The 288,358-nt window shown below is 37.3% G+C and overlaps 2 protein-coding genes and 1 pseudogene across 2 annotated transcripts in view; 1 reads left to right on the top strand and 2 right to left on the bottom strand.

Annotated features, from left to right (window-relative positions):
• The window catches only part of HOMER1 (homer scaffold protein 1), a 155,159-nt gene extending 64,520 nt beyond the window's left edge, over positions 1-90,639 (top strand). Inside the window, exons 3-9 of the mRNA XM_037801413.1 lie at positions 397-528; positions 4,065-4,157; positions 15,860-15,999; positions 53,301-53,457; positions 57,406-57,516; positions 58,141-58,221; positions 87,219-90,639. Of these exons, the coding sequence (XP_037657341.1) occupies positions 397-528; positions 4,065-4,157; positions 15,860-15,999; positions 53,301-53,457; positions 57,406-57,516; positions 58,141-58,221; positions 87,219-87,407 (903 nt within the window). The 3' untranslated portion in view covers positions 87,408-90,639. The remainder of the gene's footprint in view (positions 1-396; positions 529-4,064; positions 4,158-15,859; positions 16,000-53,300; positions 53,458-57,405; positions 57,517-58,140; positions 58,222-87,218) is intronic.
• An 18,326-nt stretch (positions 90,640-108,965) lies between these two features.
• JMY (junction mediating and regulatory protein, p53 cofactor) lies at positions 108,966-278,058 on the bottom strand. Its single transcript, XM_037801231.1, has 11 exons — positions 277,000-278,058; positions 202,730-202,903; positions 182,809-182,959; positions 160,919-161,088; positions 139,574-139,739; positions 138,891-139,078; positions 134,048-134,134; positions 126,755-126,850; positions 124,844-125,444; positions 123,665-123,975; positions 108,966-109,222 (listed from the first exon to the last, which is right to left on the bottom strand). Exons 1-10 carry the CDS (start codon positions 278,029-278,031, stop codon positions 123,668-123,670), a joined length of 2,973 nt encoding a protein of 990 aa, XP_037657159.1. The 5' UTR covers positions 278,032-278,058; the 3' UTR covers positions 108,966-109,222; positions 123,665-123,667.
• LOC119508352 lies at positions 194,021-202,657 on the bottom strand (annotated as a pseudogene).
• Positions 278,059-288,358: the final 10,300 nt, after the last annotated feature.

Here is a 288,358-nt window from a genome sequence, read left to right as displayed (position 1 = left end):
TGGGGGGGCGGGGGACTCACTTTTAAATAAATGACTATTGAGACTTACTTACTTCCAGTGAATATCATCCAAAATCAATAGATATGATCCTAAACATTCAAAAGGAAAAATTGGCCACATTAAAAATTCTTTAAAGTTTTTTGGATCATAGGACAATTTGAATATAAGATGCTTCAATTCTTGATAGACAAGAGTGCCCTTAGCTTTACAGTGGTATTAGTCACTGTATTTCCACATTGTTGCTTATAAGGCTATAAACCATTTATGTAACTTTTTTTATATATTTAACATTGTGGCCCATAAGGAATACTAAGTTTTTATGTAACTAAATGGTCCTGTATTTAAATGCCTTTTTGCTAATTTTGACTGGTTATTCATACTTGTTTTATTTTCCAGGCAATAATAAATAGCACCATCACCCCAAACATGACATTTACTAAAACATCTCAGAAGTTTGGCCAGTGGGCTGATAGCCGGGCCAACACTGTTTATGGACTGGGATTCTCCTCCGAGCATCATCTCTCAAAAGTAAGTTAAATCATAAGATCTGAACAGAAGTCTTTATCTTCAAGTCAGATGTCGTAAATGTACAATGGCAAATGGAGACTACAAAATAAAGGTGAAATTTGTTTAATAGTCTCAGCACAATTATAATGACCTTAGAGCAAGAAGCAAGAGATCATCAGATTCCTCTGCCAGTTAGAAAAATTATTGTACACATTATATAAACAGTTACCATTTTTTGAGAAGAATTTGAGTGGTTGTTAATTGTCCATGTGATAGGAAATACAAGGTGGTGGTTATCACTCAGAATGGACTTTTGTCAGGGATTAGCAACTCGGTGGAGATGGTTTGCAACAGTGCATAGCAAGATAGGTAGATGCAAGCTCTTCTGAATTGTGAAAACTGAAGCTGATAGTAGTATAGAATTTTTGACATGACGGCAGGTATATATAAATTACTGTAAGTGAAACTTGCCTTTAATAGTGACTTAGTGTATAGTGCTCTGAACCGTCTGATTCAGTGCAAAATGAGTTCTAACAGACTCTGTTAGGAGTCTATGATGATACTGATCAAGTAAATTACTGTAGCCAGAAAAGCCAATAAAATGCTGAGCATAATCAGGCCAAATAGAGGAAATAAAACTGTTGTCCTGCCTGCTCTGCACTTGTCCTGCAACTGTCCATGCAGTGTTCATACCAGCAGCACCTTACATTCTTGTAGATGTCACACAGAAAGAGGATATAATGTCAGAATACTAAGATGATAAGGAGATGAGTAGATTTACTTTTGCTCTTCAGATGTTATGCCCACCAGACCCACAGTTTAATGCTTCAGACCTCTGTGTTTGAATCATTCAGTTGAAATGCTAACCCTACATTTGAAACACTTCATGTATATTTTGGGATACACAGTATGTGATGGCTTGAGAGTTGAAATTGTTTAAATGCAAGGTAATCAGGTTCATGTGATACACCCTGTTCATATTACATTAAATATAAAGCAACTTATCTCAACAATCATTCATTCTTAAAAATGACTTCTTTTTAAAAATTTCATGCTTTTGTGAATATTTATTGACTTGAGGTTATATTAGATAGTCCAACTGTTGAAATTACCTACTTTGTTTCCTTTGTTTTAGTTGTACACATTCCTTATCACTGTGTTGTTTTCAAGTCTTTTTATCTTTTTAATATAAATTATTGTTTAAAGTTCAGTGTTAAGACTATTTTAACCTTTGCCTGAAGTGATTATAAATCATTCTGTATAGAATGATTAAAACAAGCAAGTTATCTGATTTGGGTTCCTGTACACATATCTTACTCTCTAAATACGTTTCTTGCCCTGCAGTATGAGTTGTCGGTACAAAGTGGAGTGACTGACCTTTATTCTAATGCTGTTGCCATTACTTAGAACCTTTTTTGGAACTCTCTTAGAATTGCCTGTTAAAACCTATAGCAAAAAACATAAAAATATATTCCACTTGCTGAAATTCTTGACTTGACCACACAGGAACTAAATTGTAGCTAATTTCTCACATAAACTTGCATGAAGTGGTTTTTGAGCCTAAGTAACTTTTTGACTATAAATTAAGATTTTTATTACGTATTTTTAGGTTACAGAGTAGCTAGTTAATGTGGTTAAGGAATAATTTATTAAATTCTGTCAATGATACTATCTTCTCATTTGAACTTTTCTCAGGGAATGCCTTTATATTTCAAGAATTGTGGGTGTTGTTTTTTTTTTTTTCTCTTTAAAATTAGCAGATGCTTTTGACCAACCTTACCGATAATGAATCCTAGTATTTTGAGGGTGGGTTGAGTATTAGGAAACAACACTTAAGCCCTTGGAGCCAATTCTAGTTTGTTTATTCTCTAGGCTTAGCTCTGAGAGCTCAAGATCAATCTCTTCACAATGTTTTGGTTCAAAAAAGTTAGTCTTACCTTGAAGACTAATTTTATGGCTTTGCAGACTATAGGGGAATTAAAGGGAACTTTAATCTTTTGCATAAATGAAGCAAGCATATAAATAAATATACTAGCTTGTTTTGTCTTTAAAAACCATGAGTGATTCAAAGTTTTGTAAGAGTTTGGAGAAAGCTTTGAGGACAGTTCTGGCCATGCACCTCTCAAAATGAGGGAGAGAACAGCATCATTGGAGGAAATGTCATCTGAGAGTGACCAGTGTGAGGAAAATTCCAGCTGTACTTGTATTGTTAGACTGCTTACTAAGTAGTAAGAAACTTAAGCCTTGAAAACCTAAGCTTTCACTTTTTTTTGTTGTTGAAAACTAAAGGTATAAAAAGTAACAATAGTGTAAGTTTTTATGAAGTTGAGAAGGGTTTTAAACATTAACTATTTTGAAATGCTAAATGAATGTAAGAAAAACGTATACTACTTCAAATTATATAAAGAGAAGTTAATTCGGGTTTTGTTTTTATTTCATTTCCACCAATGAGACAACTTTTTAGCTTTGTTTTCAGATTTTCTTAGAGTGAGAATACATTCTTTCCAATTAAAGACAGACAGTAGCACAAATTTAGCTCCCTGATCTATAAACTGTGGGTAGGGGTGACAATGTTGATGGTTAAAAGAATGAGTTGTGATAATGACAACTTTAGTTTTGACCCTCCTCCATCTCCACAAGACAGAAGAGTACCATGAGTCTTTCTTTGCTCCTATCATTTCCCAAGATGGAAATTAAATCAGGGATGACTGGGGATGGGATGGGGGTGGGTTTTGAAGAGGATGCTATAATTTCATATTTTTATTGCCAACTCTAACAACTGTTTTATAGTTACATTGAGATTTTGGGTTTTTTAATTTGGTTATTTTATAACATTAACTTAATCTCTCTGATAATAATGGTAGACTAGCTTCCACTCCTAACCTGAAGAGGTACTATTTGTGGCCATAATTCTTTCTACTTCTCTTTGAGTTCCTAAGAATTAGCATTTTGTGTACAAATAATTTTTATTTTGAAATTGTTTCCAATTTTAAAGACTTTGGTAGAGAATCTTACTATTTTCTGCTGCTGTACATTAGCTCGTTAGGAATCTTTGAAAATGAAGTTTTAGTAATGTCAGTTAGTGGTAATAATAAACCTTGTTATTCTAATTGCTAAAAATAAAATGCCTTACACAATACGAGCATTTATATTCTAATAAAAGTTAAAAACATGCTCTGAATACTGTGATGTTTGGGAGTGAATACTTGAAGAAAATCTGTTTTATTGGTGATAAACAATGCTGATTCTATCCCCACCTTTACCCTCCACTTTGGTCTTAGTAAATTATTTCTGATTAATCATGAAATAAGCTACCTGACACCAAATTCTAACTTTATGTCATGTGATGTTTTTTAAATGATTTGTCAAAATATCTTATAGTGTACAAAAAAATGTTTGTTATTAGGTTTCTTTTTGTCATTTTCACATTACATCTGTAATTGATTTTGGGCCTTTGTCTAAGAGTCAATTATTTAGAAAGTAAAGGAAAGCTGAGGTAAAAGTGGGCTCAGTGACTTATTTTTATTTGGTAACGTATATAGTCTTTATACATTCAGTTTGCAGAAAAGTTTCAGGAATTTAAAGAAGCTGCTCGACTAGCAAAGGAAAAATCCCAAGAAAAAATGGAACTTACCAGTACGCCTTCACAGGTGGGTATTTCATTTCTATTCTTATTTATGAGCCTTGTTTCTTTCAAATGATATCCTTTATACCAGAGTTAAATTTGGGAAAACCATGGCAAAATTAAAGGAATTTCCAAAGTGGACATAAAAATATACCCTTTAGTTAATCCTGCCCTGGTGGTGAAAGCTTTATCTATATGCCAGTGTCTACAAGACTCTTTTTTTTTTTTAACAGGACTTGGGTTAATAAAAGTTAAAGCTGAGTATTTAATGTGATACAACTTAAAAAGGAAAGTATATAAAGCGGATAGATTGGCCTGTGGCTTGTTCTGTATGATTTTAGAGTATATTTCAAACTGTCAGTTGAACCACCTGCTTCATGCTTAGCAGTGAGACACAAAAGTTACAGGTTTTATAAGAGAATCACTTTTTCCTTTAACAAAGGAGCTAATTAATACCTGTTACTATATAACCTCTTAGGACCTTTTAAGAGGAGCTAATTAATACCTGTTACTATATAATCTCTTAGGACCTTATTTAAGTGCAATAAATCTCAAATATTTTGATTTTCTTTAGTAAAGATGCCACTGCTATAAATGGATTTTTTTTTCTAAAGGATGCTCTGCATTAGCCAAGTGTTACAACCCTGAACTGAATTATTGAATACCTGTAAGTTAATATTGGTAACATAGAACGAATGTGGATTTACTGAAATAGATACTATACAAACTACTTTTATGACCTCTGGAAAGGTTTGCTGAAATTTTCTGGATATTATTCTGTTTTTATAAGGACAGTACAGATATTTCTCTAATCGTGTTATTTGTCTCAGTGTAGTATATTTATCCACTTCTCTCTTGGATTTCCTGATGTGTTTTCCTACTAGGCATTGGCAATGAGAATAGAGAGGTGAAATAACCATGGTGAAATTGAATTTGGTGGGAATGGGGTAGGGGAAGAAGGGTGCTAAAGAATGAGTTAGATTTTTTGGAAATATTTGGTTATTTGGAAATAGATATTCTTGGTTCATAGAGTGAACTTCAGAAAAGGGTTTCTATTTCAGATATTGAATGTGAATTCTAAAGGGACATCTAATTGAATATGCCCAGTGCATAGTTGAAAATTTGGATTGAGTTCAGAAAAAGTCCCAGGAGTCATCAACAAATTGGTTGTAGTTAAAGCTGTAGCTGAGACTGATGTTTCCCAGAAAGAGAATAGAATGGAAAGAGAGGAGAGGCAAGGGTCAAAATTACTTTTGGATTGTCACTTAAGGCATTTGAGGGAGGAAAAAAGAAGCTAGGGACGGATACTGAGAAGAAGGATGCAATTGTTAGCACAGAAGTCAAGAGAAGAGCATTTTAAGTTAGAGACTATAGTTGGCAATGTCAGATGCAGAGTTCCAGTAGTATGGTAAAGAAACTTTTTATTTTGAAATAATTTCAAACTTAGAAGACAGTTGCAAAAAATAATACAAACCCCATACAGAGAACCTTCAACATAGCCCCACATCCTCCGATTGCCAGGTCTACCACTTTTGACATTTTGCCATCTTCACCATATCTTTCTTTCTTTCTCCCTTTCCTTTCCTTTCTCCCTTTCCTTTCCTCTCCTCTCTTTTCTTTTTCTTTTCTTTCCTGTTCTCTAACTTTTCTTTTCTTTGCATTTCTTTTTCCTCCGTCCCTCCTTCCCTCTCTCCCTGCCTTTCTTCCTACATTTGAGAACAGGTTGCATACATCATACTCCTTGAACACATAATACTTCTGTGAACATTTCCTGTGAATAAGGATATTTACTTATGTAATCACTTTAAGTTATCTAGTTCAAGAAGTTTAACATTGATATAAAGCTCATATCCTATATTCCAATTTTTTTCTCATGTCCCAATAATATCTTTTTGAGCCTTTTCTCTTCCATTCTTAAATCCCATCCAGTAGAATGTATTGCTTTGCATTTAACTGTCATTATCTCTTTAGTTTCTCTCTTTTTTTTTTCTTAAATTGTGGAACCATGTATACAACATAAGTCTTCCCATCCCAGCCCTTCCCAAGCTTACCATTCAGTGGGATTAATCACATTCACAATGTTATATTACCCTAACCACCATCCATTACTATAACTTTTCCTTCACCCCAGACAGAAACCCTACATTTATTTTATATTAATTCCCCATCCCTGGTAACCTTATTCTACTTTCTATCTCTGAGTTTGTATATTCTCTGATATTTTCTTTGTTACCATGGGGCTTAAATTTAATATCCTAGATCTATACCAATATTGTTTGCTTTGGTACCAACTTCACAACTTTGATAGCATACACAAACTATGTTCCTATACCCCTCTGTGTCTCCAATTTTATGTAGTACTTGTCACAGATTACATGTTCATACATTATGAGTCCAAAACCATTGATTTATCATTGCATTTTATGCATTACCTTTTAGATCCTGTAGGAAGTAAAAAGTGAAATTACAAATCAAAAATAGTACAGGAGATTTACTCATGCCATTACATCTACTGAAGATCTTTTATTTTCTCATGTGGCTTCTGTCAATTGTCTAGTTTCCTTTTCTTTCAACCTACAAAACTCCTTTTAGCATTTTTTATAGAGTCAGTTTAGTGGTCATGAAGTCCCTCAGCTTTTGATTATGTGGAAATGTCTTAATCTTTCCCTTATTTTTGAAAGAGAGTTTTGCCAGGTATAGAATATATAAGATTACAGTTTCAGTTGAAACCTGAACATTTTGATATGTTTTTTTGATATTTTTTGCTTTCAGCACTTTCAATGTCTTCCCACTGCCTTCTAGCCTCTATAGCTTCTGATGAGAAATCACTACTTAATCTTATCAAGGCCCCCTTGTGTGAGACACATTGTCTCTCTCTTGTGTCTTTCAGAATTCTCTTTGTATTCAACAGTTTGATCATAACATGGCATGATTTGGGTCTATGTGGATTTATCCTGTTTGGCGTTTGTTGAACATCTTGGATGTGTATTATTCATGTTTTTCATTAAATTTGGGAAGTTTTAAACGATTATTATTTAAAAAAAAATTCTCTCTGCCCTTTCTTTCTTCTTCTGGAACTCTCACAATGTATATATTGTATGCTTAATGGTGTCCCACAGGATCCTCAGGCTTTGTTCATTTTTCTTCCTTCTTTTTTTTTTTTTTTTTTTTTTTCATTTTTATTGAGATTGTTCAGATACCATACAATTATCCAAAGATCCAAAGTGTATAATCACTTGCCCCTGGGTACCCTCATACAGCTGTGCATCCATCACACTTAATTTTTGTTCAATTTTTAGAACCTTTTCATTACTCCAGACAAGAAATAGAGTGAAAGATGAAAAAAGAAAAAAAGAAAAGGAAACTCTAATCCTCCACTATCCCTAACCAACCCCCCTCAATTGTTGATTCGTAGTATTGATATAGTACATTTGTTACTGTTTATGAAAAAAATGTTGAAATACTACTAACTGTAGTATATAGTTTGTAATAGGTATATAGTTCTTCCCTATATGCCCCTCTATTATTAACTTCTAATTGTATTGTCATACATTTGTTCTGGTTCATGGAAGTGATTTCTAGTATTTGTACAGTTGATCATGGACATTGCTCACCATAGGATTCAGTTTTATACATTCCCATCTTTTGACCTCCAACTTTCCTTCTGGTGACACATATGACTCTGAGCTTCCCCTTTCCACCTCATTCACACACCATTCGGCGCTGTTAGTTATTCTCACATCTTGCTACCAACACCCCTGTTCATTTCCAAACATTTGAGTTCATCCTAATTCAACATTCTCCTCATATTAAGCAACCACTCCCCATTCTTAAGCCTCGTCCTGTATCTTGGTACCTTATATTTCATGTCTATGAGTTTACATATTATAATTAGTTCCTGTCAGTGAGACCCTGTAATAATTGTCCTAATGTGTCTGGCTTATTTCACTCAGTATATTGCCCTCAAGGTTTTGTCATCAACCCATTTTTTTTTTTTTAATATGGTTTTGTTCACTCACCATACATTCCATCCTAAGTAAATAATCGATGGTTTTCTGCATGGTCATGCATTTATGTGTTCACCACCTTCACCACTATCTATATAAGAGCATCTACATTTCTTCCACAAGGCAGGAGGGAGAGTCAAAGAAGGTAGAGAGGCAAAAGAAAGAGGGAAAAAAAAATGACAGCTAGGAAGCAGCAAAAGGAAAAATAACCTTAAATCAAAGTAGAATAAAGAATCAGACAATACCACCAATGTCAAGTGTCTAACATGCCTCCCCTATCCCCCCCTCTTATCTGCATTCACCTTGGTATATCACCTTTGTTACATTAAAGGAAGCATAATACAATGATTCTATTAGTTAGTCTCTAGTTTATGCTGATTGCATCCCTCCCCCAATGCCTCCCCATTTTTAACACCTTGCAAGGTTGACATTTGCTTGTTCTCCCTCGTAAAAGAACATATTTCTACATTTTATCACAATTGTTGAATACTCTAGATTTCACCAAGTTACACAGTCCCAGTCTTTATCTTTCCTCCTTTCTTCTGGTGTCTCACATGCTCCCCACCTTCCTCTCTCAACCGTATTCATAGTTACCTTTGTTCAGTGTACTTACATTGTTGTGCTACCATCTCCCAAAATTGTGTTCCAAACCACGCACTCCTGTCTTCTGTCACCCTGTAGTGCTCCCTTTAGTATTTCCTGTAGGACAGGTGTCTTGTTCACAAAGTCTCTCATTGTCTGTTTGTCAGAAAATATTTTGAGATCTCCCTCATATTTGAAGGACAGCTTTGGTGGATACAGGATTCTTGGTTGGCGGTTTTTCTCTTTCAGTATCTTAAATATATCACACCATTTCCTTCTTGCCTCCATGGTTTCTGCTGAGAGATCTGCACATAGTCTTATGAAGCTTCCTTTGTATGTAATGGATCGCTTTTCTCTTGCTGCTTTCAGGATTCTCTCTTTGTCTTTGACATTTGATAATCTGATTATTAAGTGTCTTGGCATAGGCCTATTCAGATCTCTTCTGTTTGGCATACGCTGCACTTCTTGGGTCTGTAATTTTATGTCTTTCATAAGAGATGGGAAATTTTCATTAATTATTTCCTCTATTATTGCTTCTGCCCCCTTTCCCTTCTCTTCTCCTTCTGGGACACCAATGATACGTACATTATTGTACTTTGTTTCATCCTTGAGTTCCCGGAGACGTTGCTCATATTTTTTCATTCTTTTCTCCATCTGCTCCTTTGCGTGTAGGCTTTCAGGTGTTTTGTTCTCCAGTTCCTGAGTGTTTTCTTCTGCCTCTTGAGATCTGCTGTTGTATGTTTCCATTGTGTCTTTCATCTCTTGTGTTGTGCCTTTCATTTCCATAGATTCTTCTAGTTGTTTTTTTGAACTTTTGATTTCTGCCATGTACATGTCCAGTGCTTCCTTTACAGCCTCTATCTCTTTTGCAATATCTTCTCTAAACTTTTTGAATTGATTTAGCATTAGTTGTTTAAATTCCTGTATCTCAGTTGAAGTGTACGTTTGTTCCTTTGACTGGGCCATAACTTTGTTTTTCTTAGTGTAGGTTGTAATTTTCTGTTGTCTAGGCATGGTTTCCTTGGTTATCCAAATCAGGTTTTCCCAGACCAGAACAGGCTCAGGTCCCAGAGGGAAGAAATATTCAGTATCTGGTTTCCCTGCGGGTGTGTCTTAGAAAATTGCTCCACCCTTTGATGCCTGGGGTCACTGTGCTTTTCTGCCCAGCAGGTGGCGCCTGTCAGCCTATAATTCTTGACTGGTGTGAGGAGGTATGGCCGTGTTCCCCCAGGCTCTGGGGTCTGGTTCTGAATGGAAGGGGCCCCACCCCTTTCCTCCTAGAGAAGACAGAGCCCCCAGGTGGAGGTCATTAGCATTTCAATGGTCTTTCTCTCTGCTTGTGCTGTCTCCACCCTTCCCAGAGTCATAGCTCTGGAAACTGAAAATGACTGGGGCTTTCTCCACTGAGCCAAAAAACAAACAGTTCCCTTCAGACCCAGTCTAAGGCTACCCTCCGGCTCTCCCAGGTCAGTCGTTACCCAAAGCCTCTGTCTGTTTTTTGGGGATGCGTACCTGTAGTGAGCAGTTCATACTCGCTACTTAAAACCCCAGTTGGAGCTCAGCTGAGCTATATTCGCTTGCTGGGAGAGAGCTTCCTTGTGGTACCACGCGGCTGTGCAGCTCGGGCTATGGGGGAGGGGGTCTCCCGACTTGGATCCACAGGTTTTGCTTACAGATTTTATGCTGTGTTCTCGGGCATTCCTCCCAATTCAGGTTGGTGTAAGATGAGTGGATGGTCTCGTTTGTCCCCCCGCAGTTATTCTGGATTATTTATAGTTGTTTCTGGTTTTTTGTAGTTGTTCCAGGAGGACTACTTAGCTTCCACTCCTCTCTATGCCGCCATCTTGCCAGAGTCCTCTTCCTTCTTTTTTGTGCTCCTCAGACTGGGTGTTTTCAGTTGTCTTATCTTCAAGTTCAGTGATTCTTCTGTCAGCTCCGTCTGCTCTTGAACCCCTCTGGGCATTTTAAAATTTCTGTTTCTGTGGTCTTTGGCTCTGGTTCCTTTTCTTAATTTCCACCTCTATTGATATTCTCTTTGTGTTTGTTCCTCTGTTGTTTTCCTAATATCCTTTAGTACTTTGTCCATGTTTTTCTTTAGCTCTTTGAGCATATTTAGGACCATGTTTTAAAAGTCTTTTTCTGGTTTACATATCATCACATAGTTGCTCATTCATCATAACAATCAATCTTAGAACATTTTTATTACTCTTTTTGAAAAAGTCTTTGTCTGGAATGTCCCAGGTCTGGTCCTCCACACTGATGGTTTCTTATGCTTTAATATTTTCCTTTGCCTGGGCCATTGCTTCCTGACTTTTTGTATGTTTTGTAATCTTATGTTGAAACCAGAACATTTTGATATTTTAGTGTGTTATTGCTGGAATTTAGACTCTTAGGTTTCTGTTCCTTAAGTTTGTATCTAGCTAGTGTTTTGATAGAAATTTCCTTGAATGCCAGGAATTAACAAAAAAAGAAGGAAAAAAAGAAATCACCTTTCCCAGACTTTGCAACTTGACCTCTGCAAGTACTGTTCTTCAGATCTTATCCATACAGTGAGTTTAGAGAATATCTCAAGGCCAAAGTATAAGGGCCTTACTGATCTTTCTGTGTGTGCACCTTGTCTTGGGCATGTATGTTGGGAATTCCACTGTTTACACAGATATGAATGTTCTCTCCTCCCTAGGAAACAGTTTCTTCATGGTCCAGGCATTGTACTGTATGTCTTACAGCCAGCAATTCCTTGCCCTGAGCAGCAACTTGATTGCCCTTCTGTAGGAGAGCTCTGTGAGCCACTTTGTACATGCAGAGCAAGGTATGGTGAGTCCCTCAGGCCACCAGCAGACAGACTGAGCCAGACATACGTGCTCTCAGGATGTGCATAAGGGTTACTCTGCTCCCTCTGGAACCCAAACCAGGGATCTGCACTGGGAATGTAGCCAGGTCTGCACTGAGCCAATAGGGGGATAGGGGAAGGGCCAGCCAGGGCACCAGGAAATCCTACCATTTTTAAGTGGTCTTTTTCTTGATTCAGTGCTTGCCCTGATACTGCAATCTTTTAACTGTTTTTTTTTTTTTTTTTTTTTTGGAGCTTTTAGAAAGATGTTTCTGCCAGTTCTTGGTGGTTTTTCAAAGCTTCTGTGGTGGTTGGAGCCCTGAGGCTTCTCACTCTGCCATCTTGATTGGGGCAGGCTTAAGAGGATTTTCAGTTTAACAAATTGGAGTTCATTAATAATTTCAGGTGAAATATTGGGAAGGAAGGGCAATAAGAAATTGTCTTCTACTATATTTTCCAAAATGATATGGCAGAGTTAGTGAATATGGGCTAAATTAGTTAATGAGCATAAGAAAAATATTTCTTCTTTATGAGGAGAAAAAGGGTTAGCATGGTAATCTCAGGAGTATATAATGCTAAGAATAACTTTTTAAAAGATATATGTGTGTGGGTGACTTGAATGTGTTTTAAATTGAGGGAAGAAGTCAGTGAGGGAGAAAGAAAAGAATGGAAGGTGGGGATCATTGGTGCAGCATGTTCTCAAGGAGGAGGATGGGGACATAGGTGCCACTTCATCTGAGGCTGGGGGGAGGATGAAAATAGATTCAGATACAGATAATTTTTGAGGCAGAAGAAGGAGGGAGGTTGGAGAAGTCTGTGTTTGTTCATTTAAGTTTTCTCTCTGAAGGAAGATTTATTTGCTGAGAATGAGGGAACTGACATGAGGTACGGGGCTTGAAGATATGTTTGAAACATCTGTTAGGTAACGAAAGGGTCAAGTGGGAAAAGACTACTCAGTAGTTTTAAGAGCATAACTGAAGTTGGATCTAAGAATTATTTTCATGACACTAATCAGCATATCTAATGCTGTTTTTTTGCATAGCACTTGGTAGCTTGGGCATATAAGGGCAAAGAATGATGGTTTGGTTGATAGGGGATTGAAAATTGGCAAGATAGATATTGTAGAAGGTAGTGAGAGCCTGAGAATTGATGATGCAAGTGATAGTATAATTAAGGTGATGGGCTTTGGGGTATAGGTTGAATGTGGTGAAAAATGAAGCCAGGATGAGCCTGACAAAGTGATAGAATAGAGGAAAGTCAAGAGATTTTGTGTCTTGAGGTTCAAGAGCAGGTGGAGAGTGAGTGGGATAGGTTGAGAGGACAGGAGGTTATATAGCACAGGCCCTCTTATCTGTTGGATTCAAAACCAATAGTTGATCAAAAAAGTTGGTTAAGGTGAGGAAATTTTTAAAAATGTTCCTTACATTAAACATTATACTATAGATTAAAACATATAATGTTTCATTTATTCACCAATTTTGATGTAAGACTGAGGCATTTCTTTGATTATGAATCTGCTTGTTGCAATTCCATGTTATCTTACATAAAGCATACCTAAAATTAATTTTCATTTCCAAGTTTTTTTTCCCCTTTAAGTAGGGCTTAATTTAGGCACTTGCAAACCAATCTGACAGCAAAATTAGATTTCTGTGTCATTTTTCTGATACTATATGGTTCTCCTGGATATATCTAATTCAGCTGTGGATTTTATTTTTCACAATTCACCTTTTAATCTTTTCAAGTCATTTTACTTTGTTTTTTATTAAAATAACCACTCTAGTTTTGCATTAGAATTTCATTGGTTTACATGATATTTAATTCAGTTACATAATTATATAAGTACAATTGCCATAAACGGGTTTGGGATGAATGCTTTTGACTCATGATAAGCATTTAATGCAGCTGTTGGAATTTAATCCATTAGCCTTAATCATCAATGAGTCAGTGCACCTTCACAGGGAAGGAAGATCATGAGTTAATTCAGAGAGTCAGATTGCAAGAACTTTTGTGATAGTCAGAAAGTGGGTTTTCAGAGATGATGGCTCTAGATAGTGACTGGATAAAGGAAACAATTTATGACAGAGGATTAAGGGATTTTTGTCTGAGATCTTGACCTCATCTTCTTTTATGTATCCTTTTGCTCTTCTGTGTCTCTTTGGTACTATTTCTTTCCATTACCACTGCCACTGGAACTCAAGGTCATTATGTCCATGCCAGTTTTTCCTGTTAGATCATCTGCTCAGAAAAGAGTGCAGTGTTCCTATCTTCATTTAAGTATTAAAGACAGAAGTTGAAGAGGTCTCCCAAGATTGTTTGTTAAGTATGAAGAGCCCTGTTTTGTTTCAGCCAAAAAGGGTGGAAGACTTCAACAGTATCATCTTTTATCTTCCCTAAGACCCATGGCTCAAACTCCACCCCTCTTATTATCCCCTTTAAGTGACAGGAACATTCATCCCCAGAAGGTAGTATGAGTCAGGAGTCAGACTGCTATTCTTCTTCCTCTATCTTTTAATCCTAATCTACTTTTGTCCACCACACTCTCCTCAACTGATTCCAGCAAATCCTTAAGTGAACCTTAGTTGCTAACCTTGGTTATACCTTTCAATTTAGCCAGATAATTTGTTTCTGTTGTTCTGCTGAATTGGGTCTTGACCAATTTACTCTTTAGCATATTTATTGGACAGTCAGCATGTTTGTTTTAGTTTGGTTTGGCCTTTCTTCGAGAAAAATAGACCTGATTTATTGATATCAAAAATGATAGCCTCATAATTTCTTACTGATTGGCTAAACTTTTTCTAATTGAGATGGTTCATAACTCATCTGAAAGTGCTCATTTGCAAGAAATTTGTGGACACTGTTCTTATTATTCACTTGGTAGGATTCAACTTTGTTGTGAACTTTGTGTTGTCATATTATACTATAAACCTTATCCATGCACCTGACTGTCAATTAATGGAAACAGGATTTAGGAGAAATATTTAATAAGAATGAAATTAGAGGTCAAGGTAGAGGTTCCATGAATAATTGAAAATTTAGTTCAGTAATTTATGGAATCAAGAACATAGCCTTTTGATCTTTGATAGTTTGTATAATTTCTAGCATTATGATACTATTAATTAAAATATTTAAATGTGAAATAAAATATATATAGCAATATAATATCATAAGTCCCCCTAAATAAGTTATTCTTACTACATTAATATTTTCCATATTTCTTTCTAGCACCTCTCCACATGAAGCATATTTTATATAAAGTATGCTAATTATCATTACATAAATATCCTCCTTTCTATTCTGGTACTTTTTTCTCATTGTTTGATGAGCATTATAAGTATTTTTCTTATATTGCTTTATTCATGTTGATAAGTTTATGAGCGTACCTGGCCACTTTTCTGTTGGACACTTATGTTTTCATTTTTCTCCCCTAACAGCCTAAACTTTCAAATGTGAAGTTTTGAAAGGGATACTCTAAGCTGCCCTTTAACAATTTGATGCTAGAACCTTCTCTGGTTAACAGGTTTATCGTGACCCCTTGTTTTGATTTCCAATATCAAATTTGCATAATCCAATGATGGCAGTCACACGAATAAGTGTCAGCTTGCACTTCATTTAAAATTTTTTTTTATTTTCCAGAGGGATAAATTAAATTTTCCTGATATACAAATCTTAATTAAAAGTAGGAAGAAGACAGGAAATTTTGTGAAGAAAAGTAATTTCATGAGTATCAGACAAGAAAAACTGAAATGCATGGACATCATTATGTAGAATATGTTACAGAGGTGTTTCTTATTGCTTTTCTAAATAGTTCTATAGAAATGGAAGAGTAGGGCAGACAAGAAAATGAAACATGTTGCAGATTTAATTCTCTTCTTTGCCCTTCTCCCCTCCTTATTCTTCTCTTCTCCTGAGCCCTTCCCTTGTTTATATTTCTTCTTCCAGAATAATCACATCCTTTTTGCATTTTTATGCCACCTTTTTCTTCTAACTTAGTTCTTTGAGTATCTTCTATTCTGATCAGTTAGTTGCTTGTATAAATGGAGAAGTATTTCGGTTCTTCAAAACTACATTTCTAAATTGTGTTATGTTTACATTTCCAAATTGTTTCAGTTAGTTTTCTTATGAGTTGCTTTGTTTCAAAACGTTGTTTTTCTTTCAAAGTTTATTTTTTAAGCCTGTGACTCAAATTTTAATTTAAATATGGTTCTTAAGTAAGCATAAGTTGTCAGATTTAATGTTAAGATGATATCATTTACTTTAACAAAAAAAAATAACTTTTTTCTCCCTCACTCCCCCCCCCCTTTTTTAAAGGAATCAGCAGGAGGGGATCTTCAGTCTCCTTTAACGCCAGAAAGTATCAATGGGACAGATGATGAAAGAACACCTGATGTGACACAGAACTCAGAGCCAAGGGTTGAACCAACCCAGAATGCATTGCCCTTTTCACATAGGTACAGATTCAATTCAGCCATCATGATTAAGTAAAATGTGTAAATATGGAAAAGTAATTGGTGTCCGATAAGTCTTGCAAGTTACAACCTTAAGTGAAAATTCCAGATCAGACTTTTTTTTTTTTGAATACTGTTTCTGTGAACATCAGAAAGAAAATATAGAAAAAAATTGAGCAATTTATAGTTTATAGCTGTCTTAGATGGACTAGAGTGAGCATTTCCTTTATATATGTAGAAAAGGCATACTGAGCTAATTACAGTATACTTTTTTTTTTTTTTTCTGGTGAAACAAGATAATTATCTACCTGGTTTCCATTTTCATATAAGCTCTTGAAAGTGGTTAGTTTCAATTTACAAAACAGACTTCCCACTCAAATAAAGCTTTACCTTAGTCTTAGAGGTGATCTCTCTACATGATTTCAAAGAAGAAAATGGGTTATCAGGTTAACTTCTAGGATGAGCCTATTAGTGTTAACATCAGATTTATTTTCATATGGCAACTAGTAGGATAAATCTTAACGTGCTTCTGAATTTTAAAAGATTTGATGCCTTAAAAAGATACAATTTATTCTAAATGTGTTCTTAACCAGATACATTAATTATTGGACATACTGTGGTAATTTTAGGATATAAGGAGGTCTATGAAATAGCAGTCATTTTTTATCCTTTGAAAACTTTTAACTAGGCAGCTTTAGTTACAAAATTTAGAAAACATCTTCCTTTTAGTTTAGCATCTCTTTTTAGAATCGGTTTTTAAAAATTCAAATTCTTGGGAGTATGAAGAATTGTGAAGTAAGGTATTCCCATATCTCTTTCATGAGAGTTTTTTTTAACTGAGTTTGTTGACTATTAGGGACGTAGGATTAAATTTATTAGACCTTGTTCAGATTAATAAGGAAGACAGGAGAGACCTCATGGTCAGGCTGAGGAAGAAGGAGGAATTAGTTGAGAAGTTTTTTTTGTTTTGCTTTTTTAAGAATGTAGAGGGGGAAATTATTTGACTAGGAGACTATTCTATTTTGCTGCTAAAAATGCTAAAATTTTGCATAAAACAAATATCTACTGGATTTCATGCTTTAACTAATGTAGTATAAGCATGTTATATCTTTATGCTGTAAAGTTGACTGAACACATGAAAACTAGTTCCTCTGATCTGAAGACTATATTCAGTGATTTGCTAAACATACAGGTTTTTAAAATATGCAATTACAATTAAAGAACTGTGTTGTTAATATGTGTTTTTTTTTAAAGATTTTATTTGTGATTTAAGGAAAGCAAAAGTTTCCTCATTAAATTATATTTAACATATTCATTTAATAAATAGACAACTGCACTGAACATATTTATACATGATTGTTTTTTTTTTTGGCTCATACTTAAATGAGCCATTTGAACTGAGAACTGTAGCATTTAGAAACAAGAACTTTTGTATTTAAAATTTGTAAAGCTATTTCTAGTTTACTTTAAGCACCTTGAATTTTCTGAATGTTTACTGTTTTGCTAATCCTTGGTATTTGGAGTTACTACCTGGGATTGATCTTCTGCTACTGATTTTATGTGTTCATGGGAGTCTAATAGGAGTTATTTACTTTGACTTAAAGTTATAGTTTCTTTGATTACTGGAATCGCTAGATTAACTAGAAGATATTTGACAAAGTTCTGAATATAAAATTTAGTACTTTTGTTCTCCCCTGGGAGATCAATTTTAGCTTTTAATTATGTTAAAGGCATTATATAATCCCATAGTTTTTCTTATTTAAAACAAATACCTAGCTATAGGATTTTAGAAGACCTATTCTCTGAACTTGTTTTGATTTTATAATAATCAGTATTAACTAATATTCAGTTAGTTACTTGATCGAAGTCAAGATTTCCACTTGAGATAGAGGATTGATTATTGTATAGCTAACATCAGAATCCCAAAATAGATCTGAAAGGACCTCAGGATTTTCCAAACTGTAGGCAGTTTGAAATCATCTTAGTGGGATATAGGCAGCATTCTAAAAATGAAATATAAAAATCAAATAGAAAACAACAGAGTAAAACATTAAGAGTAGAAACGTTGTTTCAGTAATATACACATTTTTGTACATGCTGGATTACGGTGTAAAATGTCAGTGTTTGAAAACATGTGCTTTTGCACATGTGGAGACTAATTCCCAGAGGTTAGATAAGTTGTCCTAGGTCACGTAGTTAATTAGTAACAACTTTAGGACTACAGTTTAGCTTTTTTACCCTAGTAGGTACTGCCAGTTAGTTAACATTGCACTTCAGTCAAATCCCCAACACAAAACACGAGCATATTGTTGCATTGGGTTCTTAATAACTGTTCCTATCCTAGAAGGCCTATGTAGAAATAAGGTCACTGTTTCATGAATTAGAAACAGAAAGAATATTAAAATAAATTTTATTTAACTCTCAAACTCCTCAAGGGTTTAAGTTAGATAACACTATACTTTTTCCCATGGCAAAAGAAGATAATTAAAATCTATGGTTTTAAGACTTACTTAGAGTATGTATTTGGCTCTTCTTTCTTAGTACTTATTTTAACAGAAAAGAATGAAAAGCAAAAAACCTTTTGCCACTCTCTTTTCTGGTTGATCCCATGGTGAGGTTGCTGCTGAAAAGGAACAAATGACCAGAATGGCCATGTGTTTAAAAAAAAAAAAAAGATGGGGGCAGGATATAGGGAACAGTAATGTAGACAGTGAAGTTAATTGAGGTTGACTGTACTAAGAGGAATTTAGCAAGTCAGTTTGTGCTGCTCTTAAAATTAAAATTTTATACCAAAATCTCATGAATTGGCTAATTCCAGGGAAAGAAGTTCCTAATTTTCATCTGGCCCTGAAAATTTTAGTAATGTGAGTTACTTCTTTACTCTCTGTAAACTTTATTATTTTTTTAAGTTATTACTAAGCTTTGGAGAGATTAGCAAGATTTTTTTTATTACTTTTTAAACTTTTCGTTATAGCAGTTTTCTAATATATATGGGAGAGAAGACCATGAAGAACTCCCATGAACCTATTACCCAGTGTCAATTTACAAAAAAAAATAGCCAGTATTGTTCCATCGCTACCCCCACCACTCTTCCACCATTGCATTATTTTTAAAGCAAATCCCAGGCATATACTTCCATCCATAAATATTTTTAATACATTGAGCTTTTTAAAAACTTATTAACTAAACTAGTACAACTTTTTGTATTTACCAGATTCAGCATTATGCAGTTATCTTGAATCATTTACTATTTCCTCTAATTTTTTTAAAATTCAGTTTTATTGAGATATATTCACATACCATACAACCATCCACAGTGTACTTTCTCTGATTTTTAATGATACTTCTGAACAAAATTTTAAAAATGTATGGGCTGCTCAATATTCCTTAGTCAAGTGCTATAGTACTGTTTCATGTCCATGTCACAAACTATGCAAAAACATAGTTACTGCTCTTTTAGTATACTACACCATTTAAATGCTTTTAAAAGTTTGATTGTGTAAAATAATGAGACCATGATGATGTAAATTTTTACTAATTTCTTTGAGGAAACAGTATTTTATCAAAATTTGCTTTTTCTTTTTTTTTTTTTAAAATTACTTTTAACCTAGATAATAATATCCTTTTGGTACTGAGCAAATATATACTCTTTGGCCCATTGAACTCCTCAGGCACCCTATATACTAATTAGAGTAGATTGGCATACACAAAAGGGGGAAGGTTTTGGTCTCTTGTTCCAGGGAGTTGTTGTTTGCCTCATTCTAGAATTTACCTTGCTATTTCTTATGAATTATAAGTAGGTTATAAGTAGTTTTTTGTTTTTTGTTTTTTGTTTTAATTTTTGCTTTTGTTTTTAGTTTTAAAGTTACCTATAATTCTTTTGGAAGTGGTTAATTTTACAGTATTCCAATGCTGTTCATTATAATTTTCTATATTGATAAATAACTGCTGTCATGGTATTTTTGAAGAGTTCCAAGCAGACATACATACATTAAAAGTTTGTGAAGCTATTTTTGTACTGATAAATTTTAACAAGCATTTGATTACCTTAATGGAAAATAGGCTCTTTTAAGCACTGATTATATTTAAATTTCTCTTATGTTTAGATAATGTATTCTCATGGTGCTGCTAGAATTTATGCATTTTGGGGGTACTGCATGTATCTTTTATTCTGTTAAAGATATTTTTCTGCCACTTAATGTGTCTCCAACAGATGTTCATTAAAGGATGTATGCTAAAAACTTACTCTCTAGTATATTGATTTTGCTTTAAATCAGTATAATTATTCTTACCAAAATTTATAAAATCTTGGTGGTTCATTCCATTCATATTTAGCAGTTTAATTTTTTCAAGCATTATCCCAAGTTTCAGAACACTGCTACTCTCAAGCTGTAATTAGGGACTTTGTACAATTTCTAAGCCTGAATTTCATTGGAAATTTTACATACTATTAGTAAGTTACTTGTTAAAATACAAAAAAAAAAAGTATTTTTTTTTTGTATCAAATATAGTTTATACTTCATCGATTATATAAACAAGAAAGAAGTGAATTCCTATTAAGAGCACTGGGTACTGTTTCCCATAGCTTTGGCATCTGTTTCCCTTTTGTATGGGTAGTATGGAAAATTGATAAAATAATGCTTATGAACTAAAGTAGAAATAGTTCTTGTAGATAACTTTATTGTGCTAAAGCTATGCTTGATTTTACAAATGACTAACTATACATAGGTATAACTGCAGATGAAAATTTTAAGTTGTAGGATTCCCCTTATTGCTATAGTCATAATTAACAAGTTATTCTTCTACTACAAAACCTCAAAAATTAGATGAGATTTTTAAAAATTAATTTTAAAAATTAATTTGAAGCCAAGACAATTTGTGAGAGATGATAATTTGACAATTTAGAGAGTTCAGAATTCCCTTTCCTAAAATTGTGAATAATAGCTAGCTTTTTTAAACAAAGGAGATAGTATTTTGGTAATATATATATATATATATAATTCTGCATTCTCTGGGAACTGAGAAGAATTTATATATTTTAAAGGAAGCTGCAATAAAAAAGTATAGTTTAGTATCCAAGAATGTTTGCTTCTGTTAGCTTTCTAATTTGGTATACTTACATGTTGTATCTTGAATTTTTTAAGAACTAAACTTTATTCTTTTAAAGAGTCTTCTAAAAGGTTTTGAAGAAAATGTTGAAACTTGGTAAAGCATTTTGTCAGTTTCATCACTTAATGTAGATTATTCACAAGAAGAAAAATTATGGAATAGACATTACTAATCCACCTCCAACAGGTAGACTTTCTGCCCCCCCCCCCTCCATTATTATTCATGGGAAGCTGTTTTTACTGATCCATTCCTAGGGATTGTTGGCTTCTGGTTTCAAAACAGCTGGAGTCGTATGTGCTAGTTTACCATGGAACAAATTGACTCTAGATTCATTGTGATCTCTTCTGAGTGGAGAGCTTTTAAAAATTCCTTTTTCTGCCCTCTTCTTTTCTTAGCTTACCATAGTGGGGGTTCCATGGGAAGGGATATGTGTGTTATGGGCAGTTCTACTCTAGGACTTAGGAAAAAATGCTTATCCTTTGGATTTGACTTTCCATCTTTCTTCTCACCAGAGTAGAAGGGCCATAACCAAGGTGTGAACCTAGGCAGAGGCCAGCACAAATATGTGGAATTTGTGGTATGTATGACAGTAGGGAATGGTGAGGTCTGTGGTGAAGTAGAGTGTTCAAGACTCATCTAAAGTTCTTAAATTAAAAAAAAGAAAAAAGTAAAAAAAAAAAAAAAAAAAAGACCAAACAGGAAAGATGGGGACTCAACGGTTACCATCTGGTTTCTGATCTAGACCTTGGAGGGCAAAATAAATTTTTGTGACTTACATGTGGTTTAGCCTAAGGTAGGGATTTTAAGCAAATTGCCAGCTAATAATATTCATTGTTGCAAACTCTTGGTATTGGTATTTGGGAGGGTATGATTTCAGATTCCAGATATTTCCTCTTTGGTGACATGTTATCTAACAGGTGTTAGTTTTCTCAAACACAAAACTGGCCATGTCACTTTCCTCCTTAAGATAACTTCAGTGGCATCTTCTTCCCTATAGATAAAGTTCTAGCATGGTGTATGTACAAGGCAGATCATGGTTCAGATGAGGCTTCTCCAGCTTCATCACCCTGTAGTTCTGTAGCAGTTACACCAAGTGGCTCTAGGTCTTCCACATACATGCCAGCAACCATGCCATTGCTCATCTGCATGTCTTTGCTCATGTTCTCCCTTCAGTTTGGAATGGCTGTGCACAACATACACATATACACACTTCATACTTCCACCCATTCCCACCCCTGCCTCTAACTTAACCCCAGCTGACAAATGGTTAACATTGTCCCAGGGGAGCTATGTTTTATTCATTTGTATCCCCAATGCCTAGCATAACAAATATTCCATAAACATGTAAACAAAAGAATTTCCCACACAGAAATTGAGTACAGTCTCTCAGTACTCTGGTACAGTGCTTCAGTCATCTAAAGTTATCCTTGACTCCACAAGTTCTTAAGACCTTGAAGCTAAAGTATAAAGTTACGTATATTCTTTGAAAACCAATTAATTTTATCAGATTTGAGGCTTGAGCATAGCTGAGTTAGTCTGAGTTTTTTTCAAAATTTCCTAGTTTATATAAAGAAATTTTAAAGATAGTGTGTTAATAAACAATGTTAAGTGCCCAAATAGTGTGAAATATGCTAAAAAAATGCATTCTCATAATAGTACAATAATTTTTAATCCTTTTTTTGAGAATAATTTTTCTCCTTATTTAAAAATAGCAGTGCAGAGTGATTTAATGATTCATTTTCTGTGAAGTTAGGCAATATTTATATTCTTTATTTTTTAAATCAATTAGAACCAAAATACATTTAAAAAATCTCTTCTCTTATAAAGGTTAGTATGAGTAGTCATTACTTGACTCAAAGAAGATAAAATAAGGAATATAGGTTTTTTAAGTCTAGATTTGCACTGTGCACATTGGGAGGAAGTAAAAATTGGGAGCTACTCTAGCTACATGGGGCTTACACGTAGGCTCCCATTTCACATGGAAGTAATCTAACAGTTAATTCACTGAAGTATATTGAAAGTAGTCATGCCACAGGGACTACCTTCTTTGTAGAAAGTGTAGTAAGTAGATATAGTTAAATTGTGAAACAAATGTACATTTTACCTTTAATTGTTTCTTTCAGTTTGCCATTTTCCATTTACGGTTTAGCTTGGCCACATATGCAGTGTAGGAAAAAAATAGTTTATTTTTATGATTCTGTCCTAAACTGAAATCTAAAAAGTTGGTATGAGAGTCTGAAAATCGAAGGAACTTTAGTTTTTACGTAGTCCAGCCACTTTATTTTACAGAAGTGGTAGCCAGTCCAGAGAAGAAGTATTCAGCATCAGTAATTGTTAATGGCCAGGTTAGACATTAATCAGAGGCATTGATCATTAGGGTTCATCCTGGTTGAAGCACCTCTTCTACTGAATTTCAGGAGGGTTTGTTTTCTGTATCACTTGTCAGGTGTCGCTTTTCAGTTACTTATCATCCTGATTTTTATCGTCGTTCAACATATGTTTACCATTACTTGCTAAACTCCTCTACTAGATTCTCAGCTTCTGGGTTAAGCTCATTGACTTGCATTTCCTGATCTCCTATATAATTGCTAGCCATCTTAAATATGTAATAGATAATGAATAAATTTGTTGAGTGAGTAAATGCATATACTTTTACTGTTACTGAGATGACAGAAAGGGATAAATAAGTTGGTACAATTTAATCATTAGCCTCAAGAGTAAACCATGTACTGGGCAGCACTAGCAAAGATAACAATAAAAAGAATAATTAGCTTTGTGCCTTAAATTAATCCTAGCAGGATCCACTTAACTATTAATATTTCCATTTATATTTTTAAATAACAACGTTACTGAGATGTAATGCACATGCTGTAAAATTCATCTCTTAAAGTGTACTACTCAGTGGTTTTTATTTTTTTATTTTTTTTATTTTTTAACTATTCAATGGTTTTTAGAATCGCTTTTATGTAGAGTGGGAATGTAACTTCTTTATGTAACTTTTAAGAGGTAAAGTATAGATGGTTTTTTTCCTTCAGTATTTTTTTTTTTTTAATTTTATTGAGATTGTTCACATACCATACAATTATCCAAAGACCCAAAGTACACAATCAGTTGCCCATGGTACTGTCATACAGCTGTGCATCCATCATCACAATTAATTTTTTTTTCCAATTTTTAGAACATTTTCATTACTCCAGAAAAGAATAAAGACGAAAAAGAAAACTCAGTTCCTCCCCTACCCCTAACCACCCCACTCCATTATTGACTCATAGTATTGGTATAGTACATTTGTTACTATTGATGAAAGAATGTTAAAATGTTGTTAACTGTAGTACATAGATTGCAATAGGTATATTTTGCCCCATACATGCCTCTCTATTATTAGCTTCTAGTTGTAGTGTCATACATTTGTTCTAGTTCATGAAAGAGATTTCTAATATTTGTACAGTTAATCATGGACATTGTTTACCACAAGATTCAGTGTTTTATACATTACCATCTTTTAACCTCCAGCTTTCCTTCTGGTGACATACATGACTCTAAGCATCCCCTTTCCACCACGTTCACGCACCATTCAGCGCTATTAGTTACTCTCACAGTAATGTGCTACCGTCACCTCTGTCCACTTCCAAACACTTAGGTTCAACCTACTTGAACATTCTGCTCATAATAAGCAACTGCTCCCCATTCTTCAGCCTTGTTCTATCCTGTTAACTTATATTTCATGTCTATGTGTTTACATATTATAATTAGTTCATATCAGTGAGACCCTGCAATATTTGTCCTTATGTGTCTGACTTATTTCACTCAATGTAGTGCCCTCAAGGTTTCCTCCTCCACCTGTTTTTTTTTAAGATGGTTTTGTTCATCCACCGTACTTTCCATCCAAGTAAATAATCGGTGGTTCCCTATATAGTTACATATTTATATATTCACCATCATCACCACTATCTATATAAGGACATCTCCATTTCTTCCACAAAGAAGGAGGAAGAGTCAAAGAAGGTAGAGAGACAAAAGAAAAAGAAAGAAAACAAAAACAAAAATATGACAGGTAAAAAGCAATGAAAGGAAAGATAGAATTCAACTAAAGTAGAATAAAAGAATCAGACAACATCACCAATGCCAAGAGTCCCATACCCCTCCCTTTTGTCCCCTTATATGCATTTAGCTTTGGTATATTGCCTTTGTTACATTAAAGGAAGCATAATACAAAGTTTCTGTTAACTATAGTCTCTAGTTTGCATTGATTGTATTTTTCCCCCCAAACCACTCTATTTTTAACACCTTGCAAGGTTGACATTCATTTGTTCTCCCTCATGTACAAACATATTTGCACATTTTATCACAATTGTTGAGCACTTTAGGTTTCACTGAGTTATACAGTCCCAGTCTTTATCTTTCTACTCTCCTTCTGGTGTCCCACATGGTCCTAACCTTCCTATTTCAACCATACTCACAGTCATCTTTGTTCAGTGTGCTTACATTGCTGTGCTACCGTCACCCAAAACTGTGTTCCAAACCTCTCACTCCTGTCTTTTCCTATCTGTCTGTAGTGCTCCCTTTAGTATTTCCTGTAGAGCAGGTATCTTATTCACAAATTCTTTCATTTTCTGTTTGTCAGAGGATATTTTGAACTTTTCCTCATATTTGAAGGACATTTTTGCTGAATATAGGATTCTTGGTTGGCGAGTTTTCTCTTTCAGTACCTTAAATATATCACACCACTTCCTTCTTGCCTCCATGGTTTCTGCTGAGAAATCTGCACATAGTCTTATCAAGCTTCCTTTGTGTGTGGTGGATTGCTTATCTCTTGCTGCTTTCAGGATTCTCTCTTTATCCCACATTTGATAATCTGATTATTAAGTCTCTTGGCATAGGCCTATTCAGATCTATTCTGTTTGGGTATGCTGGGTTTCTTGGATTTCTAATTTTATGTCTTTCATAAGAGATGGGAAATTTTCGTTGATTATTTCCTCCATTATTGCTTCTGCCCCTTTTCCCTTCTCTTCTCCTTCTCGGACACCCATGACATGTATATTCATGCATTTCATGTTGTCATTCAGTTCTCTGAGATGTTACTCATATTTTTCCATTCTTTTCCCTATCTGTTCTTTGTAGGCTTTCAGGTGTCTTGGTCTCCAGTTCCTGAGTGTTTTCTTCTGCCTCTTGAAATCTACTGTTGTATGTCTCCATTGTGTTTTTCATCTCTTGTTGTTGTGCCTTTCATTTCCATAGATTCTGCCAGTAGTTTTTTCAAACTTTTGATTTCTACCTTATGTTTGCCCAGTGTTTTCTTTATAGCCTTTGTCTCTTTTGTTATATCTTCCCTGAACTTGTTGATTTGGTTTTTAATTTGATTTAGCATATATCTTTGAAAATCTTTAATAGGTTGTTTCATTACAGTGAAATAATATCTCAACTGTATCTTGATTGAGGTGGAAGTTTGTTCCTTTGACTGGGCCATATCTTCGTTTTTCCTAGTATAGACTGTGGTTTTCTGTTGTTAGGCATCTGGTTTCCTCGGTTACCCCAGTCAAATTTTCCCGGACCAGAATGGGGTCAGGTCTCAGAATGGAGTTATATTCAGGGTGTATCTTAGAGGAATGACAGACTTTCCGGTGAGGTCTCCTGTTGCTGTGCTTTTCCTAACCTGCCCAGCAGGTGGCGCCTGTCAGCCTGTGGCTCCCGACTGGTGTAAAGAGGTGTGGCCTCCTTAGTTTTTGTTTTGGCTGTTTTTCTGCGGGCTCTGGGGTCTGGTTCTGAAGTGGGCCCCACCTCCTTACTCTTAGGGAAGATACACCCCCTAGGGATATACCATCTGCATTTGAATAGTCTCTCTAACTCTGTTATCTCCACCCCGTCTGGGTCAGAGCGCTGAGAACTGAAAATGGCTGTGGCTCTCTCTTCTGAGAGAAAGAAAAAGGGATAGAAAGCTCCCTTTTGGAGCCAGTACATGGCCCCCCAGTTTCACTTGTTGACCAGAGGTAACACCTAGTCTTCTGGGCTTCCCCTCCCAGTACAGATGAGTCTTCTGGTTCTTTAAAGTCAGTTGTCACTAAAAGCCTCTGTCTGCTTGTTTGGATTTTGTAGCTTGTATTCAGCACTCCGCATTTGTTAATTAAGACCCCAGTTGGAGCCCAGCTGAGCTATATTCGCTTGATTGCTGGGACAGTGCTGCTAGTTTCTAGCACAGCGAGGCTTTGCAGCAAAGCCTCCCATGGGGGTGAAGGGGCTTTGGTGCAGTTCCGCAGCTTTTACTTACAGATTTTATGCTGCAGTCTCGGGCATTCCTCCCATTCCAGGTTGATGTACGATGTGTGGACAGTCTTGGTTGTCCCCCAGCAGTTATTCCAGATTATTTACTAGTTGTTCCTGGTTGTTTATTAGTTCCAGGGGACTGACTAAATTCCACTCCTCTGTATGCTGCCATCTTGCCCCTCCTCCCATCAGTACTTTTTTAATTACAAGGAAATAACTAATAAAAATATGCCTTTTTTAAAAGAGGGAGAATGTAAATACTCCTGAAAAATAATATTGAACAAATTATAACATTATTTCAATGAATATAAAGCATTTTCTTATTAAATAGAAATACGAATACACATACTAAAATTTGTTCATTTCAAATAACTCTGATTTCTAATGTAATTATTACTCTAGGAAAGACTCACTGTGTGTTTTTCCTTATTGCTTTAAAGGAATATCAGCTGATGATTATTTTAAAGGATCATTTGTGAGCAATACTTGTTTTACATAGTCATTTTTCTACCTCGTTTCCCATAGAGGGTGTTGGGTTTTAGATGCCTGAAGTTTAAAAAGTTGTTCAGCATACATGTACATTAACCTTTAAGCTGTACATGGATGCTATAATCATGTCATAGGATATTTTGAAAGGCTGTCTATGCTTACAAAAGTAGAAAATTAAGTCACTAGCTAAATTAAGACACCTTTTTTTAGCTTTGTGTACCTGGGACACTAAAGGGTTTTTTAACTTTTAATTTTTAACAGTGAAAGTTCTCCCTGACATTTATATGAAATCTTAGATGTAGTTATGGAGAGAAATTTCCTTCATAGCTGCATTGGAGTCAGTGACATGAGGTAAATGGAAATGCATGTCAGCAAGTGTCTTTAGGAAGTGTATTTAATCCTGTGACTGATAGTTTTTTATAATTGGATCATTCTAGGGTATGCTTTACTCACAGGCTAAGTTACTGTTAAACATACTACGTAAGGTTTCTCTGGCTCTAAAAAATAATAAATTTTTTTTCTCTGGAGCTATAGAGAGTGGATCTTAGTAATTTGTGAAATTGTGTGAAGAGCAATCTCACTGAGTTTCTTCTGAGTCCAAGAACACTGCTATTAAATAATATATACTGTAGTTTTTCCTTTTCTGCTTCTTTTAAAAGCTGTATATAAGCAATTCTGTAATTGTTGAGTACGGTTAGAAAATCACAGGGGCTGTTACAAGTACAAAAGATGATCTTTAACTTTGCTTTATCCTTGGAAATTGGCAACCCATAGGGCCAACTAGGTGTCAAGCTCTGAAATAATACTGGACATACTGTTACATTTGATTTGTTTTGGAGAGAGACACGTTATCTTGGGCAGAAAGTAATAAAGAAGAAACATCACATACCTAAATAGACTCCCTTCCCTTTCCCCCATTTGCCATTTTAATTTTTTTTCTGCTTAAACACTTTTTTTTAAATGAAAAACCTGGATTCCTTACTTCTTACATTCTGATACCTATTGGAGGATTTTTTGAAAGTCAGAGAAGATCTCTTCTTCAAGTTGGATTATTTTCCTACCATGGAGACAGCCAATTTTCCTTGGTTGATGACTTTTGTGATCACCTTTAGTTTTGGAAGTAGAGTCACCATTTCCCATGGAAGAAGAGGAGCTGCAGTTTATTCTAACTGAGAAGATATGGATTGTCCTTGAATGAGATAAACTAACTTGGAAGAAATATGAAAATGTTAAAAAAGACCCAATCATCATAGTTTTAACTCTGAAGAACCAAGAGAAGCAGTTCCTTTAAAGAAGATATGTAGCTGCTTGAATTCTGGTGTATGCCTAGATAGCATTTAAGCTATCTCCATGTCAAGGAAGAAAAAAATGACTTGGCAAGGCATCTCCTGCTTTGTTGCCTTGGCAAAATGCAATTATACGTGTTCCACTTAATTTTCAGAAGATTTAAAAAGATTTGATGGAAAAAATTTTCTTTCTTGAGACTCAAAGTATCTCCATACCTGATAAAGATAGTGAAAAATAATCAACCTAACTTTCCTGGACTTTTAAGTAGAGCTGCTTCACAGATGCCATTTCTCATAGGACTTATAAATGTAGCCATTTTCTACATGTAATATGATATTCATATCTTGGTCAGTTTCTTTTGTTTATCTTACAAAATCAATTAAGTCCCTACCTCACAGGGATGTTGTGAGGCAAATTTTAAATGTTACTAAGAAAAAGTTTAGAAATAAAAACACTTGCCTATATCTTTGTGGATAGTTTCTCTAAGAATAAGATTTGTTTATTTTAAATTTTACAAGTGCTTTCCTATAGTTATGAATGGATGTTCAATAACTTTTTTGCATGGAAGTAATATAATGAAGTTGTATTTTATTTATCAACAAGCAGCCTTGTATAAAGAATAATTTAACTTCATGAAATGTTGCATTGATTTTTTTTTCAACCAAGAGCTTTTATACAATAATATTAAAGAAAAACTAAAGTAAAGGTGTGTGGTTTCCCCTTTTATTTAATTGGGATTTATTGATTCAGGCCTCTTAGAGAAATAAACGGTGACCCAACTTATCAAATTCTAATTAATAAAAAATGAAAAATACATTGAAATACATACAGCTTAAAGAAAAAAATGAAAATCTTGAAATAAGTTTCAAGCATATAGAGATGCCTGCAATTTAGACTTTGATAAAACTGAGTAAAACTCTGCATTGTTAAGTAGAGGTGAAATTTCAGTAACATTTTCATTAGAAATAGAATTACCCAATGAATAGGAGTTGATAAACATTTGTTTCATATCACAGTAAAAAGGGTCAGGAGGAATTAGCATTTATTAAATAAGAGGAAAATGTTTTAAGTATGAGCTAAAATTCATGCTTAAAAAAATTCTTTATAACCTGCAGGATTTGGTTTTGTTTGTAAAATTTCATTTTCATAACATATTTTGTAAAGTAATTAGAGATTACCTGCTGCAAATAAATCAACCAACCCAATATTTGCAAGTCAAAGCTTAGATAGAGCATATGAATTATCAAATAATGGTTCCCACAGTCAGGGTTTAAATTGCTTACAAATTTCTACTTTTCTACTCTTTTGTTCCTGCTGTGTTATATTACCAAAGGGTAAACCAATTCAAAGTGAATTTAGGGATTCAAGTTTATAGTTAGTTATTTGAAAAACAAATAGGCAAAAAATATGTTTTTCCTTAATTACCATTTTATTTAAATGTTTATAGCTTATTCTGTACACTATTTAAAAAATAAAGGGATGGACATAGTCCCAGATTAAGTGTTTTGGGATCAAAAAAGCATTTGACATTAGAGTATTGTATTTGGGTTATAACTCACCTGAAAATTTAAAACTTTTACATGAGCCTTGCATTCTCTACTTCACCAGAGATGCTACTAATCCCTACTGTCATATACACCCCAAAATTCACTAAGATTGTTAAACTTGTTAACTTGTTTAACTTGTATAAGAATGGGAACTACAGAAGGGGCCTTTCTTTGGCTAACTCATTCAAGCATTTAATGTATCCATTCATATCTCCTAGTGATACAGATTTGTCCATAATGTAGTATGTTCCATTTTAATGCTCATACATTTGAATACTGCAGCAAGAATATTGAAGAAATTTTACTCTCACAATAATGAAAAATACATTAAACGGTGGCTAGTTTGAGGATAATTATGAAATTATTGATAAAATTTTGTGTGTAATCATTTTTTAAAAACCCCTTTAAAAATAATTTTGAACCTGGTTTCTATTGCTCCTACTGATTTTTTAAATTCCAAAATTAATGTAATACTGAGAAGCTGCCTTGTGATTTAAAAGTTTAGAGAAAGAACGTTTTACCCCACAACATGATAACATCAAAGGCAATATGTGTGCTCTTCTAACAATCTATTATGAAAAATGACTATTAGAGTTAGTAAACCTATGCTTTCAGAAATAATGAAGAGACTGATAACAATATTAGTTATCATTTTAACAGTATTACTTTTCTGGTATTTGAAAAACTTAAATCAGAAGGGATAGCTTGTATCAGTTCCCATTCTGTTGTGGGAACTGTTTATAGAATTCATCCTGAACCCAATTTAATGCTAACGGAATAAATTTCTGTGAAGTATTGTGTGTAAAATAATGATTTTGTGATCACTTTCTTGGTCTTTAAAAATAGAGCACATTCTTACCATCATCTTTTCAAAAATAAAATGGTTGAAGTTGGCCTGGCTACACCACCAGCAGCATTCACTTAGGCAATTTATTTAATGTCTCTGAGCTGTAGTTTTTCATCTGTTAAGTAAAGGAGTAGGTAATGTTCCTGTCTCTTTCCATTTGATTGTCTTACAGTGCTTCTGCCTTCAGCCTAGGAAATGAATAAGATGGCCTCTTTTGGTCCTCTATGGCTAGGCCAGAGATTTAGTACCGAGTTTATAATCATTAAAATATTGTTAATATTACTATGCTACATAAAATAACCCAAGCCGTCTTTGTCTTTAAATAGAATACCAAGAGAAAGTATAGTGTTCTATGCTTTTGTGATATGTACACACGTAATTTAAATTACTTAAATTCCTTCCTGATGGTACGATGTATTCAAAACGTGTGCTCCATCGGTTATATTTCAGCAATAGAGTCATTTAACATTAGAGTACTAGCACGAGATAGCACATCATAATATCCTGAAATGGATTATTATAATGGGATAAATTTCTGAACTGTAATACTATTTGATAGCTAGTTGGAAACCATAATGATAATTAAACCTTCTACAATTGGGAATAGATTTTAGTGCTGTTAAATCATAACCATGAAACTGAAAGAAACTTGCTTTGTCTAATGACTCACTTTGATACATGGTATCCATGAATGGAAAATTATAGAAATCTGATATGCTGTCCTTGAGAAAGTTAGATGTAAGAATTTTATAAGTGATATACTGTTATATTTGGAAATAATAGTATAGACATTTAGCACTTCAAAGTGTTTGCTCTCTCACCTTTGAGTCACACTTCACGTCTAATACAAGTTGTAGACTAATTAAATCAAGAAATCATTATACCAGAAAGGCCATTGAAGAGAAACACCCTTTACTTTTAATTCACTAAAGTTCAGTGGATACGGAGTGAGAAAAAGATACCTTTGTTCTTTTTCTTCCTTTATTTCTCTTCCTCAATAGCTATAATAGTCAACTTATTTAGAAAAATGTGTTCAGAGCTCTGAATTCTAGGTTATGTGCAGTATCCTTGGTACTCTAAAGATTAGGTGGTATAGTGTATATGAAAGTTTATTCATTAAAAGGCATAGTTGGGGTTATATTTAATCTTTATGGTTTTTTATTTTGTTTTGTTTTATCTCTACATTTTTTTGTTTTATCTCTCTTCATTTTATTTTACAACCGTGAAGAAGTAGATCAAATATAATTTACCATTTATTTTTCAGGAAAAAAAAATAGTCTGGAGGTTAAGGAGGTTAGGGAATTTTTCTAAGATCTATAAATACCAGAATCAGGACTTGGATCTAATCCTCTACTTCTCTGCCCTGGTCTTTCCCTAATCTGTTTTGAAGCATTTTTGAGTATTAATATGGAGACCAAACTTCAAAAAGATAACTAACAGGATTCATTCATTATTCAGCACAGAAATAAGTTATGACTCTTTCAATTGTGTGATTGAAATTCACCAATTAGTATTGAGATCTGTAGGCATTTAATTTATTTGAGAATGTGTAATGCCATTAGGGTAAGTCAACTTAGCCTTATGGTTATTTTCACTTACATTGTCAAATATCTTAACAGCGTTTAGTGAATTGCTTATGTGTATGTATATGTATGTATGATTATATAGCTGATAGTTTATGTTTACAAAGCAGAATTATTAGGGAATCTTTGGAATTTGAATAATTTATACGAGTGTAGAACATAGTAAACTTTCCCTATAAATTATATGACTACTTTGCTCTTTAGTCTGTTGATTTAGTAATATTGTTAAGAATACAGTGGATTTTTACTATGTAATTATGTGAAGGTTTTATTCTGCTTAGGACTCACTTTTATGTTTTTGAAACCATCAAAGCATCAGCAGAAATTTGTAACACTTGTCCTAAGGGCTGTCAGACTTGTATGCGAGGTTATAGCAACTCTGCAGGATTTAGAGGGGGTCCACATAAAACAAAAGTCATTTCTCAGGAGAAGCAAGCTGAAATTTGTAACATAGCTTCAAAGGTATTCTGCAAAATATGGTTATAGCTCTTGGATAGTTCCAAAGTAAATTCAGAATTTTATTTGAAGATAGAGGTTTAAAGTAGCTCTGTGTGTCAGTGATTGTGAAATGTATCCAGAGTATGAGAGCACCTGGAGCATTTACGTTTACTAACAAATTATGTATGTAAAGTCGCCATGATCCCATACACAAAAACAATCTGTGGTCAAACTGTGCATGACCAGCTGTTTCTGGCAGTTAACCATGTATAGGTCCGTTTTCATACTCATTCATTCAAAATCATTTATTACGCATGTTCTATGTGCCAGGACAAGGATGAATAAGATTGCATTCAGGGAGCTTTGTGAGGCAGTAAACATATAAACTGTATGGATGGTGCAGAGCTAGTGCGCCATGAGGTGCTCTAGAAGCCTGGAACAAGAACCCCCAGCTATTTCTGTAACTATTGCAACTCTCTCTGATTTGATACTTCCCTTAATGTTTTTTCAACAAATATTTGAGTCCCAGGCACTGTAGATACCTCAGTGAACAAGAAGAAAAGGTCTCTGTTCTTGAGGTGTTTAAAGATAAGTGGAGAAGTAAGAGAGTTAATTATGTAAATAACTATAATTACAGTTATGAAAAGTGCCATGAAGGAAGAGATTAAAATGAGGTGGGGAGAGCAGGTATGGTTGGATCAGAAGAGTAGACTTTCTCGAGGAATCATGTATCACTCAACCTTCCAGCAAGTAGAAATTGGCCTGGTAAAGTGGTGGAGGAGCGCTCTAGGTGAACTGCCTTGAAGCAGTTGGGCCCCAACCGAGGTTATGGTAATCTCAGTGGAAGAGAGTATATAGAGAAAGTGGTTTGGAAGAAATGTGAGGATTGTTTGCTATTTAGCTTTGAGAACAAACGAATGGAAAGAAAGAAAGATATCTTTAGTCAATTAGCCTATGTTCTTTTTGAGAGCAGTAACCACTCATTCTTGAATTCACGTTATGCAGTAGAGTGCTTGACACATAGAAGGTGTGCAATGAACATTTTTTGAGTCAGGTGACTGGTTTATTTTTCCTTATATATTGGATTTTATCCTACAGTAAGGGTAGAAAATCCTTGAGGATGAAAAAAATGTCACATTCATCTATATATCCCCAAATATTAGATACATAAAAGACAAATACTTATTGAAACATCATTGATTGCTTGAATTAAATTTAGTCATACGTAAACTGATAGTCTGTTTAGTTATACAATGACCATCAAAATTCTAGTATCACGTCTAAATACATTTAAAATATAAATCTTAATGCACTGATAGAAAATGAACTAATACTTCTCCAAATAAAACCCAGCAGCCAAAATATAAAATGCCCAAAACAGATCTGCAAGTTTTTTAGAATTTGTCTTATGGTTCTCAATTGCTAAGATTTTTAAGGAAGAATTACTTCTGACTGTGTTATAGATTCAGAATATCAGTTAGCGCTGTCTCTTAAGATCCTCTAATGAATATAGTATATTTTAAGTAGTATCAGTACAAGGCATCTAAAATAAATTTTTCTTCCTTCTTGAATTCTTGATTCACTTTTACAGAAATGAGACTTAAAGAGAAATTTAACTCTTCTGAAAGACAAACATATTTTTGATTACGTATGTGTTGGTTAACTTAGGTCATGTGATTTTGATATAATTCTTGGATAAAGTCAGCATGGCAGCTGTCCTTCCAGATTGATATTTTCATGGAGTTTCTTCTAAGGCTTTAGAGTGTTTTCTATAAATCAGTAATAATCTCAGAGATATAGTTTATCTGGCTGAAAGATGAGAAAAATAATCAGTTGTCATAAACTCATTTCATAAGCAGTTCACCAATGTGGGAGAACACGATATTTGTAAGAGCTGCTCTCAAGCTCAGGATAAGTGGTTATTTGGGATGGTTTTCTGAAGGCTGTTAATAAACCATCCTCTAGAAGCACATTTCAGAACTAAGAGCCTAGTCTTAGTGATTCTAGAATCTGTATTAATCCATAGAAAGCAGGCTATCAAATATTAATAGAAGGGCCTGAAGTAATTCCACAGATATTTACATTTATATGTGATACAAAACTATTTACTTTCCTTGTAAATTTAAGCAAGGTGTTTAGCCATCTTTCTCCACAGTACAGTCTTTCACCTTGGAGTATTTAATGCAATAATGGTATTTGAGTAATAGTGGTGTGAACATCTATTATTTTCATATATTCAAAAGAAATGTAGAGGGCATTCCTACTTTATTAGTCCATCCATATTTGTAGCCATTCTCCATTTTGAAATATATATTTAAAATTTTGCTATGATATGTAAAGCCTTTGGAATATTAACTTGAATCTGCTTAATCCCATACTTTAGAAAACTATCCAGGGATTTGATCCCAACTTCCACATTTTCGTTTTTGATTAGTATAATCTGATTATTTCTGATTTTTTATTACTCTGTAGTCCAACCTTATTGAAAAGTAGTCATTTTGTTTCCAGTGATTTCTGCATGGCATTCTCAACACTCAGATATATGACTGCATATAGCCAATTGTAGATTATCTATAAGGTAATGGAGTGGAATAACAGTACATATGAACAAAGACATATAATTTATTTGGAAAACCTTAAGGTAAGAGTCTAGTTCAAGTCCTACCTCTGTTATATCAAAGAAAGTCCTCATCTGTTCAAGCATTTGGATTTAATAGTTGGGGTTAGTTAATTCAGTTGCTTAAACTTGGTATATATGAAGCCTAAGTCATTGGTTCTGTTATTATATGTGCCATTGACTTCACACAGAGAAAAACTCTTTCAGAGTTTCAGATTATAAATGAGGGTGTTGGATCAAGGGAAAGTAACAGAATTTATGTGATGAATATGCTCCAGTCTGTCACCATTACTGTAAAAGCAAATATGTGGCTGGCAGAGATTTCAGCTGTGTAGTCTTCTTATAGCTAAAAAGGATGTCTCTTGCTGAACTAATCTGGAGTTGGAGTACAGGCAGACTTCATCATTTTAGCCAGTTATGTCAGTTCTTGGAGTTGCAACAGACTTTTGCATCCATAACAGGCAGATAAGGCAGCTTTGAGCGGAAATCATAAAAACTTCTCTTGGTAAAAGCCAATAAATCAGTAGCGGACTAAGCTAGTATTAATTCTGAGCTATATTTACTTATAATCTCCCCCTCCTTAAAGTTTATTTGCATAATACTTCTTTTGATCAGGGCCTGTACCTTTGCATATTATTTTTATATCTCTTATATGTATATAATAAATGAAGTTGATGATTGAGGCAATTAGCAGACAATAAAATTTGCAAGTAAAATTTTGTTCATGCTGTTACTCAAACATTTACGTAATACAGAGTTATGTTTTAGGAGCATGGCCTTTAAAAATAAATTTAAACTGAACTACAAAACTAAAAACAAATGCTCTGATTCTGAGTATCATATAATGGCCAATACAATTATTGATTATAACTGGTTTCTCAAGGAATGAAAGATTTCATGACAGAAAATTGGAAAACAGATCTTGCCGTGAAGTCAGCCATTTATTTCCACCCAGTTTCAAGCTTTAGCAAAATCTCCAATAGCATTTTTAAAATTCTGCCACTGCCTAGCATGATTTCTGTTTTTTTATTTTTAATGTTTTTGACCGACAAGACTAAATATTGTGCTAAAGAATTTTCGGGATGAATTTTTCTAAAGTGACTTAGTTTGCAAGAAACAGGCATTTTATTTTAGCCTCTGAAGCTAAATCACATTATAGATGAGAGATAAAAATATTCATTTGTCTTGAATAAATTATAATGACTATAATGCTATTACTCTGTAAATAAGACAGACTTGAAATTAATTGGTCTCACTATTTGCAAAAGATAGATATATATTTTCATAAGAGTTGAGAGAAACAATTTTTCACTTAGTGTGTAAGACTGTTTTCTTGAAGACTTTTCCCCAACAGAATAAATCTAATATTGTGCTCTGAATAAATTTCCAAAGAAAACTTTTCGTCAATGATCAGTTTTTGTAAAAGAGAAACCAACACAAATATTGACTTTGATTAAATTCTTTTCTTTACTCACTTATGCTGGCAATAGATCCACTAAACAGCTTTTTATTCCTATCCCTAATAAGATCCAGCTCTCAATCCTCCAGATTCACTGGTATAGGGAAAGTGTGATTTGCATTAAAATATTTAAAACACTTGTAAAGCAGTTTTAGCCTTTCATAAATATCTTTGAGGAAGCAGTTGGTACCCATGTTTCTTACTTGAGAGAGAATAGACTGTTTTAAATGTTCAAGGGGACTCGCTTTGGAGGTTGAAAGCATCGTGGGTAGGGGCTGGTGGCAGAAGTGAAATTGGGTCTGCATGTGTCTCCTTCACCCTTATCTCCATTCCCCAGCCGCAGCTACGTTAGAACACAGAGGGCAGTGTGCTGATGTTGCAGTGCAGAGCCTTTTCCAGCGCGAGTTACTCTGCAGCACGTAGGGATGCTGCTGTGACTGATGGGAGCACAGTCAGGGGAGCCAAGGGATTTCTAAGGGCAGTTATGGATCTCTCCGCCTTGGGGAATAAAAGAGTAGCTGTAGAGCTAGACTTTTTAGTGCCTTCTGAAATCAAATGGGAAACTGTGTGCTGAAATGCAGGATGTTTTTGTGAGGGAAACATAACATTCTTCAATTCAGATTTTGCTGCTAACCTTTTCCCCTCTCTGTGAGAAATCAGCCTTACCACTTTATGAGACTCAAGTCTTTATTTTCTCACTCCTTCACTAACTTGCTGAAGTTATTCTGAGCTCCACCCCGAAGGTTTAAACTTCATTATACATGTCTAGTACCTAAGGATGATGATATATCTCATTGAGTCCATACCTGATGTTGGTTTGATTTAAATTATTTAATTTATTTCACTTAATTTTAAGGGGAAATCTATATAAGTTATTCACATCACTAAACCAAAAAAATTCCCTTTAAAATAGTTGACGTTAAATCTCTTCACTTTTTCATAACTAACAGCAGTGCCAAGGTTCTTTATTGCTTGTGCTGTAGAATAGGGACTAACATTTGAGTGTCTCTTATGTGCTTTGTTCAAGGGTACTTTACATGGGCTATTTATTCCTCAGAGTCACCCTGTGAAGATAGTCAGTATTAATCCTGATTTTACAGAAGAGGAAACTGAGGCCTAATGAAATAAGATAACTTGCCCAAGTCCCATCACTAGCAAATGGCTGGAGCCACAATATGAACTGAGTAATGAGACTCCTGGGTCTGTGCCTTTAATCATTATTCAGTACAGGTTTATGCTTATTTTCAACAGTTGGTTCTTGTTTAATGTGTATATTTAATGTAAAATTCTTCACACCTGAGAAATATTTATAGTCTGAGGAAGACAGACATTATACATTTTGAAGTAATTTGTTTTGGATTAATTTTATAACCTCTGAAAAGTAAATGGCAGCTTCTTTACCAGAGCTAAGAAAAATCCCTTATATTATCTAAAACTAAGATGCCTTTGATTGTAACGCACACCATTGTTTTATATAGCACCAAGAAAAAAAGCGTTGTCAATTGAACTGTGACTGAATGCTCTTTCAGACTTACTTAGACCTAGATTTTAATGATGCCACTTTGTGTGTAATATATGTACAATATATAAAATAAATGGTTTAAGTGTTCTTGTAGGTTCTTCATATTTAAAGTCCAACTCTTCTGATTCACTTTTTGACTCTCTCATCTGTGTCCATGTTTTTTTCCATACAATGTCATCTTTCTGTGCCATCAATAACATTGGTGATATAGTGTTTCTTTTAAAACTGCACCTCTCCTGACTTTGGGAATTTCTCACAAGCTGCTGTTCAGTAGTTAAATTCCATTTCATTTTTAAATACCATATTTCTAAGAGTATGACCAAGTGATTTCCAGTTCACTGTTATCAACAAACATATCTTAATCTGTTTACCTGTAGCCATCAGTTTTTGTGCTGTGTGTCTTTAATCTAGATGCAGCAGTCTGTGTGTAAAGATGATGGATTGTGACACAAGGAAGGACACTGAGATGAGAAAGTACAAGTCAGAGGATGGTCAAAGCAGACATTAAAAGCTAAGGTCAGACGAGGCAGCAGGTTAGAAACAGGTACCGACAGGAACATAAGGAACAGAACAATGTGAACATCTAGGAGTACTTTGATAAGTAAATTAATAAGTTGCCAAAACTATAAGAAGCTTTGAAAGACATCTTGTTAAGCATTTAAGGCAAACTGAGGCTTTCAGTTTAATCTATTAGAAAAATCCTGTAATTTACTAAACTGTTTGCTTGGCAAGACCTGAAATCTCTACTCGTTGAATTCCTTTTGATAGTAAATACTGCTTAGAAACAATGGAAAGTCCTTTGTTTTCATTTAAGAGGCATTTCTTTCCTTTAAAAGAACAACTAAAATTTTATTAAGTAACAAAAATTTTGACCCTCAACTGTTGAGTAAATCATTAGTTTCTAAGTAGAGCTAGCTTGTAACCAACAGACTGAGGTGAAAGTACCTAGACCAAAAAATGATACACAGCTGGTTTGAGTAAGTTGGCTGCTTCTGTGTATATTCACAGGTATGGAGTAGGAAGTTAAGGAGACAGGCAGATCCTGAGACAAGGTAATGTTACAGGGTGCTTGTCATCTCTTTTACCTTCTTGGGGATTGACCTTACAACTGATATTAAGAATAATGTCAAGAAAAAGCCCATCAAAACCCTTTTTTTTTTTTTTTTAAATTAAATTCAGTTTTATTGAAATACATTCACACACCATACAATCATCCATGATATACAATCCACTGTCCACAGTATGATAACATAGTTATGCATTCATCACCACAATCTATTCGAAACCCTTTTTAAATCCACTTTTAAAAGATTATCTGAATATTTTCCTCAGTTGTATGTAATAACACGTGCTTATTAGTAAGTACACATGGAGGCTACCATTATGGAGTCTCTGATGAGGGGTTCTGACCTGGGGGCATGGGAGGGGCAGCTTTCTTAAACTCCGTAAGTGACCATTCACATTTAGAGGTCACTGCACAGGTTAAATAAGGTGCTCATGTATTAGACACTTATTTTGTTATCTAATCATTTAAAGTACTTTTTCTTCTTGATTTTACATAACTAAGTTAATGAAGCTTAATACTTCATCACAGAACATTGACTTTAGATAAATGAAAGCTAAAATTTCAATTTAAGATATGTTTCAACTGATGTTTTTGGAGTGCTTTTGAACTCATCTGACTTCAAAATGTGAAGCCAACAGGAAGCCAGCTGGTCCTTTTCAAAGGGAAACTTGACCAAGTAGTTGTGAGAACAAAGAATTACTTTGCCTTTATTCCAGCATTCAGGCATGAGATCATAGTGGTGTTTCAGTATCTCTTCTGACTCACTGGTATCTCCAGCTAAACAATTCAGTGGTTTCTTTGGGAACAGTTTGCTTAAGGGAAAAATTAAAATATTACCTGTAAAAAAGGGCCAAATTAGCAGCCAGAGAGCCCTACCAGTTTTTTTTTTAACAAGTATTCCTGAAATGTAGGATACTAACTTAAAATTTTGATATCAAAATGAAAATTATCCCAGGTTATTAATTATTGCTAAAATTCAGTCTAGTGGGGAGGAATGTGATTTCTTAGTCCTCAATTTAAAAAAGAAAAATTATTTATTCAAAATTAGTGTGCAAAGTACACAAGAGTATATAAGGATTGAAAACATCTGTGTTATCTGAGGTAGCTCATGTTGAACTTACTTCAGGATACCCTTTTGAATTTATTGTAAGTTAAAATTGTGAATATTATTTAATAGATGCATTTACACACTGGATGGTGAAAGAAATATATTAGGAAGCCACAAAGAGAAAACAGGGAAAATTGGCAAAAATCAAAAACATTTTATTTCCTAAGTTGTATTTCACACTGCACTCCAACAAGATAGATTATTAAAGGAGCACTTCACAAAATAGAGGAAGCTAGAATGTTCTCTGAAAGGTGCACATTTACCAGCAAAGATAACATTTTAGTCAATAGTGCAAAATAGTCTTAAAAGTACATATTTATTAACCTTATAACCAAGGATTAGAAAATGTAGAAGGATAAAGACATAGCATTAAACTGCCTCCTGTAGTACTTATTTCAGGATTAAGTTTCAATTTCTTATGGTTTATTGTACTCTCTTTGTGTAATGCATAAAGGTATTAGTCTGATATGAAAATTTCAACATTTATTTTCTTAAGTATAATCAACAGTACTTTGAGGCTGTAGAGTAAGGAGAAAAAGGTTAATGGGAGTCTGGTGGAGAGCTTATCTGTGTCCAGATCTCACTACTTAATATATTCCGAGACTCAAGACATGTTCACGGAAATGAAGTAAACAAGAAGTTGTAGTGTATCGAGACATTCTACCAGCATCTTTTTCTGTCCTGTCCGAAGTCTCACTTCAGTCTTTTTCTGTCCCAAACCACTTTCCATGTTCATTCCTTTCTGTATATCCCTGCCTTTTAAATCCTTCTTCTCTCGTTTACTTCTTATCACCATCTCCAGTTGCCCATTCACCTCCTTCCTTTTTATTTTTAATTCTTATTATGTGTAACATTCCTTCTGTTTCCTGCTCATCTCTTCCCATGCCAACAAATATAGACATGAATGGAGCAGCTTAGAGAACTTTCTATCCAGTATAAGAAGACCTAACCTTCCAGTTCTTCTAATTGTTTGCAATCTTATGGTCACAGAAAGAGCATCTAGGAGTACTTAGAAATCTTTTTTCCTTTTGGTAGTGATAATATTTTATAAATTGAAGTATAGCTTACATGCGGTAAAATGTACCCTTTCCAGTATACAGTTTTATGGGGTGTTTTTTTTTTTTTTTTTTGACAAATTCATAGTTATATAAACATCAAGGTAAGGAAGAGTTCTATCACCCCAAAATATTCTCTCTTGCTATTTTGTTTTCAACCTCTTTCCCTATCCCCAGACATTGGCAACCACTGATCTATGCCAGTAGTTGTACCTTTCCCAGAATGTCATATAAATGGAATATACGGTGTGTAGTCTTTTTAATTTGACTTCTTTCACCTAGCATAATGCATTTGAGCTTCATCTGTTTTGTAGTGTGTATCAAAAGTTTATTCTTTTTAATATCTGAGTAGTGTTCTATTGAATGGATGCACCACAGTATACTTGTTTATCCATTCACCAGTTGAAGGACATTTGGGTTGTGTCCAGTTTTTGGTGATTATGAATAAAGCTGCCGTAAACAGTTACATATATGAATATTCATAGCAGCCAAAAGTAAAGACAACCTAAATGTGCATCAAATGAAGAAACAATGAATATTGTCTGTGTCTCTACAATGGAATATTATTTGGCAGTAAAAAGGAATGAAATGTTGATAGATGTTACAACATGGCTAAACTTTGACAGCGTTATGCCAAATAAAAGAAGCCAGTTACAAGAGAACACATATTATATAATTCTATTTGAAATGTCCAGAAGAGGTAAATCTATAGGAAAAGAAAATACATTACTGGCTGCCTAGGGCTGGGGGATGAGGTGGTTGGGGAGTGACTGCTGATGGGTACAGGTTTCTTTTGGGGATGATGAAAATGTTCTAAAATTGATTGTGATGATGGTTTCACAACTCTGAACATTCTAAAACTCATACAATTTATACCTTAAATGGGCGATTTATAAGACGTGAGTTATATCTCAATAAAACTTTAAAAATAATTAATATACATGGGAATATTAAGTGTTCAGGGAGGAAGATGTGTACATCATTCTCTCAAAGTTTTAGAAGATAGAAAGAGAGACGGCTAGATAGATAGATAAAATGATACAGAAAATGTGGCAAAACTTTAAAAGTTGGTGGATCCGTTTACCTGTCTAGATGGTAGGTTGAAGTTCTCTTTATGGGGTTTGAATTATTTTTGCAACTCTCCATGAAGTTTGAAATTATTTAAAAGTAAATGTTAAAAAAATAAATAAATCATTTACAAATTTTTATGTGAACATATGTTTTTATTTCACTTGGGTAAATACTTAGGAGTACTGTTGCTGGGTTGTATGGTAGTTGTATGTTTAACTTTACAAGAAACTGACAAATTATTTTCCAAAGCAACTTCACTGCTTTACATTCCCACCAGTGACATATGAGAATTCCAGTTGCTCTGTATCCTCATTGGCACTTGGTAGTGTCAGATGGCTTTTTTCCCTCATTTTAATTGGTGTTTAGTGGTATATAGTTATGGTTTTAATTTGCATTTCCTCAATAACTAATGATGTTGAGCATCTTTTTTTTTTGTTTATTTGTAATTTTATATTTATATTTGTTTATCATAAGTTTATTGGTATCCATATATCTTCTCTGGTGCAGTGTCCAAGTTTTTTGCCCTTTTTTTTAAAAATGCAATTTTATTGAGATAGTCACACACCAGACGAACTATCTGGTATACAGTCATTGTATAGTATGCTATCAGTGACTTACAGTATCAGCACATAGTTGTGCATTCATCACCATGATCAATTTTAGAACATTTTCAGTAATCCAGAAAAAGAAATAAAAATAAAAAATAAAACCCAAAACATCCCATACCCCTTATCCCCCACCATTATTGACCCATGGTCTTGGTGTGGTACATTTGTTACTGTTCGTAAAAGAATATTAAGATATTACTGTTAATTATATTCCAAGTTTGCAGTATGTGCCTTTTTCCCATACACCCCTCTATTGTTAACTCCTTGTAATAGTGTCATACACTTGTTCTAGTTCGTGAAAGAACTTTTTGATTTTTGTATAGTTAATCACAGTCATCGTCCACCACAAGATACACTGTGCTATACATAATTCCTATGTTTTAACCTCCAGCTTTCCTTCTGGTGACATACATGACTCTTCCCCTTTCCACCACATTCACCCACAATTCAGTACTATTAATTATTCTCACAATAATGTGCTACTGTCATCTCTATCCATTTCCAAACATTTAAGCTCAACCTGATTAAACATTCTGCACATATTAAGCAACCATTCCCCATTCTCTAGCCTCATTCTTATTCCTGGTAACCCATATTATATTTTTTATGTCTATGAGTTTATATATTATAATTAGTTCATATTAGTGAGATCATACAATATTTGTCCATTTGTGGCCCTTTTTTTAATTGAGTTTTTTTAAATGCAATTTTATTGAGATATACTCACACACCATATAATCCATCCCGAGTAAACAGTGGCACACAGTATCATCATATAGTTGTGCAGTCATCACCACAATCAATTTTCGAGCATTTTTATTACTCCAAAATAAAAAAATACTTAAAATTTTAAAAATAATAAAGGAAATAAAAAAGAACACTCAAACCATCCCATACCCCTCATCCCCCCTTATTATTTGTATAGTCTTTGGTCATTATTTTATTACTCATCTGCCCATACACTGGTTAAAGGGAGCGTCAGTCACCAGGTTTTCACTATCACACAATCACATGATAAAAGCTATATAGTTATACAATTATCATCAAGAATCAAGTCTACTGGATTATTGTTCAACAACAGATTCAGGTATTTCCTTCTAGCTATTCTATCTAATACACTAGAAACTGAAAAGGAGTATCTACATAATGTGTAAGAATAACCTCCAAATTGACCTCTTTTGAGTTCTGAGAGTTCTTTATATATTCTGGATACAAGTTAATGTGTATTTTACAACCATCTTCTCCTGGTCTGTAGCTTCTCTTTCAATTTTTAAACACTGTCTTTCAAAGAGAAGTTTTTTATTTTATGGAATCTTTTTTATTAGTTTTTTTTTTTATGGATTATACTTTTGGTGTTATAGCTAAGAAATCTTTGCCTAACTCAAAGTGAAAAACATTTTCTCCTTTGTTTTCTTCTAGAAGTGTTATAAGTTTCTAAGTTTTACATTTTGAGTTAATTTTTATATGGACTATGAGATATGAATGGAGATTAATTTTTTAATATATGGTTATCCATTTATTCCAGCACCATTTGTTTAAAAAACTTTACTTTCTCAAATGAATTTCCATTGCACTTTTTATATTTATTTTCATTTAATCATTTCTGTATATCCTCACTTATTTGGGTAGATCCAAGTTTCTGTCTAGCATCATATTCTTTCACCTGAAGAACTGTCTTGAATATTTCTTTTAGTCCATCTGTTGGTAGTTAATTCTCTCAGCTTTTATGTGTCTGAAAAACTCGTCATTGAACCTTCAGTTTTGAAAGGTATATGTATAGAATCCTGAGTTGAAAGTTGTTTTCTTTCAGCACTTTATTTTCTTCTGAATTACATAGTTTGTGATGAGAAGCCCACTATAATTGTTACCTTTGTACCTCTATATGTAATGTGTCTTTTGAGCTTGTTGAATCTGTGGTTTAATCTTTTATTATTTTTTAAAACTTCTCAGTCATTACCACTTCAAAAATTACTTTTGACCTCTCTTCTCTTTTCTCCTTCTGAAATTCCAGTTACACAATGTTAGTGTGATAGTTTGCCACACTCTTGGATGCTCTTTTTTTTTTATCATTTTTCTCTTCATGTTTCAGTTTGGCTAATTTCTATCGATCTCGCTTTAAGTTTATGACTTTTTGCATAGTTGTGTTAGGTTTACTGATGAGCCTTTCAAAGGCATTCTTCATGTCTGTTATCATTTCTTTATTTCTTGCATTTCCATTTGACTCTTACAGTTTCCATCTCTCTGCTGAATTTTACTATCTGATCATGCAAGGTGTTTTACTAAAGCCTTTAAGATAGCTAATTTAAATTCCCCGTTTTTAGTTTCAGTATCTGGCACATCTCTGAGTATTATTCTGTTGATTGTTTTCCCTCTTGACAATGGAGTTTTTTTCTTGCTTTTTGGTATGTCTTAAAATTTTTTTTTGTCAAATACTAAACATTGTGTGTTGGACAGTAGAGAATGAAGTAAATAGTCTTTACTCCTAGAAATGTGCATGAGTCTTTTGCTAGGCCGTTGGTGTGAGGGGCTAAGTTAATGTACTTAGGAATGAACCTGGGTTTGGATTTTGTTGCTGCTCTGGTTACTATCAGTACATCACAGGCTATAAACACCTCTAGCATCACCTTGTACTCAGGGTTGGGACTGGGTTGCTGGAGGACCTTTCTCATTATTCTGGCTCCCTCTCTACACTGTTGACCCTCTCCCATGGAAGGCTGCTATTACTTACTCAGTGCCTGTCAGCCCGATGGTAGGGTCAGGGTGGGGTTTTCTGTTGTCCTTGTCCAGCCTCAGTTTTGGGAAGGCCTGTGTCTCTGCTTCTCAGGGGTGGGGCTTTCTCAGTGATCATGTGACCACCCATCCACCCCCTTTCCCAGTGGTAGGCAAATTTTGCCTTGTATATTTGAGGGTCTTGTGGAAGAGTTTTCTGACTCTTCACAGAGGTTTGAACCCCGAACTCTTTTCTGTTCCTCCCACAGGGTTAGAGAGTTTTATTGTTGTACGTTTCCCAAAGCCAAAATGGGAGGTAGCAGGAGGCATCACGGAGGGGTCTCCACAGGATTTGCTGGCCTTCCCCCAGTGGCTTAAGGCTTTTCCTCCATAGAGGAGAAGGGCTCTGGCAGGGCTTCGTGGCTTTCCCATAACAAGGGGCTCTCCTCTCCTCTCCAGGGAGCCTCTCTCGACTCTCCCTCCCTGCCCCCAGTCTTTCTCCTAAGCACCCAACTGAGGTCTGTGGTGAAGAACCTGGAAGAGGGTACAGCAAAAACTCCCCTTGTGTCTGTGGCTCCCAGGAGTCTTAGAAATGTTTTGATATCCACTGTGCTCACAAATAAATGCCATTCCAAGCATGAAATTGTAAATTGCTTTCTCAACACTGGTAGTGAATAAGTGGCCATTACATTTACCTAGGCTTTACATTAGAATATAGTATATTTTGTTGAAAGATTTTTGCCAAAGTTGGACCTTAAACTTGAGCCCTCCTAGGTGTTTTTTTTTTTTTAATGCAGTTTTTTTTTTAGATATATCCATACACCATATAACCTCTTAGGTTTTACATGTCAACCAAATGTGACAACACTAGAAAATTGTAGGATGAATTTGTAGAATGTGCTAACTTTAACATGCTTCAGAGGTCATATCTTTTAAAATATATAGTACTTGGACTGACCATATAAAAAGTATTCCTACCAGTCAGTATTAATTTTTAAATTAAGCCAAAACAAGTCTTCTTGTCCAGGAATACTAACTTTTTTCCAAACAGGTCTTTTGTAGCTTTTCCAAGTCCCAGATCTGCATTAATCCTTGTTATCTTATATCCATGCATGACTGACTTAAAATGGAAGTCGAGAAACTGCATATGATTCTACTGAGTAAGATCAGTGTAAAATTGCATTCTGAATGTGAGGTCCAAAAAATTTATATTAAAATTTTCTTACTAGTATTTAAAACTTAATTGAGATATGAGTGTTATAAAATTCGCTACTTCTTAGATTAATTAATTTAATCCTATGTTGATTTTGCACCTATTTCATAATAAATTATCTTTTACTTGTCTCTGCTTTCTCATTTAGTCAGTCAATGTATTTCCTAAGCCTGCACAGATTGGCAACCATTGCGCTGTCCTGGAAAGTGAGAGGATAGGCAGTGAAACTGGAAAATACTTGTTAGAGAAGAGCTGAATCAGTGAAACAGAAGGATGCAGTCTTATAGACAGATTGTGAACATAGAAAATTTGGGCAGAAATTCACGAAAAAAGAAAATGAGAAATCAGGTTGGAGGAAGAGACCATCTCAAAAAAAACCAGCTTGACTAGAAGAGATATAACCTATGATCTTCAGTCTTGGAAGACGGGACAAGCTGACAGGATATATGGTGTGGAAATCTGAAGGAAAAGGAAAATAGCCACAGAATAGAAAAACCAGTTAGAAAAGTAGAGATCATCTAGGACAGCACTGTCCAATAGAGCTTTCTGCAGTGATGGGTTCTATATCTATGCTGTCCAATAGGTAGCCTCTAGCCATGTGTAGCTATTGAGCTCTTGAAGTGGCCAGTGGGACTGAAGAGCTGAAATTTTAACTTTATTTAATTTTAAATAATTTAAATTTAAATAGCCACATGTGGTTAGTGACTATAATTTGGACAACACAAATCTAGCCTAGTCTCTTTATTTTATACATAAAGAACCAAGGACTAGAATGGTTGAGAGACTTGTCCAAGATCACACAATAATTACTGAAATAATTGTGATGTAGACTGAGTTCTTAAATTCCTAATGGATTTTGCTACCATGGTTGTAAAATAAAAGTGTGAGAAATAAAATACAAAACCAATACCCTTACTTTTGTTCTTCCACTAAAGACAAGTGGTAGTTTTACTTTGTAAATTTTTTTTTATTAAATTCAGTTTTATTGAGATGTATTCACATACTGTACAGTCATCCATGGTATACAATCAGCTGTTCACAGTACCATCATATAGTTAAGCATTCATCACCACAATCTATTTCTGAACATTTTCCTTATATCAGAAGGAATCAGCATAAGAATAAAAAATAAAAGTAAAAAAGAACACCCAAATCATCCCCCCTATCCCACCCTATTTTTCATTTAGTTTTTGTCCCCATTTTTCTAGTCATCATCCATACACTAAATAAAGGGAGTGTGATCCACAAGGTTTTCACAATCACACTGTCACCCCTTGTAATCTACCTTGTTATACAGTTGTCTTCAGGAGTCCAGACTACTGGGTTGGAGTTTGGTAGTTTCAGGTATTTGCTTCTAGCTGTTCCAATTAAATGTGTTATTTTTGACGAATGGATTTTGGAAATACATATTTTCAAAATCATTTTTGTTCTCTTTGATTTTTAAAGGATTGTGATAGTTGCATACATCAAGTATTTAAATTAGGTCACTATGATTTCATTTGTCATTTTTAAGTATTTATGACTGAAAACCAGATTGAAGAGTCCATTTAAATAAAACTTATTTTTGTAGAGGAAAAACTAGAAGGTGGTTAAAACAAATCTCTAATTCAGTTAGTGCAGGTAAATTGGTGAATGGTTTGCTCAGCAAGGGGTAGTTGGAAAATGTAACAAATTGGTTTTGGAATTTCCTAAAATGCTCTAAATCTGCCATTCCTGGGACAGAGTTTCATAATCAACTCTGAATATCGTACAGTGTGTTATACTGGTTGGGGAAAGCTACATCAAAACTTTCATAGGGCTATCATAAACCCATCCTGTCTCAAAATCAATCCCTGATAGGTAAAGTAGATACTTAACAAATTCCCCAGCATTTGACAGCACCCAGTCTCAAAAGCTCAGGATCATCTTGACTTATTCCTCTCAGTTTGATTTATTCCTCTCAGTTAGACAGATAATACAGTCTTTCTAACCCCATTGCTGTCTGCCTTGTCCAGCTCCTCTTTAATTAGCTCTTGTACCCTTCACAGTGCTACCAGATTTACCTTTGTAAAGCTCTATTTTCTCCTTTTTTTTTTTTTTTTTTTTTTTACAATGTTCAAAAACTTTCAGGTAATTACTCTTTCTGTTCTAGCAAACTGACTCTTGCTAGAGCAAACTACTACGAAATCCTCTGGAATGCATCCCTGTATCCAGCGCCTTCTTCAAGAAGAGTTCCCCAATGTTGCCTACCTAGGCCATTCTTTTTTTGCATATGAGTTTTAGAAATATTCTACCCAGTACTAGTAGTACTTTATCATATCTGATATATCAATGGATTAATGACATCGATTCCCATAGTTTATATCCAAAGAAAAAAAGAACGTGAAACTGTATAAACACATAGGATATATAATAGTCCTGTTCTTACTAAATTATGTTACAATCAGCTGATGCGAGGCTTCTTGTAAAGAAACTTAGGTCTTTTGTTTTATTATTCCCATGGCTCTTCTCCCATAACAGACTTTAAATAAATCATTTTGATCAATTAGTTTAGGTGAATCAGGATTAAGATCCATTAATTCAGAACTCTAGAAATTATATACTATATATTTTTAATAATGCCCTTGTGAACTTACTACCTGGTAGAAGTTTTTCAAGAAGCCATGCACCTGGAAAAAATTCAGAAGTATCTTCCTGTTTCTTTTATTTAAAAAACTCTTCTCACTAAGTTGTTATTTCAAAAATAAACAGAAAATGGACATTTGTTGATACTAGAAATATGTTCAGTGTATTAACTAAAAAGGATGTGAAACAGTGAGTTATGATCTTGTTTTGTAAACATTTGTGTGTTTGCATTAGAAAAATTTCTCTTTTTACTGTTTTCTGATTTTCACAATGAGCATTTATTACTTAAGAAACAGAAGAAAATGAAATATTCTTCAGTATTTTAGATGATAATTCTTAGTCTTTTTTCAAGAATATCTATTTAGACTATTGCTATTTTGAAATATACCTTAACTCAAGGTATGAACATCTTTCTATACAAATTTCTAGAATGTAATTTTAATGCACATTCTTTTATCAGTTGAATATTATTAATAACCAACTTCACTAATCCCTTATTAGTAGACATTTAAATAAAACATTTTTACTGTGTAGAAGTCTTATACTATGTGATTAGTTCTGGTTGATGATCTGTTAATCTAAAAAGTTAACATGGGAAGTGAAAAAGATATCCCTTTATATTTATTTTAGCTTGATATATATAGAAATGATATATGATGTAATATCCTTTTCTTTGTTTATAAGTCCACTGATTGAAGTCCCATTTCATTTTTATTGCATATTATACCCAAAAATATCTTTATGATTTCCAGTTTAGGTTTCTTTAAAATGAAACATTTCATCTCATTTTTATCTTTGCTAGACCAGTTTTTAATTTAGGTCATCTACTGAACATTAATAGATTATTACAGATATGTTACAACTTCATTTCTATAGTTCATAGTGTCACTAAATCATCTCTTAACTCCAAAATTTAAAATTCTTTAACTAAAGCAACTTGTATCTTTTTTTGTCTAATGTTTTAAATAAGAAAACACCTCATTGAGAGTAGTAGAAGTAAAATTTTCTTACTAAAATTAATTTTGAAAGTTATCTTTTTATTCACATAATGATGATCTAGAAAATCGTTCCACAAAAGAAGAAATAGAAAAGTGCTCTCTTTTCAAGGATAGAAATGGGTCATTAAATTAATAGCCTAGCATATTGTTTGATTTTTGTTCTTTCAGGTATGAATTTTAAAAAATTTTCTCAAGTGAATTTTAGAAATTTTTTAAACTTTTCACTTCAAACTAATTTTAGACTTACAGAAAAGTTGCAAGAACAGTAGAGTTCTTATACTCCTCACCCAGACTTCCTTAATGTTAACATCTTACATAACTATAATACAATGATCAAAACCAGGAAATTAACACTGATACAATACTATAAAGTAAATTACAGACCTTATTTGAATTTCACCAGTTTTCTCATCAATGTCCCTTTTCTGTTCAAGGATCCTATTGAGGATCCTACTTTGCATTTAATTATTATTTTTTCTTAGTCTCTTCCATCCTCTTAAGTTCCTCAGTCTTGCCTTATCTTTCATGACCTTGACACTTTTGAAGAGTACCAGTCAGTTATTTTGTAGACTGTCCCTTAATTGGGTTTATATGGTGTTTTTTCTTGATTGAAATGAGGTTATGCATATTTGGCAAGAATACCACAGAAATAGTGTTGTTTCCTTTTCAGTGATCGTATCAGCAGTTCAAGATGCCAATATGTCTTACTGCTAGTGATGAGCTTTAGAAATTTTGGTGATGAAAAAAATGTTATTTTATATAACATGCATTAAAGTTAATATAAAATATGTATCCATCAGAACATTTGTCCTGTGATGTAAATGACTTAGACACGAAAACGGAGATTAAAGAAAACTGGAAGCATCACTAATTAATTAATGGGATGAGGTTAGCAGAATTTCACTAATAGAAATACACTGTTCAGTAATGGTAGGAAAGGCAACCTTTTTCTTTCAAATGAGGCAATTTGTACTTCATTAAGAGAATGAAGAGAATTAAGAGAATTATCAAATGAAGGGTCTTTCCAACTAATAGAACCGTCTTTGTAATAGAAAATTGTCTGGTTGAGATACTTAACTGTGGGTAACTTATTAAGTGGAACATTAAATGAGGGAAAAGGTGATTGTTTTGAACAGTTTTGTTCCACACATAATACTGGAATTATATCAGAAAAAGTTCTTAGAATCAATTTCTAGGTCTGACTTGTCATATAACTTGAAATCAATTTATTGCAGCATTTTTTTTTCGGTGTTTTAAAATGCTGAAAAAGATTAAATAAACAATTTCAAAAGAAATACTACATTACATGTCCCAAACTTTATTGACATTTAAGTATCCTAATATGTTTCGGTAAGGAATGAAATTATACTTAAGGTTGTGATGCTTTTTAAGAATATAGACATTGTAGTTTTATTTATAGGTACTTTTCAGTAGAAAATGTCTATTTCTCAAAGGAAAGAATGAATCGACCCTCTTTCTCTGTCGTAATGAAGATGGGAACTCTGCCACTTGAAGCCTGCTACTTTGGTGCTTTTTACTTTTCTTCACTTGCTAGGTTTTTTTCACTAGAAACATTTCAGTGACATATTTGTATTTTATTATTTTGGGATTGTCTTTGAAACATTCTTGGGCTATAAACCCAGTAATAGAACTAAGTATGCTGTCCCTTCAGTATAATGGCTAGAATTTTCTTTTTCTTTTCTTTTCTTTTAGTTCAGTGATCAGCAAACATTGGGAGGCTGAACTGGCTACCCTCAAAGGAAATAATGCCAAACTCACTGCAGCCCTACTGGAGTCCACTGCCAATGTGAAACAATGGAAACAGCAACTTGCTGCGTATCAAGAGGAAGCAGAACGTCTGCACAAGCGGGTAAGTTCAGAACTGCAGTCCATAGGCATTTACAGCTAACAGGTTTCCTTGATCAGAGGAAATTTGCATATAGATTCAGCAGAGGGCACCTTGAGGGGATATTCATTGGTTGTCAATGAATTTAGGGTTGTTTAATGTGGCTGTTTGGTTCAGAAAAACATTTCCCACAAATTAATGGGAATGAAAATATACACGTTTTTGGAGTCTAAAAGACCTCATTTCAAATTCCATTTCAGCCACTTATTAGCTGTATGACATTTGGTAAGTTGTTCCCCTAATTGCGCTCACTATTCTCATCTACAAAATGGGAATAATATTATAAACTCTGTACAACTGCTATGAAAATTGAGATAATTGTTATGTAGTTGCACTGAGTCAATGATAGCTGCTTTTATTTTATTTTTATTGTTTTTGTTTAAAGAAGAAGCATAATTTGGAAATCATAGATAGAAAATCCCTTATAAAAATTCCTAATATTAAAGATTTGGGGCAGAAAAAGAAATTGAGAAATTTCTATACCATTGATATCAGAAGCCCAATGATTATTTATAAGAAATATTTTTATTCAAAGCATAGAAATGCATCTACCCAAAGGAAACAGATACTGCTAATTTCCCTTTTTAAAAAGGATGCCCAGGTGAACTCTCCACAGACAAGAGAGAATGGCTTAGTTACAAGTGTCCACTTTGAAGAGTTTAATAAAATAAGAATGAAGGATAGGTAAGACAGCAGTGGATTAGAGATAGGAAGAGGAAGTAAGAAATCTGATAATTCTATCCTATGTATAAAAAATAACTCATGACAATTTAAGTTATAAGCCAATAAATATTCATTGAAGAGCTATCATGTCTGCTTATTGTGTAGTCCCTGCCCTTAAGGAATTTTTGCTTTTAATAGCCAATTGAATTTTTAAGAATTTAAGACACAAAAGAAACACATCTTTATATTTACTTACACATTTATAATTTCTAGTGCTCTTCTTTTCTTCCTGTAGATTTGAATTTTTATTGGTATCATTTCTCTTCAACCTGAATAACTTCCTTTAGTATTTGATGTCTGCAAGTGTCCTGGCAACAAATTTTTTCAGCTTTTGTATAACTGAAAATGTCTTCTTTCAATTTCATTTTTGAAAGGTGCATTTGCTGGATCTAAAATTCCAAGCTAACAAATTTTCTTCTTTCAGACTTATAAGATACTGTTCCATTGTCTTCTGGTCTTCATTGTTTCTGGGAAGAAAAAGATCATCATTCTCTTTGTTGTTCCTCTGTACATAATGCATAAAAAAAAAAAAATGCTTTTTAAGATTCTTTTTGTTACCAGTTTAACTTGATGTGCCTCATTGTGGTTTTCTCTGTATTTTTCACTGAACCTCCTAGATCTATAGGTGGCTTCACCCCCCACCCCCATCACATTTGGAAAGTTGTGGGCCAGTATTTTGTCAAAAGTTTTTTCTGCCCCGTTATCTCTCATCTCCTTTGGAAATCTAATTACCCATACATTAGATCACTTGTTACTGTCCTACAGGCGATTAATACTGCTTGTTTTTTCCTTCTAGTCTCTGCTCACTATGTACCTCCATTTGAATGATATCTATTGGCCTGTCTTTAAGTTTACTGATCTTTAATTCTGTTGTGTTTGATATGCTCTTAATCCGACCTAATGACTTTTTAAATTGATCAGATGTTATATTCCCCATTGTAGGATTTTCATTTGATTCTTATTTTACAGTTTCTAAATCTCATAAAATTTCCCATTTGTTAACTCGTTGTATGCATTGTTTTCTATTGACTCTTTAACATATTTATCATAGTTATTTAAGTGCTCTTCAGCTAATTCTAATGTCTTATCTTTTGTGGATTTGTTTCTATAGACATATTTTTGTCTTGATTAGAGATTACATTTTCCTGTTTGTTCACATATCTAGTCATTTTTAATTTTATATTGGACATTGCAAGTGAGATGTTATAGAGACCATAGATTCTGTTTATCTTCTCTGAATAGTGCTGAGTTTTGTTTCAGCAGGCAGTTAAATTTCTTGTGGGTTACCTTGAATTTGTAGAGGTGTGGACTTATGCTTTGTTAGAGTTGTTTATTTCAAGTTTGCCCTCAGTCCTAGGTTGAATCTCAGATCTGGGATTTGAGTAGAATGCATGAGGTGCACAAATATGCATATTTGTGGGCTTCCCTTTATACAATTCTCTCAATTTCCAACTATTCCAGCTGTTCTGAGGAGCCTCTAAATTCCCAGGCTTCTCAGGGCAAATAAGAATGCATGTTTCTGCTTGAGTTCTAGTCAAACAACACAGCCAGACTGGAAGTGCCTTCCAGGGACAAGATGTGTAAGTGTCTGTCACACCCAATTTGATTGCCTTCTTTGAGTTTTTGTGCCTGATTTGATCACTCAGCAGGGCTTTCAAATAGTTAATTTACATTTTGTCCAGAATTTTCAATTGCTGCCTAGTTAGCCCAATAAACACTACTCTGTCATGTTAGAGCTAGAACTTCCCTTAGGAATTTATTATCAAGTTGGACAGTGAAAACTAACATATTAAACAGTAAGATAATAATTACCAAGAGAAACAAAACAAAAAAAGATGCTCAATTTTGTGAACCAGAGGATCGCAGGACCTCAAGGGCTTCAGTAGATAGGAAAGACTTTCAGGACAAAGTATGTGCTGAGCTGAGTTTTGAGGGTTTGGTAGGGTCTGAATAGTTTTCAGAAGAAGGAGAGAACTTTCTAGTTAAGTAAACAAGATGGGCATAAACATGGTTTGTTGTTAGGACAAGGAGACTTAGCTGCTTTTAATTAAAACTACACACTGGGTGCCTTGGTTGATGAGGATGATTAAGTAGAGTGGAGCTAATGTATATAGGACTTTGAGAGTTTAGATTTGATATCTTTAAAAAGGTGAGCCATTAAAAGACTTTGAGTAGGGGAGACACACAATGAAAGATGAATCTGTTATCAGTTTGCAAATAGATAAAATTAGGCAAAAGTTATAATGAAGTCCACTGGGAGGCCATTGCTTTTGTTCAGGCCTTGGTGATAAGGGTCCTTGCGAGGCTGTTGGTATAGGAATACAAAGAAAGAAATTAATGTGAGAGGCAGAGACAGAATGTGAAGGGTAATTAGACATTTGGAAAATGACAGGGAAAGAGGTCTATTGTTTCCTTAATATCTTAGTATTTATTCTAGTCAACCAAAATTGATTCAAAATCTGATGTGTGCAAAGGCTGTGTGCGGCTATGTGTGTGTGTGTGTTTATGTTGACTTCTGTCTATATTCTCTTTTTATATGCTACAACTTTTAGTTGACTTCTGTCTATATTCTCTTTTTATATGCTACAACTTTTAGGGACAATGCTCTGTTCTCTCAGAAAATTTCAAGTGCTCTTTGGGCCCTCAATAATTTCCTATTGACTAAAAAACTGTTATCTTTCACCATTATACTATTGATGTGAAGTCATTCCAGCATAGAATGATTCAAGTTATATTTTAAGCATATCTTTTCTTCCACATTCTCTCATGTTTTGGAAATATATTTGAAAAAAATTATTTTTCAGGGCCAGTTTTCAGAGCTCATATTTAATTTGAAGGCTACAGATGGAGGACAGATGGCTATACAGTATCTGGTTTTAAATATGTTCTCAGAGGGAATTTTCAAAGATGACTTTCTTTAAAGGGATTCTTTCCACTGTCATTGATTGCTTAATGTAAGCTTTCCTAAATGTAAATAATTATTTCCTTTGGTTTTTTTCCTTTGTCCTAAATTCTTATCGTTAAAGAATCTCAATATCTTCATATTTCTCAAATTTAATTTTCATATATTGGTTTAATTTTCATATGTTGCTATCATAAATTATCCACGTAACAGGGTTTATTATATCTTTAGCAAGCATTCCTTTGAAACTGTCATTAATTTAACCTGTGTTTTTCATTTAATTTTAGGTGACTGAGCTTGAATGTGTTAGTAGCCAAGCAAATGCTGTGCATACCCATAAGACAGAATTAAATCAGACAATACAAGAACTGGAAGAGACACTGAAAGTGAAGGAAGAGGTATTTGCTGCTTTTCACTCATCTGTAATCTAGCCAATGTATGAGTATAAAATAGTAGAGTCTGTCTCAAATTTAAAGGTACTTACAGAATAAAGTAAGGCTGTATTGTTTTTTTAAGGATGATATTTTTTCTGTGTGTTATTAAAGCGTGTTCATATTTTTCCTGACATTGTTTCTGTTATGAACTATGATGAGGCAATCAGACCAAGACACTGTATTCTGTCTTTTATATGAGAGTTGCATTCCTGTGATCAACAGAAAGCCATTGAAGGTTAAATGAATTTTACAACCTGCTGCTTTCTATGGTTTTCATTCAAAGGATTTAATATGCCAGGAAAAAGCTATATCCACAAAGATTGAAGCAGTCTTAAAATGTCACTGAGTTCAGATTGTTTTTCTAAGCAGTGAAGTCACTGAACCACCAAGTTAGACTTGTTACTTGTTGCTTAAGATTATACTGAATTAGACAACATACTTATGAAGAGTTAGTATAAATGGATGCTTTTAAAATCATCTTTTTTTCTTAGGACTGTGACAGTAATTTCAGGGAAAAATAAGGTCTTCCTTTTCTTTCCTTGATATAATTTAAATGTCATTATAAAGATATTGTTCTACCTTTTCTAGGAAATAGAAGGATTAAAACAAGAAATTGATAATGCCAGAGAACTACAAGAACAAAGGGACTCTTTGACTCAGAAGCTACAGGTGAGCTATAATAAAATTTTTATTCATTTTTGCATAGAGACGCACCACTCAGTCTTTAAATTTTAATGACATTTTTTCCCTAAACTCCATTTTATGGATTCTCTGTCATTTTTCTTTTCCAGGACTTCTGATTCATGCCTAATCTTTGATTCTTCAAAAATTATTTGATAACTTCATCTAGGTAGCTTATAATCATCATAGATGATCATTTGTAAATTGCTGTTAGTAAATTACTATGAAAATTTCTACTTTTAACATATAAAATATCCTGAATTTAAAGAAAAATTCTTGAATGGATTTCATTCAATTTAGGAACTCTCACTTTTTTTTATTTGCTGAACTAATGTATTTGTTACTGCAATAATTGTGCCCTAATAGAAGGAGCACAAGTTAACACTCTTTTCTTTCTTCAGAAAGAAAATAATAATTAATTTTCTGATTAATTTTACTACCTTTTTTTCTGCATAAATAGTATGTTTCCTGATTCTGATTTACCCGCATCTTGTGTCGGTTGTAGTTGGCCTGGTTAGGGAAGGTTTTTTGAAATCCATTACCAAAGTCTTCTCTTACCAGTGCATGCACTTTTCTTACACTTATGTGGCCAGCTGCCTCAATAAAGAGGGTTAGTTTGGAATAGAAATAAGTGCATGTGTAGAGGAGGAATTTGGAAGAAGGAGTATAAGTAGGAGCTTGTCTTAGTTTTCCAGAGTTCCTTTCACAAATGGGTTGACTTTAACAATGGGAATTTATTGGCTTACTGGTTTTTTTGTTTTTTTTTTTTTTTTTTAATTCAGTTTTATTGAAATATATTCACAAACCATACAGTCATCCATGGTATACAATCAACTGTTCACACTATGATCATATAGTTATGCATTCATCACCACAATCTATTTCTGAACATTTTCCTTACATCAGAAAGAATCAGAATAAGAATAAAAAATAAAAGTGAAAAGAGAATACCCAAACCATCCCCCCATCCCACCCTATTTGTCATTTAGTTTTTACTCCCATTTTTCTACTGATTTTTTTTCAATTTTTTAACTTTGTTTATCAAAAAATTAAAAACAAACAGGCAAACAACAACCAAAAAAACCCCACAACATTTCAAACAAAGCAATGGATTAAGGAAAACAAATAACCTAAAATAACTACTTTGCTTCCAATATGTTCCTACCATACCCCAAGAAAATTAATAAACCATGTCCAAACAGAGGAGTAAGAAAAACAAATAATCTGAAATAACTACATTGCTTACAACATGTTCCTACCATACCCCAAGAAAATTAACAACCCCTAAGAAAACAAAGGAATAAAAGAAAAAAAAACCTAAAATAACTCTATTGCTTCCAACATGATCTTACTATATCCAAGAAAGTTTACAAACCATAATCATTCCTGAGCATTCCCATAACATTGAGATTACCCTCCATAGTTTATCTGTTCTTGTTAGATTATCATTCCCCCTCCACTAATTGGTATCTCTAGGTCCCGTACATTCTACAGTATAAAACATTGTACATTTTTCACAGAATTCACATTAGTGGTAACATACAATATCTCTCTTTTTGTGCCTGGCTTATTTTGCTCAGCATTATGTCTTTTTTTTTTTTTTTTTTTTTTTTTAATCTTCATTTTATTGAGATATATTCATATAGCACGCAGTCATACAAAACAAATCGTACTTTCGATTGTTCACAGTACCATTACATAGTTGTACATTCACCACCCAAATCAATCCCTGACACCTTCATTAGCACACACACAAGAATAACAAGAATAATAATTAGAGTGAAAAAGAGCAATTGAAGTAAAAAAGAACACTGGGTACCTTTGTCTGTTTGTTTCCTTCCCCTATTTTTCTACTCATCCATCCATAAACTAGACAAAGTGGAGTGTGGTCCTTATGGCTTTCCCAATCCCCTTGTCACCCCTCATACGCTACATTTTTATACAACTGTCTTCGAGATTCATGGGTTCTGGGTTGTAGTTTGATAGTTTCAGGTATCCACCACCAGCTACCCCAATTCTTTAGAACCTAAAAAGGGTTGCCTAAAGTGTGTGTAAGAGTGCCCACCAGAGTGACCTCTCGGCTCCTTTTGGATTCTCTCTGCCACTGAAGCTTATTTCATTTCCTTTCACATCCCCCTTTTGGTCAAGAAGATGTTCTCCGTCCCACGATGCCAGGTCTACATTCCTCCCCAGGAGTCATATTCCACGTTGCCAGGGAGATTCACTCCCCTGGGTGTCTGATCCCACGTAGGGGGGAGGGCAGTGATTTCACCTTTCAAGTTGGCTTAGCCAGAGAGACAGGGCCACATCTGAGCAACAAAGAGGCATTCGGGAGGAGGCTCTTAGGCACAACCATAGGGAGGCCTAGCCTCTCCTTTGCAGCAACCGTCTTCCCAAGGGTAAAACCTGTTGTAGAGGGCTCAACCCATGAAACCACCAGTCCCCTATGTGTGTGGTCATCTTAGCAACCATGGAGGTGGGGTAGGCGAATACCCTTGCATTCTCCACAGGCTCCTCAAGGGGGCACTGCATCTTTTTTTTTTCCTTGTTTTTTTTTTTTTTTTTTTAACTTTCCCTTCTTTTTTAAATCAACTGTATGAAAAAAAAGTTAAAAAGAAAACAAACATACAATAAAAGAACATTTTAAAGAGACCATAACAAGGGAGTAAGAAAAAGACAACTAACCTAAGATAACTGCTTAACTTCCAACATGTTCCTACTTTACCCCAAGAAAGTTACCTAATACAGCAACATTTCTGTGAACTTGCTCCTACTATATCCATCAGAAATTAACAGACCATAGTCATTCCTGGGCATCCCCAGAACGTTAAATAGCTTATCTGTTCTTCTTGGATTATTGTTCCCCCTTCCTTAATTGCTCTCTATTGCTAGTTCCCCTACATTCTACATTATAAGCCATTTGTTTTATATTTTCCAAAGTTCACATTAGTGGTAGCATATAATATTTCTCTTTTTGTGCCTGGCTTATTTTGCTTAGCATTATGTCTTCAAGGTTCATCCATGTTGTCATATGTTTCACGAGATCGTTCCTTCTTACTGCCGCGTAGTATTCCATCGTGTGTATATACCACATTTTATTTATCCACTCATCTGTTGAAGGACATTTGGGTTGTTTCCATCTTTTGGCAATTGTGAATAATGTTGCTATGAACATTGGCGTGCAGATATCTGTTCGTGTCACTGCTTTCCGATCTTCCGGGTATATACCGAGAAGTGCAATCGCTGGATCGAATGGTAACTCTATATCTAGTTTTCTAAGGAGCTGCTAGACTGACTTCCAGAGTGGCTGAACCATTATACAGTCCCACCAACAGTGAATAAGAGTTCCAATTTCTCCACATCCCCTCCAGCATTTGTAGTTTCCTGTTTGTTTAATGGCAGCCATTCTAACCGGTGTTAGATGGTATCTCATTGTGGTCTTAATTTGCATCTCTCTAATAGCTAGTGAAGCTGAACATTTTTTCATGTGTTTCTTGGCCATTTGTATTTCCTCTTCAGAGAACTGTCTTTTCATATCTTTTGCCCATTTTATAATTGGGCCGACTGTACTATTGTCATTGAGTTGTAGGATTTCTTTATATATGCAAGATATCAGTCTTTTGTCAGATACATGGTTTCCAAAAATTTTTTCCCATTGAGTTGGCTGCCTCTTTACCTTTTTGAGAAATTCCTTTGAGGTGCAGAAACTTCTAAGCTTGAGGAGTTCCCATTTATCTATTTTCTCTTTTGTTGCTTGTGCTTTGGGTGTAAAGTCTAGGAAGTGGCCGCCTAATACAAGGTCTTGAAGATGTTTTCCTACATTATCTTCTAGGAGTTTTATGCTACTTTCTTTTATATTGAGATCTTTGGTCCATTTTGAGTTAATTTTTGTGTAGGGGGTGAGGTAGGGGTCCTCTTTCATTCTTTTGGATATGGATATCCAACTCTCCCAGCCCCATTTGTTGAAAAGACCATTATGACTCAGTTCAGTGACTTTGGGGGCCTTATCAAAGATCAGTCGGCCATAGATCTGAGGGTCTATCTCCGAATTCTCAATTCGATTCCATTGATCTATATGTCTATCTTTGTGCCAGTACCATGCTGTTTTGGTAACTGTGGCTTTATAATAAGCTTCAAAGTCAGGGAGTGTAAGTCCTCCCACTTCGTTTTTCTTTTTTAGAGTGTCTTTAGCAATTCGAGGCATCTTCCCTTTCCAAATAAATTTGATAACTAGCTTTTCCAAGTCTGCAAAGTAGGTTGTTGGAATTTTGATTGGGATTGCATTGAATCTGTAGATGAGTTTGGGTAGAATTGACATCTTAATGACATTTAGCCTTCCTATCCATGAACATGGAATATTTTTCCATCTTTTAAGGTCCCCTTCTATTTCTTTTAGTAGAGTTATGTAGTTTTCTTTGTATAGGTCTTTTACATCTTTGGTTAAGTTTATTCCTAGGTACTTGATTTTTTTAGTTGCTATTGAAAATGGTATCTTTTTCTTGAGTGTCTCTTCAGTTTGTTCATTTCTAGCATATAGAAACATTACTGACTTATGTGCATTAACCTTGTATCCCGCTACTTTGCTAAATTTGTTTACTAGCTCTAGTAGCTGTATCGTCGATTTCTCAGGGTTTTCTAGATATAAGATCATATCATCTGCAAACAATGACAGTTTTACTTCTTCTTTTCCAATTTGGATGCCTTTTATTTCTTTGTCTTGCCGGATTGCCCTGGCTAGCACTTCCAGCACGATGTTGAGTAACAGTGGTGATAGCGGGCATCCTTGTCTTGTTCCTGATCTTAGAGGGAAGGCTTTGAGTCTCTCTCCATTGAGTACTATGCTGGCTGTGGGTTTTTCATATATGCTCTTTATCATGTTGAGGAAGTTTCCTTCAATTCCTACCTTTTGAAGTGTTTTTATCAAAAAGGGATGTTGGATTTTGTCAAATGCTTTTTCAGCATCTATTGAGATGATCAATTGATTTTTCCCTTTTGACTTGTTAATGTGTTGTAATACATTGATTGATTTTCTTATGTTGAACCATCCTTGCATGCCTGGAATAAACCCCACTTGGTCATGGTGTATGATTTTTTTAATGTGTCTTTGGATTCGATTTGCAAGTATTTTGTTGAGGATTTTTGCATCTATATTCATTAGGGAGATTGGCCGGTAGTTTTCCTTTTTTGTAACATCTTTGCCTGGTTTTGGTATTAGATTGATGTTAGCTTCATAAAATGAGTTAGGTAGTGTTCCATTTTCTTCAATGTTTTGAAAGAGTTTGAGTAAGATTGGTGTCAGTTCTTTCTGGAAAGTTTGGTAGAATTCCCCTGTGAAGCCATCTGGCCCTGGGCATTTATTTGTGGGAAGATTTTTGATGACTGATTGGATCTTTTTGCTTGTGATGGGTTGGTTGAGGTCTTCTATTTCTTCTCTGGTCAGTCTAGATTGTTCATATGTTTCCAGGAAATTGTCCATTTCCTCTACATTATCCAGTTTGTTGCCATACAGTTGTTCATAGTATCCTCTTATAATTTTTTTAATTTCTTCAGGATCTGCAGTTATGTCACCTTTTTCATTCATTATTTTGTTTATATGGGTCTTCTCTCTTTTTGATTTTGTCAGTCTAGCTAGGGGCTTGTCAATCTTGTTGATCTTCTCAAAGAACCAACTTTTGGTGATATTTATCCTCTCTATTGTTTTTTTGTTCTCTATGTCATTTATTTCTGCTTTAATCCTTGTGATTTCTTTTCTTCTACTTGGTTTAGGATTGGTTTGCTGTTCATTTTCTAGCTTCTTCAGTTGATCCGTTAGTTCTTTGATTTTGGCTCTTTCTTCCTTTTTAATATATGCGTTTAGTGCTATAAATTTCCCCCTTAGCACTGCTTTTGCTGCATCCCATAGGTTTTGGTATGTTGTGTTCTCATTTTCATTCGTCTCTATATATTTAGCAATTTCTCTTACTATTTCTTCTTTAACCCACTGATTGTTTAGGAGTGTGTTGTTTAACCTCCAGGTATTTGTGAATTTTCTAAGTCTCTGATGGTTATTGACTTCTAGTTGTATTCCATTGTGGTCAGAGAATGTGCTTTGAATAATTTCAATCTTTTTAAATTTATTGAGGCTTGTTTTATGTCCCAGCATATGATCTATTCTGGAGAAAGTTCCATGAGCACTAGAAAAGTATGTGTATCCTGGTGATTTGGGATGTAATGTCCTGTATATGTCTGTTAAATCTAATTCATTTATCAGATTGTTTGGGTTTTCAATTTCCTTATTGGTCTTCTGTCTGGTTGATCTATCTATAGGAGAGAGTGATGTGTTGAAGTCTCCCACAATTATTGTGGAAACATCAATTGCTTCCTTTAGTTTTGCCAGTGTTTCTCTCATGTATTTTGTGGCACCCTGGTTGGGTGCATAGACATTTACGATTGTTATTTCTTCTTGCTGAATTGCCCCTTTTATTAGTACGTAGTGGCCTTCTTTGTCTCTCAAAACATCCCTGCATTTGAAGTCTATTTTATCTGAGATTAATATTGCTACACCTGCTTTCTTTTGGCTGTAGCTTGCATGAAATATTTTTTTCCATCCTTTCAGTTTCTTTGTGTCCCTGTGTCTAAGATGAGTCTCTTGTATGCAACATATTGATGGTTCATTTTTTTTGATCCATTCTGCGAATCTATATCTTTTAATTGGGGAGTTTAATCCATTTACATTCAACGTTATAACCGTGAAGGCATTTCTTGAATCAGCCATCTTATCCTTTGGTTTATGTTTGTCATATTTTTCCCCTCTGTCTATTAATATCCTTTATTGTACCCATACCGAATCTCTTTAGTACTGAACCTTTCTCCAAGTCTCTCTGTCCTTTCTTTGTTTCTCTGTCTGTAGGGCTCCCTTTAGTATCTCCAGTAGGGCAGGTCTCTTGTTAGCAAATTCTCTCAGCATTTGTTTGTCTGTGAAAAATGTAAGCTCTCCCTCAAATTTGAAGGAGAGCTTTGCTGGATATAGTATTCGTGGCTGGAAATTTTTCTCACTCAGAATTTTAAATATAGCGTTCCACTGCCTTCTTGCCTCCATGGTGGCTGCTGAGTAGTCACTACTTAGTCTTATGCTGTTTCCTTTGTATGTGATGAATTGCTTTTCTCTTGCTGCTTTCAGAACTTGCTCCTTCTCTTCTGTGTTTGATAGTGTGATCAGTATATGTCTTGGAGTGGGTTTATTTGGATTTATTCTATTTGGAGTTCGCTGAGCATTTATGATTTGTGTATTTATGTTGTTTAGAAGATTTGGGAAGTTTTCCCCAACAATTTCTTTGAATACTCTTCCTAGACCTTTACCCTTTTCTTCCCCTTCTGGGACACCAATGAGTCTTATATTTGGACGTTTCCTATTATCTATCATATCCCTGAGGTCCATTTCGATTTTTTCAATTTTTTTCCCCATTCTTTCTTTTATGCTTTCATTTTCCATTCTGTCATCTTCCAGGTCACTGATTCGTTGTTCAACTTCCTCTAGTCTTGTACTATGAGTGTCCAGAATCTTTTTAATTTGGTCAACAGTTTCTTTAATTTCCATAAGATCATCCATTTTTTTATTTAGTCTTGCAATGTCTTCTTTATGCTCTTCTAGGGTCTTCTTGATTTCCTTTATCTCCCGTACTATGGTCTCATTGTTCATCTTTAGTTCTTTGAGTAGCTGCTCTAGGTGCTGTGTCTCTTCTGGTCTTTTGATTTGGGTGCTTGGGCTTGGGTTATCCATATCGTCTGGTTTTTTCATATGCTTTATAATTTTCTGTTGTTTTTGGCCTCGTGGCATTTGCTGAACTTGATAGGGTTCTTTTAGGATTTGTAGACCAATTGAAGTCCTTATCTCTAATTTATCAGATCTACAGCTTCGTGGAGTACACTTTCTCTAACTAACCAGCAGGTGGCATCCACGAGCCACTTGTTCTCCACAAGCCAGTTCTCCCCTGCTTAGCCTTTTTGGTGAGTGGGGGAGTGAGTCTTGTGGGGTCCAATTGGTGTACCAAGCTTGCGTGTGTAGTTGGTGTTGCCTGCCCTGTATATGGGGCGTGTTTCTGGGCAGTCAGGGGGGGGGGTGGCTCTAACAATCAAATCTCCCTGGTGATCCTAGAGTTTTAAAGCTGCTGCAATAGTCTAATCCTTCAGTTCAGTCCTGCCACAGTTTGTCTCTGCCACTGACCCACAAGTCCTTGGTATTGGCGTATGGCTCCTGAGACTTGCAAGTGGGCCCCTCTTCCAGGCCGTGCACCCCGGGTCCTCTGTTGAGGGATGACTGTGCTATGTCACAGGTGAGTGCCGTCCCCCCAGGGCAGTTGTGGGCTGCTGGGCTGTGTAGGGAGGCTCCCAGTCTGCTGAAATGATGGCTGAATGGGGCTTTGTTAATTCACACTGCTCTACCTTCCCAACTCTGGGGCAATCAGCTGAGGTTGCAGGGAAGGCTAATGTCCACGCCCAGTTTTGTGGTGTGTGCCTGTTATTTGAAGCACTTCTGTCACACTGGGTTGTCTGGGGCAGTTCTGGGCTATGGGGCTGGCGATGGGCAGGAGTGTTTCCTGTCCACCAGGATGATGGCTGTGAGCAGACACCCCCCTTTTCTTGGGAAGTTGTGGTGTTTAGTGAATTTTCTCAGCCACTGGATTATTGCGTTTTGTCTCAGAGCTCTCCTAGTTCTGCTCTTGACTTGACCTGCCCAAATAGGAAGTCTTTGAAGCTTTCTGTATTGGGCTTCTTAGAGTAATTGTTTTAGAAAAAGAAAAAAGGATTAAAAAAAAAAAAAAAACGGGCCCTCCTCAGAGATCTAATGGGTTATTGAAATGCTAAGAGACAAAGCAACCAGGGCCATTAAGGAAAGGTCCACAGGGCAGAGAGATCAGCTTTTCTTCGGGATTTGCATATGCGCCTCAGGGCCCTTCCCCTTTCTATGTTCACCAGAACTCCAAAAATCCTCAGCTTTTATTTTGGAGTTTTTCGTGTTGTTTTTTTTCTCTGCCTGTCTCCTCTCTGCTGGGCTGGCTGCTCTCAGATTCTCTGGTGTCTGGTCTCAGTCTATCTATGGTTGGAGTTTGAATCAGTAGAATGAGTTTCCGATAAGGGCAGCCACTGCAGTTCTCCCTTCTCCTTCCCGGAGCTGACAGCCCCTCCTCCCCCAGGACTGAGCCTGGCAGGGAGGGGCGCGGGTCCCCTGGCCGCAAAAACTTACAGATTTCGCTGATCTCAGCAGTTCCACGTTTTCATGAGTGTTGTATGAAGTATGCCCAAAGTCAGATTGCTCTGTGGTGTCCAGTCCACGCAGTTCCTGGCTTTCTACCTACTTTCCTGGAGGAGTAACTAAAACATACAGCTCACCAGTCTGCCATCTTGCCCCGCCTCCTTGGCTTACTGTTTTGAGGCCAGAAGTTGTTCAAATTCAGGTTATCAGCAAGGCTTACTTTCTCCCTGAAGACTGTAGCATTCTGATGCTGGCTGCTGGCAATTTTTGGGGATCCTTGGTTTGTATCTCTGCTTCCCATCACATGATGATGTCCTCTCCTTTCTGGCTTCTGTTTTCTGGATTCTTCTTAAAAGGCCTCCAGTAATCCAGATTAAGGCCCACCATCCTCAGTTTACAACACCTTAACTAAAAATAACATCTTCAGAAGGTCCTATTTACAATGGGTTCATGCCCATAGGTACCCAGATTAAGATAAGGAACATGTTTTTTGGGGTGTATAATTCAATCTATCACAGAATTGAAGGCTCAAGATTGGAAAGAGGACCTAGATGATAATATTGGATGACATTTATTGAGTGCTCACCAGAGTCACATTACCAAACACTGTGCTGAGCACTTTATTTACGTTAGACCATTTAATTCTTACAACAGTCATTATAATGCAGTTACTCTTACTATTCCCAGATGAGAATGCTGAGGCTTAGAGGTTAACTTGTCCATCCTGTATTTAAATGGAGACAGTCAAACTCTAAAAGCTATTCCCTTAACCACCAAACTCCATGACAATAGGGGCCTTACATTAAAGAAAATATGTTCCTTATATGAAATGAAATATTTCCCTCTCTTCCACTCTCATCATCACTGGTCTTCAGCAGTCTGAGGATAATTAAGTTTCTCATTTTAGTTTCTCCTATTAAATGTTTTAGGGCCTATACTTTGTTTGTATAGAACAGAAGTTCTCAAATAGGGGCATTTTTGAGATATTTAGCAAGCAATATGTGGGAATTTTTTTTATTTTATTTTCATGACCTTGGGAGTGCTGCTGTCATCTAGCAGGTAGAGGCCAAAGATGCTGCATTGAATTATCTAACCCAGAATGTCAGTGGTGCTAAGGTTTTATACACACACACACATAATGTAAATATTATGAGGTTTATTATAGGAATTGGCTCACATGACTAAAGGAATGGGCATGCCCAAATTCCATAGATCAAGCCATAAGCTGGGAACTCAGATGAAGATTTTTGATGAATTCCCCAGGAGAATCTAGCTGGCTGAAGTAGAGATGGAAATTCTGCCTTCTGACTGCTGAAATCATCACTTCTCCTTTTAAGTCCTTTAGCTGATTGGATGAGATTTCTCTCATTGTTGAAGGCAGTCTCTTTTAGTTGATTGTAGTTGTAATCAGCCATAGATGCAATTAACTTCCAGATATTTAAATTCACGAAATATCCTCATAGTAACAATCATACCAGTGCTTGCTTGACCAAACAATTGATCATAACCTAGCCAAGTTGACACATGAACTTAATCCTCACAGTCCACCTCTTGTCAATTTGGCATCCATACACATCTCTGTAAACCATACTTAATCTCTAAATAAAAACAACAACAGTCATATTTTCATGTAACAGTACTCAGCTATCCTGCATACAACTGGAAATGCACTAATTCTTTCCCCAGAAGAGGGTGCAAGTCCTTGAGTAATATCGCTCTTGAACTTGATATCCTGTAATTTGAATACTATGGCATAAAGTATAATTTATGTTATGTGATCGGGGGATAAAGTAGGGAAGACAACAGAGATTTTTTTTAGGTATATATACAAACATATTCATAACAAAATAGGAAGAAATATAACCATTACAGTCCCATTTCTGTAACTGGTCACATGGTCATAGCTCTTATTTAGAAGTGTCGTCTTCCCTTCTTCCACCACCTATTCTGTATTTCCTTTATCCTCAGCAAGCACCTCAGCTGGCTGTGGTTCTTTGCCTGGTGGGGTGACCCAAACCTTCATTCCTGAAGTTTTCTTGGCCATTAGTAGTCCTGCCTGGATTGGGTTGTTGCAGTTTTCCATTGCCTTTAATCACAGGGCAGGGTAGTACTAAGAGACACCCAAGAATTCTTCCCTATGACAGGCAAACTCTTCTTTACCTCCATTGTAAAGATGCATTTAAAGGCTGCAGTCCTATTTCCCCTTGATATTCAGGATCAATCACCCCAGCCAGTACAGTAATCCCTTTCTTTGCCTGTTGTTTCAGAGGCATGAGAAGCCCAAAGTGGCCAGGTGGCAGTCTTTTAACTTCCAGTTCAATGGAATCTTGTTGACTTCCAGTTCAATGGAATCTTGTTGTGTCTCCTGGAGGAAGCATTCTTCTTTTTGAACTAAGACCTGTAGACCAGCAGAGTTTAAGGTTGCAGGGACAGGAAACAAAATTTTTTCTAGTGGCTCACTAGGAGTAATAGTGAGTGGTGCCACTCCTATTTCCATTCCTTGATTCCTGGATCTGTGAATTCTGGCTATGGGAGAAACAGCACCATAGAGTGGATGCTGATTTAGAACATATACAGCCTTCTGGAGAACATTGCCCCAGCCCTGCAAGTTATTGCCACCTAGTTGATGCCATAATTAAGTCTTCAAAAGGCCATTCTGCTGTTCTGTGAAACCAGCTGCTTAAGGATGATGGGGAACAATGTGAAATTCCCATTTTCAAAGAGAAAACAGCAGTTCAAAAGTGTTATGAAATTTAATCAAGGCATTTACCTAGAAAGTAGTAAAGCCTAGATATATTTAATTCCAAAATTTCTGTTCTTTCTGCATTACCATACTGTTTCAGGCAGCCAAACACCCAGGCCATCCCTAACAATTCTTTTTTAAAGCTTTTCTTTTCAGTTATATACACATTTACATTGACCTATATTTATGAAGCAAAATCAAGAAGTGATTTGTTCATATCAAACTTCTCAATGGATTTCATCATTGACTGAGCAGTAATTGAATTTTACAGCTGGCAGCTGGCATTGTGAATACCATTTCTTACCCATTCTTTGACTGGATATCAAAAATATTTGTCACAAACCAACCTAACTGGAACAGGTTTTTGTTTTCAGAAAACCTAAGGGTGAACTCTAAAAGAGCTAGCCACAGAAATAGCCTATATTTTTTCCAGTTTGATAACTATTCCTCTCTATAGCCTGGTTCCTCCCACCTAAACATCTCCTGTATATCAGAAGTCCCAGCTTCCTTGAACCTCTGTTCATAAGTTCATAAGTAAGTTATTACTTACTCAATCCAAGTAAATCCTGAAAGTAATTTCCACATTGCTAATTCAGACCACTCCAAAAAAAACACTTTCTCTAACTAGAGATTGGTATTTGTTGATACTTCTTTTTGTTTTTAGCCTGTGTTCAAAAGTTGCTTGGCTTAGTTCTTTCACTCTCCCTCTTCAACAGGTTTAGCTTATTCATTTGAAATACAGTCATGTGTATTTGCATCATATTGTATTCCATTTCAGTTTTTGTCCTCCATTCTTCTTGGTTTTATTTATTTATGCATTTACTGAATGTATGAAACTTTAACTTGGTTCTTCAAGTCAGAACCATTCAGGAAGGTAGTTTCAGAGCAGTGTCATCCCCTTTCCCCTCCTCCATTCTACTCTGGTTTCATCCCTGTCCTTCCCATAGCATTTCCATCTGCCCCCTATAGAATCAGTCTCATGAGTTTTTGGGTTTTCCCTTCTATGCTTCTTTTTACACAAATGAACAGATATATGTATAAATTTTTAAAATTTCCCCTTTTCTTTTGTACTATGGTAGCATAGTCTAAATTATGCACTTTGCTTTTTTCACTTACAATATATCCTTGAAATCACTGTATCAGTTCATAGAGATCTTGTCCTTTCTTTTTTTAAATGGCTGCTTAGGACTTGATTTATGTGCATAAGGGTATATCAACCACCCTCTTTATATGGGTATTTAGGTTGTTTCCAGCATTCTGCAATTAAAAGCAATACTATAATTAATGTTGTGCATAGTTAATTTGCTATTGTTGGAGATGTGGCTTCAGGGTAGATTCTTAGAAGTGGGACTTCTAAACAAAAAGGTAAATACATACGTAATTTTGTTATATATTACCAAATTCCCCTCCATCAGGAGTTGTGCCAATTCACACTCCCACCAGCATAGCATATGTAAGTGTGTGTGTCTATATAGCCTCACGAATGAAATGTGTTGTCATGCTTTTAATTTTTCCCAATAGGTGAGAAATGATAGTTTTGTGTTTCTCATATTAGTGAGATTGAATGTCTTTCAGAAGCTTGAAGACCATTTCTCTATCTTTTTTTATGTATGTGAATTGTCTGTTCATGTCTTTTGCCCTTTTTTCATAGAGTTTTTGATACTTTTCCCTTACATGTTTAGGAGTTTAAAATATATATATATGGGATATTAGTGTTTTATCTGTGATTATATGTTATAAATATTTTCTTCCAGTTTGTCACTGTCTTTTGACTTTGCTTAAATTGTTATTTTTGTTGTTTTGTAAATTAAATTTATCATTCTTTTATTGCTTCTGGCTTGTGAATAGTTAGAAAGCTCTTTTTTACAATCAGGTTATATAGGAATTCATCCATATTTCCTTGTAGCACTTGTATGCTTTTTTGTTTTTACACTGAAGTCTCTGTTCCATTTGAGGTTTATTCTTTAGCATATGGTCTAAAATATAGTTCTAATTTTATCTTTTCCAAATGTCTCTCCAGTTGTCCCATTACAACTCATTTAAAACTTCATTTTTCTGGTGATTTGAGGTATTCATTTTCCATATATATTCGGTCTATTTCTGAACTTTCTATGTATTCCACTGGCCAGTCTGTCCGTGTACACACTAGTACCACATGGCTCTAATTATAAAGCTTTTACAGATGTGCTAATACCTGGAAGGTATAGTTCCGCCTCAAAGCTTTTCTTTTTCATTGTTTTTCTAACTATTCTTGCACTTTCAAAAAATTTTTACACAGATATATTGAAATATATTTCACATACCATACAATTCACCCATTTAAAGTATACAATTCCATGGTTTTTAGTATATTCACAGATACGTGGTGCCCTCTCCACAGTCAATTTTAGAACATTTTCATCATCAAAAAAGAAACTCCATACCCTTTAGCTATCACCCGCCTGCCTCCCCATTCCCCCAGGCCTAAGCAACTACTAATGTACTTTCTGTCTCTACAGATTTCCCCTTTCTGAAGTTTTATATGAGTGGAATCATATGATATGTGGTCTTTTGTGACTGACTTCTTTCACTTTGCATAATGTTTTCAAGATTCATCCATGTATCAGTATCAGTATTTAATTCTTCTTTATGGCTGAAAAACATTCCAATGTATGGATATACCACATTTTGTTTACTTTCAGCTGAAGGGCATTTGGGTTATGGTCTATAATGAATAATGCTGCTATAAACATTTGTGTACAAGTTTTTGTGTAGGCAGGTTTCCCTTTTTCTTGGGTATATACCTAAGAGTAGAATTGTTGGGTCACATGGTTACTCTCTGTTTAATTATTTAAGGAACTGCCAGACTGTCTCCCAAAGATGGCTGTATCATTTTTCATTCCCACCGGCAGTATATGTGATTCCAATTCCTCCACATCCTTGCCAATACTTGCTATTATTTGACTTTTTGATTATAGTCTTCCTAGTAGGTATCTCATTGTTTTTTTAAACAATTTTTTTTATTAGAAAAGTTGTAGGTTTCCAGAAAAATGATTCATAAACTACACAGTTTCCACATACCCCTCGTACCCACAGTTTTCCCGATTATTAACACTTTGCATTAGTATGGTGCCTTTGTTACAATTGATGAAAGAACATTGATATAATTCTATTAATTATAGTCCATAGTTTATATTAGAGTTCATTCTTTGTTATACCATCCTATGTTTTTGTTTTTTTTTAAAAAAATTTTATTCTAGTAATGTATAGACAACCTGGAATTTCTTTTTTTGAACACATTCGAATATATATAATTCATTGGTGTTAATTATATTCACAATGTTGTGCTACCATGACCACTGTCCCTTATTAAAACTTTTCTATCACCCCTAACAGAAATTCTTTACCAATTAAGCATTAACTCCCCATTCTTTACCCCCACTCTAGATCTTGGTAACCTGTATTCTAGTTTCTGACTCCATGGATTTTAGTCTACTTATGTTTTACCACTGAGATTATACAGTATTTGTTTGCATCTTTATTTTCCCATTTGGACTTTAGTATTAACTTTATTATCAATTTTAGTATCAACTAAAAATTTAGCTGTATGAAAAATATAGGTATTGTTATTGAGATTACTTAAAATTTATAATGTAGCTTTGGGAGAGTTGTTATTTTCATGAGGTTTTCATCCTATTCAGGAGCCAATGGGATGTCTTCCCATTTGTTCAAGACTACATTTGGGTCTTTTAGGAGTGTTTTAGGTCTTTGTCATGTGGGTTTTACATATTTTATGTTGTTTATTCATAAGTATTTTATCTTCTTTTTTGCTGTTGTAAGTTCATATATATGTAAGCTATTGATTTCTGTATGCTAATTTTATATCCTGCTACCTCACAGAATTATTTTATTATTTGAGCTAGTTTTATCATTTATTCCATTGATTCGTTAGGATTTTCCAGGCATACTAGCATAAAATCCACAGAGATAATTTTACTTTTCTTTTTCCAATACCTAAGTCTCTGTTGACTTCTCTTGTCTCATTGCATTGGCTTAAAACACTAGTCAATGTTAAATAGAAGTGGAGGTAATGGGTAATCTTATCTTTTTCCTGATCTTAATGGAAATTCCTTAGTATTTTTTCCATTGAGCGAAATGCTGGCTTTAAGACTAAAGTATGCATATTTTATCATGTTGAAGTATATCATTTCTATTTTCTTGGATGTTTTTACCAAAATGAGTGTTGAATTTAATGGCCTTTTTAATATCTATGGAGGTAATCATAATATTTTTTTCTCCCTAGAACTATTAATATGGTGTATTGTGTTGATGGATTTTCTAATACTGAACCACCCTTGCATTTCTGGCATAAATCTCTCCTGAGCATTGAGTATTACTTTCTTAATATGATGTTAGATTTTGTCTCCTATTATTTAGGTATTTTACATGACACCATATGTGATATTGGTCTGTAATTTCCTTCCTTCTTTCCTTCCTTCCTTCCTTCCTTCCTGTCTTCCTTCCTTTGTTCCTTCCTTTCTTCCATATTATAAAGTTTAGGTATCAAGGTTTTATTTGTTTCATGAAATAATTTGGAAGATTTTCATTTTCTATTCTCTGGGATAACATGTCATATTGGGACTGTCTGATCTTTGAAGATTTAGTAGAATTCTCCCCTTGAATCCATCTGAGCTGGTGCTTTTTTGTGGGGTAGCTCCTCTATTACTATGTTTGTCTCTTCTACACATATATTGATCTCTTTCAGCTTTTAATCTCTAATGGGTACAATTTTAATAAACTATTTTCCTAGGAAATTATCCATCTCATCTAGGTTTATCCATCTCATCTACTGAATTATTAATACTTGTCTTAATGTTTTCTATGTCCTATTATAAAGTTAATCTAATAGGACAACAATATATCTTACTCATAAGAGCTTAAGATATGAATCTTAAGAGAATTTTCTGTAGCTTTTATTTAGATTAAATGATACAGGATTTAATAATATGGAAAATTAAGCTGATCTGGTCCTTTTGATGGTGGTCATAATTGTTTATTCTTTTAAAGTTACTTTAGTGTTTTAGGCTCCATGTCTCTCAAAAGCCGAGCATGACTCTCACCCCACTAGGATTTTGTACTTTCAGTTACTGGTCTTTAAAGTATTCAATAGGATATTAGCAAATTATGGCTTACATTGCTTTGTCAGAGCTAAACTATGCCTCTGGGAGCCCTTGGCACGGGCCTGGGCCTTACATATCAGTAAAGGAAAGGGGAGAAAACAATAGCACAATAATGATAGTGAGTTGAGAGGGAAAATAAAAGGCAAGAAGGAGAGGGTTGGAAAATAAACCTGGGAATTGCCACCAGCCCCAGTGCCAGATGCCCCTGTTGCCCCTGTACTCTAGGTTGTCTGTTCTTTCTCTGTGAACATATTCTGTCTGCCTGAAAATAGACTAGCACAGTCAGCATTGTCTTGGATCCCTTTTGTTAAATGGCTGGTAAATTCCTCCAGAAAGAAAAATGGCTTTGGGTAGGAGACTCCATCTAGAGAGGACAACATGGTTTTAATAGCTGAAGGAATTTTGTGTTTTGCTTCCTTCCATTGGAAATGTTTGGATTTCATTGATTGGCAAGAGGAACAAGGGAGTCATTCATTTTTAAGGAAGGCTTTAGAGGGCAAATTGGGCAGTGCCTGATGACGTGGGTGTTTGCTAGTGAATGGCATCTGGTCTATTTTTATAGTTGGAAACATTCTACCCTTAAGCTTTTTGTTTAAGCAGGCAAGAGAGCATGCTGTGTGATTATGAGTGGAATTTTTACATTTGATCACAGAGGCTGTTTTCTTCCTTCATACTTTAGAGCCTTCATGAATCTGGCTTCTGAATTTATAAATGTTTTCTTGATTTCAGGTTCTGTTCTCAGTTTACCTGCCTTCACCTTGCAGATATTCAATGGAAAGAGATCAGAATGATACATGGTTAACACTTAACAGTAAATATTTTGAGATTAGATTGCAGTTTATTGAATCCTTCATTTATAAATCATTTTACCTGCTTTATTCCTTTCTTATATTTCCCCAGACTCTTGTAATTCATCTGTAGCATCCTTGCTTGAATCTTGCTCTTAATTATTCCTGTCAAAGCATATGAACACTTATCCTTTATATTCAGATCTTACATCAGTTGTTACTTTCTTATATGTATTCAAGCCAGTCGCCAAGTTAATTTTTCATGAGAATTTAAGTTTTGCAGATATTGCAGAATATTTTTACAGCCCAGTTTCAGTGTGCTTACTCATATTGTGTTCTTTTCCTTTAACATTTACCAGATTGTCTTTCAATAAAATTTGTTAAAAATTTTCCTGTCCTTTAGATTTGATAGAATTTTTTAGAGATTTGCATTTAAATGATGTGTTAACATTCAAACATCTTATTTTCTGAGGCTGATCAGGTTGTGTAACACCAAAATGTTTTCACTGTCTTTATAATATATTCATAAGTAATGTGTGTCAGTCACTTAATTCCTCTCAGATGTAAAAGTAAGCTTTCAAGAAAGAAAATATAATATTCAGTTAATGGCTTTTCTGAATAGCTTTTTTAAAAAGCAGTTTTATTGAATAAATTCACATACCATACAATCCATATAAAGTGTACAATCAGTGTCTTCTAGTGTATTCACAGAGTTGTACAATCATCACCACAGTCAATTCTATAACATTTTCACCATGTTATGCAGTACTATGATTTATCCTCTGATTCTCCTTCTAGTGACATACATGACCATGAACTTTCCCTTTCAACCAAAATTGTACCCACAAATCATCGCTATTAATTACATTTACTGTAATGTGCTACTATCGCTTCTATCCTTTTCCAAACATTTACAATCAACCTTATTACATATTCTGGACAAATTAAGCATCAGCTCCCCATTCTCTGCCTTCATTCTATCTTCTGGTCACCTATGTTCTAGATATTAGCAGCATGAGTTTGCTAGTTATATTCAGTTCAGACTGGTGAGGTCATAAAATGTTTGCCCCTTTGTGCCTGAGTTATTTCACCCAATGTAATGTCCTCAAGGTTCGACTATGTAATCACACGTATCATGACTTCTTATAGCTGCATAATATCTTATCATATGTATATACTACACATTTTGTTTATCCATTCATTAGTAGATGGACACTTGACTTGTTTCCATCTTTTGACAACTGTGAATAATGCTGCTATGAACCTTGGTTTGCAGATGTCTGTCTGTGTCCCTGCTTTTCAGTTTTTCTGGGTATATACCTAGTATTGGGATTGCTTGATTGTATGGCTGGATCACTTAGCTTCCTGAGGAACCACCGAACTGTCTTCTACAGTGGCTGTACCATTTTACATACCCACCAACAGTGAATAAGTGTTCCTATTTCTCCATATCCTCTCCAACACTTGAAGTTTTCTGGTTTTTAAGTAGTGGTCATTCTACCAGGTGTGAAATATCTCGTAGTTTTGATATGCGTTTCCCTAATAGCTAGTCATGTTTAGCATCTTTTCATGTGCTGTTTGGCCATTTGTATATCCTCTCTGGAAAAACATCTTTTCATGTCTTTTGCCTATTTTTTAATTAGATTGTTTGTCTTTTTATTGTTGAGTTGTTGGATCTCTTTCTATATCCTGGATATTAAACCCTTATTGGATATGTGGTTTCCAAATATTTTCTCCCATTGAAAAGGCTGCCTTTTCACCCTCTTGACAAAGTACTTTGAAGTACAAAAATACTGTTTTGACGAGGTCCCATTTATTTAACTATTTTTACTTCCATTACTTATGCTTTGAGTATAAGGTCTAAGAAACAACCCCCTACCACAGGATCTTGAAGATGCTTCCTTACACTTTCTTGTAGAAGCTTTATGGTCCTGGCTTTTATATTTAAGTCTTTGATTCATTTGAGTTAATTTTTGTGTAAGATGTGAGATAGGGGTCCGAGATAGGGGTCCTCTTTCATTCCTTTGGATATGGATATTCAGTTCTCCCAGCACCGTTTGTTGAGGGGATTTCTCTTGCCCGTTGGGAGTACTTGGCAGCCTTGTCAAAAATCAGTTGCCCATAGATATGGTCAGTATTTCTGAACCCTCAATTCAATTCCATTGATCAATATTTCCATCTTTATGCCAATACCATGCTGTTTTTACTACTGTAGCTTTGTAATATTCATTAAAGTCAGGAAGTAAAAGTCCTCCAACTTCATTTTTTCTTTTTCAAGATATTTTTGGCTATTTAGGGTAAATTTGGTAATTGGCTTTTACGATACTGCAAACTGGCTGTTGGAATTTTGATTGATATTGCATTGAATCTGTAAATCAATTTGGGTAGAATTGTTATCTTAATGATATTTAATCTTCCAGTCCATGAACATGACTGTCTTTCCATTTATTTAGGTCTTCTTTGATTTCTTTTAGCGATGCTTTGTAGTTTTCTGAATACAGATCCTTTTCATCCTTGGTTAAGTTTATTCCTAGATATTTGATTCTTTTAGTTGCTATTGTAAATAGAATTTTTTTCCTGATTTTCTCCTCACACTGCTCATTACTGGTGCATAGAAACACTACTTATTCTTGCATGTTATTCTTATATCCTGACATTTTGCTGAACTCATTTATTATGTCTAGTAGCTTTGTTGTAGATTTTTCAGGACTTTCTAGGTATAGGATCATATCATCTGTAAATAGTGAATGTTTTACTTCTTCCTTTCTGATTTGGGTACCTTTTTTTTTCTTTCTTTTCCAACAACAATTTTTTTTTTATTGAAATTGTTCACATACCATACAGTCATCCAAAGATCCAGCGTGTACAATCAATTGCCCACAGTACCGTCATACAGCCGTGCACCCATCTCCACAATTTTTTTTTCAATTTTTAGAACATTTTCATTACTCCATAAAAGAAATAAAGACAAAAAAAAAGGAAACTCAAATCCTCCCATACCTCTAACCCCCCCCCATTATTGATTCATAGTATTGGTATAGTACATTTGTTACTATTGATGAAAGAATGTTAAAATACTAACTGTAGTATATAGATTGCAATATGTATATATTTTTTCCTATATGCTCCTCTATTATTAACTTCTAGTTATAGTGTCATACATTTGTTCTAGTTCATGAAAGAAATTTCTAATATTTGTACAGTTATTCACCGACATTGTCCACCACAAGATTCACTGTTTTATACGTTCCCATCTTTTAACCTCCAACTTTCCTTCTGGTGATATACGTGACTCTGAGCTTATCCTTTCCACCACATTGACACACCATTCAGCACTGTTAGTTATTCTTTCAACGTGCTACCATTACCTCTGTCCATTTCCAAATGTTTAAGTTCACCCTAGTTAAACATTCTGCCCATAATAAGCAACCGCTCCCCATTCTTGAGCCTCATTCTGTATCCTGGTAACCTGTATTTCATGTCTGTGAGTTTACATATTATAATTAGTTCATATAAGTAAGACCCTGCAATATTTGTTCTTATGTGTCTGTCTTATTTCGCTCAATATAGTACCCTCAAGATTTCTTCATCAACACATTTTTTAAGACGGTTTTGTTCACACACCATACATTCCACCCTAGGTAAACAATCGATGGTTCCTTGTACAGTCATGTATTTATGTATTCACCACCATCACAAATATCTGTATAAGGACATCTCAATTTCTCCCACAAAGAGGGAGGAAGAGTCAAAGAAGGTAGAGAGACAAAAGAAAAAGAAGAAAGAAAAGAAGAAAAAAAACACCTTGACAGCTAGGAAGCAACAAAAGGAAAGATAGCATTAAACTAAAGTAGAATTAAGAGACAACATCACCAATGCCAAGAGTCCCATAGCCCTCCCTTATGTCCCCCTTTTATATGTATTTAGTTTTGGTATATTGCCTTTTTTACATTAAAGGAAGTATAATACAATGTTTCTGTTAATTATAGTCTCTAGTTTTCATTGTATTTTTCCCCCAATCCCACCCTATTTTTAACACCTTGCAATATTGACATTCCTTTGTTCTCCCTCGTATAAAAACATATTTGTACCTTTTATCACAATTGTTGAGCACTCTAGGTTTCACTGCGTTATACAGTCCCAGTCTTTTATCTTTCCTCTTTCCTTCTGGTGTCCCACATGCTCCTAACCTTCCTCTTGCAACTATATTCATAATTATCTTAGTTCAGTGTACTTACAGTGCTGTGCTACCATCACCCAAAATTGTGTTCCAAACCTCTCAGTCCTCTGCCTCTTGTTAATCTCCAGCTTCACTTCATTATGATCATAGAAAATGTTTTATATAATTTCAGTCTTTTTAAATTTATTAAGCCCTGCTTTGAGACCCAACATGAGGTCTATCCTGGAGAACGTTCCATGAGCACATGAGAAAAATGCATATCCTGCTATTTTGAGGTGCATTGTTCTGTTTATGTCTGTTAGTTCTAGTTCATTTATCAGATTATTCAAGTTCTCTGTTTCCTTATTGATATTCTGTCTAGATGTTCTATCTTTTGATGTGAGTGATGTATTAAAGTCTCCAACTATTATTGTAGATACATCTTTCTCCCTTCAGTCTTGCTAGTGTTTGCCTCATGTATTTTGGGGCACCTTGGTTAGGTGTATATGTATTTATGATTGCTATTTCTTCTTGGTGGATTTCCCCTTTTTTAATATATGATGTCCTTCCTTGTTTCTTATAACAGCTTTGCATTTAACATCTATTTTGTCTGTTATTAGTATAGCTACTCCAGCCTTTTTTTGGATACTGTCTACATGGAATATCCTTTTCCAACCTTTCATTTTCAACCTGTTTGTATCCTTGAGTCTGAGGTGAATCTCTTGTAGATAGCATATAGATGGTTTTTAATTCTTTCTGCTAGTCTGTTTCTTTTGATTGGGGAGCTTAATCCACTAACAGTCAATGTTATTATTGTAATGGCAGCACTTCAACCATTTTATCCTTTGGCTTTTATATGTCATATCTTATTTTTGTTTCTCTTTATACCCTTTTAGTTACCTTTTCTGGTGCTCTTCATTTCTCCATCCTCTTCTCTGCCTCTCTCTCCTGTCCTTTCCTTTCAGCCTGCAGGACTCCCTTTAGTATTTCTTATAAAGCACATCCCTTGTTAATGAAGTCTCTCAGCTTCTGCTTATCTGTGAATATTTTATACTCGCCCTCATTTCTGAAGGATGTTTTGCCAGATAGAAAATTCTGGGCAGTTTTTCTCTTTCAGTATCATGAATATATCATACTACTGCCTTCTCTCCTCCATGGTTTCTGATGAGAAATCAGTTCATAATCTTATTGGGTATCCCTTGTATGCAATGAATTGCTTTCCTCTTGCTCCTTTTCAGGATTCTCTCTTTATCTTTGACATTCGACATTCTGATTAGTATGTGTCTTGCAGTAGGTCTGTTTGGATTATTTTGTTTGGAGTACATTGTGCTTCTTAGATGTGGATATTAGTGCCTTTCATAAAAGTTGGGAGTTCTCAGCTGTTATTTCCTCATATATTCCTTCTGTCCCCTTTCCCTTGTCTTCTTCTAGGACATCTATGGCACATGTGTTTGTGCAGTTCATGTTGTCAATCAGTTCCCTGAGACCCTGCTCAGTTTCTCCCATTTTTTATCTCTTCTTTTGTGTATTTGAATCTGGATGCTCTGTCTTCTAGATTGCTGATCCTTCCTTCTGTTTCTTCAGATATGCTGTTGTGTGCCTCCAGTGTATTTTTAATCTATTGTGCCTTTCATTCCCGTAATATCTGTTATTTTTCTTTGTAAGCTTTCAAATTCTTATTTATGCTCAACCAGTGTATTCTTAATATCCTTTATCTTTTTAGCCATTTCCTTGAATTGATTTAAGAGATTTAGTTGAACATCTTTGATCAGTTGTTCCAGATCTTGTATCTCCTCTGACTTTTTTATTTGCTCCTTTGACTGAGCCATATCTTCTTGTTTCTTGGTATGACTTATTTTTTCCTGATGTCTGGGCATGGGATTTTCTTGGTGAGTTTACTCTGAAGGTCTGATTCTCTGTCTTGTCAAAGTTTTTGTTTTTTGGGTTTGTGTTAATGCTGTTCTTTGACACATGGTTCATCATTATTACCCAGCCAGGGCTGGGGCAGGGACCATGAAGGGGACATACTCCAGTTCTACAGGGCCCTGGGGAGAAGGCCAGGTAAGGACGTCAAAAAGCCTTTAATTCCACTGCCCAAAGCTGCGCTTTCCTGGCCTGCCTAGCATATGGCCCTCTTCACCCAAAGGCCTTTTAGTCTTCCCAGAGGTGTGCTTTCCTTGCCTGCCAGCAGATGGCGGTCTTTGGCAACCTGAGAGCTCTCAAAAGGTAGGTTATTCTTAGCTGTTGGCTCCAGACAATGGCATAGCAGCTCCTGGCTAAACAGGTTGAAACCTTCAGTCCCAGCAGTCCAAATTTGCTGGCTAAAAGCTGGAATAGTGCTAGACCGTGTCCCGTCCTGCTGCTGCCTGCGTGCCAGATTGGACAGCCCGAAGCTTTCTACCCCAAGTGTAGGGAATGGGTGCCAGGAATTGGGGCTGAGTGGGGTTACTCATGATCTCTCACTGCAGCTTCTCCATCTGTTTGATCTGCACTTTCCTGGATGTTGCATAGCACTCCCACTCATCTCCAGAGCTCCAGAACTGTTGCTCTGGACAGATTCTTTTTTTTTTTTTTTTTTTTTTTTTTATATAATTTTTATTGAGATTGTTCATATACCATACAATTATCCAAAGATCCGAAGTGTACAGTCAGTCGCCCCTGGTATCCTCAAAGACCTGTGCATCCGTCACCATGCTTAATTTTTGTTCAACTTTTAGAACCTTTTCATTACTCCAGACAAGAAATAAAGCCAAAGACGAAAAAAAGAAAAAAAAAAAAAAAAGGAAAGGAAGCTCGAATCCTCCTATATCCCTAACCTCAATTGTTGACTTGTAGTGTTGGTATAGTACATTTGTTACTGTTTATGAAAGAACGATGAAATACTACTAACTGTAGTGTATAGTTTGCAATAGTTATATATTTTTTACCTATATGCCCCTTTATTATTAACTTCTAATTGTATTATCATACATTTGTTCTGGTTCATGGAAGAGATTTCTAATATTTATACAGTTAATCATGGACATTGCCCACCATAGGATTCAGTTTTATACATTCCCATCTTTTGACCTCCAACTTTCCTTCTGGTGACATTCTGAGCTTCCCCTTTCCACCTCATTCACACACCATTCGGCGCTGTTAGTTATTCTCACATTTTGCTACCGGCACCTCTGTTCATTTCCAAGCATTTAAGTTCATCCTAGTTGAACATTCTGCTCATACTAAGCAACTGCTCCCCATTCTTTAGCCTCGTCCTATATCTTGGTACCTTATATGTCATGTCTGTGAGTTTACATGTTATAATTAGTTCCTATCAGTGAGACCCTGCAATATTTGTCTGTATGTGTCTGGCTTATTTCACTCAGTATATTGCCCTCAAGGTTTTGTCATCAACCCATTTTTTTTTTTAATATGGTTTTGTTCACATGTCATACATTCCATCCTAAGTAAACAGTCTATGGTTCTCTGTATGGTCACATATTTATGTGTTCACCATCTTCACCACTATCTATATAAGGGCATTTACATTTCTTCCACAAGGCAAGAGGGAGAGTCGAAGAAGGTAGAGAGGCAAAAGAAAAAGAAAAAAGAAAGAGGAAAAAAGATTGACAGCTAGGAAGCAGCAAAAGGAAAAATAATCTTAAAGTAGAGTAAAGTGTCAGACAACACCACCAATGTCAAGTGTCTAACACGCCTCCCCTATCCCCCCCTCTTATCTGTGTTTACCTTGGTATATCACCTTTGTTACATGAAAGGAAGCATAATACAATGATTCTGTTAGTTACAGTCTCTAGTTTACATTGACTGCATCCCTCCCCCAATGCCTCCCCATTTTTAACACCTTTCAAGGTTGACATTTGCTTGTTCTCCCTCGTTAAAGAACATATTTGTACATTTTATCACAGTTGTTGAACACTCTAGATTTCACCGAGTTACACAGTCCCAGTCTTTCTTTCCTCCTTTCTTCTGGTGTCTCATATGCTCCCAACCTTCCTCTCTCAACAGTGTTCATAGTTATCTTTGTTCAGTGTACTTACATTGTTGTGCTACCATCTCCCAAAATTATGTTCCAAACCACGCACTCCTGTCTTCTCCTGTCACTCTGTAGTGCTCCCTTTAGTATTTCCCGTAGGGTGGGTGTCTTGTTCACAAAGTCTCTCATTGTCTGCTTGTCAGAAAATATTTTGAGCTCTCCCTCATATTTGAAGGACAGCTTTGCTGGATATAGGATTCTTGGTTGGTGGTTTTTCTCTTTCAGTATCTTAAATATATCACACCACTTCCTTCTTGCCTCCATGGTTTCTGATGAGAGATCCGCACATAGTCTTATTAAGCTTCCTTTGTATGTAATGGATCGCTTTTCTCTTGCTGCTTTCAGGATTCTCTCTTTGTCTTTGACATTTGATAATCTGATTATTAAGTGTCTTGGCATAGGCCTATTCAGATCTCTTCTGTTTGGAGTATGCTGCGCTTCTTGGATCTGTAATTTTATGTCTTTCATAAGAGGTGGGAAATTTTCATTGATTATTTCCTCTATTATTGCCTGTGCCCCTTTTCCCTTCTCTTCTCCTTCTGGGACACCAATGATTCGTACATTCTTGCACTTTGTTTCATCGTTAAGTTCCTGGAGACATTGCTCATATTTTTCATTCTTTTCTCCATCTGCTCCTTTGCGTGTAGGCTTTCAGATATTTTGTTCTCCAATTCCTCAGTTTTTTCTTCTGCCTCTTGAGATCTGCTGTTATGTGTTTGCATTGTGTCTTTCATCTCTTGTGTTGTATGTTTCATTTCCATAGATTCTGTTAGTTGTTTTTTTGAACTTTCGATTTCTGCCTCATGTATGCCCAGTGTTTTCTTTATAGCCTTTATATCTTTTGCCAAATCTTCTCTAAAATTTTTGAATTGATTTAGCATTAGTTGTTTAAATTCCTGTATCTCATTTGAAGTGTTCGTTTGTTCCTTTGGGCCATAACTTCGTTTTTCTTGGTGTAGGTTGTAGTTTCTGTTGTCTAGGCATCTGCCCTCCTAGGCCACCCCAGTCAGGTTTTCCTAGACGAGAACAGGCTCAGGTCACAGAAGGAGGAAATATATTTCCCTGATGGTTTTTCTTAGAGGATGTATACACCCTGTGCTTTTCTGCCTGGCAGGTGCACCTGTCGGCCTGTCACCGGCTGGTGTAAGAGGGTGTGGCCCGTGGCTCTTCTCCCCCAGGCTTTGGGGTTTGGGGTCTGGTTCCGGTAAGGCAGGCAGTAGAGCTGGGCCCCTCCCTTTCCTCTTGGGAAGCTATGCCCCCTCCAGAGAGGGCATTGCATATCAATAAGTTCTTTGTTTCTCTGACTCTGCCAGTCAAAGTGCTGCAATTTTAAAATGGCTGAGGCTTTCTTTACCTCAAAGCACTGCAGGCTGAAAACAGCTGAGACTTCCTCCACAGAGAGAGAAAGGGACAGAAAGCTCCCAGATTCACCAGTCAGCCAGAGATAGCACCCGATCCTCTGGGCTCCCTGTCCTGAGACAGATATGTACCCCGACTCTCCCAAGGTCGGTTGTCACCCAAAGCCTCTGTCTGCTTGTTGAGGATTCGCTGTCTGTATTGAGCAGTTAACATTAAAACCCCAGTTGGAGCTGGGCTGAGAGAGTGCTGCTCCCTAGCACCGCGGGGCTTCCATGGGGGAGGGGCTCTTGGCTCTCGGCTCTCAGCGCGGGTCCTCAGTTTTTACTTAAAGATTTTATGCTGTGAACTTGGGCATTCCTCCCATTTCAAGTTGGTGGATGATGAGTGGACAGTCACGTTTGTCTCCCCGCAGTTATTCCAGGTTATTTACTAGTTTTTTGGTCGTTTATGATTTGTTCCAGGGGAGACTTAACAGTCTTCCACTCCTCTCTATGCCGCCATTGTAGCTCCTCCTCTGGACAGATTCTTCCTGTTCCTTGGTTGTTTTCTGGGAGAGAAGTGAACCCAGCCTCTCCCTAGTCAGCCATCTTGGATCCTTCTGAATAGCTTTGTAAAGTGTTATAATTGGTTTTCTGCCATCTCAGTTTGATTTTTTAACCAAAGTTAAATCTTTAGCTCATATTACATCATTTTTTTAGACTCACATATTATACTTGCCATGCTTAGGAATGTTTTTAAAAGCAATGACTTTTAAATAATCTTTAGTACGTCAGATTTTATTCTGTGTTAGAAAAAATTAAAAACTGATTTCTCTTTGTTGTCATGAACTTTTACTGCCCTTTTTTCAATTTTTCTTTCCTTAATTTTCAGTATATTGGAATTCTCTAACATGTACAGTTATAGATTTTCACTACAGTTTTGACAGTGGAGCTATATTCTCTACCACATGCATTCATTTAATATTGAGGAAAAACAGAAAAATTAATGTTTTCAGAGGATCCTAAAACTCTATTTTAGAGATTCATTTTCTTCACTAAATCTTTCTCCAAAGTTGTCAATAAAGAGGAAAAATTTATTTCACTCTTTCCTGCCTGCCTTCAACTGAGATTGCTAATGGCTCAGCTTGTGGAAATGCACAGGGAAGGGAGGTAGGCAGGACAGGAATGAGATGTGTAGATGAGTCACAAAATGGGGCTTCAGTCCTGTCTTGCTGTTTGAAGTCCCTCAGGTGTTGCCTAGCACATAGTAAGCAGTCACAAAAATTTTGTTGGGTGGATAGATGGATAAATGAGCAAGTCAGTCAATAAGACCGCACGGCTTTCTCAGATGGCCAAATCTGGAATCTTCATAAACTGTGTAGAGATTCAGTAGCTCATCCTGATTGTCACACTGCATTGTCAACTCCACTATTAGTAACAACAGAAATTTGTTTTTTATTATTTTCTAATGATGAACTGCCTTTTATACATACATACATATATATATATATGTATTATACTTTTGTTTCTAAAGGAAGTAGAAATTCGGAACAAAGACCTGGAAGGACAACTGTCTGACTTAGAGCAACGTCTGGAGAAAAGTCAGAACGAACAAGAAGCTTTTCGCAATAACCTGAAGACACTTTTAGAAATTCTTGATGGAAAAATATTTGAACTAACAGAATTACGAGATAACTTGGCCAAGCTACTAGAATGCAGTTAAAGAAAATGAAATTTCAGTGCCATTCGATTCAAAGATACACTGTCTCTCTTCATAGGACTGTTTGGACTCTGCATCAGGATTGCACAAAAAGAATTTGAATATCACTCCTCCAGGAGGAGGATCTTTTGAAAATTGAAATTGTATATTTCATTGTAAAATTTAGAATTCAGCTTGTAGCTAGTTGGGGAAAAAAAGAGATGAAAAACTTGAACTACAAATTACCTCCTTGTATATTATTGGCCATAGTTAACTAGAACGTTATAAATAGACAATTAATGCAATCTTTTTTTTCTTATATTAGCCAGTGGGAGAATTAACAATATCTGGGTCACAGCCCCTTTTTGTGTTCAACACAGTGAAGGTGATCTGCTTTTTAAATTACTTTATTTATGATATCAAAGAGCTGTGTTTTGTGCAAAAACTTAGTGATAAAAGCCCTGTCTTTTGTTGTAATCTGAATAATTTCTCAGGATATTTTTGTACTGCTGAGAAGCAGTGCCATTACTAGTCAATTCTTGCCAAGAGTGAGAGAGAGCTGCATCTTTAGTGGAAACACACTTATAATAACTGAGTGCATAGAGTGCTTCCCTTTTTTTATACTGGAAGATATTTCACTCTGGTGACCACTCCGGTACACACTGGTGTTCTCTAATCTTGTCCATTGTATAGTTTACTTTTCCATATTGATTCCATGTATTTATGAGAAGATATTGTCTCCCATTTTACTATACATTTTAAAGCCAACTAATGAAGGCAGCTGAGTCCCTCAGAAATTTTTCTTTTTAAATTTCTAGTAAATTTGACACACAGTACTGAAATACAGCAGCCCGTCATTGGTGTCTGCTCTAGCAATGTTAAGTATATTTACAGTATATGCAGTTACATTTATTTATATATTTTGCAAGAAATCTTTTCTGAATGATCAATGCATTTCAATTTAAGAATAATAATGGTTATTGGGGAACTGTTTATTATAGATCATTTTAAGGTGTATAGATATTTTAAAAGGGAGCCATTTACATCAAACAGCCGATCAGAGGACTGTATCTAAATAGTGGTCCTGGCAGATGGCGATGGAGACGTGTACTCTCTGTGGGTCTTCACATCAACCACATCTATATTCAAACCTCACAAGGCAATATTCTGAACTGTTAACTAGTCATTTCAAAACCGGAATTAAATTCAATGGGCTCTTCTCAATGAACAGGTTTTAGTGTTGTTTGATGTAATTTTAAAAGACTTTTAGCAAACATGCATTTCTTTATATATTTCTTTTAAGAAGCTAGTTTAAAAGTAAGCCGAGTGCTGTGTGGTCTGCTTATGGAATAGGAATTGCATCAGAATACATTTATTCTTGCTATACAATGCCTGTGATGTTAAGGAGGGTTCTTTTTAAAAGTGTATGCTTAAGTATCTGACTCCATGGAGTCTACAAATGCCCTGACTTTTTTGTTTGAACCCCCAAATGATTGAATTGTTAACTACAAAATTAAGTTCCTTAATCAATTTGTAACCATTTTTTCACTCAAAAATAGCTATTCAACATTAGACAATTTTGTTTTATATGTATGTATATGTACGAACATACATACATACATAATTTATATTAGAGTGAAAAATAAATGGCTTGTTTCCAAAGTTAGTTTCTAAAGTGAGTTTTCAGGTGTCTCTGAAAAGTTTATATCAGACACTCAGTCATCATGTATTATATGTGCTTATAACATCATGTAAGTTACCTCCATCTATTTTAGGATATTTTTCTCACCTACTTATTATAGGAAGAATAATTTAGGTACATGTTCTCAGAGCTGAGATATTTCTCTGATAAATCAGGTAATAAAATTTATTTGATTGATGGAATTTTGAAGTAGATGTGATTTTATCCATCAGTTTCTGAGTAATAAAAAGCACCAGCTTTTAGTTTAAAAGGGGGAATTAACAGTAGGGATCAGAGAATTTAGTTATGAAGAGTTAAAAATTTATAAAAAATAAAACAGTGTAAGCTTTTGAAATGGTAAGTGAATTATTTTAACGATGTAAGAAAATATTTTTAAATTTTGACGTAGGTGTCATTTAATGGGAAAACAACTCAACAAAATGTCTCCACTTGAATTGTATTGCTAGGTGAGGCATATTGTGTAATTACAACTATACATATACCCATATGTATATACAGAAAATTATTTTTAATATTTTCCTACTGATATGAAATTTAAAATTGGAAATTTTGTGAGATTTTTCCTTGTCCAATAGAAGCTAATTGTTTCCTTTTTTAGTGGTTTAACGAAATATTTCTTGAGGGCTGCACCTTTAAATTCCCAGATTGTCTATAGACATGTACAGTATATGGGATAAGGTGGACACAAGTGCACATATAAATAAAACCTTAAGGCTTTTCAACATTCATTTACAGTAGGAGACTATCTAGAAATTGTCATCTGTAAGTCATAATTAGGTCATGTGCCTACTATAGTTTTCTCCGTTTCTGTATTATAGAAATAAAAGTTTGCATATTAAAATTTGATTTCTTTCCCAGAGACAAATATATAATGTATCTATATTTAGACCAAACTGTGGTAATATATTTATCAGAAAATAATGTTGGGGACTAAAGCCTGAACATGTGGACTTGAAGTGACAGAAGAGGAGAGCAGAGGTTGATCCCATTGTGTATAATTATATGATCACTTTGAATTCTTGTACAAAAAAAAAAACTGAAAAAAAATACAGTTTTTATTTTGAAATACATTTGTTTTCCTCTGGAGAATGTACTTTATCTTTTTTTCCTTCAGTCTTTTACAGATATTTAGGTGTTTAAGTGATGGCAGCATTTACTTAAATCGCACAGGTGCTACTGGATTTTGCATTAGTGTGTTATGTTGTGAAATCCTAACTTTGACATAAAAGGTTTTATACATATTCCCCTGCCTGGAAAACTTGTTTTTGTTCTTTCTCTCTCTCTCCACCCTCCCCTGTTCCCCTCCACTCCCCTCTCTCCCTTCCCAGAGTAAAAAATGTTCAAGGCGTGGTCTTCCTCCTCATCCCTGCAGAACTCCAGCACCATCAAGGATTTGATGTTTTGCTGTCATGGAACTGTTGGGAAGCAGTTAGAGAAAAAAAACACATATATTTTTTTCAGGTGGAACTAAAAGGAACACTCAAAACTGAACCTCTGCCACCTTTGGAAACTCATTACTTTGCCCTGTTAAAATTAAATTTTTTCTTTAACCCATGTGCTACAGTCTTCTATGTTTTCATTTAACTCACACTGAGAGTGTGCAGCCCGACTGCTCTCTACTTGCAGTCCTGATTTTCTGTCAGTCTTGGAGTAGAAGGCAGGTCAGAGGGAAAGTTTGTTTGGTGGCAGTAGTGGTTTATTAAAAAATCCTGTCATTTATTTGTTTTCAAGTGATTTTAACATCCTAAAATTCTGAAATTGACTTCATGAAATAGTCCTTGTTGTATTTTAACTTTGTATCCTGGATATTTGACAGTGTTCCAATCCTGAGGTAAAATCTTAAATAAGAAAGCTTTCAGGTAAGAAGTATCTGAGATTTATGCTGTTTTTTAAAAAAAATTCTAAAGTAGGATACTGTGCTAACTTACTTTTAGTAGGAATAAGTATTTGTTGAGAAGATAGTTTTTATGTAAGAGAATATTCAATTTAAATTATGAGATAATATTTTTTACCTAATATTCATGTTAAATAGGACCTTTTTTAACATAGTCCATGTAAATTTGATAGTTTTTCTCTATAGATATCATACAAATACAAATGCAGTTAGGGAATCAAAAGAATTTAAAAAATTTTGTCTATGTTTTATCTAGTAAATGGAACAATTTTAATCCAAGGAAAATCTCAAATAATTAGTATTAGATAGCAAAACATTTCAAATCATTTTTCACAAAAATACGTGACCTAGGGAGAGAAATTGCAACATCTACTAGAATAGGGAGAAGGCCACACGCTCCCAAGTGACCTCTTGGCAGTTCTTTGATTTCTGTATGGACCCTTCTATCCTTTGGATTAAAGGACATTCTTCCAAAGGATATGAGAAGTAAATTCCAGGAAGGAGGGTGGGGTGCTCTTTTGTGAAAGAGCGTTTCCAGCCAAAAAGTAGGAGCAGGATGACTTTTTGTCTAAGGCACATCAGGACAGCCAGAGACACCAAAGTGCTCCCCAGATGTTTCCTGCCTTGCTGATGCTTCTAACTAAATGAGTTGGCATCGCTTTAATGAATTTCTAAAACTTTCACAAGTCCCTGTCATTTGTCTTGTCAGCGTTTACAATTTAATGTAAGACAGCTAACATTCAGAAGTCACCATTCTGTAGGATTCTCACCTGCTTTGGTCAGCTATTTTCACATCAGATCTACCCAGGTTCAGAAATATCACTCGGCATTCTCCTGTTAACACCAAATTAAGGGTAATGAGTGCCTAAGAATACAAAATTAAGCCCATTTCTTAGCACAGAAAAATGTCTTTAGTGACGATTTTTTATCAACGTTCGTGATTGTCTCTCATTAATCTATGTATTATATCTGTCTTACTGTATGCTAATATGACTTACTCATTGAATTGTTATACCTTACTGTTTGTGAAATGATCGTCTCTGAAAACATGGCCAGAAAGTAGATGTACTTGAAGTGAATTCTCTTCCCATCCACTGCAGTATTGATGGAACAGAAGGGGGTATTTGCTGAACATGGGCTTATGTGACAGGCACTATAATAATGCTTGACCTTTGATTTCTATGTGTATAGGCCCTTCTAGAATTGTTCCTTTGGGGTGAGGGGCTGATAGGGGGAAGGGAGGGGAAGGTTCAAATGACTCCTTCAGTGTGGTCATCTAGTAACCAGTCAAAAGTCAGGAGAACAAAAGTCAGGAAAACAAAAGTCTTCCTCATGTTTCTGGTACAATTTTCCCCTCCAGGTTGTCTGCCTTGCCTGTCTTGAAGATCTCTTGAGGGTACGTCTTAGCCACTTATTTTATATTCACTCTTCTTGAAATTTTTCTTCTATAAATCTTTGGTGTTGACAATGCTTGTTACCATTAGGTTATAGATCATACTTTGCTTGGAGTATCATATCTATATGATGTGTTTTAGAGCCAAAGTTTTGTTGTTTTTTTTTAATTAGAGGCTTCAGAGAATCCAAGGAAAGTAAGTTTCATTTGCAGAATTTCAGTCCATATAATTGAATTAGAAAAATGTTTATAGAGGTCTTGGGAAAATAACTCATCTCTTAAGTTCCCTCGTGAAACCAGTTGTAAATCTGTAAGCCTCGTCCCCCAACACGAGACAGTAGTTCAGCAGGATGTAGATTTTGCAGTCAGTGCTGGGTGACTTTGTGGTCAATTCTGGTTCCACTGTCTGAGTAAAAGGAAGTTACAGTCTCTCCAGGATGATCGAGACATTAGAACAGTCTCAGAAGCAACTTGGGGCCCTAGGATCTTTCAGGCGAGTGATGCTGAAGATCAGGGTGAGAACACTTGGTATACTTTCCAGTCAGAGCAGGTACTCAGTAAACAATTATTAAAACCACCTTCATTGTGCTGGGTACAAGGGATACAAATATGAAATACACCAGACTGAAGAGGAGTCAGAATTCGTTCCCAAAGGAGATAATGTCTGCCTGAGTCTTGATGGATGAGTAGGAACTACTTGAAGGAGGGGTGAAAGAGGATTGTAGTGATTATGTCATGTGCAAAAGCTCAGAGGGGTGAAAGCGTTGGGTTATTTAGAAAGTCAGAATGGGTCAGTTCAAACAGTGTTAGGGAAGAATGTGGCAAAAGATGGGGATGGAGAAGTAGGCAAAGGGCAGATCAGGAAGGACTTTGTAAGTCGTGCAAGGTTTTGGTTTTATTCTGAAAGTAACAGAGAGGTAGTCTAATTTTGGCAGAGAATGATGTAATCAAAAACATGTTTTAGAAGCTGCTATGTAGATCACAATAATCCTGTTGAAAGGTGGCAATGGGGATAGTGAAGATGGATCGGATACAGAGAATATTTAAGAGATAGAATAGTAAAATGTCTTGACTAATGTAGCTGGCGAGCAAAAGAGGAATGCAGGATTAATCCTTAAATCTCTGAGTTAGACATCCAAGTAAATGATCCCATTTACTGAGATAGTGAATTCAAGAAGAAGAGAGGCTTGTTTTGGGTGGAGATGAGGAAGCAGAGACAAAGCAAAGAAAGTTTTGAGTTTAAGATGCCAATAGAATATCAAAATGGAGATGTGGGTCTGGATGAAACCTGGGAGAGAAATATGAGCTGGAAATAGGTATTTGGAAGTTATCAGCATATATAATGGAAATTAAGTGCATAAAAAATGGAGAGAATATAAGGTGAAAATCTCACCTTGGGCCAGATGTGGGACAAGAGCTTGTGAAAGAGACTTGAGAAGGTGTTGCCAGGAGGGATGTGTGGACATCCAGAATAGTGGGGACTTACTGAAGCCTAGAATGGTGTTCCAGAGAGCCAGATTTCACTCAAAAATGAATGAATCAATCAATCGATCAGTCAGCCCATGTCCCAGGGCAATGGTATTCAAACTTTTTTCTGCTGAGACGTATTTTATATTTTATTTTTATATAGGTTTTAACTTGAACAAAATTTTTTAAAAACAACAAACTCAAATATACTGTTTTAAAACATTGAAATCTAGCAAACCTAAGTACCAGGTTAACTTTTTTGTGCAGATGCCAGAATAAAGCCGTCTCTGGTAAATTGAAGAGCATCCTGATCTTTCCAAGTAAGTTGATAAAGAACTGCTGCCATTTGTGAGTGAATCTGAATTTCCTCAACACTGGAACTGAAAAAAAAAACAAAAACAGAAACAAACACAGAAATAGGGTCTCCATAAGCTAACCTCTGTCATCTATAAACCCGGTCTCAAATGTTTATGAAAATAATTTCAATTATTGGTTGACATTGATTAAATTAAATGTCATTTACCATTTTATCTGCTACTATATTGAGATTCCATATAGCTGCCCCTTAAAAAGGGGGCAGGCATCATGCAGCCAAGAAGTTGGCAGACACTTCTAGTAGAACCTTTATTTATTATCTTTCTGTGACTCACCTGCCTCTCTTCAAAATCAAATTATAGATGCTTAGGTGTATTGCATATATCTTTTTAAATGTATTTTGATTCTGCATTCATCACTAGAACCAGGTGCTTTTGAGTTTGCATTATTATAGACAGTTTAGAGAGTTAACATTTCTGTTATCTTAAGTGATCCTTACTCTTTTTTTTCATATTGAGTCATAAATAGGTATCTGCATGCAAACGTTTCTAGTAGAAATTGTCTCAAAGAACCACCATGAAAATACCCTTTATATATGGCTTTGGACTGCTATATCATTTTGATTTTTGTTTATAGTGTAAGTCAAAATTAAAATTAGTTTGAATTCCTTGAGTAGAAACTACTTGGACAGTAAGTTAGTGTATCAGGCCTTCCAGGAAGGAAAGAGGCACTCTTACTATTCATAATTGGCTTCAAGTAATCTGTAAGATTGGCAAATCACTTGTGAATTATCAAATAAACTACACTAACTTTTAAACTACCTTGATTCATATTTTTCTATGTAATTATTAATCTTGCTCTCCTTTAGCAGAGCCTTTAAGTATAATTTTGTGCTTATATATAATATATGCTTATATATAATACGGTAATATAAAACATGGAACTTCATAGTCTGTGGCGTTTCTCAGGTTTTCACGATTCTGTGGCTTAAGTATTATTGTTATCCCCATTTTTTAGATGAGGAATCTGAAGTTCAGCAAGATTGAATGATTTGCCAGGTAAGAGGCAGAACCAGGAACAGAACACAGGTCTTCTGTATCCAAATCCTGTACCCTCTCTATTCCATCGCACCTGAACAATCACCTGCAAGACACTTTTTAAGAAAGCAGATGTGGCAGGTTATCAATTCACAATTAACACTATTTAACAACCTATCACTTAATGAGAATCAAATGGTGGATTTTTCCTGTTCACAGTGGTATTATGTCATTGAATTTCTGTCTCTCTTTTTAGAAAAAGCAATTCATTTATTTTAATTATACAAGTGACCATTCTCTTTGTAAACATTTCTAAAAATACAGACAAAGCAAAAGTCATCCTTGATCACCTCTTTCAGTTTTGTCCCTAGGAATTATCACTGTAACTTGTTTAATATATGTCCTTTCAGGATTTGTATATAGATTTCTATATAGTATCTATGTGCTTATAAAAATATCTAGTTGGGCTTGGGGGTGGGTGAGCACATAAAGTGTATCATACGATGTGTCTTTTTCTACAGTTTGCTGATTTACTTAATCTGTTTGGAAGATCTGTCCAAGTTGATACATGTAGGATCTGCCTCTTTTTAACACTTTGAGGGTATTCCATTTTATGTATATATCAGAATTTAAGCATTTCTATATATATATTTTTTAATCCTACCCCTTTATTACCCACCTTGAGGCTATTTTGTTAAATTAGAGGTATTCAGGGTTAGTTGGCACCCAGTTGCCGAATGTCGTACAATGCCTCTTATATCCCCAGTCACTGGGGAGAACTCTGGATGAATAAATTCCCTGAAAACTCAAGTTTAAAAAAAAAAGTTTTAACTGGTCTTGACGGAAATCTTTCTAATTTTTATTACAAGCAGCGCCTGACAGCGTGCTTTGGACACTGGCTCACCTGTATGTCAGGAGCCCTTTGTCCCCTTCGTAGTGGCTTTGCTTCTGGCAGACCCCTGCCAGTCTGCTGTCCATTCTGTCAGTGTGTGAGCACCGAGACACCATGACGGACGCTGGGAGGAAAGACATAAGACGGTCTCTACCCTCCAGGAGCTTACACTCCCCTGAATGGAACCTACATGTTAAGCAATAGGTGCGAAAAGTCCTTAATGCCACTGGGCAAGGAGTCAGAGCTCCCCATATATATGTGAAGGTGGGAGATAGTTGCTGTCACCAAGGAGATGACATTTGATCTGAGGTGATAAAGACAAATAGATGTCCACTTTGAAGATTCAAGTGAAAAGGCAGCAGTCACAGCACAGAGAGCCACATGGTCCCAATCACAGTCCTGACCCCTGGCTGGGCCGATCATGGGGCTTAGCCTGTGGCACCAAAGCAGCCGAGGTGGATGGACGCCAGACTGCGGCCTTTTCCTGGCACTTGGAGCAGCTCTGACTTTTCCTTTTTAAAACCAGTGGGACGCCACAGAAACATTTGAGGAGGCAAGGTAACTTCAGATTTACGTTTTAAAGAAAGTAGATCACTCTGTCAGCCATATAAGAAGTGGATTAAAGAAAGGTTATGTGAGACCAGATTTGGGAAGACTTTATTATTATTATTTTATTGTAGTAATCCAGGTAAGAGACAAAACTGGAAATGACAAAAGAGCTGAACTAAATATAAGAAATGCTTAAGAGGTATGTTGTGGGATGGCATTTTGAACATTTAATCTTTGCTTCTATCCTGACATTTTTTTTACTCCCTTCCCCACCCCTCACCTTTACCCCCACTCCCAACTCAGGCAACAGCCAAAACGATTTGTTCCCTTTGTCTTCAGGATTTGGTTGTGAGAAAGTCGTCTCCCTTCTTCTGAGTTTCTCATCCCAGATGGAATAATGACCACCCCTCCCCAACTTAAAAGGAAGAGGAGTCAAGGGAAATAAAATAATGAGTAGATATCACTAAGATGGGGCAAGCACTAACCCCTCCCCCAAAACATCAGACTTAGATGGGGGTTTGGAAGACAAATAAGTAAACTCCCCAGATAGGACTGGGGATCTCTGAGCAGAGGATTTGCTTTAGTTCCCCAGTTTTGCCTGTGGAGATGACAAGCCTTGCAGAACTCCCCTGGGCCAGCACCATGCAGTGCAGTGAGTAGAAACAGCAATGTGGTGTGTCTAGGCTAAGAGGGTCCCCAACAGTTTGGAGGGGCTCCAGAGTGGCAGAGGAAAGCATTTGAAAAGTCTCCCTGTCCCCCCACTCCAGCAGGTGCAGCTGTAGCTGACAAGAGAGCCAATGAGTCTGCACATAGGTGGGATGGAGCTCACGGAGTCCCCTGGCTGGTTATGGGACCAAAGATCAGATGGACATCTCGGTGGAGGCTGATGGAGAGAGGTTCCCACTGGCCCCTGGTCACTGTCTAAGCAAATGCCAACACAGATAGAGGCACACCAAGGACCAGAAACCGCCACCTGCAAATGCTTTGGCACTAGGAGAAACTTAGATGTAATGTGGGGAGAGAAGGTGTGGAGGGGAAACCCTAAAAGGCTGAGTTTATCTTGAATGGATGGAACAGTGCTTTTGCTGCAGGCAAAATAGGTATGTTGTAGAAGAACAACATTACATTGTTTGCATACCCTAGATGTGGCCTGAGAAAATATACCTGCTCCAAATACTTGGCAGGACTTGGTAACTGTCTAGAGGGTTCTAGGTTTTAGATGGTGGTTTGAAGATAAGTTGTGTTTGGGATATGTTGATTTTGAGGTGCTGCTTCTGGAGGTCTTATGTAAGCTTGGGAGAGAAGGGCTTAAGAAATAAATTGAGAAGTTACCAGAAAACATGTTTAGCAAAACCATGTGGAAATGACCACATTAAATTTCCATTTTTATTTTCATATCCAAAATTGCCTTGGGTCGGAACATTCACTGTGACTGGGAAATGCTTCTCGGTCATTACCACTCCTTTCATTCTTCATGTATTTTCCCTTCATGGCTACTGAAATAGCAGATATTTTATACAAAGAGAACATTCATCACAGCAGATTTTTGATTGAAGTTGAATCAGTTTCTTCCAATGAAAAAGCTACTGCCAGTGAGTAAATTAGGACTTTCTGGAAACTGCACCAACACTCAGTCCAACTCTGCTCTAGTTTTCAAACTACGGTTTGGCAGGGCCTGGCTGTCCCTAACCTCCTGCACACTCTCCTGCCGCCCTTTAGCACGGGGGCAAAGGCCTGAACCTACACAGGGCCGAGATGTTTCCCTGTGGATCATGATGTTCTTTCCTAGCCTTATCTGAACAGCGAGCCTGGTGCTGGTGCTTGTTTAGGGGAGACAAACATGCATTGTGGTGTAATTCAGCAGTGCTTTTGGCCCCATGAATTAACTGCTTGCCCAGAGCCATCTTTCAAACATGTTTTCTCGTCACACAGATTTCCCAGAATATCAGTTGCAGAGTTTGGCAGAATGACTAGGAAGATAACTTGAGGAAGACTTCAGGTCGTTAGAATCAACCCAAATGGAAGCAGCAACATCCGTGTTTCCTAAACCCCTGGGGGCTCCTGGGTCACCAGGTGATAGCTCTTGCCCAGAGGCATCCACCAAGTTGAGGCCAAGCTCTTCCCAGTGGTTATTGTCTTTCCCTGCCGAGCTGTTTTCCCCTTGCTCCTGCTGTGATGCAGCAAACAGCACCCTTTGTGTTTCAGACCTGCAGGTACCATGGATGGGTCTAATAGAGGTGTCCAACATTTCTCCCTTCACTGAGCACGGTGGGGGCAGAGGCCTGGTCTTGTCTGCAACCCATCTCTACCAGCAAGTCATGTAGATACACGTGTGCATGATGGCATAGTGTAAGAGTTTAAGAAATACTTGTTGAATGATTCAATTACTTGTTTAACAAGAGGATAATAAAATTACTGACCTTAAGTGTGGCATATACAATGTGTTACTAGCGATGCAAGAGTGTACTGAAATACAGTAGAGAGGAAATGAAAGTTTTAAAAAAAAAAAAAAAAATCCATTAATGACCTCAGTAAAGCTATGGCTATTTTGATGTGCATTTCAAAACAGGGAGAATTGCGGTGTGTACTTAAAAAACCAGACATGCTCCCTGCCCCTTCAAATCTCTTGAATTTAAATCATCCCCCATCACTGAGGTAAAGAGTATTTGGGCAACTGAATTGGATAATTAATTTTCTTCTCCATTTTCTTTTTATTTACTAATATAAATGTAGTCTTATAGTTATGTTTTCTTAAGAAACAGGAATACAATTGCTATTTCAAGTCACTTTCTCTTTTTATTTACTTTTCTTTTTATTAGTATACAAACTTGCCCTAGTGTCTCTTTCCTTGAAAAAAATATCTTCCCTTAAACTTTGCTATTGGTTGATTTCTCTCTTCTTAACTGTAAAACTTCTTGAAAGAATTGTATGCTCATGAAGTGTCTTCACCCCCTAACTTTACATTCACTCCTCAGACTGCTCTGGCCTCCCCACTACCACTCCACCAAAATTGCTCTCTCCACAATCACCAGTAACTCTCCATGCCGCCCTAACATGGAGCGCTTCCGCGCTGTCATCTTTCCGAACTTTCCTCCAACAACCAGCTGGGAATCTTTCTGTTGCACATGAAAGAAAAACCAACTCAAATTGACACAAACAAAACAGTAAGTTGCTTGTATTCCTTCTTTGATAAAGCTTCTTCCCTCTGAGACTTCTCTCTTCTTTCTGGCATTAACCAGATATTGGATTGGCTGAATTAATTTTATGATTAGCTCTTCTGTTGTTCATCTCTGACTGCCCCTTTTGAATCTGGTATTGAATTTGTAATTTCAACTATCAGTTTTTTAGTTTCTGTATCTTGTCAAAATATTCCTTTATATTGCAACACATTGTTTCATAGATGCAGTATTTTGCATTTTTTGATGAGTAATTTTATTTTTTTGTCTCCTAGTCTCTTAATTGTCACTGTTTTCTAAGTTTCATTCTTCAGTTTGTTTTGTGCCCTAGCCAAAGTTTGGAAACTTTCTGAAAATGTCCCTGTGATACTACATAATCTGTTCATAGTCTACAGCGGGACACTGCACATGGGTGGTGCTTTAGGTTAGGAGGTGCTTTTAGGTTAGGAGGTTAAGTGGGAGGCCAGCATTGTTATTTGATGAACTTTCCTTCTCCTCCCCCTCTACTCCAATACAAATGTCAACACTTGGAGGTCTTTTCTGGGAGTTGTATAAGCCTGGCCCTCTCAGAAACAGGCAGAAGGCAGCCAGGGGTCTCCTGGTTCTGATGGTAGGTTTTAACATAACCCTCCTAGTGTTCACCAATATCCTTGCCCTTCCTTCGTTCCTGCTATTTGAGTCCAGATCTTCTCTGGCTTATTTTATCCACAGAATGACCTCTAGTGTCTTGCAGTGCGAATGAGAACATGGGGTGTCTAATGGCTCCAATTCCAAACTTTACAGCCCTCTCCCATCTTTTCAACCTTATTCCTCAACCCCACTTTTCAAAGAACACAGTGCCTCCAAGGGCTCGGCTCCCTGGGGGGTTCTGGACAGCAGGAATTGGCTTGCTTCTCCAGAAGCTGCAGACTCAGGCCAGCTTCCTCCATTCAGCCAATGCATTCAACTTGCATGCCTCTTTCAAGCATCGCGACATTTTTGGTCCATAGTTTTCTCTTTTATTCTTTATCCCTTTACTGCTATGTTAGCAGAGCTTTGGGAGGGAGTATTGGTAAAGCATGTGTTCACTGGTGGTGTTTTTGTAAAAGTGTGATTTTTAGTATTGTGTTCCCACAGACAGAAAGTAGAAATTCTGCATTTTCAGTTGCACCCAATTCTTTCTCCAAAGAGTAAACAAGAAGGTAAGTTTTGTTAATTTAAAATGTTGCTTGTTGAATAACATTCATTTTGTGGCACGTGAATGTATCATATGAATTCCCAGTTTCTATTAAAGAAGGAAATGGATCTGATTATTGTTGCCTTTCCAGACTTGTCTGAGAGCATCTATTCTAGGACATTCTTACTCCTAAATTACCCACATCTTTTTGGTTCTTTGCAAGAATTTCTTCATCAAAGCTTCAAGAAAATAGTGGCTAACACTCACGAGGCTTACTGTGTGCCAGACACTCTTCTGTGCACTTTAAATATACTCATTTAATCCACACAACAACCATCCAAGATATGTATCACTGTTGTCTCCATTTTACAGATGATAAAGCTGAGGAACAGGCAAGTAATTTGCCCAAGTTCACACACCACATCCTTGCACTTAACCACTATGCCATGTGCTCTTAACCACTATGTTGCAGTATCTTTTTATCATTATTAATTTTATAAGATTTCCCGCCTACCTCCCCAAAGGACACTTATAATATTAAAACACTTAAAGCAAAAGAGTTTAACACACACATAGACACGCACTGCACACACGCATATGCAGCTAATCTAAAGGCATAGAGAATGGTGTAAACCAGAAGTCTACAATAAGTTGGTTTTTCCATTGGCGCACTCAAGTTGGCTGATTTCTTGCCAACTAATGAAAAAGTGAAACATGCTAGATTATATGGTTCTCATTGTTTTGTAGAGCAAGTATGCAAATTATTTTGAGGAGAAAAAAAAATTTGGCAACTGAATTCTGGAAGCAATTTCTGCAAATCAAATAGAGGAAGCTCTGGCTCAGAGTTTTAAAAGAAATCTTTTATTGTGAAATGTAAATTTATTCAAAAATGCATACGCATACATGTACAGCTCACCAAATTAATGTGAATAACCACATATAACAACCACTTGCTAAAGAAACAAAAAATGGACAGTAGCACAGGCGCTCTCAGTATGTCCAGTCATAAAGTTTTCCTTTCTCACCAAAAGCTATCCTGATATTTATGGTAATCATCATCTTACTTTAGTTTCAAATCCTAGTTTAGTTTTGCCTGTTTTTTACAGGACTGGAACCATATATTATGTATTCTTTCTCTCAATTTCTGCTAAATTCTGTCAGTGAGATTCATTCAAACTGTATGTATAGGTTATATCCATTCATTTTTATTGCTTTCTAGAACTCCATCATATAACTGTACCACATTTTATAAATACATCACAAGTTGTCCATTCACCAGTTTATGGACATTCAGGTTATTTTCAGTTGGTGACTATTATGAAATGCACATCTCTTGGTCCATGTATACACGTTTCAGTAGGGTATGCAATTACTGAGTCACAGGGTGAGTTTATATTCAACTTTTGTAGATAATGCCTAGCAGTTTTCCAAACTTGTACTGTTCTGATTAAGAATGTTGATGTGTGGAGGGTCAGACACGTACTGCCCATGTGCTTTCCAAATTAACACTTCTGGATGGAATTTAGATGTTGTCGAGATGGGGTTAGCATTTTGGGCAGACTGATGTTCAGGTGTAAAAGCATGGAATGAGCATGTGAAATGGAGATACCGGGGGAAAAAGATTGGAAAAGAGACAGACCAAAGTCTGCCCACCGAAAGCTTACTGCATTGGTGCATGTTTTCCTTAGCCAGTGTGGAGGCAGAATATCCAGGACTCTACTGAATGTACTGCAAAGGCTAGCCATGGGAAGTAGTCACAGGGAGAAACTTGGTAAAAAAAAAAAACAAAAAAAAAAAAACGATGCTCAATGACCTGAGTATATGGAGTCATTCACAGCAATAGCCAAGAGAAGATGAAGGCAGGGCTGCAGAAAAGAGGCAGGCGGTGGCTGTGATTCGAGGATGGACCAATACGGCCATGGTATGAGAATTAAAGGGTTAATATAGGTGAAGAAGTAGACAAATAATAGAATAAATAGGGAACAAAACAGATGGCTAGAAAGCTCCTCCATTGAGCCCATTCTCCAAATTCTCTTAACCCACCCTGTCCAACCCTTCATTTTATAGATGACTACATCTAGCCCCCCCCCCCCCATCATCTTGGTCCAAGGAACAAGCTGTTTAAGGTGAAAGGAAAAGGAAATGGAAAAGGAAAAAAAATCAAGTCACTTAACCCCAGGTGGTGAATCTCCTCATGTTGGGACGTGATAGGTCCTAATAATAAAAAATCAGCAACAAAAATTTGATGTAACCAAAGGTACAAAACTGGCTTTGGCTGCCTGGAGTGAAGATGGGAACCTGAGTCTGTCCTCAGGGGCTGGCTGGGCAGCAACTGGGACCTGAGTCCCTTACAGGACCATTTGCCCTCAGACATGGGCCTCTTGTGTTAGGGAGACTGCATCAAGTCGGCTTCAGGGGAGGACATCCACCTGGGCTCTAGTCAAGCTAGTCCCACATTTAACTGTCGAGCTGAAAATACCACCCCCATTTAAATGATCACAAATTGACTACTAAAAAGAAGGGCATTCAAATACCTTCCAATTTTGAAGTTCAGCATTTCCAAACTATGTGGATATTTACCCAAAAGGCATGACTAAGGCTGTTACTAGCACAAATAAAGCTGCCATTGTACTTCATAAAAAATAGCTGTCAGACAGGGGTGGATAATACCTGAATCCTGCCTACATGTTACACTTTATAACAAATGTACAACTTGCTATGCTCTTCCTTATTTGAAATGAAGTAGATATATTTACTACCAGTGCTATTTTAAACAAACAAAATCAGGTTAATTCAAATAAATATCCTTTATTAAAGAAAAAAAAAGGGAATATTGTTAAGCACCAAAACTGTATGTTGTTACACTGCATGTACAAGAGAAAGGTGATTGCAGTACTTGGTGGACAAGTACTTAAACTATGAAGTCATGAGTGTAAAAAACATGAAATACAAAGCAATACAAATTACAATGCAGGAAATTGCACTAAAGAGCAAAAGGCAACATTCAAAACAATTACTGGAGATTCCATAGTATTGCTATAAATGCTTGCTTAGGTTTTTCTTTGTACTTTTAATACTTTAGAATGTTAACTGAGCATATTTAAGTATTGGAAATTTGCAAGAATTGGTGTTTACAATACACTGTGCACACTGTCCATTTAATGTAACAGTGTTAAAGCCATCCTTAAAAGCCAAGCACAATGTGCTAGTGTTTTGCTTCTACCTTTATAATATTGCACACAACTAGTAAATGGTGAATCAATTTGTGATTAAAATTTTCATTTATCCAGAAAAGCAAAAAAAGATGTCAGTTTCATTAGCCTATTCAGGCTTTATTCATGCAAAATGATCTGCAGCCTTTCATTTTTCATAAACTACATATTATGGTTTCATACTTGGCAAGACATACAGTACAATGAGAAATTCAGTGAGAGAGTGGGAATTCTGTCAAAAGGTGAAGTGAGAAGTCACTGTGTGGGCTACACTGTCTACCCCTCTTGGTTAACAAATGAAGGGAAAATGCCACTTTGTGATTATGGAGACTTCTTTAGAATCAATGTATATTCATATTAGGAAAAGTGGGACTAATTTGTTACAACCTTTGATAATTGACTGTAGAACATGCAAGTAAAAAAAACCTTCCCTTGTTAACACAACTCTATAACCAACACCCATACCTTTTGTTTACATCTAAATATCAGCTTTCAAGGTCTTTCCTACCCCACACATAATTCCCCATATTGAGCCTCTCTTAGCTGTACCTGACTTTAAAAAAAATCTTCCCCTAACCCTAAAAACAAATGACTGCTTTGAGATTCAGTATGAAACAACATTCATAAAAGATTTAACATGTCAACCTCAGAGGTATTTCCTGTACATGCACCTTAAAGTGTCATAATAAATGTGTCAGTAGAAGGGGAGAAACATTTCTAAATCTGGAATTCTAAGTGAATGTTTCCAGGATCCGAGAGATTTCAATCAATTAAATTGTACATATACCAAACTGCACATTTACTGTGGGCAAAACAGAAAAATTTTGAATAAACATGTTCAAAAGAACTCAATGAACAAACATTTAACACGCACGCACATACACACACACACACACACACACACACACACACAATCCAGACTCTCCCACGTTTAAAAACCTCTGTTTGCATACGTGATAGTTTAGGCAGCAATATAAACTCATTTTGTAGGAAAAACTTTTAAATTACACTATATTTATAGGATAAAAAATACCATTGCTTATTTTACAAAGCAATTAAGCAGAGACTCTTCTTAATGTGCACTAAACTAAGGGCTAACTAAAGAGCACTTTGCAGGAAAGTTCAGAAATAACTACTGAATTGACCAGTAGCATGAAATAAATGCAATGTGCTCCAACAGTAAGGTGCTTCCACTTTCTTACCTCTCTTCCATCTGAAATAAAACTTGCTGGTCAGTGTAACATTAAGCATAGTTCTTTTTCTATGCTAAGCAATATATGGGAAATAAAATCTGTTTACAATGCACATTTAATTTATATTATTTAAATTCAGTGCAAGAATTAGGTAAAACTTAAGGTTTCTGCTTTCACTATCAAATGGTTGCATACATCTGCCATAGTTTTGAAATGTTTTAGATGTTCAAGGGCAAAAGGATTTTTTTTTAAACAAATAATCTGGTAAAGTACATGAAATTTCAACTCCCTGATAAGGTCTTTAAGGACCCAATAGTACTTTACAGGTTGGTATCCCATGTTAACTGCATAATAACTTAATCATAAAGCTTAAAAAAACCCTTGTATTTAGCGAAAGAAAAAGCATGCCTTAGGTTAAAAGCAATGACTTAAATTTATACAAAGATACTCAATGAATCCAACTTAAAAATGGATTTTTTAGGGAATGTATAGATTCAATGTATTAACTGTATAGTGATCGCATTCCAAAGAAAGGATGCTGTTCATTCATTTTTGTTCTACTAATTTAAGAGTTAAAATTCTTAGCATCTGTTACGGCCAAAGTGTACTTCGCATTTTAACATATTTTATGGCATAGACTAGCCATGCCATGTGTTACCTAATATTACTACATAGTTCAGCTTTGTAGAAACAAGCCCTCTCCCCCCATCCACCCACCCATTATACAGAGTAAATCAAAGTGCTGAAATTTGTCTATGGTTTCATGTCATGAGAAAGCCCCAATGTTGAAATAGTACACCTCATCAACTGTTACAGCTGGGTCAAAAAATTTCTTTAAAATTGCATTTTATAGAAATCTTCCAGTTCCACAATGAAGTAACTATGTAGTGACGATTTTTATGCTGCTCACAAACTCAATAAACCTAAAAATGTCAGAAAAGCAAAAAACAAACAAAAAAACTCTTTAGCCACGCATTTTCTCATACTGCTACACTGTAGTACTACTAGGATTTTAAAGCATTAAAAATACTTTTTCTACACATGCTATGTTGGTTAGTCATAATTTTGGTTGCATTAATAAGAGAAATATTTGAAATTGACGTTCAAGTGAGCAGTAACGTTAACCTCAAAACATCCTCAAGTCATCAACTACTTGTTTTCCTGTTTTAAATATATTGCAATTGAGACTAGACTGGTAAATTCTAAATTGATTCAGCATAAACAAGCAGCTGTTTGTGGATTCTTAATACAGAAATGATACATTAACAGTAATATAACTGTCAAAGATTTTGAGCCATACAAAAGTACAGGCAAGTTTGGAACTAGAAACATGATCATCTGTAAGTAACATAACTAAATAATACAAATTTAATACTAAAGCCAAAGATTCTCATTTTATTAGGGGCAAGAAAAACAGAAATTTAACTGTGCTTATATAATGTTATGTTGGGTTCTGAAACAGCTTTAAAATTAACATGAGGGTTTAATTGGTAATCTCATCTTGATGCACTAGTGGACCCTTGCTAGTTGAGTAAAAACTCTATAAAGATTTATGACCTGCAATGATATTCAATTTGTGGAATTAAAGAACCCAAATCTCAAAGCAGGGAAATGGGTGTGTAAGAAAGGTTTTACAGGAGAATGAGCACAGTCGGCTGCCAACAAGGCTCTGCTGTAACCCGTTCACCTTGAAGTCTGGGGTATGCCTCATGGAGTGCTGTAATGAGTGTGCTGAGAGCTGTGGATGCATTCCTTCAAGGTTTAATAGAGTTCTGCAAACCCTCCATTATTTGCTAGACTTACTATACAACATGACTCAGGATGACAGACCACAGGACCCTTTTATGAGTGAATCTGTCTTATAATGGAACCCATTGTAACACTAAATGGGGTAACAATACCCTCTCAACATATGAAAGTTCCAGTGTCTTTGCTGTTAATTTAATACTAGATCTTCCTGCTTTTTTCTAAACCTTAATAAATGAAAAAACTTCGATTTTGCAAAATTAACCCAAAGGCATAAAATACATGATTTTTTAAAGCTTTGAAAATCTGCTTAAATAAGTCAAATATATTAACAATCAAACCAATCATTCTTTGGGTGAAAAAGCATTCTTTAGTGCTTACTGAAGGTATACAGGAAAATATATTTCCTCCCCAGATCTTGGGATGAAGATTAAGTTTATATCTTAGATCTGTATTTTCTACTCTTCCCAGACAAAATGTAAGTCTTGGAAATAATGCTGGGAATAAGACCAATATATTGTGAAAATGCTATGGGCAAAGCTCCTACTTTCAGCAATAAACATACTGTCGTTTTTAGCTACTACCAGAAAATTATTTTAAATACTTCAGAATTATTTTAAAGGAAATAGCATTTAAAAATGACAAAGCTGTGAGCATTTCCTTTTCCTCCAGAAAACCAATTTATATACATTGGAAAGCTTTTACTCCAGTACTCCTTTCTAGGTCTAGGCCAGACAATTGCCTCATAAGAAATAAAGTTCTTTTTGATACTGCAGTCCTTAACTCCCTCCATATAAAGGTCAATATCTACCTTATACAGAATTATACTCTACAGAGTACTGTAATCTGGGTCCAACATGTCTACCTTTCATTCAAACCCAGAACTGTTCTGCTAAAAGTCCATAATAGTGTCATTCAAATACAAATATATCCTTCACGACTCCTTCACAGCAAAAACAGCACGTAAAAACTACCTAAATATTTTTAAAATTTAGCAACAATAATAAAGACTACTCCAAAATTCCACTCAAGGCATTTGAAAATAGTGAAATGCCACTTGAGGAGGCTTTTCTGCCCATGTACTTTCCCTATCTTCGTAGAGCACTCATTTTTCACATGGAGCATACAAATAAAAACTAAAATGGTGCGTGATGATAAACAGACTTAAGAACTGTATCCCTATTATTGAATCTTCATTTTTGATTCTCAATAGGAAAGTCATGTGAGTTATAGTAATCAAGTAACAGTTCAAACAAAAAGACCAAAAATAATTTGAAATATCAAAATACAAAGTATTGCTTCTCATAAACAAAGATGCACATAAAATTGAAACTATTATAAATTCAGAATTGTGAAGAGCTATTTAAAAGCATGGAAATTTGTACTTCAAAACATTACAAAGTGTTAAGACTGTGGCCTTCTAAAATTATGCCATGTTAAATGTGTCATGTTGTGGTAAACACATTAATAGGTGTATCTCCGTAGTTATGTAGCTTTTCAGATGTTGTTGAACATCTTTATGAAAATTCCTTTGGAGCAGTGAGGAAATTTTAAATGCATTTCCAAATGATTTTCTTTCAATTCCTGTCCTACAATTATCATGATAAACTTGTTTTTCAGAGTATCACACTATTTATAAAAGTTGATATGGAAGAAGCTCTGTATTTTTCAAGCAGATGACTTTTCAGTGCACTGAACAATGGATCTCAAAGCAGTCCCAATACAGCTCACAGCAGATCTCTAGTCAACCCAGTGTTTTCCCAACTCACAGCTACATCCAGATTAACTGGTAACTACAAGGATGTAAATGGAGGGTGAAGGTGGGGGTGGGGAGGTGCTAAAAAAAAAAAAAAAGAGAGAAAAAAAGAAGGCCTTTTCTTCATTGCAGTTAACACTGCATATCTAAAACTCATGGTAATTACTATCTGTTGGAATGACTGGAAGAAGGATGACCTGCCAATTGTGCTTCTTTTTTTTCACCATTGAACCAATACAATTTGGATCCAATATAAATCCAATTATGGAAACAAGTATATAAAATTTTGTTCTCCAAAAGAATAAGGACCCATCTTCAAGAGTAGATATTTTCTTCTTTCTGTTAAGTTACCTGTTTACAAACAAAATAATATAATATATTAGGAAAAAAAAAAGATATTTTATTGTCCCCTCCCACCCTTTGCAATATACAGGTCAAACACTAATGGTTTTTTGTGCCCAAGTTAAAATTTTCTTATAAATATCCATTTATACAGAAATGGTGTGGAGGAAAGACTTTTTTTTTTTTTTTTAAAGGATATGTTTGTATTCTTAAAGCAAGAAAACTGAAAACAAAATAATTTGAAACAGATACTGGCAGCTTATGTTAAATGGTATCTTCAAAATTCACTATAGAGAATATTTCTTGTTACATTGATATTGTGGGCTAATATTGTCTTTAAATGGATGCTTTATCAGCACTTTTTTGTTGTTCAAAGTAGCTGTGTTTGAGATATATGAACTTACCCATGGCACAGAAGCACATATATAAAATATCTCTTTTTCAGGTAAAAGATACATGAATAAGTTATCAATTTAATTTATTATGGTTTTGCATAATCTAATACTGGAGCCACTTGAGACTACAGAGCACATGAAATGTGGCTATTGTGATGAAGAAACTGAATTTTTATATTTTTAGATTACTTAAATTTAAACAAAACTTCTGAAGCAGTATAAAATATTTTTCCATTAAATACAATCTTATTGTTTTGGTAGGAAGTTTTACTTTAACCGCAGAGTATTTAGTATCTGGATGTACTGTAAGTATAAAAGACACACTAGATTTCTAAGTCTTAGTAGAAAGTACGAAAAAATGTAAACTATGTCATTACTTTTTTATATACATGTTTAAAGATATTTTGGATAGACTGTGTCAAATAAAATACTACTAAAACCAAATTTACCTGTTTCTTTTTTATGTCACTGTTAGAAATTTTAAAATTACAAAACTGTCTCACATTATATTTCTATTGGATAATGCTGTTCTAGTTCAAAGAACAATAATGTTGTTACAGAATCAAGAAACTTGACAGAAAATTAAATTTAATAGGAAATACAAATTATAGCCTTTATAGCAATTTATACAGAATTATCAAAAGTTCAGAGCCTTTGAAAATTATTCTCCAAGACCACAAGGCAGTTAATAGATAGCTCCTTTATCACTGCCTGCTCAGATGGTGGGGATTACAACTAGTCTATGGATTGTTTCTTGCCTATGATACATTCAGTCTTTTAAAGGTGACTTTTGGGAAGATTGTGGGAAGATGGCAAAACAGAAAGTTCTATGAATTAGTCTCTCTACCAAAACAACTATTGAACTGGCAGGAACTGTCTGAATCCCCTATTTTGGAACTCTAGAGTCTAGTGGAACACTGTGCAGCATGCAGGGAAGACTTGGGCAAATAGGCTGGTAAATTGTGGTAAACGCTGGTGAATCTCCCCCTCTGTGCAGTGGCTACCATGCTTCAGATGCATGGCAGGCAGCAGTAGGGAATGCAGCCCCAGCTGCTCGTGCAGCTTGATTGTGCCAGGGTGGGATATAAGGATCTAGTCCTCCAAAATCCCGGGGAATGTGGTCTAATTGTTAACTACTGCTTTTGATCAGCTACTTCAGATTGCTAGGCGCTGGCTCTGTGGACATCCACTGTTCCAACCCCCTCAAGGCAAAAGCATCAGAAATCTTAAAAGACTTAAGAAAGATGCTTAAAGTCCTTTTTTCTCTCAATCTTTTCTCTTTCCATACCCCATTTGGAAGCAAAAATAGTTTGGAAAAGTAAAAAACTGAGGGCTCCAGCCTTCAACAAACTTAGCAATCAAAGTTGACTGGGAGACCAGATTTGCAGAGTAACAATAACCTAATACCCAAAATGTCCAATTCTCAAGAAGAAATTACAAAACAAAGAAACAGGAAAGTATGGCCCATTCATAGGAAAAGAATTTGTCAGAAACCATCCCTAAGGAAGCTGATACATCGGAATTATCAAACATTTTAAAGAACTGTCTGAAATACATTCAATGAGCTACAGGAATCGTATACAAAGAACTAAAGGAAATTAGGAAAATGATGCCTGAAACAAGATAAAGAAAGATAAATTATAAAAACGAACCAAAGTACAGAAATAGAAATGAAAAACTCACTAGATGGATGTAACAGCAGATTTGAATAGGGAGAAGAAAGGATCAGTGAAACTAAATATAACTGAAATTATCCAGTTTGAGGCATGTAAAGAAAAAATAGGAAAAATGAACACATACTGAGGGACCTGTGCATTTTTGGAATCCCACAAGGACAGAGGGAGAGAGAAAGCGGCAGGAAAAGTATTTGAAGAAATAATGGCCTAAAACTTCCCCAAATCTAATGGAAGACATGAATATACAAATCTCAAAAGCTCAATTCCAAACAGGACAGATTCTAAGAGATCTACACCATGACACATTATAGTGAAATTGTCAAAATCCAACAACAAGAAGATTTTGAAAGCGGCAAGAGAGAAGCAACTTGTCACATAAAGGGATCCCCAGTAAGACTAATGGTGGATTTCTCATCAAAAATCATGAAGGCCCAGAAGACAGTGGGATGGCTTATTTAAAGTCCTTAAAGAAAACACTGTCAACTAAGAATTCTACATCTGGCAAAATTATCCATCAAAACTGAAATTAAGTTATAGATAAACAAAACCTGAAAGAGTTCATTACCAAAAGTCCAGCCCCACAAGAAATGTAAATGGGAGTCCTTCTGGCTGAAATAAAAGGACACTAGACAGTAACTCATAAATATAACTACATAAGTAAACATAAAACCCTGTACTATTGTACTTTTAGTTTGTATCTGCCCCTTCCACCCCAATATGATTCAACAGACAAATGTGTAAAATAACATTTAAAATCTATGTTAATCAGCATACAATGTATTAAGATGTAATCTGAGAAAATAATATAAAGGAGGAGTGATGTATATAGAAGTAGAGCATTTGTATACCACTGAAATTAGGTTGGTACTAGTTAAAATGTTAATTGTGATTACAAAGGTAACCACTAAGAAAATAATGAAAAAATAGAGAAAAAAGAAGGGAATTCAATGGTGCACTACAAAAGGGCAACTAAATACTCTCCACAAGAGCTGACACAGAGAGAGAGACACTGTGCCAGTTTGAATGTATTGTGTCCCCCAAACGCCATTATCTCTGATGTATTCTTGTGTGGGCAGATGTTACCCGTTTTGATTAGATTTCTTTGAGTGTTTCTTTAGAGATGCGCCCCACCCAACTGTAGGTGATAACTCTGATGAGATAATTTCCATGGAGGCGTGGCCCCACTCATTTAGGGTGGGCCTTGATCAGTGGAACAAATAAATGAGCTGATGAGCAGGGGCAAGTCAGTGAAGTTGTGAGTGATGCTTTGAAAAGGAGCTACAGCCAAGAGGGACACTTTGAAGAAAGCACAGAAGCTGCAGATGAGAGACAGTTTGGAGATGGCCATTGAAAGCAGACTCCTGCTCTGGAGAAGCTGAGAGAGGACAAATATCCCAAGTGCAACTAAGAGTGACATTTTTGAGGAACTGCAGCCTAGAGAGGAACGTCCTGGGAGAAAGCCATTTTGAAACCAGAACTTTGGAGCAGACGCCAGCCACATGCCTTCCCCACTAACAGAGATTTTCCGGACACCATTTGCCATCCTCCAGTGAAGGTACCCAATTGCTGCTGTGTTACCTTGGACACTTTATGGCCTTAAGACTGTAACTGTGTAACCAAATAAACCCCCTTTTATAAAAGCCAATCCATCTCTGGTGTTTTGCATTCTGGCAGCATTAGCAAACTAGAACAGACGCTTGGAGAGAAAACGCCGAGAGAGATGCTGGAGACAGCCATTGAAACCAGACGTTTGGAGTTGCTAAACTAAGAGATGAAGCCCGAGTTTGCCCCGAAGAAGCTAAGTGAGAACCCACAAATGCTTAAAGAGAAGGCCACTGGAATCCAAAACTGAAAGCAATGCAACTTGGAGCAAAGGAACAGCAGACGCCAACCACACGCCTTCCCAGCTGACAGAGGTGTTCCAGACGCCATCGACATCTTCTCAGTGAAAGTTCCTCTTGTTGATGCCTTAGTTTGGACACTTTTATGTCTTAGAACTGTAAATCTGTAATCTAAAAAATCCCCTTTATAAAAGGCAATTCATTTCTGGTATTTCGTATAACGGCAGCTGTAGCAAACCGGGAACGACAACCAATGGGTCAAAGACGAAATCAAAGGAAGTATCTTGAGATGAATGAAAACAAAAACACAACATAGTAAAAATCATGAGGTGCAGCAAAGGCAGTACTCAGAGCTCTAAATGCCTATGTTAAAAAAGATCACAAATCAATAACCTAAGTTCACACCTAAAGAAACTAGAAGAACAACTAAAACCCAAAGTTAGTAGAAGGAAACAATAAATATCAGAGCAGATATAAATGAAATAAAGAATAGCAAAACAATAGAGAGAATCAATGAAACCAAAAGTTTTTTGAAAGGATAAATAAAATTGACAAACCTTTAGCCAGAATGGCAAAAAAAAGACACAAATAATTAAAACCAGGAATAAAACTGAGGACATTATTACCAGCCTTACAAAAATAAAAAAGATTGTAAGAGGTACAATGAAAAATTACATGCCAACCAATTAGAAAACCTGGGTGAAATGAACCAATTCCTTGAAATATTTAAATTACCTAATCTGAGGCAAGAAGAAATAGAAAATCTCACCAGACCTGTAACATGTAAAGAAACTGTATCAGTAATCTAAAACTTCCCAATAAAGAAAAGTCCAGTACTGGATAGTTTCACTGTTGAATTCTACTGAACATTTAGAGAAGATTTAACACCAATCCTTCTCTCAAACTCTTCCAAAAAAATAGAAGAGGGATTAACTTCCTAACTCATTCTATGAGGCAAGCATTATCCTGATAACAAGGCCAATTATCCTCATAATAAGACCAAAATCTCTTATGAATATATATGCAAAAGTCCTAAACAAAATACTGGCAAGCTGAATCCAACAGTATATTAAAAGGATTATACACCATGGCCAAATTATTCCAGGAATGCAAGAATGGTTCAATCTTTCCCCTTAGGATCAGGAACAAGACACTGTTATTCAACACTGTACTGGATGTTCTAGCCAGAGCAATTAAAAAAGAGAAAAGGCATCCAAACTGGAAAGGGAGAAGTCAAACTCTCCCTATTTGCAGACGACATGATCCTATATATAGGAAATCCCAAAGAATCTACAAGAAAGCTACAGTTGCAGGGTACAAGATAAACATACAGAAGTCAGTTGGCTATTTTTACAATAGTAATGAACAATCTGAAAAGGAAATCAAGAAAACAATTCCATTTACAATAGTATGTCAACACAGTACTTAGGAATAAATTTAACCAAGGAGGTGAAAGACTTATACACTGAAAACTACAAAACACTGCGAAAAGAAATTAAGTTAGACCTACATAAATGGAAAGATAACCCATGTTCATGGACTGAAAAATTTAAGATGTCAATATTTCCTAAAATGAACTACAAATTCAATGCAATTCCTATCAAAATTCCAGGTGCATTTTTGCAGAAATGGAAAAGCTGATCCTCAAATTCATATGGAATTGCAAGAGGTCCTGAATACCCAAAACTATGTTGAAAAAGAAAAACAAAGTTGAAGGACTCACACTTCCCTGTTTCAAACCTTACAACAAAGCTATAGAAATTAAAACAGTGTGGTATTGTCATAAGGCTAGACATACAGACCAATGGAATAGAATTGAGAATCCATAGCAAATACACACATCTATGGCCGGTTGATTTTCAACAAGGGTGCCAAGTCCATTCAATGGGGAAGTAAGTTTCTTCAAAAAACGGTTCTGGGACAACTGGAAATTCACATGCTAAAGAAGGAATGTGGACCCCTACTTTTAACTATATACAAAAATTAACTGAAAATGGATGAACAACCTAAAATAAGAACTAACACTAAAAAAAATCTTTATAAGAAAACATATGGAAATAGCTTCAAGACCTTGTAGTGGGCAATGGATTTTTAGATTTTACACCAAAAGCACAAGCAACAACAACAAAAAAAGATAAAAAGAACTTCTTCAAAATTAAAAACTTTTGTGCAGAGAGCACGTCAAAAACATGGCAACATAAACAACTGCTGGAAACTTCTCTCTAGAGTCAATGAAAACAATGACAATTATGAATTGTTTTAAACTCTGGAGGAGGATATAGACTGGAAAAGGACCCTACAAATGCCAAATTGAAGAAAGAAAAGAAATATGAGGTAGGACCTTTGTCCCAGACCAGCCATTCCTCTCCTCTCCCCCTCACTAGGTCTCAGTGTGGGAAAGCCACAGAATTAGCAGACAGCACCCCTCCCACCACAGACAGACTATAAAATCTCTCACACTACCCCGTTTGAAGTCCCAGGAACAGGGGAGAACATCTCAAGGTCCAGGTCAGTGAGGGAAAAAGAGACTGAGAAAACATGGACAGAACATCTTTCCAGCCCTGGGTCTAAAAGCCCTCCTCTACCCTTGGGGGAAGCAGCAGCTGACGGCCATTTCCTTGCCTTGGGGACAGCGGGAAAACTTTGCCACAGGTGGAGCCCCATATTGAGCCAGATTTTGGCCAGCAAAGTGAAAGCATAGGAATCCTGCAGATTCAGCTCACCTGTCTACAGAAGCAGCCTCTGAGAATGATTAAGTTATTGAACAGCATAATCTGCTGGACAGTCCAGAAGGTGCAAGGGAAATGAAACTTTGAAAAAGATGCTTCAAACCCTTTCTTAGGACCACAGGAGCTGATCTACATGCCCTGCACAGAAAACCAGTCCTGTTTTGGCTGAGAAATATGGAAGACCCAACTGTTAAAGCAGGACTATAAAACAAATCCAGGTATTGCGGGCCGGCAGAAAACAACACCATCAGAAGCTAGGAGATTTCTATTTCCACACACAGTGAACTTGCCAGGGTGCCCAGTGCCTACCTCACTTCCCTGTGGCAGGCCATGGTGGGCGCCTGGTTTTGGGGGGAAGACTGGAGAAACAGAGCCAATCTGACATCTGGCCAGTGAAAGAAACAAAGAAAAGATAGAAATTAACAACAACCAACAAGAAAACCCTAAGCAAAAGAGAGAAAACAACCTCCAGAATAAACTAATCAAGAAAATCAGATGCCTAGACAGCAAAAAATCACGAACCATGCCAGGAAACACGGAGACGAATCCCAGTCAAAGGAAAAAACTAACACCTGAACTGAGATTCAGGAATTGAAAAAACTCATTGAAGATGTTCAAACAAATCTAAATCAAATCAACGAGATGAAAGAAAATGTGACAAAAGACATGAAGGATATATAGACGACACTGGGTGACCATAAGAAAGAATTCATAAATTTGAAAAAAGAAGTGACAGAACTTATGGGAATGAAAGGCACAATAGAAGAGGTGAAAAACACAATGGAGACATACAACAGCAGACATGGAGAGGCAGAATAAAGGATTACTGAACTAGAAAATCTGAAATCCTACACACGAAAGAACAGATAACAAAAAAGATTGGGAAAATATGGGCAGGGTCTCAGAGAACTGAATGACAACATGAAGCATACAAATATATGTGTTGTAAGTGTCCCAGAAGGAGAAGAGAAAAGGGGCAGAAAGAATAATAGAGGAAATAATCAATGAAAATTTCCCAACTCTTATGAAAGACATAAAATTACACGTCCAGGAAGCACAGCATACCCCAAACAGAATTGATCAAAATAGACCTAGTCCAAGACACTTACTAATCAGCTTGTCAAACATAAAAAGACAAAGAGAATTCTGAAAGCAGCAAGACAAAAGTAATCCATCATATACAAGGGAAGTGCGATAAGACTAAGTGTAGATCTCTCAGCACAAACCATGGAGGCAAGTAGGCAGTGGTATGATATATTCAAGATACTAAAAGAGGAAAACTGCCAACCAAGAATCCTATATCCAGCGAAACTGTTCTTCCAAAATGAGGGAGAGTTTAAAATATTTACAGATAAACAGACACTGAGAGAGTTCATGAACAGGAGACCTCCTCTACAAGAAATACTGAAGGGGGTGCTACAGACAGATAGGGAAAGACAGGAAAGTGAGGTTAGGAGAGAAGTAGAAATGAAGCTATCAAGAGATAGAAAAAAAGAAATGAAATGAAATAAAGCTTCAGTGGCTGAGAGATTTCAAATGGAGTCAAGAGGTCTCTCTGATGGACATTCTTACACACTATATAGACAACACTTTGTAGGTTTTAATGTATTGAAATAGCTAGAAGTAAATACCTGAAACTACCAAACTCTAAACCAGTAGCCTTGACTCTTGAAGACGATTGTGTAACAATGTAGATCACAAGGGGTGACTCTGATTGTGAAAACCTTGTGGATGGTACTCCCTTTATCCAGTGTATGGATGGATGAGTAGATAAATGGGAACAAAAACTAAAAGAAAAACAGGGTGGATGGGGGGGATGGTTTGGGTGTTCTTTTTTATTTTTATTTTTTATTCTTATTCTGGTATAAGGAAAATGTCCAAAAATAGATTGGGGTGATGAATACACAACTATATGATGGTACTGTGAACTGCTGATTGTACACCATGGGTGACTGCATGGTATGTGAATATATCTCAATAAAACTTAATTTAAAAAAAAAAAAAGAAAAAGCGTAGAGATCAGGCATTTGAAGCTGAAGGAGTATAGACTGTTCAAGAGGATTGATTGTACAGATCCAGAAATGGATAGCACAATACTGTGTGGTAGTAGCACAATATGGTAAGTACACTCAACAAAGATGACTGTGAGTACAGTTGAAAAAGGAAGGTTAGGGGTATGTATGACACTAGAAGGAAAGACAGAAGATAAAGACTGGGACTATATAACTTAGTGAAACCTAGAGTAGTCAATGATTCTGATTAAATGTTCTTGTTTTTACATGAGGGAGAAGAAATGAATGTCAACTTTGCAAGGTGTTGAAAATGGGATGGTATTAGGGAAAAAATACTATCAATGCAAACTAGAGACTATAGTCAACAGTAACACTGTAATATGCTTTCAATAATTGTAACAAAGGCAATATACCACAGCTAAATGTCTCTAAGGGGAGGATATTACAGTAACACTGTAATATGCTTTCATTAATTGTAACAAAGGCAATATACCAAAGCTAAATGTCTCTAAGGGGAGGGGTATAGGATTCTTGACACTGGTGGTGTTGTCTGGCCTTTTTATTGTATTTTATTTTTTATCATATTTTTATTGTAGAATATAACACATATACATAGAAGTGATGACTTCCCACATGAAATTTAACAAGTAGTGAGAGAACAAATTTCAAAGAATATTACAGGTTACAGTTCCACAGTTTCAGTTATTGCCTTATTGTGAAATATATACAAAAAAGATAATATCTTTCAAAGTATGCTTTAACAAGTATTTTATTTTTATTTTTTCTTTTATTTTTTGATAGTCATCTTTTTTTTTCTTTTTTGTCTTCCTCTTTCTTTGCAGAAGAAATGAAAATGTCCTCTATATATAGACTGTTGTGGTAAATGCATAACTATATTGAATATAGCAGGAATGGTGTTTTAAAACTTCAACTTCTGTGTAAGACCAAAGAAAGAGATGTTTATTTGGTGCAAATTCTGTATTTTCTATAGCACACCATATAATTTAATGTGTATGGTCAGTTTATTCAAACACCATAATTACATGGAACTTAGACTAGGGAATGAGATCTGGTTGGTTTATGCAGGTTAAGTGTGAACCCTGATACATCCCAGAATAATTTGGGTAGAGAATAAAAATGTATTTGTAAAGCCCCCCCATAGGGGCTGGTGGAAAATGAGGAAATATTAAACTTCCCACCTGGGAAATTACTGATATTCTCACAAGCACTGCGGGCTAACAATTTAGAAGGCTCAGCCTCAATGTTGGGGCTTGCCCTTATGAAACTTGTTACTGCAAAGGAGAGTCTAAGCCTACTTATAATTGTGCATAAGAGTCAACCCCATAGAATCTCTTTTTTTGCTCAGATGTGGCCTCTCTCTCTAAGCCAACTCTGCAGGTAAACTCACTGCCATCCCCCACTACATGGGACATGACTCCCAGGGGTGTATATCTCCCTGGCAACATGGGACATGAATCCCAGGGATGAACCTGGACTTGGCACTGAGGGATTGAGAAAGCCTTCTTGGACCAAAAGAGGGAAGAGAAATGAAACAAAATAAAGTTTCAGTGGCTGAGAGATTTGAAATGACGTTGAGAGGACATTCTGAAGGTTATTCTTATGTGTTATATAGATACCCCTTTGTAGTTTTTAATGTATTGGAATAGCTAGAAGGAAACAACTGAAACTGTTGAACTGCAACCCAGTAAGTAGCCTTGATTCTTGAATTTGATTATTTAACTATATAGCTTACACTGTGTGACTGTGTGATTGTGAAAACTTCGTGGCTTATACTCCCTTTATCCAGTGTATTGATAGATGAGTAGAAAAATGGGGACAAAAAGTAAGTGAAGAAGAGAGAGGGATGGGTGGATGGGATGTTTCGGGTGTTCTTTCTTACTTTAATTTTTATTCTTTTTTTCTTTTTTTGCAGTAATGAAAATGTTCAAAAATTAATTGTGATGAATGCACAACTATAAAAAAATACTATATAATGGTACTGTGAACAACTGGTTGCACACTTTGGATGACTGTATGGTTTGTGAATATGTATCAATAAAATTGAATTAAAACTTTTCACGCAAAGGACTTTATCAAGAAAATGATAAGACAACCTACAGAATGGGAGAAAATGTTTGCAAACTATGTATCTTAAAAGGTTTTATATTCAAAACATACAAAGAACTCCTATAACTCAGCAACAAAAAAATAAACACCCCCAAAAATGAGTCAATGATTTGACTAGACATTTCCCCAAAGATTTTCAAATGGCAAAAAAGCATATGAAAAGATGCTTAATATCATTAGCCATTAGAGAAATGCAAATTAAAACTACAATGATACTACTTCACATCCACTGGTTTGGCTATTATTTAAAAAACTGAAAACAACAACTGTTGATGAGGAGCAGAGAAACAGGAACTTTTGAACATTATTGGTAGCAACAGAAAATTGTGCAGCCCCTGTGGAAAACAGTTTGGTGGTTCCCCAGAAAGTTAAACATGAATACCACATTACCTAGCAATTTAACTCTTAAGTATATACCCAAAAAAAGTGAAGTCAGGGACTTGGACAGGTATTTGTACACAAATGTTCATGACAGCATTATTCACAATAGCCAAAAGGTAGAAGCAATCCTAGTGTCCACCAACAGATGAATGGATAAATAAAATTTGGTATATGCATACAATAGAGTATTATTAGGCCATTAAAAAAAGTGAAGTGCTAGTATATGCTACAACATGGATGAACCCTGAAGACACCATATTAAGTAAAATCAGTCAGATACAAAAGGACAAATATTTTATGATTTCTCTAATATGAAATACTAAGCGCATTCACAGATACAGAGAGCAGAACAGTGGTTAACAGGTGGGGAAAGGTGGAGAATGTGGAGTTATTGTTAAATGAACATGAGTTTTGGTTTGGGATGATGAAAACAGTCTGGAAATATATAGTGGTGAAAGTTACACAGTATAGTCAAGGAACTGTCCTCTTAAAATGGTTAAAATGATTTTTATGTTATAGACATTTTATAGCAATTAAAAATAATTAAATTTTTAAAAAGAAGTCAAGCTGACCTGAGCTCTTATCCCAGCCCCATCACTTACTAGCTATGTGACCTTGGGCAAGTTACTTAATCCATGAGCCTCAATTTCCTCATCCTTATCCTTATATTGTCCTTATGTTATCCTTATAAATGGGGAAAACAACAACAACAACAACAACAAAAAAAAAAACAGATGCTTTCCTGGCACACATTAGGAGCTAAATAAAAGTTACTACTAGAACCCGATACCCAGATTCCTGACCCAGGGGTCTTGACCCAACATAATGCCACCTCCTAACAACTCTCCAGAGGCCCCAGAGTCAAAATCCTATCTATGTTTTGTTCACCAGTGAAGGGACAGGTATTGGGGAAAGAGAGAAACAAAACAGTGGCTTTACAATTCATAGAGTCAGATACTAGAATACAGGTCACCAGGGGCAAGAATCAGGTAGAGAATGGGGAATTATGCTCAATTGTTACAGAGTTTCTGTTTGGAGTGACAGAAAAGTTTTGGTAATAGATGATGGTTACAGTAGCACAACATTGTGAATGTATTTAACACCATGGAATTGTGTTGTTATATATGTTACCAGAATAGGTCCATACAACACAAAAAGGGAGCCCTAATATAAACAATGGACTATAGTTAACAATATATAATAAGTGTTCCATCAACTGTAACAAAGGTATCATACTAACACAAATGTGAGTAATAGGGAAAAAACGGGGTGGGGGCAGGAGTATGGATACTCTATACTTTCTGCATGATTTTTCTGTAACTCTACAACTGTTCTAATAAAAAAAATAATGAAAGAAAAAGTGACGATGCAGATAAGTGAGTATCTGCATAAATGACTATGCAGATTATCTGGGAGTATTTCATTGTGTCTCTCAACACTGAACCAAACACACCAGCCATAAATAATCAGCCAAAAAAAAAAAAAAAAAAAATGTTAAGCAATTTTCAAAGTGATATACCCCATGCATATCTTTAATATCTGATATGAGGCAGAATCAGCAGCCAGAAGCTATAAATAACATCCCAGCCACTTAAGCATATGAAATGATGGTGCAACATCAACGTGTTGGGCAGGATCTGGTGATACGGGAGAAATAAGGACAGGCCGGCCTGACTGGACCACTCATGACAAGCCAGCAGTAATGAAACGACTAAACACATATTTATGTGAAGACCCAGCTGTGGAATTAACCAATCAGCTAAGGGTGGTACTTTCAGGCATAGGCTTAGCAATAAACCGAAAATCGACAAGTTGAAGAAGACAATCCAATAGGTAGCAAGAACTCTCAAGAGGTTGACAATCTACAAATATCCGGTATGGAAAAGTCTTCGGACACATTCATACATGAAGTGGACACATTGATATATTTACATTCCTCTACAAAGAATAGTGTACTTAAGTTCAAGTAAAAGTGCAAATGTGTTGAAATTACTTGGGGATTCTAAGCAGCAAGTCATGCAAAGTGAACATTATTAGGGCTTTTGTACCCAACAGGAAAAAGATATACAAACAGCCCAAGATCCATGGCAGGACAGTGGTACTACTGAATGTTTGCTAAAACCTGTTAAAGGTAACACAACCACATATCCAAAAGGAATATGACTTTTCATCCTTTTTGTTAAGCCACTGACTGTTGTAGATGCTGATGGGGAAGGGCAGAGGGAACTAGATGAACATTTTCATGCTGGACCCATGCAATCAGCTGTTTCTGGGCAAGTATATGCCCAAAACTCAAATCGTAAGATGTACTCAGAATCCTTGAGTCAGGGTCAGGAATCTGCATTTTAATAAGCTCCTTAGATGGTTACTATGATTAGGGAAGTTTCAGGATCATTATGTTATTCAGTAAGCTAATTATTCTTTTACTTACTCTTTCTACGTAGGACTAAGAATCTTCCCTCTTTTGGTAAATGCTGTGAAGCCCCATGGAAACATATCCCATCAAAAGAGCATAATAATTCATAGAATATTTTTTGCATGCTTAAATAACATTTCAGTTATGATCATTACCAATTCTACATATTATTTAATTTATAGCATGTTATCTTTATCTGATTATATAGAGTATAAAATTTCTGCTACATTATTCTGTAATTGTCTTATTAAAACGTGGTAGAGTAAAACTGTTACCTTAGGAGAATACAACATGTGTAACCAGGATCTTAATACTCATAGGGATAATTCAAATAGGATCCTTGTAAAATTTTTATATTTTTATGATGACAGCTGCAAATTTCTTCTAGACAATGCAGTAACTTGCATAGTTTTAAAGGTTTAGAAAGCTAAATAATCAGAATTACAACAATTTTTCTAGGCTGATCTTAGAAAACTTCCTTGTGGGCAGTTAAGAAGACATCAAAATTCAGTAAGCATGACAGTGTGTCACTGAAATACTTCAGTTGGAAAAAGCCTTTTTTTGTTTTTTAAGGCTAGAATAAGATTGTCACTTTATTGGGGATACAGCTATACTGCAGACATTTTAAATAGGAATATAAAAATAAATCATTAATACAGCAATATGCCTTGAAAAGTGCTTTTCTGTTATCTCAAAGGTTTCTAGGAACTAGAGAATTAAGTAAAACCTGAAGTTTATAAATTTACAATCCATGCTACAACTCTCCCTATAAAAAACAAATGACATGCCTCAAACTCAAAAAAAAATTAGGAACCCCATCCTCCACTATAAAAGCCATATTAAGAATGTTAGTGAAGAAAACAAGGTTATTTACTTGTCAGTTTTCCCAATCTGTGCAAGGCAAAGCCTCTTCTTCATCCTCTGACTCAGGGGACGCTTCTTTAATTCTTCGAAGAGCTTCATGAATGCTCCGTGTTAGAGGGTCTGTATCAGGCAGAAGTGTGAAGGATTCTCTCAGAACTTCTTTCTGTACCTTCTTCAATTTCACCCCTTTTCTTATCTGTGCCAAGATATTATTACTATCATCTTCATCAGGAAAAGGAGGCCGAGTTCGCTGTTCAACCTTTTTCAGATGAAAACTACCACGCTTCAAGGAAGCTAGCACCTCATCCATGGGTGAGCTCACTGTGAAAAATGAAACAGAAAAATTACAGTTAGGATTGCACTTGAAGACAAACTCTCCCCATGCAAGCTTGGAAATTACTCCCTGTTCTTATTGTCTTTCTTTCTTTTTTTTTTTTTTTTTAAATTTTTTACTGGGCACTTTATAAAATTATAAAATTTCCAATTACTGCTAAGGATAAGACAATAAAATTTTGAAATTAACTTAATACATTATTTCAAAGTAAAATTTCTCCACTTTAATCACCAGACAAACTAAGAATTTGGGTCACTTTTACACTGTGAAGAAATTTCACAAGAATATGATTTCAAGTATCCTCTAAACTCAAAGACAATTTAGTCACTGGAATTCTATTTTCTTTTTAATCAGCTTTATTGAGGCATGACATATAATAAACTGCACATATTACTCCCTACTCTTCTTTGCCTCTTTAAACAAAGAGAAAGTCCATAAATATCTGACCAAATGTTATATGGTCCTGCCAATGTCTTTCCAGTGTGACCGTCCTGACCAGATGGATTACTCTTTCCAATGTACTTTACTTGTTTCCCAGGTATGAAATCAGAATTTTTTTCCTACTACAAAAGGAGCTGCCACTCTGCATCAAGGGATCAAGTATAATTGCAGAAAATACATGTTTTTTAAAAATGCCTAACAGCTCAAGAAGGCACACAATTATGTCATTTGTCAGGGTGAGTTGGTAAGAATTCTCCTCCGTTATGACCTTAAAAACCTGTCTTTTTGCCATCAAATAATGTTCCAAAATAAAATAATGTTTTAAGCTTCGTAAGGTCCTATGAAATATAAAGTCCTTTGATAATGTCTCTTTTTATACAATAGATGAGCACAAAAATATCTTTTTAAACTTACCTCTCCTCCTTTGCAAACCTTCAGCAGTCTTCTTGAGCTTTTTCCTGGCACTCACCAGCTGGCTGCTATCAAAGAGGTGTGCTGAGGGGGCGCTCGCCGACTTCGGGATCCTCTTCTCATTCTCATCCATTCTAGGCAGACCTTTCTCCAGTGTCTCTGGGATGCTGTCCTTAGCAAGAGGCAGAGGTGGTGGCGGTGGGGGAGGGGGAGGTGGTGGGGGAGGGGGAGGTGGTGTTGGAGGAAGAGGTGGTGGGAGTGGATCTGTGGTAACAGAACCTGGTTCACGGTCATTATTAGTCAAAAGTGGAAGAGATACAGTGGGAGGCAGTTCAGAGGTAACACCACTGAGAGGTAATGAAGTGGCCTCAAGTTGTGCCAATGAAGTATCTTCAAGTTGTGCAAAGCTCTGGGGTTCTGTTGTCTGTGATGACCCAAGCTTGCTGCTTCCTTCCTCTGCCTCTTCGATTTTTTCTTTTACCTGCAGTGCTCCTGATAAAGAGTCGCAATGATCCTCACAGGGCACTGGACTTGCTATACTTTTTCTTCTTGCATGAGCCAGCCGCAATCTGGTTGATTTAAGTATGACTTGACCAGGGTACCTCTAACAAAATCAGAAGGTTTTTTTAAGGCCTCGTCCCCTCTTATCCAGTAAGAAGTGTTCAAAATTACACAATTAAAAACAGAGCTTTAATGAACTGCTGATTTAAATGGAAAAAAAATGTAAATTTCAAAACTTAAACTACAAACATACCTAGCTTTCTGCATACCAGTAGCATAAAAAACCATTATTGGCTTCTTTAATGTATTTTCAAATGCTTACAGATACCCTGAGGCCTCCACGCTGTAAGGAAGCCCAATTAACCATGTTGAGAGCTCTCCATGGTGCGAGAAAGATAACCAGTCCACAGCCATTCCAGCCCCAGCCTTACATATAATCCCGGCCGAGGCCTGAAACACCATGGGGCACAGTGAAGCCAACCCAGCTATGACCCATCCAAATTCCTGACCTACAGCATCATGAGACATATTAATAATAATAAATTGTTGTTTTAAGCCTCTAAAAAAAATGCTTACAGATGAAAAATTCTAAATACTCTTATAAAAAGGTTATTTGGCATTAAATCAAAAAAAGCTCTGATAACTATACATCAATTTTATGATAGAAGAAGAGGGAATAAAATTTTCTGTCTCATTTTATATCTTTTATAACAGTGATACCTAGCTTTAATACTGTTTGGTGGACAGCTTTTACTTAACACAAGGCTTATCTAGTCTTAGAACCTCTCTGTAGGTTTTTTTTTTTTTTTAACTCTACCACTAAGAAAACTTGATCATAACCTGACTTCACCTATAAAGTGATCCCTCAGTCCAAAGTACAGCTAGAGCATTTTAATAACTAGAACTGTACGGCTTAAGTGCAGTTCCAAATAGATCTTTGGATGCTGTGAAATCAGTGTCCAGAATCATGGGTTAGCCTGGCAAGAGAACTGCTGAAGCATTTTTCATATATACGTTGATCTATCTCTCACTCTGCCACTGCTTGTTGTCATCAAGCACCACAGGCTGATGTAAGTGGAAATGAGACTTGAGTTAGATAGCTGTGGATCAATTACTTTTAAAAACTCAAGAGGAATCCAGGCTTCTCAGAGCCCCTGATTATTCCTCTTCTATTACTGAAGCTGTAGGCCAAGGTCACAAGAATATTCATTCTTAAAACAGCCAAAGGAAAGGAAGCCATGCAATCAAAACAATTTTTTTAAAAAAGGATTTCCATAATTATACTATTTGACAGATAAAAAAGGGGAAAAACAAGTTTTCCTCATACACAGAAATCCTATAATAGGAGTGTTTGTGTGTGTAGTTCTGTTTTAAGAGCCTTGAAAAATAATAAATTGACCATGCTTTTAGTACCTGTTTAAATGTTCGAAGTCTATCCAGTGTTTTCTGCCTTTCTTGGCTAACCCAGGCACTTTTTCTTTCTTCTTCTTCATGTAATTTTTCTCTCTTCTGGTAAAAAATTAATAATAATTCCATTACAATATGCCCCTTCATTTTTATCATTAATAGAGGAAAAAGATGAGCATTCTCCCAATACAATTCATTCAATGACATGTTTTGCAGCTTGAAACAGTATCTGGTTTTAATAAAAATCATTTTAAAATTCACACTATCATGCTGACAAAAATATTTGACTTTTTCTGCACTGACTCTCAATTAAAGATGTTAGCCTGTAAAGTAAAATGAAATCTTCTCTGAACTTAAAAATGTTTAACTTTGGCATTCTGGTTTATAAAATTTGAGTACAAAATACTTGTAGCTTCTATCATTCTGTGAATTCAAATAGTAGACCTTGAAAACAAATCAGCAACCACTTGGTCAGTGATTTAGATATTACATATTTACTCCAACTAATATAACCAGCAATTTGAAAAAATATGCTTTCAGCATAGTTGGCAGTTATCTGCAGAAATTTTATATTTTTCCCATATTGCTGAATCACCTGAAAGCTGTCTAAAAAAAAAAAAAAATCACATTTGGCAGAATAAATACTAGTTAAATGAATGAACAAGCTTTCTAGATAGCTACTGTGGTTTGAATTGTGTTCCCTACTCCCAGACATACTGAAGTCCTAACCGCCAGTACCTGTGAATGTAACATTTATTTGGAAACAGGGTCATTGTAGATGGAGTTAGTTAAGTTAAAATGAGTTCATACAGGAGTAGAATAGGCCCTTAATCAAATATGACTGTTATTAGTGGAGATGAGACACAGAAAGATAGAAAGTGAAGGCCATGTGACAGTGGAGACAGAGACTGAAATGCTGTAGCCACAGGCCAAGGAACACCAAGGATTGCCAGCAAACCACCAGAAGCTAGCATGTAGCAGGAAGGACTATCCCCTACAGGTTTCAGAGGAAGCATGGTCCTGACAACACGTGGTTTCAGACTTCTAGGCTCTAGAACTGAAAGACAATAAATTTCTTGTCTTGTTGTTTAAGCCACAAGTTTGTGATCATTTGTTACAGCAGCCCTATTAAACTGATACAATAGATAAACGGGTTAGGACTTTATTTTTCTCTGTGTGAAAAATCAGAGATACCTCCCATAAGACCAGATAATTTTACATGGAAATGAGGGTGGCCTCTGGTGTGTATTTCACTTGTCTCTCTTCCTTACTTACAATGCCCTTTTCAAATTCAATCCTCCACTATTCTCTTATTCTATCACTTCTCTTCTCCTTCCCATCAACTTTTCCCTGAAAGATATAATTTCAGATGAGAGTTACTGTTATATGTACCTTAATGATTATATCAAACACTAAGAAAAGAAGAGAATAAAGCGGTCTCCTACTTTCTGATTCCTTAAAAATGTGAGGGGGAGGATAAGGGGTACCTGAGGATGAGAGGAAATTGAAAAATAAAGACATGATGGCCCAATTATTTTAAATAAAATGTTATTTGATAAAATACTTGTATTATGCGTAAGGACACAAATTTCAGCAGATAGTAACAATTCAAAATGACTGTCAGTCGGATCCTGAAATAAATTAGCATGTTTCCAAGGTAATAGAGAGGCATATGGTAGGAAATATATCAATAAAAATGGAAAACATTTCCATGGCAATGATATTATCATTCTCAGGCCTTTTAAGTGAAGTACTATTGGAAAAATGATTAAATTGAATGCTCATAAATTATAGCAGGGGAACTTCTAATTAAAGATGATGGAGTAAAAGGCAGTTTTGAGACTTTTCTTCTTCCTTGAAATCCGTTGAAAGCATGAATAATGAAAATTAGAGAAGAAAATGCCATCTTCAAATAAAACAAGAAAATGATACCAACTCCAAGTCACAAATTATGACAAACACAATAACGTTTTGACCAATATGAGGAAGGGTCCTAAAAGCCACCTTCAGACCTCTGATATAAGACATAATTCTCTAAAAAATAAGTATCACAACACTGAAAACCCTACCCATTTTGATCAGTGATAAAAACAGGGCACATGGGCATGTCATAGGAGAAGATGAGAATCTTCCTATAATATCTGATTCCAACCACATGTACCAGTTACTAACTGAGTTCTCCAGAGAAAACAGAATAGGATATATGTGTATGTACGTACGTACAGCATACATGGACATCATTGGTATTCTTTAAACAGAAAACATAACTGATGGCCAGAAAAAATTATTCAAAAGTATTATGAAAGAGATCTTCTCTGAAATAAAGGAGGACCTGAATCCTCTAATCGAATGGGTATAACCAGATTCAGGAAAACACTATGCAGAATGATCATCTGGTAAAGTTACTAGACTTTAAGGATAAAGAAAGATGCTTATGGGTGTTCAGGAAGAGAAATCAAATTTCTTATGGGGTAGGGAGGCTGGACTCAGACCTTTCCACTGCAACATTTGATGACAAGAGTGTGGCAATGTCTCCAAAATTTTGATGGAGAGGAAGTATGATCCAACCAAATTTTCCTTTAAGTATAAAGGAAAGTCATTACCCCAAAAGGCCAAAAATCCAAAAAATACAGCAATCATGAAACTTCCCTGGTAAGTGATTAAAATTTATACACAGTTATCAAGATAGTCATTTAGGGGAAAAACCTATCTTGCTTAGGTAATAGACTAATTTAGGAAACACTTAGTAAAAGGCAGGAAAACTAAGATAGTCATGATAAGGAAAAGGCTGCTAAAGATGAATTTCATTCTTTCATAAAACATTTACTAACAATTTATCAAACCAGGCACTATATTAAGAAAAAAGTAGAGACGTCTAAGTGGAGGTAGGGAAGAGGTAGGCATGATAAATGGATGTGTAAGCATTTACAAAGATAAATGCTACAGGGTACATACAAAGTGCTGTCAAGCACCAAAGGAAAAACCTGACCCTGGGGAAGGGGGAGGTGGTAAGAAAGATGAATTTATGCTTTCTATCTCCGCCAATATCTAGTGGATGGTAGGACCATTAACCCAGATTGGAAACGCAAGGAGAAAGAGGTTTGAGGTGGGGGGGCAGGTGGACAGTGAGGTATTAAGACACACCTAAGCTGGATTTGTGGCTAGAAGGAATGATACACACTATCTTCAAAACATCAGGCTTAATCCATAAATAAATAGGTTTCTTGAGAAATTTTGCAGCCAGACACTACAGGGAGTTAAACTGAGAGCACTGTCAAGGATGAAAGTGGAATTCTTGGCAGGAGGATGAAGAGTGGTTGTTCTAGTTTGCTAATGCTGCCAGAATGCAAAACACCAGGAATGGACTGGCTTTTATAAAGGGGGGTTATTTGGTTACAAAGTTACAGTCTTAAGGCCATAAAGTATCCAAGGTAAGGCATCAACAATCAGGTACCTTCACTGAAGGATGGCCAGTAGTGTCCAGAAAACCTGTTAGCTGGGAAGGCACATGGCCAGTGTCTGCTCCAAGTTCTGGTTTCAAAATGGCTGTCTCCCAGGATGTTGCTCTCTAGGCTTTAGCTCCTCAAAAATGTCACTCTTAGTTGTTCTTGGGCATTTGTCCTCTCTTAGCTTCTCCAAAGCAAAAGTCTGCTTTGAAAGGCCATCCCCAAAATGTCTCTGTAAGCTGAAGCTCCTCTCCCAGTTCCAGTGTATTCTTCAAAGTGTCCCTCTTCACTGTAGCAGTGTGCTCCTTCTGTCTGATCTTATATAGTGCTCCAGTAATTTAATTCAGACCCACCCTGAATGGGCGGGCCAATACCTCCATGGAAATTATCCAATCAGAGCCATCACCCACAGTTGGGTGGGGCACATTCCATGGAAACACTCAAAGAATTACAATCTAATCAACACTGAAAGGTCTGCCCACACAAGATTACATCAAAGATAATGGCGTTTGGGGTACATAATACATTCAAACTGGCAGAGTGGTCATGGGGTTTTTAAAAGTATGGCAAAGGATGGGCAACTGATCTTCAGTTGCTGAGTAGGGAAGGACTTGAAGAGTGCCACTAAAGCCAATCTGTTCCCTAAAGGGATGTAACAATTACAGTGGAGATCAGTTCCACTTTCTGTCTCTTGGTGAGGTGGTTTGAATCATTTGGAAGTAGATTAGCTCCTTGGATTTATGGCAAGGGGAGCAAGGAATTATAAGTGAGTAAAGGTGAACATTTTCCTACCTCTCTTATAGAGTTCAGGAAGATCTTTTGCCTCTAGAGTTCTCTATGAGAAGGTTTTAACAGTTCTCAAAGATCATTTATTAGTAGGTCACAAGTCAGGGATTTCTCGGTAATAGTCCTAGACACCAGAAGACTTGTTATATAATCGTAAAGGCTTCCAGATGGGAAAACAAAAAAGATATGATCTGAGTGCTACATTAAAAACAGATACAAAGGTCCCAAGTGGATTCTCTCCTTTAGGAAACAGAGCTCAGAATGTCTCAAGGACATAGCAAGGCAAGAACACATCCCACCTCCTCACCAACACCCCATGCTCACTTCAGTTCAACATAGCTGGAATGTACAACCCTCCAGCTGAGTCAGCACAAGGAAAAACTTCATGTGTACATCTGGTAATCATCTGGAACTGGGAGTGAGCTTGCACCTTCCTGCATCCGGATACATGCCCCAGATGTCCAAAGGGACAAAGAGCCTCTCCCAAGACCTGTACAGTAGCACTGATTCCAGGGGTGAATGGATTTTTCTATACTTAGAGGCAATATTTCATCTAATGGATATGAGTGCTCAGTCTTGAGGAAAAACCAGTAGGTTTAGATGCCTCGTTTGAGTTTTCAAAACGTGAATTTGTATCTCTAAATTTAACGTTTAACAGCTGGATATGGAGTTAGGTGACAAATGAACTGATCTAATCATCTTGCTAGTCTGAAGCTGGTACAAAGTTAAATCTTACTATGTTCCTAAAGATCAAAGATGGAGACAGAAGGTGAAAGGTTCAGACTCTTGACATGAACTGATAAGTGAGCAAAGCCAATAACAGACAGGCCTAAGTTGGAATACCAAATCCCCCTATACCTGGAATACCTTGGGAAAGTCACTTAATAACTATAAAATGAAAAAAATTACCTGGGAGTGGTGTGGGAACAGTTACGTGAACACAAGGGGTGCTAGTTATCCACGTGAGTTCATTATGTGAAAATTCTTCAAATTATACACTTTGATTAGTGTATTTTTCTGTGTGTAAAATACACTAATACACTTTCATTATACTTTAATAAAAATTTTTCATAAAAAAGTTTTGCCTTAAGAAAATGAGCAGCAATTGGGCATAGCATATATCAGAGCACAGAGGAAGCCATATGAACACAATAATGTAAAAAGTTCTGATTACAGTTTCCAAAAATGACAGCTTAAAAATGTTCTGCGTTTTCTTGAAATGAAACCCACAAGTTGTAAGTGTGCATAAATAAAACAAGAATGCATTTTTTAAATGGTGAAAATCAACTTGTTTCCTGACCACCATTTCCTTCTCTTTTCCAATTTGTCTCTCTGAATTAATAAAAAAACAGTATTACTTGGCAAATCTTTTAGTTTCATTAACTAAAAATCATTTTTGTAGCGTGTTTACTATGGCATATTAAAATAAACTTCCTTAGAATTATTTACAAATTTAATTTGCATGGATTTCCAGTGGAAAATGTTGAAACAATAAGGTTAACATGTAGGGATCTACATTTTAAACAAGAGATTCTGACAAACGTGGTTTAAAACCAAGTTTTGAAAGCAATGATCTATTTTGGTCTAAGTCAACTTGCATTTTCCTTTAGCATTGCATGTTAAAAATGACTGAGTTGGTGAGTGGATTCATTCTCCCACAATTAGGTATTCTATCCAAGGCAGGTATAAGGCAAAATTACAAGGCAGATGACATTTATCTTTGAGATTCCCTTAAGCATTAACTTCCTAATTTTTACGCTTTTTCGTCCCATAAAATGGTAGGGAAGCATCTTTATTCACCTGTTATGCTTGTCCCTTATCTAACCCTACAGAGCTGTTTCTGACCCATGGAACTGTAATGAAAACTAAAAGTACATTAAATAATTTTGCTATTTCTAGCTTGAAGGAGAAAGATGAATCCTACTGTTAGCTTATGGGTAGGTCAGCAACTTTTATGTGTTTAAAATCAAAAGCAAAGGGCAGCTTTAGTTAACACATGCCAAAATGAGGTGAAGGGATAATATAAATTTAAGTACTTCAATCCTTTAGAGTGACACTAAAGAAAGAAAATTTTAAAAATAAGCAAATATAGAAATATATGGTCATGTCAGTATGTCAATTACTTAGTTAAGCATAAAATTATTGGTGTTGATTAATCTAAGACATATGTGTCTGTTCTAGTTTGCTAATGCTGCCAGAATGCAAAACACCAGAAACAGATTGGCTTTTATAAAAGGGGGTTTATTTGGTTACAAAGTTACAGTCTTCAGGCCATAAAATGTCCATCAACAAAGGGTACCTTCAGTGGAGGATGGCCAATGGTGTCCAGAAAACCTCTGTTAGCTGGGAAGGCACGTGGCTGGAGTCTACTCCAAAGTTCTGGTTTCAAATGGCTTTCTCCCAGGATGTTCCTCTCTAGGCTGCAGGTTCTCAAAAATGTCACTCTTAGTTGCACTTGGGATTTTTGTCCTCTCTCAGCTTCTCCAGATCAAGAGTCTGCTTTCAATGGCCTTCTTCAAAATGTCTCTCACCCGCAGCTCCTGTGCTTTCTTCAAAGTGTCCCTCTTGGCTGTAGCTCCTCTTCAAAACGTCACTCACAGCTGCACTGAGTTCCTTCTGTTATCTCAGCTCATTTATATGGCTCCACTGATCAACTTAGACCCACCCCGAATGGGCGGAGCAACACCTCCATGGGAATTATCCAGAGTCATCACCCACAGCCGGGTGGGGCGCATTCCAAAGAAACACTCAAAGAATTATAATCTAATTAACACTCATAGGTCTGCCCACACAAGATTACATCAAAGATAATGGCATTTGGAGGACACAATACATTCAAACTGGCACAGTGTCGGAAAAGACTACTATCAGGATAATATGTTAATACTGTGGGCCTGATGAGGTGCAGCAATACTGGGAATGGAAGACAGTTTCTAACAATTTTTTAAAAAGTGAACTAACTTAAAATTTTCTAATTATAAAATTTCCTCATTCTCTATAGATTTTAACCACCTTAAGACACATAGAAATCAAAGTTTGTTCCAAGTCTCCGTGAGTCCAAACTTACTAGCTGTACTGTGTGATGGGTTCTATGTTCATCTTCACTCTGAAGGCGCTGTTGGAATTTTTCATTGTGTTTTGCAACACAAATTTCCTAAAAATATAGAATATGTGTTTTAATATAAATAAAACTCAAAAGATTCTCAACACAACACACCAAGGTTTATTTGATAAATTAAATTTTAATCTTAACATATACCTACATAGGAAAATACCAACTAAGCCACCTCTGGCTTCTCATCTGGACTATCGAAACAGCATAAACCAAACAAAAAATCAAGATCTTACAAAAGACTCTTCTAGTAAACTCAGTATTAACTTCTCTAGACTTGATTTCTGGAGTTGTTTTTTTTTTTTTTTGGAGGGGAAGAGGATGAGGCAGAGTGGGGTGAAAGGGAGTGTGCTCTTAGATCAACTCAAAGGTCTCCTTCAGCTCTGATGTCTGTGATGAGAAGATTCTAAATCTCATTATACTGTTTAAGCCAGTCTGAGCAAAAATGAATGATCTATAACTCTTGGCTTAAGATATGTATTGCTAAACTTTCACTGATGAGTTAAAGATCATGCTTTTGCCTGGACTGGTTTAAACAAAATCATGAGATCTGAAATCTTCTGATCATAATCCTTCAGAGACCTTAAGGATTATGAAGTCAGAATTATAAAGAATATGTTTTATTCTAAGCACCTGACAATAAAATGTGCATTAATAAAATAGGAGATACGTGCTGCTTGACACTGACTGGAAACTTTTTAGTGGTTCCACGCTAAGTCTTCATTTATTCTGTGTCCTTCCTAATGTAAATATCCTCAGGAAAAGTTCTCCAGATAAAAAGATTAACATTAGGTTGCAACCATTCTTTGTCAAAATGATCACCATTTTAATCAGAGAGACATATAATGGTCATAAAAGCCAATAAACTGTATTTTAAAGCAAATGTTTCTATCATGTTCCTCACCCCATCCCGGATTGACTGTTGCTTGAGAAGTATCAATCGTGAAATGAATCTGTCCAATGTAGTCTCCAGAGGAAAGCAAAGGCTGCATGATACAGTGAGAAGAACTCAAGTTTCTGAGTTGCATAGATCTAGGACAGAATCCTAACTCTGCCCCATACTGGCTGCTTTCCTTTGGGTGGTTTATTTAACTACTAGAAGCTTTAGTTCTCTTCTTTATAATGTAAGGATACAGGTTCACAAGCCCGTAAACAGAATAGAGGTCAGATGTGTTTTGATATTGAAATTTTTTCAGAATTTAGAAAAGTAGTATATGCTACATATACTATATATTACACCTAATATCTCCTGCAGGATCACATTAATTAATACTGATATTTTTGCAGTGAAATATATGCATAAAGATAAGTGCAATAAAGACAATAATTCCATGTCAGTTCAAGTCTGGTTATGCCACCAAATGAAGCATGAAAACACTTTTTATTTTCTGAGCTTTTTAGATTTCAGTCAAGGGATTACCTCACTTGGTTTTTGGCAGAATTAAAGAAGATAAAACTTAAGTGGGTGTCATATAAACAAGGAGTCCATGGGCCATGTCATTTCACAGTCAACAAGGGAATTTAGGATGATGTTATATAAAAAGGCATATTTTATCTTTTGTATCATGTTTCTGATTTTCTCAGTATCTTTCTTCTGTAGGACTTAGCGTTTCTAGTTTCCTCTTTTTCCAATCTTCTTCTGTCACTCCTCCACCCTCCGCATAGTTACTTCACTTGGAAGGCTTTGGAGGTAGGGGCGCAGACGGCAAGACCATTAAGAACCCCGCCCCCTCAATCTGTGAGATGTGATGGGCAGCAGCAAATCTGAGGCTACTGGTATAAATGGACAGATTCTCCATGGGTGAGCTTCCCTACTTGAGATTTAGATTAATACAAGAATGAAGTGAAATACTGTAAGAATAATGATTAAATTGCTATGAGATAATATATACTAACAAGGGAAGAGTACATTCTGAAACAGGCTCTTAATACCAGTAGAAGAATACCCAGCTTTGTGTGCCCACATCACCAAGGTGATCCTCTTTACCAAGGATTATTTACATGTGCCAACAGCTCCCTCTGCTATCCCCGTGGACTCAAACTCTGCTCTAGATCTCTGCTGCACTCCCTCTCAGACCACACGCTCCAGTTCTTGCCCACAACTCTTTCTCAAAAATGCATTCAACAGAAGGTCTCCCAAAAGTCTGAGAAGCTGAATGTTGTAGAGTCCCTCATTCTTGTCTTCACTGACCTCTCTGAAGCATCTGACAGGGAAAACCATCCCCCTTTGTGGAATCATCTTTCTTCCTCGCTTCTGCGACTTCACCCTGCTTCTCCTCACTCCAACTACTCTTTCTCTTTGATCTCCTTCTCCTGCCCACACTCTCAAATGTTCCCCCAGGTTCTTTTCTAAGGGCCTCTCTCTTCATACTATATCAGAATTGCTCAGTCTTTCATAACCTATGTCCTTTACAAGCATGTTTTCCTAAGCTCTGATTCCTGAATTATAAACATTATGTATAATGAAGGGATTTTTTTCCCCAAAAAACATGCATCTCTTCCCTTCTTCACCATTTCCCCTCCCTCTCTCCTTTTACTTGCACACACCCCTGTCACTGCTGAGAGTCACCTACTAATAACACCTCCTGGAATCATCTCATCCACTCCTATATTACAAGATCTGTATACCAAACTGCCTCATAACAGCTCTACTTGGATGTCCCAAAGATCCTTTAAACACAGGTCTAAAACTTAGCTCACTGCCTTTAACCCACATGTGCTCTTCCACCTGGGTTTTCTATTTTCATTGGTGTATCACCATCCATCCATTCAAGTGCCAAAGCCAGAAACCTGGGAGACATTCTCTACTCCTCCTCACTCTTTCACCACAAATCACTAAATCCTACTGACTTCCTATTTTGGGGTAGTATCAGACCTGACACTTCTCAGCTCATATCTAGCCCTTGCTTGCCATCTCTACTGTCACTGACTTAGTTCATACTCTTAACATCCCAACCTGAATATTAGCACTTACATGCCAACCAGAATCTTGTGGCCTCTTCTACCTCTAAAATCCGTTCTTTATGTTGCATTATCTTTCTAAAATGCACATCTGTTCATATTACCCCTATGCTTAAAACTTTGCAAGAATTTACACTACCTAGCAAACAAAATCCATACTTGATAGTGTGATATACAAAACTTCCTACAACCCAGCCCTGGCCGTCTGCTTTACTATTTACAGTTTTCTGACAAGCCATTCTGTTTCATGTGTCGATGTCTTTGTTAAGCGCTCTTTCTCTTTCTTGCACTCTCCCCATAACCCCATCAATCTGGCACATTTCTATCAGACTTTAAAACCCAGACCAACTATCACCTCCTCCGAGAAACCTTTCCTCACTTCCTTCTCTTGGTCTGTTGTTGGGTAGCATAGCACTCATCTGTTCACCTGATGTGCCTTCTCTACAAGACAGAGAAGAGCAGGGACTGTGCCTTACTCATCTTTGTATAAGTCTAACAAAGTGTCTAGCACATTATTGAATCAGTTAAAAGTCTAAATTATATAGCATTTTCCAAAAGCTCTTTCCAAATCTTTCAGGCACACAAACTCCAACTAGTCTCTAAGGCACTGCAATACGTAACTAAAAGACAGTGCCAGGATCCACTAGAATCATTACGATGTTTACCTTGTTGGCACAAGCTGGATCAGAAAACTGACAACCACCAGGCTAAGGGCTGGGACAATAATGGGTTTCAGTTTCCCTGCGGACTTACGCGAAAGCTTAAAATTTTTAAGACTGCTGCTTTGTGAAGTTAGGAAAAGCCATGGCTCTGGGTGCCAAGGTAGCTGGTTCTGTGGACGAGCAATGTGACAGAAGGTCCTGGGTCCTTGACTTACTGTGGGAAGATGCCTGCCTGAGCTTCTTCAATGTGCAAGAGCTAACTATTTCAAGAAGCAAGGGGCTTTAATTTTCTGTGGACTGGGGAAAGGGGAAGCCTTGGAATCAAGTGAAAAAGAGGAAGGTGGGATCTCAGAGAATATGTCCCACATGGCACACTTTTGCCTGGATATCAAAGCAAATCAGTACCATATAGTCATCAGTTTGGTACAGGCCTTAGTGCTGGGCCTGAAACCAGGCTCCAACTCCACACTTACAGTCGGTAGAAACAACCCCTTGGTAGTCATGTATGGACTAGAAGGCAAAAACTTTCTATGACATAGGAAGAAAAATCACATTTCCACAAAATAATTCATTGCAGGTATCAAGAATGAACAAGCATCTTAAAATGTGATCAAAGTTAGAAAGGAAAAACAAAAAACAAACAAAACAACTTACTAAACTAAAAATCAATAAAATTCTTTCAAGACTTAGGCCAGAATCAGAACTTTAATTGTAGAACATCACTGACCTCCTTAAATAAAAAAAGAGCCAGCAATTTAGCAATTAGGAGAGAAATAATTCAGCAGCTAATATTGTGTTGAATAGGATCCTGTAATCAATCAACCTCTTTAGCAGTCTCCGTCAGGTTGCTAGAGGCAAAGACCACATCACTCACTACTGGCTGCTCTAACATGTTTAGGGGGATAATTCTCAGAGAACTATATATATGTTCAATATAACAGCCTGAGTATTAAGAGGTAACTCCAACTTAGCTTTAAAAGATAAAGTGTTAGTGACAAATCTCCCAGAATTATTAGATATGGCTCAAGGATTAAGTAATGAATAAAAGTAAGATTTAAAATTATGACTACATATATATATATATGTATATGTGTGTGTGTGTGTATATATGTATATGCAGGTGTACACAGATATATAGATAAAGATATTCTCAAGTAATGCTTAACTGAGCGTACCTTTTTGTTTCTGAGGTAGGCTTTCTTGGCTGAAACCCGTCCACGTCTTGCTTCCAGCTGGCGTGCTTTCTGCTGAAGTTTCTGCAACTCTTCCCTCTGTAAATGCACAGAGGCTGCCATCTCTTCCTTTTCTAGCATGGCCTCCATGCTTTCATAAGTGTCATAGTATACCACTTCATCTCTCTTTTCTGTTATAGAATAGCAAAACAGGGTAGTGGTTAAGAGTATAGGATGTAGAGACAGAACAGGGTTCTAATCCACTGCTGTTTCTGTAACCTTAAAGTCATTACCTCTTGAACTTCTTTGTACATCAGTGATTATGAGGACATATGCCTCTTAGTCTGAATATGTAAAAAGTTCTTAGCAGTACATGACATGCAGTAAGTGCTCAATAAAATGCTAGATTCCCCCACCACTCCCCAAGTATTCAGAATTTTTGAAACTCCAGATTCTGGCTGAAGCAAAGTAACTGTTTCACCAAGGAAACTAAAAATAACATAGTTTCACTGCCAAGTCTATTGAACCATGTGTTTGACTTCAGGAACTCTCTTCAAAAGGTTTCTTTTGTGTTAACACTTGTTTTCTTTTTTACTTTTAACAAAAGAAACAGAGCTGACATCTGTGTATATTTTGCCTACATATTCAGTCTTCTGAGGACTTAAGTGGTTAAACACACACCATACCCGATACAAGTCTTTTGATGCTTTCCAATTGTGCTGTCAATAGCAATTCTTCACACTTCAAGATCTCAAACTGCACCTCATACAACTGAAGTTGTAGATCGTAATAATCAGCTTCTAACCGATCCAATCGGGCTATGGCTTCTGTACCACCCTGCAAACTCTGCATCTTCATTAAAGAAAAAAAAATTTTAGTTATGATTGGAAATGAATACAAATAGGACAGGATAAATTGACGAAGCAATGATTCAAAGAAAGAAACTTGTAGGCAAAAGAAATCAAGACCTTAAAGAGACTGAAAGATAAACAGTAGTCATATGGTTTTGGAAATAACTAGGTAAACATGGTAAAAATAAGGTTTTTAAAAGCTTATTTATATTAAAGCTCATTCATATTTAGGGTGACAATACATTCTTCTTATTGTCCTGATATACAAAATCTTTCACTTTCAAAAGTGATGTTAAATTACAGGGTATATGACAAAGTCTGGCTATACTTGGATAGTTAGAGCAGAATGGCAAGTTTGGTCAGTTCCACACATTTGGGGCACCTCCATGGCCACAGCCTGGCTAGTCTCTGGACCTGGAGAGTGGATGTGTGAATGGAACAGCACAAAAGAATTGCTTTTGATGGAAAGTATTGTAATCTATCAATAATGACCACTATTATTATCTTTAAGTAAAATGCAGCTAGGGTCCTAGATTGAAACGAAGGCAGGATTCAGAAATCTCTGGGCATGTCACATGAAGTGGTAGGTGGTCTTATTTGGATGGCTGGTTTCTGACCCTTAGAAAGAGAGGGAAAGAGTTTTTGCCATTCCGATTTGGCTTTACAGAGAAAGGCAGCTGCAAAAAAAGCTAAAGAAATGTTTTTTCAGGAGTCTGTGAGATGTGAAGTAGAAGCACAATTTTATGGTGTGAATGGGAGGTTACTATTTTCACTTCTTCAAAGAACATGAAGGCACTGCTTTGGCAGTTTAAAGGCTACGCTTAGAAGCTCCAAGAGATCCTTGACACAGGCATCACTGTGTTGTGGGGGCCCTAACAGTATTGGTGAGGAAGCTCTGGCCTTACTCACTTCCCAGGGAGTGAGTACTAAAGGGTGGGGACAAAGCCGAGAGAAGAATGAGAGAAATGTTTATGAGCTCATGGGAGTCATCACCTGGGACTCCCAGAGTATCAGGAGATACTTGACTAGTGGTCCTGGGACAGCCCAGGGAAGCAAAAGACAGTCACTTCTCACTGCTGCTAAGTGATCCCACCTATAATGCGTTAGCGCATTAAAGAGAGAACATTTTAAAGATTACAGCCTTTCCTTTACATTCTAGGTATCTACAACACTCTAACCCAGTGACTAGAATATTTTCTTCTGAATACATAATTTCAAAATCTTTTAACAAGAATTTTGAACTGAAAAGCAACCCATTAGGCTCTGATCTAAATATGCAAAGGTATACACTTAAAAATAACCAGTTGAATTAAATAGAATACTTAATATTTAAGTTGTCAGTGATCCTGCTGCATTCGGAAATAATTTATGAATGGCATACAATAAGGTTAGAATGGACCCAAAGTGACTTAAATTACAGTGGCTAGGGAAGGAGAAAGTTGACAAAATGAAATGCTGCTGCTTTCTGTCCAAAGTCATAAAATGGGAATCTAAGAGTGATTTTTGCCTTGAGACTCTCTGTCTCATCTTAAATTACAAACATCCCTTTTCATATTGTCCTGGGGCTCTTGCCCAGCTCTGGAGACCACATCCTCAGGACACATTTTACTCTGTGACTGGCACCCACACTTTCTGAACAGCACAGCACACAAACAGGTAAAACATTTGGTGTTAAAGAATTTATTCTCTAAGCAGTGAAATATAATCAGTTATGTTATAACCTTAGTGTAAATCAGTTCAAAAACCTGCACCTGAGATTAATTTCCAGTGACACAGTTCCGGTCCAGGCTGTTTGTTTCACTTCACTATTCCAGTTCTTTCTAGCTGGAAGTGACCATTTATCTGCATTTATCTGCCACATTCATGCTGCTGTGCTAAATCTTCCCCTAGCACTCTCTAAGTTTATTTTTCTTCTTGTCTCCTTTACTATCTCCTTTGAGGAAATTAAAAGCCTCCTGTTGACATACTTTACACTGTCAGCTGCCTCAGCTGCAAGTAGAAACATACTCTAATTCCTCCGTACAGTAAAACCCTTGAGGGCATGATGACACCACAATATAGCCAACATCAAATATCAAACCGAGGAAGGAAGTGGGTATTCTCTTGCAAGCAATGACCTAATCCCCAATTTTCTGGTTCAGTGAGCTCTATCCAGAGTTAAAGAACCTAGAAGTGGCTTTTCCAGGGCTAGATTCTGAAGGACAAAACCACATTAGAAGCAAATGGGCCAACAAGGGGTCGATTAAGTCCTAACGCCTGAGAGAGCAAACAAGAGGGCCATGCTGGACCTCGGGGAAAAGCTAACCGCTGTAGAAACAGAGTAGAAAGAACTTTTATGGTAGGAGTTAAGGAGAAAACGACAAGAAATGAGTCAGGGAAATCTGGGAGGGCAAATGGTGCTCTGAGATTTACTAAACTTCGACACGGAAGTGAAATCCTCAATGAGAGGCATGAAGAGGTATGGAGAAAACCAACTTGCTTCAAAGCTCCTCGCTAAAACATCTGAAATTTTTCAGACAGATTCTCTGGTACTTAACTAAGCTGAAAGACACAGAACTAAGGGCCTGGGAATCCAGAGTGAAAGAACTAATTCTGGACAATGGAGCAGTGCAGGGAAGGTGGATGCCACTATAAGGTGCCTGTGCTATACCTGGAGGAAGGCAGTGCTTCCCTGGGCAAGAAGTGAACCCAGGAAGTAGGTTAATTGTTCAAAAAAAGTAGAGTCAGGTGCCAATGAAAACACAGCTACCTTGAAATTTTACTCAACCCAATTTTACCCTCCTAAAGAAACATACTTTGTATATCAGGGTACCTAGATCCCAAACCAAACTGTGACCTCCCAATGTAACACAGATAATTAGAAGCAAAGTTGCAACTGACCCAATTCTGATTCCTATAAAAGTGCTCTTTCCACTAAATAAATCTGGGAGCAGCATTCCACACATATGTAAAGGGAAAGAGAAAAATGTTTTTCAGTAAATCTAACATGAACATTAATTAGCAATTCACTTCCACACATTCATATTTTCACATGAGGCATCATAACTGCAGACTCCACAGATAAATCATTCCTTCCATGTGCACTGATGACACAGTAGTTTTCATGTGTATCTATTTGGACTGACTGTTGTTATGTCATGCAACTGTGCCAGGAAACCTGTACTGACATAAGAGAGCCTGTGAAACAAAAAAAGCGTTCAAAGTATCTGTGGGTTGATTCATTCATTCAACAATACTCACTGAGCAACAACCATTGCTTGAATTACTGAAACATGAAAGTAAACAAGAAACAAAGCAAGAGTTCAAAAAGAAGCCATTAAAAACCATAAAAACTTAATGGAATTGACATTAAGGGCATTCACTCAAGACTAGACTTTTTAGGTGGAAAAAGTAGAAAGAACATGAGACTTGGTACCAGACAAACCTGGGTATGAATATAGTTTCCACAAATAACAGCTGGCAAATAAGGATAATGCAAGCCAACAGAATTATCTGGATTCCCAAAGTTGAGAAATCATGGAAAACTGAAAATCTTCCATAATTTCTCTGGTGTCAACACTTAATCTCAAAACTCATTTGGAGGCAACATATAATCTGAATTGATGTGAGATTATTTATAGTTCCTATTTATTCCATTTAATGTAAATATCTGTTTTATTACTAGAATATTAATACTTGCCTGGCAGTTGTATGCCCATATTACATTTTTAAAATGTGAAAAATCTGAAATTCTGAAACACAACTGGCCTCAGGGATTTCAGATAATGGTTTAAGGGCTTGTAGCATAAAAAGGTTATTTTTGAGAATTAAATGAAATAATATACAGAAAGTACTAAGAATAGGGCCTGAAACATTTACAACTTTTCTATTTACCTTTTTTTTTTTTTTTGGTAACTGCTACCAAAATGTAATTACCAAAATGTAATTTCATAATTAAGTCATATAAACTGAAACTTTCAGGTGACACTTAGATTTTATGGTTGACTTTGAAATTTCTAGTGTGCAGATACAAAACAGACTATACCTATCTGCTTACTAAGCAATTAAAAACAAAGAAACAGCCTCCCTGCCTGGACAAGCACCCCAGCTTCCCTGCCTCTGCTCAGACTGTGTCCACCATATCAAAGCTCTTTGCTGTCAAAACCTTTTGCAAGACCCATCTGAAATGGCACATCATCTTCTCAACAGCATCTTCTGGCGAACCCTGAAATATTGTTAAGGAAAGTAAACATCTTAAGAATGGGGCTTACAACTTTCTCTTCTTTGCATCCCCTTCTCTGATACTTAGACAACACCTATTATAGAGTTAGAGCAGTAATGGCTAATATTTATTGAGTACTTATTCCGTGCAAGGTACAACACTAAATGCTTTATATATATCATCTCATGGAATCATAACATCCCTAAAAGGTATATTATTTACATTTCATAGGTTAAATAACTCACCCACAGTTACATAAGTAGTAAGTTTGCAGAATCAGGATCTACAGTTTAGAGTTGCACTGAACAAGAAGGTAACCACTAGCCACATGTGGCTATTTAGATTTAAATAAAATGAAATAAAAAATTCAGTTCCTCTGTCACATAAGCCATATTTCAAGAGCTCAATAGCCACATAAATAGCTACCCTATTAGAGAACATTTCCATCATTGCAGAAACATTCTATTGGACAGCATGGTTGTAGATCTTAAGCTCATATCCATTAAGTATTTACATGTTCAGTAAAAACCTGATGAATTAAATAAAACTAAAATAGAATAATTTTTTCTACTTTTAGAAAGACAAATTATAAACTATAAGGAACCAGCCCTCAGGACTAGTATATATTCAATTCCATATTCTAGTAGTTTTATCTATGCTCATGGAAATTATCTCAAAAAAATCACAAAGTTTTAAAAGAAAAGGAGAAGAAATAGTTAAATTTCTCTGACAAGGAAAGAAAGCTCACTGATATATTTTTGAAGTCTTTCAACCACAAGGGTTGGAACCCAAAGGATTTTCTGGTTAATTATCTGTTAACCAGAGAACATGGTTAACCAAGAAAGAGCAGTCTACTACTTGAGATTGAACTGTATTTTCTACGATTTCTTTCATGATACCATCTTAACTGTAGTATCTTCTATTTAAATTAATAATAAAGAGAATCTCTGTGCCGGTTTGAGTCTATTGTGTCCCCCAAATGCCATTATCTTTGTGGTCTTGTGTGGGGCAGAAGTTTTGGTGCTGGTTGGATTTGCTTGGAGTGTGCCCCACCCAGCTGTCGGTGATAATTTTGATGAGATGTTCCCATGGAGACGTGGCCCCACCCATTCGGGGTGGGCCTTGATCGGTGGAGCTATATAAATGAGCTGACTCAAAGAGGAAAAGACAGTGCAGCTGGGAGTGATGTTTTGAGGAGACGCAAGCTTGCTAGAAAGGAACGTCCTGGGAGAAAGCCGTTTTGAGGCCGGAGCTTTGGAGCAGATGCCAGCTGCCTTCCTAGCTAGCAGAGGTTTTCCGGACGCCATTGGCCATCCTCTGGTGAAAGTACCCGATTGCTGAGGTGTTACCTTGGATGCTTTGTGGCCTTAAGACTGTAACTGTGTAGTAAAATAAACCCCCGTTTTATAAAAGCCTATCCATCTCTGGTGTTTTGCATTCTGCAGCATTAGCAAACTAGGACAATCTCCTTAAGTCAATAATAACTGCCTTATTTTAATAACACTTCTACATAAATATTCCAATCCTAACACTGTGTGATTATGTATTTTAATCTTGTCCCAATGGTTGAATGTATACTATACCCATGTAACCTGGATTAATAATACATATCTGAAAGTAATGATGCATCTGCATAGCCAATGTCTGCTATGTTTGCAGGGGGTGGGGTGAGGGTGGGGGAGAAGTTATGCAAGACAGTATATGATTAAAGAGTGGAATACAGTAACTACACCCAATTAACTTTACCTGGATTCTGTCAAAGGTAGTGGGTTAAAAAAGGCAAATATTTTCAGTTGTTTTTTCCTTTGGTAGGGAACTTTAAACCTCAGGGGCCAATATGGGAACAGAAGCTCCATTATACATGATTTGGGAAACTATTAAAAATATACGCAAAGCCTATTAAAAATATATTAAAAATATACGTGTCTACATGTACATTTCTCTGAGGGAGGGTTTTAACTTGCAATTCTTAAAGGGGCAGTCATACATAACCTAAAACAGTTAAGAATGACTACAATTCAAGACTCACAGAGAGTTAAAAATGGAATAAAAGGAACAGTATTCTTAAGACTATTTAAAGAGAATTTAAAAGTCAAATAGAATTTTGCTTGCTTAGGTTTATAATATTTCAGGGTTAACTTAGAAAATTTGTTTCAAGTTCAGCATTTTATTTACAGCAAATATTCCTAAATATTTTTAAATTTAATTTTAAACTTTTTTTAAAGTTTTTTATTTTGTCACATCAAGATTTTTTTTTTATTTATATAACTTAAAGGAACACAGTATATGCAACATATTTTTTAAAGAACAAAAGTCTCTCCAAGACTTAAATCATAGGGTAGTGCTGTATTACAAAGCCTTTACTGGCAAAGCATGTATTTGGGATGGGTTTAATAATTCACATTTGCTATTTCTCATGAGTAATGTGGTCACCTTAAATTAAGGCCAATAAAATGCTAAGGTACATCGTCATAGGTATATGTAAAAAGTATAATACATATATTACATACACAACAAGCATTAACCTGGCAAGAATGACTAACTGACAATTTTAACAAATACTTTGAAGAATTCAAATACAACCTATGGCATTAAAAAACAGAATAACAGAATAATGGAATAGCCCCAGGAAAAATGACCCCACAGACAAAAATTCCAAGCTCTCATGGCCCATTTCAGTCTAGACCTTCCTCTACCACTGAAGGCCAATTCCAGTAAGCAGAATGTTCTTTAATAGGAAATGGTTAGAAATCTTACCTTCAACAGCTATTCCAGGCACCCTATGTTGTCTGAACAACTTACTGCTAGCCAGGTTAAAACAATAAAACTAGACAATGTGTTCAAGACAAGGAATGGTACCTCATAGGCAATAAAATGCTAATATTTTAGGTTTTAAAAGTTCTAGAATTTAAGAAAATTCCAGACAATTAATAACATGAAGGAGTAAGCTAACTTTCTAGAAAAAGAGAATGCAGAAGAAATGCCTCAGGGCAACAGGAGTTAGGACAGAAATTTCCGTTAAGAGATTCTGAATATAAAGTGTGAAGAAGTTCCAGGACAAACGAAGTTTCAATTTTACCTGTCCTGAGTTTCTAACAATAGTAGAAAATAAGAAAACATAAGGGAAAAATAAAATTACAATTTAAAATGTGTTAGCAAAAAGATTTCTTTCTAGATACATCATAGATTATTTAACTCATATACTATTTTTAAAACAAGAGTAGATAAGCCAACGTATTTTAAAAATGTCAGTGAGAACCATCTTGCTATACCTTCTAAGCCACAAAGTTTCATAAAGGAATATTACTTTATATAAACCTCTAAAAATAAAAGCAGAGAAGATATTTTGTTCTCCTCCAGAAACTAAAAATCAATTATGGACAACCCACAGAACAAGAGAAAATATATGCAAATCATATATCTGATAAGTAATCTGTATTTAAAATCTATAAAGAGCTCTTCCAATTCAATAATAAAAAGACAACCCAATTAAAAACAGGCAAATGTATGAACAGACATTTCCCCAAAGAAGACATACAAATGACCAATAAGCTCATGAAAAGATCCTCAACATCATTAGCCATCAGGAAAACACAAATCAAAACCATAGCGATATACCATTCACATTCAACCAGGGTGACTATAATCAAAAAAGACAGATAATCAGCAGTAACAGAGAAACAGTTACCCTCATACACTGCTGGTGGGAATGTAAAATGAAACAGCCACTTGCAAAAGTCTGCCAATTCCTCAAAAGGTTAACCAAGTTACCATATGACCCAGCATATAGGTATATACCAAGAGAAATTAAAACGTTTATCAATACAACAACTTGTACATGAATATTCATAGCAGCATTATTTATAATAGCCAAAAAAGTAGAAACCCAAATATCAACTGATAAATGGATAAATAAAATGTGGTACATCCATTCAATGGAATATCATTTAGCAATTAAAAAAACTGAAGTATTGATGCATGCCACAACATGGATGAACCCTGAAAACATTATGCTAAGTGAAAGAAACCAGACACGAAAGACCACAAAATTGCATGATTTCATTTATATGAAATATCCAGAATAGGCAAATCTATAGAGACAGTTGATTGGTGGTTGCCAAGAGATGGGATCTTGCAGGGAAATGGTGAGTGACTGCCAATGGGCAAAAGTTTATTTTTGTAGTAACGAAAATATTCTATATAATGATTGTGGTAATGGTTGCATAATTCTGTTAATATACTAAATTACACTTTAAATGAGTGAATTGCATGGTATGTGAATTATATCTCAATAAAGTCATTTACAAAAAACAATCTGGGCTATAAAGTACAATAAATCAAATTACGAATTAAATAATTCTATTCTTAGCGGTACAATTCTATTAAGAAACTAAAATGTATAAGTTAAAAGTCACTTCACTGCAGCCCATTCTACTCTGCCCAAAACAAGCCCACTCATTTCTTGCCACCTTTACTAACCTGTTCAAGATATTTGCAGTGACACTGAACAAAGGCGCAGCACACGCACAGTCAGGAGCCTCGGCACGTGCAATCTGGACCTAAGCTGCCTTAACTTACTCCTCTCTTCTCCAGGAATGCACTACAACCCTGAGTAGTTTTAAAGCAGCAATTTCAGGTTGCCAAAAAAGTGTAGGCTTATCTTATCCCAATTCACCATAGCCTTCAACTTAGGCTTCTTTTATTACTGTACTGAGTTAAGAATCCAAATTCCAAGTATTTATACTCACTTCTTAGGAACGCCTGGATTTCTACTGTCGGCAATAAAACAAAATTTGAAAGCAGAGTTTCCTATAAGAAAATAGGGGTTAAGAATTTAAGAATGACCTTCCAATCCATTCTATATAAATTGGCCAGGGTAATATTTCATAAAAGCAAATCTAAACATGTCACTCCTTGGTTAAAACCTTACAATGGCTCCATAAAGATTTTAGGATAAAATTTAAATTCCTTGGCAGAGCAGATAAGGTAAGGCCAAACCCAAACTTTGCTTATTTCTCCAACCTCTCACTACTCTTTCTCCAGGTAACCCCTGACTCTTCCTGTCTCCAGTGGGTCTCCTGGAGCACACAGGACTTCTCTTTACCTATGACCCTCTGTTCAAAGCTTCTCTAATGGTCAGTTTTGTATCTAATACTTAACCACCTCACATCTCTTTTTCACATTGAACCTGCCTTGCCCCACCATACTCAAAGAATCTTAAAAACCATGAATGCATCTTATCCATGCTTTAAAAAAAACAAAGGAGGAAGAAGATGGTGGCATAGAAAGGAGTAGAAGTTAGCTAGTCCCCCCAGAGAAACTAATAAACAACCAGGAACAACTAATAAATGATCTGGAATAACTGCTGGGGGACAACCGTGACTGTCCACACATCATGCACCAACCTGGATTCAGAGGAATACCTGAGATCGCAGTATGGTATCTGTGAGTAGAAACTGCAGACTCAAGCCGGGAGCCCAAACTGCAAAGCCTCGCTCTGATAGAGAGCAGCACTCTCTGAACAAGCGAATATACCTCAGTCCAGCTCCAACTGGGGTTTTAACTGGTAAACGTGTACTGCTCAATGCAAGCTGCAAATCCCCAACAAGGAGACAGAGGCTTTTAGTGATGACTGACCCTGAAGAGCCACGGACTTCTCTCTCCTCAGAGGGGGAGCCCAGAGGACTGGGTGCTATCTCTGGCCGAAGGGTAAAACTGGGGACCATGGACTGACCCTGAAAGGGGGCTTTCTGTCCCTTTTTCTCTCTCTCAAACTGAGTGGCTCAGTGGAGAAAGCCTCAGCCATTTTTAGTTCCCAGCACTCAGACCCAGACAAGGGTGGAGACAGCAGAGTCAGACAAAGAACCAATTTAAATGCAAATGAAAACTCCCTGGGGGTGTATCCTCCCTAAGAGGAAAGACACGGTACCCAGCTCTGCTACCAGCCTTCCATTCAGAACCAGACCCCAGGGCCTGGGGGAAAACAATCAAACCAGAAACAACTTAAGCTGAGAACTAAAAGAGCCACACCTCCTTACACCAGTCAGAAGCGAAAGGCTGAGAGGCGCCACCTGCTGGGCAGGTTAGGAAAAGCATAGCAACTTGAAGCATCACAGGGTGTGTCAATCTTCTAAAACACAACCCCAGGGAAACATGGTGCTGAATATTTCCTCCTTCAGGAACCTGAGCTAGTTCTGGTCTGGGAAAACCTGATTAGTGTAACCAAGGAAACCAGAAGCCTAGACAACATAAAACTACAACCTACACTAAGAAAAACAAAGATATGGCCAAATCAAAGGAACAAACTTACACTTCAAATGAGATACAAGAATTGAAACAAATAATGCTAGATTAATTCAAAAAATTTAGAGAAGATATGGCAAAAGAGATGAAGCATATAATGAAAAACACTGGGCAAACATAAGGCAGAAATTGAAAGCTCAAAAAAACAACAGGCAGAATTTATGGAAATGAAAGGCACAACACAAGAGATGAAAGACAATGGAGACATACAACAGCAGATCTCAAGTGGCAGAAGAAAACACTCAGGAACTGGAGAACAAGACAACTGAAATCCTACACACAAAAGAACAGGGAAAAGAATGAAAAAATATGACCAATGTCTCAGGGTACTGAATGACAACATGAAACGCTTTAATGTATGTGTCATGGGTGTCCCAGAAGGAAAAGAGAAGGGAAAGGGGGCAGAAGAAATACTAGAGGAAATAATCAATGAAAACTTCCCATCTCTTATGAAAGACATAAAATTACAGATCCAAGAAGCGCAGCATACCCTGAACAGAATAGAACTGAATAGGCCTATGCCAAGATACTTAATGATCAGATTACAAAATGTCAAAGACAAAGAGAGAATCCTGAAAGCATCAAGAGAAAAGCGAGCCATTACATACAAAGGAAGCTTGATAAGACTATGTACGGATTTCTCAGCAGGAACCATGGAGGCAAGAAGGAAGTGGTGTGATATATTTAAGATACTGAAAGAGAAAAAATGCCAACCAAGAATCCTATATCTGGCAAAACAATCCTTCAAATATGAGGGAGAGTTTAAATTATTCTCTGAAAAACAATGACAGTTTGTGAACAAGATACCTGCTCTACAGGAAATACTAAACGGAGCACTACAGACAGAAAGGAAAAGACAGGAGTGAGAGGTTTGGAACACAATTTTGGGTGATGGTAGCACAGCAATGTAAGCACACTGAACAAAGATGACTGTGAGTTTAGTTGAAAGAGAAAGGTTAGGAGCATGTGGGACACCAGAAGGAAAGAGGTAAGGATAAAGACTGGGACTGTATAACTCAGTGAAACCTAGAGTGCGCAACAATTGTGATAAAATGTACAAATATGTTTCTTTCATGAGGGAGAACAAATGAACGCCAACCCTGCAAGGTGTTAAAAATAGGGAGGTATTGGGGGAAAATACTATCAGTGCAAACTAGAGACTATAATTAACATAAACATTGTACTATGCCTCCTTTCACATAACAAAGGCAATATACTAAAGCTAAATGCATACAAGAGAGGAGTATGGGACTCTTGGCATTGGTAATGTTGTTTGACTCTATTCTACTTTAGTTTAATGCTATCATGCCTTTTGTTGCTTCCCAGCTGCCATGTTTGTTTTTTCTTCTCTTTCTTTTTTCTTTTTATTTTGTCTCTCTACCTTCTTTGACTCTTCCTCCTTCTTTGTGGAAGAAATGGAGATGTCCTTATATAGATAAGAGACGGTGGTGAATACATAAATACGTGACTATACAGGCAACCATCAATTGTTTACTTAGGAAGGAATGTATGGTGTGAACAAAACCGTCAAAAAAATGGGTTGATGAAGAAACTGTGAGGGCACTGTATCAAGTGAAATAAGTCAGACACATAGGACAAATATTGCATGGTCTCACTGATATGAACTAATTATAATATGTAATAAAGTTAGAGACATGAAATATAAGTTAACAGGATAAAGAACAAGGCTAAAGAATGGGGAGTGGTTGCTTATTATGAGCAGAATGTTCAACAAATTGAACTTAAATGTTTAGAAATGGACAGAGATGACGGTAACACAGTGTGAGAATAACTAACAGCGCTGAATGTGCGTGAATGTGGTGGAAAGGGGAAGCCCAGAGTCACATACGTCACCAAAAGTTAAGTTGGAGGTTAAAAGATGGGAATGTATAAAACAATGAACGTTGTAGTGGGCAATGTCCGTGATTAACTGTACAAATATTAGAAATCTCTTTCATGAACCAGAACAAATGTATGATACTATAATTAGAAGTTAATAATTGAGGGGCATATAGGGAAAAACATATACCTATTGCAAACTATATACTACAATTAGCAGTATTTTAACGTTCTTTCATCAACAGTAACAAACGTACTATACCAATACTATGAATCAACAATGGAGGGGGGATGGTTAGGGGTATGGGAGAATTTGAGCTTCCTGTTTTTGTCTTTATTTCTTTTCTGGAGTAATGAAAATGTTCTAAAAATTGAAAAAAAAATTAATTGTAGTGATAGATGCACAGCTGTATGATGGTACTGGTGGCAACTGAACACTTTGGATCTCTAGATAACTGTATGGCATGTGAAGAATCTCAATTAAAAAAAAAACAAGGCAAAAAAAGTGCAAAAAAAACACAAAAAACTGGGCAGGGGCCGGTCTTAATGGTCTCTTTATCCCCATCACTCATTGTAATTCCTGGAAAAAAACAGACATTTAACAAATGTTTGTTGAATGAATGAACAGGGGCATTTGAGTTGAATAGGAGTCTAAAAGACAGAAAGAGAATTAAAGGTGACCCTAAAGTTTTGGTCTTGAAGAACAGTGGGCCCTTAAGAGAAACTGGAGAGTTGACGAAAACTTAGTATTGGGAAAGGAAGATGATAAGTTTGGCATAATAACGATTTCATTTTCTTTTTCAAAAATTGGCTTAATGTAATAATGTATAATACAATAAACTGTATAAAATGGATAAATGACACCAAGGGGAATCACCCCAAAATTTATTTAATTACCCAATACTTTTCTTCCTTCAAATATTTTGAGTTTTAACTCTGGGCACAGAACTATTTAGCTGTGCCTAAACTATCAAGCCTTACAATTTGCTATCTAGATCATGCTCTTAGGTTCATCCTTCACACTAGCTCTAATCTTCATCCATTATTAATTATTAAACTTTCCTAGCTTTCAAAAATATTATACACAGTAGCTAACATTTACTACTTCTAATATCTAGGAAAAAAATCAGCAAGTTAACCATGTAACTACTTAGGTACCTTTACATTAAAAAGCAATCTCTTCTGGCCTGGATTTATAATAATGTAACATAAAATAAAATAAATATTTAAAAATATTGGCACAAGAGGTAAAGAAACATAAAGTATACCTAACAGTCTCAATACTTTCAGGTATGGCTTAGCCACCAATGGTATATTCAGTGCTGCACTTCACACTACAAAGAATAGTAAAACCAATGATGAACAGGGTAACAATAAAACAAAGCGGTTAATAATTTTTAAAATATCATCTTAAGACTTCCAGGAAGATGGCGGAATAGGTGAGGCAGAGCAAACTTCTTCGTTGTGAAAGAAACGAGAAAAGGCAGAGAATGCCAAGGAGAGTGGTTTCAGGGTGTGGGCAGCCAGAGAGGGAATTCTATAATAAGTGGTGGGGACTTAGACGAAAAAGCAGAACAACTGCACCTCAAAGGACGGGGTGAGTTTATGCAGCTGGAATGGGGCTGTAAGCGGCGAGATGGCCGCTGAGCAGAGTAGTGAGCAGCTCTTCACTCCCATGCAGACATCTCAGCAATTAGGTGGGGAGATAGTGCACCTCAGCCACACGGCTGGGAGTTCCCAGTAAGGGAACCCAGGAAACAACGTTCCAGTACTGACCACATGTACTCCCCACTCCACGGAAGTCTGTGGTGTGCATGGGCAAGAGGCAATTACAGGCGAGGGTGCCACACCTCTGAAGCTTGCAGGTACACAGCAGGCAAGGGAGTGGGGCATGTTTTAGTGGGAGGGTAAGACGCACAGCCCCACAGCCCAAGACTGATCCGCTCAAAGGCCCAGGAATCACCAAACCCATGGTGCCCTTAAGCAGACTCCCAGGTGAACTGCACAGGGCCCATACCACACCCCCAGAGAGGGCAGCGCGAGTGCATATGCAGAACTGATGCACTGATTGGATTTACACCTGGTTTGGAACCCATTCAGCACACAAGTGATGTTGGGGGAAAGCTGGCTTGAGGGTGAGTAGTGGCTCAAGAGTGCCTTCTGCTGAGAAGACAGGGAAAGTGCACTCCAGCAAGCTGTAGGTCTGCCAAAAATATATATATATAAATGTTCAAATAATGCTGCATCTCCAAAAATAACTTGTCAGATAAGCAAATGCCTGGAAGCCAACAGAAAACACAAGCACATGAAGACCCAAGATGAAAAGGACAAGCCAAATGACCAAACTAAAAAGCTAAAGGAGACACAGAATTTGGAGCAATTAATTGAAGTACACACAAATCTCCAAAATAACTTCAATGGGGTGGCTAAAGACATAAAGGACATCAAGAAGACTAGAAGAGCATAAAAAAGAATTTGAAAGAGTAAATAAAAAAAATAGCAGATCTAATGGAAATGAAAAGATACTACTGATCAAATTAAAAATATACTACAGACACAAAAGCAGATATGAAGAGGCAGAAGAATAAGTGAACTACAAGAGAAACCAACTGAATGCGAACACACAAAAGAACAAACGGTGGAAAAAACTGAAAAATTTGAAACAGATCTCAGGGAAATGATGGACAATACGAAGCACACAAGTTAAGAATCACTGGTGTCCCAGAAGAAGAGAAGAGTAAAGGGCTAGGAACAGTATTTGAAGACACAGCTGGGGAAAACTTCCTAACCCTTCTAAATGACATAAATTTGTAAATCAAAGATGCTCAACAAATGCCAAATCATATAAATCCAAATAAATCCACTCCCAGACATATACTAGTCAGACTGTCAAATGTTGAAGAGAAGGAGAAAGTCCTGAAAGAACTAAGAGAGAAGTGATACACCACATACAAGGGAAATCACATAAGACTAAGAACTGACTACTCAGCAGGACCATGGAGGCAAGAAGGCAGTGGTATGATGTATTTAAGATTCTGAAAGAGAAAAACTACCAGCCAAGAATTCTTTATCCAGCAAAGCTCTCCTTCAAAATTGAGGAAGAGTTTAAAATTTTCACAGACAAACAACTGCTGAAGGAATTTGTTAACAAGAGACCTACCCTGCAAGAAATACTAAAGGGAGCTCTACCAGCTGAGAAAAAAAAGAAAGGACAGAGAGGTCTGGAGAAGGACACAGAACTGAAAAGTATTAGGCAAGGGTAACTTTAAAAGAAAAAAGGTGGGGGGGGGGGGATAGATCTGACAAAGAAAAACCAAAGGATAAGATGGTTGGTTCAAGAACTGCCTTCACAGTAATAAATTTGAATGTGAATGGATTAAATTCCCTAATTAAAAGATAAAGACTGGGAGAATGGATTAAAAAGTATGATCCACTGACACGCTGTTTACAAGAGACTCATCTTAAATCCAGCAACACAAAGAGACTGAAAGTGAAAGGACGGAAAAAAATATTCCATGCAAGCTGCAGCTAAAAGTAAGCAGGAGTAACAATACTAACAGCAGACAAAATAGACTTTAAATTCAAAGATGTCATAAGAGACAAAGGACACTATATATTAATAATAGGGATAATTCACCAAGAAGAAGTAACACTCATAAATGTTTATGCATCCATTCAAGGTGATCGAGAGTACATGAGACAAACAATGGCAAAACTGAGGGGAGCGACAGACATTTGTATAATGATAGTGGGAGACTTCAACGCACCACTCTCTTCTATAGATAGAACAATCAGAGACCCAATAAGGAAATAAAGAACCTAAACAATGTGATAAATGAATTGGACTTAGATATATAGAGAGCAATACATCCCAAATTACCAGGATATAAATTCTTCTCTAGCACTCACAGAATATTCTACAGGATAGATCATTTGCAGGGGCACAAAACAAGTCTCCATAAATTTAAAAAGTCTGAAATTATTAAAAGCACATTCTCTGACTATAATGGAATGCAACTAGAAATCAGTAACCAAAGAACCAGAACATTCACAAATATGTGGAGGTTAAACAAAACACTCCTAAACAATCAGTGGGCCAAAGAAAAAATTTCAATAGAAGTCAGTAAATATCTCGAGACGAACGAAAACGAAAACACAACATATCAAAACTTATGGAATGCACTGAAGGTGGTGCAGAGGGGGAAATTTATAGCCCTAAATGCATACAGCAGAAAGGAAGAAAGAGCTAAAACAAAAGACCTAACTGAACAACTGAGAAGCTTAAAAATTATTAGCAAACTAACCCTAAAGCAAGTAAAAGAAAAGAAATAACAAGGATTAAAGCAGAAATAAATTATCTGGGGAACAAAAAACAATAGAGAGAATAAATAAAACCAAAAGTTGGTTCTTTGAGAATATCAACAAAACTGACAAACCCTAAGTCCAACTGACAAAGTCAAAAAGAGAGAAGACCCAAATAAACAAAATCAGAACTGAGAGGGGGGATATTACTGTGGATCTTGAAGAAATTTAAAAAAATCATGAGGATACTATGAACAACTCTACACCAACAAAAGAGACAATTTAGAATAGATAATCTCCTGAGAACACATGAACAACCTAGACTGACCCGAGAAGAAACAGAATACCTCAACAAACCAATTACAAGTAAAGAAATCTAATCAGTCATCAAAAAGCTTCCTGCAAATAAAAACCCAGGGCCAGATGGCTTAACAGGGTAATTTTACCAAACTTTCCAAAAAGAAAGGACACCATTCCTGCTCAACTCTTTCAAGAAACTGAAGAAAAAGGAACTATACCTATCTCATTTCAGGAAGCCAACATCACTCTAATACAAAAACCAGATAAAGATACTACAAGAAAGGAAAACTACAGCCCAATCTGCCTATAGAATATAGATGCAAAAATTCTCAAAAAATTCTTGCAAATCGAATCCAAAGATACATTAAAAGAATCACACACCACAACCAAGTGGGGTTCATTCCAGGCACACAAGGGCAGTTCTACATAAGAAAATCAATGAATGTAAGACAACACATTAAAAAATCAAAAGGAAAAAATCAAATAATCATCTCAATAGATGCTGGAAAAGCATTCAACAAAATTCAGAATCCTTTTTTGATAAAACACTTGAAAAGGCAGGAATTGATGGAAACTTCCTCACTATGATAAAGGGCATATATAAAAAACTCAAAGCCAGCACAGTACTCAATGGTGAGAGATGGAATGCCTTCACCCTAAGATAGGGAATGAGACAAGGATGCCTACTGTCACTACTATTATTCAACATTGTGCAAGAAGTTCTAGCAGAGCAATTCAGCAAGACAAAGAAACAAAACGCATCCAAATTGGAAAGGAAGAAAACTGTCATTATTTGCAGTTGATATGATCTTATATTTGGAAAATCCTGAGAAATCAATGACAAAGCTACTTCAGCTCATAAACAAATTCAGCACACTGGGTGGATGCAAGATTAAGATGCAATAGTCAGTAATGTCCCTATAAACTAGAAATGACCTAACTGAAGAGACAGTCAAGAAAAAAATTTCATTCAAAATAGCAAATCAAGTACCCAGGAATAAACTTATCCAAGGACTTAAAAGACCTCTACACAGAAAATTACAAAACATTACTAAAAGAAATCAAAGAGAACCTAAATAAGTGGAAAGATATTCTGTGTTCATGGACAAAAAGGTTAAATGTTGTTCAGATGTCAATTCTACCCAAACTGATCTATAGATTCAATGCAATTCCAATCAAAATTCCAACAACCTACTTTGCAGACTTGGAAAGCTAGCTATCAAATTTATTTGGAAGGGAAAGGGCCTCAAATTGCCAAAAACATCCTAAAAAAGAAAAAGTGGGAGGACCTACACTTCCTGACTTTAAAGCCTACTATAAAGCCACAGTGGTCAAAACAGCATGGTACTGGTAGAAAGACAGACATATTGATCAATGGAATTGAACCGAGAGTTCGGAAATAGACCCCCAGATCTATGGTGAACTGATTTTTGATAAGGCCCCCAAATCCACTGAACTGCGGACAGAACAGTCTCTTCAACAAATGGGGCTGGGAGAACTGGATATCTATATCCAAAAGAATGAAAGAGGATACCTACTTCACACCGTATACAAAAATTAACTCAAAGTGGATCAAAGACCTCAATATAAGAGTACCACAAAACCCTCAGAAGATAATGTAGGGAAACGCCTTCAAGACCTAGTAATAGGAGGTAGCTTCTTAGACCTTAACACCCAAAGCACAAACAATGAAAGGAAAAAAAAAATGGATAAATGGGAAACTCTCAAAACCAAAAAGCTTCTTACCTCAAAGGACTCTGTCAAAAAGGTGAAGAGGCAGCCAATTCAATGGGAGAAAATATTTGGAAACCATATATCTGATAAGAGATGGATATCCTGCATATATAAAGAAATCCTACAATTCAACAATAGTACAAACAGCCCAATTATAAAATGGGTAAAAGATATGAAAAGACATTTTTCTGAAGAAGAAATACAAATGGCTAAAAAACACATGAAATAATGTTCATCTTCACTAGGTATTAGGAAAATGCAAATCAAAACCACAATGAGGTATTATCTCACACCAGTAAGAATGGCTGCCATTAAACAAACAGGAAACTACAAATGCTGGAGAGGAGGTGGAAAAATTGGAACTCTTATTCATTGCTGGTGGAATGTATAATGGTACAGCCACTGGGGAAGACAGTTTGGCAGTTTCTCAGAAACCGCCTATTGAATTACCCTATGATCCAGCAATTTCACTTCTCATTATATACACAGAAGATCTGAAAGCAGTGACATGAACAGACATTTGCACACCAGTTTCACAGTGGCATTGTTCACAACTGCCAAGAGGTGAAAGCAACCCAAGTATCCTTGAATAGAAAAGTGGACCAAGAGGTGAAAGCAACTCAAGTATCCGTGAATAGAAAAGTGGATAAACAAAATGTGGTATATACGTATGATGAAATACTATGTAGCAGTAAGAAGGAACAAGGTCCTGAAATACATGACGACATGGATGAACCTTGAAGACATAATGCTGAGTGAAATATGTCAGACACAAAAAGAGAGATTCTATGTTGTCGCTAATATGAACTCCTTGAACAATGTCAAATCAGTGTCTTATAATGTAGAATATAAGAGAACTAGAGACAGACAGAAGATATTGAAGGGGGAATGATTATCTAATATGTACAGACACTTATGTTAATGAGGGTGAACTTAGAGGTATGGGAATGCACAGAGGTGATGATAGTTCGTTAACGGAATCACAAGTATCAGTGCTGCATTGAGGTGAAGATGATTGAAAGGGGTTGTTTAAAGGTATGTATCCCACAGATTAGCACTACAAATATAAACAAGTGCTTGCAGGATCTACTTCTAAAGGTATGGTACAAAGAACAACAGAATAGTATATGAGAAAAACTACCTTTTGCATATTATAGACTATATTTAACAGGAATATCTCACTTACCACACAAATACTAGGGATAAATAATTAGGGGCTAATAGGAGCTTTGGGGTGTTTTGGGTTATGAGAATTGTTTAAAATTGAGAGTGGTGATGATTGTGAAGACTGTGATCTAAGTGAAGATAATGTGAGACATTATCTTGAACAGAATATATGCCATGTGAAATTAAGAATCCCCTACTTAGTAAGTCAAGCCCTTGATCTTGAGGCTTGCTCTATGAAATTTATGGCTGTAAAGGGGAGGCTAATCCTACCTACAATTAAGCCTAGGAATCATCTCCAGAGAACCTTTTGTTGCTCAGCTGTGGCCTCTCTCTAAGCCCAACTCTGCAAATAAATTCATCACTCTCCCCTCTACATGGGACATGACTCCCAGGGAAGCGTATCTCCCTGGCAATGTGGGACACAACTCCCAGGAATGAGCCCAGCCCTGCAATCAAGGGATTGAGAATGCCTTTTTGACCAAAAGAGAGGAAAGAAAGGTAACAAAATAAGGTTTCAGTGGCTAAGAGATTTCAAATAGAATCAAGAGGTTATTTTTATGCAAGCTCCAGCTAGATATTCCAAATGGCCACAGTATGCTGAGGCCTAACCAACAGTAGTCCCCAAAATACTCAAGAATACCTAGGTTTCAATCTGAGACTCTAAAAGTTTCACTCATGAAGTTTACTTTTCAGAAACTTAAATCCTCCAGTGTGTTCCTATGCCAGATAAGTCCCAAAACCTAGAGGGAACAGCCTCTCCAAGAATATCAACCAGATGCATCCCCTTCCCCATAATGTTGACACCCCTTTTCAATATGAATAAGTTAGGGTGGTCACTGCTCAGGTATCCCTGAAGATTGAGAAAGTGATCAAAGGAGAATAAGGGGTAGCAACTGGCAAGATGGGATTTAATAACGGATTACAAACACTGAATCTTTATATAAATATTTTTTTCTTTTAGTTTCTAGGGTACTAGAATAGCTAGAAGGAAATAACTGACATAGTGGAACTGTAACATAACAAGCTTCAAAATTTGCTCTATAACTACTTGTTACATCATACTTTTGAAAATTATCACTTTTCTGTACATATATTTCACAATTTTTTAAATAATATAAATATATATATAATCTTTGATATGTTTTGAATACATAGATCAGGAACTCTTTTCAAGGATTCCTCTCCCTAGCTTAAATAATATCCCATCAGACCAGGCAATGCGGTTACTAATAAGCACCTGTAGATTCAGAAAAATGTCAGTCTTATACAAAGATGAAAATCAATTTATCTTAACTTTCTCAATTTTATATATTTTTTCTGATGGTTTCTGTTACCTCTTCTTTTAGTGCATGTTTCCTCTGTTCCAAACAGATTTCTTTAGCTCTCATCATCTGCAAAGTCTCCTTAGAAACTGCATACTGGAGTTTTTCCATACGTTCAGCAGCTGCTGCCCATGATGCTTTACCAAATTTCTTCTGATCTGCTCGCATTCGATCGTACACAGCTATTAATAATAATTTTAAAAAGTCATTAAGACATAAACAACTTGATACTAAAGAATTTAAAAATCTTAGATTTCACTCCCCACACAAAGATAAGCACACAAATCCTTTTCCCATGATAAATTACCTATAATATCTCTAAAACATAATTCAACAATATCTCAGATTCTCTCTAATGTCTTCAATAGCAATTATAAATTATTATCCTGAGAAATAAACTTTTGAAGATGAAATTGAGCTGTCAGATTAATTTTTTAAAAAGTTTAAATGCTCTTTCACAAGTCCAATGTTACTAACTTTCAAAAATTCTAGAAAAACTTGATTCTGTGAAGATAAATACTTTCTACTGGATATGTTAGCTAAAATCAGTCAATACTATTTAAGATTACTTAAAACTGTTTAAATCTATATTCCCAGTTTTATCATTCTGAGTCCTCCAAAAATATTGTAAGGACATCATATAGAGAGAAATCCTAGAGATATGAGATTTATGGTAAAATTATATTGCATGGAGCTTATTCTGAAAAGATAAGAGTTGGAGTGCTATAATCAAGTCCCAAAGAAGATACACTCCTTCCCCTCAAAATAAGGAAGGATTTTTTAGTTTGTCACAATACAGACCTTGTTCAAAAGGTAAGTCCTGGCAGTCATGTAGCTAATATCTTCCAGTTAAAGGAGTTTATCACTGATAGCAGTACAGCTCATCTTAGGTCTTTATACAGTTAATGATTAACAATTATATGATTAACCCAACAAGCCTTATGCCAAACCATTTCAGAGTACTTTAAGAAATTATAGACACACTTTAAGTAATCATAAAGGAGGTAGACAATTTGACTAGCACAAATATAATCTTTCAATCAGTACATATTCACTATTAGTTTTTTTTATATGTTCAGAGATAAGTGATAAATAATTTTGTATTACTACCATGTACTATTCATCTTTCCCAAGGAAGTATATCTCAATAACCTCTGCTTCAGAATTTTATGGAATCTTTAAAGTTATTTTATAATACATGCACACTTAATTAAAATTGTAGAAACTTATAATAAAAAATGGCAGTTCCTTACCCTCATCTCTCCCCCACCTTCAAGTCCACTGCCCAAAGGTAACCAACTTTAATCACTTATGGTGGTTACCTCCAAAAGCAAATATTGCTATTTCTTGATTTATCATCTTTAAAATAATCTATTGAGTTCCTATTAGGATAGACGAAGAATATGCTTCCTTAGAATTTCTACTCCCAATATACTTATATCATTTCTGTTGGTTTCTTTCTTTTTCTTTTTTTTTTTTTTTTTTTTTTTTGGTAACAAATGCTAATAGAAGGTAATGTTTTTAATTCACAATCTCTCTTTGGCCCTCAATTTTAGGGTTTTCAACAAATAATTAAAAATCTACTTATGTGAATATTAAATATGCTTTTGCCATTTTTTATTTCTGGCCATCTTTTAAATACTATTTTATAAAATTAATGCAACCACAAAATTGACATAGTAGTGCACTGCAGAAGAAAAACAGCAGGATCTAAAACAGCAGGATCTTTGGAAATAGATAGCTTTGCGTTAAATTCCCAGTTCCAACCATTCATGGGCTATAACTTTTGACAAGAGACTTAACTGTTCTTAGACTCAATTTCTTCTCTGGTAAAAAGGGTAAGGAAATAATAGTGCATGTCCAATCATAAAGGCTACTATGGGTATTAAATGAGAGAATGATAGGTGTTGAATGTCTCTCCCACTTCATAAGATAACATTAATCCAGTAAATGGTCCGTTTTGTGTCATTCCTTCTCTCATGCACACACCCCAATCCCTCACATTTATATGATGCTATATAATTTTAAAGCACTTTTCCATATGTTATCTCTATTTAGCTGCCCATCAATCCTAGAGAATAGTCAAGGTATACATTATCAACATCTGTACAGACGTGAGAAATTGAAAGGTTCTGTTAACTGAAAGCTAGGTCACACACCTGTAGTAAGAGTTAAAACTAGTACCCAATTATTTAAAGTCCTACTTCACTCCTACTACCATTTTAACCAGGCCCTCTCTCTTGTTCCCCACTTCAAAACTGTGTCAGGGGACGAGCTCTTTCCTAACTCAGTCTCAGGTTGTTACTCACCACAGGTGCCAAGCAATACTCTGTCTTCTAACATCTTTGGATGGAGCCTATTCTTATCTTTACTTGTTCACTTTACTTGGAATTATTTTTAAACAAATCAGAAATAAGAAACTAATAAAATTATGAATGTAGGATATTTGGAATAAACCTAAAGTAAATTCTTCTCTCCTTTTTGGTGGCATGAGTAAAGATTCTTGCTAAGGATGACCATTTACATTATTAGAACATCAACTCTGCTACTACAGTAATATTCTATGATCATCAGCATATTTTAAAAAGCTCTGAAGATGGCACAGTCCTGCTGTTTACAAGGTATCATGTTAAATCTATGGCAAATAAAAAGGCCCATTTAAGTTTTTTTTTTTAAAGCTTGGCAGTGATACATTAAAATTAGGTTACACCTGGCTTTCATATGGGGAAAGAAATAAAAGAACGGTCTGTCTTACTCCTCTTCTAAAAAGAGAAAGTAGAAAGTTACCTTCTGATTGGGAACATATAGGAGGACTATTACTCTCTCAACAGCATAAAACCATACAGAGCTCTTCATTCTGTTTCTCCTGCATGGGAGGAGGGAAACAGATGCTCAGAAAAGAAAACTTAAAAAGTCAAACAAACTAAATATCTCTCCTTCCTTGGGCTCAAAGGTTCCTTGCTAGGATAAAAACACTAGAATTGAGATATAAAGAAGTCTAAAATGATTTCGATGTGAAGCATTTGGAACCCTAGAATGATGTTCATCAGAAAATGTGTTACCTGAAATTGGAGAAGCAGAGAATAAATAAGAGCAAGAATAAAAATTGATTTTTATAGAATCATTAGAACTGACAAACTAAGAACTACATGTGAAAATATATAAAAGACAGAATCATCGCAGTTATGTAATAAATCATATATAGAAAAAAAGAACAGAGGGGCAAATATCAAAGTGGTTGATTCAGACTGATGGGATTACAGAAATTTTCCTTATTATTCTAATATTCTAAATTTTCTATAATGGCTATATGATATATTTTTTTTAACCCACAATGTAAAGAGAATTTTTAAGACATAGTTAGAGTCCATTTAGAAAGCCGATTCTGAACAAAATAGAATAAAAACAGCTTACAAAGGAAAAGATCACCTTTAAAAGTTGCTTAAATCACAACAGCCGAAAGGTGGAAACAACCCAAATGTCCATCAACAGACAGATGGATTAAAAAAATGGAATAACACTATGGAATCACACTCAGCTTTGAAAAGAAAAGAAGTCCTGATACATGCCATTACATGGATGAACCTTGAAGACATGTTGAGAAAAAAAAGTCACACAAAAGGACAGCTATTGTATGATTCCATTTATATGGAATAGTTAGAATACGCTAATTCAAAGACAGAAAGTAGATTACAAGTTATTAGGGGTAGAGAGTGAGGGAATAGGAAGTTAGTAATCAAAGGGTATAGGGTTTCTGTATGGGGTGATGGGAAAGTTCTGGGAATGGATAGTGGTGAGGGTAGCACAACATTGTGAATATGATTAGCTTCACTGGAAACTATGCTTAAGAGTGGCTAAAAAGGGAATATTTATGTCATATTGTGTCTCCACAGTTAAAAAAAAATTGCTTAAAGGTACTATTTTAAATATATTTTTTTAATTTTTACATTATCATACAGTAAAACTGACTTTACCCCTTTTGTTATACATTTCCATGAATTTTTACACATGTATGGATTCATATCATTGCCACCACACTCAGTTCTTTGAATTTTAACACATCTATGGCTTTATGTAACCACCACCACAATTAGGATACAAAACAGTTCCATCACCCCCAAAACTCCTTGCTATCACTTTATAGTCACACCTTCCACCCTACCCATAAACCCTGACAACTACTTATCAATCCTCCGTCACAATAGTATTTTCTGTTCAAGAATATCATACAAATGAAACCTTGCTGTGTGCAACATTTTAAGACTGGTTTCTCGCAGCATAATATCTCTGGGATTCACGAGGACTGTTATATGCATCAGTAGTTCATTCTTTTTTTTTTTTTTTTAAGTTTGTTCCTTTTTACTCCTAAGTAGTTATTTTATTATATAGATATACTACAGTTTGCTTATCCATTCACCCACTGAAGGACATTTGAATTGTTCAGACTTTTAGCTATCATATCTAAAGCTTCTATGAACATCTGTATATAGGTTTTCATGTGAATATAGTTTTCATTTCTCCAAGGTAAATATCCAAGAATGGGAATGCTGAGCAGGATGTTGAGTTTATCTTTAACTTAATAATAATCTCCAAATTTATCTTCCAGAGTGACTGTACAATCCTGCACTCCTACCAGCAATGTACACGAGTTCCAGTTACTCTGCATCCTTGCTAGCATTTCAAATTTTCAGGATTTTTATTTTAGCCATTCTAACAGGTATGCAGGTATCTCATTTTGGTTTCAATTTGCACTTTCCTAATGAATAATGATGTTGAACATATTTTCATGGGTTACTTTCATATCCTCTGGTGTACTCTCAGCTCAAGTCCTTTTCCCATTTTTCAACTGGATTATTTGTTTCCTTATGTTGTGTTTCGAGAGCTCTTTATATATACTGTATACAAGTTCTTTGTCAACTATGTGATTTGCAAATATTTTCTCTCAAATACAACCTTATTTTTGTATCCTCTTGACAGTTTTTAATTATGATGAAATCCATTTTATCAAATTTTTCTTTTATAATTGGTGATCTTTATCACTTTTTTCTTTTACAATTTTTATCTTGCTGTCATTACTAAAAACTAACTCCAGGTCACCAAGATTTTCTTAAGTTTCCTTTTTGGAAGTTATGTGTCTTTACATTTTACATTTAGATCTACTATCTATTTTTTAGTACATCTTTATATAAGGTGTAATATTTAGGTAGAGGTTCATTTTTCTGCTTATGGATGACTAATTGTTCCAATACCATTTGGTGAAAATAATTATCCTTTTCCCATTGAATTGCTTTCTCATAGATTAAATGGCCATATTCGGAGAGGCAGGGCAAGATGGCAGATGGTGAGGTGTATGTTTTAGTTACTCCTCCAGGAAAGTAGGTAGAAAGCCAAGAACTGCGTGGACTGGACACCACAGAGCAATTTGACTTTGGGCATACTTCATTCAACACCCATGAACACGTCAAACTGCTGAGATAAGCGAAATCTGTAAGTATTTGCGGCCAGGGGACTCGCGCCCCTCCCTGCCAGGCTCAGTCCCGTGGGAGGAGGGGCCGTCAGCACTGGGAACGAAAAGGGACAACGGCAGTGGCAGCTCTTACCGGAAATTCATTCTACTGATCCAAACTCCAATCACAGATAGTCTGAGACCAGACACCAGAGAATCTGAGAGCAGCCAGACCAGCAGAGAGGAGATAGGAATAGCAAGAAACAGCAAGAAAAGCCCAAAAAGAAAAGCAGAGGCTTTTTGGAGTTCTGGTGAACATAGAAAGGGGAAGGGCAGCGCTCAGGCCCTGAGGCTCATATGCAAATCCCAAAGAAAAACTGAGCTCTCTGCCTCCTGGACTTTTCCTTAAAGGCCCTAATTGCTTTGTCTCTTACCATTTCAATAACCCGTTAGATCTGCGAGCAGGGCCCTTTTTTTTTCTTTTTCTCAAACAATTACTCTAAGAAGCCCAATACAGAAAGCCTCAAAGACTTGCAATTTGGGCACATCAAGACACGAGGAGAACTAAGAGAGCTCTGAGACGAAAGGCAATAATCCAGTGGCTGAAAAAATTCACTAAACACAACTTCCCAAGAAAAGGGGGGCGTCCACTCAGCAGACTGGGAGCCTCACTACACAGCCCCGTAGCACAGAACCACCCTGGGGGGACGGCACTCACCTGTGACATAGCACAGTCAATCCTCAACAGAGGACCAGGAGGTGCACGGCCTGGAAGAGGGACCCACTCGTGAGACTCAGGGGCCATACCAAGGACTTGTGGGTCAGCGGCAGAGACAAACTGGCAGGACTGAACTGAAAGATTAGACTATTGCAGCAGCTTTAAAACTCCAGGAACACAAGGGAGATTTGACTGTTAGAGCCGGCCCCCCTCCCTGACCACCCAGACACACGCCCCATATACAGGGTGGGCAATACCAACTACACACACAAGCTTGGTACACCAATTGGACCCCACAAGACTCACTCCCCCACTCACCACAAAGGCAAAGCAGGGGAGAACTGGCTTGAGGGGAACAGGTGGCTCTTGGATGCTACCTGCTTGTTAGATAGAGAAAGTGTACTCCAGAAGCTGTAGATCAGACAAATTAGAGATAAGGATTTCAATTGGTCTACAAATCCTAAAAGAACCCTATCAAGTTAAGCAAATGAGAAGAGGCCAGAAACAACAGAAAATTTTAAAGCATATGAAAAAACCAGATGATATGGATAACCCAAGCCCAAGCACCCAAATCAAAAGATCAGAGGAGATACAGTACCTAGAGCAACTAATCAAAGAACTAAAGATGAACGATGAGACCATGGCACGGGATATAAAGGACATGAAGAAGAGCATGGAAGAAGACATAAAGGACATCAAGAAGACCCGAGAAGAGCATAAACAAGACATTGTAAGACTAAATAAAAAAACAGATGATCTTATGGAAATTAAAGAAACTGCTGACCAAATTAAAAAGATTCTGGACACTCATAGTACAAGACTACAGGAAGCTGAACAACGAATCAGTGACCTGGAAGATGACAGAACGGAAAATGAAAGCACAAAAGAAAGAATGGGGAAAAAAATCGAAAAAATTGAAATGGACCTCAGGGATATGATAGATAATATAAAACGTCCTAATGTAAGACTCATTGGTGTTCCAGAAGGGGAAGAAAAGGGTAAAAGTCTAGGAAGAGTATTAAAAGAAATTGTTGGGGAAAACTTCCCAAATCTTCTAAACACCATAAATACACAAATCATAAATGCCCAGCGAACTCCAAATAAACCCACTCCGAGACATATTCTGATCACACTGTCAAATACAGAAGAGAAGGAGCAAGTTCTGAAAGCAGCAAGAGAAAAGCAATTCACCACATACAAAGGAAACAGCATAAGACTAAGTAGTGACTATTCAGCAGCCACCATGGAGCTGAAGAGGCACTGGCATGATATATTTAAAATTCTGAGTGAGAAAAGTTTCCAACCAAGAATACTTTATCCAGCAAAGCTCTCCTTCAAATTTGAGGGAGACCTTAAATTTTTCACAGAAAAACAAATTCTGAGAGAATTGGCTAACAAGAGACCTGCCCTACTGGAGATACTAACGAGAGCCCTACAGAGAGAGAAACAAAGAAAGGAGACAGAGACATGGAGAAAGGTTCAGTACTAAAGAGATTCGGTATGGGTACATTAAAGGATATTAATAGAGAGAGGGAAAAATATATATCACAAACATAAACCAAAGGATAAGATGGCTGATTCAAGAAATGCCTTCACGGTTATAACGTTGAATGTAAGTGGATTAAACTCCCTAATTAAAAGATATAGATTGGCAGAATGGATAAAAAACAATGAACCATCAATATGTTGCATACAAGAGACTCATCTTAGACACAGGACACAAAGAAACTGAAAGTGAAAGGATGGAAAAAAATATTTCATGCAAGCTACAGCCAAAAGAAAGCAAGTGTAGCAATATTAATCTCAGATAAAATAGACTTCAAATGCAGGGATGTTTTGAGAGACAAAGAAGGCCACTACACACTACTAAAAGGGGCAATTCAACAAGAAGAAATAACAATCATAAATGTTTATATACCCAATCAAGGTGCTACAAAATACATGAGAGAAACACTAGCAAAACTAAAGGAAGCAAATGATGTTTCCACAATAATTGTGGGAGACTTCAACACCTCAATCTCTCCTATAGATAGATCAACCAGACAGAAGACCAATAAAGAAACTGAAAACCTAAACAATCTGATAAATGAATTGGATTTAACAGACATATATAGAACATTACATCCCAAATCACCAGGACACACATTCTTCTCTAGTGCTCACGGAACTTTCTCCAGAATAGATCATATGCTGGGACATAAAACAAGGCTCAATAAATTTAAAAAGACTGAAATTATTCAAAGCACATTCTCTGACTAAAATGGAATATAATTAGAAGTTAATAACCATCAAAGACTTAGAAAATTCACAAACACCTGGAGGTTAAACAACACACTCCTAAACAACCAGTGGGTTAAATAAGAAATAGCAAGAAAAATTACTGAATATATAGAGACGAATGAAAATGAGAACACAACATACCAAAACCTATGGGATGCAGCAAAAGCGGTACTGAGGGGGAAATTTACAGCACTAAATGCATATATTAAAAAGGAAGAAAGAGCCAAAATCAAAGAACTAATGGATCAATTGAAGAAGCTAGAAAATGAACAGCAAACCAATCCTAAACCAAGTAGAAGAAAAGAAATAACAAGGATTAAAGCAGAAATAAATGACATAGAGAACAGAAAAAACAATAGAGAGGATAAATAACACCAAAAGGTGGTTCTTTGAGAAGATCAACAAGATTGACAAGCCCCTGGCTAGACTGACAAAATCAAAAAGAGAGAAGACCCATATAAACAAAATAATGAATGAGGAAGGTGACATTACTGCAGATCCCGAAGAAATTAAAAAAATTATAAGAGGATACTATGAACAACTGTATGATAACCAACTGGATAATGTAGAGGAAATGGACAATTTCCTGGAAACATACGAACAACCTAGACTGACCAGAGAAGAAATAGAAGACCTCAAACAACCAATCACAAGCAAAGAGATCTAATGTGTCATCAAAAAGCTTCCCACAAATAAATGCCCAGGGCCAGATGGCTTCACAGGGGAATTCTACCAAACTTTCCAAAAAGAACTGACACCAATCTTACTTAAACTCTTTCAAAACATCGAACAAAATGGAACACTACCTAACTCATTTTATGTAGCTAACATCAATCTAGTACCAAAACCAGGCAAAGATGCTATGAAAAAGGAAAACTACAGCCCTATCTCCCTAATGAATATAGATGCAAAAATCCTCAACAAAATACTTGCAAATTGAATCCGAAGACACATTAAAAAAAATCATACACCACGACCAAGTGGGGTTCATTCCAGGCATGCAAGGATGGTTCAACATAAGAAAATCAATCAGTGTATTACAACACATTAACAAATCAAAAGGGAAAAATCAAATGATCATCTCAATAGATGCTGAAAAAGCATTCGACAAAATCCAACATCTGTTTTTGATAAAAACACTTCAAAAGGTAGGAATTGAAGGAAACTTCCTCAATATGATAAACAGCATATATGAAAAACCCACAGCCAGCATAGTACTCAATGGTGAGAGACTGAAAGCCTTCCCTCTAAGATCAGGAACAAGGCAAGGATGCCCGCTGTCACCACTGTTATTCAATATTGTGCTGGAAGTGCTAGCCAGGGCAATCCGACAAGACAAAGAAATAAAAGGCATCCAAATTGGAAAGGAAGAAGTAAAACTGTCACTGTTTGCAGATGATATGATCTTATATCTGGAAAACCCCGAGAAATCAACGATACAGCTACTAGAGCTAATAAACAAATTTAGCAAAGTAGCAGGATACAAGATTAATGCACATAAGTCAGTAATGTTTATTTATGCTAGAAATGAACAAACTGAAGAGACACTCAAGAAAAAGATACCATTTTCAATAGCAACTAAAAACATCAAGTACCTAGGAATAAACTTAACCAAAGATATAAACGACCTATACAAAAAAAACTATATAACTCTACTAAAAGAAATAGGAGACCTTAAAAGATGGAAAAATATTCCATGTTCATGGATAGGAAGGCTAAATGTCATTAAGATGTCAATTCTACCCAAACTCATCTACAGATTCAATGCAATCCCAATCAAAATTCCAACAACTTACTTTGCAGACTTGGAAAAGCTACTTATCAAATTTATTTGAAAAGGGAAGATGCCTCGAATTGCTAAAGATACTCTAAAAAAGGAAAACGAAGTGGAAGGACTTACACTCCCTGATTTTGAAGCTTATTATAAAGTCACAGTTGTCAAAACAGCATGGTACTGGCACAAAGACAGAGATATAGATCAATGGAATGGAATTGAGGATTCGGAGACAGACACCCAGATCTATGGCCGACTGATCTTTGATAAGGCCCCCAAAGTCACTGAACTGGGTCATAATGGTCTTTTCAACAAATGGGGCTGGGAGAGTTGGATATCCATATCCAAAAGAATGAAAGAAGACCCCTACCTCACACCCTACACAAAAATTAATTCAAAATGGATCAAAGATCTCAATATAAAAGAAAGTACCATAAACCTCCTAGAAGATAATGTAGGAAAACATCTTCAAGACCTTGTATTAAGTGGCCACTTCCTAGACTTTAAACCCAAAGCAGAAGCAACAAAAGAAAAAATAGATAAATGGGAACTTGTCAAGCTTAGAAGTTTCTGCACCTCAAAGGAATTTCTCAAAAAGGTAAAGAGGCAGCCAACTCAATGGGAAAAAATTTTTGCAAACCATGCATCTGACAAAAGACTGATATCTTGCATATACAAAGAAATCCAACAACTCAATGACGATAGTTCAGATAGCCCAATTATAAAATGGGCAAAAGCTATGAAAAGACAGTCCTCTGAAGAGGAAATACAAATGGCCAAGAAACACATGAAAAAATGTTCAGCTTCACTAGCTATTAGAGAGATGCAAATTAAGACCACAATGAGATACCATCTCACACCAATTAGAATGGCTGCCATTAAACAAACAGGAAACTACAAATGCTGGAGGGGATGTGGAGAAATTGGAACTCTTATTCATTGTTGGTGGGACTGTATAATGGTTCAGCCACTCTGGATGTCAGTCTGGCACTTCCTTAGAAAACTAGATATAGAGTTACCATTCAATCCAGCGATTGCCCTTCTTGGTATATACCCGGAAGATAGGAAAGCAGTGACACAAACAGATATCTGCACGCCAATGTTCATAGCAGCATTATTCACAATTGCCAAGAGATGGAAACAACCCAAATGTCCTTCAACAGATGAGTGGATAAATAAAATGTGGTAAATACACACGATGGAATACTACACGGCAGTAAGAAGGAACGATGTCGTGAAACATATGACAACATGGATGAACCTTGAAGACATAATGCTGAGCGAAATAAGCCAGGCACAAAAAGACAAATATTGTATGCTACCACTAATGTGAACTTTGAAAAATATAAAACAAATGGTTTATAATGTAGAATGTAGGGGAACTAGCGATAGAGAGTAATTAAGGAAGGGGGAACAATAATCCAATAAGAACAGATAAGCTATCGTGGGTAAATTTAACGTTCTGGGAATGCCCTGGAATGACTATGTTCTGTTAATTTCTCATGGGTATAGTAGGAACAAGTTCACAGAAATGTTGCTATATTAGGTTACTTTCTTGGGGTAGAGTAGGAACATGTTGGAAGTAAAGTAGTTAGCTTAGGTTAGTTGTCTTTTTCTAACTCCCTTGTTATGGTCTCTTTGAAATGTTCTTTTATTGTATGTTTTTTTAAATTATTTTTAATTTTTTTTAATTTTTCATACAGTTGACTTAAAAAAAAAACAAGGAAAAAAATATGCAGAGCCCCCTTGAGGAGCTGGTGGAGAATGCAGGGGTATTGGCCTGCCCCACCGCGAGGGTTGCTAGCATGCCCACAGACATAGGGGACTGGTGGTTTGATGGGTTGAGCCTTCTACCACAGGATTTGCCCTTGGGAAGACTTGCTGCAAAGGAGAGGCTAGGCCTCCCCATAATTGTGCCTAAGAGCCTCCTCCCGAATGCCTCTTTGTTGCTCAGATGTGGCCCTCTCTCTCCAGCTAAGCCAACTTGGCAGGTGAAATCACTGCCCACCCCACTACGTGGGATCTGACACCCAGGGGAGTGAATCTCCCTGGCAACGTGGAATATGACTTCTGGGAAACAATCTAGACCCGGCATCATGGGATGGAGAGCATCTTCTTGACCAAAAAGGGGACGTGAAAGGAAATGAAATAAGCTTCAGTGGCAGAGAGATTCCAAAAAGAGCCGAGAGGTCACTCTGGTGGGCACTCTTACCCACAATATAGACAACCCTTTTTAGGTTCTAATGAATTGGAATAGCTAACAGTAAATACCTGAAACTATCAAACTACAACCCAGAACCCATGACTCTAGAAGATGACTGTATAAAAATGTAGCTTATGAGGGGTGACAATGTGATTGGGAAAGCCATATAAGACCACACTCCCCTTTGTCCAGTGTATGAATGGATGAGTAGAAAAATGGAGGCAAAAAAAAAAAAAAAGGCACCCAGTTTTCTTTTTTACTTTAATTGTTCTTTTTCACTTTAATTTTTATTCTCATTATTGTTGTGTATGTGGTAATGAAAGTGTTCAAAAATTAATTTCAGTGATGAATGCCCAAGTATATAATGGTACTATGAACAACTGAATGAATGCTTTGTGTGACTGCATGGTATGTGAATATATATCAATAAAAATGAATTAAAGAAAAAAAAAAAAAAGACCAGGGCTTCTGAACCTCAGCACTACTGACATTTTGGGCCAGATAATTCTTTCTTGTGTGGGGCTACATTGTGAAACACAGGATGTTTAAAAGAATCTCTGGCCTCTACCAAATAGATGCCAGTAGCACCTCCTGTAGTGTGACAACCAAAAATGTCTACAGACACTGGCAAATGTCTTTTGGGTAGCAAAACCGCCCTGAGTTGAAAACAACTGCTTTAGACATTTAATACGGTAGACTGCATTGATTTATTTTCAAATACTGAACCAGGATAAACTCCAAATGGTTATGTTTTTTTAAAAATATTGCTGGATTCAATTTGCTAGTATTTTGTTGAGGATTTTCGCACCTATGTATACTGGGATGTTGGTCTGCAGTTTTTCTCTCTTTTTTTTTTGGACTGTGTAATTCTGGTATCAGGGTACTACTGACCTCATAATATAAACTGGGAAATAAGTGCTTCTTCCTCTTCTATTTTCTGAAATGGATTGTGTAGAGTTGGTATTATTTCTTTGCCAAATGTTTGGTAAAATTTGCCAGTGAAACTATATGAGCCTGGAGAATTCTTTTTCAGATGATTTTTTACTACACATTCAATTTCTTTAATAGTTATAGGTCTATTCAGGTCATGTATTTCATCTTGAGTTAGTTACGGTAGTTTATATTTTTCAAGGAATTATTGAATTTGTTATTTGTTGCACAATAAAGAATTGGTTTTGTTTTTTTTTTAATTTTGAAATAAATTCAAAGTTACATGAATAGTTGCAGAAACAATAATAGCCCCATACACAGAATTCCATCATACCCTGACCCCCCTCCCCCAATAGCTCAATCCACCAACTTTAACATACTGTCACATCGCTATTTCTTTCCCTCCCTATCATCCATCATCTATTGCTGTCTTCTGAACATATGAGAGTTAGCTGCACACATCCTTGAACATACACTATAATTCAAGTATTTTCCATGAACAAGAACATTCTTTTATGTAATTCCATTAAGCACACCTAAGAAGTATAACAGATTCAACAATGATACAAAGCTTACATTCTGTATTTCCTTTTCCTTATGTCTCAACTGTGTCCCTTCGAGCCACCTGTCCCCCACCCTCCAATCTCATCCAAGTTCATCCTTAGCATTCAAATGTCATCTAGTTAGACTGTCTTTTTTTTTTTTCTTTTTTCAGTTGTGGAAACATATATACAGCCTAAATCTTCCCATTCCACCCCTTCCCTAGCATTCCATTAGTGGGATTAATCACATTTCGAATGATGTTATGCTCTTGCCCACCATCCATTACTAGAAATTTCCCTTCACCTCAAACAGCAACCCTACACTCCTTTCTTAACTCCCCATTGCCCCTTCCCCCATTTCTCTTAACCCAAACTCTACTTTTCATCTCTATGGTTATATTCTCTGATAATTTCTTTGTGTTTACTGTGGGGCTTAAAATTAACTTCTTAAATCCCTATCAATCTTGTTTTTCTTTGATACCACCTTCACTTCAATAGAGCACATAAACTATGTTCCTATACTCCTTCATTCCCCCACCTTTATATAGTTGTCTAAAATTACATATTTTACATTGAGTTCAAAACCACTGATTTGTCCTTAGAGTTTGTGTATTTTTTATCATGTAGGAAGTAAACAGTGGAGTTATAGTTCAAGAATTATTGACTTCTATTTGTATTCCATTGTGGTTGGAGAATATTCTTTGAGTATATTCAATTTTTTTTTTATTTAAATTTGAGGCTTGTTTTATGTCCCAGCTTATGGTCCCTTCTGGAGAAAGATATGTGATCACTAGAGAAAAGTGAGTGTCCTGGTGATTTGGGATGTTAGGTACTATATATGTCTGTTAAAATTGTCTATATCTCTTTCTCCTTTCTTTGTCTCTCTGTTGGTAGGGCTTCCTTTAGAATCTGAAGTAGGGCAGGTCTTTTATTGGCAAAGTCTCTCAGCATTTGTTTGTGAAAAATTTAAGCTCTCCCTCAAATTTGAAGGAGAGTTTTGCTGGATAAAGTATTGTTGACTGGAACTTTTTCTCTCTCAGAATTTTAAATATGTCATGCTACTGCCTTCTCGCCTCCATGGTGGCCGCTGAGTAGTCACTACTTAGTCTTATGTTGTTTCCTTTGTATGTGGTGAATTGCTTTTCTTTTGCTGCTTTCAGAACTTGCTCCTTCTCTTCAGTATTTGACAGTCTGATCAGAATATGTCTTGGGGTGGGTTTATTTGGATTTATTCTATTTGGAGTTCGCTGGGCATTTATGCTTTGTGTGTTTATATTGTGTAGAAGGTTGGGAAGTTTTCCCCAACAATTTCTTTGAATACTCTTTCTAGACCTTTACCCTTCTCTTCCCCTTCTGGGACACCAATGAGTCTTAAGTTTGGATGTTTTATTTTATCTATCGTATCCCTGAGATCCATTTCGATTTTTTCAATTTTTTTCTCCATTCTTTCTTTTGTTCTTTCATTTTCTGTTCTGAGGACTTCTAGGACACTGAGATGTTGTTCAGCTTCCTCTAGTCTTGTATTGTGAATATCCAGTGTCTTTTTAATTTGGCCAACAGTTTCTTTTATTTCCATAAGATCTTCTATTTTTTAATTTACTCTTGCAATGTCTTCTTTGTGCTCTTCTAGGGTCTTCTTTATGGCACTTATATCCTGGGCCATGGTCCTCTTGATGTCCTTTAAATCCTTTGCCATGTTTTTGTTCTTCGATTGTAGTTCTTTGATTAATTGTGCGAGGTACAATGCTTCTTCCGAAATCTTGATTTCTGTGTTTGGAGCTGGATTCTCCATATTGTCTGGTTTTATCATACGCATTAAGATTTTCTGTTGTTTTTGGCCTCTTGGCATGTGTTTTGCTTGACAGGGTTCTTTCAAGTTGTAACAAAAAAAAGGATATCGATCTAATTTTTCAGAGACACAGTTTGGTGATGTACACTTTAACTAACCAGCAGATGGCGTCTGTGAGTCACCTATATCTCTCAAGTCAGTTCTCAACGTTTTTTCCGCAGTGTGTGGGGAGATGATTCTTGTGGGTTCAGTTGGAGAATTCAGTTTAGGTGTGTTGCTGGAGCCGTCCGCCCTGAATGTGGGGCGTGTGTATGGGTGGCCAGGGAGGAAGGGCACTTCTACTGTTCAAATCTCCCAGGTTCCAGGAGATTCAAGGCTGCCGCAAGGTCTAAGCCTTCATTTCCGTTCAGCCCCAGACCCCCTCTCTCGCTGTCCCACAAACCACCATACTTGGCGTAGCCTCCCTGGGTTCTCCGAGCAGGTCCCCCCTCCCAGCTGCAATCCTCCAAGAGCTCAGCCGAGGGAATGCCGTGCTACGTCACCAGTGTGCGCCGTCCCTCAAGGGAAACCCTGGGCCGCCGGGCTGTGCCACGGGGCTCTCAGCTCGTTTCAGAATGCAGAATGTCTGAGGCTGTCTTTACTGCAACGCTTTGTGGGCTGAGAACAGCTGAGGTTTTCTCCAGAGGGAGCACGCGAGGGACAGAAATACTCCCAGGTTCACCCATCAGCCAGAGATAGCACCCGATTCTCTGGGCCCCCTATCCTGAGACAGATATGTCCCGATTCTCCCAAGGTCAGTTGTCACCAAAAGCCTCTGTCTGCTTGTTGAGGATTTGCTGTCTGTACTGAGCAGTTAATATTAAAACCTCACTTGGAGCTGGGCTGAGAGAGTGCACCACACGGCTTCCGTGAGGGAGGGGCTCTCGGCTCTAGGTTCTCGGCTCTCAGAGTGGGTCCGCAGTTTTACTTACAGATTTTATGCTGTAATCTCGGGCATTCCTCCCAATTCAGGTCAGTGGATGTTGAGTGTACGGTCACGTTTGTCTCCCCACTGTTATTCCAGGTTATTTACTGTTTTTTTTGTTCATTTATGAATTGTTCTGGGGGCGACTAAGTCTTCCACTTCTTTCTATGCCCCCATCTTCCCAGAATCCCCCGAATTGGTTGTTCTTAGTTCCTTGTTCCTGGAGATACCCTCTTAACCTTTGGAATTTCCACCGATAGAAGTGTCTTTTCTTATTAATGATGGACCCTTGACCACTCTTGATGGTTTATACCAACAAGATGACTCAGGATGGGACCAGCCATACCAGAAAATCTTAGGGTAGTATTAGGGAGAGGGCTGGCTACAGCAGAAAGACCAACCATGTGGGCTTCCAGCCACATCATATCAGCCCAACTTTCAAGGAGGGAAGAGGGGCTGGAGATTGAATTCAACCACATGGGTACTGAGTCAATCAATCATGACTATGTGATGGGACCCCAGTTAAAACTCTGGACACAGAAAGCTTCTCTGATTGATAAAATATATTGATGTGTGAAGAGGTTGAGGAATTATTTCTCTATGGAGACCCTCCCAGACCTTGCCCTGTGTGTCTCCACTCATTTGTATCCTTTTCATTTGTATCCTGTTCACTATAATAAAACTGTAATTGTAAGAATAGCACTTTCTTGAGTTTTGTGGCTCACTCTATGCCCTATGTCTCTATTCATTAGTATCCTTTTCACTACAATAAAACTGTAATTGTAAGAATAGCACTTTCTTGAGTTTTGTGACTTATTCTAGGGAATTACTAAACCTAAAGGGATGATAGGAATCACTGAATTTGTAGCCAGCTCATCAGAAATGTCGGTGGCTGAGGACCCCCAAAACTTATGACTGGTGTCTAAACTGAGGGCAGTCTTGGTACTGTGCTTTAACCTGTGGAATCTAACTCCAGGTAGTTAAGAATGAAAACTATTGTAGTTGGTGTCAGAAGTCATTGCAGTATGCATTGTGTTTTTTTTTTTTGGTAGAATACACTTATTATCCTTTTAATGTCTACAGGTTTTAAGGTAATATCCTATCTCAATGTAGCGTATTTTCAAATGAAAAACATTTAAATAATTTGAAATGTACATAAATGTATGTGAAAGAATACAAGACAAAGAATGTTGAAAGAGTAATAGATTTTATGTGACTTTTAAAATGCCTTAATGTTGTCATGCTATCTTCCTAATAAAAATGGGGGTGAGAAGGCAAGTAATACGGTCCAGTTAAAACTTTCTATGCTGATACTGCTATCTGCTTAGACAAATATCACATTCCAGGAAACAAAAGATGTGGCACATCAGCCTTAATGGCTAAACCTCTAAAATGAGTTTAAAAAGTAGCAATAAGCATCTTGGTTAGATATCATTTCAAGCACCTATAGAAAGTCACCCATGTGAATATCAAAACCAACAGGCATCAGTGAGTAAAACGTATCTTAAAAGAATTAGGGAAAGCACTTACATACAAAACCTAAATATTAACTACAATTCTACGTATCTAAAACAAATATAAAACCTAAGAAGCAAATCACTTTTTTCTTTATTCTTCAAAAAGTAAAAATCACATATAATTACTCAAAAAGTTATATCATAGCTATCAAATTTCACTTTATATAGACATAAAACATTTGAGTAAGCATCTTAACACATTCTATACCACATTCAGCACCAAAAGAAGAACAAAGGGTTAAGGGTTAAAAAATAAAGTTCAAAAGTTGTCAAAGGACCCACTTTAACTCCTTTCACAGTAACAAAAATAAAACATACAACGTGCAAAAAATGAACTGAACAAAAAATGTGTAGAGCCCTAGATTAAAAAACAACAAAACTTTCCTGAAGAAAACAAGACTTGAATAAATGACAACTTATACCAACACACTAATTTTTCAAAATATCATATTAACATAGAAATAAACAAGGCATTATTCTTCTCTATTAATGTCACAATTCTCTTGTCAAATTCTAAAAAGTGCTGTAATTTTTATCAAAATTGCATTAATAATATAATTAATAATATAATAAAATAGCATTAATAGAAATAACTTAAAATTTTAAAGGATTACATTACTCTTAGGGAAGAATAATTAATAACCAAGAAAATTCTGAAAAATGATAATGATAGGGGGTGACTTGAGCTGGGTAATAAAATTCATTATACAGCGATAATAATCATAAGAACAGAGACGATATATCACTGGAAAAGAAAAGAAAGTCCAGAAAGAAATCCAAGTATATAAAAGATTTTTAGTGGGTAAATTTATTAAAATAACTTTTAACTATTTGGAAAAATTTAGAAATTTATTTCAGAAAATACAAAAAATTAAGAAACAGAATTTAAAGATTTAAAAGGAAGAAATCATTCTTTAAAAGCAGATGATTTGGGCTTGACTTAATCTGATTTGAGATGGTTGAGTAAGATGCTTCAAGGCTCCTACACCCCACAGAAGCTTTGAACAACCAATAAGAACTCTCTGAAACATCTTTCTAAAAGCTCCAGAAAATAGTTCAAGGATTGCAGTAACAGGGCAAGCAATGAATCAAGAAAAAAAGCCACTTAAAAGCAGGATTTCTAGGATATCTAGGGGCCCTGGCTGGCCCTACCTCCATCCCCTCACTGGCTGGGCAGGGAATCAGCTCACATTCCCAGTACAGATTTACGGTCCAGAAGAAAAAAGAGAAAAGAGGCAGAGCAAATATGCAAATAATGACTGAAAATTTCCCAAATTTAACAAAAGAGATGAATATACACATCTAAGATGCTCAACAAATTCCAAACAGGATAAACCCAAATAGATCCACACCACATCATGATAAATTCCAAACAGGATAAACCCAAATAGATCACAACACCAATAATCAAACAGTTGAATGCCAAAGAAGGCAGTGGGAAAACATATTTAAAGTACTGAAAGCAAAGAACTGCAAACCAAGAATTGTGTATCTGGTAAAACTGTCTTTCAAAAATGAGGGAGAAATCAAGATATTCCAGATAAACGAAAGCTGAGGGACCCCGTCACCACTGAATAGGCCCTACAATAAACGCCAAAGAGAGTTCTGCAAGTTGAAAGGAAAGGATGCTAGACAACTGACTAAAGACACATGAAGAAATAAAGACCTCCAGAGAAGGTAATAACATGGGTAATCATTGATGCTAGTACTATTGTACTGTTTTTACTTGTAACTCCACTTCTTACTTCCTACAGGATTTAAAAGGCAAACGCATCACTTCTTGGCCTGTTGGTTAAGAGCCAGTATAAAAGGCAAATGCATAAAATGTAATGATTAATCAATGGTTTTGGACTCATAATGTATGAATATGTAATTTCTGACAAAAACCACATAAAGGCGGGGGAATGGACAGGCACAAGAACATATTCATGCATGCTATTGAAATTGTTAAGTTGGTATCACAACAAACTAGGCTCTTAGAGTGTTAAACTTAAGATCCATAACCACAAAGAAAATAGCAGAGAATATAAAACTCTGAAAGAGACAGAGCAGAGTACAGGGTACCAGCAGTGGGGAGCAGAGGCAATGGGCAGTTACTGCAACATGAGTTTAGGGTTTCTGCTTAAGGTGAAAGAAAAGTTACAGTAATGGATGGTGGTGGAGAGGGAGGGGAATGCAACATTATGAATCTGATTAATCTGAAATGGTAAGCTTGGGAAGGGTTGGGATAGGAAGATTTATGTGGCATATATGTTTCCACAATTAGGAAAAAAAGAAGAGAAACTAAAGATATAATGACAATAATTAAATTCAATACATGACAGTGGATGGGATCTAAGAATGGAAGAGGTTCAAAAGGACAGTATTGGGACATGAGAAAAAAATGAAACAGAATATAAGCTTTATATCAATGTTACATTTCTTGAACTTGATAACTGCATTAAGGTGATTACACAAGTGAATATCCTTATTCATAGGAAATGTACATACCAGTACTATGTGTTCAAGGAGCATGAATGTGTGCAACCTGCTCACAAATGTTCAAAAAATAGTTAGAAAAATAGAATGATACAGAAATGGTGGCAAAATGTTAAAAATGGAGGATATGGGTATCCGGGGGAGTGAGGATGTGGTGGAGTTCTCCAAATGGATTTGTTTTATTTTTGCAAGTGCTGTAAGTTTGAAGCTATTTCAAAATACAAAGGAATAAAAAAAAAAAACAAAACTGATGGTTTCGAGAAATAATTTACATAATAAAATTAAACAATCTAGGAATAGGTATTTCCAACAAATGACAAGGAGTTACTATATAACTATAATGTAAACATATGACAAAACGGAACTCACAGTTCAATAAAAAGAGATAAACACCCCAATAAAAAGTGGGCAAAAGATATTAACTGGAAAAAAAGGATATGCAAATATCAATTATTACATAAAAACAAAAAAGATCAACACTCAGTAATATACAAAAAAATTCAAAACTTAAAAACATGAAACTAGTTTTCATTTATTGAACTGCGAGTTTTATTTTTTTAATGATAATGCCAAATGTTGATAAGAAATCAAAGAAAGCACTCTCATACAAGACTAGCATTCTGAAGCGGTAAACTGCTTCAAGTGACACTTTTAAGAAAATATGGATTTGCTAAACAATAACCTGAATGCTAAACTAAATTAATGCCAGATAGTTATACAGGTCAACAAACAGAAAGATAAGCTAATAAACAGCAATGATTTTAAACTACATATCAAGGGGTGATGGAAGTATTTCTGTGGATACCTGAGGCTGGGAATTGGAGAGAATGGAACTAGGAATGGGTAAATCAAGAGGGTGGGGCCACCCTTAACCAGAGCAGCACCCTTCTTCATATTCCAAAATGTTGGAATTCTATAAAGTTTTCATTTGAAGAAACTGTGTTGTTGCCTTTTTATTTGTTTTAAGTTAGAAACTTTTACTAGAGTTCTTAGTAACACTGGAAATATTGAGTTTAGTTGAACAAAAGGTCACAGATTTGTATGACAAAATAATTATTATTTCTTAAAATTGAGCTATATGTATACAGATAGGCCAAAAAAGATTGAAAAGATAATCTTTAATTTCTTCATAGTGGTCTTTTCTAACTGCTAGGTTATGAGTGATCTTCATATACTTTTATAGATAACTATTCTGAACATAAAATATTTAATTCCTCATTTTCAAAAATACTAACAAGGATAATGTTACTGGTAAACTTACCTTTTTGAGCTTTAGCTGTTATTTCAAAATATTTGACAGTAAGATCTTGAATAGACAAGACAGCCATATGAGCTTTCCGCTGCCAATCAGTATCTTCTTTTTGTAGACTCTCAATTCTTCGGGGACCTAAATAATCATTCTCCATGGAAATCTTTAGAGAAAAAAAGAAAAATTAAGTTCATTTCTTTCTTTGATTCTTCGAACATTTACTGAATGTTTATGTGCCACTCATTTGTGTTGGTATTAAAACAAAGAATAACTGCTCCTTCCTACTCTAGAGTAGATCTTTGACTGCCAAGCTATTAATTTACAAAATAAGTGAATTAACAGTGATGTTGAAGATATCTGACAGAGAAACTTGCTTGTAATTAACAATGATGTTGAAGATATCTGACAGAGAAAGCTGTTTGTACTATATTACGTGAAAAAAGCAAGTGACAAAATAGTTTTCTCCCTCACTCCCCTCTCCCCTCCTTCCCTTTTTCCCTTCCACCTCCCTCCCTCCCTATGTATATATGAGCAAAGGCTATATACCAAAATGTTAAGACTAATTATTTGGGGATGTTGATATAATCAAAACTTTGTTTCCTCCTTTATGACAACCATGTTTTCAAGGTTAAGAATTACTTACGCCAATAAAATATGTATTTAATAACTGACATTAAAGATGTGAAATAACTGAAAACTCAGATTTTAAGATCAAAAGTATACAAAAATCAGCCTATATGCAAACCGAAAGACTGGATTAAAAAAACAACATAAAGAACTAGCTATGTATTATTTACAAGAGCCACAACAGCTAATACAAAAGGACAAAGGAAAGTTAAAATTCAAATGACGGACAAGGATATACCAGGCAAATGCTAAAATAAAACCCACAGAAGTGACCATGTTAATATCAAAGCACATTCCAAAGCACTACACAGGTACCTGTAAAATGAAATAAAAGTAAAATTTAGCAAGAACAGATAACAGCAATGAACCCTTTGTACACAACCCTGCTTCACCATCTATATGGAAAAGACTGTTAAAAATGAAATGACAAGTTAATAACACTATTATGAGGATGATGAAAAAAACATCATAGAGAAAAATATTAACTCACTCATGGCACATTTAAAAATTCACCAAGTGTCATTAAGCTACAAAAAAAATGTGTAATGAATTTCAAAAGAAATAATAAAAACCACAATTTCTAAACAATGCAATAAATAGAAATTAAAAGAGTCTAAAACCAAAACAAAATTTTAGTCACCTGGAAATTTCACACCCTTAACCCTGAGGAAGGAAACATTAAACTTTAGTCTTGAAGCAACAATATACCGCTTCCTAAGCAAACAAAGGTAAGAATTTTCCAGAGATAGAGGAAAATATATGAAAGAACAATTACCATAGTGCCCAAAACATAGTCAGCAATTTATCAACAGTGGGAGGCAATGGCAAGGCAGAAGGAAGGGTTAAGAATGACTACAGTGTTAGTGGGAAAAAATATGTACATGGAAGTGCCATTTCCTCAAAAAATAAACAATGTCTGGTTCTTTCTGATGTAAGGAAAATGTTCAATGTTCAGAGATAGATTGTGGTGATAAACGCATAACTATGTTATCATATTGTGGACAGTGGATTGTATACCATGGATGATTGTATGGTGTGTGAATGTATTTCAATAAAACTGAATTTAATTAAAAAAAAGAAAAAAAAAAAAAAAACAATGGAGGAATAACAGATTTTAAAGTGTAGAAGACCAAGGTTTTAGTTTTGCATATATATGTTAAGTTTGACTTTGCAAAGATCATGGCCAGAGATACACAACTGGGTATCCTTGACACAGAGAGCACATATAAAGTAATGAGAGTAAATGAACTCACCTAAAGAAGTCATAAGAAAAAGGTTCATGAGTGAACCCTAAGGAATTCTAACATTCTGAAGTTGGGTGGAAAAGAACCAGAAGAAACAAAGCCAGAGCTGGTGGCCAGTGTGGAAGTGTAGAATAACAAAAGCAGCAAGATTGAAAAGACACTTAGAGTTCAAGCAGGAGGACAAATAGCATCCATGGACCCAACAGCATGAAAATCACTAAACTTAGCAACAGTGGTTCTGGAGCAACAGTCAAACTCCCTGTGCCTATTCACTCTCATCCCATCTTCAGGTGTCTGCTCAATTTCTAGTTCATGGAAGCCTTCTCTGACTCTTCATTATAAGCTCTTCAGAGCAATACATACATCTTTCTTTTCTGGCACTTATCACAATCATACTTTACACAATTTTGTGAACTTGTAAATACTGACTGCTTCCAACTCTGTTAAGTTCCACAAGAGAAGAGACTGCATAGATTTATTTGCTTCGCACTAGCTCACTGCCTGGTATGAACTAGGCAATCTAAAATATTTCCTGAATGACTGAAGGTAGTAAAAAAAAAAAAAAAACCTCATATATTTTCCTTAATGAAAGGAGAGAAATGTGGACATGTAAAGATTCTTCTGAAAATGTGATCATGTGCGGAAATAGAGAAAAAAGGGTGAGTTAGAAGAGGACAGGGTTAAGGAAGAGATTTTTTTGTTGTTTTTTTTTTTTAAAAGGGGGGGAGATACTGCAGTAGGTTGAGTGGTGATGAGAGGTATTCAGCAGAGGGAGAACCTGAAGAATTGGAAAAAGACAGAGCTAATTAAAGTAACAAGGTCCCTGAGAAGATGGAAAGGGAGAGGATCCAGAGAATTGGTGTAGCAATTTGCTCTTGGGAAATGGAGGCACACTTCCTCCACAGAAACAAAGACAGACAAGTTTTGGATTTGGTAGATGAAGGGTGAGGGAGCTTCTGTTTGACAGTTTCCAATTTCCCCCATAAAAAAAAAGAGGCAAGATAAAAATAAGTTGGTGCAGAAGAGAGGAGGAAAGAAGATACAAAATTGGTTTGGATGGTGGGATAAAAAATCATTTAGAAAAACTCAGTAAGTAAATATTAAAAACAGGAGACTCTCCAGGGCTGGTGTGGTCATGATAAAATAGACACACACTCTGCTGATGGTATATGGAAAATATTTTATGATACCATATGCTTTGAAGGTATTTTAAAGAAAATACCTTCAAAGAACAATAACCAAAGATGTTCACTGCAATGAAGTTTGAAATAAAGGAAAAAGCAGATCCTAGATATCTAACAGCAGAGAAAGTTATGTATGATACACCTAAAAAATACAATTCTATTCAATAATTAATGCTTACGAAGAATTTATAGTAACATAGAAAAATGCATACGCCAAATTATTAAGTGGGAACAGGTCAAAATCACAGATATAACTTCAATTACATAAAAGAATGCCCAGGAAAAAAAAAAAGACAAAATATGCCAGATGCATTATTATTGATGTCAACTTTTGATGTGGATTATGGGTTTCTTTTATAAAACCTTCTGTACTTTCCAAATTTCCTTCATTGAAGATATATTTTTTATAATAATAAACAAGAAAAAAATGCTTTCATCTTTTCTTACATTCACAAGTCACACCAACTAGACAGGCTGAAGACATATTATCCCAGAGGTTTCCTGTTTCTGGTCAAGCAAACAATGAGCTCATGTTTTCATATATGAGGCCCAGCAAAAGGCAAAATTATGAATTACCACTTTTTTCCAGAGTGAAGGGGAGTAGGGGGATGTGAAGATATAATCAGAACTTAAATGTCTCCCTTGAAAGTTGGGAAACAGAAACTATGTGCGCTCCATTTCTAGGACTATAAAAACGGTGCCTCATCAGACTAAAGGGTAAAGGATGATATTAACTGTGCTTTAAAACTTCAACTTCTGTTTGAGACCAAAGGAAGAGACGCTTATTTGGTGCAAAATCTGTATTTTCTGTAGCACACTAAATAATTTAACTTGTATGGTCAGTTTATTCAAATACCATAATTACACAGAGAGTGAGATCTGGTTGGTCTGTAAAGGTTAGTGTGAAGCCCCAATACATCCCAAAGTAATTTGGGCAGAGAATAAAAAGTATTTCCAAAATCCCCCTGAGGGACTGGGGGAAAACGTGGAAATATTAAACTTCCCACCTGGGGAATTACTGATATTTTCACAAGCATTGGGGACTACCAACTTAGAAGGCCGAGCCCTCCTCGATCTTGGGGCTTAAGGTTATGAAGCTTGATACTGCAAAGAAGGGACTAAGCCTACTTATAACTGTGTCTAAGAGTCTCACCCAGAGAACCTCTTTGTTGCTCAGATGTGGCTCTCTCTCTCTAAGCCCACTCAGCAGGTGAACTCACTGCTCTCCTTTCTACGTGGGACATGACTCCCAGGGGTGTAAATCTCCCTGGCAACGTGGGACATGACTCCCACAGATGAGCCTGGACCTGGCATCTGGAACTGAGAAAGTCTTCTTGACCAAAAGGGGAAGAGAAATGAAACAATAAAGTCAAGAGGTGATTCTGGAGGTTATTCTTTTGCATTATATAGATATTCCTTTTTAGTTTTTAGTGTATTGGAATAGTTAGAAGGAGATACCTGAAACTGTCGAACTGCAACCCAGTAGTCTTGATTCTTGAAGACAACTGTACAACTATGTAGCTTACATGGTGTGACTGTATGATTGTGAAAACCTTGTGACTCACAATCCCTTTATCCAGTATATGGGCAGGTGGGTAGAAAAACAGGAAAAATTAAATGAATAATAGGGGGGATGGGATGTTTGGGGTGTTATTCTTGTATTTTTTTTTTTTTTTTTGGAGTAATGAAAATGTTCCAAGATTGACTGTGGTGATCAATGCACAACTATGAACAACTGACTGTACACTTTGAAGGATTGTATGTTATGTGAATACATCTCAATAAAATTGCATTAAAAAAAGAAAATGTTCAAAAATTGATTTTGGTGATGAATGTACAACTATATGATAGTAGTGTGAACTGACTGTGCACTGTGGATGACTGTAGGGTATGTGACTATATCACAAAACTGAATTAAAAAAAAAATGTGCCAAGCAAATAAAATAAAGCTAGGAGTGGAGGCTTGGATTCTTGATACCCTATTCCCTACTACTCAGGACTGGAATTCTTTAAGAAGATGACTGTAGTATCTCCAACTTCCTACTGCAGGAGTAAAACTTAAATGATGCTACTGGATATGGCAGATTTTCTTCTCCCATTTAGATTTTCCCAAGGCTAACATCTGGAAATTGTTTTAACTGTATGATTTGAATAAAAAGACCACTGTACAAAGTGATTCAGGGGAAGTAAATATGAGTATGAGTAAGACCCATTCTCCTACCAAGAAGCTTACAATCTAATTGAAGGAAGTGAGGGCAGAGATATCTGTGATGAAGACACCTATCTTGAAATGAGAAGGTATTTATTTACTAGCTGTGACAAATCACTAAAAACTCATTGCTCATTCAAAACAATGATGTAACCCTAAAAACAGTGTGGTGGTTTGGTGTTATGTACCCCAGAAAAGGCCATTTTCTTTTAATTCATTCCTGTGGGTGCAGACCTATTGTGGGTGGGACCTTTTGGTTAGGTTATTTCAACTGAGATGTGACCCAGACGACTCAAGGTGGGTCTTAATCCTTGTACTAGAGTACTTCATGAGAAGATAAAGAGAGAAAGAGCTTAGGGAGAAAAAGCACCAGAGGAGCTAAGAGAGGACTCACAGAGGAAGCCACTGGAACCAAAGCTGAAGGCAACAAAAACCTGGAGCAAAGGACCAGCAGATGCCAGTCATGTGCCTTTCCACGTGACAGAGGGGTCCCCAGATGCCAGAAGCCTTTCTTCAGAGCCCAGGTGTCATCCCGTTGATGCCTTAATTTGGACATTTTCAAGGCTTTAGAACTGTAAATTTGTAAGCTAATAAACCGCCATTGTTAAAAGCCAGTCCATTCCTGGGATACTGCATTTCAACAGCTTTAGCAAACCAAAACAAATAGCAAGATGTTCAGCTTAATAGAGGACAATGCCATTGAAATAAGGAATTACAATAGAGTATGAAAAACTGTCATGACAGAGGTATGTCTAGGATACCATGGGGAGGCACCAGCCATGGGAAGGTCAGCATGCAAAGTCTGTATAGACTTTCTAGAGAACATGATGAGTGAATGGATTCTTGAAGAACAGGTAGTATTTTAACCAGGTATTGAAGATAGTGAAAAGTGTCTCTGGGTAAAAGGAACAAAGATATTTTAAGAACTAAGAAAGAAGGAAAAGTTATTGGGGGAACACAATGCATGTAATGCTTATCAGGACAGACTTCACTGAGGTTCATAATTGCAGAGAGCTTTAAAGAAGGGGTGGGTTTCTGACAGGTACATATGGAGTATATGGGTAAAAGCACCACACAAAAGGCATATACTGGAGTCAAGAATCAACCTGAGCAAAAGTCCTGAAAAGGGTAAGATCAGTAAGTGGTAAGGGAAAGTAGTCCAGCATTGCAAGAGGTTAGATCAATAAGATAAGAGTAATGGCAGCTAAGATTAGAAAAGTAAGTTATCATCACTATGAGGCCTTTAAATCTCAGGCTGAGGAGTTTGTGTTAAACGTGATAGGCAAGAGGAAACCACTGTGGGATTCTTAGTAGCATGTATATATTCAGGTATACACACTTCATCTTAAGGATTCTGCAGGACTAGAGGACCATTTGCTAAAATAAAATCATTGGATTGTGTGTATTTTCTTTTTAATTTTATCTTAGTGACAAATACACAATGCACAATTTCTGCCAGTATCCTCATTTAGATATATACTTCAGTGGTGATAACTGCATTCACAATGTTGTGCTACCATCATCATCATCCATTACCACAACTTTCCATCACCCTCAAGAGAAATTCTCTAACAATTAAGCTTAAACTCTCCCTTCCCTATCCCTCCTCAGCTCCTGGTAACCTATATTCTAGTTTCTAAATATGAATTTGCTTATTTTAATTGTTTCATATCAATGAGAGCATACAATATTTGTCCTTTTTTGTCTGGCTTCTTTCATTCATGAGGTCTTCAAGGTTAATCCCCGTTGTCGCATGCATCATTCCTTTTCCCAACTTCATAATGTTCCCTTGTAAGAATATACATTTGCCTTACCGATTTATCTGTTGGTGGACACTTGGGCTGCTTCCATATTTTGGCAATTGTTAACAATGCTACTATGAATATCAGTGTGCAAATATCTTCTCAAGGGACTGCTGGATCATAAGGTAATTCTATACTTAATTTTCTGAGGAACTACCAAACTGTTTTCCACAGCGGTTGAACCATTTTATATTGCCACAAACAATGAACAAATGTTCCTGTTTCTCCACATCCTCTCCAACACCTGTTTTTTTGTGTGTATGTGTGTGTATGTGTTTTTTTTAATAACCATTCTCATAAAGTGGTGTCTCATTGTGGTTTTGATTTGCATTTCCCTGATGGCTAATGATGGTATCTTTTCATGTGCATTTTGGCCATCTGTGTATCTTCTTTGGAGAAATGCCTATTCAAGTTCTTTGACCATTTTTGATTACCTTGTCTTTTTGTTGTTGAATTTTAGGATTTCTTTATAAATTCTAGATATTAAACCCCTATCAGATACATGGTTTCCAAATATTTTCTTCCATTCCATGGGTTGTCTTTTTAATTTCATGGTGCACAAAGTTTTTATTTTTGATGTGATCCCATTTACCTTCTCTTTTGCTGCTCATGCTTTTAGTTTAAGCTCTAAGAAACCTTTGCCTAACGCAAATTCCTGAAGATGCTTCCCTAGTAGTTCCATAGTCTTGGTTCTTATAAGTCTTCCATACATTTTGAGTTAATTTTTGTGTATAGTGTGAGACAGGGAACCCCTTCATTCTTTTGCATATGATATATCCAGTTCTGCCAGCTCCATCTGTTGAAAACAGTAGTCTTTCCCCATTGAATGGACTTGGCACCCTTGTCAAAAATCAACTGGCCACAGATGTGAGGGTCTATTTCTGAACTTTCAAGTCCATTCCATTGGTCAATATATCTATCCTCATGACAGTACCATGCTGTTTTCACCACTGTAGATCTGGAACAAATTTCAAAGTCAAGAAGTGTGAGCCCCCCCATACATATTCTTTTTCAAGATGGTTTTGGCTACTTGGGGCCCCTTATCCTTCCAAATAAATTTGATAATTGGCTTTTTCATTTCTGCAAAGAAGGCTGCTGGAATTTTGGGATTGCAGTGAACTCTAAATTGCTTTGGGTAGAACTGACATCTCCACCATATTTAGTCTCCCAAGCCATGCACATGTAACATCCTTCCATTTGTTCAGTTCGTCTTTGATTTCTTTTCGCAATGTTTTGTACTTTTCTGTATTTCAGTCCTTTACATATTTGACTCAGTTTTTTCATAGATGTGATTATTTCAGTTGTGACTGCAAACGGAATTTTTTTTAATTTCCTCCTCAGATTTTTCAGTAGTAGTGTATAAAAACAGTACTGATTTTTGCATGTTGATTTTGAACCCCAACACTTTGTTGAATTCATTTTTTAGCTACAATAGCTTTGTTGTAGGTTTTTTGGGACTTTCTATACATAGAATCATGTTGTCTGGAAAAGAGAAAGTTTTCCATCTTCCTTTTCAATTTGGATACCTCTATTTCTTTTTCTTGCCTAATTGCTCTGGCAAGAAATTCCAGTACAATGTTGAATAACAGTGGTGACAATGGGCATCCTTGTCTTGTTCCTGATCTTTGAGGGAAAGCTTTCAATCTTTCACCATTGAATAGGATGTAAGTTCTAGGTTGTTCATACATGACCTTTACCATGTTGAGGCAGTTTCCTTCTATTGCTAGTTTTCTAAGTGTTTTTATCTAGAAAGGATGCTGAATTTTGTCAAATGCCTTCTTTATGTCACTCAAGATGATCACGTGGTTTTTCCCTCCTCATTCCATGAATGTTGGTTTATTACATTATTGATTTTCTTATGTTGAACCACCCTTGCATACCTGAGATAAATTCCACTTGATTATGGTGTATGATTCTGTTAATGTGCTGTTGTATTTGGTTTGCTAGTATTTTGTTCAGGCTTTTTGCATCTATATTCATAAGGAATATTGAACTGTAATTTTCTTTTAATGTAGTCTCTTCATCTGGCTTTGATATGAGAGTGATAGTATTCTCATAGAATGAGTTAGGTAGTGCTCCCTTCTGTACAAGTTTTTGGAAGAGTTTGAGCAGGACTGGTATTGATTATATTCTTGGGATGTTTGGTAGAATTCACCTATGAAGTGATCTAGTCCTGGGCTTTTCTTTGTTGGGATGTTTTTGATGTCTGATTCAATCTCTCTACTTTTAATTAGTCTGATGAGATCTATTTCCACTAGAGTCAGTGTAGGCTGTTTGTGTTTTTCTAGTAATTTGACCATTTCATTTAGTTGTCTAATTTGCTGGCATACAGTTTTTTATAGTATCCTCTTATGATCCTTTTTATTCCTGTAGCATCACTCATCACATCCCACTCATTCATTTCTGATTTTAATTATTTATGCCCTCTTTCTTTTTCTTCTTTGTCAGTTTAGCTATAGGTTGTCAATTTTTATCTTTTCAAAGAATCAATTTTTGGTTTTGTTAATTCTCTCTATTGTTTTTTTATTCTCCATTTCATTTATTTCTGCTCCAATCTTTATTTCTTTCCTTCTGCTTGCTTTGGGTTTAGTTTGCTGTGCTTTTTCTAGTTCCTCCAGGTATGCAGTTAGGTCTTTGATTCTTTTTTAGGTAAGGTTTTTTAGGTTAGGTCTCTTTCTTCTTTTTTAATGTAATCATTTAGGGCTACAAATTTCCCTCCAAGCACTGCCTTCGCTGCATCCCATAAGTTTTTATATGCTCTGTTCTCTTTTTCATTCCTCTCAATATGTTTACTGATTTCCCTTGTGATTTCTTCTTTGACTCATTGATTAAGAGTATGTTATTTAATTTCCTTATCTTTGTGGCTCTCCTGGTTCTCTGTGTCTGTTATGAATTTCCAGCTTCATTCCATTGTAATCAGAGGAGATGCTCTGTATAACCTCAATTTTCCTCAATGTTTTGAGACTTGTTTTATGACTTAACATGGTTTGTCCTAGAGAACAATCTATGTGTACTTGAAAAGAATGTGTATCCTGTTGTTTTAGGGTAAAATGTCCTTTATAGGTCTGTAAGGTCTAGGCCATTTAACGTATTATTCAAGTTCTCTGTTTCCTTATTGATCTTCTGTCTTGATGTCCTATCTACTGATGAAAGTGGTATACTTAAATCTATTTCTCATTTCAATTTTGCCTGTGTTTGTCTCATGTAATTAAAGATACCATGGTTATGCGCATAAACATTTATGAGTGTTATTTCTTCTTGGTGGACTGACCCTTTTATTATTATATAGTATCTTTCTTTGTCTCTTTAAACAGCTTTTGACTTCAAATCTATTTTATTCAATATTAGTATAAGCTACTCCACCTCTCTTTTGGTTACTATTTGCATGGATTATCTTTTTCCACCCTTTCACTTTCAACCTATTTTTGTCTTTGGGCCTAAGGTAACTCTCTTGTAAACAATATCTAGTTGGATCATGCTTTTTTATCCATTCTGCCAATCTGAGTCTTTTGATTGGGGTTTTAATCTATTACCATTCAGTGTTATCACTGTATAGGCAGTACTTACTTCAGCCATTTTTTTTTTATGTCTTACATCTTTTGTCTGTTTCTTTATTACATCCTCCTTTTGTGTACTGTTGAGCTTTTGTGATATATCTGATTGATCCTTTTATTTCTGTTTCTGTGTATTTTTTTTTTTTAATTTTGGGTTTAATTACTTACTGCTAGGTTATCCATGTGAAACTATGTGGTAAATGGATAAAAACAGGGGTTACAAACTTAGAAGAGGTGAAAATTTTAGACCTGCATTTTCAGACCATTTAGAGCTATACATTCACCAGAACAGACCACTTTTTAACATTTAAAATAAAACATTTTTGCCACAATAAACAAAAACTATTTAAAATTGCTTTCCAGAAACTGTCTACATTACCTTTTTTAAACACAATTTTTCCAAAATTTCCTTAAATGTCAACTTTTCTTTAGCAAATCCATCCAAAATACCAAAATTTCATTTTAGAACTGTGTTTATATTTACATAACAGAGTGCCCATCAGGATACCTTCCTCTAAGCCTAACAGTTTATACCTTCCCTTCAAAACATAAAACCATCTTTAAATTAAGTTGTCATTCTCAAAGGTATTCTGGAAGAAAAAAATTATGAATTAAAATCTATAAATTCTTCTTCACTTCTATTATAATGTAGCAATTTATCATCTAGCCCATAATGGTCTATCCACTAAGACTTCATTTCTTTTTCTCCTCAGACAAAGCTAATAGCAACTCATAAAGCAACAGCAGGCTACAGTTTCTCCATTTCTTTATTAACAGTTGCAGTTGAGACAGATCATTCTTTGATCTATAATTTTGACTAGTTTTAGCCTCCAAAGAAGGTCTTCTTTCTCCTCAATGAGGTCACCAATTTTGCTTGTTCTTCCTTGAATCCTTGTTTGGGACAATTCTCTTCACATAGTCAGTCTGGAAAGCAATGCATGATCTAAAATCAAATGATTTACAGCCATGTGCACTGAGATTCTTGAAGGTATTTTCCATATGTGCTTTCTTCAAATTCACTGTGTATGTGTTTAAAACTTTATTGAAATTCCAAACAGTTTTATTCTGTTGAAGATGCTGGTTTCTCCAAAAAGTTCTGTTAGTTTTCTTTACCACACCATAAGAGGAATAAATGAAGATCTTGTCTTCCTTAATCATTCTCTAAGTATTGCACTTATGGGTTGTTGCCTTGAACTGTTGGTATGGGGAGACTGATTTTCATAGGTCTGTGGCATGGATAACATCACAGCTGAGCTTACGGACTTTCCATCTTGAAGCTGAAGTCTTGGTTTACCTCCAGACTGCAGAAAGGGGGCTTAACTCAACTACACAGCAAACCCCCAAATTAGTCTATCTCTCACACAACCACTTGCTGCCCAGCAGGCTACCACCCTTCACCATTCCCAGAATGCACAGAAAGCACCTCTGTGTATTTTTTAAATACCTTCTTTGTGGTTATCCTTGGGTTTGTATTATACAAACTACACCTATAACCTACTAGTTTGAAAAGATACCAATAGCATACATATTCTCTGATCCCATATCCCTGTTTGTCCTCTTAACGTTGTTTTTGTTCCATGTTGCCTCCTTATATTTTGCATGCCTGTTATCAGAATATATGACTATTTCTGATTCAATTGTATTCCCTTATAGGAATTAAAGAGTAGAGTTAAATATCAAAGATACAGTATTACTGGGTTTTGCATTTACCCACTTAGTTACCTTTACTGAAGAACTTCACTTCATACTGCTCCAAGCCACTCTCTCCTATTTTTTCCTGTCAACCTCAAGAACTTCTTTTAGCAATTCTTGTAGGAGAGGTCTTTCCATGACAAACTCTCTCAGTTTTTGTTTATCTGTGAATATCTTAAACTCTCCCTCATTTCTGAAGGACAGTTTTGCCAATAAAGATTTGGGGATGGCAATTTTTCTCTTTCAGTACCTTTAATATATCATACAACTGCCTTTCCACCTGCATGGTTTCTGATGAGAAAATAGGTGCTTAATCTTATTGAGGACCCCCTGTATGTGACGAATAGCTTTTTTTTTTGCTGCTTTCAGAATTCTCTGTCTTTGGCATCTAACATTCTGATTAGTATGTGTCTCAGAGTAGGTCTATTAGGTGTTATTCTGTTTGGAGTATGTTGCATTCCCTGGACATGTATATTTATGTGTTTCATAAGAGATGGGAAACTTTGGGCTATTATCTCCTAAAATTTTCTTTCTATCCCATTTCCCTTCTCTTCTTCTGGGACTACCATGATGTATATGTTGGTACACTTCATGCTGTCACAAAGGTCTCTTAGACACAGCTCAGTTTTTTCTATTCTTTTCTCTATCTGTTCTTCTCACAATATGATTTCGATTGTCCTGTCTTCCAGTACACTGATTCTTCTCCCTGTTCAAACCTGCTGTTGCATGCCTGTAGTGTATTTTAATTTCCATTGTTGTGCTTTTCATAACCATAATTTCTTCCTTTTTAAACTTTGTAATTCTTCTTTTTGCCGACACATTTTTTTTTAAAAAAAAAGGTCAAATTCTTTATTCTTATACAAGATGACATAAATCTTAAGATATTTAGATCCAACAGTTTATTAATTTCAAACAATTTTTTAACAAAATCATTTTTAAAACCCTTGATGGAATCTAAGTTACACTTTTAGAACCTCATGTTAGCTATCAGTTTTAATTTGCCATCTCCCTCCACCAAAAAAACCAACCCCATGCTAATAAGTAGTTAAAACATTACATTTGCCTTATATTTTAATTCATTTCTTCTATCTTCCAATAGCAAAAAAAAAGATGATAACTAGAATTTGGATTATCAGCCTTCTCATAAGCAAGAAAAGAATGCTTTTGCTTTGTGGGCCCCATATCACATCATTCTACCTCCATGGAATTTGAAATACTGAGCTTTAAGTCTTTAAGGGCCTAATTTCTATATCAACCATCAAGAATAAATCTTCAGAAGTACATATCTGAACAGCATGATGACTTCTATGTTAGTCTGATCAATCATAGGACATTATTAGTTCTTCTTTACCTGTTTCTCAGGCCTGTTCATTGCCACAGCCCCCACTAACCAAAATCTGTAAAGAAGGTAAAGCTGAACGGCTTAGCTGCTGCCAATTAGGTAGGGCCGCTCCTTCCTCCAGGCATGTCCGGGAAACCAGTCTGCTTCCAGCACCACCTGCAGTTGCAACCCAGGTTAATGGTTGTCAACTTGTTTCAACCGCATGGAGAAGGCTCAGTCAGTGGGGCAGGATCCCTGAGAGGAGGCAGCGGCTTTATGGGCTGGACCCCGGGTAAGAAAACTATCTCCCCGCGCTGAAGTGCTACCAACCAGCTGCTTGTCCGCAAGCCGTCCACGTCAGAGAGTCAAGAAAGGGTATCCAGGTTTCGGGCTGCCAAACGCAGACCCAAACCCCAAGCCAGTTCCTGAGCCAGAGCTAACTACAGAGCCAGAGCCCGGCCCCGTCAGCACTCAACCTCAGCTTCCATTACTGCCACACACTATCTTCTTAATATTCTTTAGCTCTGTAACTATAATTACTTTATTTCTATCCATATTTTCGTTCATTTCCTTGAATTGATTTAGGAGATTTGTTTGAACTTTGATTAGTTGTCCAAAGTCTGTGTCTCCTCCAAAGTTTTAACTTTTTCCCTCGACTAAGCCATATTTTCCTGTTTCTTAGTATGGAGTGAAATTTTTTGGTGATATGTAGGCATCTGATTATTTTGATATGCTACCTCTGAATCAGTTTTTCCCTCTTGCCTAGGATTATATTACAGATTGACTATGTGATAAGGCTCTTCTTCAATACTTGGTCCAGCATATACTGAACCCTGAGAGCAGCCTGTGTTTAGCTATTCAGATTTTCTCAGGTCTTCTGCACTATTTCTTGCTTTGGACGTGCATTGCAATCTTGAAGACTGTCCCACTATATGCAATGGTCTCACCTCCAGGAGAAAGCTTACTTTCCTCCGTTCCTTCTCGAGTAGTCCTGATCTGTTCTGTTTGTTTTTATGAAGAATTTTCTCTTTAGCTCCTATGATTTGCTCAACTGTTCTCCCTCACTTGGTGCCCCCTTTGCTTTACACTTTTCAGGGATATCCTGTCATACAGCAGATCAATTTTACCTTTTTTCCATGAGGCTTTTCTGCCTCTAGAAACTTCCACACCTGCTGCCAACAGTTCTGCTGCGGGTCTCTTCTTTTCTCAGGGCCCTTTTGTATGCATTTGCTTGCTAGCCAGTAGGGTTCTGCCTTGGCTCTATGGAGTCTTTGGACCCTGTGCCTGGATATGGGTTGGGTTCTAACTCGCTGCTGTGAGTAGCTCTGTGGTATGCATCCATGGCAGGATGTATTTGGGTCATGCTGCCACTTTGTGACTCAAACTGCACAGGACTGAATGAGGGGGAGGGATCTGGACTGGCAGGTCCCATTCCAAGATCTCCTACCTTCTTTTTTGGTGTTTATGCTTCTTTGTTTATTTGTTTGTTTTCCATCAATTCAGCATTTATGAAGTGGGATTTGTCCTGTTATTAGTTGTTCCTGAGGGGAGAATTTTCCAGGGGATGTCTTAATCACCAACTTATGATGTCACTTCTGTGCTTTCTTTTTTGAGATTACCTGATTTTAAAACTTACAAGTTAAAAAAATATAAGATTAGTATTCACAAGTATGGAATAGAAACTTAATTAATTGAAGACTGGAGTAAAAATTGAAAATATTTACTCAGGACATTATGAAAAAAATTCTTTTCAATGGCATCATTAAACTTCATATCCTTTATCAATTGAAAGAAAAAAAGGAAGAAAGAGAACTTGCATTATGGCTTATGGCTTTCTGAAGAGAAAGTCTAATTCCTTTGATAAGTATTTAGAGATAACTTGTACTTTACTACTAGATCAATATCTTTACCTTCAAATAAACATATATTTAAATATATGTAATATGAATACATTCAGTATGTTTTTAAGCTGCTTTTTAACTGATTTCTCAAACTCAGTAGCTATTAACATCCATTCAACCATTACTTTTATGTAGAGTTTATCTAAGTCCTTCAACTAGGCTACTAAGTTTTTTTTCTAACTTTAAAAGCCTGAACATGCATTTACCATCTTGTTTCTCAGCTCCAAATTCATCCTTCTCTACTCTGCCTTGTGACAGAAAGGCTTGGGTGCTGAAAACTATTTTTCTACTTTGCCAGCTGACTTGATGTTAGGCTCTGTCAATAGGGGGTGCTGGAAGAGGCTCCAGGGTTGGAGAACAGAGAAGAAACTTGCTTTTCCTATGTGCATTCCTTGAGCTTCTTGTCTGATAGCATCATTCTAAACTCACTTCTTCACTCCAGGATTAATGTTCCTTCCCGAAGTATTAACAGCGTTCAGTTTCTAAATCCTTACAGAACTAACCTCATTCCCCAATCAGACACACCAGCACCAGCCTGGCAGTGCCCAATCCCCAAAGGTCTGGTTCTCTTCCCCAACTGCAGACACACTGGCACTAGTGGAGCAATGTCTTCTCCACAGAGGTCTGAGTTTTAGCTCCATAGGACCCCGCCTCTAAGCTTAACAATTCCAATTTCTTCCCTTTGTTTCCCCAGTCCCAGGAGTGGTAGCCGTTTATATGTCTTTTGTTGGATTTTTCTTTTTTTTTTTGCTGTTGCTTCTTCTGACATACTTGATTACTCTACTGCCTTTTTCGTTATCCCGTTAACCACTTCATAGCTAGTTAACAATTCTTTATATTAAATTTTCTGTCCAAATAACTGGCTTAATTTTCTGATCAGACCCCAAGAGATAAAACCATGGAACAGAAATGTAATAAAATGAACATAGTAGTGTTCAAAGCTCAAAAATCATAACCCAGAACATTAAAATAGAAATTTTCAATTGCATGGTTAAACACTGTCTTTTATTTATCATCAGAAAAGAGAAAACTTGACTATTATGGCTTTTTGAAGAGAGAAAGTTAAAAACTCCTGTGGCAGTTATTTGAAGATAACATTGGTCAGCTGGATCATGTGCTAAAAACAATGACACCTCTGTTTTCCATCTCAGGAACAGAAAGAAAACAGTGCCTGTTTCTAACACGGAAAAAAGTTTGTGCCAGTTTAGGTAGCTAGGATAGTGAGACTAGTTTATAAACACAAATTTCTTGGCATGGATTATTTATTATAAAGTATATTAGTTGCCTGGATACTGGGTTGTATAACTTAAAACTTAAGTGTTATTCCTGTCTATTGTTGGGATTTGGGGGGGGGGGTTCAGATTCTTTAGTGAAACAAATGCGAAGATCAATTTGAGAATATATTGATCTAACAGTGCCCATTATGCATATTTCCTAGGCCACAAGTTACCTGAGGATGACTCTTGAAAGATTTAATAGAATGACATCATTAGATTGGGCATACATTTATGTATAGAAAGCAAATATTCACTGAGCTGTATATGTCTCAGGCAAGAGTGTGAAACAGTGCATATTTTTAAAGAGAGAGATATCTAAAGCCAAGGAAACTAGAAAAAACTCAGGTAAGAGATCAGTACTTTAATTTACAGTGGTGACCCTATATAGCTCACAGTGTGTATATTACAGCATACAGTGCCACAATGATGTAAAGATTACACCCTGCACAGAAGGACCCAACCAAGGAGGTGGGGATGGGATTCTATTTCCACACAAAAGCACCTATAGACTTGCCTTGGCCCTGGTGGTAGCAGTGGGGAAAAAAGGGAAGAGCAAGATTCAACTAGGAGACAACTGGAAAAGTAAGATGACTGGCTACATAGTAGAGGGAAGAATTGAGGATGCCTCTTAGTATCTAGCTTGTTCACATTCAGCCAAGTATTAAAAGAAGCAAGTTGGACAACCTTAAAAGTACCTATGGTCGATTCAGGAAGATAATCAGTAGGCCAACTCACTAACTGACCTAGACCCATTAAGATACCAGGTTTAAAAATCTAGAGAGATCATATAGTTGAACTGTCTCATTTTAGGAATGAGAAAACTGAAACCCCAGAGAGGTTACAATCTGGAGTTCAGTGTGCTGAATCGCCTGTTTCAAGTCCTATAATTTTAGACTACAGGTTCTCAAACTTTCGTGTGCATGAAGCCTTGTTAAAACAAACACTGCTGAGCCTACCCCCAGAGTTTATGTAGAGGAGACCTGAGATAAAAACTAAGAATCTGTATTTCTAACAAGGTGACCCAATTCACCTTTGTCTAACTAACTGGCCATATATCCATGAATCTATTTCTAGACACTACTCTGTTCCATTGATTTACATGTCTATCCTTATGCCAATCCTACATTGTCTCAATTTCTCTAATTTTTTACTGTTTTGAAATCAGATAAGCCCCCCACATCTAATCTTTTCTTTTTCCAAAATAGTTTTGGTTGTTCTAGGTTCTCTGTTTTTCCACACAAATTTGAATTAGAATTTGAAACTGTATTTCAATTAAGAATTAATAAGTAAACATTGAGTTTTTTTATCCATTAACATGGTATAACCCTTATTTAAGTATACTTTAATTTCTCTTAGCAAAGTTTTCTGATTTTCATATATTGTTAAATTTATCCTTAAATACTTCATGTATAGGGATGTTAACATAAACGATATTTTTAAAATCTTCAATTTTCTTTTCTAGAAGATAGAACAAACAATTGATTTTTTTATATTTGTCTTGTATCCTGTGACCTTACTAAGCTTACATATTATTTCTAATAGCCCTTTTGTATTTTCCTTAGGATTTTTTACATACATGATCAAGCTACAAATAAAGATGAGCTTTATTTCATCCTGTCCAATTTGCATGACTTTTTTTTCTTTTTCTTATTGAACTGACTAGGACCTTAGTATTCATCTATGAAGTAGAGATAACAAGAACACATAATTTATAGTTGTACGGAATGCATAAGTTAATTTATGTAATATAACCAACTTAACATACTCTAACAGCCTTTATGAGCTTGCTGACTAAATCTGTTGTTTACTAAGAATACTTCTATTTGAAAGCTCACAAGAAGGGTAAAGAAGAAAAGAGTGGTCATAGCTAATGGAGCATTTGAGGGACAATGTGTAAGAAAAAGACACACATTAAAATACCATTTTTATCTTAAAAGAAAAAAAAATTTACAAAGTTTTAAAGTATGTTGCCTGCACCTCCTCACTTGCACCGTGCTTCCCAGGAAAAACAGAGCGATAAGTGATGCTAGTGGACTACTATACAGCCTGGCAATTAGATTTAATCAATCTGCTATTAATACCCAAAACAAACTGTGATATAATTATATAAGTTAGAATGCAAATAGTGGGACCTCCTGTCATCCAATTCATTCCTGGACATCTTTCCAACAAATGTCTACGATTCCTTCAAAATGTTGACAGAAATTCCAGTTTCTAACTATTCTTACCTAGATACATACCACCATTTTAACCAAAATACCAATTTTATAATGTAAATTGACTGACAACCCAATTTTTTCTAAAGCATTAATAAAGGAGAATGTGTCAATCCTGAGCCTAAGTCTCTGCCATTTTATATCCTCATGCATTAGTAAAACGAATAAACACATATAAGCTTTACATTCTCTTACTTTTCAAATATATTACTCATCCCACCCCCAAGCATAAAGTTCTCAGAATAACTGCTAATTTTCATAATGTACTTTTTTATACAATGCTATTCCAATTTAACCCATTAGGCAAAAACACAATTTTAACACATCAATTCAACAACATTTCCATGTGAATTAATTACAGTAACACTGATTTGAGGTCAGCTATAAAACCAAACCTCGACTATGTAATGACACTGTGAACCACTGACTGTATACTTTGAATGGATTGTATGGTGTGTGACTATATCTCAATAAATATATATACTTTAAATATATATATATATAATATATACTATTTGTACATGAAAACTAAACATCATGCACTTTGAAGCTCTGCCATGAAATCCTTTTAACTCTCATAACTAATTCTTCCCAAAACAAATATACCCAAAACTTCTGGTAAAGAAGTGCAGGACTACACAGAACCTGAAACACACAAAGGGAGATGGGAGTCAAAGGGGAAACAAACTACAGGAAAATGAAGAATATGGGGATCTTTCAATATGTTTAAAAGTCATACTAACAAAACACATTACATTCTGGGCCGTTTTCAACTCTGGCCATTCAGCAGACTCCCCTTTCAACATACTTTAACATTAGATGCTCAGGCTGCATCCTGAGCCTCCCAAAACACAATATGCAGACTACTACTTAGTTTTCAAAACAAAACAAAACAAAACAAAAAACCTTGATCTGCTGCCTTCGTAGCATGGCAAGTTCTCTCATATCACGGAATGGCTGTAGCAAATACTGATAGAGTTCAGTCGTGGCTTCTGCAAGGCTGCTGTAGGCTTCATCCTCCATCTGATACAAGTCCAGAAGTTCTACCATGCTCTCTGTATTCTTGTGCTTATCCAAGAGCTGTGGAATAAAAAGTTTTCACTATTAAGGAAGCAATTATATAGCATATAAATACTTGTTTTGTAAGTCTCTCCCTATCATCTCAGGACTGCGGAACCCTGAATAACAGAAGCAGGAGAGAACTAAAAGCACCACTTTCTAGTACTCATCTCCATGCCTCAGGTATCATGCTACTTGGGACCACTGCCTGAATCATTCTTTTTAAACTGTTTTCATCATATTATTCCTATTCTCGATTTTCTGGGACCCCATACTACCTGCCTAGTCTTACCCCTTAAAAATTTTTCACACTATCTAGTCTTCTCCAAATTTATTTTAAAAACACTTACCATCACTCTAGAAAGGAGTTTATCAATCCTTGCCATTATTATTTTACTAACTTCCCAAATCTTGCCACTCCTTGCCCCCCTCCAAATTTGGAACATTCCCCCAGTAACATTTTTCTACCTATGCCTATCATCTCCATCAAAATCAAGGTGAGAGGCCCTGTCCCAATTAAGATGGCACAGTAAGACACTCAAGGGTTCTGTCTCTCCACAGAAGCCTTGAACAACCAGCAAGAACTGGCAGAAACATCATTCTCAAAGCTCCAGACAACAAATAAAGGATTGTAGTAACAGGGCAAGTGCCAAATCAAGAAAAAATCATCTTAAAAATAGTAAAATCTCCTGGTGCCCTTAGTAGCCTTTCTGCATCCCCTCACTGGCTTGGCACACAGTCAGCCCTCATTCCTATTGTGGGTCCCTGGTTCTGGTTATGAAGGGGACAGAGTAAGCCTCATGCACATACTGGGATCATGTATGTCTGTTCCAGTCTGTCTGGTGGCAGCCTGAAGGACTGAACCAGAACACTTACCACAGGTTCAACATCCCTATGGTGGGCAATGTCCATGATTAACTGTACAAATACTAGAAATCACTTCATGAACCAGAACAAATGTATGCCAATACAATTAGAAGTTAATAATAGAGCGGCATATAGGGAAGAACTATATACCTATTACAAACTATATACTACAGTTAGTAGTATTTCAACATTTTTTCATAAACAGTAACAAACGTACTATATCAATACTAGGAGTCAACAATTGAGGGGGGTTGGTTAGGGATAGGGGAGGTTTAGAGTTTCCTTTTCTTTTTTTCTTGTCTGGGGTAATGAAAAGTTTCTAAAAATTGAACAAAAATTAAGTGTGATGGATGCACAGCTGTATGAGGGTACCCAGGGGCAAGTGATTGTACACTTTGGATCTTTGGATAATTGTATGGTATCTGAACAACCTCAATAAAAATGAAAAAAAAAAACAAAAAACTAACTAACTAAATAAATAAATAAATAACGCAAAGAGGTATAGCTAAAGAGCCAATTGAGACATAAGGGGGAAAAAAAAGGAAATACAGAATGTAAGCTTTGTATCAATGTTGAATCTCTTGTACTTCTTAGCTGCGTTTAATGGGATTGCATAAAAGAATGTTCTTGTTCATGGGAATTGTATATGTGAATTATAGTGTTGTTCAAGGATGTGTGCAGCTAGCTCTCATGTTCAGAAGACAGAGCAATAGATGATGGATGATAGGGAGGGAGGGAGGGAAAGAAAACAGCGGTGTGACAGCATGTTAAAGTTGGTGGATAGGGGTGTCAGGGGAGGGGGGTCAGGGTATGATGGAGTTCTGTGTATGGGATTTGTATTGTTTTTTGCAACTGTTCCTATAACTTTGAATTTATTCCAAAATAAAATAAAACAAAAAAGAGCCAATTGATTATTAAGAATCATTATGTTAGTAACATTAAATGTAAAAATTTACTAAACACTGTAATTTAAAGGTAGAGATGATCAGAATGGATAAACAAGCAAGAACAAACTATGTACTGTCTACAAGAGATACATTCGAAATATAAAGATACAGATAAGCTGAAAGCAAACAGCAAGGGATAAGGAAGCTGGAGTGCTATTATTACTACCAAATGAAACAGACTTCAAGGTAGAGCATATCCCTGAGATAAAGAGAAACATTCCATAATGACAAAAGGATCAGGAAGACAAACCAATTATAAATGCATATGCACTTAAGAATGGAGCATCAGAAAACAAGAAGCAAAAATTGACAGAATTATAGAAAAATAAATTCACAGAGGTTGAGATTTTTAACACTACATTCTCAGCAACAGACAGAACTAGACACAAATCAATAAAAATAAAGATCAGAATAACGCCATCAATCATATTAATTTAACTGACATTTATGGAAAATTACATTCAACTGCACAGTATACGTTCTTTTTAAATGTATAGTATCAAGACCCACCATATGCTATGCTGTAAAACAAGTTTCAAAATCTTAAAAGAACTGAAATATAGATTGTTTACTAACTACAACTGAATTAAGATTTCTGCAAAATTCTCAAATATTTGGAAATTAAACATGTTTATAAAGAACCCGTGTGTCAAAGAGTAAATCACAAAGGAAACAAGAAAATATTTTGACTTGATTAATAAAATACAACCTATCAAAATTCATAGGATACAGCCAAAAGAGCACTCAAGGGAAATCTATAGCTCTAAAATGCTGACATTAGAAAAGAAAGATAAAAAAATCAAAAAGGAACTGCTAACCATGATTACTATGGTGGCTTCAAGTTACACATACCCCAGAAAAACATGTTCTTAAATTTAATCCATTCCTGTGCGTGTGAACCCATTTTAAGTAGAACCTATTGATGAGGCTACTTCAGTTAAGGTGTGACCCACCTCAATCATAACAGGTCTTAAACACATTACTGGAGTACCTTATAAGCAGAATGAAATCAAACAGAGGGAGAGAACGGCACAGGAAGCAAGAAACTGAAAACGAACCCGAAAGAGAAAGAAGAAAACAGGAGATGCCACCAAGTGCCTTCGTATGTGACAGAGGAACCAGGAATCACTGGTACCCAGTCCCAGAATGCCCGACTCTTTGGGGAGAAAGCACTGACTTGATGATGCCTTGATCTGGACATTTCCCTAGTCTCAAACCATGAGTGAATAAATTTCCATTGTTTAAGCAGAACTATTTCATGGTATTTGCTTAAGCAGAAACTAAAACGACTACCCAACCTGTTTCCCCATAAATTAAGTATTTGTCTAGAAATTGGCTATTTTATATAGCCAAAAATAAATATGACCCAACTTTACCTATAAAATCAAATTTTAAAATATTAAAATATAATGCCTCTCCCGCCACACATAAATAAACAAAAACACAGGCAAACTGCCTTACACAGAAGCCATGGAGGCCATTATAAAGCAGTGTAGCATTTATTGTGCCTCAACAGAGAACTACACTACCTTATCTTTTTATGGTATATGTTAATTTAAAAAAGCATTTATTAAATCTATAGTATGTTCTAGATACTGTGCAACTAGGTTCTAGGTGAGCAAAGGGAAATATTTCATTCTTGTCCTTAGGAGATCAGAATTTAGTAAAAGAAAAAAAACAAATAATTGAAATAAACATTTGTTAGTCTTTCACATAATTTCTATATTTGAACTTGAAAATTTCCCTTCTGAGACCTTATCCTAAGGAGTTTTGTACCCAGAAGTGTTCCTTACAGTATGATTTATTATACCAAAAAAAAAAAAAAGGAAACAAAGAAAAAGTGCTAAATATTCAATAACTAAGAAACTGTTAAATAAACTTTCCTAATTCTATTTAATGAAATATTGTGCAGTTTGATAATATGGTGTTCAGGAATCATGCAATAAATATGAAAAGCAAATGCTATAATGTTAAGAGAACAAAGTAAGACCAAAGATTTCTGTACAGTGAGGGAGATCATAACTTAAGAATTTAAACAAAAAAGAAATCCAGTTACTTTTGGCTATTTTATCTCCTTTTTTACCCAACATAATTGAATACCTAAAACTCCATATTGAGTACACAGTATAAAAATATAATAAATTTCAAAAACTGCAATTATGATAATTTTTTTAAAAAATCCTTTAAATCTTTATACCCCTTGTGGTAGGCTGAATAATGGCCCCAAAGATATAAATCATAATCTCATAATCCCCAGAACTTGTGAATGTCACCTTATATGGTAAAAGTAACTTTGCAGATGGTAATTAAATTAAGTATCTTGAGATGAGGAGATTATCTTGGATTATCTGCCTGAGTCCTACATATAATCACAATTGTCCTTACAAGAGGGATGCTGAAAGCAATTTGAAAAAGAAGAAGGAAATGTGACGACAAAAGCAAGAACTTGGAGTGATGTGAGAAATGGAAGCTGCCTCTAGAAGCTAGAAAAAGCAAGGAAATGGATTCTCTCGACTAGAAAATCCATCATCGCTGACAATTTTTTTTCACTTTTTTTTTAAATTAGAGATCCTGTTCATTTACAGAAAATATCATTCATAAAATAGAGTTCCCATATACCACCTATTATTAACATTTTGCATTAGTGTGGTATATTTGTTACAATTCATGGAAGAATATTTTTATTATTTTACAATTAACTACACAGTTCATCATTTACAATAGGGTTCACTGTGTTATACAGTCCTAGGTTTTTTGTTTTTAATTTTTATTGTGGTAACATATATATAACCTAAAATTTCCCCCTTTTAATCGCATACAGATATATAATTCAGTGCTGTTAATTTCCATTCACAATGTTTTGCTACCATCACCACCATCCATTACCAAAACTTTGTATCACGCCAAACAGAAACTCTGAACCAATTAAGCAGTAACTCCCCATTCCCTAGCTTCACCCTGGCCCCTGGTACCTTATATTCTAGTTTCTGACCATATGAATTTGCTTATCCTAATTATTTCATATCAGTGAGAGCATACAATATTTGCCCTTTTGGCTGACACCTTATCTTTAACCCAATAAAACTGATTTTGGATTTCTGGTCTCCAGAACTGTAAGAAAATACACATGTATTGTTTTAAGCCACTAAATAGTATGCTATAATTTGTTATGGCAGCAATAGGAAACTCACAGACCCTTGACCCAGTAACTCCACATATACACATATACATACATAAACATCGTTTTTAAAGTTTGAAACTTTAAAAAAGGAGCTACACTCAATTATTTTTCAGATATATTTATAATATCAAAAAAATGGGAATACCCCCACATCTATGACAACGGATTTTCAACTAGCCTGTTAATTCAGAAGAATAGTTTTCAACAAATGATGCTGGGAAAACTGGATAGCCACCTATAAAAGAATGAAAGTGCACCCCTACCTCAACCATATACAAAAGTTAACTCAAAATGGACTAACAATCTAAGTTAAAAAGCTAAAACTATAAAATAAAACTCTTAGAATAAAACATAGGAGAAATCTTCAGGGTCTTGTATTAGGCAATCGATTCTTAGCTATGACAACAAAAGCACAAACAGTAAATGAAAAAAACATATAAATTGGACTTCATCAAGATTAAAAACTTTTGCACATCAAAGGACATTATGAGCACCTATGGAATGGGAGAAAATACATGGAAACCATAGATCTGAAAAGGGTTTACTATCCATAATATATAAAGAACTCCTAAAACTCAACAACAAAAAGATAAGCACCCAATGGGCAAAAGACTTGAAAAGATTTCTCCAAAGGACAAATGGCCCATAAGCATGTTGAAGTTCTCTTTATTGGTTGTGTATTATTTTTGTAATGACCAGGTAAGTTTGAAATTATTCCAAAATAAAAGTTAAAAGAAATAAAAACAAAAAACACAGAAACAGAAACAGGTTTTGGTGGGAAAAGGACCACAGATTCAGAGATACTGCATTCAAAGTGCTCTTTAGACACCCAAAAGGAGAAGTCATACAGGGGTTGCAAAATGTCCAAGATAGATCTTATCTTTAAGAAGTCTACAGTCTAAATAGGGAAACAAAACCAACAGACATAAAGGTAAAAGAGTGATTATAAAGAACAGTAAAAGTTTGGAGAAAAGATGGATCAGAGTAGGTTAAAGCAGTTGGAAAAAGTGTTCTAAAAGCTGGCATCTGAACTCGGCCATCAAGGATAGGAAGTACTAGATGAGTGAGGGAAAGCACCCAGACTTGAGAAATCACATGAATAAAAGCATTAACAGAATAGAAATCCGGGTAGGAAGAAGAGGATGGCAGGGCAGCATCATGCTCTCTGAAGTAGAGGGTACACACTAGGGAGCAGGAAGGCATCACAATGGAATCATACAACATGTAACTTTTGTGTCTGGCTTTTTTCAAGGTTTCTCTTTTGAGGTTCATCCACACTGTAGCATGTTATCAGTACTATATTCCTTTATATGGTTAATAACAGCCCACTGAATTTATATATTATTTTTTTAGGGAGGGGTTATATTCCATTCTCTTGCCATCCCCACCCCCCACCCCAAAGGTATCTTGGCTTACAGATCAAAACAGGAAAAGTAAATTATCCCCTTCCCTATAATACCCAAAACTGCACATAAAACTTTTTACAAATGAAGAAGTGTGAAAAATCTAAAAAATGATAATGCATCTCTTCCTGTACCCACCTAGCTATTATTCAGAAGTGGCTAAATCATGGGCTGAATCATCTATTTTAAGATACAGGTGAAAATTAGGATAATGAAAATAGTAGTGTCTAGTAGTGTCTGTTAAGGAATGATCAATTTCTAACCATAGCACTCTTCTCAGGTCTTAGAAGTCAGTTCTAATTGGTAGCAAAGGTGTTCACTTCCACCAAAGCTTACCACCTCAAGGCTGTGGCACACCAGAAACAGAAGAACCAAATTAAGGAAGAAAGGGACAAGAAAAACTGGAGGGAAAAAAAAGTCCTTATAATAAACAATAAACCCCTATCCATCTACAGTGTTAAAGATAATAAATCTCTTCTAACATGAAAATGTGTGCCCACAGAAGCTCTTTAAAAGTATTCCACTTCCTTTGAGACAACTGCTATCAAGTTTCAGGAATAACAAAACTGTTAAAGAATGAAAGGGGAAAAATGGTAGCAACATCTCTCAATAGTGAAGTTCTCCTGAGTCACTTACAAGTGATCCAATGCCAGAACTGAACAGTAAGACAACCCTCAGACAGTCGGCTTCTTTGAGATCTTCTTACAGGGACACTAAAGTAAATGCAATGCACCAAACAGCTAAGATACTATCTTCTGCCAACACAAAGACATAAAATCACTAAATGTCAATTAATTAAATCACTAAATCACTCTATACAAACACAACCAAGTGACAAGACAGAAAATCAGTTATTCTACTCTAATATCAACATATTTACTTATTTCTCACATGCCTTTTATGTTCAAACAGAACAGTACTTTACAAAGCTATTATGCAGCAACTGAACTTAATACTCTTGCAGAGAAGCACAAGGCATCTCACCTAACACTAATTTATTAATCTGTCTTCTCTGCTATCAAGTTTCATGTTTTTCCAACATCAGATTACCTTAAAAGCATTATAGTTTCAATTGTAATCTACTTTAATCTAAGTATCTGAAATAATCTTAAAGTAAAGGAAGTACATTTTAAAACTTAATTTCAAAAGACACAATTTAAATTAAGTAATAGATTTCTGTCTAAATCATTTCCCACTTCCTATAATCCATGATAAAAGAATTCAACCACTGAAACAATGGAATCACTAATAACCTAATTTTCTATTTTGCTAACCAAAAACTGACAAAATGCAGGGAATGACTGAGCTATGGACATTTGGAGGTTATGAACTGGTGATTAATGTGCAAGGCGTATAAATAATGTAAGCAAAAAAAGAGTAGAAAGGAATTGTCAAGAGAGTTGGATTACTAGGATTAAGAATTTCTGGAAAGTAGAAAGAAGGCTTGAATTAAAAATGTGGAAGATGCAGGTTTGCTAAATTTCAAAGATTCATTGATAGATACTGAGTCAGAATATAGATGGATCTGAATGAACACAACATGCCTTGAAAGAATGATTTCAGAAGAAGTGCTTAAATGATACCAATAAAACATAGAGATACTCATAGAAGGATTCAGTGGAAAGGAGAGATAGGCAGGGGATCAGGGGAAAGTAAAGATTTAGACTACTTCTGTTTCAAAATCTGACACACATCTCATGCAATTTTAGAAAATTATTTTGCTCCATTAATTCACTTAAAAGAAATGAAGCAGGAATAGCTAGAAGTAAATACCTGAAACTATCAAACTCCAACCCAGCAGTCTGGACTCCTGAAGACAACTGTATAATAATGTAGATTACAAGGGGTGACAGTGTGATTGTGAAGACCTTGTGGATCGCACCCCCTTTATCTAGTGTATGGATGAGTAGAAAAACGGGGATAAAAACTAAAGGACAAATGGGGTGGGATGGGGGGATGATTTGGGTGTTCTTTTTTCACTTTTATTTTTTATTCTTGTTCTGGTTCTTTCTAATGCAAGAAAAATGTTCAGAGATAGATTGTGGTGATGAACGCGTAACTATGTTATCATACTGTGGACAGTGGATTGTATACCATGGATGACTGTATGGTGTGTGAATGCATTTCAATAAAACTGAATTTAATAAAAAAATAAAATAAAAAAAAATAAAAAAATGCAGAAATTCATAAGGCATGAATTAAATTTGTTAGCCTAACATATAGAAAAATTTTCCCTTTCCCTTCTTAGCTTCCCTAATGGATACCGTTTTTCATTTGCCTCCCTTGATTTAATCCTGAAAAGGGGCTCTTAACCTGGAAGGGCCTATACACAGGTTTTAGGTAGCCTCAACTATTTGATACAACCCTGGTAATTGCAAAAATTTCTCTAAAGCAAGGATCCATAACCTTTATCCAGTTCTTAAAGGACTCAGTGACAACTTAAGAAAAAAAAAACTTTTGAAACATTGTAAAAATCACTATAATAGAAAAAACCGCCAAACTTCCCCAAAGCCAATTAAACTATAACCCAGTGACCAATTACAAATAGAGGAGGAGAAGGGTAGAGGACATGACCCATGTGTTTAATTCTAGAGTCTTCCCCATACTGTACACTACCAGAGTTAGTTCTAAGGTTATCTTTCTATGACTCTTGGATTATAAAACTCTCATAACTGTGAAGACCTTGGAATAAACGTTAAAGCCCTAGTTACAAAATGTGGAGACTATACATAATTTTGTAGCTCTTTTCCCCAACCTGAAGATGTTTAAGGAGCCACATAATAAAATCTGCATATCTCTCATCATTAAGTTATTATTAAAATATGCAAGCAACTAATTATCAGCTTCTGAAAAGGGGTAACTCACAACTAGGATTCAGGTACTCAGATGGGAGGGGATCTAACCAAGCAATGAAACTGAGTATGTGACCCTGAAAACTCCTCTTGAGTCTATCAGGTCTGTTTCCTCAACTGAATAGTTGAGGATCAATGCCATACACATTTTCCACCCTCACAAAGCATACTGCCCAGCTCAGTTCTTGTTTTGTTAAAACGTTAAATCATCTTTTTGTTATTTCTATGATAATCTTTGATTATTTGTTAATCATTGTTGATGCTGAAATCTGATTTTAGAAAGTATGGTGGCTTGAAGTTGTTATGACCCCAGAAAAGGCCATGTTCTTTTAATCCATTCCTGTGGGTGTCGACCTACTATGGGTGGGACCTTCTGATTAGGTTGTTTCAACTGAGATGTGACCCATCCCATTCAAGGTGGGTCTTAATCCTCTTACTGAAGTCCTCTATAAGGGGACAAAACAGATACAGAAGCTAAGAGATAAAATTAAGAGAAGCTCACAGAGAAGAGCACCAGAGAAGCAGAGACAGAAAGCCATTGAAGCCAGAGGCTGAAAGCAACGAAACCTGGCAGAGAAGGACCAGCAGATGCCAGCCTTGTGCCTTCCCATGTGACAAAGGTGTGCCAGATGCTGGCAGCTTTTCTTCAGAGAAGGGATCGTCCTGTTGATGCCTTGACATGGATGTTTTCGCAACCTAAGAACTGAAAATTTTAAGTTAATACATCCCCATTGTAAAAGCCGGTCCATTTCTGGTATATTGCATTCCGGCAGCTATAGCAAACTGAAACAGAAAGTTTAAGGGCTAATGACAGTAATGTCCCATACTGATATTTTAAAAAAATGATTTTTAGATTCTTTACTTTGTAGATAAGTGGTAAATCTGACAGCATTTTACCACTGGTGAAACACATATCTTTAATTAAAACGTTAGCTACATGCATACATGCAATGTACAGAAACCAACATTGAAAAGAGCCAAAGCCTCTCTCTCTAAGCCAACTCGGCAGGTAAACTCACTGCCCCCCACCCCAACCCCACTATGTGGAACATGACTCCCAGGGTATAAATCTCCCTGACAATGTGGAACGTGACTCCCGAGGATGAGCCTGGACCCAGCACTGGGGGATTGAGAAAGCCTTCTGAACTAAAAGGGAGAAGAGAAATGAAACAAAATAAAGTTTCAGTGGCTGAGAGATTTCAAATGGAGTCGAGAGGTCATTCTGGAGGTGACTCTTGTAAGTTATATAGATATCCCTTTTTAGTTTCTAGTTTATTAGAATAGTTAGAAGGAAATATCTGAAACTGTTAAACTGCAATCCAGTATCCTTGATGCTTGAAGAAGATCATATAACTATATAGCTTATATGGTATGACCATGTGATTGTCAAAACCTTATGGCTCACACTCCCCTTACCCAGTGTATGGACAAATGAGTAGATAAATGGGGACAAAAAGTAAATGAATAATATGGAGGAGGGGGATATGGGATGTTTTGGGTGTTCCTTTTACTTTTATTTTTATTCTCATTTTTATTTTTTGAAGTAATGCAAATGTTCAAAAATTGATTGTGGTAATGAATGCACAACTATATGATGATACCATGAACAACTGTTTTACACTTTGGATGACTGCATGGTATGTGAATACATTTCAATTTTTAAAAAATTGTTTAAAGTAAATGACGGGGGAGGAGGGATATGGGATGTTTTGAGTGTTCTCTTTTACTTTCACTTTTATTTTTATTCTTATTTTAATTTTTATTTTTTGGAGTAATGAAAATGTTAAAAAATCAATTGTGGTGTTGAATGCACAACTATATGATGAAACTGTGAAGAACTGTTGTATACTTTGTATGACTGTATAGTAAGTGAATATATTTCAATAAACTTACATTTAAATAAAAAAGAGCCAAGGAACATTTACTGACCTATGTACAGGGCACTGGAGGATTTGAAGCATTAGAAAACAACAGTAACAACAAAATCTGACTTTGTCTCTTAAGGGCCTACAGTGCATTTTAAAGGACAGGAGGGGACCATAAATAGAGAAACAAAGGGCAGAAGTTATGGATGACATGAGCTGTAACAACTCTAAGGCCTCTCTGATCTCTGAAGGCAACAGGGGTCAGAAATGACTTTCTACAGGAGGGGTATTTAATCTGGCACTAGAATAAAGGGTGGAACTTACACAAGCAAAAATGGGAAGGCAAAGCAGGGTGGTGTCCTATACAATCAAGCAAGAACAGGACTGCGATGCATATGTTGAGTTCAGTGAATAAAGAGTAAAAGAGCTTGGTTAGAATGAAAGGTTCATGCAGAGAACAGAGGGAGGTAAGACCAGCAGGCTAACCAAGATGTGGATGACCCTGAATGCCAGGAATTTGGACTCTATCTACAGAACAACAGTAAGCACTGGAAGTTTGGTTTGTTGTTTCCATGTGTGTTAAGGCGGGGAGATGGATATGAAGGTGTAGAAAGTAGTGCTTATAACAGTTTGGGATCAAGGTATACATAGAAAGGTTATACTGCAAGGGAAGACACTGGAGGAGAGCTAAAACCAGACCAGGGATATAGTAATGAGGGGACTGGACTAGGGCAGAGGCAGGAACAAAATAGGAAAGGCAGGGACTAATGTGTGAATGATTCCATAGTTCTTCAACTATGCTGGACGTATCTTACAAATCCATGTGTAGATATAACACAGTGTTTCTGTTTCCTCACATTTAAATAAACTGTCATAAAATCATTCATCATAATCAATGGCTTCTTAGAATCAACAAACACCACACCTGGAAGAATTAAACTGGTGGGAGAGGGAAACAGCAGAGACTCAGATTAAAGGTTGCTGCTCCAGACAGGGCCACAGGCTTAGGGTGGTGGGTGGAGGATATGCTCTCAGTAGAAGAACTGAACAGAAGAAATGCAAGACATCCAGACTTAAGGGAAAATCAGAAATGCAGGAATAGAGCTCTGGGGTGGGAGGCAGGAGAGTGAAATTTCACTTAATAAATATCTTAAGACTCCAGGCACACACACACATTCACAAATATCAAACACTAGTTCTGAAAACAACCTTTTAATACATAACATAGAAAACTAATGGGAAAAAACAATAGCAACTTATTGAAACTCATAAAATATGCCTCCAAAATCAATGATCCAATGTTGCTGTATTCTTCCCTCTACCAACTAATCCATGCACTTTCCAAGATGGCTACTCGGCCCTAAAGGTATTGTAGTATGTCCAGCCCTGCAGGACTTTTCAAATTAATAAGCCAGAAAAATTTAGGATTATCTCCAGAAAAAACATTTGCAAACACAGTGCTATTCTTTGATAAAGACTGGAGTAACAAGGTTTTTAAGCCCAGCACTTACTCTTCTATCAAGGCTTCACATTTCAAAAAATGAACACTATGAGACTCTGATTCAGTTAGCTTACCTATATTTATACTTACAACTAGGGTAAGATGAACGAAAATCTACATTAACCATCCAGTAACATTAAACCCGGAAGTGCCTGACCTTCCCTATGATAAGAACACTTAAAAAGTCAATGTTGTACCAATATAATAAAAAATTAAGAAGAAATAATCTAAGATATACTCAGTTGTTTTAAACCACATTAATTTTCTACCCCTTCCCAACCAAACATGAGTGGAAATTCTCAAATAAATTAATTTCAAAATTAGCATTTGCAAATATGTAATTATTTCATAAGAAATAAAACTTTGGATACTTTGAAAAATATTCTAAAGAAATAAATACAGGAAAGGCAGGGACTAATGGGTAAACAATTCCATAGTTCTTCAATTCTAAGTTGTATGACTGAAAAGCCATTACAGGTAGTTCTCAATTATCAAGCATACTGTAACGTGATGGTTTGAACGTATTTTGTCCCCCAAATGCCATTACCTTTGATGTAATCCTGTGTGGGCAGATGTTATCAGTGTTGATTAGACTGTAATTCTTTGAGTGTTTCTTTGGAGCTGCATCCCACCCAGCTGTGGGTGATAACTCTGATGAGATAATTTTCATGGAAGCATGGCCCCACCCATTCAGGGTGGGCCTTGATCAGTGGAGCCATATAAATGAGCTGACAAGCAGAAGGAACTGAGTGCAGCTGTGAGTGACATTTTGAAGAGGAGCTACAGCCAAGAGGGACACTGAAGAATGCACCAGAACTGAGAGAGGAGCTTCAGCTTACAGAGCCATTTTGAAGATGGAAGTTGAAAGCAGACTCTTGCTCGGGAGAAGCTGCGAGAGGACAAATATCCCAAGTGCAACTAAGAGTGACATTTTTGAGGAACTCCAGCCTAGAGAGGAACGTCCTGGGAGAAAGCGATTTTGAAACCAGAACTCTGGAGCAGACGCCAGCCATGTGCCTTCCCAGCTAACAGAGGTTTTCCAGACACCATTGGCCATCCTCCAGTGAAGGTACCCAATTGCTGATGTGTTACCTTGGACACTTTATGGCCTTAAGACTGTAACTTTGTAACCAAATAAACGCCATTTTATAAAAGCCAATCCATCTCTGGTGTTTTGCATTCCAGCAGTATCAGCAAACTAGAACATGTACCATAAAGGCACATTTAAGTTAGCTGCTTCCCCTAAAGACAATATTTTAAATGCTGGTTGGACTTCTAAATGCACAATCCACAGGACTGACTACCCAAAACAGAGGTAAGCTTATACAAATGCAATGAAAAATACTAGAATACATTTTGCAAGTATGAATATTAAAATACTGGTCAGAAATGTCAGTACTTTAAAGGAAAAAAATGGTTTAATTAGAAGGAATGAATAATGAATGGAATTTGTAATGAAGCTTAAAGAAAGGGGCTGTTTTGTTTTCTATGGTACATCTAGTGCCTGGCTGTGCCAGTTTGGATGTATAAAGGCCCCCAAAATGCCATTATCTTTGATGCAATCTTGTGGGGGCAGATGTACTAGTGTTGATTAGGTTAGAATTGTTTGATTTAGTGTTTCCATGGAGATGTGACTCAATCAACTATGGGCAAGACCTTTGATTGGATAATTTCCATGGATGTATTACCCCACCCATTCAGGTTGGGTCTGAATTACATCACTGGAGCCAAATAAAGAGCAACTGAGAGTGACATTTTGGAGAGAGGAGCTGCAGCTAAAAGAGACATTTTGGAGAACATCATTTTGAAACATTTGAACAGCCTGGGAACAAGCAGACACCAGCCATGTGCCTTCCCAGCTAATAGAGGTTTTCTGGGCACCACTGGCCATCCTCCAGTGAAGATACCTGATTGCTGATGCCTTACCTTGGAAACTTTTTGGCCTTAAGACTGCAACTGTGTAACCAAATAAACCCCCTTTATAAAAGCCAATCCATTTCTGGTGTTTTGCAAAATGGCAGCATAACTGGAACACTGGCACATTTTATTTATTGAATAAATGATTGAAGAAGGAAACTTCACCATTTTTAAGGGCTTCCAAAGTTTAATGCTTATCATTTTCTTTCAGAGATATTTCAGTTTGAATATCTGCAAATCAACTGTGATCAGGGTTGTATGGGATGCTTACAAACAAAAAAGGAAGAAGAATATGAAAAGAAAAATGGAACAGAGCAATCAGGAAAACTGACTTTCAAATATATTGTAATCACAGTTGTAACCAATGTAACAAAAGGAACATCCTGCCCAATAAAGTGACCAAAATAATGAAGTGCACATGAAGCAGCAACAAGGAACTTAAGAACTATCAAGTGGGAGTTTCTGTTGTGGATACAAGAGGCTTAAGACCAACCTGTCACCTTTTTCTTGCTGTTTTGACATTGTTTTCATTTGGTAATATTTTACCTATATGACACCAGCTTCCATTAAAACCAACCTGGTTTGTAGGAGAAGAGTAGGAGCAGGTTTGGGTCTAGGAAGAACCTAGCAGTCAGTCATGAGTTGCTTCAGGAAGAATTCGAGCAAGAATTATGATGGTGATAGCAGCTGCTTACTGAGGGTTACTATGTACCAGATATAGTACTAAGCACTTTACACACATTCTCTTCTTTTAGTCTACCTAACAACTGTATAACGTAGGTATAACTATTATGCCACTTTACAGATGATGAATTAGAGCAGAGACTCAGTAACTTGCCTAAAGTTAGGCAGCTGGTGGGAGGCAAAAGTGGGGTTATGAACCCCAGCAGCCTTACTCAAGCTCTTAACCTGACTCATATAGTCTCCACTCATGGCTAGGCTATTCTTTTCCACTAAGGGAAAGATACCAATGTTTTTAGTCTAGGGAGACTGAGTATATGATGAAATAGTTCACGGAAAAAGGAGAAACTGGAAAGAGTAACTGGGAAGCAGTGAAGGAGGGAAAATGGAGAATAAAATCATAAATTCAATTTTAGAATTTCTTTCCAGTTTTCAATTTCTAAACCCACAAACATGCTGAATACTTCAAATAAGAAACATCTGTTCTACTCAATTCATTTAAGATAAATGCCACCAAGATAAATAAAAGAAGCCACAGGACTCAATGTCTAGGGTAAAACCTGCTGAAGAGCCAACTCCAAGACCCTCTGGGAAGCCACTGACTTTACAACACTTTTCAAAAGCAAGTCTCTAGACAGGCTTCACGGTGAGCTAGCATATAATTTCTTTTTACTAAACCCTTTTAGCCTAGCCAGAAAATTTTAGCCATTAAGGAAGATAACTATTTAGTATAGTTATGAGAACAAAGGGAATACAAGATTAACTATTCAACATTATGGGCTAATTATTTAAAATGGAAGTGACACAGTGAGGGATAAGGTAGGTTTCAGGTCTCAACTTAAAATAAACCAAATTCCCTAGTTCTACAGAAACAAGTATTAGGAAATGTTACAGGGAAAAAATAAAATTTCTTTAAAATAAGATATATCTATGAAAACTTCTAAGGAAGATGATAATGTCTAAGCCAACTCATTAATTTAATACACCACTTACTATAAAATATTTAAATCTGTCAGTACAGTTTGTTCTTCCAGTGGTCACAGAAAAATGATGCTTTATAAATAAGTCTGTATAAGAAAGGCATATGCATTCTGACTCATAGGTAGAGCTTTGTGTTTCATGTATGCAGGCCCAAATTTAAATAAACCTCCTTTGAGATTACAATGTTCTCTAATTACAGACAACAGAGCTGATTATAGTATATGTACATAATCAAGGTTTTCCAAAAACATACATCATGGGCCAGGGACTATTATTATTTTTGTCCAGTGTTAAGACAATGACTACATATTTAGAATTGATAATGGTCAAGTTTATCAATGTTGGTCTTATACTCCCTTTCTGTATATACCACTTCATACCCATGAGAATGAAAAAAAAAACAAAAAAAAAACAAGAAATAAGTGCTAGTGGGGATGCAGAGAAACAGGAACCCTGTACAATGTTGGTGGGAATGTAAAATGATGCAGCTTCTGTGGAAAACAGTGTGGCAGTTCCTCATAAAGTTGAAAACAGAATTACCATGTGGCAGCAAATGCACTTCTAGGTATATAACCCAAAGAACTGAAGGCAGGGACTCAACAGATATTTGCACACCAATGTACCCAGCAGCATTATTCACAACAGCCAAAAGGTGGAAGCCCACCCAAATGTCCATCAAAGAATGAAAGGTTAAACAAAATGTGGTATATACATACAATGGGTTATTATTCAGCCATAAAAAGGAATGAAGTTCTGACACATGCTACAAGATGGATGACCCTCAAAGATATACCAGTTGAGTGAAATAAGCCAGACACAAAAAGAAAAACACTATGATCTCACTGACATGAAATAACAATAATACACAAATTCACAGAAACAGTAAGTAGATTTCAGGTTACCAGGGATGGCAGGGAAGGGAAATAGGTAATTACTGCTTAATGGGTTCAGAGTTTCTATCTGGCATTGATAAAGTATTGGTAATAGATGGTAGTGAGGGTAGCAAAACACGGTGAACGTAATTAATACCAGTGAATTGTATATTTGAAAGTGGTTAAAATGGTAAATTTTATGTTGTATCTATGTTACACCACAATAAAAATTTTTTGAAGTTTCTTTTTAAAACGCAGGCTGGAATTCAAATGGGCTTGGGTGTAAATCCGGTTCTCATACATACTAAATATGTGATCTTGGGAAACTTACGTAATAGGTAACATATTTGAACCTATTTCCTCCAATGTAAAAATCTCAACCTCTTAGGTTGATAAGAAGTTTAATAATAAGAATAAGAGTTTAAATTCATCAAGCTTTTCTAGGTGCCAAGCACTGTTCTAAGCGTTTTACATAGTACCTCTATTTATAACTTATTCCATAAGGCAGAGTATTCTTCTCCTTATTTTACACATGAGAGAGCAAAGGTACTGAGAGAAGTTAACGTTACAGCCAAATCCACAAAGCTTAATAAGGTGAAGATTATTAAACTCACTTGAGTCCTACCTCTTTAACTCCCACCTACACTGCCTCTAATTGAGATAATACATGAAAAGATCTCAGCATGGTGCTTGGCCCACAGTAAACATTCAATAAAGATTAGCAATTTTGATCACAGAAAACTAGAGCCTCAGATTTCTCTATACATAGGTCGCTCCAGTTATGGCTCCACAGATGCCAGAGCACAGACTCATCTAGATAGGAAGGTATGAAGGAAGAAAGGTTTCAAGAATCAACTTTAATTTTCAAACAACCATTTTCCACGTGTAACTTCAGTGAGACATACAAACTGATTGAAAAAGTAATTTTAATTCTAAAAAAAATTATAAGGAAAGCAAAATAAATTTAAAGTATAGGTAATGAGCAAAGTGAGAGCAAGAAAATGAACACACAAAAAAGGAAATATTATGCCTGCCCTATTGCGATCCCCCCTGCACCCAAAAATCACTTAAGGTTGTCTCGAAGCCATAAAAACTCTAGCAACATTAGAATTAATGTGACTCAGACTCAGAGAGTCACTCTACTGCAGGGAGGCCTAACTCTGAATACAAGCTCATAAAACGAGTGGCTCAGGTACCAGCCTTTGCCACACTATCCCTGTAAACTTCCCTAGATCCTTAAAAAAGACCCTAAACTCACCTGATTTTATAAACGGGAAGCTAAAGCCCAAAGAGGTTAAGTGACAGCCTAAAGCCAAGCAACTAGTACTAGAATCGGGACAAAAAAAAAAAAAACAGACTTTCCTGAGCTATGTTCCACTAATTAAACATTAGTGAAGTGAGAAGCTTTTAAAAAAGGACCCTGAGTTTTGGTAAGGGATGGTGATGATGGTAACACACATCTTCAATGTATTTAATACCACTGAATTGTATACTTGAAAGTGGCTAAAATGATTAATTTTAGGTTGCTATACATGTTACCAGAATAGGACTGTACAACAGAAAGAGTGAAACCTAATATGAACTATGGACTATAATTAATAATACAGTTACAATGTTTCAACAATTGTAGCAAGGGTACCACACTAATGCAAAATGTTAATAATAGGGAAAACCAGGGTGGGGGAGGGGGAGGGGTAACGGAAACTGCAACAACTGTTCTAACATAAAAATTATTTTTTAAAAAAAGCACCCTGCCTCTACTAATTCCTAGCAGCAAGATGACTTGTTGACCCATTTTATTTAAAATTTCCTTCTAAGGGGGAAAAAAAAACCAAAAAATAATAAAAAAATACTTCCTCCTGAGGAAAATGACCGTTTCTTGTTTATCACTGTATTCTCCCAATGACTGTATTGTTTGAATACACTAATTTTTTGAATGAACTAATTTAAGACTCCAGCTATCACCCTCAATCCTTAAAGTTACAAATAAACCTTAAAACCATTAAAGAAACTTCATACATTTTCCGTTAAGATATTTCACCCCTGTAAACGTCTAGCCCATCAGGCCTACTTTTATTTCCAAGAATACTTTAACAAAACTTTCACTACATTCCGCAAAGAATCTACTGAGTGCAATTATAATCATATATAATTTAAAATTCAAGGACAAGCATAAAAAGGTGATTCCTCACATTTAAGAAAACTCTGGCTTTTTGCTTACGAATTCTTCTCTGCCCATGTGCAGTTTAATAACTAACTGAGATACTCTATGTTAAAGCTACTTGGTATTAACATTCTCCTACACGAAGCTTGAAAAACCAAATGAACTTCATTATCTGTACCAGAACCCAAAGAGCACCAAGAGCTATTAGTCTTCACTGTCCGTGTGTCTTACCCTTACGGCTTAGTACATTATTTTCTCTTATCAACAATTGAGAGAACAGGGCCTAGATTCAGATGGAACAGACCCTGTTCTATCAGAGAGAGAAAATACCCACAGGAAACTTCCCATAATAAAAAATAAATAACTAAATAATCCAGTTACACTTAATCATCAATGGACTGCCACAGCCACCATGGGCTTTCAATGCCTTATCAATGAAAAGTCAAATAAAGCAGCAATGTAGAACATAACAGACTGATTAAAATTACACTTGAGGATTTGGGGAGTGGAGGTTGCTAATTAAAATATAACAACTGTTATATCTGACAAACCAAACCTCCTACCCACACTCTCCCCTCCTACCTACATATACACACACACACACACCCGTAATCACATTACTGAAATGTTTTTCAACTTGGCCTCATTTTAATGAGGAGGAAACATGCCCAGATTTCATGTCTGTGAAATATATGGTGGACTGGACAACATATAATCTTAAATGGTAAGCAGAGAAGCCAACACATTAATTATCAGGAAGGTTTCCATTCTGATACAAGCCTCCACATTTTTTCTTTACAGAAGCACTAAGCTAAAAGCATGTATTTATCTTTTTTTTCCCACACATACTTAAAGCTTTTTTTTTTCAGTGATATGAAAAAAATAGCCTAAGTTTATTTGGGTACAGGATTGAAGAAAATTATACCTAAATCATTATTTTAACAGTTTCCAGCTTTCAAATCTTTCATCATAACTTTCAAAAATCTCATGAAATTCACTTATCTTCATGATTCCTTAACTCTGTCTTACAGTAAGACAGATGTTACAAAGCACTATCGTTATGGGCATATGTTTTGATAAGACCAGGTATCAAGCTACAATGTTGATATACTCCCTAGGTCCTCAACATGTATATCCAGTCTTTCAATGCCTCTAGTCACTGCAGTCAAGACTTGCCAGGCAAAACAACTCTTTCCACTGCAGCCACATTACGTGCTTCCCTGAGCCTGTTTCTACTACTTGTTTGTACTTAATCATGGGTCATGGCTCACAACAGCCTGTCCAAAGACCAAAATCCTACAGCTCCTAAGACCCGTTGTTTCGCTAATGTTTATAGTTGGGGCTTTAGTTGGGCTCTAGAGTTTTATACCTAATCTTGGTTTTACATTAAAAATATTAAGACTGTAACTGGGAGAAGGAGCAGTAAGCAAACATTCCTCTTATAGCTTTCTGCCCCTTCTGTTAAAGAACCGCAGAAGTAAGGGCCTGCTACAGCTGAGCCACTTAGTGACATAAATGAAAATAGTTATTGGGCTCTCTTATCCAACATAAACCTCTCCTTCTACCCCTTACTAAACTGTACAACCTTTCTTCTAAAACACAACATACAGACTCTAACCCTCTCTGTGCCTATCATAATTAACTTGAAATAAAATGAAAGAGTTATCTTAAAGATCATTATTGAACTGACTAAAATTTTTTAAATATTCCTACTCTCCCATCCGCAACAGTGGAGGACAGACATCCCTTCTGTTACGGTTTGCTAAAGCTGCCAGAATGCAAAATACCAGAAATGGATGGGCTTTTACAATGGGAGTTTATTAGGTTGCAAGTTTACAGTTCTAAGGCCATGAAAATGTCCAAATAAAGGCATCAAGAGGTAGACACCTTCTCTAAGGAAAGGCCGATGGCATCCAGGATTCCTGTCACATGGGAAGGCACATGGCTGGCTCTGTTGAACCTTCTCTCCCAGGTTTAGTTTCTGATTTCAGTAGCTTTTTCCAAAATACTCTGGGCTCCTGTCTCAGCTTCTGTGGGTCCTTGATTGCTTCTCCCAGGGACAAACTCTGGATTAGATATCTTAGCTTCTCTCCAAAAAGTCTCTCTCAGCTTCTCTGAGCTCTCTCTCTGTGTGAGCTCCCTTAAAGTACTCCAGTAAAGGATTAAGACCCACCTTGAAAGGCTGGGATCACATCTCCATGGAAACAAGCTAATCAAAAGGTCCACCTACAATAGGTCTGCTTCCACAAGATTGGATTAAAAGAACACAGTCTTTTATGGGACATCAATTCAAATGACTACACCTTTTCCCTTTGTTTTTATTCTAGTAACATACATATGACACAAAATTCTCCATTATGAACTCTTTAAAATATAAAACTCCATGTATTAATTACATTCACAGTGTTGTGCTACTATTACCAGTACACATTACCAAAACTTTTCTGTCACTTATAGCAGAATAGACATCCCTTCTAATGTCTTCAAGGGAACAATGCAGACCTGCAGGATCAAAAAACCCAACAAACCACAAGGATGGAAAAAAAGGGCACATATCTGAATTAGGGTAAATTAGGGTTTGAATCTCACTTAGGTTACTTCTTAACTGCTTAGCTTTGGCAAAAACCACACAACCTCTTAAAGCCTCACCTTCTACTTCAGTAAAGTAAGTATAAAACACCTTTTATCTCAAAAGATAGTGGGAACAGCCAAAAACATCTTGGAAAGCAACAAAGTTGGAAGATTCATCAACTTCAAAACTTACTACAAAGCTAAAATAGTCAAAGCAGTATAATACTGGCACAAGGACAGACATATAGAAGAATGGAATAAAACTGAGAGTTCAGAAATAAACTTTCACATCTAGGGCCAACTCATTTGGCCAAGTTCACTTGAGGAAAAAAAATAGTCTCTTCAACAAATGGTGCCAGGATAACTGGATATTCACATGCAAAAGAATGGAAGTGTTAAGTATAAGGGAACCGCAATAAGTTTAAATACAGATTTCTCATCAGAAACCATGGAGGCAAGAAGGCAATGGTATGAAGTATTTAAAGTGCCGAAAGAAAATAATTGCCAATGAAGAATACCGTATTAGGCCAAGACAATCCTTCAAAACTGAGGGAGAGATTAAGACATTCCCAGATAAACAAAAGCTGAGGGAATACATCACCACCAAATTACGATATAAACAATGCTAAAGGGAGTGCAACAGAATGAAAGAAAAGGACCCTCGTCACTATACCAAAGCAGCCTTAAAAAAGAACTCCAGTAAAGGTAACTATGCTTAATTATATATGCTAGTAGTCTTTTATTGTATTTTTGGTATGTAACTCCACTTTTTATTTCTTACAAGTACTAAAAGGCAAATGCATAAAAGTAACGATAAAATCTATGGTTTGGGGCATACAATGGATAAAGATATCATTTGTAACGAGTTTAACAAAAAAGTAGGGGAGTTAAAGGGTATAGGAATAGTGTATGTGTATGTCTGGGTTTTTTGTTTTGTTTTTTTTTGTCTTTATCACTCATCTGCCCACACACCAGATCCAAGGAGTGCCAGTCACAAGGCCTTGACAATCATACGGTTACACAATAAAAGCCATACAGTTACACAACCATCATCAAAAGCTAAAGCTATTCTCTCTATCTAGCTAAGCCAACTTGGCAGGTGAAATCACCGCCCTCCCCCCATATAGGATCTGACACCCAGGGGAGTAAATCTCCGTGGCAACATGGAATATGACTCCCAGGGAGGAATGTGGACCCGGCATCATGGGATGGAGAACATCTTCTTGACCAAAAGGGGGATGTGAAATGAAATAAAGTAAGTTTCAGTGGCAGAGAGATTCCAAAAGGTGATGAGCAGTCACTCTGGTGGGCACTTTTACACACAATACAGGCAACCCTTTTTTAGGTTCTAATGAATTGGAATAGCTAGCAGTAAATACCTGAAACTATCAAACTACAACCCAGAACCCTTGAATCTTGAAGACTATTGTATAAAAATGTAGCTTACAAGGGGTGACAACGTGATTGAGACCACACTCCCCTTTTGTCCAGTGTATGGATGGATGAGTAGAAAAATGGAGGCAAAAAAAAAAAAAAAAAAAAAGGCACCCAGTGTTCTTTTTCACTTTAATTTTTATTCTTATTATTTTTGTGTGTGTGGTAATGGAAATGTTCAAAAATTAATTTTGGTGAGGAACGCACAACTATATAATGGTACTGTGAACAACCAAATGTACGCTTTTTATGACTGCACAGTATGTGAATACATCTCAATAAAATCGAATTAAAAAAAAAAAAACCAAGGCTACTAATTGCCAAGAGATGGAAACAATCCAAATGTCCTTTAACAGATGAGTGGATAAACAAAATGTGGTATATACACACGATGGAATACTACACAGCAATAAGAAAGAACAAAGTCAAAATATATGACAACATGGATGAACCTTGAAGACATAACGCTGAGTGAAATAAGCCAGGCACAAAAAGAGATACTGCATGTCACCACTAACGTGAACTCTGTGAACAACATAAAATAAATGATCTATATTGTAGAATGTAGGAGACCTAGCAATAGACAACAAATAGTGAAGGGGGGGAACGATAATCTAATCAGAACAGATAAGTTGTGGATGGTATACATAATGTTATGGGAATGCTCAGGAACAACTATGGTTTGTTAATTTTGGGGGGTACGGTAGGAACAAGTCGGCAGCAATGTAGTTATTTTAGGTTATTTGCAAAAACAAACAAACAAAAAAACCCGAGGCTACTGCATATCAGTTCAACAGTTTCAGGCACATCCCTACAGCTATTCTAATACACCAGAAAATTAAAAGAATATCTATATAATGCACAAGAACAACCTCCAGAATGACCTCTCAACTCCACCCAAAGTCTCCAAGCCACTGGAACTTTATTTTGTTTCATTTCTTTTCCCCCTTTTGGTCAAGAAGCCACTCTCAATCCCATGACCCAGGGCCAGGCCCATCATTGGGAGCCATGTTCCACATTGCCAAGGAGACCCACACCCTTGGGAGTCATGTCCCATGCAGTGGAGAGGGCAGCAAGACAACTTGAAGAGGTGACCTAGAGATGCAGGCCACATCTGAGCAACAAAAGAGGTTCTCTCAGGGTTACACTTAGGCATAGTTATAAATAGGCTCAGCTTTGCCATAGGAGATGATAAGTTTCTTAAGGGCAAACTCTAGATTGGGGGCCTGGCTTATTAAATTGGGAGCCCCTAATGCTTAAGAAAATAGCAGGAATTCCCCAGACAGAGAAGTTTAATAATTCCACATTTTCCCCCAGACCCTCAAGTAGACGATGATGGTTGGATTCATGTGTCAGCTTCACCAAGTGATGGTGCCTAGGTGTCTGGTCAAGCAAGCAATGATCTAACCATTACTGCAAGGAAATTCGTGGCTGGTTAATAAATCAGAAAGCTGATTTATTAAATCATCAATTGATTATATCTGTGGCTGATTACATCAAAACTTGGAGTATCTTCCACAAGAAGATACTTCAATCAGCTAGATTTTTTTGTTGTTAAAAACTTTATTTACCAAAAAATTTAAAAAAAACATTTCAAACAAAACAAAGGAATAAGAAAAACAAATATCCTAAAATAACTACATTGTTTCCAATTATGCTCCTATCATACCCCAAGAAAATTCATGAACCACAGTCATTCGTGGGCATTCACATATCAAGATTACCCTCAGTATCTTATCTGTTCTTATTATATTATTATTCACTATAATTACATTATTGTGCTATTATCACCCAATATTGTGCTCCAAACCTCTCACTCCTGTCTTTTCCTATTTGTCTGCAGTGCTTCCCTTTAGTATTTCCTGAAGAGCGGGTATCTTGTTCACAAACTCTCTCAGTGTCTGTCTGTCTGAAAATATTTTAAACTCTCCCTCATTTTTGAAGGACAGTTTTGCCGGATATAGAATCCTTGGTTGGAAGTTTTTCTCCTTCAGTATCTTAAATATATCATACCACTGCCTTCTTGACTCCATGGTTTCTACTGAGAAATCCACACATAGTCTTACTGAGCTTCCTTTGTATGTGATGGATCACTTTTTCTTGCTGCTTTCAGGATTCTCTCTGTCTTTGACATCTGATAATCTAATTATTAAGTGTCTTGCCATAGGCCTATTCAGATCTATTCTGTTTGGGGTACACTGTGCTTCTTCGATCCATAATTTTATGTCTTTCATGAGATGGGAAATTTTCATTGTTCATTCCATTATTTCTTCTGCCCCTTTCCCTTATCTTTTCCTTCTGGGACACCCATGACACACACATTTATGTGCTTCATGTTGTCATTCAGTTCCCTGAGATGCTGCTCATACTTTTCCATTCTTTTCCCTATCTGTTCTTTTGCGTATAGGATTTCAGATGTCCTGTCCTCCAGTTCATGAATCTTTTCTTCTGCTTCTTGAGATCTGCTCTTGTGTATCTCCACTGCATTTTGCATTTCTTGTACTGTGCCCTTCATTCCTATAAGTTCTGCCAATTGATTTTTCAGACTTTTGAGTTCTTACTTACGTTCACCCAGTATCTTCTTCATATCCTTCGTCTCTTTTGCTATATCTTCCCTCAATCCCTTGATTTAATTTTTTAATTGATTCAGCATATTTGTATAAAGATCTTAATTAATTGTCTCAACTACTGTTTCTCAGCTGAAGTGTAGGTTTGTTCCTTAACCGGGCCATATCTTCATGTGACTCATAATTTTCTTGTTGTTGTCTAGGCATCTGGTTTCCTTGATTACCCCAATCAGATTTTCCTAGACCAGATGGGCCCAGGTCTCAGGTAGAGGCTTTATTCAGCATCAGCTTTCCCTGAGGTGAGACCTAGCAAATTGTGAGACTTTCCTGTGAGGCCTCTAGACTCTGTGCTTTTCTTATCCTGCCCAGCAGGTGGTGCTTATCATCCCACAGCTCCCCACTGGTGTAAAGAGGTGTGGTACCTTTAATTCTCAGTAGACCCTGTCCTGGCTCGGCCAAGGGTGTCAGAAGCCAAGTTTAAGCTGTTTCTGGGTTTGTTTGTTTTTCTCTAGGGGTCTGAATTCTCTGAGGGAGGGCAGCCACTTGAGCTGGGTCCCATCCCCCTTTTCTTAGAGAGTTTTGGGGAGTTATCTTCTACACTTAATTCCTCCTTTGTCTCTCTGACTCTCTTAACTCCACCCTTATCTGGGCACTGCTGACAACTGAAAATGCCTGAGGCTTTCTCTGATGAGCTGCATAGAATGTAACACACACACACACACACACACACACACACACAAAAGGAAAAGGAGAAAAAGCCCCTTTTCAGAGCCAGTCCCCAGCCCCCCAGTTTCACCAGTTCACCAGTGATGGTACCCAGTTCTCTGTCCCCCTTTTCTTGGTACACAGCCATTTTCCAGTATTTTGAGCTCAGCCGTCTCCAAAGGCTTCTGTTTTTATTTATGTATTTCTTTTTTCCTTCAGCCCTGCCTCCTCTCTGTAGGGAGGAATCTCAAATTCCTTTCCTGTTTGCTCGAGATTTATCTGTGCTTGTAGCTTGTATTCAGTAGTCCAAATTTATTAATTAAAACTGCAATTAGAGCTTGGTTGAGTTACTTGCCCTCTCCCCAGGTAAACAGCTTCTTTTTTCCAGAGGGAAGTATTTCGGCTCAGCCTGAAGTACTGGTGGGGGAGGGGCGCCAGCTCTGCAGTTTGGGGAGCTTTACTTAGAGTACTATGCCACAACTTCAGTAGTTCCATCCATTCCAGGCTGGTGCATGATGAATGTCACAGATGTCCTCCAACATTTGTTCCAGACTATATACTAGTTGTTCCTGGATATTTATTAGTTGCTCTAGAGAACTAACTAAATTCCACACCTCTCTATGCCACCATTGTGCCCCTCTTGTTCAGCCAACTGAATTTTGACAAGATTCCCCAAATCCACTCAACTGAGAAAGAATAGTCTCTTAACAAATGGTACTGGAAAAACTGGATGTCCATAAGCAAAAGAATGAAGATGGATACTTATCTCACACCATATATAAAAAAAACTCAAAAAGGATCAAAGACATAAATGTAACTATCAGAACCAGGTCTCAGGTATTTGAGTGACAACAAAACCTCAGGTATTTTAAGCACACAAACATACACATTATGAGTGTCCCAGGAAAAAAAGAAGGGAAAAGGGGCAGAAAGAATATTTGGTGAAATAACAGCCAAAAATTTCCCAATTCTTATGAAAGGCATAAAATACACATGCCCAAGAAGTGCAACGTACTCCAAACAGAATAAACCCTAATAGACATAGTCTGAGACATACTTATCAGAATGTCAAATGCCAAAGATAAAGAGAGAATTCTGAAACCAGCAAGAGAAAAGGGATTCACATACAAGGAACCCTCAATAAAACAAAAGTGCTGATTCCTTGTCAGAAACCACAGAGGCAAGAAAACAGTGGTATGATATATTAAACGTACTGAAAGAGAAAAACTGGCAGCCAAAAATTCGCTATCCAGCGTAACTGTCCTTCAAAAAATGAAGGAGAGTTTAAAATATTCACAGAAAATCAGAAACTGAGAGTCCATCAACAAACACCTGGCCTACAAGAATTACTAAAGGAAATAAGGCAGGTTGAATGGACAAGACAGGAGTGGCTTGGAGTAGTGTGGAGAAACGAAGATCTTCAGTAAAGTTAACTAAAAAGGCAAATGCAAAACCCAATAGTACTGGAGGAACCTAAGATGGTGACTAGGTGAGACAGAGAAAAAAACACCTCCGTGGAAAACACTAGATAAAAAACCAAAAAGGACCCAGAACACCACTTCCAAACTAGCACCAGCCAGACAAGTTCTGCTAAAGCCACAGGGAACATACGTTTGGTGAAACCGGGAGTCTGCATTCTGAAACGAGTGAGTGAGTAGGCTGATCCGTCGGACACGCTGCAGTGGGGGGAGACGCTGGGGTGGCGTTTCATTTGTTTTTTTTTTTTAAAAAAAGGAGAGAAACCCGGGAACAGCTGCAGATAAGACGGGAGCGGCCTGGACTAATGCCTTGGTGTCTGGGGTGGAGGATACCCCTTCCCACACTCACTGCAGATTGCCTCGGGTCCAGGGAAACAAAGGGGAGAAACCCAGCCTCGCGGCCGTCACCCCAGCAGGTGGGGCTGCTCCTGCCCAGGGCCGAGCATGCAGCGCAGAGCCGAGCCGAGAGGCCCAGCCTCACAGCTGTCAACCCAGCGGGCGGGGCTGCTCCTGCCCGGGGCCGAGCTCACACCACAGAGCTGAGCAGAGAGGCCCAGCCTCGCAGCTGTCACCCCAGTGGGCGGGGCTGCTCCTGCCTGGGGCCAAGCACACAGCACGGAGCCGAGCTGAGAAGCCCAGTCTCGGGGCTGTCTCCCCAGCAGCCAGGGCTGCTCCTGCCCAGGGTCGAACACACAGCACAGAACCAAGATAAGAAACCCAGCCTGACAGGGAGTCTTTCCAGCAGCACCGCTCACACAATATCGGCCATGGACAGTGGCCTTGAATACACCCACGGCTGATTGTCCCGGAGCTGGGAGAGCGGAGCTGTGCAGAAAGGGGGAAGTTAACGCATCCCATTCAACCATCTTTGAAGTGGGCTGGGAACGCCCCTACACAGCCCAACGGACCAGGGCTTCCCTGGAGGCCGGCGCTCAATTGTGACGTGGCACGGCCCTCCCCCTCTCAGCAGAGGTCCTGGAAAAGCACAGCAGGGAGGGGGGAACTGCTCGGAAATCCCAGGGAACCTACGCCAATACCAAGGACTTTTCTGTCAGCGGCAGAGAACAGCCTTCAATCTCTGGAAACACCTGGGAGGTTTGATTGTTAAACCTGCCCTTCCTCCCTAACCACTCAGGCACACGCCCCTCATTGAGGGCAGACAGCACCAACAACACACCCAAATTAAGTGCACCAATTGGACCCCAAAAGAATCAGATCCCCACATAACACAAAGTTGGGGAGAACTGACTTGAGGGGAATAAGTGACTCACGGATGCCATCTGCTGGTTAGTTAGAGAAAGTGTATGTCACCAAACTACAATTCTAACAAATTAAAGATTAAGTAAAGCAAATGCCAAGAGGCCGAAAACAACAGAAAATCTTAAAGCTTATGATAAAACCAGACAACATGGAGAACCCGAACCCAAGCACTCAGATCAAATGATCTGAAGACACACAGTTCCTGGCAGAATTAATCAAAGAACTACAGACAGGCAAAGAAAGCATGGCACAGAATATGAAAGACATAAAAAAGACCCTAGAAGAGCATAAAGAAGATATTGCAAGAGTAAATAAAAAAATACAAGATCTTATGGAAATTAAAGAAACCGTAGGCCAAATTAAAAAGACTCTGGATACTTATAATACAAGATTAGAGAAAGCTGAACAACAACTCAACCTCCTCAAGGAGCACAGAACAGAAAATGAAAGAACAAAAGAAAGAATGGGGAAAAAAATTGAAAAAATCGAAATGGATCTCAGGGATATGACAGATAAAATAAAACGTCCAAATTTAAGACTCATTGGTGTCACAGAAGGGGAAGAGAAGGGTAAAGGTCTAGAAAGAGTATTCAAAGAAATTGTTGGGGAAAACTTCCCAAACCTTATACACAATATAAATACACAAAGCATAAATGCCCAGCGAACTCCAAATAGAATAAATTCAAACAAACCCACTCCAAGACATATTCTGATCAGACTGTCAAATACTGAAGAGAAGGAGCAAGTTCTGAAAGCAGCAAGAGAAAAGCAATTCGTCACATACAAAGGAAACAACATAAGACTAAGTAATGACTACTCAGAGGCCACCATGGAGGCGAGAAGGCAGTAGCATGACATATTTAAAATTCTGAGAGAGGAAAATTTCCAGCCAAGAATACTTTATCCAGCAAAACTCTCCTTCAAATTTGAGGGAGAGCTTAAATTTTTCACAAACAAATGCTGAGAGAGTTTGCTAATAAAAGACCTGCCCTACTTCAGATACTACAGCGAGCCCTACCGACAGAGAAACAAAGAAATGAAAGAGAGATATAGAGACTTTTAACAGACATATATAGAATATTACATCCCAGGTCACTGGGACACACGTTCTTCACTAGTGATCACGAATCTTTCTCCAGAATGGACTGTATGTGGGGACATAAAAACAAGCCTCAATAAAATAAAAAATATAAAAATGAATTTGTTCAAAGAACATTCTCTGCCCACAATGGAATACAAATAGAAGACAATAACCATCAGAGACTTGGAGAATTCACAACCACCTGAAGGATAAAAATGAGGGGGAGATGAAAACATTCCAGGACAATCAAAAGCTGAAGAACTTCATCACCAGTAGATCAGTCCTAAGCAGGCTGAAAGGAAGGGACACTGAACAACTGACTGAAACCACATGAAGAAATAAAGATTTCCAGTAAAGATCACATGGTAGAGGAGGCGGGGCAAGATGGCAGACTGGTGAGCTGTATGTTTTAGTTACTCCTCCAGGAAAGTAGGTAAAAAGCCAGGAACTGCGTGGACTGGACACCACAGAGCAATCTGTCTTTGGGCATACTTCATACAACACTCATGAAAACGTGGAACTGCTGAGATCACCGAAATCTGTAAGTTTTTGCGGCCAGGGGACCCGCGCCCCTCCCTGCCAGGCTCAGTCCCGGGGGAGGAGGGGCTGTCAGCTCCAGGAAGGAGAAGGGAGAATTGCAGTGGCTGCTCTCATCGGAAACTCATTCTACTGATTCAAACTCCAACCATAGATAGACTGAGGCCAGACACCAGAGACTCTGAGAGCAGCCAGCCCAGCAGAGAGGAGACGGGCATAGAAGGAAAACAACACGAGAAGCTCCAAAGTAAAAGCAGAGGATTTTTGGAGTTCTGGTGAACACAGAAAGGGGAAGGGCGGAGATCAGGCCTTGAGGCGCATATGCAAATCCCGAAGCAAGGCTGATCTCTCTGCCCAGGGCACCTTTCCTTAATGGCCCTGGTTGCTTTGTCTATTAGCATTTCAATAACCCATTAGATCTCTGAGGAGGGCCGTTTTTTTTTTTTTTTTTTTTAAATCCTTTTTGCTTTTTCTAAAACAATTACTCTAAGAAGCTCAATACAGAAAGCTTCAAAGAATTGAAATTTGGGCACGTCAAGTCAAGAGCAGAAATAAGAGAGCTCTGAGACAAAAGGCAATAATCCAGTGGCTGAGAAAATTCACTAAACAACACAACTTCCCAAGAAAAGGGGGGTGTCCGCTCACAGCCACCATCCTGGTGGACAGGAAACACTCCTGCCCATCGCCAGCCCCATAGCCCAGAGCTGCCCCAGACAACCCAGTGTGACGGAAGTGCTTCAAATAACAGGCACACACCACAAAACTGGGTGTGGACATTAGCCTTCCCTGCAACCTCAGCTGAATGTCCCAGAGCTGGGAAGGGGGAGCAGTGTGAATTAACAGAGCCCCATTCAGCCATCATTTGAGCAGACTGGGAGCCTCCCAACACAGCCCAGCAGCCCAGAACTGCCCTGGGGGGACGGCACTCACCTGTGACATAGCACAGTCATCCCTCAACAGAGGACCCGGGGTGCACAGCCTGGAAGAGGGGCCCACTTGCAAGTCTCAGGAGCCATACGCCAATACCAAAGACTTGTGGGTCAGTGGCAGAGACAAACTGTGGCAGGACTGAACTGAAGGATTAGACTATTGCAGTAGCTTTAAAACTCTAGGATCATCAGGGAGATTTGATTGTTAGGGCCACCCCCCCTCCCCGACTGCCCAGAAACACGCCCCACATACAGGGCAGGCAACACCAACTACACACGCAAGCTTGGGACACCAATTGGGCCCCACAAGACTCACTCCCCCACTCACCAAAAAGGCTAAGCAGGGGAGATCTGGCTTGTGGAGAACAGGTGGCTCGTGGACGCCACCTGCTGGTTAGTTAGAGAAAGTGTACTCCACGAAGCTGTAGATCTGATAAATTAGAGATAAGGACTTCAACTGGTCTACAAACCCTAAAAGAACCCTATCAAGGACAGCAAATGCCACGAGGCCAAAAACAACAGAAAATTATAAAGCATATGAAAAAACCAGACGATATGGATAACCCAAGCCCAAGCACCCAAATCAAAAGACCAGAAGAGACACACCTAGAGCAGCTACTCAAAGAACTAAAGATGAACAATGAGACCCTAGTACGGGATATGAAGGAAATCAAGAAGACCCTAGAAGAGCATAAAGAAGACATTGCAAGACTAAATAAAAAAATGGATGATCTTATGGAAATTAAAGAAACTGTTGACCAAATTAAAAAGATTCTGGACACTCATAGTACAAGACTAGAGGAAGTTGAACAACGAATCAGTGACCTGGAAGATGACAGAATGGAAAATGAAAGCATAAAAGAAAGAATGGGGAAAAAAATTGAAAAACTCGAAATGGACCTCAGGGATATGATAGATAATATGAAGCGTCCGAATATAAGACTCATTGGTGTCCCAGAAGGGGAAGAAAAGGGTAAAGGTCTAGGAAGAGTATTCAAAGAAATTGTTGGGGAAAACTTCCCAAATCTTCTAAACAACATAAATACACAAATCATAAATGCTCAGCGAACTCCAAATAGAATAAATCCAAAAAAACCCACTCCGAGACATATACTGATCACACTGTCAAACATAGAAGAGAAGGAGCAAGTTCTGAAAGCAGCAAGAGAAAAGCAATTCACCACATACAAAGGAAACAGCATAAGACTAAGTAGTGACTACTCAGCAGCCACCATGGAGGCGAGAAGGCAATGGCACGATATATTTAAAATTCTGAGAGAGAGGAATTTCCAGCCAAGAATACTTTATCCAGCAAAGCTCTCCTTCAAATTTGAGGGAGAGCTTAAATTTTTCACAGACAAAGAAATGCTGAGAGAATTTGCTAACAAGAGACCTGCCCTACTGGAGATACTAAAGGGAGCCCTACAGACAGAGAAACAAAGACAGGACAGAGAGACTTGGAGAAAGGTTCAGTACTAAAGAGATTCGGTATGGGTACAATAAAGGATATTAATAGAGAGAGGGAAAAATATGGCAAACATAATCCAAAGGATAAGATGGCCGATTCAAGAAATGCCTTCACGGTTTTAACGTTGAATGTAAATGGATTAAACTCCCCAATTAAAAGATATAGATTCGCAGAATGGATCAAAAAAAATGAACCATCAATATGTTGCATACAAGAGACTCATCTTAGACACAGGGACACAAAGAAATTGAAAGTGAAAGGATGGAAAAAAATATTTCATGCAAGCTACAGCCAAAAGAAAGCAGGTGTAGCAATATTAATCTCAGATAAAATAGACTTCAAATGCAGGGATGTTTTGAGAGACAAAGAAGGCCACTACATACTAACAAAAGGGGCAATTCAGCAAGAAGAAATAACAATCGTAAATGTCTATGCACCCAATCAAGGTGCCACAAAATACATGAGAGAAACATTGGCAAAACTAAAGGAAGCAATTGATGTTTCCACAATAATTGTGGGAGACTTCAACACATCACTCTCTCCTATAGATAGATCAACCAGACAGAAGACCAATAAGGAAATTGAAAACCTAAACAATCTGATAAATGAATTAGATTTAACAGACATCTACAGGACATTACATCCCAAATCACCAGGATACACATACTTTTCTAGTGCTCACGGAACTTTCTCCAGAATAGATCATATGCTGGGACATAAAACAAGCCTCAATAAATTTAAAAAGATTGAAATCATTCAAAGCACATTCTCTGACCACAATGGAATACAATTAGAAGTCAATAACCATCAGAGACTTAGAAAATTCACAAATACCTGGAGGTTAAACAACACACTCCTAAACAATCAGTGGGTTAAAGAAGAAATAGCAAGAGAAATTGCTAAATATATAGAGACAAATGAAAATGAGAACACAACATACCAAAACCTATGGGATGCAGCAAAAGCAGTGCTAAGGGGGAAATTTATAGCACTAAACGCATATATTAAAAAGGAAGAAAGAGCCAAAATCAAAGAACTAATGGATCAACTGAAGAAGCTAGAAAATGAACAGCAAACCAATCCTAAACCAAGTAGAAGAAAAGAAATAACAAGGATTAAAGCAGAAATAAATGACATAGAGAACAAAAAAACAATAGAAAGGATAAATATCACCAAAAGTTGGTTCTTTGAGAAGATCAACAAGATTGACAAGCCCCTAGCTAGACTGACAAAATCAAAAAGAGAGAAGACCCATATAAACAAAATAATGAATGAAAAAGGTGACATAACTGCAGATCCTGAAGAAATTAAAAAAATTATAAGAGGATATTATGAACAACTGTATGGCAACAAACTGGATAATGTAGAAGAAATGGACAATTTCCTGGAAACATATGAACAACCTAGACTGACCAGAGAAGAAATAGAAGACCTCAACCAACCCATCACAAGCAAAGAGATCCAATCAGTCATCAAAAATCTTCCCACAAATAAATGCCCAGGGCCAGATGGCTTCACAGGGGAATTCTACCAAACTTTCCAGAAAGAACTGACACCAATCTTACTCAAACTCTTTCAAAACATTGAAAAAAATGGAACACTACCTAACTCATTTTATGAAGCTAACATCAATCTAATACCAAAACCAGGCAAAGATGCTACAAAAAAGGAAAACTACCGGCCAATCTCCCTAATGAATATAGATGCAAAAATCCTCAACAAAATACTTGCAAATCGAATCCAAAGACACATTAAAAAATCATACACCATGACCAAGTGGGGTTCATTCCAGGCATGCAAGGATGGTTCAACATCAGAAAAACAATCAATGTATTACAACACATTAAAAACTCGAAAGGGAAAAATCAATTGATCATCTCAATAGATGCTGAAAAAGCATTTGACAAAATCCAACATCCCTTTTTGATAAAAACACTTCAAAAGGTAGGAATTGAAGGAAACTTCCTCAACATGATAAAGAGCATATATGAAAAACCCACAGCCAGCATAGTACTCAATGGTGAGAGACTGAAAGCCTTCCCTCTAAGATCAGGAACAAGACAAGGATGCCCGCTGTCACCACTGTTATTCAACATTGTGCTGGAAGTGCTAGCCAGGGCAATCCGGCAAGACAAAGAAATAAAAGGCATCCAAATTGGAAAAGAAGAAGTAAAACTGTCATTGTTTGCAGATGATATGATCTTATATCTAGAAAACCCTGAGAAATCAACGATACACCTACTAGAGCTAATAAACAAATTTAGCAAAGTAGCGGGATACAAGATTAATGCACATAAGTCAGTAATGTTTCTATATGCTAGAAATGAACAAACTGAAGAGACACTCAAGAAAAAGATACCATTTTCAATAGCAACTAAAAAAATCAAGTACCTAGGAATCAACTTAACCAAAGATGTAAAAGACCTATACAAAGAAAACTACATAACTCTACTAAAAGAAATAGAAGGGGACCTTAAAAGATGGAAAAATATTCCATGTTCATGGATAGGAAGGCTAAATGTCATTAAGATGTCAATTCTACCCAAACTCATCTACAGATTCAATGCAATCCCAATCAAAATTCCAACAACCTACTTTGCAGACTTGGAAAAGCTAGTTATCAAATTTATTTGGAAAGGGAAGATGCCTCGAATTGCTAAAGACACTCTAAAAAAGAAAAACGAAGTAGGAGGACTTACACTCCCTGACTTTGAAGCTTATTATAAAGCCACAGTTGCCAAGACAGCATGGTACTGGCACAAAGATAGACATATAGATCAATGGAATCGAATTGAGAATTCAGAGATAGACCCTCAGATCTATGGCCGACTGATCTTTGATAAGGCCCCCAAAGTCACCGAACTGAGCCATAATGGTCTTTTCAACAAATGGGGCTGGGAGAGTTGGATATCCATATCCAAAAGAATGAAAGAGGACCCCTACCTCACCCCCTACACAAAAATTAACTCAAAATGGACCAAAGATCTCAATATAAAAGAAAGTACCATAAAACTCCTAGAAGATAATGTAGGAAAACATCTTCAAGACCTTGTATTAGGAGGCCACTTCCTAGACTTTACACCCAAAGCACAAGCAACAAAAGAGAAAATAGATAAATGGGAACTCCTCAAGCTTAGAAGTTTCTGCACCTCAAAGGAATTTCTCAAAAAGGTAAAGAGGCAGCCAACTCAATGGGAAAAAATTTTTGGAAACCATGTATCTGACAAAAGACTGATATCTTGCATATACAAAGAAATCCTACAACTCAATGACAATAGTACAGACAGCGCAATTATAAAATGGGCAAAAGATATGAAAAGACAGTTCTCTGAAGAGGAAATACAAATGACCAAGAAACACATGAAAAAATGTTCAGCTTCACTAGCTATTAGAGAGATGCAAATTAAGACCACAATGAGATACCATCTAACACCGGTTAGAATGGCTGCCATTAAACAAACAGGAAACTACAAATGCTGGAGGGGATGTGGAGAAATTGGAACTCTTATTCATTGTTGGTGGGACTGTATAATGGTTCAGCCACTCTGGAAGTCAGTCTGGCAGTTCCTTAGAAAACTAGATATAGAGCTACCATTCGATCCAGCGATTGCACTCCTCGGTATATACCCGGAAGATCGGAAAGCAGTGACACGAACAGATATCTGCACGCCAATGTTCATAGCAGCATTATTCACAATTGCCAAGAGATGGAAACAACCCAAATGTCCTTCAACAGATGAGTGGATAAATAAAATGTGGTATATACACACGATGGAATACTACGCGGCAGTAAGAAGGAACGATCTGGTGAAACATATGACAACATGGATGAACCTTGAAGACATAATGCTGAGCGAAATAAGCCAGGCACAAAAAGAGAAATATTATATGCTACCACTAATGTGAACTTTGAAAAATGTAAAACAAATGGTTTATAATGTAGAATGTAGGGGAACTAGCAGTAGAGAGCAATTAAGGAAGGGGGAACAATAATCCAGGAAGAACAGATAAGCTATTTAACGTTCTGGGGATGCCCAGAAATGACTATGGTCTGTTAATTTCTGATGGTTGTAGTAGGAACAAGTTCACTGAAATGTTGCTATATTATGTAACTTTCTTGGGGTAAAGTAGGAACATGTTGGAAGTTAAGCAGTTATCTTAGGTTAGTTGTCTTTTTCTTACTCCCTTGCTATGGTCTCTTTGAAATGCTCTTTTATTGTATGTTTGTTTTCTTTTAACTTTTTTTTTCATACAGGTGATTTGAAAAAAGAAGGGAAAGTTAAAAAAAAAAAAAAAAAAAAAAAAAAAAAAAAAAAAAAAGAAAAAAGACAAACAAGGGGAAAAAAAAAAAAAAAAAAAAAAGATGTAGTGCCCCCTTGAGGAGCCTGTGGAGAATGCAGGGGTATTCGCCTACCCCACCTCCATGGTTGCTAACATGACCACAGACATAGGAGACTGGTGGTTTGATGGGTTGAGCCCTCTACCATAGGTTTTACCCTTGGGAAGACGGTTGCTGCAAAGGAGAGGCTAAGCCTCCCTGTATTTGTGCCTAAGAGTCTCCTCCTGAATGCCTCTTTGTTGCTCAGATGTGGCCCTCTCTCTCTGGCCATGCCAACTTGAAAGGTGAAATCACTGCCCTCCCCCCTACGTGGGATCAGACACCCAGGGAAGTGAATCTCCCTGGCAACGTGGAATATGACTCCCAGGGAGGAATGTAGACCTGGCACCGTGGGACGGAGAACATCTTCTTGACCAAAAGGGGGATGTGAAAGGAAATGAAATAAGCTTCAGTGGCAGAGAGATTCCAAAAGGAGCCGAGAGGTCACTCTGGTGGGCACTCTTATGCACACTTTAGACAACCCTTTTTAGGTTCTAAAGAATTGGGGTAGCTGGTGGTGGATACCTGAAACTATCAAACTACAACCCAGAACCCATGAATCTCGAAGACAGTTGTATAAAAATGTAGCTTATGAGGGGTGACAATGGGATTGGGAAAGCCATAAGGACCAAACACCACTTTGTCTAGTTTATGGATGGATGTGTAGAAAAGTAGGGGAGGGAAACAGACAGACAAAGGTACCCAGTGTTCTTTTTTACTTCAATTGCTCTTTTTCACTCTAATTATTATTCTTGTTATTTTTGTGTGTGTGCTAATGAAGGTGTCAGGGATTGATTTAGGTGATGAATGTACAACTATGTAATGGTACTGTAAACAATCGAAAGTACAATTTGTTTTGTATGACTGCGTGGTATGTGAATATATCTCAATAAAATGATGATTTAAAAAAAAAAAAAAAAAAAAAAAAAAAAAAAAAAAAGATCACATGGTAGATATAAAGACCAATACTACTGTATGGCTGATTTGTAACTCCACTATTTACTTCCTACAGGATCTAAAATATATGAACTGTAATGATAAATCAGTGGTTTTGGACTCAATGTAAAATATGTAATTCTTGACAAGAACTACATAAAGGTGGGGAAAATGGAGGAGTATAGGAACACAGTTTACATGTCCTATTGAAGTTAAGTTGGTTTCAAAGAAAAACAAGATTGTTACAGATTTAAGAGGTTAAATTTAAGCCCCATGGTAAACACAAAGAAAGTATCAAAGAATATGACCAAAGAGATGAAAAGTAGAGTAGGGGTTCCAAGAATTGGGAGAAAGGGCAATGGGGAGTTAAGAAATGAGAGTAGGGGTTTTGGTTTGGGGTGAAGGGAAACTTCTAGAAATGGATGGTCGGAAAGTGATAGCATTGCAACATTCTAAATGTGATTAATCCCACTAAGGGAATGCTAGGGAGGGGTGGAATAGGAAGATTTGGGCTATATATATCTTTCCAAAATTGAAAAAAAAAAAAAAAATAAGACAGTCTAAATAGACGACAATTAAATGCTAAGGATGATCCTGGACGGGATCTGAGGATGGAGGACAGGAGGCTCAAAGGGACACAGCTAGGACACAAGAAAAAAAAAAAAAAAGGAAATATAGAATGTAAGCTTTATATCAATGTTGAATTTCTTGAACTTCTTAGCTGTGTTTAATGAGATTGCATAAAATAATGTTCTTGTCCATAGGAACGGTATATGTGAATTATATTGCCTGTTCAAAGATATGTGCAGCTTGCTCCCATATGTTCAGAAGATAGAGCAATAGATGATGGGTGTTAGGGAGGGAGGGAGAGAGGGAGACAGGGAGGGAAAGAAAGAGTGGTGTGAGAGGAACTTAAAGGTGATGGATCAGGGTATCGGGGGAGGGGGGTCAGGGTATGATGGAATTCTATATAGGGGGTTTGTACTGTTTTTACAACTGTTCCTGTAAGATTGAACTTATTTCAAAATAAAATTTATTATTAATTAAAAAAAACCCAATAGTACTGAATCCTCAATATACAACTCTACTCTTTAATTCCTATGAGTAGAATACAATTGAACAATAAAAAGGTGTATTGCCAAATAATGGACATGCAAAATACAAAAAGATAATGTGGGACAAAAACAGTATAAAGAGCGGAAACAGAGAGATATGGGAGCAGAGAACAAGTATGCTACTGAAGCTAAACCGGTATCTTTTCAAATTAGTAGCTTGGAATATAAATTCTGTAATACAAACCCCAGGCTAACCACAAAGAAAGTGTTTTTAAAATATACAGAAACAGAAATGAGAAAGTCAGACACATCACAAAAGATTAACTATAGAGAAAAGGAGGCTGCAATAAAGGAAAAGTGGTATCAAAAAGATATAATTTTTAAAAACCAAAGGACAAACTGGCTGCTGTAAGTACTGCTTTTATAGTAATAACACTGGATGTTAACGGATTAAACCCTCCAATCATAAGACACAGATCGGCAGAATGAATAAAAAAGCACAATCCAACTGTATGTTGCTTAGGAGAGACTAATCTTAGACACAAAGACAAAAATAGGTGGAAAGTGAAAGGCTGGAAAAAGATATTCCACACAAACAGTAACCAAAAGGGAGCTAGGATAGCTATATTAAAATTAGAAAAAAAGATTAAGTCAAAAGCTGTTTCAAAAGACAAAGAAAGACACTATATATTAATAAAAGGGTCAATCCACCAAGAAAATAACAATCATCAATATTTATGCACTTAACCACAGTACACGGGCAAACACTGGCAAAACTGAAGGGAGAAACAGACACCTCTATAATAATGGTTGGAGACATCAATATACCATTCTCATCAAACGACAGAACATCTAGACAGAAGATCATTAAGGAAACAGAGAACTTGAATAATATGATAAACAAACTAGACCTAGCAGACACATACACAACACTGAACCCCAAAACACCAGGATATACATTCTTCTCAAGTGCACGAGGATCATTCTCCAAGACAGACCCCACGCTGGGTCACAAAAAAAGTCTCAATAAATGGCAAAAGATTGAAATTATAAAAAGCATGTTCTCTGACCATAATGGAATGACACTGCAAATCAATAACAGGGAGAGAACTAGAAAATCCACAAATATATGGAAGTCAAATAACACACTCAATCAGTGAGTCAAAGAAGAAACTACAAGGGAAATCAGTAAACAGAGACAAGTGAAAACAAGAACACACTATACCAAAATGTAAGGGATGAAGCAAAGGCACTGCTTCAAAGGAAACTTACAGCCCTAAATGCTTACATTAAAAAAGAAGAGCTAAAATGAAAGACCTAATGCACCCCTGAAGGAACGAGAACAAGTACAGCAAACTAAACCCAAAAAGAACAGCAAACTAAACCCAAAGCAAGCAGAAGGAAAGAGATCAAGATTAGAGCAGAAATATATGAAATAGAGAAGAAAAAACAAAATGAGAGAGCATTAACAAATCAAAGTTGGTTCTTTGAAAAGATGAATAAAATTGGCAAACCCTTACCTAGACTGACAAAAAAAGAGAGAAGATGCAAATAAATAAAATCAGAAGTGGGAGGAGGGGACCTTACTACTGACACCACAAGAGTAAAGAGGATCTTAAGAGGATACTACGAAAACTGCATGCCAACAAGTGAGACAACCTAGAAGAAATGGGCAAATTGCTAGAAACACACAAACAACCTACACTGACTCCAGAAGAAACAGAAGACCTGAACAGAAAAATTACAAGTAGAGACTGAATTACTAATCAAAAACCTCCCAAAAAAAAACAAACCCCAGGACCAGATTGCATCACAAGTGAATTCTACCAAACATTCCAAGAAGAATTAATTCCAAATCCTGCTCAAACTCTTCCAAAAAATTGAAGAGAAGGAAACACTACCTGCTCTGGTTTGCTAATGCTGCTGGCAAGCAAAATACCAGAGATGGACTGGCTTCTACAAAGGGGGCTTATTTGGTTACAAAGTTACAGTCTTAAGGCCATAAAGTGTCCAAGGTAAGGCATCAACACAGTACCTTCACTGAAGGATTGCTGATAGCATCCGAAATCCTCTGTTAGCTGGGAAGGCACGTGGCTGGCATCTCCTTCCTCCCAGGTTGCGTTTCAAAATGGTGTTCTCCAAAATGTCAGTGTCAGCTTCCAATAGCCATCTTCAAAATGTGTCTCTCAGCTGCAGCTAGCCATGAGCTCCTTCTGTCTGAGCTTTTATAGGGCTCCAGTGAACCAATCAAGGCCCATGCTGAATGGACAGGGCCACACCTCCATGAAAATAATCTAATCAGACCCATGCGTGGGTCACATCTGCATGGAAACAACATAATCCAAAGTTTCCAACTTAATCAACACTAATACCTCTGCCCCCACAAGACTGCATTTAAGAGTATGGCTTTTTCTGGGGGACGTAATATATACAAACTGGTACACTACCTAACTCATTCTATGAGTACTACATCACCCTAATATCAAAGCCAGCTAAAGACACTACAAGAAAAGAAAATTACAGACCAACCTGACTTATAAATATAGATGTAAAAGTCCTCAACAAAATATGTGCAAACTGCATCCAACAGGAGGGGCAGGGCAAGATGGCGGAGTGGTGGTGAGGTGTGGGTTTTAGTTACTCCCCCAGGGCTGTAGGTAGAAAGCCAGAAACTGCATGGACCAGACACCGCAGAGCAATCTGACTTCGGGAATACTTCATACAACACCCATGAACACGTGGAACAGCTGAGATTGGCGAAATCTGTAAGTTCTCATGGCCAGGGGACCCGTGCCCCTCGCTGCCAGGCACAGACCCATGGGACAAGGGGCCATCGGTGCTGTGAACCAGGAAGGAGAACTACAGTTGCAGCTCTGATTGAAAACTCAGACTGCTGATCAAAAACTCCAAACATAGACTGAGACCAGACACCAGAGAATCTGGGAGCAGTCAGCCCGGAGGAGAGGAGATAGGGCTAGCAAAAGCAGCAAAAATAATAATAAAATTAAATTAAATTAAAATAAAATAAACAAAATAAAATAATAAAATAAAATAATAAAATAAAATAAAATATAAAATAAAATAAAATAAAATAGATAAAATAAAATAAAATAAATAAAATAAAATAAAATAAAATAAATAAAATAAATAAAATAAAATAAAATAAAATAAAATAAAAAGAGACCTTTTGGAGTTCTGGTGAACATAATACAGAGAAGCACAGGGCTCAAATAGAATCAGATGCATATGCAAACCCAGAGGGTGAGGCCCCTTGTATGAAGAGCCTGTTTCTCTGCTTTCTTGATTGTTCCTTAATGGCCCTGAACTCCTTGTCTCTTAGCATTTCAATAGCCCATTAGATCTGCAAGGAGGGCCCTTCTTTTCCATTTTTTTTTCTTTTTCTCTTTTTTCCTAAAACAATTACTCTAAAAACCCCATTACAGAAAGCCTCAAAGATTTGCAATTTGGGCCCACGCAAGAGCAAAAGCTAAGATAGCTCTGAGAGACAAAGCAATAAGCCTAGAGGCCAATAAAATCCACTAAACACCATAACTACCCAAGAAAAGGGGGACATCCACTCACAGCCATCTTCTGGGCGGTCTGGGAATGCTCCTGCCCCGGCGCCAGCACCATAGCCAACAGCTGCGCCAAACAACCCAGTGTGATGGGAAGTGTTTCCAGCAACACGCATACATAACACAATATCCAGAGTGGACAATAGCCTTTTGTGCAACCGCAGCTAATTGTCCCGCAGCTGGGAAGGCGGAGCTGTGTGAAAAGGGGAGAAATTAACACGCCCCATTCAGCCATCCTTTCAGCAGGGTGGTAACGCCCCTCCACACTACTGTGGCCCAGAACTTCCCTTAGGGGATGGTGCTCACCTGTGACGTAGCACAGTCTTCCCTCAGCAGAGGCTCTAGGAGGGCACGGCTTGGAAGAGGAACCTGCTCAGAAGTCCCAGGGGCCACATGCCAATACCAAGGACTTGTAGGTCAGCAGCAGAGACAAACGGTAGCGAGACTGAACTATTAGACTATTGAAACAGCTTTAAATCTCCAGGAAGACCTGGGGAGGTTTGATTATTAAAGCCGTCCTCTATCCCTAACCGCTTACACACATGCCCCACATTCAGGGCAGGCAGCACCAACTACACAAACAAACCTGGTGCACCACGGGACCCCCAAAAGACTCAGATCCCCACTCACCACAAAGACAAAGTTGGGGAGAACTGGCTTGAGGGGAATAGGTGGATCACAGACGCCATCTGCTGATTAGTTAGAGAAAGTGTACTTCACCAAGCTGTAGATCTGACAAATTAGAAATAACTGTTTGAATCAGCCTACATATCTTAAAACAACCCTGTCAAGTTAAGAAAATGCCAAGAGGCCAAAAACAACAAAAAATTTTAAAGCATATGAAGAAACCAGGTGATATGGATAACCCAAACCCAAACACCCAAGTCAAAAGTTCAGAGGAGACACAGTACCTGGAGCAATTAATCAAAGAACTAAAGACAAACAATGAGTGCATGGCACAGGATATAAATGACAAGAAGACAACCCCAGAATAGCATAAATAATAAACTGCAAGAGTAAATAAAAAAAATAAGATGATCTTATGGAAATAAAAGAAGCTGTTGACCAAATTAAAAGATCCTGGATACTCATACTACAAGACTACAGGAAGCTGAATAGCGAATCAAGGACCTCAAGGACAACAGAACAGAAAATGAAAGAACAAAAAAAAGAATGGGGAAAAAATAGAAAAAATCGAAATAGACCTCAGGGATATGATAGATAATAAAAACATCCAAATATAAGACTCACTGATATTCCAGAGGGGAAGAGAAAGATAAAGGTCTAGGAGGAGTATTCAAAGAAATTGTTGGGGAAAACTTCCCAAATCTTCTAAACAACATAAACACACAAATCATAACTGCCCAGCAAACTCCAAACAGAATAAATACAAATAAACCCACTTCGAGACATATTCTAATCACACTGTCAAACACACAAGAGAAGGAGCAAGTTCTGACAGCAGCAAGAGAAAAGCAATTCACTACTTACAAAGGAAACAGCATAAGACTAAGTAGTGACTACTCAGCGGCCACCATGGAGGCAAGAGGCAGTGGCATGACATATTTAAAATTCTGAGAGAAAAAAACTGCCAACCAAGGATTCTTTACCCAGCAAAGCTCTCCTTCAAATTTGAGGGAGAGTTTAAATCTTTCACAGACAAACAAATGCTAAGAGATTTTGCTAACAAGACACCTACCCTACTTGTGGTATCTTGAGATACTAAAGGGAGCCCTATCAACACAGAAACAAAGAAAGGAGAGAGAGATATGGAGAAAGGTCCAGTACTAAAGAGATTCATTATGGGTACGTTAAATGACATTGAGAGAGAAGGAAAAAATATACATGACAAACATAAACCGAAGGACAGGATGGTTGATTCAAGAAATGCCTTTTCAATAATAACGTTGAATGTAAATGGACTAAACTCCCCAATTAAAAGATACAGATTGGCAGAATGGATCAAAAAATATGAATCATCAATATGTTGCATACAAGAGACTCATCTTAGACACAGGACACAAAGAAACTGAAAGTGAAAGGATGGAAAAAAATATTTCACGCAAGCTACAGCCAAAAGAAAGCAGAAGTAGCAATATTAATCTCAGATAAAATACATTTTAAATGCAAAGATGTTATGAGAGACAAAGAAGCCACTACATACTAATAAAAGGGGCAATTCAACAAGAAGATATAACAGTCATAAATCTTTATGCACCCAATCAAAGTGCCACAAAATACATGAAAGAAACACTGGCAAAACTAAAGGAAGCAACTGATTTTTCCACAATAATTGTGGGAGATTTCAATGTATCACTCTCTCTTATAGATAGCTCAACCAGACAGAAGACCAATAAGGAAATTGAAAACCTAAACTATCTGAGAAAAGAATTTGATTTAACAGACATATATAGAACATTACACCCCAAACCACCAGGGTACACATTCTTAACTAGTGCTCATGGAACTTTCTCCAGAATAGATCATATGCTGGGACATAAAACAAGCCTCAATAAATTTTAAAAAATTGAAATTATTCAAAGCACATTCTCTGACCACAATGGAGTACAATCAGAAGTCAATAACCATTAGAGACACAGAAAATTCACAAATACCTGGAGGTTAAACAACACACTCCTAAACAACCAGTGGGTTAAAGAAGAAATAACAAGAGAAATTGCTAAATACATAGAGACGAATGAAAATGAGAACACAACATATCAAAACCTATGGGATACGGCAAAAGCAGTACTGGAGGAAATTTATAGCACTAAATGCATACATCAAAAAGGAAGAAAGACCTAAAATCAAAGAACTAATGGAGCAACTGAAGAAGCCAGAAAATGAAAAGGAAACCAATCCTAAACCAAGTAGAAGAAAAGAAATAACAAGGATTAAAGCAGAAATAAATGACATAGAGAACAAAAAAAGAATAGAGAGAATAAGTAACACCAAAAGGTGGTTCTTTGAGAAGGTCAACAAGATTGACAAGCCCCTAGCTAGACTCACAAAATCAAGAAGACAGAAGACCCATAAAAACAAAATAATGAATGAGAAAGGTGACATTACTGCGGATCCCGAAGAAATTTAAAAAATTATAAGAGTATACTATGGACAACTGTATGCCAACGAACTGGATAATGTAGAGGAAATGGACAATTTCCTGGAAACATATGAACAACCTAGACTGACCAGAGAAGAAACAGAATACCTTAACCAACCAATCACAAGAAAAGAGATCCAATCAGTCATCAAAAAGCTTCCCACAAATAAATGCCCAGGGCCAGATGGCTTCACAGGGGATTTCTACCAAACTTTCCAAAAAGAACTGACACAAATCTTACTTAAACTCTTTCGAAACACTGAAGAAAATGGAACACTTCCTAACACATTTTATGAAGCTAACATCAATCTAATGCCAAAACCAGGAAAGATGCCACAAAAAAGGGAAAACACAGGCCAATCACCCTAATGAATATAGATGCAAAAATTCTCAACAAAATACTTGCAAATTGAATCCAAAGACACATTAAAAAAATCATACACCATGACCAAGTGGGGTTCATTCCAGGCATGCAAGGATGATTCAACACAAGAAAATCAATCAATGTATTATAACACATTAACAAATCAGAAGAGAAAAATCACATGATCACCTCAATAGATGCTGAAAAAGCATTTGACAAAATCCATCATCCCTTTTTCATAAAAACACTTCAAAAGTTAAAAATTGAAGGAAACTTCCTCAATATGATAAACAGCATATATGAAAAATCCACAGCCAGCATAGTATTCAATGGTGAGAGACTGAAAGCCTTCCCTCTAAGATCAGGAATGAGACAAGGATGCCCACTGTCACCACTGTTATTCAACACTGTGCTAGAAGTGCTAGCCAGGAAAATCCAGCAATACAAAGTAATAAAAGGCAACCAAATTGGAAAGGAAGATGTAAAACTGTCATCATTTGCAGATGAATAATCTTATATCCAGAAAACCCTGAGAAATTGACGATACAGCTACTAGAGCTAATAAACAAATTCAGCAAAGTAGTGAGATACAAGATTAATGCACATAAGTCAGTAATGTTTCTATATTCTAGAAGTGAAGAAAGTGAAGAGACACTCAAGAAAAAGGTACCGTTTTCAACAGCAACTAAAAAAAATCAAGTACCTGGGAATAAACTTAATCAAAGACATAAAAGACATATACAAAGAAAACTATGTAACTTTACTAAAAGAGATAGAAAGGTACCTTAAAAGACGGAAAAATATTCCATGTTCATGGATAGGAAGGCTAAATGTCATTAAGATGTCAATTCTACCCAAACACATCTACAAATTCAATGCAATCCCAATCAAAATTCCAACAATCTACTTTGCAGACTTGGAAAAGCTAGTTATCAAATTTATTTGGAAAGGGAAGATGCCTCGGATTGCTAAAAACACTCTAAAAAAAGAAAAATGAAGTGGGAGGACTTACACTCTGACTTTGAAGCTTATTACAAAGCCACAGTAGTCAAAACAGCATGGTACTGGCACAAAGACAGATATATTGATCAATGTAATCAAATTGAGAATTCGGAGATAAGACCCCCAGATCTATGGTCGACTGATCTTTGATAAGGCCCCCAAAACCACTGAACTGGGACAAAACAATCTTTTCAACAAATGGGGCTGGAAGAGTTGGATATCCACATCCAAAAGAATGAAAGAGGACCCCTACCTCACACCCTACACAAAAATTAACACAAAATGGATCAAACACCGCAATAAAAAAGACAGTACCATAAAACTCCTAGAAGATAATGTAGAGAAACACCTTCAAGACCTTTTATTAGGCAGCCACTTACTAGACTTTACACCCAAAGCATAAGCAACAAAAGAAAAAATAGATAAATGGGAACTCCTCAAGCTTCGAAGTTTCTCTACCTCAAAGGAATTTGTCAAAAAAGTGAAGACACAGCCAACTCAATGGGAAAAAATTTTTGGAAACCATGTACCTGACAAAAGACTGATATCTTGCATATATAAAGAAATCCTACAACTCAATGACAAGAGTACAGGCAGCCCAATTATAAAATGGAAAAAAGATATGAAAAGACAGTTCTCTGAAGAGGAAATACAAATGGCAAAGAAACATATGAAAAAACGTTCAGCTTCACTAGCTATTAGAGAGATGCAAATTAAGACCACAATGAGATACCATCTCGCACTGATTAGAATGGCTGCCATTAAACAAACAGGAAACTACAAATGCTGAAGAGGATGTGGAGAAATTGCAACTCTTATTCATTGTTGGTGGGACTGTATAATGGTTCAGTCACTCTGGAAGTCAGCCTGGCACTTCCTTAGAAAACTAGATATAGAGTCATCCTTCGATCCACAATTGCACTTCTTGGGATACACTCAGAAGATCTGAAAGCAGTGACACGAACAGATATCTGCAGGCCAATGTTCGTAGCAGCATTATTCACAATTGCCAAGAGATGGAAACAACCCAAATGTCCTTCAACAGATGAGTGGATAAATAAAATGTGGAATACACATGATGGAATACTACACGGCTGTAACAAGGAACAATGTCGTGAAACATATGACAACATGGATGAACCTTGAAGACACAATGCTGAGCAAAATAAGCCAGGCACAAAAAGAGAAATATTATATGCTACCACTAATGTGAACATCGAAAAATGTAAAACAAATAGTTTATACTGTAGAAGGTAGGGGAACCAGCGATGGAGAGCAATTAATGAAGAGGGAACAACCCAATAAGAAAAGATAAGCTGGGAGAAACTAAGATGGCGGCTAGGTGAGACAGGGCAAAAAAACATCTCCATGAAAAACACTAGATAAAAACCAGAAACTGACCCAGAATACCGGTTACAGTGATGCACCTGCTGGATGAGGTCTGCTAGTACCACAGTGGCCATATACTTGGTGAAAACGGGAGTCCGCATTCTGAAACGAGTAAGCTGGCTGGAAGACCTGCAGCCACGCGGCAGTGTGGGGAACCCAGGGGTTGGCGTCTGGAGACCGACTGGTTCTTTAGAAAAAAAAAAGCCGGGGGGGAACCCAGGAGCGGCTGCAGTTGTGACTGTGGGAACCACACAGTAAAACACAGCAAGAGGGGGCTGGGCCGGCCTCTCGGTGTCTGGCCTGGAGGATAGCTGGCTGCAGATACCCTTGGGGCCAGGGGAGCGGAGGGGAGAGCCAGAAGCAGAAAGAAACCCCACAGCTAGCAGCTGGCTCCCTGGAGGGCTGAATAAACTCCTGCCTGGGGCCGTGACCACAGCCCAGAGCCCCGCCAGTTGTCTCAGAGCTGGGAAGGAGGAACTGTGCGAGGAGAGGGGGTTGAGATGTCCCGTATGGCCATCTTTGCATCAGGCTGAGAGCGCCCCTGCACGGCCAGCGGCCTGGGGCTTCCCTTAAGGGACGGCATGCACTGGTGATGAAGCACGGCATTCCCTCAGCAGAGGTCCTGGAGGATCACGGCTGGGAGGGGGGACTTGCTCAGAGAACCCAGGGATGTTACACCAAGTCCAGTAGTTTGTGGGACACTGAGAGAGAGGGTCTGGAGCTGAAATGAAACAAACGCTTAGACTCTTGCGGCAGCCTTGAACCTCCAGGAACCTGGGAGATTTGAATATTAAAGCTGCCCTTCCTCCCTGGCCACCCATACACACGCCCCACATTCAGGGCGGACGACTCCAGCAACACACCCAAACTGAGTTCTCCGACTGAACCCCACAAGAAACATTACCCGAGACGCCACGGGGACGGCTGAGAAATGATTTGAGGGGTATAGGTGACTCACAGACAACACCTGCCGGTTAGTTAGAGAAAGTGTATGCCACCAAACTGTGTTTCTGAAAAATTAGATCGGTATCTTTTTTTTTTTTACAACTTGAAAGAACCCTATCAAGCAAAGCAAATGCCAAGAGGCCAAAAACAACAGAAAATCTTATGCATATGATAAAACCAGACGATATGGAGAATCCAATTAAAAACACACAAATCAAAATATCAGAAGAGACACAGTACTTGGCACAATTAATCAAAGAACTACAATCAAGGAATGAAAACATGGCAAAGGATTTAAAGGGCATCAAGAAGATCATGGCCCATGATATAAATGACATAAAGAAGACTCTAGAAGAGCATAAAGAAGACATTGCAAGAGTAAATAAAAAAATAGAGAAGATCTTATGGAAATAAAAGAAACTGCTGGCCAAATTAAAAAGACTCTGGATATTCACAATACAAGATTAGAGGAAGCTGAACAACGTCTCAGTGTCCTAGAAGCCCACAGAACAGAAAACGAAGGAACAAAAGAAAGAATGGAGAAAAAAATAAAAAAAATCGAAATGGATTTCAGGGACACGATAGATAAAATAAAACGTCCAAACTTAAGACTCATTGGTGTCCCAGAAGGGAAGAGAAAGGTAAAGGTCTAGAAAGAGTATTCAAAGAAATTGCTGGGAAAAACTTCCCAAACCTTATACACAATATAAATACACAAAGCATAGACGGGCAGGGCAAGATGGCAGACTGGTGACCTATATGTTTTAGTTACTCCTCCAGGAAAGTAGGTAGAAAGCCAGGAACTGCGTGGACTGGGCACCACAGAGCAATCTGACTTTGGGCATACTTCATACAACACTCATGAAAAAGTGGAACTGCTGAGATCAGCGAAATCTGTAACTTTTTGCGGCCAGGGGACCCACGCCCCTCCCTGCCAGGCTCAGACCCGTGGGAGGAGGGGCTGTCAGCTCCGGGAAGGAGAAGGGAGAACTGCAGTGGCTGCCCTTATCGGAAACTCATTCTACTGATTCAAACTCCAACCATAGATAGACTGAGACCAGACACCAGAGAATCTGAGAGCAGCCAGCCCAGCAGAGAGGAGACAGGCATAGAAAAAAAACAACACGAAAAACTCCAAAATAAAAGCGGAGGATTTTTGGAGTTCTGGAGAACATAGAAAGGGGAAGGGCCCTGAGGTGCATATGCAAATCCCGAAGAAAAGCTGATCTCTCTGCCCTGTGGACCTTTCCTTAACGGCCCTGGTTGCGTTGTCTCTTAGCATTTCAATAACCCATTAGATCTCTGAGGAGAGCCCGTTTTTTTTTTGTTTTTTTTTTTAATCCTTTTTTCTTTTTCTAAAACAATTACTCTAAGAAGCCCAATACAGAAAGCTTCAAAGACTTGCTATTTGGGCAGGTCAAGTCAAGAGCAGAACTAGGAGAGATCTGAGACAAAACGCAATAATCCAGTGGCTGAGAAAATTCACTAAACACCACAACTTCCCAAGAAAAGGGGGGTGTCCGCTCACAGCCATCATCCTGGTAGACAGGAAACACTCCTGCCCATCGCCAGCCCCATAGCCCAGAGCTGCCCCAGACAACCCAGTGTGACGGAAGTGCTTCAAATAACAGGCACACACCACAAAACTGGGCGTGGACATTAGCCTTCCCTGCAACCTCAGCTGATTGTCCCAGAGTTGGGAAGGTAGAGCAGTGTGAATTAACAAAGCCCCATTCAGCCATCATTTCAGCAGACTGGGAGCCTCCCTACACAGCCCAGCAGCCCAGAACTGCCCTGGGGGGACGGCACTCACCTGTGACATAGCACAGCCATCCCTCAACAGAGGACCCGGGGTGCACGGCCTGGAACAGGGGCCCACATGCAAGTCTCAGGAGCCATACGCCAATACCAAGGACTTGTGGGTCAGTGGCAGAGACAAACTGTGGCAGGACTGAACTTAAGGATTAGACTATTGCAGCAGCTTTAAAACTCTAGGATCACCAGGGAGATTTGATTGTTAGAGCCACCCCCCCTCCCTGACTGCCCAGAAACACGCCCCATATACAGGGCAGGCAACACCAACTACACACGCAAGCTTGGTACACCAATTGGACCCCACAAGACTCACTCCCCCACTCACCAAAAAGGCTAAGCAGGGGAGAACTGGCTTGTGGAGAACAGGTGGTTCGTGGACGCCACCTGCTGGTTAGTTAGAGAAAGTGTACTCCACGAAGCTGTAGATCTGATAAATTAGAGATAAGGACTTCAATTGGTCTACAAATTCTCAAAGAACCCTATCAAGTTCAGCAAATGCCACGAGGCCAAAAACAACAGAAAATTATAAAGCATATGAAAAACCAGACGATATGGATAACCCAAGCCCAAGCACCCAAATCAAAAGACCAGAAGAGACACAGCACCTAGAGCAGCTGCTCAAAGAACTAAAGATGAACAATGAGACCATAGTACGGGAGATAAAGGAAATCAAGAAGACCCTAGAAGAGCATAAAGAAGACATTGCAAGACTAAATAAAAAAATGGATGATCTTATGGAAATTAAAGAAACTGTTGACCAAATTAAAAAGATTCTGGACACTCATAGTACAAGACTAGAGGAAGTTGAACAACGAATCAGTGACCTCGAAGATGACAGAATGGAAAATGAAAGCATAAAAGAAAGAATGGGGAAAAAAATTGAAAAAATCGAAATGGACCTCAGGGATATGATAGATAATATGAAACGTCCAAATATAAGACTCATTGGTGTCCCAGAAGGGGAAGAAAAGGGTAAAGGTCTAGGAAGAGTATTCAAAGAAATTGTTGGGGAAAACTTCCCGAATCTTCTAAACAACATAAATACACAAATCATAAATGCTCAGCGAACCCCAAATAGAATAAATCCAAATAAACCCACTCCGAGACATATACTGATCACACTGTCAAACACAGAAGAGAAGGAGCAAGTTCTGAAAGCAGCAAGAGAAAAGCAATTCACCACATATAAAGGAAACAGCATAAGACTAAGTAGTGACTACTCAGCAGCCACCATGGAGGCGAGAAGGCAGTGGCACGATATATTTAAAATTCTGAGTGAGAAAAATTTCCAGCCAAGAATACTTTATCCAGCAAAGCTCTCCTTCAAATCTGAGGGAGAGCTTAAATTTTTCACAGACAAACAAATGCTGAGAGAATTTGCTAACAAGAGACCTGCCCTACTGGAGATACTAAAGGGAGCCCTACAGACAGAGAAACAAAGAAAGGAAGAGAGACTTGGAGAAAGGTTCAGTACTAAAGAGATTCGGTATGGGTACAATAAAGGATATTAATAGACAGAGGGGAAAAATATGACAAACATAAACCAAAGGATAAGATGGCTGATTCAAGAAATGCCTTCACGGTTATAACGTTGAATGTAAATGGATTAAACTCCCCAATTAAAAGATATAGATTCGCAGAATGGATCAAAAAAAATGAACCATCAATATGTTGCATAGAAGAGACTCATCTTAGACACAGGGAAACAAAGAAACTGAAAGTGAAAGGATGGAAAAAAATATTTCATGCAAGCTACAGCCAAAAGAAAGCAGGTGTAGCAATATTAATCTCAGATAAAATAGACTTCAAATGCAGGGATGTTTTGAGAGACAAAGAAGGCCACTACGTACTAATAAAAGGGGCAATTCAGCAAGAAGAAATAACAATCGTAAATGTCTATGCACCCAACCAAGGTGCCACAAAATACATGAGAGAAACACTGGCAAAACTGAAGGAAGCACTTGATGTTTCCACAATAATTGTGGGAGACTTCAACACATCACTCTCTCCTATAGATAGATCAACCAGACAGAAGACCAATAAGGAAATTGAAAACCTAAACAATCTGATAAATGAATTAGATTTAACAGACATATACAGGACATTACATCCCAAATCACCAGGATACACATACTTTTCTAGTGCTCATGGAACTTTCTCCAGAATAGATCATATGCTGGGACATAAAACAAGCCTCAATAAATTTAAAAAGATTGAAATTATTCAAAGCACATTCTCTGACCACAATGGAATACAATTAGAAGTCAATAACCATCAGAGACTTAGAAAATTCACAAATACTTGGAGGTTAAACAACACACTCCTAAACAATCAATGGGTTAAAGAAGAAATAGCAAGAGAAATTGCTAAATATATAGAGACGAATGAAAATGAGAACACAACATACCAAAACCTATGGGATGCAGCAAAAGCAGTGCTAAGGGGGAAATTTATAGCACTAAACGCATATATTAAAAAGGAAGAAAGAGCCAAAATCAAAGAACTAATGGATCAACTGAAGAAGCTAGAAAATGAACAGCAAACCAATCCTAAACCAAGCAGAAGAAAAGAAATAACAAGGATTAAAGCAGAAATAAATGACATAGAGAACAAAAAAACAATAGAGAGGATAAATATCACCAAAAGTTGGTTCTTTGAGAAGATCAACAAGATTGACAAGCCCCTAGCTAGACTGACAAAATCAAAAAGAGAGAAGACACATATAAACAAAATAATGGCTGAAAAAGGTGACATAACTGCAGATCCTAAAGAAATTAAAAAAATTATAAGAGGATACTATGAACAACTGTATGGCAACAAACTGGATAATGTAGAGGAAATGGACAATTTCCTGGAAACATATGAACAACCTAGACAGACCAGAGAAGAAATAGAAGACCTCAACCAACCCATCACAAGCAAAGAGATCCAATCAGTCATCAAAAATCTTCCCACAAATAAATGCCCAGGGCCAGATGGCTTCACAGGGGAATTCTACCAAACTTTCCAGAAAGAACTGACACCAATCTTACTCAAACTCTTTCAAAACATTGAAGAAAATGGAACACTACCTAACTCATTTTATGAAGCTAACATCAATCTAATACCAAAACCAGGCAAAGATGTTACAAAAAAGGAAAACTACCGGCCAATCTCCGTAATGAATATAGATGCAAAAATCCTCAACAAAATACTTGCAAATCGAATCCAAAGACACATTAAAAAAATCATACACCATGACCAAGTGGGGTTTATTCCAGGCATGCAAGGATGGTTCAACATAAGAAAATCAATCAATGTATTACAACACATTAACAAGTCAAAAGGGAAAAATCAATTGATCATCTCAATAGATGCTGAAAAACCATTTGACAAAATCCAACATCCCTTTTTGATAAAAACACTTCAAAAGGTAGGAATTGAAGGAAACTTCCTCAACATGATAAAGAGCATATATGAAAAACCCACAGCCAGCATAGTACTCAATGGAGAGAGACTGAAAGCCTTCCCTCTAAGATCAGGAACAAGACAAGGATGCCCGCTATCACCACTGTTATTCAACATCGTGCTGGAAGTGCTAGCCAGGGCAATCCGGCAAGACAAAGAAATAAAAGGCATCCAAATTGGAAACGAAGAAGTAAAACTGTCATTGTTTGCAGATGATATGATCTTATATCTAGAAAACCCTGAGAAATCGACGATACAGCTACTAGAGCTAATAAACAAATTTAGCAAAGTAGCGGGATACAAGATTAATGCACATAAGTCAGTAATGTTTCTATATGCTAGAAATGAACAAACTGAAGAGACACTCAAGAAAAAGATACCATTTTCAATAGCAACTAAAAAATCAAGTACCTAGGAATAAACTTAACCAAAGATGTTAAAGACCTATACAAAGAAAACTACATAACTCTACTAAAAGAAATAGAAGCGGACCTTAAAAGATGGAAAAATATTCCATGTTCATGGATAGGAAGGCTAAATGTCATTAAGATGTCAATTCTACCCAAACTCATCTACACATTCAATGCAATCCCAATCAAAATTCCAACAACCTACTTTGCAGACTTGGAAAAGCTAGTTAACAAATTTATTTCGAAAGGGAAGATGCCTCGAATTGCTAAAGACACTCTAAAAAAGGAAAACGAAGTGGGAGGACTTACACTCCGTGACTTTGAAGCTTATTATAAAGCCACAGTTGCCAAAACAGCATGGTACTGGCACAAAGATAGACATATAGATCAATGGAATCGAATTGAGAATTCGGAGATAGACTCTCAGATCTATGGCCGACTGATCTTTGATAAGGCCCCCAAAGTCACCGAACTGAGTCATAATGGTCTTTTCAACAAATGGGGCTGGGAGAGTTGGATATCCATATCCAAAAGAATGAAAGAGGACCCCTATCTCACCCCCTACACAAAAATTAACTCAAAATGGACCAAAGATCTCAATATAAAAGAAAGTACCATAAAACTCCTAGAAGATAATGTAGGAAAACATCTTCAAGACCTTGTATTAGGCGGCCACTTCCTAGACTTTACACCCAAAGCACAAGCAACAAAAGAGAAAATAGATAAATGGGAACTCCTCAAGCTTAGAAGTTTCTGCACCTCAAAGGAATTTCTCAAAAAGGTAAAGAGGCAGCCAACTCAATGGGAAAAAATTTTCGGAAACCATGTATCTGACAAAAGACTGATATCTTGCATATATAAAGAAATCCTACAACTCAATGACAATAGTACAGTCGGCCCAATTATAAAATGGGCAAAAGATATGAAAAGACAGTTCTCTGAAGAGGAAATACAAATGGCCAAGAAACACATGAAAAAATGTTCAGCTTCACTAGCTATTAGAGAGATGCAAATTAAGACCACAATGAGATACCATCTAACACCGGTTAGAATGGCTGCCATTAAACAAACAGGAAACTACAAATGCTGGAGGGGATGTGGAGAAATTGGGACTCTTATTCACTGTTGGTGGGACTGTATAATGGTTCAGCCACTCTGGAAGTCAGTCTGGCAGTTCCTTAGAAAACTAGATATAGAGTTACCATTCGAACCAGCGATTGCACTTCTCGGTATATACCCGGAAGATCGGAAAGCAGTGACACGAACAGATATCTGCACGCCAATGTTCATAGCAGCATTATTCACAATTGCCAAAAGATGGAAACAACCCAAATGTCCTTCAACAGATGAGTGGATAAATAAAATGTGGTATATACACACGATGGAATACTACACGGCAGTAAGAAGGAACGATCTCGTGAAACATATGACAACATGGATGAACCTTGAAGACATAATGCTCAGCGAAATAAGCCAGGCACAAAAAGAGAAATATTATATGCTACCACTAATGTGAACTTTGAAAAATGTAAAACAAATGGTTTATAATGTAGAATGTAGGGGAACTAGCAGTAGAGAGCAATTAAGGAAGGGGGAACAATAATCCAAGAAGAACGGATAAGCTATTTAACGTTCTGGGGATGCCCAGAAATGACTATGGTCTGTTAATTTCTAATGGATGTAGTAGGAACAAGTTCACTGAAATGTTGCTATAGTATGTAACTTTCTTGGGGTAAAGTAGGAACATGTTGGAAGTTAAGCAGTTATCTTAGGTTAGTTGTCTTTTTCTTACTCCCTTGCTATGGTCTCTTTGAAATGTTCTTTTATTGTATGTTTGTTTTCTTTTTAACTTTTTTTTTCATACAGTTGATTTGAAAAAAGAAGGGAAAGTTAAAAAAAAGAAAAAAGACAAACAAGGAAAAAAAAAAAAAAAGATGTAGTGCCCCCTTGAGGAGCCTGTGGAGAATGCAGGGGTATTCGCCTACCCCACCTCCATGGTTGCTAACATGACCACAGACATAGGGGACTGGTGGTTTGATGGGTTGAGCCCTCTACCATAAGTTTTACCCTTGGGAAGACGGTTGCTGCAAAGGAGAGGCTAGGCCTCCCTGTATTTGTGCCTAAGAGTCTCCTCCTGAATGCCTCTTTGTTGCTCAGATGTGGCCCTCTCTCTCTGGCTAAGCCAACTTGAAAGGTGAAATCACTGCCCTCCCCCCTACGTGGGATCAGACACCCAGGGAAGTGAATCTCCCTGGCAACGTGGAATATGACTCCCAGGGAGGAATGTAGACCTGGCACCGTGGGACGGAGAACATCTTCTTGACCAAAAGGGGGATGTGAAAGGAAATGAAATAAGCTTCAGTGGCAGAGAGATTCCAAAAGGAGCCGAGAGGTCACTCTGGTGGGCACTCTTATGCACACTTTAGACAACCCTGTTTAGGTTCTAAAGAATTGGGGTAGCTGGTGGTGGATACCTGAAACTATCAAACTACAACCCAGAACCCATGAATCTCGAAGACAGTTGTATAAAAATGTAGCTTATGAGGGGTGACAATGGGATTGGGAAAGCCATAAGGACCAAACACCACTTTGTCTAGTTTATGGATGGATGTGTAGAAAAGTAGGGGAGGGAAACAGACAGACAAAGGTACCCAGTGTTCTTTTTTACTTCAATTGCTCTTTTTCACTCTAATTATTATTCTTGTTATTTTTGTGTGTGTGCTAATGAAGGTGTCAGGGATTGATTTAGGTGATGAATGTACAACTATGTAATGGTACTGTAAACAATCGAAAGTACAATTTGTTTTGTATGACTGCGTGGTATGTGAATATATCTCAATAAAATGATGATTAAAAAAAAAAAAAAAAAAGAATGTAGGGGAACTAGCAATAGAGAGCAATTAAGGAAGGGGGAACAATAATCCAAGAAGAACAGATAAGCTATTTAACGTTCTGGGGATGCCCAGGAATGACTATGGTCTGTTAATTTCTGATGGATATAGTAGGAGCAAGTTCACAGAAATGTTGCTATATTAGGTAACTTTCTTGGGGTAAAGTAGAAACATGTTGGAAGTTAAGCAGTTATCTTAGGTTAGTTGTCTTTTTCTTACTCCCTTGTTATGGTCTCTTTAAAATGTTCTTTTATTGTATGTTTGTTTTCTTTTTAACTTTTTTTTCATACAGTTGATTTAAAAAAGAAGGGAAAGTTAAAAAAAAAAAAAAAAAAAACAAGGAAAAAAAAAAGTTGCAGTGCCCCCTTGAGGAGCCTGTGGAGAATGCAGGGGTATTCGCCTACCCCACCTCCATGGTTGCTAACATGACCACAGACATAGGGGACTGGTGGTTTGATGGGTTGAGCCCTCTACCACAGGTTTTACCCTTGGGAAGACGGTTGCTGCAAAGGAGAGGCTAGGCCTCCCTATGGTTGTGCCTAAGAGCCTCCTCCCGAATGCCTCTTTGTTGCTCAGATGTGGCCCTCTCTCTCTAGCTAAGCCAACTTGAAAGGTGAAATCACTGCCCTCCCCCCTACGTGGGATCAGATACCCAGGGGAGTGAATCTCTCTGGCAACATGGAATATGACTCCCGGGGAGGAATGTAGACCTGGCATCGTGGGACGGAGAACATCTTCTTGACCAAAAGGGGGATGTGAAAGGAAATGAAATAAGCTTCAGTGGCAGAGAGAATCCAAAAGGAGCCGAGAGGTCACTCTGGTGGGCACTCTTACGCACACTTTAGACAACCCTTTTTAGGTTCTAAAGAATTGGGGTAGCTGGTGGTGGATACCTGAAACTATCAAACTACAACCCAGAACCCATGAATCTCGAAGACAGTTGTATAAAAATGTAGCTTATGAGGGGTGACAAGGGGATTGGGAAAGCCATAAGGACCACACTCCACTTTGTCTAGTTTATGGATGGATGAGTAGAAAAATAGGGGAAGGAAACAAACAGACAAAGGTACCCAGTGTTCTTTTTTACTTCAATTGCTCTTTTTCACTCTAATTATTATTCTTGTTATTCTTGTGTGTCTGCTAATGAAGGTGTCAGGGATTGATTTGGGTGATGAATGTACAACTATGTAATGGTACTGTGAACAATCGAAAGTACGATTTGTTTTGTATGACTGCGTGGTATATGAATATATCTCAATAAAATGAAGATTAAAAAAAAAAAAAAAAAGACATAATGCTGAGCAAAATAAGCCAGGCACAAAAAGAGACATATTGTATGTTACCACTAATGTGAATTCTGTGAAAAATGTACAATGTTTTATACTGTAGAATGTAGGGGACCTAGAGATACCAATTAGTGGAGGGGGAATGATAATCTAATAAGAACAGATAAACTATGGAGGGTAATCTCAATGTTATGGGAATGCTCAGGAATGATTATGGTTTGTAAACTTTCTTGGATATAGTAAGATCATGTTGGAAGCAATAGAGTTATTTTAGGTTTTTTTTTCTCTTATTCCTTTGTTTTCTTAGGGGTTGTTAATTTTCTTGGGGTATGGTAGGAACATGCTGGAAGCAATGTAGTTATTTTAGATTATTTGTTTTTCTTACTCCTTTGTTTGGACATGGTTTATTAATTTTCTTGGGGTATGGTAGGAACACATTGGAAGCAAAGTAATTATTTTAGGTTATTTGTTTTCCTTAATCCATTGCTTTGTTTGAAATGTTGTGGGGTTTTTTTGGTTGTTGTTTGCCTGTTTGTTTTTAATTTTTTGATAAACAAAGTTAAAAAATTGAAAAAAATCAGTAGAAAAATGGGAGTAAAAACTAAATGACAAATAGGGTGGGATGGGGGGATGGTTTGGGTATTCTCTTTTCACTTTTATTTTTTATTCTTATTCTGATTCTTTCTGATGTAAGGAAAATGTTCAGAAATAGATTGTGGTGATGAACGCATAACTATATGATCATACTGTGAACAGTTGATTGTATACCATGGATGACTGTATGGTTTGTGAATATATTTCAATAAAACTGAATTAAAAAATAAAAATAAAAAAAAATAAATAAATACACAAAGCATAAATGCCCAGCGAACTCCAAACAGAATAAATCCAAGTAAACCCACTCCAAGACATATTCTCATCAGACTGTTAAATACTGAAGAGAAGGAGCAAGTTCTGAAAGCAGCAAGAGAAAAGCAATTCACCACATACAAAGTAAACAGCATAAGACCAAGTAGTGACTACTCAGCGACCACCATGGAGGTGAGAAGGCAGTGGCATGACATATTTAGAATTCTGAGAGAGAAAAAGTTCCAGCCAACAATACTTTATCCAGCAAAACTCTCCTTCAAATTTGAGGGAGAGCTTAAATTTTTCACAAATGCTGAGAGATTGCCAATAAAAGACCTGCCCTACTTCAGATACTAAAGGAGCCCTACCAACAGAGAAACAAAGAAAGGAGAAAGAGATAGAGAATTTTAACAGACATATATAGTACCTTACATCCCAAATCACCAGGACACTCATTTTTCTCTAGTGATCACGGATCTTTCTCCAGAAGGGACCATAAGCTGGGACATAAAACAAGCCTCAAGAAATTTAAAAAAAAAAAAAAATTGAATATACTCAAAGCACATTCTCCAACCACAATGGAATACAAATAGAAGTCAGTAATTTTTGAACTGTAACTCCACTATTTACTTCCTACATGGTATAAAATACACAAACTCTAATGACAAATCAGTGGTTTTGAACTCAACGTAAAATATGTAATTTTAGACAACTATATAAAGGTGGGGGAATGGAGGAGTATAGGAACATAGTTTATATGTCCTGTTGAAGTGAAGGTGGTATCAAAGAAAAACAAGATTGTTGTGGATTTAAAAGGTTAATTTTAAGCCCCACAGTAAACACAAAGAAATTACCAGCGAATATGACCACAGAGATTAAAAGTAGAGTATGGGTTAAGAGAAATGGGGGAAGGGGCAATGGGGAGTTAAGAAATGAGTGTAGGGTTGCTGTTTGAGGTGAAGGGAAATTTCTAGTAATGGATGGTGGGAAAGAGCATTACAACATTCTAAATGTGATTAATCCCACTAATGGAAGGCTAGGGAGCGGGTGGAATGGGAAGATTTAGGCTGTATATATGTTTCCACAACTGGAAAAAAAAAAAAAAAGTCTAAATAGATGACAACTGAATGCCAAGGATGAACCTGGATGGGATTGGAGGATGGAGGACAGGAGGCTCAAAGGGACACAGGTGAGACATAAGGAAAAGGAAATACAGAATGTAAGCTTTGTATCATTGTTGAATCTCTTGTACTTCTTAGATGTGTTTAATGGGATTGCATAAAAGAATGTTCTTGTTCATGGGAAGTGTATAGGTGAATTACAGTGTTTGTTCAAGGACGTGTGCAGCTAGCTCTCATATGTTCAGAAGACAGAGCAATAGATGATGGATGACAGGGAGGGAGGGAGGGAGGGAGGGCGAGAAAGAAATAGCGATGTGACATCATGTTAAAGTTGGTGGATTGGGCTATCGGGTGAGGGGGGTCAGGGTATGCTGGAGTTCTGTGTATGGAGTTAGTATTGTTTTTGCAACTGTTCCTATAACTTTGAATTTATTTCAAAATAAAAAAAAAAAGAACAGATAAGCTATCGTGGGTAAATTTAACATTCTGGGAATGCCTAGGAAAGACCATGGCTTGTTAATTTCTGGTGGGCATGGTAGGAACACGTTCACAGAAATGTTACTATATTAGGTCATTTTCTTGGGGTAGCGTAGGAACATGTTGGAAGTAAAGTAGTCATTTTAGGTTAGTTGTCTTTTACTTTCTCCCTTGTTATGGTTTCTTTGAAATTTTTTTTATTGTATGTTTTTTTCAAAGTTTTTTTATATAATTAATAGTTAACTTTTTTTTAAAAGTTAATTTAAAAAAAAAAAAACAGAAAACAATGAAAAAAATATGCAGAGCACCCCTGAAGAGGTAGGGGAGAATGCAGGGGTGTTGGGCTTTCCCCAACTGGATGGTTACTAATGTGCTCACAGACATAAGGGACTGGTGGTTTGATGGGCTGAACCCTCTACCATGGGACTTGCCCTTGGGAAGACTGCTGTGGCAAAGGAGAGGCTAGGCCTGCCTATAATTGTTCCTAAGAGTCTCCTCCCGAATGCCTCTTTGTTGCTCAGATGTGGCCCTCTCTCTCTAGCTAAGTCAACCTGGCAGGTGAAATCACTGCCCTCCCTCCTATGTGGGGTCTGACACCCAGGGGTGTAAATCTCCCTGGCAACGTGGAATATGACTCCCAGGGAGGAATCTAGACCCGGCATGTGGGATAAAGAACATTTTCTTGACCAAAAGGGGGATGTGAAAGGAAATGAAATAAGCTTCAGTGGCAGAGAGATTCCAAAAGGAGCTGAGAGGTCACTCTGGTGGGCACTCTTACACACAACATAGATAAGACTTTTTAGGTTCTAATGAATTGCAATAGCTAGCAGTAAATACCTGAAACTATCAAACTACAACCCAGAACCGTTGAATCTTGAAGACGACTATATAACAATGTAACTTATGAGGGGTGACAATGTGATTGGGAAAGCCATATGGACCACACTCCCTTTCGTCCAGTGTACGGATGGATGAGTAGAAAACTGGAGGCCAAAAAAAAAAAAATAAAAAAGGCACCGTGTTCTTTTTTACTTTAATCGTTCTTTTTCACTTTAATTTTTATTATTATTTTTGTGTGTGTGGTAATGAAAATGTTCAAAAATTAATTTTGGTGATGAACGCACAACTATATAATGGTACTGTGAACAACTGATTGTACGCTTTGTACAACTGCATGGTATGTATGGTATGTGAATATATCTCAATAAAATTGAATTAAAAAAAATCCAATCCAACAGCACATTAAAAGAATTATACACCATGACCAAGTGGGTTTTCTCCCAGGTATGCAAAGGTGATTCAACATGAGAAAATCAATTAATGTAATACACCACATTAACAAAATGACATGAAAAAAACACATAATCATCTCATTTCATGCAGAAAAGGCATGTGACAAAATCTAGCATCCTTTCTTGATAAAAACAATTAAACAACTAGGAATAGAAGAAAATATCTTCAACATGGTAAAGAACTGTTCTGGTTTGCTAACGCTGCTGGAATGCAAAATACCAGAAATGGATTAGATTCTATAAAGGGGGTTTATTTGGTTATAAAGTTACAGTCTCAAGACCATAAAGTGTCCAAAGTAAGGCATCAACAGAGGGTACCTCCACTGAAGGATGGACGATGGCATCTGAAAACCTCTGTCAGCTGGGAAGGCACATGGCTGGCATTTGTTTGCTCCCAGGTTGCGTTTCAAAATGGTGTTCTCCAAAATGTCAGTGTCAGCTTCCAACAGCCATCTTCAAAATGTCTCTCAGTTGCAGCTAGCCATGAGCTCCTTCTGTCTGAGCTTTTATAGGGCTTCAGGGAACTAATCAAGGTCCACAGTGAATGGTCAGGACCACACCTCCATGGTAATATTCAATCAGAGGTCACACCCTAACCAAAGACGTCACTCCAGTTGGGTGGGTTACATCTCCATGGAAACAATCAAAAGGTTCCAACCTAATCAACTCTAATACATCTGCCCCCATGAGATTGCATTAAAGAATACAGCTTTTTCTGGGGGACATAATATATACAAACCAGCACAAGAACATATATGAACAACCCACAGGTAACATCATACTCAATGGTGAAAGACTGCAAGCTTTCCCTCTATGATCTGGAATAAGACAAGAATGTCCACTGTCACCACTATTATTCAGTATTGTACTGGAAGTTCTAACCAGAGCAGTCAGGCAAGAAGAAATAAAAGGCACTAAAATTGAAAAGGAAGAAGTAAAACTTTCACTATTTGAAGATGGCATTATACTCTATATAGAAAGTCCCAAAAAAATCTACAAAAAAGCTACTAGAACTATTAAATGAATTTAGCAAAGTGGCAGAGGACAAGATAAACATGCAAAAATCAGTAATGTTTCTATATACTAGTAATGAGCTATCCAAGGAGGTCATCAAGAAAAAAATTCCACTTAAAATAGCAAACTAAAAGAATCAAGGAATACATCTAACCTAGGATGTTAAGGACTTACACACAGAAACCTACAAAAATTTGTTAAAGGAAATTAAAGAAGATCTAAATAAATGGAAGGAAATTCCATGCTCATGGATTGGAAGACTAAATATTGTTACCATGTCACTTCTTCCCAAAATTATTTATTACAGAGCACACAATCCCAATCAAAATTCCAACAGCCTACTTTACAGAAATGGATAAGCCAATTATTAAATTTATTTGGAAGAGTAAGAGGCCCTGTATAGCCAAAACCATCTTGAAAAAGAAGAACAAAGTTGGAGAACTCACACTTCCCAACTTTAAAATTTACTAAAGCTACAGTGGTCAAAACAGCATGGTCCTTTACAAGGACAGACATACAGACCAATGGAATCTAACTGAAAGTTCTGAAACAGGCCCCAATCTGTGGCCAAATGATTTTTTAAAAGGATGCCAAGTCCACTGAATTCAGAAAGAATAGTCTCTTCAACAAATGGTGCTAAGAGAACTAGATATCCATATGCAAAAGAATGAAGGACTATCTCACACCATACACAAAAATTAACTCAAAATGAATGAAAGACCTAAACATAACAACCAGGACTATAAAACTCCTAGAAGAAAATGTAGGCAAGCATTTTCAGAATCATGTGTTAGGCAACAGCTTCTTAGACTTTACACCCAAGGCACAAGAAATAAAAGAAAAAAACAGACAAATGAGACCTCATCAAAATTTAAAACTTTTGTGTATCAAAGAACGTTATGACAAAAGTAAAAAGGCAACATACTGAATGGGAGAAAATATTTGGAAACCATGTATCTGACAAGGATTTAATATCCAGAATATATTTTTTGAAATCCTACAACTCAAAATATAAAGACAAACAATTTAAAAATAGGCAAAACCTCCCCCCTACGTGGGACCTGACTCCCAGCGGTGTAAATCCCTCTGGCAACGCAGGTTATGACTCTCGGGGATGAATCTGGACTCGGCATAGTGGGACTGAGAACATCTTCTTGACCAAAAGAGGGATACAAAGTGAAACAAAATAAAGCTTCAGTGGCTGAGAGATTTCAAATGGAGTCGAGAGGTCACTCTGGTGGACATTCTTAAGCACTATATTGATAACACTTTTAAGGTTTTAATATATTGGAATAGCTAGAAGTAAATACCTGAAACTACCAAACTCCAACCCAGTAGCCTTGACTCTTGAAGACGATTGTATAACAATGTAGCTTACAATGGGTGACAGTGTGATTGTGAAAACCCTGTGGATGGCACGCCCTTTATCCAATGTGTGGATGGATGAGTAGAATAATGGGGACAAAACCTAAACGGAAAATAGGGTGGGATGGGAGAGGGGATCCTTTTTTTTTTTTTTTTAATTTTTATTTTTTATTCTGATTCTTTCTGGTGTAAGGAAAATGTTCAAAAATAGACTGGGGTGATGAATGCACAACTATAAGATGGTACTGTGAACAGTTGATTGTACACCATGGATGATTATATACTATGTGAATATTTCTCAATAAAACTGAATTAAAAAGGAAAAAAAAAATAGGCAAGACTTGAATAGACATTTCTCCAAAGAGGATATACAAATGGCTAAAAAGTACATGAAAAGATGCTCAACATCATAAGCTATTAGGGAAATGCAAATCAAAACCACAGTGAGAGACCACTTCACACCCACTAGTACAGCTATTATTTAAAAAAAAAAAAAAGAAAGAAAAGAAAAAAAGAAATCAAAAGCGTTGACAAGGATGTGGAGAAACAGGATCCCCTGTGGAAAACAGTGTAGTGGCTACTGAGAAAGTTAAGTAAAGAACTGCCATATGACCTGGCAATCCCACTTCTAAGTATATACCCAAAAGAAGTGAAAGCAGGAACTCTTAACAGATATGTGCACACAAATGTTCATAGCAGCATAATTCACAACTGCTAAAAGGTAGAAGTAACACAAGTGTCCATCAAAGGATGAATGGATAAACAAAATGTGGTATACAATAAGATATTATTCACCCACAAAAAGGAAGGAAGTTCTTACACATGCTATAACATGGATGAACCTTAAAGACATCATGTTGAGTGAAATAAGCTAAATATGTATGATCTGACTTACATAAAATATTAAAATATGCAATTACAGAGTCAAATACTAGAATACAGGTTACCAGGGTCTAGGCTGGGTGTGGGGAATGAGGACCTAATGCTTAATTGGTTCAGAGATTCTACTTAGATGGATGTAAAAGTTTTAGTAATGGATGGTGGTGATGGAAGCACAACACTGTGAATGTATTTAACACCAATGAATTGTATATTTGAAAGTGGTTAAAATGGGAAATTTTGGGTTATATATGTATCACTAGAATAAATTAAAAAAAAAAAAACAAAACACAAAGAGTGACCTAATATATACTATGAACTATAGTTAATAACATAATTATAATAATGTTTCATCAATTGTAACAAAGGTACCATACTAATTCAAAATGTTAATAATAGGAAACCCTGTAATTTCTGCATGATGTTTCTTTAAAACTGCAACTGCTTTAATTAAAAAGAAATAAAAGAAGGAGAAAAAATACAGGTCTTCAAAAGCAAGCTGCCAGATGGGCCACCCAAGTGCACACAGTAAAATGTGATCTTCATCTCTGACCAACTAATGCTACTGATGAAACAGTTCCAAAAGACCCTAGTGGCACTTTTATTCATTCTGGGGTTCAGTGCTTGCTGTATAAACAGCACTTCTTACAGTAAACCCTCGTAAAAATCCAAGACAAACCTACTACATAACAAATTTCATATTTCATTTGTAGTAAGATTGAGGCCCTAAGTAGCATGCAATCTTACAACTCTTGTGTTATCCAAATATAATTTCTCAGTATTGTATAAATTCTAACTTCTCGCAAACTTATTTCCGGTCAGTTGACCAAACTTGTTAATTATTAACAAGAACTTCTGGCAGAAAACCTGAGGTTTAATGCTTCAATATATATCCCACCACAAAATATTTGAGACTTCTTATGATCCCACATTAAATCAAAAAGGTATTCTAACACTTAAACTCCAACAGAGGTGTGCCCTAAGCTAACAAAACAGATATTTACAATTACTGTTTTAAAACTCTTGCCTGAGGAATACACTGAAGAGTTTTAAAAGCCAAGGATCTTCCTCTCCAAAAGTAAAAACTTTGCATGCTGCTTAAGGTACTCCATTAAAACCCATCCACACTCCCCTCTCAACTTACAGGGAATTCATCAACCCCAGAAAAGGCTCCCTTATTTAGGAAGATATTTATAATTTTAAGAGATTTTTCTTGCTCTTTTCAATAGCAAGGTCCCTTGAAGACTCTACATTTACCAATTTATATAAACTTTACCCACAAATTCATATTAAAAGGACACTTCTTCAAAGCCCTTTAAATTCTTGCAACATTAAAAACTGATATCCTTTATCCACTAGCATTAAGAGTGCTCACAAGATGTGTGGCCCTGAACTAGGGGTGGTAAAGAGAATTCCAAGACATTCTCAAAGACCTTGAGAAGTTAACAATTTAGTAGTACAGTGTGTTCTATATAGAAAAAAAAAAAAAAACTTCCCTTCAACAATTCACGATTTTGACCAAAAACAGGTAGCCTTTACGCTGAAACCTTTAAATGAATGGGAAAAGGAATACTGTAACAAAAGGCACTAAAAAATAAATCCATAGAAATTTAAAAAGGAAAAACATGACCAAATGACTAAATTTTCTAAGTAACATTTACCTAAGAATGTGTTTGACTTAAGTTATACACTGATTGAAAACCTACTGCCAATTCCACAAGGTTAATCAATCTGAGAATAGGGAATAAAAGACAACATTGAACTTGGCAGAAAGACTAAACTCAATGGAATTAATAACAAAAAGATGACAGAACTTCTTACTTTTTAAAAATGTTACTGCAAAGTATAAATGTGCAAAGAACTTAAGCAGCTGGGGAAAACAAAAACATTTCTTGTGAGCTATGCTTTACAACATTACCAATGTCAAGTCCATGACGAACACCGCCAATCAATCACACCGCCCTTTCCCTTTACTGGGCCTCAGAATTTCTCTCAGTATAATCTTCCAGTAGAAATCAAGGTGACATCAGAGTTAAACTTATTTGTTGTCCCCGATAGCTATTTTTAAAACGCTGTTCAACTCAATTAAAAAAACAAAAAATAAATATACATTTAATGTTTGATAGACCTATAATAAATTTCACTTATTTTCAGTTGTTTCCCCAAACAAAGAATACTAAAAGTTGAGATTTTTTTCCTGTTATAGAAAATAAAACACTATGGTCAATAATAACTTTTATTCTGAAAAGATATTCTTTTTTAAAAATTGTAACCTCCTTAATAAAGAGTTCTAGAAAACTAATTATATTTTCCGGCAGCCCTCATCTTTGACCCAATTTGAATTAAAAACAAACCAGAGGACAGAAACTAAGATGGTGGCTAGGTGAGACAGGGCAAAAAAACACCTCTGTGAAAAACACTAGATAAAAACCAGAAACTGATCCAGAATACCGGTTACAGTGATGCACCAGCTGGTCAAGGTCTGCTAGTACCACAGTGGCCGTATACTTGGTGAAAACGGGAGTCTGCATTCTGAAACGAGTGAGTAGGCTGGCTGGAAGACCCGCAGCCATGGGACAGTCCGGGGAAGCCAGGGCTGGGCGTTTGGAGATTGACTGGTTCTTTTAAAAAAAAAAGCGGGGGGTACCCAGGAGCAGCTGCCGTTGCGATAGTGGGAACCACACAGTAAAACAGCAAGAGAGGGCTGGGCCGGCCTCTCGGTGTCTGGCCTGGAAGATAGCCCACTGCAGATACCCTTGGGGCCGGGGAAACGGAGGAGAGAGCCGGAAGCTGAAAGAAACCCCGCGGCTAGCAGCTGGCTCCCCGGAGGGCTGGATAAACTCCTGCCTGGGGCAGTGCCCACAGCCCAGAGCCCCACCAGTTGTCCCGGAGCTGGGAAGGAGGAACTGTGCGAGGACGGGGGTGTAGACGCCCTGTTCAGCCATCTTTGCATCAGGCTGGGAGTGCCCCTGCACAGCCCGGCGGCCCGGGGCTTCCCTTGAGGGACGGCACGCACTGGTGACGTAGCACAGCATTCCCTCAGCAGAAGTCCTGGAGGATCACGGCTGGGCAGGGGGACTTGCTCAGAGAACCCAGGGATGCTACACCAAGTCCAGTGGTTTGTGGGACACTGAAAGAGAGGGTCTGGGGCTGAAATGAAATGAAGGCTTAGACTCTTGAGGCGGCCTTGAATCTCCGGGAAACTGGGGGATTTGAATATTAAAGCTGCTCTTCCTCCCTGGCCACCCATACACATGCCCCACATTCAGGGCGGATGGCTCCAGCAACATACCCAAACTGAGTTCTCCAACTGAACCCCAACAAGAATCATTTCCCCACACACCACGGGGACAACGTGGAGAACTGACGGGAGGGGTATAAGTGACTCACAGAAGCCATCTGCTGGTTAGTTAGAGAAAGTGTATGCCACCAAACTGTGTTTCTGAAAAATTAGATCGGTATCTTTTTTTCACAACTTGAAAAAACCCTATCAAGCGAAGCAAATGCCAAGAGGCCAAAAACAACAGAAAATCTTAATGCATATGATAAAACCAGATGATATGGAGAATCCAACTCCAAACACACAAATCAAGATTTCGGAAGAGACACAGTACCTGGCACAATTAATCAAAGAACTACAATCAAGGAATGAAAACATGGCAAAGGACTTAAAGGACATCAAGAAGACCATGGCCCAGGATACAACCAACATAAAGAAGACTCTAGAAGAGCATAAAGAAGACATTGCAAGAGTAAATAAAAAATAGAGAAGATCTTATGGAAATAAAAGAAACTGCTGGCCAAATTAAAAAGACTCTGGATATTCACAATACAAGATTAGAGGACGCTGAACAACGTCTCAGTGTCCTAGAAGCCCACAGAACAGAAAACGAAAGAACAAAAGAAAGAATGGAGAAAAAAATAAAAAAAATCGAAATGGATCTCAGGGATACGATAGATAAAATAAAACGTCCAAACTTAAGACTCACTGGTGTCCCAGAAGGGGAAGAGAAAGGTAAAGGTCTAGAAAGAGTATTCAAAGAAATTGTTGGGGAAAACTTCCCAAACCTTCTACACAATATAAATACACAAAGCATAAATGCCCAGCGAACTCCAAATAGAATAAATCCAAGTAAACCCACTCCAAGACATATTCTCATCAGACTGTCAAATACTGAAGAGAAGGAGCAAGTTCTGAAAGCAGCAAGAGAAAAGCAAGTCACCACATACAAAGGAAACAGCATAAGACTAAGTAGTGACTACTCAGCGACCACCATGGAGGCGAGAAGGCAGTGGCATGACATATTTAAAATTCTGAGAGAGAAAAATTTCCAACCAAGAATACTTTATCCAGCAAAACTCTCCTTCAAATTTGAGAGAGAGTTTAAATTTTTCACAGACAAACAAATGCTGAGAGAGTTTACCAATAAAGGACCTGCCCTAGTTCAGATACTAAAGGAGCCCTACCAACAGAGAAACAAAGAAAGGAGAAAGAGATAGAGAATTTTAACAGACATATATAGTCCTTACATCCCAAAGCACCAGGACACTCATTTTTCTCTAGGGATCACAGATCTTTCTCCAGAAGGGACCATAAGCTGGGACATAAAACAAGCCCCAAGAAATTTAAAAAAAAAAAAAAAAAAAAAAAAATTTGAATATACTCAAAGCACATTCTCCAACCACAATGGAATACAAACAGAAGTCAATAATTTTTGAACTGTAACTCCACTATTTACTTCCTACATGATATAAAATATACAAACTCTAATGACAAATCAGTGGTTTTGAACTCAACGTAAAATATGTAATTTTAAACAACTATATAAAGGTGGGGGAATGGAGGAGTATAGGAACATAGTTTATGTGTCCTACTGAAGTGAAGGTGGTATCAAAGAAAAACAAGATTGTTATGTATTTAAGAGGTTAATTTTAAACCCCACAGTAAACAAAAGAAATTACCAGAGAATATAACCGTAGAGATGAAAACTAGAGTATGGGTAAAGAGAAACAGGGGAAAGGGCAATGGGGAGTTAAGAAAAGAGTGTAGGGTTGCTGTTTGAGGTGAAGGGAAATTTCTAGTAATGGATGGTGGGAAAGAGCATTACAACATTCTAAATGTGATTAATCCCACTAATGGAAGGCTAGGGAGGGGATGGAATGGGAAGATTTAGGCTGTATATATGTTTCCACAACTGGGGAAAAAAAAAAAAAAAAAAAGACAGTCTAAATAGATGACAATTGAATGCCAAGGATGAACTTGAATGGGATTGGAAGATGGAGGACAGGAGGCTCAAAGGGACACATTTAAGACATAAGGAAAAGGAAATACAGAACGTAAGCTTTGTATCATTGTTGAATCTCTTGCACTTCTTAGCTGCGCTTAATGGGATTGCATAAAAGAATGTTCTTGTTCATGGGAAGTGTATATGTGAATTATAGTGTATGTTCAAGGATGTGTGCAGCTAGCTCTCATATGTTCAGAAGACAGAGTAATAGATGATGGATGATGGATGATAGATGGGAGGGAGGGAGGGAAAGAAATAGCGATGTGACAGCATGTTAAAGTTCGTGGATTGGGCTATCGGAGGAGGGGGGTCAGGGTATGATGGAATTCTGTGTATGGGGTTAGTATTGTTTTTGCAACTGTTCCTATAACTTTGAATTTATTTCAAGAAAAGAAAAAAAAAAAAAAACCAGACACACTGGTTTCCGTACATCATTTAAGAATGAAAAAAATATGAGTAGAAATTTTGAAGGTATGAAAAATACAAGTCAAGTTATAGAAAAAAAGCACTAACTTTGTTTTTGCAGTTTAGAAGAAATAAAGTTCAATAGTAACAAAATACTAAAGAGAATATATGTGATTAAGATTTCTCTCTCACTTCCCCTCCAACAAGAATTTGAGGTAGCTCACAGACTCCAGAAGCGCAATGACAAAAAGGGAAATAAAAACAGATCCCTGGAAGTCTAGGATCATATCGCAATGAGTGACTTTAGCATGAAGTAAACTAACCAGAAAAAGTGAAAACCTGGATTAAGGAAGTTTTAAGATAGCACTGTGGGATAAGTGAGCAAGAATTATTTCCTAAATACCCAAGTCTATTAAAGAAAAAACATGTAATATATTCTATTAAGAAATCATCCAGTTTCCTGGCCTAACAGTAAGATTCAGGGGTGTGTGTGTGTGTGTGTATTTATATATATATATATATATATTTATATATATTTATACACACACACACAAGCAAAGGTAACAGATATGACACCACAATCTCAGGGATACGTACATACACCATGAAAGAGACATTCAATCACCCCAACTCTAACCTCAATCTGAACTAATACTAAAATAGTAAATTTCTTTGAGAAAGTCAGTACCCATTTAGGGGAAATTAAGTATATTTTTAAATACTCAAGTAAAGTTCCTTGGGCAGAACCTGGTTAGATAAGCTCAGTCTCAAATTACATCTATCTTACACACTGTGGAACTCCATATGTATACTCAATTCAGACATTTTCCCCATTATTTTTTGATTTTTAAGGATCAGACAATTGAAAAAGCTTTTGCACTCTTTTTACTCTTACAGTACTTATAAAAAGTATAATAAATTCTGCCCAAAACCTTTTTTTTCTCAAAAACAGGAGTGAAACCCAAATCATCTGTAAAGACTTGAGATATTCTTGAAGTGTGTATAAAACCTTTAAAAATCCATTTGCATCCAACTGTCAGTTGACGTTATTTCATTTGGTCAGGCCACTCATTTGGAGGAAAATGGATTTAAAATTTGCCAGACTACATATAGAGAAAAAAAACAGAAGGTCAACTTTGCTACCTAAGACAAACTATTTTGGGTAAATAAACATGACACCAAGAAAAGAAAGGTTGATATTTGGGCAGTTTTTGCCGAAAACAGTTTTAGGGGCAAAGAGTAATGCTCATTTCCCTACGTCTACAGAATACCTTTTTTTTTTTTTTTCTGAGTAGCTTTAATCTTATTACCAGTACTGAGTAGTAAACGGAAAGCACTTACTACACAGAACCTAAGCGATAAATGGGGAGAGGCAACCTAAAGCCAATTAACGAAAGCCATGGTTTTCCTACCACTGAAAGGCATGAAGGGGGAGAAAGGTCAGGAAGCCCTCTTCTTCCCTTTCCCGGTCCAGAGAAACAAGCATCCCAAACGCGCACACCCCAGAACCAGACTCCGGCCTTTGGCAATGAGTAACCAAAAGCGATGACTGGAGCCCAGACAAGCTTACCTCCTGGATACGCTTCCTGGCCCGCTGAAGCACTTCTTCGTAACCCTTCTGCCGCAGCTCACTGAGGCTTTCATAATACTCCTCTGGGTCGTCGGTCTCGGTGAAGAGGACCTGGGAGAGGATCTTCCAGCCGCAGGTGTCCAGGCCGTGGCCCAGATAGACCTGCAGCTGGTAACAAAGAGTGTCGACCTCCTGCTCAGTCATCTCGGGGGCGCCCCCGAACAGCACGGTCCACATGCCCGAGGGCTCCTCGGGGAACACGGGCAGGCACGGTTCCAGCTGCGAGTTCACAGAGCACAGCTGCTGGTGCACGGCGCGCAGATCCTGGAAGGAGAAGAGCCCGGCCCAGCTGCACTCCTCGGCCGAGGACTCCAGGTCGGCGGCGGGCGGCGGCTGCCCAGAGTCCGAGAGCGTCAAGACTGCCTCGTTCTCCCTCACCATTTCTAGCACCTCTATCTCCTCGGAGACCGCCCCAGAGGTGCTCACCACCCGCACGGATGTCACCGGGGCCTCCCCGGGCGCCGGCGGGGCCACCGCAGCGGAGGACCCAACCACATCTCTGGCTGCAGGTTCCCTCCGGAGCGGGCTAGACTTGGCCCGCACTGGGCTCCTGAGAGGACTCTCCGCTCCTCTGCCAGCCGAACTCCGTAGCAACGGGTCCCCGCGAAGGCTGCGTGCGCTCCGCGAAGAGGCGCCCTCCACCCAAGCTGGGCTCCTCCGGGGTCCTGGGCTCCTGCCCAGAGACGCGGAGGCAGTGGCCTCGGGCCGGCCCTTGCCCGCCGGGCTGCCCGGTCCGCGGATCTCATCGGACGCTGGTCCTCCAGCCTCGGCGCCCCCTCGCGACCCCGCCTGCTCCCGAGAGCCGCTCCTCTGCCTCTGGGCCGTCCGGTTGTGGCAAGTTATGGCAAACTTGCCCTCAATCTCGTTCCAGGCCACAATAAAGACGAATTTGTGCTTCTCGCGCTCATCGAACACATGGGGCCGCACGGCCACCCAGTCCGATTCGAGCGTCTCTTCGAGCGCGAACGACATGGTGGCTCAGGCGCCCGACCGCGGGGGAGGCGCCGCCGGCCCTGCTCGCTCGGAGAGACAGAGGCTGGCTGCGCCAAGCCCCCCTTTCACCCTCGCTGGGCGCCTTCAGCCATCTTAGAGCCCCGGCCGGCTCTCCTCGCTTTCTCGTCAATCTCTCGGCACTCGGACCCACCGCCCTCCTTTGTGGCGCGGCTCGGGAAAGACAATAACGCGTCCCCGGAGCAGGTAGTTCACATGGTCACGTGCGGCCGGATCTGTTTACAAGCCCCTGGCGCCTTGCGCCCGACCGGGCCGCCCCCCGCGCGGCTGCGCCTGGCGCCCCGAGTGAGGCCGCGGTGCTGCGTCTGCGGCGCGCTGGAGGTGAGGCACGGATCCTGCGCCCCGGTCCGTGGTGGGGGACCGCACTCCGTTCGTCTCCGCCACTCGCGCCGGCGATCTCCCCGCTCCCTCCTCCTCCGCTTCCCAGCCACCCGGAGCCGGCCTGACATGTAGACGCGTCTCCTAAACTCTGCGCCTCAGCATCGCCACAATGTTGCCATTCGGCTGCTGACGTCGGCGGCTCCACGAGGGACGTAAACACGGGCACGTGCCGCACGCTGGTGACGCGGCGGCGGCGCGCGCAGCCAGCTGGCTGTGCCGGCACCGCCTCTCGGCGTCCCCCACCTTCTTCGTCGGCGATGGCGCTGCCGGCTTTCGTTCAGTGTTAGCTTCTCCGAGTGCGGGAGCCGGTGGTTTGCCGGCTGCCGTCACAGAGGGCTGTGAGAGTGGCAGGTGTGCCCTGAGGGACAGGTGGCCTCCGAACCCAGGAAAAGAGGAACAAAAGCGGAGGAACTGAGACTTTTCGAACTCCAGGCATTCATAGGGACCCTGAAATGTAAATTTGCCTACATTTTTCCTACGGGAGTCGGGATGGATAGTTCCTCTATTCAGAAAAAAAGACCCCTGTAACATTAAACTATATGCTGAATTTTATTAGGTTTCACAGACTGTTGTATTCTCCCCAGCACCCTTAGAGACAATTTAAGGTATGAAAGGAAGGTTTGTGAAGATAACCCAATAGTACTCCAAAACAAAATAAAATAAAATGAAAATTCTGTCATGTCCTGATAGAATCAAAGTTCACTCTTCGGTCCATCCGTGTTTCTTCAAGTTTCATCATTATGTACCTCATTTCGAGGTCACTGGGTTTGAACCCTCTGGACGTTTTATTCAATCTTCAGAATTCCCGAATGCAAAAAAAAAGTCCATATAAATCTGAAGAACTCTGCCACCATACTAACTTAGGATGAAACATTCTTAAAATTCGCCAGTAAATTTTATAATACAGTTTGTATAATTGACTATCTCTTTCCTATTAGCTTGTAATTCATATTGACGATTTTCTACACCCACAGCAAAGTACCATGGGAATTATTTGTTCTTTAACTTTTATCTGCATTTCCAAAATTAACTTTGCATTTTTAGCATATGTGGTTCAGTATTGTACTGACATCTGAATAAACAGCCAAAAGTTTTAGCCCTGTCACTCAGCTAGACATAATAAATAAGTAGATAGATAGATACTTTGGTTTTTTAAAGTTTTAATGGTTCTTTGTGTGGAACAACAGACTTTCAAGGTTTGCAGCTGTGAACTTTTTAACCCTCAAACACAAACCAAAAAACCTTTTGAAAGTCAGGAAGAGAGAAAACCCTTTACAAATCTGAATTGATAAACAATGGACATTATAGAATTTCCTCTCTTCTGTTAAAAAGTTGCTACTACAAGTTTTTTCAGTAAAAAGTTGTTGATGATGATCACTATCTTCTTGCAATACAGTATTGATAAGCATTAATATTGAGAATGAATGCTTACAGAATATGTTTGAGAGATTTTTATTTACATATATGTTAAAATTGCAATATTTATCCACAGATACAAAATTATGTCTCACAATGGTGCTAGAGAAAATTGGTTTGTGGTCACACAGAGGTTAAGTATTTTCCCCCCAATACTCTGGTCACTGTCTTCTCAAAAGAGAGAGGCTTCAGTGTTTCTTATTTACTCTATTTTAGTAATTGTTATCCTAGAAATGAAAAGAAACAAAACAAAATTCCCCTGGCAGGTTACTGTAGTACTCTACTATCCTTTATTTAGGTCTATATCTGATTGTCAGACAAGATCTCTGAGTGTATAAATTACTCCCTGGGAATAAATAAAGCTACAGAAAAACCACATACACCATACCAGCCTTGAAAGGACTTGAAAACTATTATCTCTAAACTTTTTTAACTATTGAGGATTGTTACGTATTCAGGGAAATGTTTTAACTCTTTAGGCCTTTTATTAAAATTATAATAGTTTACAAAGCAATTTTCAAATTACTTAGCATTTTCATGTACATGTTTGTTCCAACCCAGATTAGCCCCAAGACCAAAGAACACACTTGGCACAGAGTTACCCATGAGTTTAATTAGGGACCTACAAACGAGGAGGTTTTTCCTGATGGTGGCAGTTTGGGAGAGTGAAGTCAGCATTCCACCATTCTGCAGAGAGAGAGAGACAGAGACAGAGAGAGAAGTGCCAAGGGTGGGAGAGGGGCTTATAAAGGTTTGTGACAACAGAGTTTCTTGCGAGATTTGGTTATAACAGGATCTCACAAGAGTTGGTTACAACTAGGTCTCCCAAGATTTGACCACTAACAGTGATTAAGGAAGGAAAGTTTTAATGCCCCCCCTGGGGGGGGGGGTGTTGCTTGGTCATGAAGGTGGCTACTTGTATCTCAGTAATGGAAGAGGGGCCAGAGCCCCAGGCTATGGGTCCTCACAATGTTCATTTTGTCCTCACAATAATCATGTAATAAAGGTATGAAGGTGTTCTGGTTTGCTAAAGCTGCCAGAAATGCAATATACCAAAAATAGATTGGCTTTTATAATGGGGGGTTATTCACAAATTTACAGTTCTAAGGCCATGAAAATGTCCAAATTAAGGCAACAAGAGGTAGATACCTTCTCTGAGGAAAAGGCCAATGGCACCCAGAACACCTCTCTCAGCTGGGAAGGCATGTGGCTGGCGTCTGCTGGTCCTTTGCTCCCAGGTTGTATTGCTTTCAGCTTCTGATTCCAGTGAGTTCTCTTTAGGCATCTGTGGGTTCTCATTTAGCTTCTCCGGGGCAACTCTGGGCTTCATCTCAGCTTAGCATCTCCAAATATCTGGGTCTGTGTTGGCTCTCTTAAGGATTCCACTAAACTAATTAAGACCCACCTTGAATGGACAGGGTCACATCTCCATGGAAATAATCTAATCAGAAGGTCCTGCCCACAATTGGGTGGGTCACATACCACGGAAACAACCCAGTCAAATATCCCACCCACAATAAGTTTGCACCCACCAGATTGGATCAAACGAACATAGTCTTTCCTGTGGTACACAACAGTCTCAAATGGGCACAGAAGGGAATAAGTATCTTTAATTTTACATGTAAGCAAACAGCAGCTCTGATTAGTTAGGTCACACATCCCAGGGTTGGGATCAGGGAATGACTTGAGTTCAAGGGCCTGATTCCAAATCCATTCCTGTGCCAATTAGATTCTCCCAGAAACAGGCACTGAAAAGAAATTAGCAATGGAAAGGTTTGTGGGGGACCAAGCCTGTGAAAGAAAAGGGGCAGAAGGCAGGATTGGGAAGGCTAGTCTAGCAGTGAGCTTCAGGGCAAAGAATACCCTGAAATTGTTAGCCTTTGCTCAGTAAATGGCTGAGGACCATCTTTAAAAAAAGCATAACCTGCAAACCTGAAGCTATCTCCAAAGACACTAACTGCTGGATGCTGTCAGCTTAACTACACTCCTTACAGCTGAGCAGTAAGTGCTTTCTTGAAGGAGGATCTGAGCGGCACATCATATCTGCCACAGTTTACCTTGTATGCTGTGTGGATCCACTTCTCCATAACACATTTGGGGAGCAGCTCCTCCAGGGCTCTGGTGGGCCACTTTTCCTGAGGGGGAACTTAAAAGAGGGAGGTTAGTGGGATCAATTACAGTCTCCATTGCTATGGTCATGGCCCCAACTGATAATCATCATCTTTCTTCCCCACTACCCATTCTAAAGTCCCCTTCACCCTCTTCTGGTCTCAGTGGCTTATTTGGTAGTATATCTCAAACTCTCATCCAAAAAGGGTCTGAAGGGTCTGAGCCCCTGGTGACTTTACTCATGTGTAGCCTCCACCACAATGCTAAATTTTGTTGCAATTGGTCAAGAGAGTACCAAAAGGCACCTGTCCGGCGCTGCCCCGCTCGGTCCCCGGTTCCCGGCCGGCGAGGGGAAACAGGGAAGGAGAGAGAGAGATGCAGACTGCGCGAACTAACCTGGTCATGAATCACGACTCGAACCACACGGCAGTTGTGAAAGCAAGCCCTTTACTACAGCTAGATGAACATTCTGTGTTACTGGTTCCCACACGGGGCACGGCGCCTCATGGGAGAGCAGCCTCGATGTGGCCGTCAGGCACGGCTCCTTGTGGGCTGTCTCACCCTACCCCGTCCGGGTAAGACCTTTTATACACAATTAACAACCAATAAGCTTCTAGGCTAGTATCGCGTATACAGGATTTCGATTGGTAGGAGCGGGTGGCGGATACATGCGTCACTATGCGGAAACAGGATGCAGGCGCCATCTTGGCTCACTCGATGGGCGGGGGTAACTCTAGAGCAGGCTGCAGCGCATACGCTAGGCCCGATTCGGGAGGCGGCTTTCCACATCTCCCCCTTTCTTATTTATTTTTGACCCAGTGTCTCCAGTGATGAGCGTGCTCCCGTGAACCCAAATGGTTCACAACCTCTTTGGTGCTTTGGGGAGTCTGGACTAGGCCTCAGCCATCCAGCGGCGGAGCCTCTAGCACCAACCAGAATGCTCACGTCATATGGAGACCGGAGAGTCCGTAAGCTGGAAGCAACGTGACTCTCCCTGCAGTGCTTTGCCTGGCAACTGGGGAACAACGACGGGGGCAGGAACAGCAGTAACCAGAGTCGGGGGTGTCACTAGGTGTCTCTGTGCAATGGCTAGGGTCCAGTCTGGCCACAACTAGGACTCTGCCCTAGAGACCCACCTGAGACAAAATTATGACTACTGGTGTCGCCTTTTACACCCGAGAAACAGCCATGCGATTCGCTACAAATTTTGCTCCAAAGCGCCCCACCTGAGGTGACCAGGAAGGGGTATGGTTAATAAATCGGTCACTATCGGGGGTAACAGAGGTGGGAGTCATAGCCATCATAGTGGTAACACGCAATTGCTGCTGCGCTTGAAACAGGCGTTCTAGCAAACATTTAACAACGACTAATCCCACCAATAATCCCACTGCAATGAGGATCCAATTAGTTAAATTGGGCCAAGAGAACCAGGAAGAAACACTGTGCAATAGTTTCTGTAGAACCTCGCCTAACCCGGAGAGATCGACTTTAACGGGTTTTCCTTGGCTTCTTCAGGTGATGTCACGGTTCTCACCAGTCTTTCCGGAACCCACACTGGTTGACGTCCTGGTTCCTGGGGAAAAACACAAACAGAGCCTCTGGCCCAGCTGAGCACCGGGTCAGGGCCTTTCCACTGCCCCGACAGGACATCCTTCCAACGGACTAGACCTCTATGCGGAGGACTCGGGGTGGTGTGTTGCAGGGCAGGTGTCATTCCTTGTGAATTTTCGTTTAAAAAATTATATGTGAGCAAGGCTACAGACAGTTGAGCTTTTGGGGACAGGCCGTGGCCTATACCCTCTTTCTGTTTTTTAAGCAAGTCTTTGAGAGATCTGTGCGCTCTTTCAATGATTCCTTGCCCCTGAGGGTTATAGGGGATGCCATGTTTTAATTGGACATCCATGTTGTCACAAAATTTTTGGAAGGATTTACTAGTGTAGGCAGGCCCGTTATCCGTCTTTAACGTCTTTGGCTTACCCCAAGCTGCCCATGCAGCAAGGCAGTGTGCAATGACGTGGGAGACTCTTTCTCCTGGTTCAGCAGAGGCAAATAAAACTTGGGAGCATGTGTCCACCGACACATGTAAGTACTTGATCTTACCATACTCTGAATGATGAGTGACATCCATCTGCCAAGTATCCCCTGGGGTGAGACCCCTAGGGTTGACCCCAACCGAGGGGACTGCTCTCTGCTCTGCACAATTGTTGCAGGCTCGGACAATATCTCGAGCAGCTGCACGTGGTATGCTGAACCGCTTAGCTAGGGTACCTGCATTGATGTGAAACTTGGCATGGAATTCTCGGGCTTGTTGATACGGTACCAGCGTCGGAAAGATGTGCAGCTGTCGAGTGGCTACATCTGCGCTATGGTTCCCCTGGGCCATAGGGCCAGGCAAACCTGTGTGGGCTCTAATATGGGTTATGTAAAAAGGGTGTTGCCTGGTCCATATAACCTCCTGTAGTTTGGCAAAGAACGTCCTTACTGTAGAGGAATGTTTAACAATGCCCACCGTTTCTAAAATTTGTACAGAGTTCACAACATAAGCAGAATCCGAGACGACATTTAAGGGCTCGGAAAGGCTTTCCAGGACTGCAATGATAACCTGCAGTTCTACCCATTGAGGCTTTTGTGGTTGGAAGAGCACTGTTTTAGGAGTGTCCCCCTCCACACAATACGCCCCTGTTCCAGAGCTGGAGCCGTCCGTGTATACGGTGGGGGCGCCTGCTAGTGGCCTAGGAGAGGTTACTTTGGGAAAAATCACTGGGTGCCGGGTGACAAACTGCAAGAGAGGAGCCTTAGGGAACTGATTGTTAATGGGACCAAGAAATGTACACCGGAGAATGGCCCATTGATCTATGCATCCGGTGAGTATCTCAAGCTGCTGGGAAGAATAAGGCACCCTGAGATTTTTGGGCTGCTGACCGAAATGCTGCACAGCCCTTTTAATGCATTCTAGGGCCAAGTCTGCAACCGCTGTAGGATAGTGCTCTAGGACTTTTTTGGGGGAAACTCCAGGGTGGACCCAGAGCAGCGGCCCCCGCTGCCACAGTACCGCAGTGGGCTGTAATTCTGTCGGCAGCACGCAGGCTTCAAAAGGCTCATCAGGGTCTATTCTCTTCAATGCAGCGCCACTGAGCGCCTGTTCCACCTGGCATAGTGCTCGCCTTGCCTCTGGAGTGAAGCTTCGAGGTGAGTTTATATTAGAATCCCCCTTCAACAGGTCGAACAAAGGTGTTAGTTTGACATTGGGTATTTTTAGGTATGGACGGATCCAATTGATATCCCCCATGAGTTTTTGTAGATCATTGAGAGTGTGTATATTGTCTAGCCTGAGAGACACCTTTTGGGGGGAAACATGAGTGGGTGCGACTTTCGCCCCCAGGAAAGTGGTAATGTCAGTCATCTGGATTTTTTCAGGGGCAATCTCTAGGTTAGCTTCTCTAAGACTAAGGACTAAATGTGACAAAACTGTTTTAAGAAGATCTGTGTCTCTATGGGCTAAGAGAATGTCATCCATATAATGGATGATTTTCACTTGAGGGAACTGCTGCCGAGTGCTAGCTAGCTTCGCAGCGACATACAGCTGGCACATGGTAGGACTATTAGCCATGCCTTGGGGCAGGACTGTCCATTCAAAGCGTTGACAGGGCTCCTCTTGATTACTAGAGGGCACAGTAAAGGCAAACTTAGGGGTGTCTTCAGGGTGGAGCGGAATAGAAAAGAAGCAATCTTTCAGATCTATGATGAAAATCGACCAGTGCTCCGGTAATGCCGAGAGGAGGGGCAGTCCCATCTGAACGGGCCCTAAAGGCTCCATGCAATCGTTAATAGCTCTTAGATCATGTAGCAGTCTCCATTTACCAGATTTCTTTTTTATTACGAATATAGGGGTGTTCCACGGTGACGTGGAAGGGGCGATATGGCCCTTTTCTAGTTGTTCTGATACTAGGGCGTGCAACGCTGCAAGTTTTTCCTGTGGCAAGGGCCACTGAGGCACCCACACCGGAGCCTCGGTTTTCCATTTTAGTTTTATAGGTGTGGGTGGGAATCTCTCCTCAGTGGCCCCTATGAAAAACCCAAGCCTCGTCTGTCAGACTTGGGGGCAGCTTGTATAGGCTCCGCACGTCCGTGCAGTGAAGCTCCTAAACCCTTGCCGGGGGTATACCCCATTTCTTTTAGCAGTCGCTTAGAGGTTGGGGAGTAGCCGCTAATTAAAGTAACGTCCATTTGGGTCAGAATGTCTCTTCCCCACAAAGACACAGGCAGGGCTAATACATAAGGCTGGAAACTGCCTTGGTGTCCTTCTTCATCGGCCCAATGAAGGGCAGCTGCACTGAGCATGGGCGCTGAAATTTGGCCTATTCCTCTAATGGGCTCTTCCGCCCTGCTCGTTGGCCAGGTGGGGGGCCATTCTTGTTGTCTTATGATAGACCGATCGGCCCCTGTATCGAGCAGGCCCAAGAAAGATCTGCCTTGCACCTTAATGGTTAGCATAGGTCGAGACTCCAGGGACATATGGAGTCCCTCAAAAATCGCTCCACTGGATCCGAACCCTTTTTCCCCTCTCTGTCTGATTCTGCTTGGAAAGACTGCATGTAAGCTGGGTAAGAGCAGGAGCTGCGCCAGCTTATCACCTTCTGCAATGACTAAGGTGCCCCGCTGAGATTGAACCATAACTTGGGCACGGCCTGTGAAATCTGAATCTACAAGTCCTGGTATAACTGTTAATCCTTTCAGGGCCGTGGATGCTCTTCCCAATATGAGCCCTACAGTACCAGCCGGTAAGGGCCCCTTGAAGGAGGTCCCTACTAACTGGACACCCATGGAGGGGGTTAGTACGAGTCTGGAGGTGGCACAGAGGTCCAGTCCTGCTGAGCCGGGGGACGCACGAATTTGATCGGATCCTGTGTTGTCGAATGGCATGCAAGGGGGTCCGTCGAAAGGGCGGACCCCCTCTTCCCGTTTTTTGGAATCTGCTCGGGGCGGCCAGAGAGGCGTCTACCCTGCGCATCGAAAACCGATTTACAGTCTTCTGCACGGTGGGGGCCTTTGTGGCAACGGCCACACGGCCTGGTTGCTGCACCTGGTTCGCCAAACCGTTGAGTGGCAGGGGGTTGACGTCTATTGGGACAATCTCTCTTAAAGTGCCCTGATTGGCCACAGCCATAGCATCCGTTAGACTTTGCCCCTAAGGTTCTCGGGCTTTTTGTAGCCACCTGTAGGGAGCTGGCTAGCATGGCAGCTAGACCTGCATTAGTTAAAGGGCTGCCAGCATCTCTACAGAGCCTGACCCACTCTGTCAAATTTTTTGCTCTGTTTTGTGCCAGGATAACTTTGCACTCCTTGTTGCACTGCTCAAAAATCATTTGCTTAACCACAGTCTCTGCTACTCCTGGATCTGAGAAGATTCTCTCAGCTGCGGTTTGCATCCTGGCTACAAAATCCGCAAATGGTTCTGTGGGGCCTTGGTGTATATTGCTGAGTGAGGCCTGAGCCTCTCCCTCACCTGTTAGCTTTTTCCAGGCACCCACAAAACAGCGGAAGATCTGGGCATAGACCTCTTGTGGGAAACCCGTTTGGTTCTGGGCATGGGCGCCTCTCCCCAACAGCATGTCAGCATTCCACCCGCCACGTCTCCCCGCCGCATTCCTTGCGGCCTGCTCTTCAGCTAACTCCTCAAACCATGCTTTCCAATCTATGAATCGGCCTGACGGCAAGCAAGCACGGGCTAGCTGAAAAATATCTGCGGGTGTATGATTTAGAGCAGAGAGGTTCTCGATCATGTTCAAGGTATAAGGGGCATTGGGGCCATACTGATGGACGGCCTGCCTCAATTCCCTCAATAGTTTGTAATCATATGATTCGTGCCGATTGCCACCTTGGGGATTGATAATAACCGGGTACATTTCTGAGACTGGCTGCGGCTCAAGTGGCTGGTAGCCACCCAGCATGCCAAAAGGTCTAAATGTTGTGAAAGGGTTCCATCTCCAGAAATGTCTCCCACCACTACCTAATGGCAAAGGGTCCTGAGGGCCTGTATACTCGGGCGGGGGGTACGGCAAAGGTTGCCCCTCCCCTGACCGACCCATCGGGGTTTCCGGGTCTGGCAGCAAAGGATAATTACATTTACTGGGCATGGCCACTAGAGGGAGCTCTCGGCGAGGTCCTTTGGTGGGACCGCCCAAGGCGTCAGTTGGGAGCTGGGGTGTCCCTGGGGGTGCAGCGGTAGACATTGGCGGGGCGGAAGGCCGCACGGGTGTGGCGGGAGGCTCCTCCCACTCAATTAGCGGGGATGCTTCCGCCTTCTCGTCAGTATCGCTATCTGACTCTGAGTCAGAGTCACTGGACTCCGGCGGTTTGCCCTTACAGGAGCCGTCCGCTG

This window comes from Choloepus didactylus, chromosome 13 (assembly GCF_015220235.1).
Source record: "Choloepus didactylus isolate mChoDid1 chromosome 13, mChoDid1.pri, whole genome shotgun sequence".
Classification (NCBI taxonomy): Eukaryota; Metazoa; Chordata; class Mammalia; order Pilosa; family Megalonychidae; genus Choloepus; species Choloepus didactylus.
Note: the sequence above shows the minus strand (reverse complement) of the source record. Positions and strands in the feature narration are given on the sequence as shown.

What these genes read in the sequence shown, in the direction of transcription:
- JMY (XM_037801231.1), bottom strand. Translation starts at nt 278,031, where the DNA reads ATGTCGTTCGCGCTCGAAGAGACGCTCGAATCGGACTGGGTGGCCGTG. An exon ending in CCAGGAAGCGTATCCAGGAG is followed by an intron (nt 202,904 to 276,999) that starts GTAAGCTTGTCT and finishes TTTATTCCACAG; the next exon opens with CTCTTGGATAAGCACAAGAA. An exon ending in AACATGCACTAAAAGAAGAG is followed by an intron (nt 139,740 to 160,918) that starts GTAACAGAAACC and finishes TCTTTAATGAAG; the next exon opens with ATGCAGAGTTTGCAGGGTGG.